At 42.7% G+C, this 263,905-nt stretch overlaps 2 protein-coding genes and 1 long non-coding RNA gene across 5 annotated transcripts; 2 read left to right on the forward strand and 1 right to left on the reverse strand.

Annotated features, from left to right (window-relative positions):
- Nucleotides 1–2,328: 2,328 nt before the first annotated feature.
- Nucleotides 2,329–15,854, reverse strand: LOC119807923. Its single transcript, XR_005284370.1, has 3 exons — nucleotides 15,773–15,854; nucleotides 6,152–6,258; nucleotides 2,329–3,356 (listed from the first exon to the last, which is right to left on the reverse strand). It is a non-coding gene; the product is annotated as an uncharacterized LOC119807923 (long non-coding RNA).
- An 8,854-nt stretch (nucleotides 15,855–24,708) lies between these two features.
- Map4k3 (mitogen-activated protein kinase kinase kinase kinase 3) lies at nucleotides 24,709–184,086 on the forward strand. 3 transcript variants are annotated; one of them, XM_038318094.1, is made up of 34 exons: nucleotides 24,709–24,922; nucleotides 77,000–77,057; nucleotides 99,845–99,935; nucleotides 107,799–107,863; nucleotides 111,114–111,169; nucleotides 111,829–111,876; nucleotides 115,832–115,874; nucleotides 117,489–117,561; nucleotides 122,601–122,732; nucleotides 122,882–122,944; nucleotides 123,030–123,111; nucleotides 123,194–123,304; nucleotides 131,558–131,636; nucleotides 137,799–137,857; nucleotides 138,927–138,989; nucleotides 146,070–146,128; nucleotides 151,688–151,726; nucleotides 151,904–151,957; nucleotides 153,190–153,232; nucleotides 154,580–154,739; nucleotides 155,735–155,847; nucleotides 156,681–156,722; nucleotides 157,784–157,868; nucleotides 159,811–159,890; nucleotides 162,954–163,014; nucleotides 163,093–163,210; nucleotides 166,207–166,265; nucleotides 167,923–168,026; nucleotides 171,179–171,350; nucleotides 177,759–177,827; nucleotides 177,902–177,994; nucleotides 179,590–179,660; nucleotides 182,033–182,088; nucleotides 182,690–184,086. In XM_038318094.1, exons 1-34 carry the CDS (start codon nucleotides 24,827–24,829, stop codon nucleotides 182,775–182,777), a joined length of 2,685 nt encoding a protein of 894 aa, XP_038174022.1. In that variant the 5' UTR covers nucleotides 24,709–24,826; the 3' UTR covers nucleotides 182,778–184,086. The 3 variants fall into 3 exon arrangements, with proteins under 3 accessions (XP_038174022.1, XP_038174023.1, XP_038174024.1); XM_038318095.1 differs by lacking the exon at nucleotides 138,927–138,989; XM_038318096.1 differs by lacking the exons at nucleotides 24,709–24,922; nucleotides 77,000–77,057 and adding an exon at nucleotides 95,102–95,107.
- Nucleotides 184,087–196,823: 12,737 nt separating this feature from the next.
- On the forward strand, nucleotides 196,824–232,717 carry Cdkl4 (cyclin dependent kinase like 4). Its single transcript, XM_038319546.1, has 9 exons — nucleotides 196,824–197,187; nucleotides 201,502–201,623; nucleotides 210,270–210,342; nucleotides 214,245–214,335; nucleotides 218,129–218,326; nucleotides 221,447–221,529; nucleotides 223,989–224,045; nucleotides 226,905–227,039; nucleotides 230,972–232,717. The coding sequence occupies exons 1-9, from the start codon at nucleotides 197,020–197,022 to the stop codon at nucleotides 231,071–231,073; spliced, it is 1,029 nt and encodes a 342-aa protein (XP_038175474.1). The 5' UTR covers nucleotides 196,824–197,019; the 3' UTR covers nucleotides 231,074–232,717.
- The last annotated feature ends 31,188 nt before the right edge of the window (nucleotides 232,718–263,905 follow it).

A 263,905-nucleotide genomic window follows, 5' to 3' on the forward strand; every position in this document is an offset into this window, starting at 1 on the left:
GCCCTGCTTTTTGTTTGTTTGTTTAAAGGTTGACACTCATGAATGTAGTTTCATATTACATCCTATCCCAGCCACCACAGTCATTGCTCCATTCCCACAGACAATTGTGTCCACACTTCACAGGCAAAATAGAAGCACTTAGGGAAGATCTCACTCTATTTCCAATCACCCCATCTCAAATTTGTGATTCCGCTGCTTCAGCCTTCCCAGGCATGTGGCTTTATGCTCTATGGGTATACCTATGCTATCTATCTATCTATCTATCTATCTATCTATCTATCTATCTATCTATCTACCCACCTATCTATCTATCTATCTATCTATCTATCTATCTATCTATCTATCTATCTATCTGAGTTAGAGGGTCCCTGTGGAATCTTGGCTGGCTGGCCTGAAACTCCCTATATAAATCAGGTTGGTACAGAACTCACAGAAACCCAACTGCCTCTGCCTCCCAAGTACTGAGATTAAAGGCATGCATCACTATGCCTAGCACTTCATTATTTTTATTTATTCATTGTATGTGTATGGTGTTTCTTCTACATCTGTCTCTGTGCACTATGTGCAAGTCTGGTATGTGCATAGACCAGAAGAGGACATCAGGTCCTCTGGAACTGGAGTTAGAGATGGTTGTGAGCTGCCATGTGGGAACTGGGAACCCAGCTTCTCTGTAAAAGCATCTAGTGTTCTTAACCACTGACCCAACTCTCCAGCCAATTATAATTTTCATTCCCACACTTTGCTTGCATTTTTGATTATTTCTTTCATTTGTATATACCCTTGCTCTTCTATATTCTTTGGACTCTCTGAAGAAAGCAAGCTGTTCTGCTGTTGTTGATAACTGGTTCCTATTCCTGTAATTTCTTCTCTATCAGCCTTGCTGGACCTGGGCACTGCCCTTCAGTGGATGCTGGTGATCTCAGGTTGATGTGGGATCCCCTCTGTGTCCTGTGACTACCATTAATGAATAAAGAAACTGCTTTGGACCTATAGCAAGGCAGAACTTAGGTAGGCAAAGAAAGCTAGTCTCAATGCTAGGAGGAAGAAGGGTGGAGTCAGAGAGAAGCCATGGAGCTTCCACTGGAGACAGATGCTGGGAAATTTAGCTGGTAAACCACTGCCATGTGGTGATGCACAGATTAATGGGGATGGATTAAATTAATATGTAAGAGTTAGCCATTAAGAAGCTAGAGCTAATGGGTCAAGCAGTGATTTAAATAATACAGTTTCTGTGTGATTATTTCAGGGCCAAGCAGCCGGGAACCAACAAGCAGCCTCCTCCTACATCAGGTTTCTGCCAGTCCCCCAGGGCAGACTCCTGAACTCCACAGTTAAACTTGGATTTGACTGCCTATTGTACCTCAGACTGAATTCCTATTTTTCCAGCATTGTTTATCTCAGTAAGTGCCACTGCTGTCCACTTAAGTTACCCATGTCAGAGACTAGGTTTCATCTGCGACTGTTTTTATTTTTCCTCATGTATAAGCAACATATTAATCCCCAGTGATTTAACTCCTTAATACCACTCATTGTTATACAGATGTTTCCTGACTTGATGAGGCAGCCCAGGTGACATGAATGCTGGTGGCTCTTGCTATGTAAAACCACTCTATTTAAGGGAAGGTACAGCAACTCTGTTCCAAATTAGCTCATACTGGGGCTGTGAGACCAGGATTTTCTATTCCCCACATTAATGAGTCATTGGATGTGGGCATCCCCGGGAAAGTGAGCACCATTTTGAGCCACTGTTGGCTGATGGCGGAGAATGTCTGAACATAACACTTCTAGTAGCCAAGGGATTGAGTTATTTACGGGCACTCCACGAGTTATGACGGACACTCCACATGCTACCTTAGCTTTTACCCAGAGGCAGCTGTCTTGGATTGGGGCTACACAGCATTTCATTTGGTTTTCACACTAAAACCTCCAATTTAGCTTTTCTTTCAGTGCTACACAGTGTATTTCAGAATCCATCTGCCCATCCTTTATATCCTATTATATATATATTATAGGATATAGGCATATATCCTATTATATGCCTAAACTGAGACAAGGGATGCTTTTCAAACTTGACAGCCTCTGTATCCTTCCTACCACTCCACAAGATCAGGGCTGTCTTGTCCCTTTTGGGGCCTACAGTTACCATTTCCCATTTGGGTGACTTTTCCACTACTACCTGTACTAGCCTGACTTCTTCATCACTGTGACAAATTCCACAAAGAAACAGTCTTAAAGGAGCAGACTTTATTTTGGTCCATGCTCAGTTGTGTCACTGAACATCACGGCAAGCTTGTGTGTTGTAAAGCTGTTCACTTCTTGGTCGCCAGGAAGGAGAGACAGACACAAGATCTGCCCTTCAAAACACACCCTGTGGCCTACGTTAGCCAGACCCCACTTCCTACAGTTTCTACTATTCCCCAATAGCCATATCGAATTATGAATCCATCAAGGGTTTAACGTATTGATTAAGTCAGAGTCCTTATGATCCAATAACCTCTCAGTGATTGGATTTACTAGGTGAGGACTGAACTTTCAACACGTGAGCCTTTTGGAGAACATGTCACATCTGAAATAAAGCACGCCCCTCTGTAGTACTTTCCGTCCATCATGTGCAAAACCACGCGGCTACGCATCTCACTGTGCATTTACAGCTCACCTTGGTTTCCTGTCATCCTCGGGGATCAGAGCCCAGCCTTCTTAGCCCTAAGGATGGCGATGGGAAGTGATGTGTACTCACCCATCTAGTGTGATCCTCTTAGTGCTCATCCTGCACCTCTTTACTCGATGCTTCAGCAAGACAGGATTATTTCAGTCTCCATTACCGACTAAACGGCTTCTTGACCCTGGACCTTTTAAGTATTTTCTCAGGTCAGAATGTATTGAACTTGTTTGTCTCAATAACTTGATTATGAGTATTCTGAGAGCAAGAAATGTCCACATCCTTACAGCAGGCGCTCAATAAATAACAAATGAATGCACGACTATTCCTAGGAAGGAATAATGCCCCACTGGATGTGCTTATGTATAAGTGGCAGCCGCTCAGAGGGAAATTCGCCAATGTTACTGTTAAAGACAAACTGAAACAAGGTACAATGTTTTTTAGACTAGAAATTGGTAGAGTTGCTAGGACTGAAGGCCACAGGGGTCTGATGCAATGGAAAAACAATAAACAGCAAGTACCAAGACAGCGATAAGGGACTAGAGGTTTAAGATGCTTTAGCTGGGGCTGAAGTGATGGCTCAGCGGATGAGAGAGCTTGTTGTTCTTGCAAGACCTGAGCTAGGTTCCCAGAACCCATGAGACATCAACAATCACAATCCTGGAGTTCCAGGAGCTCCAGTTGTCTCTTCTGGCATCTGTGGAGACACATGGATGGACACACAAACACACAGAAAGAGAGAGAAAAAAAACTTTAAAATATTTTTATTATTTTATTTAATGTGTGAAGATATTTTGCTTACATGTATGTCTGAGAACTGTGTTCAGTGTTTGGTGTCCAAGAAGACCAGAGGAAGGCATCAGATACCCAAGAACTGGAGTTATATATGGCTGTAATCTGCTGTGTGGGTGCTGGGAATCAAATCTAGGTCCTCTGGAAGAGAAGTCAATGCTCTTAACTGCTGAGACATCTCTCCAGCCCCCACATACAATATTCTTACTCAGAACTCTTTTTTCCTATATATGCTTCTGAATCTTGAAAACTTTCTGCAAGTGGCTGGGGAGATGGCTCAGAAGTTAAGAGCACTCACTGGCTGCTCTTCCAGAGGTCCTGAGTTCAATTCCCAGTACCCACATGGCAGCTCACAACTGTCTGTAACTCCAGTGCCAGGGCATTTGACTCTCACAGTAATGAACATAAAACAATAACAATAATAATAAAATAATTTTAAAAAAGAGAAAACTTTCTGCAATAAGTATATTTAATGTAAGAAAAAAAAGCTAGTCATTCTATTTATCAAAAAGTTGATACAATAACATTGTGTATAGATATGTTACCAGAAAGTAACAGTGAAACTGCCTAGGGAAAGAGGGAGTTAGCAAGAGCAGTGGGAGGTGTGATATGGGGTAGAGAGATATAGGGAGAATATGCTCAACATACACACGTGTATGAACATTTTAATACAATTAAAGAATTGGAAAAGCACTCAGACGTCATGGACGACTGTCCTGGTCCGCTCGGCATCTCTGTCCCCATCTTTCTGCCCATAGCACTTGTGCTCTTCTCAACCCTAAATGCTGTCCTCAACTTCAGGGGGTTCCAATACAAATCATAAGATTTTTCTCTTCTAATAATTTGAGTCTGGATCGAAGGCCCAAAGAGCTGGGAGGTGTTTAAAGCTATTCGCCAGTAAGCAAAAGCAGCAGAGATGCAGTTATGGGACTTTTATTAGTAAGATCTCTGTAACTATCATGGTTCCTCCTCCTTCCACTTAGTCACCAGATATTCCTTAAACTCTGTAAGCTATTGCCATGTGACTCCATAAATAGCCTTTATTTAAGCTAGTGTCTGTTACATGCAGCAAAAAATCTAGCTAATCCAAATACTAATAAAATACAAAGAATGTTCAGAAGATGAAGCATGATTAATAAAAACTCAGAGAGGGAAATTGGGGTTCAACCTGAAGATCTGAAAAGCAGAACAGCCAGCTATTGGCTCTTACTTCAACCTCAGTCTGAAATCGCGATCCTGCCTCCAGGAATCTCAGCATGAGACTATGTCTGAGAGCTGTCTCCTCCGTTTTATATTCCTCTGTAGGGCTGGGACTAAATGCGTGCACCACTGGGATTAAAGGCATGCACCTGATTTCTATGGCAACTAGTCTGGCTACTAAAATTAAAGGTGTGTTTAACCTACATGGTGAGTTCCAAGGTCAACAAGAGACATTGTCTCAAAATATACAATAGAGAGTGATTAGACAAAAACAACACTTGGTGTCAACATCAGGTCTACACAAGGCACATGGGTAAGTGCACATATAAACAAACACATCAAGCATTTTGTTTTCCCAAAATAATTTATAAATTTAGCCTAAGAGCATCAAAATAATGGAAATTGAATCAGTGCTATAGCTTAGTAGTTGAGTACTTGCCTAGTATGTACAAGGTCCTGGGTTCAACCACACCACAGAAAACAAAACAAATTAGCCATAAGTAAAGCGTTTGCTATGGGATAATCCTTCTGTATGCTGTGAATATGTGCCACTGCTCTCATTGCTTGATAATAAAAGTTGCTTTGGCCTATAGCAAGGCAGAATAAGGCTAGGCAGGAAAGCCAAAGTGGATATAGGGAGAAAGGCAGAGACAGAAGGGAGATGAGCAGCCACTGGGGAAGCAAGATGCTAGAGAACAGGTAAAGCCATGAAGCCATGTGGTAAAATGTAGATTAATAGAAATTGGTTAATTTAAGTTGTAAGAGCTAGTTAGTAATAAGCCTGAGCTATAGGCCAAACATTTTGTAATTAAGATAAGCTTGTGTGTGATTATTTGGGACCAGTGGTTGGGACAAAAGAAAACCTTCACTTCTGTTACAAACATTTCTATAGTCATAAAATTAGCTTGGATTTTCAATCTTTTATTTTTTTAACATTTACTTATTTTTCATGTATAGGGGTAGTCACCAATACATGTATATGGAAGTCTGAAGACAAATTGTAGGAACTGGTTCTCATCCTACCATAATAGGGCCCCTTGGATCAAACTCAGTTTGTCACACTTGGAAGCAAGGGACTTTACCCTTTATCTTAGTTATTTTTCTGTTGCTGTCATAAGACATCATGACCAAGGCAACTTCTAGAAAGAGTTATTTGGAGTTTATGGTTTTAGAGAATTAGAGTCCTTTGGTGGCAGAGTGGAGGCAGCAGGTGGCAGGCTACTGGAGCAGCCGAGAGGTCACATCTCATAGTGCAAGCCTGCCTAAGGCCTCGTGTCTGGGGATGTCACAAGACTTTGGAAGTGTCAAAGTCTGTACCTCTCCCACCACCTCCACTCTGGGACACTTTCTCTGACAATGCCACACTTCTAATTCTTCCCAAACACTAACCGGGGATCAAGTATTCAATCACGTGATTCTATGGGGCCATTCTCACTCAAACCTCTATACCCACTAAGCCATTTCACTGGCTCCATAAAATTAGTTTTAAAATCTCCTTACCATAAAACTTCTTCCACATTTAACCGTTTAAGAGCTGATCATTTAGAACGTGTGCTGTATAAGCCTAGTTGTTGCTGCTGTTTGCTTCATTTTAATTCATTCTTTCCCTGGGGAAAAAAAGTAATGAAGCACAAAGTATTATTTTCAACCTTTTCCATAAAGATTCTATAGGAAGGGTTATATTGGTTATTATATAGCTTATCTTTAGAATGTGGTTAGGTGCTACTGGGCACTGAGGAAGCATTAAAGACACTGCCCTTGCTCCTAAGATCTCATCCCGTAGACAGAAAAAACAAAACCCTGTATACAATGAAGCAAGCTACTACTGTAGAGAAGACATTTAGACATCATGAAAGAAGTGTGGCCACATGGGCAGACTACATAGGACTCAATAAATACATAGGGACGTTTAAAGGCCAGAACACAATGCACACTGGCGAAGTCATCACAGAAATTCTCCATAAATACTGAAGCTCGAGCCAATGATCAAAGAGTAAGTGGAGTTTTAACATGGAAAGAAGAGAGAAAGAAAAGAAGCAAGGAAGAAATAGAGGGAGAGAGGGGTGAAGAGAGGGAAGAAGGAAAGAAAATTCTTCACCAACTACTCAGGAGGCAGGAGGATTATAAAGTCAAAGCCTGCCTGGGCTACAGAGTAAGTTTGAGGCTATTCTGTGCAACCTGCAGAGACCCTGTCTCAAGAAAAAAGTAAAAAGATTGGGAATGTAGCTCGGTGGTAAAGTGCTTGCCTGGCACGTTCAATCCCTAATGGCCTTTAGTTTAAAAAGAAGCAAAGAAAATTCTACACAGTTCTGAAATTCCAGAGCCTGGGGCTCATCTACACTTTTAAATGAAATGTTTAAAGCTTTAAAAGCATAGGGAATAATATACTCTTTTGTTCTCTGCACACAGCTCTGTGAAATATTAACTCACTGTCGTCGTATTTGCTTCGGGCCTACTTGTTAAGCAGAGAAACACCACAGATTCGGCTTTGCCCTCTGCATGCTCTGTCGTGATCCTCGCTCCCTCAGCTAAAGTCCCTACTATCCCACATGCAGAGATTATTATTGTACCTGTTTAAAAACGCATCTCACGTATGGAAACGTTAGCATCTGTTGCATATCTACCACCTCCCGTTTTCCACTCAGCGTTGTATTTTTTAGATGCGTGCAAACTCAACTTCTGGTTCTCACTCAGTTATTCATTTACTTATCTGTAGCACTGGGAACTGAATCCAGGGCCTCAGGCATGCTATCTGGGTTTAACTAAATTGTGACCACAAGACAATTTCCACATTCACTCTGTTGATGGAAATTTACATTATTTGGGGGTAATTTTTCCGTTGCGGGTGTTGCTTTGGTGAACATGCCCATGCCTTCTTTGCATCAGAGGAAGAGTTTCCTTTTAGGATCACGTGGAGAAGAAGAATTGCTAGATTGTAAGATAAGAGCATCTTAAGAGATCTTGCTAAATTGTCTTCCAATTTGTAAGAACTCCCAGTAGCGTATAAAAGTTCCCAGGTCATCTTTGGAATTCTGCTGATGACACCAAAGGCCTGGGGCTGCCAGCAGTCTCTGAGAACTGGCTGTATGTGGTAATGATCATCTGTGTTGGCTTCACCAGGAACTATTCAGCCCGAGCTAATGGGAGACATCAAACCTCTGGAAAGAAGTGAAGAGCAAGGAAAGGAATGGTGATCTTAAGGTGTGGGGACTAGATGAACATCTTACTCATGTTTGATCCCAAGTATGTTAATATAACAAAACTCAGTAATCATGGCTCGGTAAATGTTTAATTGGCCAGGACTAATGTTAATTATGATCTGCTTTTGGCTTTCACTTCTTTAAGCTTCAATTTCCACACCTATAAACTGTGGATGATAATATAATTTATGAAGTCATTCTAAAGCTAAAATGAGACAAAATTGTGCAAATGTTTATATATTTTAAAGAGCTATGATAAATAAGCTATAGGAGAAAGCCATTTCCAGGCTGCAATTTCTTTGGCACAACTGAGTGACATTTTGGTGGCTCAAGAGAACTTCCAGGTTTCTTGCCATTCTTCCTGGGACCCCAGTGAATTCAGAAATCCATCTTATCAGTGTTCCATGTTGGTTTAAGTAAGAAATGTCCATCAAGGGCTCAGGAATTAGTTGTTCCCAGTTCGTGGCATTGTTTGGAAAGTTTTAGTGGGTGGGACCTTGCTGGTGGAAGCCTGTCAGTCATTGTGGACAGCTTTGGAGAGTTGTGCAGTCTCTGACCACTTTCTCTGCTTTGTGCTTGTGTCTAAAGATGCGAGCTCTCTCAGCCTTCCTGTTCCTGCCACCATGCCTGCCCCTTGCTGTTGTTAATCCCACCAATGGAGAATAAGACCACTACCACAATTTAAATCCAAATCTGGCTGGACTTTTAATTCCAGCACTGGGGAGGCAGAGACAGGTGGATCTCTGTGAGTTTGAGGCCAGCCTGGTCTACAGAGTGACTTCCAGGACAGGCTCCAAAGCTGCAGAGAAACCCTGTCTCAAAACCCTCCTTTGCAAGAAGAAAAAAAAAATCCAAATTTGAAGCAAACTTTAATTAAATACTGGCCAGGTCGATGGGCTCTGGCCAGGTCCATCTCTGGTTCCCCAGAAAAATGACCCCGAGTCACAGTTTGTAGCAGCTTAAGTACTTCCCATCAGGTCCAATCAGGGGCAAGCACACATCCTGATAAATTTCCTACCTACATACCTCCTGCCCAAATGTTATCAAGCACATCCATTGCAGATGGGTCAAACAAATTTGTTTAGGTAGTGAAAACATGTGACTTGCTAGCTCCCATAAACAAAAGCCTCCAGCAGTTCAGGAACTGTTTGTCCTTGGATAAGGAGCTTGCAGATTAGAGATATTTCTGCTCCACAGATCTCTAAGGCACAGGAACTAAACCTTAAAATGTAACTCTCACACTGCTATACTTCCCTGTCACGATGGACCCTGCTGCTTCTGGAGCCAGAAGTCAAAAAACTCTCCCACAAACTGATTTTGATTATGGTGTTTTATTATAGCAACAGGAAAGAAAAGTATTTAATATAAAAGTTGGTACTAAAGAGTGAGCTCTTGTGGTAATGAACCTGATGGTATCGCTTTTTTGGAAGAATGTGGAAAACCTTGGAGCTTTGGATTAGAAAAGTGGTCAGATGTTTCAAATAGAGCTTAAGTGATGGTCCCAGTTAGGAGCCTGGAAGATGCACTGCAGAGGCCTGGTTCAGCACGTTTCAGAGGGAAGCAAGGATTCTCTCAGCAACTGAGCTAGAGGTCATTCCTATGAGAGTTTGGCAAAGAATGAGGCTGCCTTCTGCTCTTGTTCTAAGAACTTGCCTGAGGTTAAATTTCAAAGTAATGGACTAATTTGGTGTAGGAAACTCAAGACAGAATAATAATGAATCTGTGATGTGGCTGAGTTCCCTTAAAAAAAAAAAAAAGAGCAAATGATCAGAAATAAATACAAACTATACAGTCTGGAGAGAAAAAAACGCTAGTAAGCTTAATGCCAAGACCAAAGTATGTGCTGAAAGAGAGGTTGTAACCTTTAAGCAGAGGCCTACTGTGTGCTGGAACAAGGAGGGGGGCTGGGCTCAGGGCAAGACCCCACCCAGCTACACTCCCAACTTGTGAAAGGAAAAGATCTAAAGAGTTTTCAGCTCCTGAAACGTAACTGCGGCAAAAGCCACTGATAATGCCGCTCAAGAGGTCTGGAGCTGCACATTCGTAAAGGAACTCGGCAGTGCCGTCCAAGTGGTGCTGGCTTTAGAGGCACAAAGGGTCCAAGAGTTAAGGGTCACAGGTTCTTCCACTGCAGTTTCAGAGAGCTGCTGAAGTCGGGCAGTATGTGGTAGGGGTGCCCCCTCCCCGTGTGAGGCTTCCCTGCCAGGATAGACTCTTATACCCCCCTCCCCCTCTCCCCCCCCTCCCCGATGGTAAGTCAAAAGAAACTCTTTCTTCCATAAGTTACTTTTGGTCCTGATATTTACCACAACAGCAAAGAAAAGTAACTAAGATAGCCACATACAAAGAAAGAGTTGTTGAGCTGGGCCGTGGTGGCACACGCCTTTAATTCGAGCACTTGGGAGGCAGAGGCAGACCAATCTCTGTGACTTCAAGGCCAGCCAGGTCTACAAAGTGAGTTCCCAGGACAGCCAGAACTTTTTCACAAACTCTGTCTTAAAAACAAACAAAACAACAACAACAACAAGGTAGTTGTTGAAAACTAGGTATTCTTGGCAGACCATGGTAGTTGGTGCATGTCTTTAATCCCAGCACTGGGGAGGCAGACACAAGTGGATCTCTGAGTTTGAGGCTAGTATGATCTATAGAACAAGTTCCAGGACAGCCAGGGCTACACAAAGAAATCCTGATGAAGAAAAGAAGAAGGAAGAGGAGGAGGAGGAGGAAGAAGAGAGGGGAGGGAAGGAGGAGAAAAGAAAGAAAGGCATGCTTATCCTTACCGGCAAAGAATATCAAAGAGGAACTCATTTGTGGTATATGAGGTGTGGTGGTTTGAATAAGAATGGCCCTGATAGGGTCATAAATTTGAATGTTCAGTTACCAGAGAGTGGAACTGTTTGAAAGTATTCTAAGGATTAGAAGGTGTGGTCTTGTTGGAAGAAGCCTGTCACTGGGGTTGAGCTTTGAAATTTCAAAAACCCATGCATTCCAGGCCCAATCTCTGCCCGCTCCCTGAGCGTTAGGAAGTAAAGCTGTAGCACAGTAGTACCCAAGTCTGTATTTTATTCTGCCACTTCCTCATTTTTCCCTGATATTTTAAAGGTCAACTCAATTCCTATCTAACTAAATCATTTCCCGCTCCTCTATTTTTCTTCTCTATTTAGATAGTCACTACCCTTCACCTAATTTTCATATTGAAGAAATCTAGAAAACATTTGCCTAGGGAAAAAAAAAACAAGATTTATCCTTTAATGAGAGAATCCCACAGCACGCTTTTTCTTTTGTCACAGATTGGAGTGACAATTATTTTTCTTTTGTGCTAACGTTTCTTTTTCCTTTTTGATATTGCTATTGATTGAACTCAGGGTTTCCAACTCTTTTCAACTGGAACCTTTGAAACCTGGAGCCCCTGTCTATTCATCTCAATAGCCCCTTACTTAAAAGCAAGTCTGTCAATCATTCTCTCCACTGCCAAACTTCACTCAAAGGACAACCACATCTTTATTTGTATTACTCAGATTTATCCTCATATATTATAATATATATAGTGCACATATGTATATATCCTCTTATATATTACATCTGAAGCTGCTACTATCCTAGCACCTCCTGGAATGCCCTCTCATGTACCCAACTGCAACATGCATAAGGGAAACTCTTTCTTCTCTTTCTAAGTTCCTTAAATGACTTCCATTATTTCAGTTATTTGGAATTGCAGAAGCACATTCATGAGCCAGGTGTGGTATTAGTAAAAGCGGGTGGGGATGGGGCCAGAGAAGATAATTAAGAAGCTTGCATCCTGACACAGAAAATAGAATTCTGATGTGCAGACATCTGGGGTCTGTGTGGGGTAACAGTAAGGTGTTTTCCTTAGGCAAGAGAACCCATGAACCCTGGATATTGACTTAATTACTAATTCATAGAAATCTTTCAGATATAGAGACAGATATAGGATACCCATATACAGGTCCATGTTTATATCTAAGAAAGACTATTGACACATTTCAAAGATTTATTTACTCTTATTTATTTTTGAGCTAGGGTCTCACTACAGACCCCTGCCTGGCTTAGAGCTTGCTGTGTAGATCAGGTTGGCTTGGAGCTCACAAAGATCCACCTGCCTCTGTTTCCCGGTCCTGGGATCAAAGGCATAGGTCATCATACCCAGTTAATCTCTTTTCCTTGATATTGTTATTATTATTATTATTATTGTGTGTGAGAGCATGTATGCACACACATGTGCACCTTTGTGAGTTTATACATACCATATGTGTGCAGGAGACTTTGGAGGTCAGAAAAGGGCATCAGATGCCCTGGAAGTAGACTTAGAGGGGGTTGTGAGCTGCATGTGGGTTCTGGGAGCAGAACCCGGATCCTCAGTGAGAGTGGTAAGCACTTTTAACTGTGGAGCCATCTCCCCAGCCCCTACTGACACATTTCTTTCATACAGGAGCTTATCTACTTGTAGACAGACACAAAGCAACAGGGGAATTTTCATGAGACTCCTTCCCACTTACTCCAGCTCCACCACCACATGTTGGAACTGTTCTGCTCGTATCAGATACTCAGCTGGGAACGTTCATAACACCAGATGAGTCCTAAATGAACACAGTGTGTCTTTAAGAAACTGGAGGATTAGATTCCAAACTGAACGTCTGGTTCTAATACCAAGAGGCATGGCTTAGCCCAGATGGGCTTTGCTATGAGCTAGCAAATTGGATCAGTTTCCTAAGACAGAGATCTGGGTCAGTTTGAGAAATGGATTACCTTCTCATTCACCTTGCTCCGATGAGCAGGGAGGAAGAAACAAGAGAAAATGCCTGGGATGGTATTAGAATCACTTACCCAGACACTCATTTTTAGAAACTCCAATCTTGATCTGTGCTGAATGAGTGGGCTACTTCCAGATCTGTGGCTAGCTTCCTACAGGTGTGTACATGTATGTGTGTGCATGTGCATATGCATGCTAAGGGATGACCAGCAGTCAACACAGCTTCTGTGGTAAGCACAACAGGACCTTGCTGACATACAAGGTGGGATAATCTACTCTAGAAACACCATCTTGTAACTATATTTATCTGGGTTCAGTTTCATCCAGCCCATCAGTTCTCAACCTGTGAGTTGTGACCCCTTTGGGGGATGGACCGACCCTTTCACAGGGTCACCTAAGATCATCGAAAAACAGATATTTACATTATATCTGTAGCAAAATTACAGTTGTGAAGTAGCAACAAAAATAATGTTATGGTTGGGGTCAGCACACCATGAGGAACTGTGTTAAGGGTCACAGCATTAGGGGAGTTGAGAATCACTGCTCTAGTCCAACAGTTGCCTCAGTTTACATCTTGAATTTCTACCAGGACATAGGTACATCCTTGGAGGCAATTAAGGCGAATTCTAGATTAAATGACTAATGAAATAGTATGGTCTAATCTACCATGAATAAATAGTCAAGTGTGGGTTTTATAGGTTTTCCCCGCTTTGAGACTGGTCCTTGCTCATAGCCCAGGATGCCTTCAAACTTGTAATCCTCTTGCCTTGGCCTCCTGACTGTTGGGATTATAGGGGTGCAATTGCACCACCTTCCCTTGGTAATAATGAGAATAAAAAGACTGTCTTGCTATCACCAGTCTCTGTCTTTCCCAGTCTGTGGTCAGTTTACACTTTCCAATATTCCGTTGTCAGTTTTTGACACAGCCTTCATCCTCAAGGTTTAGCTGCTTCCAAGAGACGTATCAGTTACCTACTATGTAGGCCAACAAGGATCCCTTGAAATCTTGGATTTTCAAGAAGGCAGGTTGTTCTTGTCTGGGTAAATTGCCTTCCAAAGGTCTCTCTTGGCATCGGTATGAGGCAAACATGCTCAGTTCTCAGTTTTGATGGTATGGACGTCCTCTCTGCTTGCTGATAAAAAATTATTTCTAGGAACACTAGATATATGAGGTCGTCTTTTCTGTCTCAGCTCCTTACGACATGCTTCGGAATGGTCCCAGAGCTTTCTGCATGCTAGGCATACATTCTACTTTAGAGATTACCCCAGCCCTAGAACGTTTTTCTTGATCAGGATCAGGGGCCAGGTTGGAGCTGAGAATGACATTAGTAATAGTTATATTGATACAATGAATAATAATATTGTATATCAGTTGGGCACTATGAGGCTCAGTTTGTTGAGGCTAGGAAACAATAAATTAAAATTGAAGTGACATTGTATCTGTCAGATAATAGGTAGTTATAATCCCACATGGTTAACATTGCCCACAATGAATGTGAAACTCTGAGCCCAATTCTTAGTTCCCAGAATTTAGAGACATATTACTAACCAAATGTGTCCAGCTGGGGTAGTGCAGATGAATTGCATGGAGATCATGATGCAGGAGAATGACTGAAAGGAATTCAGAGGAGGCAATTCCGGAGAGAAGCAACAGCGGATGGAGGAAGATGGGCATCAATGAAGCCAGTACTGACCTCCATGAAGACAACTCTCAGGTTGTGTTTCAGCCTCCTCCTGCTTTCGTGACCTCTCTTTGACACAACACAACATGCTTGCTTCATTGATCCTTTTGTTTGTTTTTCTTTTTTAAAGAAACAATCTAACGTAGCCCAGCCCCAGTCTCACTATGTGGCTGAAGATGCCTCAGAAGCCCTGAGCCACCTGCCTCCACCTCCCGAGCACAGGGACCACAGGAGTATGCCACCACACCAGCACACTGATGTCCTTTGCACAAGTACAAAAGATGGTAAAATTGAATTAATAGTGCAAGACACTTATCTGTGCTAATACTGAGGCAGGAATGAGAACTAGGCCAGAATGAGCATGCTCAGTCACTGGAAGCAGGGACCTCTCGGCACAGCTGCTATGATGGATCCCAGAAGCCTAGAGGCTGGAGGCTATGAGCTAGATATTCCTCTAATGAAGCCCTGAAAGGTCCACGGCAATGGCTGCCCCACGCTACTTCAGGTCACATCTACAGGAATCCCCCACCCTCTGCTTCCTGTCTTTCTTAAGAGAATTCTCTAAGGTTCTCTAGGGACCCATTTTCTGCCCATACTGTACATTTTTTACTATGAGAAACCATCACAATTTGAGAGGCTCTCTTTGGGATGTTGATACAGCACACATTAATTCAGCCATCATGTTCCTGAACCTGGCCTCCTGCAGTGATTTAATCCTTACCGCTCATATATCTGCTCTTGCCATCTGCCTCCGGTTCACTCTCCAATCCCGGATGGGTACAAACAAAATCATCTATAGCTGTGTTGAAACCGTTAATAGTTCTTCTCATTCTCAGAAAACCCAAATTATATTTCATGACTCACAGTTCTCCATTTTTACTCTATTTTCTTTACTTCTGACCTAAGATCTTGGATTATGAGCCTGAGTCATCCCGCTTTATGTGGTGAGGAAGACCGAAGCCAGGGCTCTGTGGTAGGCAAGCATTTTACCAGCTTCACAACACGTCCCTGCCTTTGCCTGCTCCTGTTTAGCTCATCCGCTCCTACAAACTGAACAACTTCAGGCTCTTTGGCTGTGGTCTTTCCGTTAGTTTTCCAATACTATAACAGAATACCCAAGCCAGGATAACTTTATAAAGGAAATAGATTGATTTAGCTCAGCACTGGCTCTGGTGAGGTCCACATGGCAGATGGTGAGAATATGGGTAGAAAGAAGTAATCACAGTTCAAAATAGGAAGCCAGATAATAAAACATATGTGACTTGAAAGCAAAACAGAGGCTATCACAAGGGGGAGGAAGGGGAACCAGGAGTGGGGCAGGGAAGCAAGGGAGATAATTTGGGAAGAAGGATCATTGGAAACAAAGTGTGGATAAAATGCCATAATGAAAGCTATTACTTTATATGCTAATTCAAAACAGTGTGAAAGAAAGGAAAGAAATGCATTTCTGCCACGCAGGTGTACCTACCTGTATTCCCAACACCCAGGAAGCAGAAACAGGAAGATCAAGAATTTGAACCAGCCTGTCTTACACAAAGAGCCCTTGTCATCTGCAAACAGAGAAAAGAAAACATCCTTTATGATATTGCTTATAACAAGCTGTCTACCAAATATACCAGCTATAATTTTTTAAAAAAATGAATTAAAGTGTAACTGTCTCCTCTGGAAGCTGTTCTCAACCTTTCTAGCACTGTGACCCTTTAATACAGTTCCTTATATTGTGGTGACCCCCAACCATACAATTGTTTTCATTTTACTTCATAACTGTAATTTTGCTGTTATGAATTGTAATGTAAATATCTGATATGTAGGATATCTGATATGTGACACCCGTGAAAGGGCCATTCGAACGCCAACGGGTCATGGCCCATGTGTTGGGAACCAGTGAGTTAAAAGCCTTGTACTAGGCCCCAGCTCTTCTACTGAGAATCCATCCCTATTCACACCACTCTTCTGCAGGAGCACAGCTCTAACATAAGGCTCTCTGGGGGAACAAACCACACCTAAGCCATAGCACTCCAGAGGACCACTGCCTTAGTGAGGCTTTTATTATTGCTGTAAAGTATGACCAGGGCAACTCTTGTAAAGAAAACGTTTAATTGAGATGGTAGCTTACAGCTTCAGAGGTTCAGTCCATTATCATCACCAAGGGGAGCATGGCGGCTTGCAGGCAAATGTGGTGCTGCCTACATCTTGACCAGAAGGCAACAGGAAGTTGACTGATACTGTCACACTTAGTGAAGCCTGAGAAAAGAGACCTCAAAGCCCGCCTCCACAGTGACATACTTCCTCCAGCAAGGCCACACCTCCTAACAGTCTCACTCCCTTAGGGGGCCATTTTATTTCAAATCAATACAGCCACTATTTTCATGGCGCTAATTCTTTATCTTTTAAGTACCAGCTTAGCTATTCCTCCCTCTCTGAAGACTGCTGTAACTTGCAAAGACTGGATTCAGGGCTCTCCTCTGTGACTTCAGGAACCATGTGATAAAGGGCAGGTGAAATCTTGGGGATAAATTTACAAGTAGCACAGAAACATTAACCTGGGTGGTAAATATTGGAAATATAATAAGGGACAATATCCTACATTATCAGAATTTTCTCAGGGAACATATGGTAGGAGATAGAAAACTGCTGCTTAGTGGTTTGCTGGGGGTGATATCCTCCCAAGAGAATCAGGAGATAAGCATTCTCAATGCAGATACAGGCACTCCAGTCAAACCCTAGGCATTTGGACATAGGTCTGAGTGTGATGTCATATGCCTGCCAGCAGTACTGACTGTGGGATGCAGAGATATTCTAATACAAGGGGACCGTCCCACACAGGGAAACTGTTCCACCCTAAATGCTAACAAAACCTTCTTTGAGGTCCACTGGGTTAGGAGATATGTAAATCTGGGAGCTGAATTGCTTAGAACAACAAACACAGCAAAGGCTGAGTAACAATACCTGAAGACTCCAAGCTCCACCCACTCCCAGGCAGGGTTCTGCCTCACCTGCCAATAAATGCTTTTAAATATTTTTATTTTGTTTTGTTTTGAGGGGTCTTACTTCCCTGGGCAGGCCCAAAACTATACAGTCCAAGTTGGCTTCGAACTTGTGGGTGACTTTCTGCCTCAGCCTTCCTGAGTGTTGGGATTACACGCGTGGACCGCCATGCCCAGTCTAATAATTTTTTCAATGTTACTAACACAAAGCTGCATACATACTAAGCAACTGTTCTGTCACTGAGCCACTCTCTAAACCCTGTAAATAAATACTAAGTACGATGCTTTAAGGAAAAAATTTTAAAATGTGTTAGTTTGAAAAAGAACTATGTTATGCCCAAGAGGCATCTAGTGCCTCCTTCTGGCTCTGTTGCCCTGCAGGTGTCTCACGGCAAGGTGACAATGTGTCCACATTCCCTATTGAAATGCAGGGCCCATGTCCTGTTGGGCACTCTGTAGGTTTCTAATGTTCAATAAGTCTTTCTAAATGACTCCCTATTTGCTCTGAGGTCTTTTCTAGATATCAGACCTACATAGTTCTCACTTATCACTTCCACCTGAGCACCTCCAACTCAACAAATATGAACACAATCATCCACTTTGATGCTGGAGCCCTCCCCCAAATATCACCAGTTCCCCTTGTCATGGAAAGTGCAGGTACCACACTTCCTCATTATTCAGGTCAGAGGCCTGCATTCCACCCAAGCTTTGTCTATGCTCTCCCCTTCCCAAGCCTATGAATTCTAGTTTCCAATTCTCCCTCCGGTTCTTCGATATCTCTCTGGCTAGGACTTAATTCAGGGTCTCTGGTATGTGCTATAATCGGTTCCTAAATTACATCTCTAACACTATCCTCATTGCTGTCACCCTTCATTATTTCTTCATTCATTCATTCATTCAGTCAGTCAGTCAGTCAGTCATTCACTTTTGAGACCGATCCTGTTAATTATATAGCTCAGTCTCACCACACACCTTTCTGCTTCTGCCTCCTGAGTACTGGGATTATGGGCACCACACCCTGTTGTCACACCCTTTAATAATTTTTATTTTGTAGGTCACTTTAAAAAGTATTTTATGGAATAGAGAGATAAGTTGTTCAGCAATTAAGAGCACTGGCTGATCTTCCGAAGGACCCAAGTTCAATTCTAGTACCCAAACATTGCTCACAACTGCTGTCACTCCAGTCCCAGGGGACCTAACACCTTCTTCTGTCCTCCTTGGTGCAGACATACATGCAGACAAAATCCACATAAAATGTAAGAAAAATATTTTATTAATTCTGAGAATTCCATCTATGCAGAATGTATGTTGGTTATATTTATTCCCCATTTATCCCTGACCCACCCCCTCCCAACTTCAAGTCTTTTTTTTTTCTTAGTGACCCCTCCGGTTTAATCTCCGTGTGGAGCCACCCACCGGAGCATAGCCCATCTACCATCAGGGTCCATATTCTTAAGGAGAACTGACACTTCCTCTCCTGGAAGCTTCCAGCTGCCAACAGCCCTGCAGCTGGGGAGGGGAACTTTTGAGCTACCCCCATCCCCACTTCATGATAACCGTCTCGATTGTTTTGCAGGTTCTGTACACTAGGCAACCAGACACTATCAGTTCAGGGAAGTAATCATGTCTGGAAGAGACTGTTTTTTGCTCTGGTACTCCCCAACCTCGGGCTTTTATAAACTTTCTTTCCCTTCTTTGGAGAAGTCTCTGAGCCTTGAGGAAAGGGATGCACTGAATGCCCCACTTGTGGTCAGGAGCAAGCCAAACACTCATTCTCTGCACTTTGACCAGGTGTCGATTTCCGTGTTAACCACAGTCCACCCCACAGAGAAACCTCCCCGACGAGAGTGAGAGCTTCACTGATCTATGAGACAAGAGATAAGAACTGAAGAGGGCAATTTGATACTTTCTGTTTAGCAAAATAATAGTAGATTCACCTCTGGGGCCTGTGAGCTCGCAGCAGCAATGGATGCCGGGCCGTATGTGCAGTGCTAGGCATGTGCTTGTTTGTGGAGCAGGTTTTAAATCCAATCAGAACACATTTGGTGTCCCCAGCACATTCATGTCACCATAGCACCCATGAGCATATTCTGCCATGTTATCAGTTGTTATTCTAGCTTAGAGTTCACAGCCGGGTAACACTAATGACTCTCCCTCCTTCCCCATTCCTCAGTAGCCTGCACAGCACCTCCCAGAGCTATGACCGCTAGCCAGCAGGGAGGACAACCTCACAGTCAGCATCAACTTTGTTTCTCTATATTCTGTGACGAACGTGTGTAGTGTCTTGAGCAACAGAGTCCTACCATGAAGTTCTGGTGGGAAGACATCCTCACCTAGGCCTAAGACAAAGGTAATTAACGCTTTGTGGGCTGACTGTAATGCTAGACACCACTAGTTTTATGTTTATTTTCTCTTTGATACTCCCTAACCGCCTCAGTAGGAAGTAATTTCCCAGAGGTCCTCCAGGAAAGGAGACAGAGACAAGATCCAAAGGCAGTAGCCTGACTCAAAGCAGAGCTAGGCTGTATCTCCTGGACTTCGCTGCCGCCTAAGCCTGTGAGAACCTCATGTTACAAGCCTCTTCATAAGCTGGTTCTTTTTCTTAAGAACAAAAACCTTTCCAGCTGGTCTGCGATAATCATTTCAAAAAATCCTTTCAAAATAAATTCAATATATTTATGTATGTATTTTATACATACATATATATTCACATCATGCACTGTAAATAGACTCATTTACTGCTAATTATATTTCATGAAGACTTAAAATGTTTTTTGTTTTTTATTTTTACAGAAAATAAGCTGGTGCTGTTACTCAGTTGAGGGCTTGCACAGCATGTCAAAGCCCTGGCTTCATTCCCAAACACCATATGAAACTGGCTAATATCGGACAAATTTATAATTCCAGCACTTGAGATGGAGGCAGGATGATTAAGAGTTCAAGGTTATTCTCAGCCACAGAGTAAGTGTGAGGCCAGCCTGATTACATGGTACCCTACCTCAAAAAGAAAAATTCACAAAAGCAATCAGACTCTTTAGACTCACTGTCTCTTTCTCTTCCTATCCCCACCTCCTAAACATACACAATTAGGCTGGAGAGATGGCTCAGTAGTTAAGAGCACGTACTTGTCTTCTAGGGAACCTAAGTTTGGTTCCTACACTCCATATCATGTAGTCCACAACTGCCTGTAACTATAGTTCCAGTGCAATCTAGCACCCTCTTATGGCCTACCAAGGCATCTGCACTCATGTGCACACACCACACACACACACACACACACACACACACACACACACACACACACACACCACAGTTACTTGTGGTTGTCATATTATTTCACATCTATATCTAAATCTATGTTGATTTTCCTTCTCAGTGTGTGGCTTGGTTGTAGTCCTTGAAAATAATTTAAATATGTATAACTGTGTATGATATGTTCACATGAATGCACCAAGTCCTCTAGAGCCAGAGATAGACGTGTTTGTGAGCCACCCTATGTGGGTGCTGGGAGCTGAACTAGAATCCCCTGGAAGACAGTATGTGCTGTTAATCCCTGAGGCAGCGCTGCAGCCTCTGCAGTCTTTCTTTGATCTAAGCCTTGCTGGGTATTTCTTTTGCAGTCACTAGTGTACCTAAATGTGAGTGGCAGTTATGTTAATTTGGGAGGGCTAAAATCAGTAAGTCACAAAAGAAGAGTAGTAAAAATGGAAGCCAGTACAGTGATCAAGGGCTTCCTAAGGCAGGACCCCAGGAGGGCTTGGCTAACAGAGGGTGGTCTGGCTATGCTGGCAATGAGGGCTGCTGCCCAGCCTAGCCCTTTCACTTAGCTCTGCTGTGCAGTGCTTACGGACGGTGCTCTAAGAGCTCCTGGAGAAGACCAAATCCCCTCCTTTGCCTGACTACCCTCAACACACTCTCTAAACATCAATTTAGCATCATCCTCAATCTTCAGTGTGTACTAATGCAGTTCCCCTCTGCCTCTATGCTCCTGTTTTGTTTTTCTTAAGCTATATACTTTATGTTGGGCATACAGTGCCCTATTACCTCCACCTTCCCCTTTCTTGGCTCTCCCCCTTCCTGCTAATCTTCTCTTTTCCCCTAAACAATCTCACTTCCACTTTCATTTAATATATACACACATGATTTCATGTGACTGTGACTATATATATATATATATATATATATATATATATACACATATATATGCATGCAGGAACTACAAACGAGAGAAAACATATTGCCTTTCTGAGATTGGCTTTGTGTCTCCAGCTGCATCCCGTTTCTCAGAAATGACATAACTTCAGTCTTCTTTATGGCCTAAAAAAATTCCATTGTGTATATATACCACATTTTTCTTAGCCATTTCTCTCTTGATGAGCACCTAGGTTGGCTCCATAGCTGAACTACTGTGAATTGTGCTGTAGTAAACATTGATGGGTAACCATCTCTGTAATAATGCTGACGTGGAGTATTTGGGTAAATACCCACAAGGGGGCACAGCTAGGCCATATGGTAGATCGACTTCTAGTTTCTTGAGAACCCTCCATACCAATTTTCACAGAGACTGGACTAGTTTACATTCCCACCAGCACATAATGGCTCCCTTCAGTCCACATTCACATTGTTTGTTTTCTTTCCAACTGACTTCTGACTGGGGTAAGATGGAATCTCTGTGTAGTTTGGACTTGGGTTTCTCTAATAACTGGTGAAGATGGGCTCTTTTTCATATATTTATATTAGTCACCTGTATTTCTTCTGCCTGCTCATTTCTTAGGCCCATTTATTGATTGGGTTGTTTGTGATGCTATAAACTGCTGGATGGCAGGTGCTCTGACCCTTCTTTTCTGTGTTCTCTTACGACCAGAATCAAGTATTCACTGGTTAAGTCCATTGCAGATCAATTTAACTTAAAGGGGAAAAAAAAAAAGGCATCACACAAATGCTGTCTGTATCATTGTAAGTAAAAAAAAAGGAATGTGGTAGGATATGGAATATAAACAGAACAGATTGTTGGCTGAGAATCTAGTCTTTACTAGTAAGCTGCTTCTGTTAAAAAACCGAGACTTCATTGTGACCTTGAGTAGCTTAATCAGACAGTGGTGCCATAAAAACAAGATAATACGACCTATGCTATCAGGTGGCTGCGTGAATTAAATAAGATAATACATAGGAACAGTCTCCTTGTAAGCACTTGGTGCTGGAAGACACTGGCGTCTTCTCCGCGCCATCGTGAACTTCACTGGCAGTGTTTGTCTAATGATAAGGTGCGCGCGCGCCTTTCCACGGGAAGTGTTCAAGGTACCGTAAAACCCAGTGGAACAGTGAAACCCAGATGCCTCCTAAGGATGCTTCTAATCATAGACAAGGGAAGCCCTTTCTCCAATTCAAAGCAAATGTGTGATCATTGGTGTCACTTCTAGCAAAGGAGAGGCTTGTTAGACAGGGGGAGGGCAAAGTCTTTCTAATCCTTGTGAGCAGTTAATTACAAAAGACCTTTTTTATTTATGGCCTAACCCATATGGCAAATCGGGACCTTATGTGAAAATTCTGTCTTTCTGCAAAAAGGAGAAGTTAAGTCCTGCCACAGTGGCGCAAACACAGCTCTAAATCCTGCTCCAACCCTGCTGAAATGCCTTTCCTTTTGAAAGAGGTCTATTAGGGATGCAGACACTAGGTTATCTGCACAGGTGACAATCCCAGCAAACAAAACAGTGAAACCATTAGAACTTTCTGGTGCAAGCAATTTTTCCCTGGAAACTTGGCTTTTTAAACACGAAAAGGGCAGAGAAAGTGAGCAGAGCTGGTCCCAATTTGGAATACTTAGATTTGCTTATCTGAGTCCCCAGCCAATTATCTGCATGTTTGGCCTAAAGAAGACAATCAGTTCCCCACCCACAGCACACACACAGAAGGCAGGCCTGCTCCTGCTACAGCCTTCAATGGGCAAAAAAGCTGGGAAAAACCCAGCAGGCATGGTTGGGAGTAGCTCAAGATGCATAGCCTTAGGGTCTATCCTGAATTAATCCCATGATGTGCACCCCAGGGGCAGAAATGTAAGCAATACTGTTACTACATTTAGGATAACTAAAGATCATACAACTGGAAGCCTGTTTATGTGGCACAGAGAGGATCATTTCCCAACATCTTTTAGTCGATAGATACTCAAGTAAATACCCCATACACACACTCTGTAGTCAAGGCTGGTGTTGCAGTGATGCTCCTGCCTCAGCTTCCCAAGTCCTGGGATGTGTCACCACACCTGGTTTGGAGTAAACAATTTGAGAATTTAGTAAATATGTAATTATACTGTCTACTGATAAAAAATTTCAATATGAAGCAGATAACTGTTAAGCAGACTGTTCAACTATTCCTTAACAGGCTTGAGAAGATCTAGTTTCTGAGAAGCCACTAGGTATTAGGGAACATTAGTTCTCAGGAGGTGTGGTGCCTACGGAGATTAGGAAAGCCTTTTTGAAGAAAAAATAGAACGTTGTAACGCCTGAGTGGCCATGGACGACTTGGTTACAACAGTTATTTTATTAAGAACCCAGCATGACCCTTCCATTGCCTACTTTCTTAGATAGCTTTTAGCAGTCAGAGACGGATTCCACAACGTTTGGCAGTTCCCTGGCTTATCTGGATTTTAAACTGGGTGGAGCAGCGGGCAGGTAAGGTAGAGGCTACGGAACTACGGGAAGGTCACGTGTTTACATTTCAGGTGTGGGACTAGATTCAGGCCCCACCCTCTGCAACCTCCCCCTCGTAGGGTAGCTTGGAAGCGTGCACAGTCCCCGCCCCGGGCTTTGATAATCCAACCCTCTCCCTGGACAGAGGTCAATCACCGCTTAGGTTCTGCATAGCTTCCCATTCCCCCCACGCCCTCCCACGTCGCACTCCCCTGGCTCTGTCTTGGTTCTCTCCGCATCCCTGTCAAGCCAAACCCAAGAACCAAAGTGTCACTGCCCTCACCTTTCTGATTGGGACCCCTTCCCTCCACACCTAGGAGGAAGGATCTGGGTTCTCGGTAGTAGCCCTCGAGTACCTGGTCCTAAAAGGTTGGGGATACCGTCTCGCACATTGCAACTACTACCTGCTCAGGGCTGGGGCTACAGGCAGAGCGTCTAACTTTGTTCCAGGGAGTCTGGCGCGTCCTGAGCCTCCCGACGGGCGCGCATACCGGGAGCGCGCAGAGCCGCCGGGAGCGCGCGGCGTCCGGGATGGCGGCTGCGCAGTGGCTCGCGGGTCGGGAACGGGAGGGCGGGCGGAGCGGCGGGCGGAAGCCATGTTGGAGATGCACCCCGAGCGAGGGGCTGCGGGCGCGCTCCTCTCCTGGTGGGTGTGACCCGGCTCCGCGCGGCGGCGGGGGGCGGGGACGCCGGGCGGCTCGTCGTGGTCGGCGGCGGCCGCGGCGTACAGCCGGGCGATTGTGACCGGCGGCGGAGCCGGGCCGGCCGCGGGCGCTCCCTCCGTGCGGCCCCCCTGAGCGCCCCCCCTCCCCGGGCCGGGAGGGAGGCGGGGGGCACCCGGGGCCCGCCATGAACCCCGGCTTCGACCTGTCCCGCCGGAACCCTCAGGAGGACTTCGAGCTGATCCAGCGCATCGGCAGCGGCACCTACGGCGACGTCTACAAGGTGAGGGCAGGGGCCGCCGAGCCCGGGCCTGCGCCGCCGGGACGGAACAAAGGACCAGGCGTGGGACCGCAGCCCTCGGCGGGCGTCCTCACCGGAGCCCTGCCCGGGACGCGTTCTCTGACCCCAGCCTCTCCGGCGCACTGGAGCCGCGGCGCTCCCGGGAGTGCAGAGGCCGGCCTTGCGCTTGTTGCCTGGGCAGGGGCTGTGTGACGAACCGGGCTGCTTGGGGCTTTGGCGTTTGTCAAAGCTGCGTGCCTCTCCGGGACCTGCGATCCCCGGCCGGTGCCTGGGAGCTGCTGCCCACTCGGGCCTGCTTGCTGGTTCTCGTCTAACGCTACTACCTACCTCGGCAGCCTCCATTCACAGCCTTAGCCTTTAGCCTCTTAACATCTGCCTGTGCCTTAGCCTTTAACCTCTTAACATCTGCCTGTCGGTTCCTTGTAATTTTCAAGGGGTCACTTTGTTTTGTAGAAAGAGATCTGGTTTTGAAGGCAAGAAAGCAACTCCCCCCCCCCCCCCTCTCCAAAAAGAATAGGACAGTAGTGTCTGTTTTTGTCAGTGGCACACAGGAATCGGCTCAAGTACCTAGAGAGGGTACTGGTTTGACAAGGTTAGAATTCAAGATTCATTAAGCAGTACAGCGTTTCTGTTGCAAAGGGACCACTTCTAAATGTGAGAGGATAAATCACTCTTCCCAGGCCAGCTCAACTCCTGGCCTCTTGGAGTCTGCCAAGAAGGGAGGTATATGGTGCCAACTGTGGCAGCAGTCTTGATTTAGTTGCGTATCTACTTACTGGTAACTGAACTTGGACTCCTGTTCCACAGAACACCTGAGGATGCACAGAGAAACTTAGTATTACATTGGAAAGTTAAGCCTTCAGTTTATCTTGCCCACATTAAAGCAATAATAGGTTTTGTTCTTTAATTGGATCGCGTGAGCTAAGTTAGCCAGTCCAGTGCCGCAGGTCTTTCGCGAGGGATGTGCTTGTCTCCCACGTATCACACCACTTTCCTCTATAGACAAAGGTGTACTTAGCATAGCTACAGTACATAGAACGTATCAGGCATTTGTTGGTGAACTTGAGTTGTGGCAACTAAAGATAGGAATGAACCCAGGTTTGTTTGGAGCAACATTCAACAGCAGTCTCAGTCACTTTATGAGAGTTGTGTTTTTGATGTGGAGAGGACGGTGAATGTCCTCTCCGTGGAACGGGAGGACAGGATCTGTCATGCTCCAGACTCTCACCGAGATCTGGAAGATGATGACAAGACATTGCTCAGGGCAGTGGTGAGAAAGGAATAATGCCACATAGAGGGAGCGCCTTTCAGAGGCCCGAGAAACCAGTATGAATCTGAGAAAGAACTGTAGCCTGCGCAGCAAGAGAGGATGGCTGTGGATACTGGTTCCTATAGATCTTTTAGCTATGGGACTTATGGGAGTGAAATCAGATATGGATTTTTCCTTTCTTTTTGTTTTTTCTTTTTCTTTTTTTTTTTTTTGAGACGGTTTTGTGTGTGTGTGTGTGTGTGTGTGTGTGTGTGTGTGTGTGTGTGTGTGGGAGAGAGGGAGAGAGAGAGAGAGAGAGAGAGAGAGAGAGAGAGAGAGAGAGAGACATAGCTCTGGCTGTACTGGAACTGCTTTGTAGACCAGAATGGCCTTGAACTCATAGAGATCCTCCTGCCTCTGCCTCCTGACGGCTGAGATTAAAGGTATGCATAGCCGCCACCACCAGGCCTCCTTTCTTTCTTAAAAGGGCATCCTCAGACGCCCATGGAGGCCAGGAGAGGGCATCAGATCTCTTGGAGCTGAAGTTTTGGGCAGTTGTGAGCTACCTGAGATGGGTACTGGGAACCAAATTTGAGTCCTGGAAGAACAGTGGGTGCTCTTAACTGCCGAGTCCCCTTTCATTTTTTTCTTTTCTTTTTTATTTTATTTTTCAGTGTAGAGAATCATGCTATGTATCCCAGGCTTTGCCCCCTGAATGGTAGAGGTGTAGACAGTCTTGACTCTGTCCAGTTTAGATCTGGACTTCTGGACTGAGGCTCAGGCTTGCTTGAGTTAGGTCTGCAGAACCCACAGAAAGTATGAGGAGAGTGCCAGCTCCACAGAGTTGTCCCTCTGGCCTCCACAGGTGTTCTATGACATGTTCATGCCACACACACATATACACGTTAAAGTGAATAGTTATACTTTAAAAAGTTCTCCATATCATGATGTGTGGAGGGAAAGGGCAGTTAGGAGACTGTTGGAATATGCTGGTAAGAATGATGGCGTTTTGGAATTTGGTCTTGACTAAGAAGGCAGGAATGTGTCCAGATCTAAAGAGCAAATAACTGGGGGAGTCCAATTATAGTAGATGAAAAATTCAATTTTGTGCATCTTAGATGGTGACATATACGTCAGGGGTGTGTGTGTGTGTGTGTGTGTGTGTGTGTGTGTGTTTCAAGTTCTTGAGATGGGTCTCATGTTGCCCAGGATGACTTTGAAATTATGTAGTCAAGGATGATCTTGTGCTGAAATTACAGACACTTATTGCTAGGTTCTTGATAGGAATAATTAGTCAGGTATTTACTATATTTAAAAACAAAACCAACCAAACTAAAAACCTAAGAAGTCACTTTGGTAACACATGCCTCTAATCTCAGCACTTGGGAAGTTGAGGCAGAATGCTGGCCACCAGTGCAGGGCCAGCCTGGGCTACAGGGTGAGCTACAAGTGAGTGTGGGTTACAAAATAAGACTGTCTCAAAACAAACCCATGAATGATGTATAAATCTACCTAACTAAAAGGAAAAAAAAGTTGAGTTTGTAATTTTTCTAAGGACACCTGAATGTGAAATAGAGGTATGGCAAATTGACTTCTCTTGTCAGCCATTACTGATGATGCCAGCTAACATTTATGGAGTGCTTAGTATCTGGCTGGCACTTTCTGAAAGGTTCCTCCCTAGTCCTGCAGCTACTGTGTGAGGTAGACGCAGCTGAAGAAGCAAGTGTAGATAGGGAGGGGGTTATATAACTTTCTGAAGTTGATAGATGGCAGGGGTAAAAGCTGAACCGACTGGAGACTGGACATCGCCATCAGTGGGAAGCACCGTCGCTGTAAACATGGGTACGGACAGAACAGATCATGTCCTGGATTTCCAGGGAAGAAACTGAAGTGCACGTTGCCTTCACACTTTGAGCTTCCTGTGGCTCTTTGGTGACTCCTCCCTCCCGATAGGCAGCCAGACTTCGTGTGCTTCCGTTGCCTACCAGTGGACATCAGATAATAGGTGCTTGATTCCTGCCTGCCAGACTCTTTCATTACCAGGGACCCAAAGCAGAGCATCTCTTTGGTGTTTGGCACCATACCTCCTGCCGGCTACACAAAGCTGGGACTTCCTTCTTTGCTACAACCAAGTCATGTGGCGAAGATACACATTTTCCACATTTACTTTGCCGTTAGATGTTTCTGACACGTGCTGGTGCTGAGCTGGAGAAAAGTGCATCGTGTTTCCAAAAGCCAGGGGATGCGCTTTGCTTCTTAGGCTGTCGGTGAGCAGGTGCTAAAAATGGAATAGTTCTATTAAGTAAGTTAGACCTAATTATAGTAATTCTTGGAAGGTTGGTGTTTTAAGGGATTTTTATTTTGAAAACTCTTCCACCCATCGCAATAACACAGTTACAGAGTGCTGAACTGGGATGTTGAGATTTGGGATCCAGCAGCCGTGCAGCTTATAAAACGCACTTAGAGCTCAGGATGGTTTTGCGTGAGGCTGTTCTTACCATCACAGGTTCTTCTGCTTCTTGATGCTGAGTAGACTACTTGAGTTTTACCCACCACATAAGTTTGGCCATTTAGTCTGCACTGTCTGAGAGCAGTTTAAAAAGCAGAAATTAATAATACCTTTTAAGTGACACATAACTCTGCAGACTTCATCAACCATGAAGCATTTGTACCAGGGTTACCTAGGGACTGCGGAACTGACGCATGAAGTGCTCTGAAGTTAAGAAACTTTATGTTGTATGTGTTTGTCTGTCTTTCTCTCTCTTCCTTTTTGTGAAATGTCCCACCAGATATGTCTAGCCATGGGCCCCATGTGACTCAGGATAGCTATGAATGCGACCTAACCCCAAATCATAAACTTAATTAGTATGTTATGGAGTGTGTGTGTGTGTGTGTGTGTGTGTGTGTGTGTGTGATCTTTTTTCTTTATTAAATTGATTCTGTAGTTTTTTGTTTTGTTGTTGTTGTTTGGAACACAGTTTCTTCAGTAGTCCTGACTGTTCTGGAGCTCACTCTGTAGACCCAGTGGCCTTGAACTCAGAGTTCTACCTGCCTCTGCCTCCTGAGTGCTGGTATTAAAGGTGTGTGCCACCAGTGGTTCTTGTGAATTTTGTAGATGACTGTGCTGTGTCACATGTCAAAAGGTTGGCATGGATGTAAACATTATTTACATTTTCAGTGAGGTCCATGACCACAGGTCTGTTATTTGGAGGAATAGCAATGTCTTGGAGAAACTAGGAAGTCCCATACAGTCATCCTGTTTGCATCTAATATCTGCACACAAGTTGTACCATCTTTTCATAGGCATGGCACTTTTCCAGTTGAGTTCAAATTATTCTTACCCCCGAGTCTTTGCTTTTCTAGGTTTATTGTTGAAAACCTATTATGTAGCCTCATGGCTGCCCCCAGCTCTGTGCCAAACCTTCTGTTCCCTTGAGTTCTAGCCCTTTGCCTTGCACTGACCTTATCATCCATTAGGCCTCAGTTCTGGCAGTATGCTATGGGTTGAGTGCTTGGGAAAGCCATAGCATGGGTACAGTAAAGACTAAAGGGGCAGTGAGATGGCTCAGCAGGTAAAAAAAGAGCCTGCCTTAAAGCTTGGCAACCTGAGGTTGAGTCCACATAAAGGTGGAAGGGGGAAACTGACCCCATAGAGTTAGTTGTCCTTTATTCTGCACAGACATGCCCAACAGCAGCAGCGGCAGCAGTAGTAAAGACTTAGGAGTCCTGTGTTAAACCTGATAAACTTTGTTCAGCCCAGCAAACTTTAAGCTTAGCTTGGTTATGGGACTCTTTTTCTCTATGATACCTATTGCTTCTCCTTAGGACTAGTGTCTTGTAGGACATGCTTTGGAAATGTTGATATTAATCCTCTTTAAAAAATCTACACGTGCGCCGGGCAGTGGTGGCACACGCCTTAAATCCCAGCACTTGGGAGGCAGAGGCAGGCAGATCTCTATGAGTTTGAGGCCAGCCTGGTCTACAAGAGCTAGCTCTAAGACAGGCTCCAAAGCCACAGAGAAACCCTGTCTCGAAAAACCAAAACCAACAACAACAAAAATCTACATGTGTTTGAAAGTCATTGCCTCAGAAATAAAGGCTGCAGTGTGTTTAAGGTGAAGTCTATAGAAACCAGAGACCAGAGGAAATGATCATGAAACGGGTTTGGGAGTAATTTCTCTAGCAAGCAAGTAAACAAAACGAGATTATCAGGTTTAGGTAAAGATCTTATTCCCTGAAGGGGGTGTTTGCCTCTAATCTTTGCTTGGTCATGTGATCTCTGTAAATGCACACTAAATGCATGATTCTATATTGAAATGAATAATTAGTAAATTCTCTTGTGAGAAGGGTTTGAACAGCTATCATGCATTGAACAACTGTAATAGAAAAACAGTGTATTAGGGACTGTGAGTGGTAAAAATGACAGGGTTTGGTACTTGTATTTGTAGAGGGATGTGCGCCTACTCTACTCTTACTTGTCAAGTTTGATACCAAGACTTCACAGGTTTCCTTGTTTTCTCACAGTAAACCTCGTTCTGGCCTCGGGATTCCCGGATGCCCCACACACTCCACAGCTGACCATACTGTGGCACCATGGCAGTTTAATGAGCAGGGTTCTAGAGCCAGTCTGCCTGTTGTTACCATGTACTAGCTCCAGGATACCAGGCCAGTTACTTCATCCCCCTCTCTGTGCCATAGGTCCTTCAGTTGTGATGGTGACACTTGGGAAAGCGTTAGATTTGTCGTGGCCAATTGCTGCTAGTGTCACTGCATATTTTTCCTATTACCCTCACACTAACCTTTGCTTTTGCACTTCCTGTCTCTACTTAGACTCTCTGTCTCCTTGCCTGCATCTCTATGGTTTGTCTTTTCATTGCCGTCAGGTCTCAGGATACATGAGTAATATAACCAAAAAATTACTCTGTTATAATTTAGTGTTTGCAAGTTCAGATGTCACTTTTAATAAGTCTTTCTCTTACCCTCCACCACTTTCTGGGAAAGATCTAAATTTGGTAGAATTGGAATATTTGGGATCTTTCATTAGAAATATAAGTAAATTAGTATTTAAAAATTTGGCACCAAAAGTGAATAATTATTTGAATGAGAAAAGATCCCGACAAAGGATTGTCATCTTAGAGGAAGGCCCCTTTCCCTAGGATTTAAGCATTTGACTGGAATGTTCCTGTGAAATGATTCCTGATACCAACCTGATGCTCTCTGTGTGGATCGCCTGTCCCGGCAGCTCTCGTCATTCAAGCACTGAGCCCTCTTTTGGTTACCTTCATAGAAAATTCTGCTCTGCTCAGTTTTCTGCTTTTCTCATAGCATGTGCCACCACCTGCCATGTCTTATAGAGCATAAACTCAGGACAATTCTGCTTGACTTGGTGCTGTATCTTGAGGCCCTAGAAGGCTGACTGATACACGAGTCTCAGGTAGCATTGGAAATGAAAAGTACAGCGGCACCAGAGGAATGACAGCTACATGAGTGGAAGGGAAGAGGCTTGTTTCAGACTGGCAGAAGTCTCGGCAGAGGAGTGGTGCTGGGTTAGTCCCAAGGCTCTGGCAGAAGTGGGTACAGAGCGACTTGGGCATTGTAGATCTTAAGGCCTAAGTTAAGTCAGTAGGTTTAATGTCTTTTCCATGTATTGAGCAAGGGTCAGGGTTACTATATAAACTAGAAGTCATTGTCATTTTACACTAAAGATTTAGTGGCTAATAGTGGGTTTGATACCCCTAATCCAAAAGTCTGAAATACAAAATACTCCCAAATCCAAAGTAGTGTAGCACTGACTGATGTCACAAGTAGGAAATTCAATCCTGCTCCCACTGGATGGTTTCATCTTGAATGCAAGTATGCTGAGAAACATTGAGTAACATTTCCTTTAGGCTGTCTGTATAGGGTGCATATGAGACAAGGGAAATTTCATGTTTAGACTTGGTCCTGTCCCCAAGATCTCACTATGTATATGCAGTATTCCAGTGTTTGGAGCCAGCCACCGTATTTTGGTTCGAAGTACTTGATAAGGGATTCTCAGGTCTAATACATAAACCACGATGCTCTTCTTATGTTTGAAAATATGATTGAGCTTTTAGGAAAAGGACCTTGCTCACCAATAGGAATAAAAACCCCCTAAATCCAAGAGATGGAATCCTGTTTTCTTTCTGCTGTTGTTTGGCTTTTACAGTTCTTTTTTTCATCTGGAGGAAGCTGTGTTTTCATTTGCAACTACCTCAATCTGAGATTATAGGTTAGGGTTCCTGTGCTACAGTGCTGGCTGCCTTTGTCCCGAAACTGCACGGCTAGTTTTCAGTAAGGCATTTTTGTTGTTGTTTTTGTTTAAACTCTTCTTAGGAATTTGAAGTTGTAAGATTTTTTTTTCTGTATGATCTTCCACCCTTCTTTGCCTGAAGACTGTCTTCACTGTTTGTAGATTAAAGGATACACGCTTAAAACTGGTATCCAAGGCTCTGTCCATTTTGCTTGGTGGTCTCAAAGAACTATCAAGATTTAGATAGCTTGGAGAAGGCAGGGGAAAAAAGTGGGCAGCCTTCCAAGTGCATGTAATGATGTGGAAAGGTCTGGAAATTAAAGGAGAAGATTGACCAGTGTGGAAGGTATGTGGGATGGAGCATGGAGAAAGGTTTGCTGGAGAAAGCCGGGGTCATGGGTTAGATACAACATGGACACACAGAACGCTTTCCTATGGGTGTGATGATGCTAGACATGCCCTATAGTATTCTAACAGTTGAGAATGGAGCTGAGATGAAGGACAGAAATAATTGCTAGAGAATCCTGAAGTTGTGATAGCCATTACTGTTTACCATATTAGCAAGTACATATGAGATACTTTAAAATACTGCTAATAATAAACCTGCCACATGAGAATAAATAACATTTTAATGAAAAGTAACTTTTTTAAACAAAAAAATTAAATAAGGTGTGGCGTTGCTGTCCATTTTGAAAAGTGGGTTTACTATCTGGTTAAATAGAACACAGAATTTCAGTTCTGCTTCTTTGGTCTGTGGCAGTGTTTGGGTGAAGTATGAAGAAGATTTGGTCTCATATGTGTAGTTGGAAAAGAGAATAGACTTTTCAGGTGCTTGTGGATATTCCCTTCTAATAGATACTCTGCCACTTGAGGAATGGTGGCTTCTGAAAGGTTCATTGCAAAGCCAGAGTAGTCTGCATGCTGTTATGTTCAAGTTCCCCCTTCTCCTTTATCATTCTGCATGATTTTTTAAATCATCATTCTTTGACCATTTGGAAAAATGGTGGTTTCTTATGTTATTTGGGTCTTCTTCAAATTCCCCAAACAGACCTTTTATGTTCTGTCATTAGAAAGGTCTTGAACTGTATTTCTCAGGAGTCTGATTTTGTTTAGAAGTGCTACATGCGCTGGCTGCCACAAGTGCTATCTGGCAGTTGTTTCCTTCATATGAGAGGTGCATTTAATTCATTTTCAAGACAATGTCTGACATATACCCAGTGATGAACAACCACAGTTTTTCTGTAGTCATTTTGAATAAAACTGCTATACCATGGAGAAGTGGCTAGTTCAGCTGTGGTGTGTGGTGTGTCTTGTGTATACTTTCAGTTCCATCACATGGAGTATGAAAATGGCATGTATTCAGAGTCAAGATGTAATAAAACTCCTAACGTTTGTACTCCAACAAGGACATTCTTTTGTAAAAACACGTTTTTCCTCTCTCTGAGTATGTGCCAGTGAAGAATACAGTGACTTCTAGTTATTTTATGTCTACTTCCTTGATTTGTACTAAGGCACGTCAGCATAGTCACGGTGGCTAATAGCATTTTTGTATTGTTCTAAAAATAGTTTTGACTTCCTGGACCGAAAAGAACCTCAGGAAGTTTCAGGGATATTGGGATAAGTGTTTCAGCTTTCTCGCTATAACAAAACACCTGAAGAACCTACTTAATGAAGGAAAAGGCTCAGCTTGGCTCATAGCTTGAAAGCTTTGCATGTCTGGCTGCTTAGCCTGGCTACTCTTGACCTGTGGAGGTGCAGCATATCTTGACTGTGGTAGTGTGTGGCAAGAGAGGTTTGTTCTGATTACAGCAGCTGAGAGGCAAAGAAAGGCTGGGGCTCCAGTCCCCTTTCAGGCTTTGTACAAGGATAGAAGAAATCAGTTTCTTTCTTGGGCTGAAGGATTATTAGGAAGATATGAAAAGTTCTTGCAAAGTGCTATAGATGCAAACGGGAATTTCTTTAAGGACATAGTGGACCAGCAGGGCACAGGCGAGGTGTTTGTATTCTGTTATAAAAATGTTTCATGTTCTGGCTATAGCATATATGTCTTATAGAAAATAAATAAGAAAGAAATAAAATAATATTTTGTAATAAATACTCATAATGCTATATATTTTCTTCCAGTTTTGAGACTCAAATATTTTACACATTTGTTTACTGGTGTATATTTTAAAAAAATGACATGGGCCTGAAGAGATGGTTCATTAGGAAAGAGCACTCAGTTCCCAACACCCACATCAGGTAGCTGCTAATCATCTCAGCCCCACTTCTGTATACATGTAGTGAGGAGGCGAGCAGACATGCTTTTCATCCTGCCGGGCTTCCGCCTGGCTAGCTTTACACCCGAAATGGCAACACACAAATTGTATTCATTTAAACACTGCTTGGCCCATTATCTCTAGCCTCTTACTGGCTAACTCTCACATCTTGCTTAACCCATTTCTAATAATCTGTGTAGCACCACAAGGTGGTAGCTTACTGGGAAAGATTCAGCATGTCTGACCTGGTAGCTGGCTTCATGGCGACTGTTTGACTCTGCTTTTTTTCTCCCACAATTCTCTTCTGTCTTCCCTGCCTACCTATGTTCTGACCTATCAGGCCAAGCAGTTTTCTTTATTAATTAACCAATGAAAGCAACAGATAGATAGAAGACCCACCTACATCATATGCAAATGCTGCACCCAGGCAGGCACTCATACACATAAAATAAATAAATAAGTAAATAAATAAATAAATCTTTTAAAAATTACAGCGGAGGGCTGGAGAGATGGCTCAGAGGTTAAGAGCACTGGCTGCTCTTTCAAAGGTCCTGAGTTCAATTCCCGGCAACCACATGGTGGCTCACAACCATCCAAAATGAGATCTGGTACCCTCTTCCAGCCTGTAGGCACACAGAATGCTGTATACATAGTAAATAAAATCTAAAAGAAATTTTTCTAAAAAAAATTACAGCAGAATACCAACTATATATATGTTTCAGTTATGTAGTTCTGACAAATGTACACAGCTGTGCGACCCGTCTCTCTCAAGAAAGAACATGTCCATACCTTTGTCTTCCCCAGTTAAACCACGTATTAGTGCCACCTCACCCCACCCCACTCCACTCCACTCCACTCTACCCATAGCCACTCTTCTGATTTCTGTCACCATGAAATGTCTTCTGGAACTGGGTGTAAATGATTCACAGATGAGTTGCATGGCAGCATAGGGGAAGTGAGTTAGCTCCACACATCTGGACTCTGTCTGGGTTGCTTTTCTCTGTTGAGCTGTGTTCTGTACTTTCATGGCTACCTCACTGTCTTGCTCACTGTAGTTTTGAAAGTCTGATAGTGTGTGTCTTCTAGCGTTGTTCTGCTTTTTAAAACTGCCTTTTCTATTTACATCTTTGGCTTTTTCATACACCTTTCAGAATCAGTTTTCAAGGTAAACATAAAAACTTGCTGGAGTTTTATGGCCTAGTGTTCATATCCTGACTGGCACAGCTGACTGAAGCTCAGTTAGGTTTTATCAGCTTGTGCGTGCATTCATTAAACACAAAATCTTGGAGTATCATTTTGCAATATCTTATCACATGCTTAGCCTGCTGGGATTTTTGTTTGGGCTCTGCAGATCAATTTATAGAGAATTAAGATCTTACCTAATTGAATCTTCTCATATGTTAGTGCAATATATCTATTTATTTAGATCTTTTAAAAGCATTATCAATATTTTTGCCCTTTTTTAATTAATAAATTTATCTGCAGCTGATATTACAGCAAGACGGTAATTGTGGGATGCTCAAGGTAGTACATTAATCATTGTATGAGCCACATTTTCAGTTTGTATTAAAGTCCTTGCTTGCTAATGATGTCTGACTTCCTTTGGCTTAACCTTGTTCATTTTTAGCCCTGAACATATGGACTCCTTTTAAAATTGGCAGAAATGAAAAGACGAGAAAAATGACTATTTTTTAAAAAATCTACTTTTGTAATGTCAAAGATGAAAACAATGGCCTTATACACTTGGCTTATTTTTATATGTGAGATGTAGTTATATTTATTTGTGCACAGTTTGCAAATTTTATCTTCTTTGAGCTTTGGAAGGAAAAATGCCCTTGAAGGTTGCTTTATCCTTAGAGGAAAAATAAGTAGCCCAGCTAAGTGGATTATTTAGAGGAGCCCTCTATATTCTCTTCCACTTTTGCATAGCTCATGATCTCATATAAGGAAACAATCTGAATAAAAAGGACATTTAAGTAGCATTTCTAAGGTAGAACACTTAGCGGACAACAGTAAACTTTAGACTAAAGCATTTAAGATAAAGGTAAGCTGGCTTTCTGGAAATGCTGGTCTTGGTTAGTACTTAAAGAAAAATTGGGTCTGCATGTGTGAAGAACTGTAATGTCATTCAGAGGAATAATTGTGTGGGCTGAATGGCAGGCCCGGCTGGTGAAGTGCTTGCCAACCAAGCATGAGGATCCGAGTTCAGATTCTTCCAGTACCCACATAAAAGCCAAGTTCAAGGGCACACTCCCGTGAGCCCAGTGTTGGACTGGTTGAGACAGAGGATCCCTGGAGCTTCTGTGGGTTTGAAGTGGGCAAAGATAATTGGCAACTTTTCTAAGTAGGGGGTCTTGCGGGAGCTCCTTCCGCTCCTTCAGCCAATAGCCGCTGAGATACCAGCCCATTGGGGCGTGGTCTCTCTCTTTAAAAACCGCGGCCACTTCCCTCCACTCGCTCTCTGGCTTCTGGCTCCGGTTCCTGTGTCTAGGCTCCCTTCCTGATTGCGCAGAGGGCTGTTGCCTGGGACGGTGATCTGTAAGTTTTTCCCCTTCAAATAAATAACCATTCTATTAATCATAATTCCAAACTGGTGTGGGATTGTTTGTGACTTACGTCTTCAAGGGGGCATATTGGGAAATGGGATAGATAATGTTTCAGAAATCTAAGATAGAGGTGGGTGCCAGTTAAAATTTGCAAGGATTGTGGTTCAGGAGGCAGAGGCTCTTGTCATCAAGCCTGATGACTTGAGCTTGATCCCTGAAGGTCCCCCTGGTGGAAAGAGACCTGACCTCTGACCAGCTGCCCTCCAACCTCCATAAGTATACCATGGCATGTACCATCCTCCGTCAATGGATGAGTAAATGTAATACGTTCTTGAAAAGAAGTGGGAACACATTGAATTTATTCTGTAACACATTCTAGATTTATTAGTGACAGTCTTGGCTTTCTGACCTTCCTGTGAAGATTTTGGTTGATATTTGGTGAGATTTCTTTCTGAATTCTCTACTTCCCACCCCTCAAAGTTCTAGCTTTTGTGTTTTGTTTTGTTGAGACAGGGTTTTTCTGTGTAGCTTTGGAGCCTGTCCTGGAAGTTACTCTGTAGACCAGGCTGGCCTCAAACTCACAGAGATCAGCCTACCTCTGCCTCCCAAGTGCTCATATTAAAGGTGTGAGCCACCACCGCCTGTTTCTAGCTTTTGTGTTTATCTTTTTGGTGGTTGCCCATGAAATCCCTACATGCATGTTAACACTGATTACTACCTCTGTTCTGTGTGTGTGTGTGTATGCTCTGTCTTGCTTTTGTTTGCACTGTTCATAAATGCTCCAGGTTGCTAAGTGGACCTCTGTCTACAAATGGCAGTGTCTGATGGTTGCCCTCATGCTGACTTGGTTTCTTGGCTTGCTATTTCTCCTTCTGTCTTACTCCTTCCCGCACTATTCAGTGCTGAAGGGATGTTTGGTAGGGGTTTTTCTTCTATTTTTCCAGTTTCTAAAGTGAGGGACCATGTGAGCCAAACTTAGCCCCACCCCCAAATATTCTTATTTTGTCTTTGTTTCCACATTGTAATTTGCTTGAGAGCTTTTAAAAAAAAAAAAGATTCTGTGTATTACTAAGAAGTCTGCTATATCATCTGTAGCTTGTTGCCAATCTGTCTCTTCTCCCTGATTGTTGGGACCAATTAGTCCTGGCCTTCAGCTGCTCTTCCCTGTCTAGAACCTTCTAATTGGAGTTACTAAAAGCTGTGCCTTCCCTAGAGGATCAGAGGATGGGATTTTCACCTGTTGGCCATTGACTGCTGGGTATTTTAAGCCTCCATGGTGATATTAAAGAAGGACTTTTTTTTTAAGCCAGTAATTGGAGGTCTGTGTGTCTGTCTGTCTCTGTGTGTGTTTCTGTTCTCAACCTCCAGCCTCTTGCCCTAAGCTCGCAAACTGTTTTGTAGCACTTAGAGCGGCAGACAGGACGCTCAGTGCGCTGCAATTGAAGGTCCCACCAAGAAAGCAGGAACTAGGGAATGCTGAGAGGTCGCCCTCGGAAGGTGAGGGTGGATTGGGGTTTGTGTTAATCCTGGACGACCTTCTCTCGGTTTCGGCCCCCCGCTGAGAGAGAGAGGTAAGCAGACAGGGTCATTCTGGCTGGCGGGGATGTATTGAGGAATTAAGATGGGAATTGTTAGCAGTATCTCCTCTGCCTTGTTCAGAGAACAGTCAGTCGCTAGGGAGGAGTTTGATGATTTAGAGTTTGTAGAGGATAGTGAGGAATCATCGGAAGAGGAGGAGGAAATAATAAGTAGGGAAATAAGAAATCTGTAGAAAACTGATAAAATGTAAAGTAAAAAAAGATTCACACCCAACTCCCTCAGCCCCACCGGCTGATAATGATGGTTGGTGGTCGCAGTTAAGTAGGGGCTCTAACATTGAACAAAACAAAGGAGTTTGCTTCTGTCCTATACACATGGTTGCACCAGTAATGGAGGTGCCAGACACCAACAACCCAGGGCAAATAATTCGCCAACATTTTGCAATACAATTTAAAGAAATAAAGCAATTGAAGGAAGCTGTTGCTTCATATGTGGCTCAAGCACCCTTCACGTTGGCCATGGTAGAGTCTTTCTCCGCTCTGAATTTAACACCAGGTGATTGGCAGCAGTTGTGTCGTGCCGTCTTATCTGGGGAGACTATCTCCTATGGCGAGGGGAATGTCAGGAAAACTGTATACAAACGGCCCAATGCTCTAGCTGGTCAAGCTCAACATAGTTTAGATATGTTAACTGGGGCTGGGGCTTATGCCAATTTGCAGTAACAAATTCTGTATGATCCAGGAGTATTCGCCCAAATAACTGCAGCTGCCACTAAAGCTTAGAAGGCTCTAGACAGGGAAGAGCAGCTGAAGGCCAGGACTCCAATTGGTCCCAACACCTGATTGAATTGGAAATTTCCTCCTTCACCTCTGGTGTCATGAAGTTTTACAATATTACGTGGGACTTGAAATACTTGCTTTTTTCTAATCTGAAAGTAACACGTTTTCAGTAGCCTTAGAAAGCTGTGAACTGGTGTATAGTTTTCACTCTTTCTGTTCAGCCATCTCACTTCTCCTTATTAGTCTACATGCTTTTTTTCCTGTCTTTTAAGCTTTTTATTTGTGTGTACGTGTGTTTTCTGTACATGCATCTCTGTGGATCATCAGCTGTGTATGCCTGGTCCTCAGGGTGGCCAGAAGAGGCTGTCAGAGCCCCTCAAATGGAGTTACAGAAGGTTGTGAATTACTGCTTCGACATAGGATCCTAGAGGGACATGGTATATATACCATTGCCTTTTACTTTGTAGTGATTATCCTTCTAGAAGTCCCCCCTTTTTTAAATTTTCCAAATTTGTGAATACCTTTTGTGTAACTTGAGTTTTGACTCCTTTTATGTTTGATTTTTAAAAATTACTCTCTAAAAAAAATCTATTGAAGTGTCACTTTATGATTTTAGGTTTTGGCAAGTTTAATCTTTGTTGGTTTTGTTCCATGTACTGGCTTTAATTGTGGTAGGTTTTTACTTTACTCATCTTTCCCTTGTAAGACTCTGACTCAGCTTGTGGGAGTGTGTGTCTTTCCAAAACGCTTTGCTTTCACCCCCTCCAGAAATCTCTCCTTTTTATTCTGAGGTGGACTTTTATGTCACTTTCACAGTTTGGAATCTCCCAGACCTAGTGGATGTCATAGATTGGAACCCCAGATCACAATGAGCAGTGAGCTCATTTTAGATTTTTGCTTGGTTTTGGGTTGAGGGACAGGATCTCAACTCTTGTGTGCAGGCTCCCCTGGACTATGTATGTATCACAGACTGGGCCTCAAACTTGCTGTCTTTATCCTGACCCAGCCTTCCAAATGCTGGGATTGTAAACATGCACTGCCATATGCCTGACTTGATTTTTAATTCTAAAAAGTTCCCCTCCCCCCATGCTCTTAAAAGCCCACGCAGGGGTAGATTTTATTGTTAACCTACCTGTGCTTATGAGTAGCCTTTAACAGTCGGTTTTTATTGTCCTGAGGGTGTGGTCTCTTCCAGGGACTCTGTTCTAGTATGTAGTTTCGTGTGTTCGCAGACCCGGGAGCACCTCACTTACCTTCCCTCATCCTTTGCATGCTCATCCTCAAAGCCTGTTCTCCAGCACACCACTGGTGGAAGTTCTCCTCTGGTCTTCAGTTTCCACCTTGCATTAGTGTGGTGGTGCTTAAATCGGATGAACTAAAGTTGCTACATTGTTATCACTGAAGTCCACAGTTTACACAGGAGGGACTGTGCTGCGCAACTCTGTCACAAACTGTCCTCTTACAGAGCAGTTTCACTGTCCTCAAAATCCCCTATTCTTCCATGCATTTTGTCCTCCCTTTCCTCACAACCCAGTTTCTGATATGTATACAGCTATACAAACACATATGAGTATATTATATATTATACATATTATATTTTTTCTTTTCCAAAATGTTGTATGACTGGAATTATGTAACATATGGTCTTAAGATTGGCTTCTTTAACTTAGTTGTGTAACTTAGATTCATCCTTGTCTTTTGGTGACATAGCTCATTTCTTATTTTGTTGATTAATAGCCCCACATTTGGTTGGACATCAGTGATTTACATATTCACCTCTTGAAAAATATGTTGATGGCTTTGGCATCATAAGTAGAAATGTAATAAATTATATATGATTTCTTATATACACAAAAACGTTGACCGCCTTTGAGTAACAGCAAGGGTACTATGCTTGGTTGTGTGGTAAGCCTGTTTCCACAGGGCTGTGTGCACACTCCCAGCAGTGCATGGGAGCTCCTGTTGCTTCACATCTGCACCAGCAGTTTGTGTGGCCAGGGTTTTGGATTTGGACTATTCTACTGTGCACATGTTGATACCTGTCTGCTTTGTAAATTCTAACAATATGTGGTATTGAACATACTTTCCAGTATGTATTTTGTTGTCTCTATGTCCTTTTTTGTAAGATGCCTATCTAAAGTTTTTTAGAATTTTAATTTTGAGCCGAGCATGGTGGCATACATCATAATCTTAGCCCTCAGTGGGATGAAGCAGGAGGATTACATAGTAAGACCCTGTTTCAAACAAACAGTCAAAATTGGATTGCTTCCTTTTCTTATTGTTAAATTAAGAGTTCTCTGTATATTTCGGGTACATGCCTGTTACTGGACGTGTATTTGGTTTTTCCCTCTTTGTTTTGCCTTTTCATTCTATTAACTGTGTCAGACCTGGAGTTTTCTTGTATGTTATCTTCTAGAAGTTTTGTAGCTTTGCATTTTATATCTGTAATCCACTTTGAATGGTCTTTTGTAAGAGGTATAAGGTCTGTGTGTGGATTGGTGGGCAGGCGTGGTATGGTCTTGGTCCAGAACCATTTGATGAAAAGACTCATTGCTTTGTATGTCTGTACTCCTTGGTGAAACCCAGCTGGCTGTATTTGTGTGGGTCTATTTCTGGGCACTTATGTTTGTTTGCAACAGTGCAACAAATACTAGTGACAAAGTAGCCATACTTTGAATTGATTGAATGCTTAAACAACAAAAAATTATTTCTGGAAGCCAGAATTCTAGAGATGGTGATCTCCATAGGGTGGTTTCTTCTGTGGCGTCTTTAGCAGGCATATGGAGGTCCTTCTTGTGGTGTCTACATGTGGTAAGGGGGCAGTGATGTGGGGTCAGATACAGCCAGAGACTTAGAAGGTAGTAACTGGGAGCCATTGAGTCCAAGAGTGAGTCACTGCTGCCCTCAGACTAGTTAACAAAGAATGCTAATCATGTTGATGGTGAGAGGAGGTAGTGACATCTATATTTGATTGGCAAGGAGTTTGGTCCTGCTGTTTTTCCAGCTCCAAACTGTTCTGTCCTGTTTGTCTCTAAGGCTTTTGTTGAACACTTAAGCTGAACCATGATTGACTCCAGATCTCAAGGAGGTCAGATAATAGTGGGTGTAATACTCATGCATTTAGTGACAGCATTAAGTCATATGGAACATTTTCTGAGTAAGTATTAAATTATGTGATTCCCAGTAAACATAAAAAATGATTACAGTACATGACCCTGTAAGAAAAACTCTTTACAGAAGAGAGGGTGGAAGTTGTTCCTTAAAGTGTGGTTTATATTTAGTAGGTAAAGTAGAAGAACATTGTATTAGAGGTGAGTATTGCAGATGAGGGCCTTATGGGGGGCGAGCAAGAAGGACTTGTATAGGTACCGGTCAAAAAGGTCTTATGGGGAGTTAGTAAGAAGGGCTTGTTTGAATATGTGTCAAACTAAAGGATATTATTTGTTTTAGAATAATGGATATAATGAGTATTGATAAGAAAAATCATAGCAAGTACTATATACTGAGTACTTAGAGTGTGTCGGGTGTGGTTTGTAGGTGTTCTCACTTTAACGTGCCCTCATGGTCTTATGCACCAGGCCCTTTAAAGATACTGGAAGCTGAGGTATGTAGAGGTCAGCCGAGGCTAAGGTCACACTTAAAGCAGAAATCGAACTCAGAGTGAACTTTGGGTCCTCTTTGCTGCAGATCCTGTGTCTTCCTGTATTGAGCTAGATTAGACCATAATATAGCTTACCGTATAGTTTCCAGAGTATAAATTAGATATGATAGAGACAAGGGAACCATTGAAGATGTTTGAGCAGAAGTGAAGACAGTGAGCTACTGGTGGGCGGGGCTGTTTCTTAGCTCCTTGGGAGAGTAAGCACAGGACCTTTTGCCACAGTTGAGCTTGCTTTCCCAGTGCTTTCCAGCCTGACCCTCACCACCGCCGCTTTGATTCCCCGTCACTGTGCTGACTTAAGAGGTCTTGTGTCTCTGGTTACTGCTGGCACTTCACCGACATCCAGGAATATGCTAGTCATGTAAGTTGTTTTGATTTTGGATGCAGAGATTATTTTTCTTCCAGTAAAACTGTGGTTACATGAGGTTTGACAATCGCTTTTTTCTCCAAAAACCCAAAATTGGATGTTTCTGTAAATTGCTGGGCAGAGCTGCTATTTTTGCTGTCTGCTTGTATTGTTTATGTTGAGTTTCTTAAACTGTTTCTCTCATATTATGAGGCAATATTTGAATCAAAACTTAGGAAATATTTCTATAGCAATTTATATTGTTTTTATGAAAAGTTATAAAAGACACTTTAGGCAATGTTTTTTATGGATAAAGTTTTCCCACTTTTGGCAGGCTTTGAGAAAACACCGGGAAAGTAACATTTTATGCTCTAGGGAGTGAAGATGTATATTTTTAGCAGCACTATCTGCAAAAACTATGCATTTCAGGCTCTGGACTTGACCCCAGACTCTAGCCTTATGCAAGCTAGGCCCTTGATCTACTGAACTGCACCCTGAGCCTCAAAACTCAGTCTTCTTAATGATAACTGTTTGGGAAGAGGAACACTTTAGTGTTTATCTGGGTAAGATTTAAAACATTAAAAATGTAAATTGTTTAATTAGGATCTAAACAAAAACTTTTATTTAAAAAGACTTTTTTGAGTTGTAGGAATTGAATCTAGGGCCTTGCACAAAGCAAATGATCACATTCTTAATTCCTTAGGTCCCACTCCCTGTTTTCTCTTTGTTATAACTAACTAACTAACTATATATATATAAAATACATTTCCTTAGGACAAAGTACGAGCACTGCTAACTAAATGCCACTTCAATTTCACTGTTTCCCTATCCTTTCTGTTCTAGCCCAGGGTCCCATGAAGGGTACTGTATTAAAGTTTATTATCAGCCGGGCGGTGGTGGCACACACCTTTAATCCCAGCACTCAGGAGGCAGAGGCAGGCAAAAGTTCATTATCATTTTGGTTATGTTGAATGTTCTGGCCTGTTAGTTTTTTATACTTTTCTAGGGTTTTGTTTTTTGTTTTTAATGACAGTTTGGAGGAGTACTAGTAGATTAGCCATTTTCTGGGTCTTTCAGATTAGGTTTATCTGATGATTTTCTCAAGGTTAGATTGAAGTCCTGTCCATCAGGGTGCCCGTGCTGTTAGCAGGTGCTTGTCAAGTGTTTACCTCCATCACCTGGCAGCCCGTGTTTGCCAGGCTGGGTACTTTATAGCACTTGAGAGTGTTTGCCTGGTACACTCTGGAAGCAAGTCCCACACAGGGGATGCACACGTAGACTTCATTCACCTCTTTTAGTACAGAGTAACTATGTAAATGTGTGTCCTTGCCCATGTTAATTAAGTTTTGGTGTTGGGGCTTGAGCCTAGACTGTCACATATGCTAAGTATGTACTGCATACGGTGCTACCCAGCTCCTAGTTTGCTTATTCAGTTATGTTATTAGTATGGATTGATGGCTACAATGCAGAACCGTATACTTTGTTGTTGTTATTGCTGGAATTTAGCTGTTGGGAGCTCCTGTGTCTGTGTCTTTTGATAGGTCCACATCATTTTGTTTTTTTAACACATTCTGGCATTTTATTTTTAATATTTTCTGGCACTACAACTACAACATACTTAGGTTCATCTTGTAAATTCTTTGCCATAGCCCAATATCACACACTTCTTAATACGCCTTTATTCTTTGTACTGGTATGGTTTCAGGCACCTAAGAGCTAGGGCTTAATGTTAGAGCAAGTGCTTCCCATTCATGACCCCTTTTACTTCCCAGTGTGACACCCCCCGCCCCCAAAAAACCAACACCCCTGAAAGTTGTGCTCTGGGTGTGTTCCTTGCTATTGGAGTGTCGTTGCTTCTAGGTACTCCCTTAGCTGATAAGCTTAGATTTGTGTGTGCGTGTGTATGTGTGTGTGTGTTACTGACCCATGTGCCAGTAATTTTTTTTTTGAGATAAGGTCTTGCTAGACCAGATTCACCTTGAATTTGCAGAAATTCTGCCTGCCTCTGCTTCCTGAGTGCTGAGATCAAAGGTGTGCTATGTCCAACTATTTAGAAATAGTTGTGTATCCATTTCTGTTCATGACAGCCTGAACTTGAGTTCATAATAGTCTCTTTACTCTAGTGCCTGATGGTTCTTTCTAGCCTTCCCCTTGGCTCTCTCACCCCTGTCTTCAATAGAAAGAAACTTGTCTTTCATCATCTGTCCATTTACCTATTTGTTCAGTTCCAGTATACATATTTTACATATAATATATATTCTACATATAAAAACAAGTTTTAGTCTTAATGCATTGCTGTGATGTGGGAACTTGATTCTAATTTATTTAGAGGGATACAGGGAGCTTAAATGACTTCCCCAAGGACCCACAGTTAGCAAGGGCCCATGCCTTTTAGGGTTGAGCCCAGACAGACTCCTCCAGAGTCTCTAACAGGCAGCCATGCCGACAGGAGTGTGTGTATGTAGAAAGAGGTGCACGGGGTAGGGGGTTGTGTTGGATATGATTCGGTGCTATCGGACAATCCAAGGTCGTCCCTGGAAGAGAGGCAGAACAAACAGTGCTTAGGAAAGGTACACGTGCAGAAAGAGTTTGCCGAGAAGAGCAAAAGTGAGATTCTACTTGTGAGGGCAGGAGTTTATGCTTTTGAAAGTGTTCTGGAATGAAAACATGGAGTTGTTTCCTTTTTTCTCTGAGCCATTCCACGATGACTGCCAGATCACTTGTTCTCTCTGGTAGAGAAGCATGTGGCTCGCACCCTCTCCACATATGTCTCTTGCACAGAGGGGAAAGAGTGGGTCAGAATTGCAGTTAGCAAAGGCGTTTTATTGGCTGCTGATCAAGAACAGATTAGTTGGAGGGATTTCTTTATTAATATACCAGAGCCATCTTATCTATTCTGTGTACTGGTGTCTGTTTAGTGTTTGGTTTTATTGACTTTTATATAGAAGAGCTTAGTTACTCTGTAGTTTTGCTTTCAAACTGTACAGCCCCCTACCTCCTCCTCCAGCATCTGACTTAAATTTAACAGGTTTATTGAGGATATAACTCATAAAGCATGTAATTCAATGAGTATAACTCAGACTTGAATCTTAAAGACTAGTATGCTAGGTAGAATCTATTCTTCCAAGTGTTGTTCATCTATAATTCCATTTTTATGTTAACTACTCTTAATGAACACCATCTTATCTGACAGTTATGCCTGAGGGTGTAGCATAGTGGTAGTGGAATGCTTGATTGTGCAAATTCCTAGGTCCTGACTCTGCAAACAAACAAAAACCAAAAAAAAAAAGGAGAGGAGGGAGGGAGAGAGAAGAAAGGAGGGAGGGACGGAGGGAAGTAAGGAAGGAGGGAAAGAGATGGGGAGAAGAAAGGAGGAGGGAATGAATGACAGACTGTGGCTTCATTTGGTCTCCATTTGGTCTCCAGTGAAAGGATACACACAGCTGCCTTGGTTCCACCGTCTTCCCATTTTCCTTCCTCCTCTTGCTGACTGCTTCTTCCACACACACTTTCTAGGACCTTTATTCCCATAGTCTGCTTCCACTAAGTCATAATAAACAAGACGATATATATTACCTTGTCTAGCAATAAATAAAAGGTTTTCTTCCCCCCCCCCCTCCCTCCCTCCTTCTGTGCTGAGTATTTCCATTTCCTTAGTGTGGAAGGGGTTAAACTCCCCCTGTTGCTTAAACTTTGAAGGAAACTTGGACCAGGCATCCTGATTCTTGTCCACTTGCTCTACATACTTTAAGCAAGCTGCCCCTTCTTTGGAGCTTTTGAGGACCATAACTTTCAAACAGCCTCCCACTCTGAGGTGTGTCATTCACAAAAAATGAAAATCTGGTTATGAACTATATCTAAGTTATGGACTGTTATATGTAACTCAACTACTTATAGCTTCTTGAACTTCTCCAAAAAAGAAGAAAAAGGCCAGGTGTGGTAGCACACACCTTTGATTCCAGCATCAGGAGACAGAGGCAGGCGGGTCTCTGTGAGTTGAAGGACAGTTTGGTCTACAAAATGAGTTCCAGGACAGCCAGGGCTACACAGAGAAACCTTGTCTTGAATTGAACATTGCCCCACCCCAAATAAGAAGGGGCCTAGGGATGAAATATAAGATTATTTTTTAAGCTGGTAGTTAATTTTGGGTAGGTGAATTACCATTTATATAGTGAATTAGAATTTGCATAGCACTTAATTTTCATTAGAAGGTTCTAAGAGTTGGTCAGAGGTCAGGTTGGTAGGTAGCCATGAGAGAACTGAGGTGCATTAGGCAGGGCAGAAAATGGGAGTGGGATGTGGGAGTAGTTTCTCAGAAACATTGTTGAGGGGCTGGAGGGATGTCTTGGTGATTGATCATGGGGACTGGAGTCAGATCACAGCATCTACATACAGAACAAGCTAGATGTCCCACAGACACCTGTTACTGCAGCTTCTGTGAGAATGACACCATCTTCTAGCCTCTGGAGTGCACCCACACATGCATGTCTGCACAAGCCTGCATGCATGCACAAATAAAATAACACCATTAAAGATAATTGAAGCATTTCCTAAGAAAACATAATATTGAAATTTTTGCCTATTGTTTTATAAGCTAACATGTTTCTGAATTGTACTTGTTACTTATTTTTCCCAGAGTGTTTTCTGCAAACAGGATGATAGATTTCAGTGTAAATTCTAAAACCCAGAACAGTGATTAGGATAGGCAGGCAGATAGGCGGGCGGGAAGGTGTCGTTTGAAGTAGGAATGGAATGCTTTATGTTTTCCCCATCATTTGGTGTACAGGTGTTCGAGAATTTTGCTGTCTCTCCTGGCCCCACATCTTGTCTTTTGGTGGGGAAGACAAAGGTCTGTTTCCATCTTCTAGACTTGACTGTCCTGTAAATATTAGAAACATGTCACTGGTGTAAAGAATGACAGGATACAAAGCTGTGTTTAACTCTTGACAGTGCTTTGACACTGCCTGTGTACTTATGGGGGTCCCTTGGGGAGAGTGAGTCCCTGTGTTTTCTCTTACCTGAAGAGGGGACAGTGATGGAAGGGAAGGGGTTATGCAGCTTGGTACTGCATCAGTCTTGTGCACAGCCCATGGGAAGCAAGCGATGAAATGCCTGTGGCCCCCCCTGGACACCTCCAGCAGCTGCTTCCACAGCAGGTGGAGCCAACAGAGCTCTCTCTAGACAGATCTGAGGAGACAATTCGCACACCTCCTCCTGGTGGCACAGTGGCCTGCTCCTCCCCCAGCTTGCTTTACCTGTGACTTCTGTCACTGAGCTCAGTTTCCACCTGATCCCACACCTCGACCGTCAGCCGTGCCTACTGCTCTGAGAATAGCCAGGGGTAAGTGGAGCTCACTTTTTTGATCCCTGGTCATGACCCATGTTTTGACTCTGAGTGTTTATTTTATTATTTTTTTATACTTTTGTCTTTTATGTACCACCCATGTGGAGGTCAGAGGACAACTCTCATGGAATCACATCTCTTCTTCCACTTTTACATGGGTTCTGAAGATGAAACTCAGGTATCTAGGCTTGGAGGCAAGCACCCCTACCTGCTGAGCTATCACACTGGCACGATTTTTCTGTTCTGTGGCTATGCTTCAGCTATGTCAGCTTCTAGAGCTGTGGATTCCCTGTCCTTCCCAGTCCTCCTTAGTGTCAGTGTTGAAGCTTGGTTAATCCTTCCCTTTTCTTCTGGTCCAAGGAATTTAGTCCTCTGAAATTTTCTTTATGTGGAATCTAGATTATGCTCACATACAAATGTGTGCACTAAGTAGAATGGATAGAGGGTGGAGGGAGGATGGGGAACTAGAGACGCTGATGGAAAAAGAAGTGTTGCATACATTGTTATGCGAAGGTCTTTGTCATATATATGGCACAGGAGCAGAGGAGAAAAGGGAGCTATCAGAAGGAAGGGTGAAATGGCAACCATGAGCAAATACCACGATATGCGTGTGTGCAAATGTCATAAGAAACCCATTTTTAAATTACATCCTTACACAACAGGTATGTAGAGGTCAGAGGACAAACTTGTGGGAGTCAGTTTTGTCTTCCTACCACGTGAGTCTCAGGCATCAAGTTCGGGTGGCAAGTCCCTTAACCTGCTGAGCCATGCTGGCACAGGGAGCCTATTAATGTATACACCGACTAAAAACTTAGCATCCCTTTTTTGTTTGTTTATTTACATCTTACAATTTATTTTTGAATTCTGATGGAGTCCTGTGCTCAAAGACATATTTGATATAGGAGAATTGAGTGAATGATGGAACATTTACCAAATAAAAGCTCACTAGTTCCATCAACCTCAGGTGGCCATTCGGAGGAGGGTCGGATCTTCAAAGTTACAGCAGTATAATTTTACCACATGATGATGTGTGGATATACGAAACAGTAGCTCTGTGTTTGCACCGTACCCAACGTATCATTAGCTCCCAGTGAATGTGTAGTGACTAGCTAGATAAGACACTGAAACCATACGCCCCCTCTCCTCACATTTGAAGTATAGTCTCTGTTTACAAAGAGAATGGAAGTTGATGTACTCAACCTGGAATGTGGACCACAAGTTTGTAGTATAATTTAAGCCAGGAAACCCTGCAGGTCTACAGTTTACAGGAGTTCTTGAAAACTCTTGATCTCAGATCTGCTTAAGAACCTGGTTTGGGGCCGGGCGGTGGTGGCGCACGCCTTTAATCCCAGCACTCGGGAGGCAGAGGCAGGCGGATCTCTGTGAGTTCGAGACCAGCCTGGTCTACAAGAGCTAGTTCCAGGACAGGCTCCAAAGCCACAGAGAAACCCTGTCTCGAAAAACAAACAAACAAACAAACGAACAAAAAAAAAAAAAAGAAAGAAAGCAATCCTGAGACAGATGTTCATTTCCTAGTCTGCTCAGGAAACCCACCCAGATACAGAGTGTAGAATTATATCAAACACAATTTGCTTTTAGTGACTCTTGGGCCAACAAGATGTTCACACTTGTGTGCTGATGCCCCACCTTCAAAACAAATGTAAATGTAAAATTAAAATGTTTATTGAGTTGGCTCTGTGTATGTCTCACATTACACGGGAACAAATAAATGTAATAAAACCCTTTTCATAAAAAGTATATATTTAGTTTTAATATGTGAAAAGCAAACCCACAAATGAAGTAAAAAACATTGGTAAATTTAGAAAAAATTGACTATTGGGGCTTTGGATCCATAGCACCACATAGGGAGGAGGTTGGGACCTGGACCCAGTTGCATGCCCCTGCAGTTCCATTGTTGGGGAGGCAGAGACATACATGCATACATATTCATTCTTAGTTCCACACATGTACATGTTCACCCATACATATTCACTCACATAACACAGATTCATGTTCACACACACACACACACACATAAACTGACTTGCTGTGCTTCAGAACATTGGATCCTATTGTTTACCACAGAGTTAGAACAGCAGATAGCATGAGGACATCAAAGTCTTTGGTTTTTCTAAACGCTTTGTAATATTTCTAAAAGGTGTGCTTAATGTCTCTATGGATTGTGTGGTGTGGATCTGTTTCTTATGAAGGAGAAAATTATATAGAAAAGCCTTTTTAGAGTTCCAACAACAGAAACTGTGATAAATACCTTTACATGTAATGTCATGCTGCATAATGTTTTATATGTTTTGATGAGAAAGTTTCATCTTTTGAGAAACTTGTGAGCCTTTCAATACTTAAAAATTGTTTTATGCTTCATATTTATTTTTATTCTGAGAGAGGGAGGTTTGAGTCAGGGTTTCTCTGTGTATCCTTGGCTGTCTTGGAACTTGCTCTCTCGACCAGGCTGGCCACAAACTCATAGAGATTTGCCTTTCTCTGCCTCCCAAGTGCCGGCATTAAAGGCATGTGCCACCACTGCCCAGTTTTTTTTATGCTTCATATTTCTAAAAGTAGTTTTAATCAACCATTCAGATGTCTTAAAAATAATCCTTTAAGTACTGTTTTTATTATAAATAATTTAACATTTCTCTCTTGACACATTTTCGTTTTTCTTCATACACTTGCATATTTGTTCCAAAAGCATGTAATAAGATCTTTGGCTGTTACAACAAGTAATAATAATGGTTTTCAGCAGGGTTTGGTATTATGATATATGGCACAGAACCAAAATTTGCATAGATGGATAGCTTTGCAAAAGTTGAAGATTTTTGCAGTAATATCAGTTGCTTTGTTATTAGAGTGATCAATTACTCCAAGTTTCTAGAACCCTGAATTGTCTGCAGTGTTTACATGGTGCAGGTTGCTGCATGAATATGAGGAACTGAATTCTTGGTTCAGGCTGTTTGTGGTGTGTCCTGCCAGTCTGTCAGGGTTCAGCTGCCCGTTAGATAATGAACGCAGTGACCTCTCCCTACTTCAGCGTCAGTCTGAACAGTGTGCATCCCTCCTCCCATCTTCTAGACCCGCATACTCCTTCCAGATTTGTGTAATAGAAACCAAAGAGATACTGATCTGCCAGAGTCCAGCTCCAGCAGGGTTCAGGTTCCAAAGAGGAGGAGGTGTGGAGTCAGTGAGGGGAAGGAGACTGACACAATCTGAGTGTGAATCCGGATGACTGTCGCTTTACCCCTTTTATACTCTGTATAGGCACACAGGATTAAATGGGGGGAAAGGGGCTTGTGAGCAGGGATTGAGGAAGCTAGCATTGACCTTGACAAGTTAGTAGGCACCAGTCATACATTCATGGAAGGCTACAAGTTCCTCTTGTCAGAGATGAGAATGACTCCATTTTTAGCAAGCAGAACTTTCTTCAAGCCCTCCTCCCCCAGGGAATAGGGGCTTTTGTGTAAATGTCTGACCTTGGGAAAGGACTTTCTCAGGGGACCAGACACCCCATTACCCATTATAAAATATTGTAGTTTCTTGTATGGCTTAGTTTATCCGAATAGCTAAAGCTTAAAGTGAGCAAAGATGGAGCTAGACAAATATTACTGTGAACCTGAGTAGACCTTAGGAATTTATAAATCTTGATTATAAAATATACCTTCTTTATCAAGCATTTTACTTAACTAAAGTTTCTAACAGCTTGATGTTAGCTTGTGTGGAAATAGGCAGAGTCATCATATGGTTCCAAGGTGGCAGGAATTTTTTCCAACAAATTTTGTCTTAATAGGCTGCCATTTTATACATTTTCAACCTTCACCAAAGCCCACACAAAATTTCCCAAATGGAAAGGCATAATAGTGAAAATCATTAAAAATTAAAGCAAAAAGGGTGCTGGGAAATTGTGATCCACAAAGTCGAAATGCCGGAACTTTGTCAAGCAGCAATGGTTGCCATGTGGTCCACACCATTGACCAAAGTTTGTCCTCTATAGAATCAGAAAACCTTAAGGAATATTGAAGAAACAAGTGTTGAGCCTATGCACATGTAAGATTCTGTGTTTTATGTCTGTGGGGAAACAGAAGTGTCACCTGTCATTGGAATCAGTGCTTAGAAACCATCTGGGTAAGGACGTTGAGTCGGCCTCCCCAACCATGCTGTCTCACCTGATCCTGTGGACCCAGCTGTCTCGGTACCTTGTCCTGGTGACAGGCAGCATCCATCTCTATAAAGACTCCTGTGGGCATGCTGGTGCTCAGTCTGGGTGACTGTTTTCAGCCTGTTGGTTTCTGTGTGTTGTTTTCCTGCTTATTTGTTTGCTTGCTTGTTTTAAGTTTCTGAATTTATCTCAGAATCTACTATATTCAAGTTTCCTTTGAGTTTCTTCTCTCTGCATACTAAATTACCCTGGAGAAGTTCACAGTCTGGCTCAGGACCTGCCCTGCCTCATGAGGGCCTTCACTGAGGCTCACTGATTTCCCTCCTTCATGTTCCTACTCGGTACTTAGTCCAAACCTTTAAGTCTGTTATTTAAGACTGTTTTTGAAAAAGAAAAACAGCATAAAGGGGCTGTGGAGATGGTCTCAGTCAGGAAGTCTTGCTTCTCCTTAGTTTAGACCCCAGGCCCCACATCAGGCGGCTTGCAAGCACCTCCTGTGAGTCTGGCTCTAGGCATCAGACACCATCTCTGGCCTTCACGGTATCCACATACATATGATATACATGAACACACAAGTAAATATTTTCAAAATTAAACATAAGTTTAGTTGAATTGAATAGATATTTTATGTAAGTACTATTTTTTGAGGTCCGAAACCTCACGGCTTTAACAAGCATTTAATAAACATAATACAAAGTTACTTTGATGCAGTGTGAATATAAATACTGAGAAACCCAAGAAAAGTTACAATGTGTAAATTCTTTCTAAGTTTGTTTTTTCTTAAAGTTTTTTTAAATTGCTTTTTTGACCTCTAATAAGTGGTATGATTTAACCATTGAAGGGTCATACCTTCAATCCCAGTATCCTGGGGACTGGGGAAGGAGACATGCCACAAGATTGAAGCCAACTTGGGATATAAATGATACCCTGCCTCAAAAAAACAAAGTATAAATATGTTCTATGACTTGCTAAGTGTGACATACATACGCATCTATGAAACCATCAGCACAATAATAAATACACCCATGATTCTACTTCCTTCTTATTTGATTTTTTAATTTTTAGTTTACATTAAAATTTTCATACAGTTATAGTACCTTAGGCATATCCCCTCCTCTTCCCCCACCAGCCTCCCATATCTCGCCCCTCTCAGGTATCCCTTTAGTTCCCCTAGATAGTTTGACTCTACTTTCATTTTGTATATGCGGGTGTAATCGTGTGTAACCATATAGCGTGTAGGAGTCAAAAATAAGAAAAAATGTCTTTTTAATATGAGTATAATTCTTTTAATGTGATTGTCTCCAGTGTCATTTATTTTCCTGCAAATGATATAACTTCAGTCTTTTTGGCTGAATATTTACACACACACACACACACACACACACACACACAATTCTTTTTACTCAGTCCTCTGTTGTTAGACTCCTAGTTGGTTCCGTACCTTGGCCATCCTGAACGGTGTTGTACAAATGTCTCTGATAATGTTGTTGACTTGGGGTCCTTTAAGTAAGTACCAGGAGTGTCATGGTTGGGTCATGTGATACATATTTTGTCTTCAGTTAATTTGATGTGTGTGTATATGTGTTTTGCCTGCAGTACACCATGTGTTTGCAGGCTGCCTGGAGGACAGAGAAAAGGGACATCAGATCCCCTGGAACCATATATAGTTACAGGTGATTGTGATGTGTGCCATGTAGATGCTGGTAACCAAACCTGGGTCCTCTGGAAGAGCAACAAGTGCTCTTAACCCCTGAGCCATCTCTCCAGCCCCATATTTTTAGTTCTTTGAGGAGCCGCCATACTGATTCCCATAGAGGCTGGACTAATTTGCATTCCCACCAACAGTATATGAGAGTCCCTGTTGTCCACATCCTTACCAACGTTTGATACTTGTTTTCTTCATATCTGACATTCTGACTGGGGATGAAATCCTGGTGTAGTTTTGACTTGCATTTCTCTGATGGCTGGTGAGGATGAACTTTTTTTTTTATTATTGTTTTGGCCATTTGCAGTTCCTCTTTTGAGTACTGTCTGTTCATTTGATTAGCCTTTATTAATTGGGTTGTTGATTTCTTAGTTTTTGTTTATTTCTTCGTGTGTTCTAGACTTATCTTCTGTCAGGTACAGCTAGCAAAGGTTTTCTCCCATCCTATAGATCATCTCTTTTTTCTATTAATTTGCTATGCAAAAGCCTTTTCAGTTCATGGGTCTCAATTGTTGATTACTGCCCTGATTTTCTGAGCTGGCACATGTGCAGAAAACCTTTTCCTGTGTCTGTTGTCCTCAGGTGTTTCTCTGCTACTCCCGGCCCTTGTCCCCTGCTTCAGAGTTTTGGGGCTTTGGAGGCTTTTGAAGTTGATTTTTGTGCAGGGTGAGTGATAATCTTCTACATGTTAGTATCCAGCTTTCCCACCATCATTTGAATAGTCTATTTTATAATATATATTTTTTGCCTCTTTGTAGAGGGCCAGGTGTTTGTCACTATGTGCGTTTATATCTGAGGAGAGCTACATCAATAAAACCTAAAGCTAGCTACTTGAAAAGGTACATGACAGAAAGACAAGCCTCTACCAAGATCAGTCCAAAAAATTAAAGACATGAGTAGTATTTATTGGTAAATATTCATAATGAAAAGAGGACATACTTGCCAATATGTCAGATACTTAAAAACTCCTAAGAGATTATTATGAACAGTTTATGTTAACAAAAGTGAAAGCTCAGAGAGGTGGATGGCAGAGTCAGAACTGAGGCCAGTGCATTATCCCAGAGAAGGGACGCTGACAACTGGGACTGATTGTATTAGGAATCAAAGCAGATGGAAGGATTGAGCAGACACCTGTAATTCTTTGAGTGAATGGGTGGGGATGGGCAGGCCTGTCCAGCCTTCTGACATGACTGCCTCTTGTCATCTGTGAAGTTCATGCTGGAGAACCATGCAGTTGACTCACAGATGTTTTCAGTTAGTTTATGGTCTTGTGTTGGGTATTAGCTATCCTGGGTTGCATGTTTGACATGCCTGAAAGGGTCTGGCTTGGGCAGCTGAAATATGCTGGGTAGTAGCATTATAACCAGAGTTGCATGTGAGGGCTGGTGGCTGCATTTGAGATCTGCTAGGCTTCTGACATTCGGTTGGTTATGGGAGTCTTGATCTCCTGGGAGAAGTCTGGGTAACCCGTGTCTGTGTATGTTAACACAGGATTGGGTTCCTGTTTTAAAACTTAACAGCCTGGTTTTCTTTTTAAAAAAATATATGTCTTTAAATGTTTCCTGAAACATAAAATACGTTTAAAAATCAGATTAAATTCTCCCTCAAATACTTACAAGTTACCAGGTAGGTCTGAGATGTGAACAAAGGCCCTACTTTGCAAAGTCTCTTGTAACACACTATGGTGTGTGCTTGTAACAAGAGTGCTGAACTTCTTGGCACAGTGCCTATGTAAGTGCTCAGATTTCTTTGAGTGATGCAGTTGTGGCTTAGCTTCAGATCTCTAGAAGTCCTCGCCAGGCTTGTCTGACTGCTCCTAGGTGGCCAGTGCTGCCCTTTCTAGAATCTGGCCCCAGATACCCTTCATTCCTAGTTTATTAGGTCCCTAAACTACTTGAAAATGAGCTAGTGAGGTGCTAAGTATAGACATCTCTCCTCCCACCTTGGCTCAAACAGACCCCCACAACTGAAGGAGGGAGGTTGGATAGTTCCAGGGTTTTTATTCTGCTCAGAGGTCAGTGAGGGGCAGAGAGGTGTTCAGAGGTGAAGAGCCTGGCTGCTTGTCCAGAGGACCTGACACTGTTCCCAGAACGCACAGTAGGCAGCTCACAACAGCTTGTAACTCCAGCTTCATGGGATCCAGTGTCCTCTTCAGTCCTTCATGGCACCACACACGCATACACATAGACACAGGTAGACCTTTGGAAGCCAGTCCTTTGGCCTAAATGAAACAGCTTTCCCTTACGATATCCTCCTTGGAGTAGATTGATGGCAGCTGCCTACCATCCAAGCCCACCAGTGTTCTGCAGTCCTGCCTGATCCAACAGAACTATTAAACCTTTATCTACTATTTGCCACTTGTCAGGAATTGCTTTTTTTTCCTTTTCTGGTTCTTCTTGGCATATAAAATGGTTATGTTGTTTGCTTATTGTGTGAGAGTGGGGATGGAACCCAGGGCCTTGCATTGGCTAGGCAAGTATTCTGCCCCTCAGTCCTAGCCTAGACACAGCTGTGCTGAACAAAGCACACACTGTGGCTTTTTATTACTAGTGCTATCTTAAACTCCAAAACACAACACCTCTTCTAGCTCTAGATTGCTGAGAAATGCTATATTGGTAGGTAGGTAAATATGGTTGTGCATCTATTTGTATAGACGGTTCCCTGTTACTCTTGTAATTTTGGTTATTTTAATAAAGAGTAGCTGAGGTCTCAGTCTGCCCTTTCCTGTCATTTTCCACTTATCTGTGTCTTCCAGGGCCTGGCCTGTAATTCCCCCACAAAGCAGACAGGACGATTCATCTGATAGTGTTATCCAGAGGCCGTTGTAATGCAGCGTGTTTGGGTTGCTGATTCTGTGGGAAAATTAAAAATTGGAGTTGTTAATAAACTATCACAGTGGATTTTAGTAAACAGTTATACTGTCCTTCAGTAGCAAACATTAATGTAAACATTTTTTTATTTATTCCTCTAGTGTCTGGTTCCAGAATCCCTGTAGATACCAAGTGTCCAAGGGTGCTTGGCGTGGGATGTAGTTTTGTATATGTGTTGCTTTTATTGGTTGGTGAATAAAGCTATTTTGGCCAATGGCTTAGCAGAGTAAAGCCGGGTGGGAAATTCAAACAGAGATAGAGAGAATAGGCAGAATTAGGGAGACGCCATGTAGCTGGCAAAGAAGACAGATGCCAAAACCTTACCAGTAAGTCACAGCTTTGTGGTGATACACAGGTTAATAGAAATGGTTTAATTTATGATATAAGAGCTAGCCAGGAATATGCGCCTGAGTCGTTGACCAAACAACGTTGTAAATAATATAGTTTCTGTGTGATTACTCGGGTCTGGGCAGCTGGGAATGAATGATCAGTCTTCGTTTACAGGTGCTCATAGTCTTTTATGTAAAATGGCATAGTCTTTGTGTATAACTTGTCCTTCTGAGCATTTTAAATCCACCTAGATGACAAAGTTTATGGTTAAGATAGCCCCACATTGCATAAAAAGTAACGAGAGAAAGTACATGCCTAGTGCAGCATTTTCCTCCTAATATTTCCAGTCTGCAGATAAAGAGTTAGTGGATACAGAGGACCAACTGCTTTCAACTGTGGTGGCACAATATATCGTGTAGTAGGGAAAATTCTTGTCATGGTGCATCATGGTAGCTGAGAAGCAAAGAGAGAGAGGAAGGGCCACGAACCCCACACTCTAATGTGTTCATCAGTGACATTTCTTCCACCAGGCCCCAACTCTTAAAGCTTTCACACCCATCAGAGAGGGTTGCTGTAAGACAGAAACCAAACCTTCAATTCCTGGTACTCCGAACTGAAGTCTGCTCTCCAATTTGGTGTGGTTGGTTTAGCATTTATTTAGAGATGCCTATAATATGATCATTTTTAACTATCAGGCAGCGTTGTGAGGTGTGACTACCTCACAGCTTCTTTATCCTTCCTTCCTTTGTTGATGAGGAAGTTGGCATGCTTTCACCACTAGAAGAATGATATTGATCTTTGTGAGTGCTTATTGATGTAGGAGTGTTTCAATCTGTTGTTTCATTGGTTAATTAATAAAGAAAATTGCTTGGCCTGATAGGTCGGAACATAGGTAAGCGGGGAAGACAGAACAGAATGCTGGGAAGAAGGGAAGTGAGTCAGATGCGATGAAGCTCTGGCCCAAGATGGACGTACGCTAGAATCTTTCCCATTAAGAGACCACTTTGTGGTGCTACACAGATTATTAGAAATGGGTTAATCAAGATGTGAGAATTAGACAATAAGAGGCTGGAACTAATGGGCCAGGCAGTGTTTAAATGAATACAGTTTCCGTGTAATTATTTCACGTGTAAAGCTAGCTGTGTGGGATCTGGGCAGGATGAAAAACAGGCCTGCCCGTAGCTCATCACTACAGCTTATATCAAGTTGGGCATCAGAAAGTTACTTAATTTTACTAGTGAATAGCTGAACTACCAACATTATATATACTCTTAAACTATTGATTCCACTGTGATAAGAATTAGACTCATTTTCATTCTGTAGTTTGTTGTATGAGAATTGAACCTAGGACCTTGTGTGAGTAAGGCAGATCTACCACTGAGCCATATCACCAACCATTTCTCACTTTTTGTTTGGCAACAGGCCTTGCTAAAGGTAACCAAACTAGTGTTGCGCTCACCCTATAGCCCAGCCGGGTCTGAACTTGGAGATTGCCCTGCCTTAGCCTCCTAAGTAAAGGCCTAACCCCAGTTGTCCTTTTTGGATAACTTTAAGCATATCCCTAGTTATGCTTTAGAAATTAAGTTAGGAAATGCAATAGTTACTTTTGGAGTTTATACAGCAAAGACGAAAAATAAGTTTCATGTTTTATGTACAATATTGATTATAATTGTATCCCCAGGGAAGGATCCTCTCATTGGTCTATAAAGAAGCTCTTCCCCAGCCATTGCCTCCACCCACATCCTGTACTTGCTGTCCCCTGACACTGAAGTCTCCCCTGGGTACTCACATTAACAGCTTCTTTCACAGCACCTGATACTACGAAGTTGTTGATTGAGGTTATTGATGAAGTTTAAGCTTTTTTTTTTTTTAATGTTCTCTTAAATAAAATGTAGGCACAGGTAAAATTCAGAATTAAATCTTATGCATTGCAACTGAAAGTGCACATGGTCTCTCCGTGAATGAGTGTTTGTGTTCAGGTTTTCATTCTAGCAAAGCATTCTTTGCTGTGCAAAAGTCATGATTCAGAGAGCACAGCTTTTTGGACTCGGGACAACAGGATTCAAATTTGTTAACATCTTTTAGTGTCAGTTACTTCATCAGTAAAATGGAGTAGCACTCGGTTCACAGGATGGTGTGTGAGGCTTCAGCACAGTGCCCAGTGATGCCGGATGTGCTCAGGAGCACAGTGCCCGTTGATGCCGGATGTGCTCAGGAGCACAGTGCCTGGTGATGCTGGACGTGTTCTGGAAGAGGCACTTGCTTTGTTCTGTACTCAGTGCCCTGTGCTGTCATTGTCACTGACATGGTCATGGTCTTTGTGTTTCATATGTTGAAGCAGGGACAAAATATTCTCACATAAGAGAATTGTAAAGTCACACAAAACTGGCACTCCACAGTGTTAAGGTTACTATCTCACTAAAAATGTGAAAGCTCCTTTTCTAACTTGTTAACTCTAGGTGGTTAGCAAACAAACTTTTTTTGAAGTTTATATGTTATATTGTAATTACATTTTTTTTGAGCACCAATACTAACACCATGAACAGATGGCTGTGTTTCATCTGCCTCCCATATAAATTCTTGCTGGAATGAAGTAGGCAAAGGTCACTGAGAGGAGTCTGGTGTCAGGATTGTAAGATTGACATGGGTGGATTGGGGCCTGAAAACAGTGCTCTGCAGAGTCACGCAGTCCTCCTGTCAGTCTCATGAGTGTGTGCCTTAAAGTCTTTCAACGCGCTTGCTTCAGAGTCGAGATCACTGACTGGGGTTTATCATAGTTGCATTTTCTCATAAATATTACTGTCTTCTAATTAGAAGTCTTAAGGACATTGACATTTTCATGGAAAACCACAACACTGAAATCAGTGTGCTTTTATTTGGCTGTGCCAGTTATAGAGTGCTTAAAGTTTCCAGAGAATTGGGATCTGCCTACACTTCGAATAATGTTGGTACTATTGAATTGTTGGTAAAGTACATCATTAGTTTCTCTTGTTCACATGCACACACACTGACTAATGTTAAAATATACCTTTTACAGGTTGTTAGAACAATTTTTTGCACAGTTGCTCCCCCTTCCTCCAGTCATGCTTTCAAAGTTAAATAATAATTAAAAGTGAAGGGCTGGAGAGGTTACTTAAAGTGGTCTTTCAGAGGACCTGAGTTTGGATCCCCATACCCATGTCTATCAGCATAAAACCACCTGTAACTCCAGCTCCAAGGATCAGGTGTCATTCTCAGCCTTGCAGGTATCCACACACATGTGCCATGCATTTACACACATATACACATAAATATCAACAATAATAAACCTTTAAAAAGTTTGAAAGAAAAGTGAGGCCCCTTTTTCTATTCCACCTTAACTCATTACCCGAATTTAACCACTAGTTACTGGTATGATTCTTAATTTTATTTTATTTTTTTGCATGTGTTTGGTATGCATATTTGGATAAGCATGTTCAAGTGTGTCTGTAGGCCCCTGTTCAGCTGTGTATGGTGGTCCACCGTTGACATTGTCTTAAATTGTTGTCCTCTGTCGATGTAGGTCTATTGAGCTAAGAAGTGCTGCTTTTAATTGTATCAGTATGCAGCTTGCTCTTCGAGGTCAGTGCATGTTAAAGACATCCCTCTCTCTGTCAGCACATACAGTTCAGTCATTGCCTCAGTTTACCACAGTTTGATTGCATTTAAGAAATAAAGATCATTAATTGTGTTGTAAATATTATCACAGCAAACATTCATACTGTACATTTGTGAGCAGCTTCCCCGAGCTAAACTAATGGGAACAAAAATAAACCCCCCAAAACAAACCATCCTGCCCTTGGTTTGGGGTATACACTTTCAAAATGAAAAAAAAAAATACACGGTGTGTGATTTTTAATGAGACTATCCCCTGCAGTCTTTGGTATTTGAACATGTGGTCCCCACTTGTTGGTTCTGATGTTTTTTTTAAAGAAGTACAGCCTTGCTGGAGGAGGTACGTCACTGGGTCCAACTTCAAAAACTTTTAAGAGTGTCACACTTGCAGCTCCTGCTCCTGCTGCCATGCCTTCCCACCATTACAGTCTCCTCCCTTCTGGAGCTGTAGGTGGAAACACTTGCTTTCTTAGGTTGTCGTGGTTGGGCTGTTTCGTGACAACATCAGGAAAGTAACTAATACACCAGTCAAGACATCTCTGTAGCCAAGTCTGTCTTCCTGATTCTATCTTCTAAGTGCTGGGATTTTGACCTTGCAAAACTTAAACAGATTCTCATTATGGAAATATTTATCTTTTACTCATGAAATGCAAACCATTGCTACAAAGACGCTAAACTAAACATCACCTCCTTCTCTGAGTTTAAGATGAAAGTGTTTTATGTTTATGTGTGGGCATGATGAGTAGAATAATAGCTAAAACTAATGATTGCTTGCTGTCTCTCTGCGCTGTTCATAGCTCTTTTGTAGATCCTGACTAACTTGGATTATGTCTAGTTATAGATAAGAAGACTGGCATGCTATGCTAGGGATCTTGCCCTTTATCATACAACTAATGTTATGTTTATGTATGTAATACATGATGGGGCTGGGGTTCAAACTATAGTGCATATGAGCCATCACCATGCTACTTACCTTTGTAGCTGCACAGCACATACTGTCTGCTTATCAGTTTTCTTGATGTTAGAAAATGTTCCAGAGGGATTCTAATTGTTCCTGTAGTTAGGGACAGCTAAAAGCAAAGCTAACAGTTGCTTCTCAGTATCTGAGGGAACTCCTTCCATGCCTCCCAGTTGGGACCAGGTATCAAAGTCTACATATAGTTGAGTGCCTTACATAAAATACTATAGCGTTTGCGTTGGCATGTCCTCCTGTATTCTTTAGTGAGCATCTGCACTTAAAGTGCATAAAAGAAAATGCTGTGTAGATAGTTATTATGGCAGAAATGAGAACCCGTACATTTCCAGTACAGATGCAGTAATTCCCCAAATAATTTCCATTACAGGGTCTATTGGATTCATGGATGTGGAGCCTACTGGTATATAGGACTGATAGGACTGATTTCCTTCCTTCCTTCCTTCCTTCCTTCCTTCCTTCCTTCCTTCCTTCCTTCCTTCCTTCCTTCCTTCCTTTCTTAGAGGTCCACTTTTATAATTAAGATGGGAATGATTTTTTTAAGAGACAAATTGTGATTTCACCTGTATTGTATGGTGAACTTCCTGTTTCTGGGAGACTAATGAGAGGATTTCATGGATCTAGTCTCCATGTGACCCAAACAAGGAAAGGCTGATGTGAGCTTTGAAGTGGTGCTTGCTCCAATTTCCTTGTGTCAGCTTGTCAAGGTCTGTGCTAGATTTGCCATGAGGAGCCATAAGTGTTGCATCAGGCCGGTACCTAGAGATGTATTTGTTAACACTCTGGGTCTCTACTGTGTCTTTGGCCTCAAGATCTTACTCTCCCTCATCGTCTCCGCAGAACAGACTCTTCTTCATTACAGTCTGTCCTCCTCACCTGTTCCTGTCCATCTGGACAGGCTCTCTGATAGTGGTCTGAAAATGTGCCGTCTGGGTATTCGCAGCCTGGGTGAGCTCAGGTTCACCGTGGCTGACGAGTGGTGCTGTGCTATTCTGTCTCTCTTCTGAGGACTGCCCTGCAGCGGGACCCAAACCCACAGGGCGTTTTCAGGAAATACCAGTACAGCTTTTGCTAGCTTCTGCCATGGAGACCTGCAGCCTTGAAGAGACAGAATTTAACTATTTTGCTCCATCTTCATCAGGTGATCTTAGAGCCTGCTCTAGACCTATGTCCTTTGAAGTATACTGCACTTCCCTGGCCTCTTCTTCTTCTTGTCCTGAGAATTTAATTTGAAGTAAAAACCAGAGAACAAGAGCAAATGAGATGCCATTGCAGGATGTTTGGAAAAGGGGGACCATATATATATATATATATTTTGCTTGTGGCGTGTACAGGGCCCTGCCGGTCATCCTCTTGTAAAAGGGAAGTGGGAGGAGTCGTGAAAACCCTTATAAAGCTTAACTAGAAGGTCTCTGTTTCCTGGAGCTTATCAGAGTAATGCTCTTTTGACTTTAAAATTTTGCATCATGAAAACACATATGTGTTCATATTGCTTTGTTATAAAAGATGTACATCCAGGCTTCACAGGCAGCCATATAGCCATAGGTGGGGTTTTTTTTGGTTGGTTTGTTTTTATTTTTACTTATCTCACATCTAAAGATAAGGGGTTTTCAATTTTAAAAATGAAGTTTGCTGTTATATAAACTTATATAAAATAGAACTTTTAGTTATAACTGACAAAAATGAGGTTCTGAAATGTATAGGTGCTAAATTTTATAGTACATTTTTTACCCCCTTATTTGCTGGGTTGTGTTTCAAGATCCTTAGTGGGTATCAGAAACCTCAGATAGTGCCAATTGCTGTGTATCTGTTTACCAGACCATCCATCCATATAGCCATATATTATTTTTTAGATATATATTTATATATATTAGATATATATCTCCAATATATATTAGATATACATCTTCAATATATATTAGATATATATCTTTATATACATCATATATTTGATATATATCTTTGCCCATAATAAAGTTTAATTTGACACACTAATAACAATATAATACAATATTTGTAACAGTATAATGAAGATTACCTAGTACATTGTTCATTATTTCTGGAGTGTTGCATTTAATATTTTCTGACCAAAGTTGACCAAAGGTAACTGAAGCTGCATAAAGTCACTCTGTGTGTGTGTGTGTGTGTGTGTGTGTGTGTGTGTGTGTGTGTGTGTGTGTGTGTGTGTGTGTTGCTATCCTGCCTGTGTGGCTGCAGTTACCTACAGAAGGCTGTTAAGGAGACCATTTTATTGGGTAGAGTACTGTGTGTCTTAGTAGTGATGTGGCTATCTGCATACATAAGTATTAAGTTTAATTTATCTATTTGCCCCAGTTTTTAGTTTGATTTTATTTGCTCATCTGTAATGAAAAGACCTTTTCTAACATACTCACCAGTTTTCTCTAGCTAAAGCAAGTGAGCAGGTAGAGAGGCAGCCTGAGAAGGTAACCTGACAGACATCCTGGACACCAGATCAATAAACAGAAGGACTTGGGCTTATTTAGAGAAGTGGTTCTTAAAGACATACTTATTAATTTTTAAATTATATGTCTCTCTGTGGGAACAAGAGGCCAGAAGTATTAGGCCTCCTGAAGCTAGAGTACAGGTGATTTCAAGTCGCTAGTCGTGTATATTGAACCATCTCTTCAGCCCTCAGAGAAGTGTCATTTTGTTTTATGTTTAAGTGTTTGCCCGTGTTTATGTATGTATATCAGTCACATGTGTTCCTGGTTCCCAAGTAGCCAGAAGAGGGTGCCAAATTCCCTGGAACTGAAGTTACAGGAGGTTGTGAGCTGCCATGTGGATGTTGGGAACTAAGCCGGGTTCTCTGGATGAGCAGGGAATGCTGCTAATCACTGAGCTGTCTCCCAAACCTTTTTTGTTCCTCCTTCAGAACCTTTTTTTTTTTTTTTTTTTTTGGTTTTTCGAGACAGGGTTTCTCTGCAGCTTTTTTTTTTTTTTTTTTTTTTTTTTTTTTTTTTTTTTTTTTTTTTTTTTTTTTTTTTTTTTTTTAGAGCCTGTCCTGGAACTAGCTCTTGTAGACCAGGCTGGCCTCGAACTCACAGAGATCCGCCTGCCTCTGCCTCCCGAGTGCTGGGATTAAAGGCAGAACCTGTTTTATACTGTTGTATAAGACTATGTTTTATACATAGTCTGTAGAAGAAGAACCAGTGTGCATTATTTGCAGTGTTTCTGGGCCATGGAGAGTCCTCCCCATACAGTTCTATGATGGCCGCATCCCATCCAAATGAGAGTTGGTGGGGAAAGACTCCAGGGAAGAAGGTCAAATGTGCACTCAGTTTCTGTAAACAGACCTCCCCCACCATGTTCATGTGTGGTGGGTTTGTAGACTGTGGGTTGGATTGCTTTGTTAATGCAGGTTCTGAGCTGTTGTTTTCTATTTACCATGTTTCAAGAAAACTTTATGTACTTTTCTGCTTTTATAGCTGTGAATCCTGAGGAGCTCTTTCTGTGCTAGCGCCCCAGGCTCTGACTTGGGGGTGGCTGATGATGTGTGTATGGAAACTGTTTTCTGAGTCCTGAGTGCCTGCTCCTCCAGAGCCTACCCATGAGTGGAGTCTTTTGGGCCCCGACCACTCAGTGTCTGACTGATGGACTATTGATTGGATCAGTCACCTGGGTGACATCAAAATCATAGGTCCCGGAACTCACCTCAAACTATCAACTAAGTATCAGTGTACATTGATGTGGAGAGTAAAAATCTTATTCAAATGAGATCAACAAATAATTTTTATTAGTTATTTAATTTCTGTATCGAGTTGTTTCCTTCTGTCCTTTGGTAGGTGTATACAGTATTTGCATAGCAGGTACTAGTATGAGCCTGTTTTCCACTACTGTAATGAAATACTTGAGGCAGGTCAATTTTATAAAGAAAAAAAATTAATCTCACATTTGAAAGCTAAAATTTAAGACTAGAAGTCTAGGTAGCCGTGTTGGTTTCTGGCAAGGGCTAACATAACAGCAGCATGGTAAAGGTTCCCAAAGGCAGAGACCCAGGGTTCCATAATTCCTTCCGTGGACATTCCACTGAACTGAGAACCTTCCCTGGGCCCCACCTGTTCATGGCTTCACATTACCTCCCATTACTCCCATTAGCTACATTAAGCCTACAACACTTCAAATTTGGGTTATGCAACCAAACATCCAAACCATAAAGTGCAGTTGGTATTTTGGTTAGGACTGTCATTGTGTGGCATTTGGTAGACTTAAAGGGATGTGGGCATCTACCTTCTGAATACCATCATCTCCAGTTATTGAGAAGTGCTCCTGTCTATTTACATGTGATGTCCCTCTCAATGAAGGATTACTTTAGTCTTTCCAGTAGTTTGTTTTGTGTGTGTGTGTGTGGTGTGTGTGTGTGTGTGTGTGTGTGTGTGTGCATGCGCACATGGATATGTGTGCAGGTACCTATGTGGAGGTCACAGAAGGATGTAGGATGTCCCGTTCCATCACTCTCTTCTACCCTGTGCTTCTGAGATGGCTCTCATTGGACCTGGAGCTAGGCTGACAGCCAGCAGTCCCAGAGAGCCTCCAGATTCTAGCCACCTCCACAGTTGTTGGGTAACAGGCACAAGTGGCCATGCCCAGTTTTACTTGAGTCTGGGGATTCATACCCAGGCCCTCATGCCAACCAAATAAACACCCTTACCCACTGAGCCATTTCTCCAGCCCTATGTTGTTCTTTAATTATTTAGTAAACCTTACCTTATCTTAGTTACAGGACTCTGACTTAGCTGCTCTGCAGCTTCCAAATTGTGTGGGGTCCTTGAGAAGATTTCACTTCAGTCCTCACTTCCTGCTCATTCCCATTCCTTTTTGCTTAATATTTTTCGTCAGTCTTTTTAAAGTTGCAAAAATTAGACATCATTATTATCATTGTTTCCTGCAGCCATCAGTATTTGATTATATTTACCCAAGGTTACTAAATTTTATTGGTATTTCTTTCATTTCAAATTTTCTTTCTGAGTTTTCTTATGTTACATATTTTCTAGAATTCATTTTTGTGCATCATTTGGTGGTAAACTCAATTTTTACTGGAAATATTAGTTTTGTCCTTTTCATGAGTGTTGTTTTCTCTGAGAATGTGATTCTAACTAGATAGTTTTCCTTAGAGCACAGTGTCATCTGGCAGTTCTTCTGGCTTTTGTTTTTCTAATTGCTCTTCCTTGGAAGATAAACCATTCTTTTTGGCTTTGATTTATTTATTTCTAAAGCTTTATTTAGTATATGTGTGAGGGAGGGAGGTGTGTATGATGACACATATGTGGCGGTCAGAGGCCAACTCTGGAGGTGGTTCTGTCTCTCCATCCTTAGGAGGGTTCCAGGATTACTCAGATCAGTGTACATCTTGGCAGCAGGCAACTTCACCTGCTAGCTATTCCACTGGCCCAGAACTAGGTGTTTGTAATGGGAGAAGTTTATTATCTCATAACATACTCCCAAAAGCCAAATCTTTGGTGATTTTGTTCGTTTTAAGCAGTCCTGGAATTTGAATCTAGGCTCTGATGCATGCTAGGCAGAGACTATGCCACCTAGCTGAGCTGTAGTTCCAGCCTGCCACAAGTGGTTATTACAGGTCCTGGAGTCTGAACACTACTTAGCAGGAAATGTTGTTTCTGTAACAGGTAGCTGGGATTTGGTAACCTGGTTGCTTAGCCTTTCATAGCCTAGATGTTTTTTTATCCACTTTATTGGTTGACACTTGTGATCTGGTTGTTAGCATTTGAAAGTATCATTGAGGGACTGGAGGGATGACTCAATGGTGAAGAGCACTTAATTGCTCTTCTAGAGGACCTGAGTTCGATTCCAAGCATCCACACCAGGTGCCTCACAACCACCTGTAACTCCAGCTCCAGGGGGATCCCACACCTTTGGCCACTGCAGGCTCATACCCATCCCTTGCCACATACATGAAAATAAATTTAAAAAGTAAGATCATAACCATGCATAGTTATAAGGGGTTGTTTGGATAGAAAAAAAAATTGTGTTGTTGGTATGGCTGAAGTCCATTTTGAATTCCAGAATTCAAAATGTCTTTGAACTCGCTCAAGCTAGCTGTTCTGTTTCATCATCTACAGATGATTTTCCAGGACTATATCCAGTCATTATTTACTAACTGCATTTTTTAAACTTACTGCATTCACATACTTATTTTCTCTTTTTTTTGAAGGTCCTAGAAACTTTGATCTTTAATTATCTGCTTTCAAAAAGCAAAGAGCCATTGAGATTAACTCTAGAAAAGAGAGGCTATGAACGAGTCACGACACGGAGCTGGAAAGTCCTCAGGGATGAGGGCAGCTTGGAGATGTTCTGAATCTGTTTCCTGTGCACATCTACCCTACTCTCTGCTCCGCTTCCCTTCACTACACTGTTTCTTTAGAGCTCCACCCTCTCCACAGTCCTGTCAGCGCTGCCACCCATTCTGATGGCAGCATTCATTCACGTGGAGTCACTTAACTGTTGCCAGTGTCATACTTTCGTTTAAAACAGCCTTTATTAGCCATATGTGACTATTAAAACCCAAACGAAAATAACATAGGATCTCTCTGCTGATAACTGTAAAAATTAATGAGATGCCAGAGGAAACCTAAACAGAGACCTGCCTGTAATGTTCACAGATGGAGCACAATGGGGCAAAGATAGTTCCAGCCAAATCAAACAAAACACTTAATATAGCCAAACAATTCTGAGAAAGTTAGAGGAATCAAAGCAAGACTCTGTCATAAGTGAGGAGTCACCACAACACAAAGGATCCGTATAGAGTGTAGAAATGGAACCACACACACAAAGGCTAACGCGGCTCCATGGAGTAGAGTGGGTTTTCTAGTGAGCAGAATCAGGACAGTTAGACTTTGACATGCAGAACCAAATAAAACACCTCAACAAAGAGCCTTAGAAAAAATGAAGTCAAATGTCATGAAATAAATGTAAATATAGCTGCAAAGCTTTTCAGATAAATACAGGAGAAAATCTTTGGATATAGGCTTAAGCAATAAGGTCTTGGAATGCCACCAAAAGTGCGATCCGTAAAAGACAATAAGACAAATTGGACAAATCCAAAAGGCTCACTATGTCTTAGCTTGCTAGGGCTGCCGTAACAAAGTAGCACAGGCCCCAAGCAGCTGGAATCTACTCAAAATGCTGACAGGGTTGGGGTCCCCCAAGCTTGCAGATGGCCAACTGCCTCCTTGCTGTGCCTTCACAGGCCTTTTCTCTGTTTCTGTGATCTTATTGTCCCTTCCTCCTTCTGAAAAGATAGCAGATCAGTTATATTGAGTAAGCAGTGATCCGTACGATCTCATTTAACCTTAGTTATGTTTTTAAACCACTTGTCTCCAAATATGGTCATTTTCTAAGATACTGTGGGTGAGGATTTCAATGTGTACATGGGAGTGGGGTGGGGGTGCACATGTTCATAACATCCTGCTCAAACAAATGACAAGCTATATCTAGAATGTGTGAGACCACTCAGACTTCAATAAGAGCATAACCCGATTACAACACGGGAAAAGGACTAAAAGACAGATACATCACCAGAGGATGGCAGATGAGGTATTGATGCCACTTTTCTTTGACTTTTTCCCTCATCACTTTTCTTTGAAAGACACTCCCTGTCTTTCAAATCTCGGCCTGAATGGTGTCATCTTCTGTAAGCCATCAGACCTAGGAGTTGAGCTACATCTTGTAAAGCTCAAGTGGAGCGGGTGTTTGTGGCCAGGCACTCAGACCCAACTACGTCAGAGGTAGCTTGGTGACTTTAGGTACAGATTCCTGGGTCCTGCTTGAAATCTGTGGAGTCGGAGTCAATGCTAATGGTTTTTTGGTTTTTTAGTTTTGTTTTGTGTTTTAAACATACTGTTTTTTATATAGCTTGCCAGCTGGAATCTGTTTGGAATAAAAGTATCTGTTGTAAATGTTGTTTTAGAAGGACTCTTAGAAATAGTCTCTTCAACCTTCTTGTTTCTGCATGGGTTAACAGGGTCAGGAAGAAGGCACAGTAGCCATTGCATGCTCAGATCCATCCCATGGCTTACTGTATTTCTTAGCTATCATTTCGTACCACATTTTTGTGTTCACCTTGAACATCCTTTTCTACATGTGAAGCGTTGAAAGCTCCAGGTGCTCAGCACCCAGCGATGGTCAGTCCCTGACTCACTTCCTGTGGTGTCTGGCGCATTCCTAGGCCCATGGCAAGACTTCTCTATTGTGTTGTTCACCTATATTCCTACATGCAGAGAACTTTTCTTGTACTCAAGCATAACTCAGCAGTGTGAAATCGGCTCAGGAAAAACTCTTTCCCAAACTAGTCTAATCTGAAAAAGCCTCCTATGGCTCTCTCAACAAACCAGGTTCTTTTTTTTAAAAAATGTATTTATTTATTATGTATACAGTGTTCTACCTGGCTGTATGCTTGTGGTTCAGAAGAGGGCACCAGATATTATTACAGATGGTTGTGAGTCACCATGTGGTTGCTGGGAATTGAACTCAGGGCCTCTGGAAGAACAACCAGTGCTCTTAACCTCTGAGCTATCTCTGCAGCCCCAAACCAGGTTCTTTTTTTTTTTTTTTTTTTTTTTTTTTTTTTTTTGGTTTTTCGAGACAGGGTTTCCCTGTAGTTTCTAGAGCCTGTCCAGGAGCTAGCTCTTGTAGACCAGGCTGGCCTCGAACTCAGAGATCCGCCTGCCTCTGCCTCCCGAGTGCTGGGATTAAAGGCGTGCGCCACCACCGCCCGGCCCCAAACCAGGTTCTTAAGCAGATCTGAGATCAAGAGTTTTCAAGAACTCCTGTAAACTGTAGACCTGCAGGGTTCACATCAGGCCTCTCTAGTTTGAGAAAGGTTGCCTAGGATCTGTGGAAATGTGTGGGGCTAGGGTATGCCTTAATAAAAATAAGTTAAAAGGGTCAGGGTCAGGACAACCTAAGACTAGCTGTAAAGGTTGGGTTCTAGCTATATGAGGTCTGGGATCTAGGCCCAGGGGAGGAGACTGGGCTGAAAGTGTGGCTACTACTGGGGAACCACAGCGTGTTTGGTTTGGCCAAAGCATAAAGTAAAATCTTGGAAATGACTAGAAAGATTGGGAGTCATATAATAAAAGGTTTTATTGAAGTTAAAAATACTGTATTTCACAACTTGGTATCCACATGCACAAGGATGAAATTGGAAACTCCCTACGGGACAACACCGTAGAGAGTTACTAAAAGTGGATCATTGACATTAATATAAGGGTGGAAACTAAAGACTGTTGGCAGATGTGTGACTACAGCCTTCTTAACTATCAAGAAAAACAGAGAAGCTGGGCGATCATGAAGAACCCCTTTAATTTCAGCAGAGGCAGACAAATCTCTGAGTTCTGGGACAGCCAAGTCTACAAAGTGAGTTCCAGGACAGCCAGGACTACTCAGAGAAACCCTGTCTCAAAAAAATCAAAAAGAAAGGAAGGGAGGGATAAGGAAGGAATGGAGGGAAAGAGAAAGGAAGAGAGAGAGACAGACAGACAAGACAGACAGACAGAGGTGACAAAATATAAGCCAATTTGGACTTCATTAGAATAAAAACCTTTGTGCATCAAGGAAATAAAGGGAGACAAGGCTTAGGTAGCTCCATGGTAATGTGCTTTCCCAGTATTCCATTGAGACAGGGAGGAAAAGGAAAACAGCTCATATTGTGAGAAAATGTGTAGTGTGCAACCTAAGGTGTAGACAGCCAAGCATTTTAAGTGGATGAAGTAGGTGTGGTGGTGCACTCCTGTAATGCCAGTATTCAAGAGCAGAGGTGGGCATCCCCACTCGAGAGCTGCAGTAAAAAAATTCAAAGTAACAGATTTTCAGAGGTGTAGGGAAACTGGAATGTTATGTGTTGGTGGTAATAATATAAGAAACTATAGCTGCTTTGGAAAACAATTTGGTAGCTCTCCAAAGTGTTAGACCTGAAATATTTATTATACCTGAAAAAATTTCTTAGTACATTTAAGGTATATATTTGAGAGAATTGGAAACAGATTTAGCCAAAAATTAATATGGTAGTGTATATAGTAGCAGTATTTATAACAGACAGACAGAGAAACAACCCATGTGTTTAAGGGACTTTTCTTGACACTCTGGCAAAACACCTGACAAAAAGCAACTTAAGGGAGAGGAAAGGTTTATTTTGGTCCCTGGTTGAATGAGACATGAAGGCATGGCTTTAGGTAACTCCATGGCGTTGGAAGCATGGACCTGGGACTCCTCATGTCACACCTCAGAACAGAAGGGAATGCTCATCTGGCTTCCTTTTCTTCCCTCTTGTGTTCAGTCTGAGGCCTCAGCTTGTGGAATGATGCCACCCGCAATCAGAGTGGGTCTTCTTCCTTATTTCGTACTCTGGAAACACCCACATACACACCCTTAGTGTGTCTCCTGGGGATTCTAAATTCAATCGGGTTGACACTAAAGGCTAACTACCAGTAACTCCATATATCCTTCAGCTGATGAGTGGAAAACCTAAATGTATTTCTGTGCAGTGGAATATTATTTGGAGTAAAACCTATGTGAATCTGAAAACATACTGAGTGAAAGAAACCAGTTACCAGGGACCACGTATTGTTCAGTTCCATTTAGTGAGCTATCCAGAATACTCAGAGAGTGGGAGCGACAAGCTCATGGTCTAGGGTTTGTTTTGTTTTGTGGTGGTTGGGTGATGAAAATTGGTGCACCCTAACTCTAAATATGTGAGGATACATGACAGTGGAGGGTAAGTGCTGTGTGTGCACTTTGCTGAGAGCAGTCAGAGTGGAGAGCAGAGCTGTGCACTCCTTCCTCAAGAGCCTCATCTTGGGAGCGTGGTCTGAGCAGTGTAGCCAGGGACTAGGCCTAGGTGCTCACAACAGTTCTCTTCAGTTTCTCCCTTCAAGAGGTGTGAGAAATTTGTTATTTTTTTCTTGCAACTTTCTTTCTTTTTTAAAAATTTATTTATTTTTAATTAAAAATTTCCACCTCCTCCCATTTCCCTCCTCCTCCCCCCATCTCCCTCCCCCCCTCTCCAGTCCAAAGAGCAGTCAAGGTTCCCTGCCCTGTGGGAAGTCCAAGGTCCTCCCCCCTCCATCCAGGTCTAGGAAGGTGAGCATCCAAACAGACTAGGTTCCCACAAAGCCAGAACATGCAGTAAGATCAAAACCCAGTGCCTTTGTCCTTGGCTTCTCAGTCAGCCCTCCTTGTCAGCCACGTTCAGAGAGTCCAGTTTGATCACGTGGTATATCAGTCCCAGTTTAGGTAGCCTTGGTGAGCTCCCAGTAGATCAGCCCCATCGTCTCAGTGGTTGGGCGCACCCCTCGCCGAAAACACTATCCTGAGTGAGGTAACCCAGACCCAAAAAGATGAATATGGTATGTATTCACTCATAAGTGGAATTCGTGACTCTAGAGGAGCTAAATAAGGTGAACCCAAAGAAAAACATGTAGTTATCCTCCTGGATATTGGAAGGAGACAAGTTTGCCAGGCAAAAATGGAGAGCTTGGGGGTAGGAATGGGGTGGGGGTAAGGGGAGATGGGGAGAAAAAAGTGTGAGGGGGAGGATGGGGAGAGCTTGGGGGAATGGGACGGTTGGGATGGAGAAAGGGTGAATATAGGAGCAGGGAAGTAAATATATATCTTAATTAAGGGAGCCATTTTAGGGTAGGCAAGAGTCTTGACTCTAGAGGTGTTCCCAGGTGTCCATGGAGAAATTTGTTATTAATGCTGACTTAAAGCTTTAATATGTGTTAATATCTTACGGTTTTAACCATGCTTATTTGAAGAATAATTATTAGAGATAATATTGACTCACTCAAATAAATGGTTTTTTTAAAGGTAGGGTCACAAAGCCCAGATTGACAGTGCACTGTCCCACTGCCTCTGCATCCCAAGTCTTGGAGTCACATGCCTGCAACCACTACGATGCATGGCATGATCATAATGCTTAAAATTCCCCCATGGATAATATGGTTTCTGGTGAGGAAAGACTCAGAAATAGAAGTTTCCTGGCTTTTCCTTTGGACCCCTACTTCCACCCCCACATAGTGAAACAGCTCAGTATTGCCAAATAAGCTACACACTGAGAAACACTTCAGAAAGCAAGAAGAGTAGGAACACTTTAACTGCCTGGGTTTTATCCATTTAAAGAATGAACTCCAAAAAACCTGAGTTTGGAACTCTTACTTTCTAGCAAGTTTTTGGCAGATTTTCTGAATGTATTAATAAGTCAAAGAGTAGTAAGTAGTGTCTTAGGTCACCTGCTCACCAGGAGTTTACTGTCAGAATTTTTCATCTGACTCTCTGCTACTTAGAACTCTGAGTAGATCAGTTTTAGCTAAGTACTTCTTCAAGTGCAGCAGCCACCTTGTGTGACTTTGTCGGTAAAGTGCCCTCCTGTGGTCACTGGGAGCAGATTTTCAGCTCTGGTCAGTGAGCCACAAGGTCACTCCTAATCCTTTTCAAGCCACCAGCTGGGGACCTGCTATTTAATGACTGAGACTTATGGTGTCAGGGGTGTGGTGGGACGTAGGCGTCTCATTCAAACTACCACAGAATAGTTTTTATTTTTATTTTTTAAATTTTAGGCAGAGTCTCACTTTGTAGCCTTGGCTGAGCTTGAACTCTCTTTTTAGACCAGGCTAGTCTTGAACTCATGGAGACCCACCTGCCTTTCCCTCCCACCAAGTGAAGTACTAAGATTAAGGGTGTGTACCACCACAGTAACTCTTAAAATAGTGTGTATTTTATTTATGTATGTGCTTGTGTATGTGTATGTGCAGGTGCACATGCAAATATGTGCGTGTTTGTGTGTTGAGGCCAAAAGTTGACATCACTGTCTATCACTTTCCCACTTTTTGAAACAGAAATCATCCTAATGCTGGGATTGCAGGCTCGCACAGCTCTGCTCGGCTTCCACACTTGGCTTTTCTGTGGGTGCCAAGGACTCAGATTCAGTCCTATGCTTGTGCAGCAAGTACATTACCAAAAGAGCCATCGCCTTAACCCTATTGGGGAGGATCTGAATTTTATATTTTTAGTGATGGCTGTGTTTCTTATCTACCTTCTCATATTCTCTTCTGGTTTGTTTATGTGTGTTCGTGGAGGGGATGAGTATATGTGTTGGTCTGTGTGAGATGTGTATACTGCTTAGGCATGGGGACACGGTGTACAGGTGCATGTGGACATGTATGCACACGTGTTCAGAGACCCAGAACTGATGTCTGGAGTCACTTCAGTTGCTTTCCATCTTGTACACTTGAAGCAGGGTCCCTAACTGAATCCCGAACTTGCCATGCCTGCTAGTCTGTCTAGCCAGCCTGCTTCAGGATTTCCAGTGTGCTGGGAAGTGAACTCCATTCTGGTCCTCACATTGCATAGCAAATGTTTTACCCGGTGAGCCATCTCTTCTTTGCTGGTATGTTTATTGTCTTGGCACTCTTAGAAGAGTTCCTTAAGTGTCATGGGCTCATTTCAGATGATTGGCAGATTTTTCCTAGTCTACCAGTAAGGGAGTAGTGCAGCTAAATCTAATCCTGGCCATATGATAAAATCTTTCCTTAATCATAGAATTACGTTTTTATTCTTTAGACTGATGTAAAAATTAAACAACTAAAATATATATTCTGTTCCAATTATATATAGCATCTTAAATTTACTGCCATTTTTTAAATCCAAATTTAAAAATAGTTTCCACTTAGTTAAACAGTTACAAATACCCAGAATCTAATATCTTTTTTGGAGGTTGGAAGGCGGCAGAGTTGTGCTGTGACTATAGCTCAGGATGTTCTACAATTTATAGCAATCCTCCTGAGTGCTAGGGTTGGTGAGCATGCCCATCATAGCCCCTTGAATTTGATTTTTGAATGCATGGTTTTTACTGTCAACAAGTGGACTTGAAGGGTCACAAGGGGGCCGCTTTCACATTTAGATTCTCATTTAAAGATTTTAATGTTAATCCACTCCACTGTTTTCCCAGCGTTTGCATAAAGAGCTCTGTGGTATAATGCTTAAAGGAATTACACTGGAGTAGACTTTCTGGTTTTAAATCCCAGTGCTCCCACTTGACCAGTTGCAAGTTTTTCACTTCTGTCTGCTTCTTTTGTCTTATTTGCAAAATGGGAATAACATTAGTTTTTACCTTATGAGTGTTGTGACAATTGAGTGAGTTAGTATTAAACCATTTAGAACAGCGGTCAGTTACCATGGTGTAATGTTTACACATAAATTAGTGCTGGAATTCACTATAAAAAACAGTACTGTTTGTTAGTAGATTGGTTCTGCAGTTCTGCTTTTAAAATACTTCTGTATAATTGAAATAAACAATAAACTAAAATGTCTTTTCATACAACATTGTTCCATGATGATTTTTCTTCTTCTTTTAGGCACGGAATGTTAACACTGGAGAATTAGCAGCAATTAAAGTGATAAAATTGGAACCAGGTAAATTATTTGAAATTTGATGTTTCTTATTGCTAGAATGTCATTGGCTATCATAGAGTAATTTCATTTTTTATAATTTGGTTTTTTTGAAATGGTCTTTGTAGCTCAGGTTGACCTTGAGCCATTGATCTTCCTCCTTCAGCATTCTAAGTCCTGAAGTTACAGCCTAAACCATCATACAGTTAAAGCTTATTTTAATAATGTTTGATTGCCATTCTTTTACTTTCTCACCATTTTGTGGGGAGGAGAGATGGCTTTCTTTTCTTCATCCTGCTTCTCTGAGCCCAGCATATGATGTTGAATTTCCTTATGTACATGTTGCTTTTATTGGTTGATGAATAAAGCTGTTTTGTCCAATGGCTTAGCAGAGTAAAGCCAGGTGAGAAATCTGAACAGAGATATAGAGAGAGTAGGCAGAGTCTGGGAGATGCCATGTAGGTGCCGAAGGAGAAGAATGCCCACCTGGAAACTTAGCAGTAGACCACAGCCTCGTGGCGATACACAGATTAATAGAAATGGGCTGATTTAAGATGTTAGAGCTAGCTAGAAATACAACTAAGCTATTGACCAAATAGTATTATAATGTAATATAGTTTCAGTGTGATTATTTGAGTCTGGGTGGGTAGGAAAGAAAGAACAGTCTGTTTACAAAATGGCACCCACCATCTGAGGCATGGATCCACATAAGACCTAAAAAAAAATCTTTAAAAAAAAGAGGGCTTCTAGACCCAGAAAAACAGGAGCCAAGCACAGTTTCTTGATAACTATATTTTTTCAGTTAGACTCTGTTTGCTGGCAGCGAGCAGAGGCACAATTCCTTTAAGGGAAGGCTTCCTGACTCAGCATGAGCTGCAAAAACTCAGCTTCTTTAAGGAAAGGCCTCCTGGTTTGTGCTGGCAGAACGAACTCAGGCTCTTTTGGGAGATCCTGCACTTAAATGGGATTTGTGAGCAGAGTTCTACTAGTTGCTTAAATGTGACATAGACCTGCTACATCCTGGGACTGGGGTGGTGAACATGGCTCACAGAGCTAGTGGTGCTTGTACCTCCACCATATTGAAAGGCCAGGAGAGGCAGAGCCAGCATGCAGGGCTTCCCCGATCACAATGCTTACCATTTTAAAATGTTCCTTATCAGAAAATGATTGCAGATACACAATAAAGACAGATTCAGGCAGAAATAAACCTCTAAACGAGCCATAGTGTGTTTTAAAAATTTACATAGGCTTGGGAGAGAGAAGGAAAAGAATATAGACAGTTATAAAAAGAAATAAAATAGTTTAAAAAAATGAAGTCTTTAAAGAGGCAGTAAAGGTAATATAAAAGAGTACAGACAGTTATATATTAAAGGAGTAAAGAAAAATAAGCCACATAAAGATGGAAAACACAAAGAATCTGGATTATGCATATTATTGTGTTCTCTTTGATATTTTTAATGACAGAGAGACATTTGATTCTGGGGACTGCTAAGTTAAATGAACATAAAGGTATCTTGATTTCAAAATTTGAATCTAAGGATATTGATGTGGGAGAGTCTTCTGTTCGTGTTGATTTCATTCATTAATAAAGAAACTGCCTTGGCCAGCCCTTAGGTGGGTGGAGTAGACAGAACAGGAAGAAGGAAGTGAGGTAGATGGCTCAGTCAGATGCCACGCCTCTCCTAAGTTAGTCAGACTGCCATGCCTCTCCTTTGAGAGAGAGGCAATGAAGCTCCAGCCCAAGATGGACGTATGCTAGAAACTTCCCGGTAAGGCACCACTTCGTGGTGCTACACAGATTATTAGATATGGGTTAATCAAGATGTGAGTAAGAGGCTGAAACTAATATGGGCCAGGCAGTGTTTAAAAGAATGCAATTTGTGTGATGTTATTTCGTGTGTAAAGCTAGCCGGCCGGCCAGGAGCCCGGTGGCAGGAATGCAGCCCAGCCCACAGCACATCACTACAGAATGGTGCCCAACATGGATAACTGAATCCACAGAAAGCTTGAGAAAGCTTGGGAAAGAATAGAGTAAAGCATGTTTTCTTGATAGCAGCAATTTCTCGGGTCTGGCTCTGCTTGCAAGAGACAAGGAAGCACTCTCATCTAAGAGAAGCTTCCTGACTCAGCTTTAGCTGCGAAACCCTGCAGCTCTTTTAATAGGTCCTGCCACGAAACACTTAAATGGTGTTGATAAAAAGCTGAACGTGTGTTTTTCGGTTTTCAGCTATAGCAAGAAAAAGGTTGTGCTGTTTTAAATTGCTGGCTTTCTGGGCTGTCCTGCCGCTGCAAACTCTGACTCTTTGAGGCAGGGGGGCGGGCTACAGAGAGAGGACTTGAGTGTTGTCTGTGGACATACCTTTGCAGCTTGCTTGCTGGCAGGGATCTTGAAACGCCATAGAGTTGTGGCAATAAAAATGGCTACAGTGGGTACCTCCTCCATGAGGTTGGAAAGCTAAGGAATGGGCTGGATCTAGCCGGCAGAGCCGCGGCTTGAATTCTACTCATATTGCTCAGTAATTTAAAGGCTCATATGGTCAGAAAAAGAGAGATACAGTAAAGAGAGATTGAAAAACAAAGAAAACTTCTAAATGATTTACACTGTGTTAAAAATATGTGCGTGCTAAAGGTTAAAGTTCTTAGGGTAAAAAAGGAAGAAAGAAAGTAGTTGGGTGTGATAGTACACACCTTTAATCCCAACACTTGGGAGACAGAGATTGACCTCTGTGACTTCAAGGTGTGGTAGCACACGCCTTTAATCCCAATGCCTGGGAGGCAGAGACAGACAGATTTCTGAGAGTTCAAGTATAGCCTGGTCTACAGAGTTATTCCAGGACAAAGATATACAGAGAACCTGTCTCAAAAAGTAAAAGTAAAAATAAACAAAATAGAGGTTAAAACAAAGCTGCACAAAGATGGAAAATATACGGAGAACCTTGATACTGTATGCTATTATGCTCTCTTTGGATTGTTTAAATGCTGAGGAAGGAGCAACAGATGCTAAAAGATATTTGTTTATAAATGCTGCTGAACTAATACAACATAGATATTTTGAAAATACCTTGACTTCAGAATTTGGATCTAAGGATATGATACTTTGGAAAAGAGATTCTTCTTTTGTTTTTACAGAAAATGAGACCGTATGAATGCTTCTATCCCAATATGGTATGATAGACCACGCCCTCCTGAAAGGTTGCTGTGAACACCTTCAGAAAATTACTTTACCCAACTGATGACTGAGATGAACCTGGCACACAGGTTACACCATGAAAGATTTGATTAACAGCGCCCCCATTCAGCAGGAAGCAGTTTGGAGAGAAAAAACTGCGCCCATATTCCCAACTATTGCTTATGAATGTTCTTTTACAGTTAAAGGGGGATATGATATAGATATGAATAATTTGCATTGATATGGATTTTGCTTTAGTGATTTAAATTTAAGGTCAATTTTGTTATATGTATATGTATTTCTGATCTTGATTAAGGTATTGTGATTTAGTTCATTTTAAAAATGTAATGTATAATTAAGAATATAGGTTGTTAATGGATAATCATCAATAATAGTAAAGCTTATAGTCATGTAAGTTAGATTTTCTAGATATATAGAGATATATTTAAGTTAAATAGGCATTCTTTATATCTTTCAAAGACTATAGAATATGGCATTTTAAATGTTTTAATAACTTAAGGCTTTTCATGACAATGAGACACGTCTGCTCCTGGCAGCACCAATCTACTTCAAGAGGAAGATAGGCATCGAAGAGGCTCCTTATGGAGTTTGATAGCCATTTGGGCAAGAAACTGCTCTTGCCTGGACTATTGCATAAACTGGACATAGAGAACCCACAGAGAGAGGACTGCTGAACTTGCCTAAATGTGAGATGATCTTTCGGGGTTCCTGATTCAAGAAAGAGTCTGCGAGACATTCTGAAGGACACAGCAGATAGTGACTGAATTGCCTTCGAAATTTCCTGCTGCATAGAAATGTCTACTGGATACTTATGGGCCTGTAGGCCGAAGATGGATGCCCCAACGGTACAAAAGAACTTTGGGTGACTGTCCAGGTAGCAAGATGTCTCTGTGATTTCTAGAGTTTGGAAGTTGATTATTTCTTGTTTACTTAGGTAGTATTATATCTTTCTGGAGTCTCTGATGGAGTTGAAGAATGGATAGTTATAGTTTTCCATTGTTATGATAAAAGATAAAATAGATATAAATATTGTAACTGTAATTCTTGCTTTATAACTGTTTTGTTATATGTAGTTTTACTATGTTAAAGTAAAAGCCTTTTTTTTGTTTAAACAGAAAAAGGGGAAATGATGTGGGAGAGTCTTCTGTTCGTGTTGATTTCATTCATTAATAAAGAAACTGCCTTGGCCAGCCCTTAGGTGGGTGGAGTAGACAGAACAGGAAGAAGGAAGTGAGGTAGATGGCTCAGTCAGATGCCACGCCTCTCCTAAGTTAGTCAGACTGCCATGCCTCTCCTTTGAGAGAGAGGCAATGAAGCTCCAGCCCAAGATGGACGTATGCTAGAAACTTCCCGGTAAGGCACCACTTCGTGGTGCTACACAGATTATTAGATATGGGTTAATCAAGATGTGAGTAAGAGGCTGAAACTAATATGGGCCAGGCAGTGTTTAAAAGAATATAGTTTGTGTGTTGTTATTTTGGGGCACAAGCTAGCTGGTAGCCGAGAGCCGGGCAACAGGAATGCAGCCCGTCAGCTCATCACTACAGGATATGTTGCTTTGGAAAAGAGATTCTGCTTTTGTTTCCACAGAAGATACGAACCTGTGGATTCCTTCCAGGCTAATGTGGTTTGATGGATCAAGGTTCCCCTGAAAGGTCTCTGTGAACCCTAAAAATACTTTGCCCAACAAACAATAGAAAGCAGTTTGGAGAAAACTATGTCCAAATCCCAAAAACGATTGTTTATAAATCTTTGTTTTCACTTAAAGGAGGATATGATATAGAGATGAATACTTTGCATTGACATAAATCTTGGTCTATTGATACAAATTTAAGGTCAATTTTGTTACACTGAGTATATGTTTATTTCTACTCTCATTTAAGGTATTATGTTTATAGAGCTCATTTAGAAATGTGTAATTTAAAAATACAGATGAATAGTCATCTGTAATAATCAAACTTTTAATCACATTAGTTAGGTTTTCTAGATATACAAAGATATATTTCAGTTACATAGATAATCTATAGACCAAGCTGAGGGACCAAGGCTGCAGAGGTTCTCGCAGTGGTGATGTTGCCATCCTAGCCCTGGTCTTTTTTATTTTCAGATTTTAATAGAACATGTTTTGTCAGGTCTGAGTTAAAGTCCTGGTATAAAATCTGTTCAGTATATTTAAAAATTTCCTTAAAAAATTAGAAAACCATTAACTCAGTTGTTTTCTGATGTGTGTGATAACTGATTTGTTATACTGTTGATCTTTAACACTGCTGTGTATTAGAAGAAGATATAGTTGCTGGGCAGTGCATACCTTTAATTCCAGCATTTCAGGAGGCAGGGGCAGGCGGATTCCTGTGAATTAGAGGCATGGACAGTCATCCAAAGTTCTCCTGTAAGTTGGGACATTCATCTTCAGCCTTTAGGCCCATAGTATCTGGCAGACTTTTCTGTGAAGCAGGAAATTTGAAAAACTGTTTCACTTATATTGGCAGTTTGCCAGTCACTTTCTTCTGTGTCCTGCAGACTCTTTCATGGAACATGAACCCTGAAGGACTGTCTCACCTTCTTTATGCAAGGTCAGCAGTCATTTTCTGTAGATCCTGCACGTCCAGTTTATATAGCATACCATAAAACAGTCCAGGCAAGAGGAGGTTTTTGCCCAAATGGCTAGCCTTGTCACATTGAAGGCAAATTCCATAACAGTAGAGGGAATAAAAAATGAAAACATAAGCCACAAACAAGAACCTTCCTGTGATGAGACAGTGCTGCTTCTCTGGAAAACGTTGAGTTCTTTGGTTCTTTTTGTTGTTGTTGTGGCTTTTGGTTTTGTGGTTTATTAGTTTGTTTTTGTCAGCAGATCTCCCTGTGTGGCTTTGGCTGTCCTGGAACTTACTGTGTAAACCAGGCTGGCCTTGCAATCACAGAGATCTGCCATCTTCTGCCTCCCAAGTGCTGGGATTAAAGATTTATGCCATTATGCCCTGCTCTAGTTCTTTCCTAAAGGGTAACTAAATTTGCCATAATGACTCAGCAGTCATGCTTTTCATGTCTACTCACAGAACTTGCACATGAGGGTTCTACACAGCATTATTCATAATGCCCTTCCATTGGAGTCATTATAACTGGTAAACAAATGGACAAAATGTGCTATGTACAGAGAGTAGAAAGGTAGTTAATAATTCATGCTTCTGCGGATTCAGACAATGCTAAATGAAAGGAGCCAGTTACGGGAGAATGTGCACTTGGTTTTCTTAGGTGAAGTGCTCAGAGAAGGTATCAAGTGGGCTAGTGAGCTAGAACTGCCAGAGGGTGAACTATCAGTGAGTGAACATGAGAAGTCTTCATGGAGAGAGGGAACTGTCCTAAAACTGACTTATAGTTATGGTTGCAAATCTTGGTCAATTTATTTAATACATCATTGAATTTTATATTTGAAATGAGGAACTGTAGCCAGAGACTGCTTGTTTGTTTCCTGGCTGCCCAGACCTGAATAATTACATAGAAACTATATTAATTACAACACTGTTTGGTCTATTAGCTCATGGGTTTTTTAATTTTATTTATATATTTTGTATGTACTCTGCATGTACACCTTCAGGCCAGAGAGGGAATTGAACTCAGGATCTCTGGAAGAGCAGCCAGTGCTCTTAACCTCTGAGCCATCTCTCTAGCCCCTTAGCTCATGTTTTTTATTAACTAGCTCTTACATCTTAAATTAACCCATTTCTATTATTCTGTGTATCGCCACGAGACTGACTTACTGGTTAAGGTTTTGACATCTGTCTCCTTCAGCAGCTACCCCTTCAGAGTCTCCCTGACCCCACCTACTCTCTATATATATCTGTCCAGATTTCCCACATGGCTTTACTCTGCTAAACCATTGGCCAAAACCACTTTATTCATTAGCCAATAAAAGCAACACATGTACACATCCCATATCATCTCCTTTTTCTGTCTAATTAAAAAGGAAGGCTTTAACTTTCACATTGTAAAATTATATATGAAAAAACAGGTATCAAACAAGCATTACACTTACAATATTTAGTCTTTTGTATCTGAAAATTTTCATATCTAATATATCTTTTATCATAACTTAGGAAAACTATAACTATCGTCTTCAACTCTTCAAAGACCACAGAAGGATATCATATTACCTAAGTAAACAGAAAGTGCGTTGTAAGCAGCATCCAAAACTTTAGAATTGAAAGAGACATCTTGGTGCCTGAACAGTCAACCAAAGTTCTTCTGTATTGATGGAGCATCTATCTTCAGTCTATAGGCCCATAGTATCCAACAGACTTTTCCATGAAGCAGAAAATTTGAAAGACTGTTTCACCTATATTGACAATTTGTCAGTCACTTTCTTCTGTGTCCTGTAGAAGGCCTGGCAGACTCTTTCATGGAGCAGCATGAACCCTGAAGGACTGTCTTACCTTCTTTATGCAAGTTCAGCAGTTATTTTCTGTAGATCCTGCATGTCCAGTTTAAACAGCACACCATCAAACAGTTCAGGCAAGAGCAGTTTCTTTCCCAAATGGGTAGCAAATCCATAAGGAGGCTCTTCAGTGCCCATCATCTCTTGAAGTAATTGGTGCTGCCAGAAGTAGACATGTCTTACTGTCAAGAAAAGTCTAAGTTCTTAAAACATCTTAAATACCATATTCTGTAGGTCTTTGAAATGTTTGAAGATTATCTATCTGAAATATATCTCTGTATATCTAGAAAATCTCACATGACTACAATTTGACTATTAGAGATGACTATCTCTTAATCTGTATTTTTAATTATATATCACATTTTTTAATTAGCTGCATAAACATAATGCAAGAGAAATACATTTACACAATGTGACAAAATTGACCTTAGATTTATATAAGACCAAGATCCATAACAGTGCCAAGTATTCACTTCTATATCATATCCACCCTTCGAGAGAGAGAGAGAGAGAGAGAGATTGACTGTGACTATTATAACCAACCCTTTTAAAATGAAAATCAACATTTATAAGCAGTCATCTTGGAATTTGGGCATAGTTCTTCCCAAACTGCTTCCTGCTGTTGGTTGGGTGAAGTATTTTTAGGATTCACAGAGACCTTGGGGGGAGGGGGGCTTGTTTCATTAAACCACATTAACCTGAAAGGAATCTACAGGTTCTCATCTTCTGTTTAAACAAAAGCAGAACCTTTTTTTTAAAAAAAAACAACATATTCCTTAAACTCAAATTTTGAAATCAAGATACCTTTAGCCCCCAGAATCAAATGTCTCTCTGCAGTCAAAAAATTTAAAGAAAACAGTAATATGCATAATCCAGATCCTTTGTGTATTATCCATCTCTACTTGAATTTTTTACTGTTACTTTTTAATATTATCTTGATTCCTTTATGTCTGTCTGTACTCTTATATTACTTTTACTGTCTCTTTAAAGACTTTGTTTTACTTTTTAAAACTATTCCCTTTTTATAACTGTCTGTACTCTTTTTCTCTCTCTCCCAAGCCTATGTGCAGTTTTTAAACACACTGTATCTCATTTAGAGGTCTTTTATGTCGAATCTGTCCTGTTGTGTATCTGAAATCATTTTCTGACAAGGAATATTTTAAAATCCTAAGCATTGTGGTTGCAGCAGCCCTTGATGCTGGCTCTACTTCTCTTGGCCTTTCAGTATGCCAGAGGTACATTTACTGCCAGCTCTGGAACTGCTGAATCAGAGCTGTGCTCAACACCTCAGCTCTAGGAAGCACCATGCAGCACATAAACCCTTTTTATCTGAGTAAAAGTTAAATCTGCCATGCAGTGTGCTGTGTGGCCTGGAAATGTCTCCATATATGGCGGCAGGAATCCATGATGCTTTCCTGCCTGTGCACACCTAGCAGACCCCATCTAGCTGCTTGCCCTGCAGGGGTGCTGAGCAGCAGGCATGCTCTCAGCTACTTTCCTCCTAACCCTGAGCAGGCACACAAGCACCTGACCAAAGAGTGTGACTGACCACGCGAGTTAGCCCCAAACATACGGGTGCCATTTTGTAGGTGGTGACTGCTCATTTGTTTCCTGGCCACACAGACCCAAATAATCACACAGAAATTATATTAATTACAATACTGTTTGGTCTCTTAGCTCAGGTTTTTAATTAACTAACTCTTATATCCTAAATTAACCCGTTTCTATTATTCTGTGTATAGCCACGAGACTGTGGCTTACTGGGTAAGGTATTGGTGTCTGTCTCCTTCAGCAGCTACATAAAGTCTCCCTGACTCTGCGTTCTCTCTCTCTCTCTCTCTCTCTCTCTCTCTCTCTCTCTCTCTCTCTCTCTCTCTCTCTCTCTCTCTCTCTCTCTATCTCTAGATCTCTGTTCAGATTTCCCGCCTGGCTTTACTCTGCTAAGCCATTGGCCAAAAGGGTTTATTCATAGCCAATAAAAACAACACATATACAAAAGGACATCCCACATCAAGGAACCTATTTGTTCATTTTTAATATGCCTTTTAAAGGGGCTAGGATAATGGCTAAGTCTTGTACTATCTATGTAACCATGAGGATCCAAATTCACATGCCCAATAACCATGTAAAAAAGCCTAGTATGACCTTGGCCTGTAACCCCATTGCTATAAGAGTATAGAGAAAGGAGGATCCCTGGGGCTTCCTAATCTTCAGTCTTGTTCCAGGTTCAGTGAGAGACCCTGTCTCAAGGGAATAAGGCAGAACGTAATATACCAGAAAAACCAATACCCTTCTCTGGCTTCTACAAATTCTCACAGACTTGCACAAGCTTACACACATACAACATTTCTTTAAAGTCTTACATGCATAACTAAGAGTCAACTAACAATATTGATAATAGTTTCTTAGTAATAAAGTCTCCAAACTAGAAACAGTTGGTACATTTTAATTGTCATTTATGTTTGTAAGGTTTCTCTTTTGTTTTGTCCCTTTTTTTTCTATTTCTTTTTAAAGAAGCTCAATAATTTGCCCTCTAATTTCCCTTCAGGGTGGACTATGCTAGTTTCCTTCCAGAATCATTTAATATGTCATGAGTTCTTAACTATGAAAACAGAATCAGTTGGCTTGGTATGGGATAGGACAGTCTTCATGGGTGATGTAGTACTCACACCTTTTTAGAGTCCCAGTGGTCAGTCTCCTTTGTAAAATTAAAAATAGTTAAATGCAATGTGATAAACTTTAAGTGTTTGTAGTTTGACTTAGTTAATTCCTTTTTCTTTTAAATGGCTGGTAATCATTTTGAAATGGAAGTAAAATGAAAACTTGAGATATTTTGGCAAAATTGTTTAAATCAGGTTTGTTGAAGGTGTTTCATTGATTTTTTTTATACTGTTCACGTGACTTTATATTTCCCTTTCTCCAGTGTCATTTGCTTAACTATAAGTCTATACTTTTTTTGGACTTTAATTGCAAAGCCAAGTTTGATCATTGTAAATCAAAGTAGAAAAATAGAATTAAAACAGAAGTAGAAATTAAAGTCATTCATCATTCTGACTTGAGGACCACTGTCAACTTTCTATTTTCTTCAGAAATTGTGATATTTATATAGAAGAACCCATATGATTCTGTTTACAGTGAACTAAGCAGACTGTGAAAGGCTGGTCAAAGATCAGAGAAGATAGGCAAGATGGTTCTGTGAGTCAGGTCACTTTGTTAGCAAACCACCCTGCTGGAAAGGATGCATTGTGAAGAGTACATACAGCGTGGTGCATGTGGTAGACATGCACCTGAGAGCTTCACAATGGCCTCAGAGGTGGCTCACATGGTGGTCAGCGATGTAAATTAATTTCTGCTGCAAACATCAGGCTGCAGGGGAAAGGCAGCATCACACTCAGCAGCAGGTGTGTAAGCTCCGTGAGAAAAGACGGTGTTTTCTGGTACCTTTCCTATACATCTATATTCCTTTTTGCACAGTTCTGGGGATCAACCCAAGGCCCTTGTGTAGGTCTAGGCAAGAGCTCCGTCAGCAGCCAGTGTCCTCAGCCAGGCTTCATTTCTAACTGTGTTCTCAGGCTTGTGGAGGGCCTGGCCTTGCACATCACAGATAGCATACATGTATATTTTACGGATGTAGTAGGCTCGTTGTATGTATCTATCCTTCACTTGGGAAGTGTCATGGGTTTTCTTTCTTCCATGTTCTCCCACTGTTAATTGCCAATCATTTGGGGCTAATAGTTGGCTGTCTTCCTTTACCATATGTAATCTTTTGGCCTTGTATTTTGTGAAAAATCTGTGTATGTCAATTATTTGATTAATATCTAGTCATTGTCTACCCAGTGCCAGACATGGTACCTAAGGCAGGTGAGCCTGACCCTGGAAAAGCGTAGATTTTAGTTAACCGTGACACAGTGAGTATGGAAATGTATACATAAGTAAGCTGATGAACCAAATAAGATGTTATGGTACTTCAGCCAATGTCAGGATGTCAGGAGACTGCTCAAAGCACATGGCATTGGCTTGAGATTGGAATGGTAACACAGTCATGGGATTTTCTTGGGGAAAACCATTCCCTGTAGTCACAAGCAAGGACAGTGTTCCAAAGTAAGAACAGAGAGCAAAATTCAGGGTAGAGAACAGGCCACCATGGCTCCATCAGTGTGAGCCAATTCCCATCAGAATGAAATGAACTACCAAAACTAGGAGTGGATCATAGATGTCCCAAGCCTTTTGAGGAACAGGGTCAGTAGGACCAGTAACCCAGTTTTACTGTGTATGTTTTAGCATGTTGACTAACAGTGGACATGCACCTGTAGTTCCAGGAGAAGCGAGGCTAGTGGCACAGTTTCAAGATCCTCAGGATACAACTAACTCTTGAAGCAAGATAGGGGGATGATATCACCAGGAAGAAGTATTGCTAGAGGGCTGGAGAGATGGCTCAGAGGTTAAGAGCATTGCCTGCTCTTCTAAAGGTCCTGAGTTCAATTCCCAGCAACCACATGGTGACTCACAACCATCTGTAAAGGGGTCTGGTGCCCTCTTCTGGCCTGCAGGCATACACAAAGACAGAATATTGTATACATAATAAATAATAAATATTTTTAAAAAAAAAAAAAAAAAAAGAAGTATTGCTAGAGAAGAAAGGGCTGATGTTGGAGCCCAAGGTTAATTCTGTTAGAGGTCTACTAGAGGAGAATTCAGCAAAGAAAGCTTGACCATAAACTGCCAGAGTCATTCTGCTAGGACACAAACACAATGAGTATTTCCAGACCCCAGGAGGAAGTCTTGACATAACGGTGTGGATAACAATGAAATCTGAGGACCACATAATCACATTGATAGGTTTAATAAGAGCAGTTGAAAGGGAGAATGAGGGGAAAGGAAATGGAGATGGCAGGAAAGAGTCTCCTCTTGAGGCCTCTTGCGCAAAGCGCAAGCAAGATGTGCATTCGCTAGCGAGGGACTTGTGATTTACGGTGGGTTTTTCTAGGGTATACAGCGCATCACAAGAAGGTAAGAGAGTGTGATGCTTATGCAGCCAGGTTGGTGGAACTGAAGAGGAAATGAGTTCTGGTCAAAGGGGGGTGTTTTCTTTTTGAACCTGTAAGATGTTACCAACCCAAAATGAGAATTGCAGTATGTGTTGGAGGTTCAGTGACAGAGAAATGTGTCAAACAGTATGGAGAACGGGAGTGGTGTTTTTGTTTCTCCCTACCCCTCCCCATTTGTACGTGAGTGTGTGGGTACGTGTATGAATTAAATATGTGTGTATGCTGTCTGACACTGATATGTGTCCAATGGAAATTCAGATGTGGAAATACTTCAGTATGTAACTATTGCTCATATACAAATGTGGAGAACTTAGCTATAATTGTCATTGTGTTATGCTGCATGTACATGTATGTATGTGTGTGTTCATATTACTGTGATCACACACATACACATTCAGAGAGGTGTTTTCTCCATGAGTGACAAGTGATAAAAGGCAGGTTCGAGACGAGCACTGGGCTGGGGTTGTAGTCAGGCATGGAACATGTGGCTGTGGTATAGGATGGTCCTTTGGGGTTCGTGTGATCAGTGCTTATGAAGTTGGACCGTTTTGGTTGACCTTTGTTTTTCCCTGTGTGTAGTGACTTGTTTCTTCAGTGCCATCTGCTATAAATTAATGACAGATTCATTGGCTTTTGCCTAAGATTTTCCTGGTTTTAGGGCTGAAAGTACTAATCACAGAAAATTTTCACCACCCTAGCTGTAAGGCAGGTTATTAGTTTTCTATCAGCTGTTTTTGCTGTGCACATGTGTGGATCAGAAGGGTATGAAAGACAGATGCATGAATATGTTAAGGATAAAATGTCAAGAATTAGGAAAATGCTACAAATACTGAGTATTAGATTAAGACCCTTTCTGGTTAGTATTAGAGTTTTCAGGAACAAAATGTAATATTGTCCTAAAAGAAATCAGTGTCTCTTCCTGACAAGTCATTGGGGAGTGTGGCATCTTTTCACCATAAATGAGTCAATATTTTAGCATTAAAAGTTTTTCACATTAAAGGGGGGCGGGAAGGGGAGGCATTTGTAAGAATGTAGTGCCACAGTCTTCACTGGACTGCCATTCTATGAAGACAAATTTGGTTTTCCACAAGATTCCCAGTGCCTCTTAGTAAATACTCACTAGATAAATCAAATTAATGAGGAAGGTATGGGGATGAGCATGGAGATAGAGATGAGTTAGTTTGAGCTAGGGCATTTGTTGCTACTAATAGCTACCATGTATTTAAACTTAATTTGTGCCAGCCACTGTTGTAAGTGACTTACATGCATTGACTCATTTAATCCTTATGTTATTACCCCTATTTTTTATAGTTAAAGAAACCGAAGTACTTTGTCCTGATTAATGGAGGGCTAGGATTTTGAATCCTGACAGTCCAGTTCCACAGCTGGGACTCCCTGGGGCGGTGGTTAAGAACGCTTTTTCTTGGAGAAGACCTGGGTTCAGTTCCCACGATCCACATAGTAGGTCACAGCCATCTACAACTCCAGTTTCAGAGGGACCCAGGGCTCTCTTCTGGCCTCTGCAGACACCAGGAACAAATGTGGTACATGTAATATACATGCAGGAAACCATTCATACAGGAACAAATGTGGTACATTTAATATACATGCAGGAAACCATTCATACAGGAACAAATGTGGTACATGTAATATACATGCAGGAAACCAGTCATACAGATTAAAGTAAAATAAATCTTTAAAAATACTATGTTGATTTATGACTTGGATGACACAGCAACATGTCTGTCCTAACTTCATCCTCCATGGGAAGAGAGGACCTTGCCTTTGTTTTGCAGCCCAGTGCTTGTATTTATTCTAAGCCTGACAAAACGCTGCTTTGTTTGGACTTCACCTCAGCTCCACTCCTCTCCAAATAGTGAATCCTGTAATAACTGCCTTGTCCTGCATTTGCTGAGATGGTCCAAGATTCCTCTGGTGTGTGATTTTTTTTTTTTTTTCCATCAGAGAACCTGATTTTGTGAGATTAAAGGTCTGTTTCTTTGGTTTTAAACTTGCTTGGGCTAGAACACTGCCAACTTTTAAGACCCAGTTTAAACAATATAAAGACAGATCAAGATAAGTGCTTCCATTGAAGCTTGCTAGTAAGCACATGTACACCTGTGCTTCATGCTCAGTGAAAGGACAAGCTCAGGGCCCCCAAGACCAAGTTCTCAGCACACAGATTTCTTGCCCCAGAGGGACAGAGGACATAAGGGACAAAGAAAAGAGATAAAGGGAGAAGGGGAAGGAAAGTGGGCAGGGGTATTTGTCCCCAAAGAACTGCTTCTGGATAGAAAGGAGACAAGTGCGCACATAGGAAAATGGCACTTTATAAAGGTGTACAGGGAACCCTGTGTTAGGGTGAGTTGTTTAATTTTGATTGGCATGTTAATTAGGGCAGCCAAAGGGGGCTTCTGTTTGCTGGACCTCAATACTTTAATAGCTGGACCTTGGTAGTCAGCCTCAGGAGGAGGAAGTGGTCAAATACAGAAAGAGACCTTGGTGGCTAACGTATGGAATGTGTGGTTTTTAGCAAGTCACATACTTGGGCTAGTGTCTCTTCACTCAAATTCTGACAAGGGGAATACTGTCTGCTACAGGCCTCTAACTCTTCCTCCTCTAGTGACTTACAGTCTTTCAAGTTGCGTGTAATTACTTGTATCATTTGTAGCACCAGTTACTGGAGTAGGCTATAAACGCAGATAAGTGATTTATTAGCTGTCAGCTATAGGAGTAAGTCTCCTAATGAGAACATTCACCCATTTCCAGCCCAGTGAACAATACTGACAGCGATGAGCAGGAAAAATCATGGGGCGGGGTAGATTTTTATTCGTGTGAGAGCAGCATGCGTTAAATTGCAGAACAGAATCTAAGAGTGACGAGACTCCAATAAGACTTCATTTCACTGTTTTTCCCAAAGTCGTGTTTCATGAGCCTTCTTTCCTGTCAGCTCTGGTGGTAGTTTTCTGCCTGTAGTGGTTGGGGAGGCACTCTGCTTTGTGTTTCCTCACAGAGGGATGGGTGGACGGGGGAGGCACTCACCTGGCACCTGTGCACTGAGGCAGATCCCCGTCACCAGTTGTTTCTCTGCACTGCCTTGTGGGTAGAGTTGTCCTTGCATCACCTATGATAACACTCTTCAAAGCAGGGTTGGTGCTTTTTGTCCAGGCTGACAGTTCTATACAGAGTACTTACCTCCTAAAGTTCTTGATGCTTACAAAGTGACTGAGGATCTTTTATTTTATCTACACTTTCTTCCTCTTTCCCACCTGTGTGTCTCAGTGATCAGCTGCAAAAATGTTTACTTATTAGCTCTTTAATTTTAATGCTACAACGTTGGGACGAGAAACCTTGTATATGTTCTATAGTCCATGTTCAAACTTTTATGTTTCTAGGACCATTTATTAGTATAGTATACAGCCTGATATCCACCCTCTTAATGAATTTAGGTATCTAATACAGTCTTGTTGCTATAAGAAGACTGTTATACAAGAGAGTTTGTGACTATGTATGATTGAAATTTGTAGCCTTTGAACATCAGCTCCTCACCCCACCCCTCCTCCAGTCTATGGTAGTGATCATTCTATTTTCTATTAGATTAGCTATTTTAAATTCTTGGTGCAAGTTAGAATTCTGTAGAACTTTTGGGTCACTGGCTTTTCATTTAGCATATTAGCCTTCAGTTCCATTCATGTTAGCTGTCAATGAAAAAACCAGTTTCATCTTAAATGGAATAAGGTAGTCTTCTGGAGCCATTTTGAGTGACCTAGTTCCAGGAACTAGGTTTAGGTTACCCTGATTTCCATGTTCCAACATGGAAGCAGTTTCACAAGGTTTTTATAGTTTTGCAGAACAAAGGAAGTCATAAATTAAGGCAAGCTTAAAATGCATCGGTGGTGTCTTAGGGTTTCTATTGCTGTGAAGAGACACCATGACCATGGCAACTCTTATAAAGGAAAACATTTAATTGGGGCTGGCTTACAGTGTCAGAGGTTTAGTCCATTATCTTCGTGGTGGGACATGGCGGCATGCAGGCAGACATGGTGCTGGAGAAGGAGCTGAGAGTTCTACACATCTTAATCCCGAGACAAGAGGAATCAACTGTATCTACACTGAGTGTAGTTTGAGCATAGGAGACCTCAAAGCCCAACCCTACAGTGACACACTTCTCCACCAAGACCACACCTCCTAATAATGTCACTCCCTTCACGGGGCTTTTTATTTTTTTCAACCCACCACAGGTGGGCACAGTGAGATGGGGAAGCTATTCTATAGGACTGAGATGCTGCCTGATGACATTCTTAGATTTTGGATTGGTAGAAGCTAGTGGTCTGCTAAGTCAGTAGATTCTAAAAGATTTTTATTCATTAGCACAAGATATTAATTTCATTACAGAATGGAGCAAGGATGTTCAGCTTCTGAACCTGCAGAATCCCATTCTCTACATGGTACTGAAAGTCCATTTGGTCCATCAATATCTGTACAGACTCCTTTAAGAGTTTTTGATTCACAGCCAGACATAGCTGCTTTTCAGAAATTTTTGTAACAAGGCACATGACAGGATTTTCATTTTATTTTATGGCTGAATGATATTTCATTGTGTGTATATGTATTTGCATGTGTGTGTGTTTATAACATTGTTTATGTATCCCCTTTATTTGTCAGTGAATATGTGGGTTGTTGCTACCTCAGTTATTATGAACAATACTGCAATGAACAAGAAGATGCAAATACTCTTAGATCTTGTTTTCATTTCTTTTGAGTATCTGCTCAAAAGCAGTATTACTAGATCATATGGATCTGATTTGGGGATACCTCTGAATTGTTTTCTTTAGTGTTACAAGGAGCCCTTTAGAGATGACCACTCAGACATGGTTTCTACCAGATGAAAGTCTTAATTCCCTACTACTGGCATTACACACAGATATTTGGGTCCTAAGTGTAGCCCAGGTGTCCACAGCACAGGGTTTTTGAAGGCAGAAATCACATCCTGGCAGCTCTCTTGGCAACTGTAGGGGGGCTTTGCAGAAGCAAGCAGTTTAACAGAAGCTAGCTGTGGTGGCATCTTGACTTCAGGATCCAAGGATAGAGTTTGGTAGTTTTCCATGGAATTTTCCATCAAGGTGATAAAATTATTGATAAGCCTGAAATAGCCTCAGCAAAAATACAAGATAGAGGACCTCTGTGTTCTTTGCCTTGTCACATTCTCCACTGGATCTGTGGGCATGATTCATATTGTTGACTTTGCCCCGTTTTAGGGGGCATAGTTGGTAGCTGAATTTATTCTTTGGTTGATGTAGCTGACATTGCAGTTGAGGATATAGGTCCTATTGTTAGCTTGCTCAAAATAAAAGTCAACTGCCAGGCTAATGCTGGCAGTAAGGCAGTCAGCAATGGGAACCAGGTAAACAGAGACTAATACCAAATACCTGAGTGTAGTCCCAGCCAGGTGGAATACTTTGATTTGGCTATAAACTGGCAGAGTAGGCTCCCTATTGAGAGGGCCAGGCAAATATCATGGCAGGTCCCTAAGAACTAAATTAAGAATTAGGCCTCAGTTCCAGCCTCCTGAAACTGAACAAGTCAGTTTCTGAGGAAGAAACAAAATACAATCAGTCACCGTGACACAACACACACACACACACACACACACACACACACAAACACACACACACACACCCCAGTAAGGACAAGGAGAATCGCATTTACTAGGACAGGACCCACTCCCCTCCTCCCATCAGGTACCTCAAGGCAATAACGGAATAAGGACAAAGCCTGGGACTTGTCCAGACTTGTCCAAGAATGGAAACCCTATAGTCTTAGCCCACCCCTGCTAGCCCTAACCAATTAGAAACATACTGATATGATTGTCACTTGCATAAACCAATCCTAGATAGAATGATCGTACTGCTTTTAGAATTCCTTTAGTTGTGTATAAAAGATCCTGAAAAGTTTTTTTCCCACCACCGTTTTTGCCTTTGTGTTGGATACGCAGTCCCAGCATGCTTAGTACCTTCTCAAGATAATAAATGCTCTTGCTAATTGCATGCATGGATGGTGGTCTTTTGTGGGGCTTTTCCAGGACCCTAACATCCCTGACAATAGTAGCTGTACAATTTTATATGCTTATCAACCATATTCAAGAAGTCCAATTTCTTGGCATCCTCAGAAACACTATTTGTAATTTCAAATTTTAAAGATTGACAAATAAATTGTATTATTTATAGTTGTACATAAGATGTTTTATCTTTATACATCTTGTGAGAATTGCATGCCTGGTCACTCTTCATTAAATTTTTAATGGAGTTATTTGATTACTTGCTTCCTATATTTTAGACAGTAGCATCTTACCAGATGGGTGGTGTGCAGGTGTTTTCCTTTTTCGGGTAGGCTGCCTTTTCCAAGTCTATTGTTTTCTTTCCAGTGCAAAGATTATAGTCTCGATGTTCTTATTTTTGTTTTGTTGTTGTTCTCTGTGTTTTTGGCCTTGTTTTGATATCATTTGCTAAGACCAATGCTACAAATGTTTTTGCCTGTTTTTCATAGGAGCTTCTCAATTTCTAGTCTTGCATTTATGTTTTTAAATCCATTTCTGAGTCATTTTTATCTCTATGTGAACTGTGCTGGTTCATTTTTTTTTTTTTTTTTTTTTTTTGGCGTGTGGACATCCAGTTCTCTTGGCACCATTTGTTGTAAAGACTGCCATTTTTCTGTTGTATAATTTTGGCACCCTATGAAAGGGTTTTTGATCAGATGTGCATGAATTATTACTAGACACCCTAGCTTTTCCATTGGTTTGTATCTCAGTCCTGATCTTCCTAAGGGTGAATCTGCTTTCTTGCCTTTTCCAACTTCTGAAGTAACATTCCCAAACTCCTGCGCCAGTTGTCAATTGTCTCCCACAGTCAGGATGGTAGCCCTATCTTAGAGTCGTCACTTTTACTGTCCCTGCAAACCTCTTTGCCACATAACATTCATCAGTTATTGGGACAAAGACCCCTGGGGACCATCATTGAATTTTCATCTGTTTGTTATAGTTAACGTTTATTGAATACTTCCTGTATGTTAGGTATAATCTTATACTGTATTTGTTCTAAGAACGTCACATGACTATATTTTTCTGCCTCTTTTGTGATTCTTCATTCATTACATGGTCTGCTTGTCAGCTTACCTGTTTATCTCAGGGTTTTGTTTTTCAAACAGGGTTTCTCTGTTACTTTGGGGCCTGCCCTGGCCTCGAACTCACTGAGATCCACCTGCCTCTGCTCCCTGCCCTCCCCCTCCCCTCGCTGGGATTAAAGGTCTGCCTGATTTATCTCAGGGTTTTTTTTGTTTGTTTGTTTGTTTGTTTTTTGGATGGTGCGGGAGAGTGTGTGGGAGGGATGTGGTGTTACAACTCTGAGGGGAAAGGTATCCTGGCAGTTGGGAGCCAAGAAATACCACAAAATCAGACCTCACACAAGGGGTTTATTGGGAAAGACAGAAAAATGCCTGTCTCTGCTTAGGTGAGAAGCAACAAAGAATTGAACAGGAGGGCAGTATTTATATAGGGTTTCTTGAGGGTGGAGCTTTTCAGAGTGGCCTGGATTGGTGGGATTCTTTGGTGGGATTCTTGGGGCGAGCTCAAGAATTGGTGGGATTCTGTGCCCTAATCCTGGGGTAAATTCAGGGATTGGTGGGATTTTGTGACCTGATCCTGGGCTTTTTCCCCCTGTAAGGCAGAGCTCGCCACCTGCATCTTGAGAGACTGGAAGTTAGGGCCATTAGAGTGGTCTGGGTGAGGGTGGAGCAGTGGAATGGCAGGGCCTGGCCTGGCCACGCGTGCCTCAAGGGGTCTACAGGTGCATCTTCTGAAATGTGAATTCAACTTTCTGCTCTTTGTTGTCCTAGCTAAGTGCGCTAGAAACTTTTTCCTTGTTTACTTATCTTTGGAATTTCATACAAGCTTTGAAGAAAGTTCTCTGAGTCAGCTATTCAACTCGTTTGGTTTACTAATACATAAGCTGTGTTCTTTTTTCCTACCTAAATTTACATACCTCAGTTACCTTACTAACTGAAGGTGTGGAAGCTTTCTTTGAATTTTGACATGTTGGTTTAGCTTGTATATACTCATAATCATAGGGGGTGATATATTTGGGTCAGTAACATTTCATAGGAAACAATGTTGAAGCTGAAGCCACTAATATGAAAAGGGGGAGTAAATGGCCCAAAGTACAAGGCTTGCCAGTGTTGCTTAACTCTAGCCCAGCGTTGTTGTTCTCAACTGATGTCCCCTGGAGGAGCTGTGTGCTCCTGTGTATGGACCCACTCAGATGTGTGTCACATGCTAAGGATATGGAAGTCAGGTAGGCCTGATCCTGTCCTAGAGGACTGTGTTCTAGTGAGGATGTAGACACAGACATGATGTGTGTGGAGATCACTGTATAGTTAATAGGTTACTGTAGTTCATAGAGAAGCCCCCTGCTAAGGCTGTGTGATACAGGAGCCCTAGTCTTGCACAAGTATGTCTGCACCTTATGGGAGGAGGTAAGGCTCACTTGTCGTTTAGTTGTCTCATTAAACACCCTTCCTCCTCCTGTCTCTCCTCGCACTGCCCACAGATCATTTTCTCTGTAATGACCACTAATAACTCTTAGGCCTCCCGAGAGAGAGAGCTTCAGCCATGGAGTGTTGTGCTGACTAGATCAACCTTGACCATGTACAGCTCTCTCATGGGACTGCAGACAGTAGTATTCCAGGACAGGTGACAAAGCAAATGTTCAGGCCCTCCAAAGTATTTCACATGTCCATGAAACTAACTTGAATTTCTTCCTAATAAACTAAAGATCAGGAATTCTTAGGGTGTGAAATGAACACACACGGGGACTGGGTGATGTGAATTTTTGAGAATTCCCTGTTCTCCTATAGGGACTTGTGATTTTGCACACATAGACTTAAGTAATTAAGGTCCTGACACACCATCTCCTCTCCAATACTCTTCCCTTGTAATTAGGACATAGAGTGAGGAGGGATTGAGCTGAATTCGGACAGTTCCTGACTAGGCTACTTCAAGTCTGAGCTACATTTACAGTAGGAAAACACCATGGCCAGCAATGTCAGGGCTTCTTACTCTGACAGTCTCATGCTTCGATGTGAGTAGTCATGGGTAGAGCCATCTTTTTTACTTTGCCATTAATATCCATTTTATTTGACTGTCCATGAATTATTATACTAAACATGGAGTTGCTTTGGTTTAGGTGTGAGTGTGCCCTTTATTTCCTCTCTCTCCTGCCTCTGGTTCACACTACCCTCCCTTCCCCGCACTTGTGTTCTCTCCATGCTTGCTCAGTAGTCACAGCTTGTGATAGATAGTGCTGTAAGGTTGCCAGGTCTTATTTTGAAGAATTGGACAAGCAGGGAGCAGGGCTTACAATTGGCTAATAGTTTAGCCTCTCTCGGCCTTCCACTGTTGGGAAAGGGCTAAGTGGAAGAGGCCTGTGCACAGGGGTCACCCTTAGGCACGCTGCTAGACTGTGGGCCCTTCCAGAACTGTAGAGATCACCACCTTCATGTACCCAGGGTTAGGTCTTCTTCTAACTTGACAAACGATTGCCTCTTTATGCTGAATGTTAGTGATTCTCCTGCCTCTTCTCCACTGGCCTGTCTATAGGTGTGTTGCTACCACAGCCAGCCAGATGTTGTTTAGTAACAAGGAAATGAATGGGTGTTTCCTACTGAAGACTATTTATAATATGTATTTCCTTGATAATGCCCAAGGTGTGATAGTACTAGCAGTAAATGTCTGTACGGAAACTATTACCCTGCCAGGCTTTTTCCAGGTGTGCAGCCCTGTGAGGTCAGTTGTTTTTTTTTAACTGAGCAGGGAATCAGCACAAAGAGATAAGTAATTTGTCTAAGCGTGTATGCCAAGTGAACAGAATTGGAACCAGAAGTCTGGGGTGGACACTTGTACTTTACACTGCAGTGCTGTTCCTCTCAAGTATGGCTGGAATTGTTATTAAAAGTAATGCCACTAATGAACTGGTTGCATTGGATGTAAAATTTATACCTATGTTATAGTTAATCATAAGTATATTATCTTCACATGTTTTAAAGTAAATGAGCATTTGACTCTTACCAACATCCTTGTCTTGTGTCCTAGGAGAAGACTTTGCGGTTGTGCAGCAAGAGATCATTATGATGAAAGACTGCAAACACCCGAACATTGTTGCTTATTTTGGAAGCTATCTCAGGTACATTGTTTTTCATTTTGAAAACAGTAATGATTCCATCACCTAATTCACCTAACAGAATAGCATTGACTCCAATGCTGTGATTCATGCTTAGAGGATAGGGTCTTTTCTTTTCACAGGATGGAACTTTTGTTTAAACCTGTTATGCTGATTCTGTGCAGTGTCACCATCTTGTGACTTGGGAATGCTGGGTGTGGTTTTGGCGAGGAAGCTGTCTGCTGCCCCTTTTGTCTAGGCTTAAGAGTTCAGTCAGGAGCATTCATCCCCAAAGTAACTTTTTCGTTTAAGGGATTTTTTTTTTCTGTGTCCTACTTCTGGTCTCATTCTTTGCTTCATTTTGTTCTAAAGACAAGGAACTATAATTATTTCTACAACATACTTTTCCAGGACCCAAAGTGAACTTTTGACTCTGAACTCAGCTCTTGTGTTGTTTGAGCAGGTCACATGCCTTGGAGGAGTCCCTTAAACAAACCTGGCTCTTCTCACTGTCTGCGCAGTGAGTCTGACACCATGACCTAGTTGCTTTTAAGGTGTCTCTTTTAACAGGAAGGTTGGAGAATGCTTTCCTCTGCTACTGGCAGGGGGCCACTATGCCTGTTACAGGCTCCTATTCTCACTTGACCCAGTGGGTAGAGCCCCTGGGGAGTTCTGTCCCTTGTCTCCTCCTTTGTTAAAAGCCAAGCGAACCAGCCTTCCTCACCCTGTTAGAGTCTGTTAAACCAGGTAGGTTGGATGGAGACAGGAAAGAGATCACTAGTCCTCTCACATCGGGTAGGTTAGTGCCATGCACAGTTCCGGATGTTTTGATACTCCTTCAATGGGGAGTGGTTCGAATAGCAGCCCAAAAGGTACATCTTCAGTACCTGTCCTTGTGGCCGGAAGTGGTCCCAGAGGGGCAGTTACTGTCTGTATCAGCTTGAAATCATTTAAGTTTATGGTGCTAGTAATTGATTCCAAATACAGAAAGAGTCACCATTGCAAAAGGACTCACTCACCTGCTGCTGGTCCTGGCAGAGTGCCGACCTACTCTACTCAGACAGCGTTCCAGATGTTCTTGGCCAGGCTGGTCTTCTGACGAGAGCTGTTGTGCTTCCCTGGGCAGCTGGATCTAATCATGTTTCCCAAGCACTGTAGGGCATACAAAACCAACTACTTATATGCTGCCCTTCATGTGGTAAAATGACCGTGGTCTGTGATATAGAAGTTAGGGGCTTGATTAAAAATGTCAGAATCCACAATGTAACTTATGATAAGCTATTTATTTAGTCATTGGGTGTCTCCATCTCTTCCTCGGTAACATGGAGGTGATAGCACCTTTGTGAGGAGGCGCCCATGAGGACTAAGTGTAAATGCATGTGAAATGGGAAGAGTGGCGCGGAGGATGTGATCCGATGCTCACTAAATGTCACCGGGGCTGCTGCCAGCTGTGCTCGCTGTTCTGAAAGTCCTGTCATTTCAGTGCCTCGTCTGACCACTTCCTCAGTTAGCCATATGCTTCTTAGTATGTTATTTCCAGCTTAAAAACAAGATGCTTGAAAGGGTTTAGCATCAAGTTTGCTTTTATTTTATTTTTGTCCAAATGTAAAGATTATAGTGCAGTTCTTTTCCTTAAACCAAAATTAAAACAGAATCCTTTTGAAAAATAAGACTTGAGTTCTTTCGGTGTTATGGGGATGTAATGTGAGGATGCTGCTTCAGATAGGTGACTATGTCCCACTGCACTGGCATTGCTAGTGAAAATGACAGGAAAGCAAATGGAGGAACAAAAGAACACAGCTTTCCTTCCTTTCTTTAGCTCTCTTCTACTGTCTTCTTGATTCCTGATTAAGTACAGACTGGGACCAAAGAGGAGCATGGAATCCTAAGAATTAGGTCTGTATTGTGTTCGGGCTGGAGAGAACTGAGAGAGCTTGTCCCCCAGCCCATTCTTTCTCAGATGAGAAAACAAGGCTTAATAGAACCTTTCTTCTTGAGGCTCAGTTGCTTGTTACTGGCAAGATTTAAGCCTGGCTCTGCCCATTCTCTCACTGATACCTCTTTGCAGAATCAACTGATTTTAAAAAGGACAAGGGGTTTGGAGTTCAGTACACCACCTCCAAAACACTCTATAACAACCTCTTCTGTTGCTGTTGTTGCAGTGTATTATAACAGATTTGGACAAAAGGATAGAGGAGTGCATGAGGGATTTGACTTCTGACAGACCTGCCCTTGGGGATCGGAGTCAGCCCGTGATTTTCTCAGTAGATGCCCAGTTCCAGAAGTCCCCTTTCTAGCAGCTGTCTGTACTCCTTTCATGAGAGATCCCGTCTGAGCTCCGGCAGGGCTGAATACTTGATGTCCCAACAGGCTGTTCATCACCATTGGCATGAGGTGTAACAAGGACTACAGAGACTAAGTGTTCTTCTGGTGCCTTAAAATTAAGAAATAGCATGCTATATATTCAGTGCACATTGTCTGAATGCTTGTGTTTTTCTTGAAAGAAAAAGAATTAAAGCACCAAAGACTTATTCCTTAACCCCATTAAAGCCAAGTATAATTTAACTTCAGGCTCCTTCTAACTTTTTTTAGACAGAAAAGAGTGTAGTTGTCAATGTTAGTATACAGTTACTCTTTAAAAGAAACCTTGATGTTGGAGCATATAGATATGAAGAGTTACAAGGGCAATAGTTGTTTGTGCAGATCCTTCCCTCGCCTTTCCTTGCGTAAGCACAACCGTGCTGTCGGGGTCAGATGAAGACATGAACATCAGAGCAATACTCTTGGCAGATCGAACATTTCATTTGGGTCTCACCAATTGTCTACCTACGTCTCTTCAGATGGTGAGGGGATTGGGACTTGGGAAAACATCAGACTGTGATGGGGGTTGCTACATAGTATTGGTCACTTTATATTCCCTAAGGAGAGAGCCTGCTGAACGGCTTACTGCCTTTGTTTTTGAGTATCTATTTTAAAATGAACCAAAAGATTTCAAATCTGACTCCCAGTTAATGAGCGTATGAAAATGTCCAGCAGTTACTGAACTTTGTATTTTTCACGTTGGTGACTTAAGTTGAAGTTGAGTTGTCTTTGTGACTACAGCGGTGCAGCCTTTGGTGGCCGGGTCTCCCAGGGACGAGCAGTTAGTGTGCATCCCCAGCTGCTGACTCCTAGGGTCCTGCTCATAGCGCTTGTTTTACTGTTGAAGTATGCTGTGTGTGCGAACACTATAAATCACTCATAGTTATTAATTACTTTTCCAAAGTCTGTGGTATGTGGGAAGATGAAAAGATAGAGTAAGACTTTCAGATCAGTAAATAGTTGTTAGAACTTTTGTTGTTGTCAATTGTAATGAACAGCAAACTGGAAAATTAAAATAGTGAGAGGCACCCCACCTGCTCTGTCTTTGTTTATGTAGGTGTAACATAGAAAGGTTAATTTTACAAAAAAAAAAAAGGCTTCTACACATTTATTAAAGCAGCCCATTTATTCCAGTTCAGATACCTAGCCATAAAGACCCACAACTTGTTGGCCTGCATGAAGTGGGCCTATTGACTCCACTCCATCCTGTGAGACGGACAGTGTGGCGAGTGACCTAGTGCCTGCAGATCTGTCATTACAGCCAAGACATTTGTCAGACAAGAGTCATTCTTCTAATTCTAACTGCCTAAACTTTTTCATTTTTTTATAATAGAGATTTAACCAAGTGGAATGTTATGAATGTAAATCACTTTTAGTGTATTTAAATAGTGTCAGCATGTATAGTCCATAGGTTTTCTTTGCCTGTATAAACTAGAAAGTCACTGCATAGCATAAAATACACACTGTATTTTAGTAAGAAGAATCAAGGAATGGAACCGTTTTAAGTGGAAGCCAGTGGCAGTGAATCTGAAAGACAGCAGAGAACGTGTCCCTGGTAGCTCCCCCTGCTGTGGAGAACTGTTTGCGAGCTGGAGAGGGCAGGCAAAGCATTTGAGATGGAGCTGAAGCATGACAGGTGAGGAGGGAATTACAAGGCAGCTAGACACTTTAAATGAATTTAAATTTTAGATTTATATGAGCTCTGTCTCACACTGAACAGTTAGCAGATGTGATTGTCATCCACTATCAGTGGATGTCTTTTTCACAAATAGAAGAGACATTGAAGATTAGAGATAATCAATGACTAATTTGCAAAAGGAAGAAAGATGACTTCTAAAAAATACAATCAAATCAAATGTCAGCCATTCCCCCAGCAAACATCGTGAATAAATTATTAATCATGTCATCAGTGAGCACTTACAAGTGGCGACCAGCCTGGCCTTTGTGGAAAGCAATACCAAATCAGTCCCATCTCGCTTTAATGTTTTTATTCTTCAAAAGGAAAAAAAAAATAACTTTGCATCTTCTTTGAGTTCCTGGAACAATTTAAGGTAATTTAAATAAGGTGAATTGTAATACAAGTGAAGAGACGGCCCACAGATAGAGAAATCTTTGTTAGCTATTGATCCAGTGAAGAATTGATAATCAGAAATATCTAGAACTCCAGGGCTGGCAGAATAACTCAGTTGTCTTGCAAGCACAATGTCCTGAGCTCAGCCCTTGAGACCCACTTGGAAATACCAGGCCTGATGGCTCATCTTGTAATCCCAGTGATGGGGACGCAGACAGGAGGATGAGTTGGCTTCCTTGGTGAGCTCAAGGCCAGTAAGAGACTCAAAAGAGCTAGGCAGCATCCCTGAGGCTTACACCGAAGTTTGTCCTCTAGCCTCCACATACTTGTACATATATGTCTACATTAATAAAAGAAATGGAGTATGGTATCTCAGTAAAGAAGATAGCAGTTGGGTTCTATGAAGAATTTAAACAAGCCTTTGTAGCAACCTCTAGTCAGAGGTGCCTTTCTCTTTTTGTATTTTAAAAATTTATTTAATGTGCTTGAATGTTTTGCCTGTGTTTATGTATGTATACCACATGTGTGTCTGGTGCCCTCAGAGGCCATGGATACCCTGGAACTAGAGTTACAGATGTTTGTAATCTAATATGTGGGCACTGGGTATTGAACCCTGGTCCTCTGCAAGAACAAGTGCTCTTAACCACTAAGCCAACTTTCCAGCCTCGCCTTTCTTATTTTGAATAAGACTAAAGCCAACCATTCTCAGAGTTCTTAAAACTGCCACTGGGCAGCCAGCTGATATTTCTATGGGTTGCATTTGTTAATATGTACCATATCAGAAACAACAACAGAAATGTATGCATTAGCTGTGGTGCTCATATACCCTTCCATGCATATGACATCTTGTAAGATGTCAGTTTTAAATGGTTTCTGATTTCTTTTGGGCTTTACTCTCTTGAGCCTTACCTTCTGGACCCATGGTGCCTTGCTGTTTCACACTATCAAAGTAGCCGATCTCTGGTTGCTCATGCAGCTGCTATATACCACATGGTCTGCTGTAGCCAGCCAAGCCAACAGTGTAGCTACTCCAGCTAGTCCTATTAATATTAACAGCTCTGCTTTTTAATGCTCTGTTCATGTGGCACTCAGAGTAATGCTTGGTTTTAGATACCATGTTTCAGAAGAGATGTCGACGAGCTAAATATTATCCCGGTGAAGGTAACTGTACTGAGATCCCACAACTAGAATTGCTTTGTGGCACAACCCCAGCATATTCTAGTTTCATCTCTAGCCGTTGTCTCTTGAGGTCCCATCACCCAGCCTCTCCCGTGTAGTGTCTTTTTTCGAGTGTCTGTTCCTTTGCACAGGCCTCTTCTCTCCTGCTTGAACTTCAAGACCCAGCTTGTAAGTTGTTTCCTCACAAAACCTTCCCTTAATTTGCTGAGATATTTTTATCTCTGAGCTCTCATAGCACATTAATCCAAAATTTAGTAATTTCCACCTCCTCCCATTTCCCTCCCTCCCACCCTCCTCCCCCTTCATCTCCAGTTCAAAGAGTAGTCAGGGTTCCCTGCCCTGCTGAAGTCCAAGGTCATCCCCCCTCCATCCAGGTCATGGAAGGTGATCATCTCAAACTCAGTGCCATTGTCTTTGGCTTCTCAGTCAGCGCTCATTGACCGCCACATTCAGAGAGTCCAGTTTGATCACATGCTCCATCAGTCCCAGTCCAGCTGGCCTTGGTGAACTCCCATTAGATCAGCCCCACCATCTCAGTGGGTGGGCGCACCCCTCGTGGTCTTGACTTCCCTGCTCATGTTCTCTCTCCTTCTGCTCCTCATTTGGACCTTGGGCGCTCAGTCCAGTGCTCCAATGTGGGTCTCTGTCTCTATCTCCATCCATCGCCAGATGAAGGTTCTATGGTGATATGCAAGATATTCATCAGTATGGCTATAGGATAGGGCCAGTTCAGGAAATTCGGAATCAACCTACCCCAGGATCCAGTAAACAACTTCTTTATAAAATGCCTGTAACTTAAAAAAATATAAATGTGTTATTTGTACAAATTACTAAGCTTCACCGTTGTCCTGGCTACTTTTGTCAACTTGTCACAGGCTAAAATCCTCTGAGAGGAGGGAGCCTCAGTTGTGCAGAGGACTCTGTAACACCAGGCTGTAGGCAAGCCTGTAGGACACTTTAATTAGTATTTGTTGTAGGAAGGCCTATGGCCCCTACTTCAGCTGCTGCCTCTAGGTTCCTGCCACGTTTGAGTTCCTGTCCTGACTTCCTTCCCTGATGAACAGTGATGTGAAGGGAAACCAGATAAACCCTGTCCTCCCCACGCTGCTTTGCACATGGTGTTTCTTCACAGCAGTGATGTGATCACTGGGTCACAATGTCAGCTGTGATATTCCATGATACATGCATGTAACTTGCTTAAATCCTGTCCACCCTCTCTACTCTGCCCTCTCCTCATTTTCTGGGTTCTCTCCTCTTCCCTAGCAGTCCCTATTATACTCTGAGGCGCTTTAGTTTATGATGGGAGAAAACGTGTGATACTTGTCTATCAAGACCCATGTGGTAAAACTGGAGGCTTGTGAGTGACGCACTTCGCAGCTACTCACATCTGCTGTCTTGGCACTAGCTCAGACTGAATATAAGTGGGAAGATATGACTGTTCTAAAATAAAATTACAATAAAATTTCCATCATTGTCACATGTCAAATATACTCTCTTGATCTCCCCCAACCGTTTAATCATTTATTGTTCCAGGACTATACAAAACCAGGCAATGGACTAGATTCAGGCCAGTGATCATATTTTCCTGGCTTCTGATCTAATTGTTTATTTATTTGTTTATTATTTCATTCATTCAGATATTTGTTCACCTATAGAACAGTTTAGAATATACCAAGTCCAGAAACTTCCATCCTATCTCTGCCCCAGAGGATGGTACAGTTCCTGGTGTGTTTTAAGAGAAAAAAGTGATGAGTGATTGAGTAAAGGAATAAACAAAGGAGAAAGATATGTAAATCTTGGCTATTTCTTCTGTCACTGCAAGATTACACACCTTAGGATATGAATGAGAAATACTATCAAACAACAGTGATAAATTTTATAGGCTTTGGAAATGTTATTTTTTTTTTATTTGAAGGTAACATTTACATTTGTTTGTTGGTTAAAAGCGCTCTCAAAGTGATGTGTTTGGGATGTATTGACATTTTCTGTGCTAATCTGGGTAAATGGATAAACATAAGACAGGAAGTTTTTAACTAAAGGGAAATTCCATTGAATATGCCTAATGACAGTTTTATATTCTACAAACTGTGTATCTTAAGTAGTAAAACCTAGGGTTGAATTACAGCAATGCAATAAGTCATTTTCTAAGGGATTAATTGGCATTTTAAAAAGGCAGCATGTTGCATTTTGTTAGTATTTCAATGTTATAGTACACAAGATACTGTTACAAATATTTTAATCATGAAGACATAATGGACGACTGTCTCTTTTCACAGGCGAGATAAACTTTGGATCTGCATGGAGTTCTGTGGAGGCGGTTCCTTACAGGACATATATCATGGTGAGACCAGAGTTGCTTTATAGATGCTGAGCAGAGTTTCTTAGTCTGTTACCTACTATATCCAAACATTAATATTGTTTAAGAAAAGAAAGCTATGCTTTATTTTTGAATTGTGTGGTGTGTATGGATGAAAGGGCTTTTACTCTACACAAGAGAAAGCTGCATGCACTGGAATCACTTGCTCGCTCTGGAGGAACATCACAGTTCAGAGCTTCAGACTCTGCCCTTGGTGACAGAATATCATGGTACCTGAGTGTGATGGTTTAAAACAGATTGTTCCCCATAAGCTCATATGTTTGAATGCTTGATCCCTAGTTAGTGGACCTGTTTGGGAAAGATTAGAAGGTATGCCCGGTGTTGGAAGCAGTGTGGCCTTTTGGAGGAGGTATGTCACTGGGCATTGATGTTGAGGTTTCTTTCTGCCTGCAATTTGTGTATCAGATGTGAACTCTCGGCTATTGACCTGGCACCATGCCTCCCTGCCTGCCACTATGATGATAGTGGACTCACTCTCTAAAATGGTAGGCAAGCCCCTGACAGTTGCTTTCTCTTATAAGTTGCGTCTTATATGGTGTTTCCTCAGCGAGAGAACAGTGACTGAGACCCTGGGTGATAGTGATGCTGAAGTCATTGACTTTGCTCTCGGGTGTTTATGGAGCAGCACTTAAATGTTTGTTCTCCTAGTGTAGAAATCTGGGGAATTAGAAAATGATTAAAACCATTTTTATTGAAAGTCAGTGAGCTACAGAAGACTCAAGATAAACTGTGTTTGCTGTTTTCTGTGGGATTTTTTTCTGTTCTGGTTCTGACTGGAGTAGGCTTATTCTTTCTCTGCAGGTTTACTTTTTGATTAATGTAAAACAGTATCTTAATAATTCAAGAAGTTGATTTCTTTGAGAAAATATTTGTACATTTTCTCTTGAATTCCTGTTCTCAAGTGTGGGGCCTCTTAGTAATTTCAAGGTTGATTGTATTAAAGAAGACGGTGAAAGGCCATTTTGGTGGGAATTTTACTATTCAGAGTTCCTTTCCTAGCACTTAACCTTGCTGGTGTAGGCTTTATTTAGCATAAGAATGGCACAACAGTGGGATTGTTGCTGTGTTTTTGTCCTATGGACTGGTGTTCTAGTGTATTCTAACCACCTCAGTCAAAGGACAAGAAAGATGGTAGGTTTTCTGAAATCATCTTCAAATCTTAGAGGAACTTATACTCAAACCATAGCAAATGCACACACAGGAAATACTATGTGCGTCCAGAAAATGAGCTACCACTGCCATTCTTTCAGTTTTCAGTGAGTGACGTAATTAATTATACAGCAAGCTAAAGTACAGAACATAGCAAGTGGCAGGTGACTAGAAGCTTCAGGTCGCACAGCATCAGATCAGGACTTCACAGCGCCTAGCAGAAATGCCTGGGGCAGACTCATGACAGAGCAAAGACACCACCAGCAAATGGGGCTTACAAACACTAGCAGAAATTGAATGGGGAAGTTGCTGCCACTTGGAACTCCCAGTTGAACTTTCTGTCCCTGAATGGGTTTGTAGCTTTCCTTCCACTGACATTTTATGTGTGGGAGATAAACAGCAGCTCTGTTAAAGCTGCCTCCCCTCCTAGCTCTTCTCAGGGATGTGATATTTTTAACAACTTTCCTGCTTTGTTGGTTTTCTCTCTCCCCAGTACAGAGTCAGAGGCCAGCCTGACCCAAGTCAGGAGCTTTTGGAGGAGACAAGGAGGGCCTCCTCTTCTTTCACAATCTTGAAACAGCACGTGTCTATCATTTAATTTACATTACAATTATGATAAGAAATTTAAGGCATGTATATTGCTGTGGAAAATGTCTATGATAGTGAAAGAGCAGGTTTTACAATCACGTGTGCTGAGTTAGTTTTTGCTCATTTGTATGTGCAGTACATTTAAATCTACAATGGTTCAACTTACAGGCTTTCTGACTTAGCAGTAGTGTGAAAGACATATGCATTCAGTGCAAACCATATGCCAAATTCTGACCTTTTCCCAGACTGCTATTCTAATCTCAGGTATAGTGAGAGCTTATATGATGTGGAATGTCCTTTTGTATATGTGCTGCTTTAACTAGCTGTTTCAGCCAATGGCTTAGCAGAGTAAAGCTAGATAGGAAGTCCAGAGAGAGAGGGAGAGGGAGGGGAAGGGGAAGGGGGGAGAGGAGAGGAGAGGAGAGGGAGGGGGAGAGGAGGAGGGAGAGGAGAGGGGGGAGAGGAGAGAAGGCAGGGGAAGCAAGATGTGAGTAACAAGCTACGAGTCTCACGGTAAAATAAACACTAGTAGAAATGGGTTAATTTATCATTAGAGCTAGCCAGTAAGAAGCCTAAGACATTGGCCAAACAGTTGTAACTGATATTAAGCTTCTGAGTGGTTGTTTGGGGACAGGCTGGAAGAGAGAAACTGGTCCAATGGGACCGCGGGCTGGAGAAAAGCCATTCTGTCAACACTCATTACTCTTGGTTATGTTACTAGACAGTGGTAGCAAGTACAGATCCCACCGAGCAACAAGACCCTGAGGTAACAATGATAACTTTGTATGTCCAGGACTGCTTAGCTGTGATATCATATGTTGGTGTGTGTGATATGTTGGTATATAAAATTCTTTTTTGACCTAGAATATTGTCAACCTAAAATGGATTTATCCAGAACATCACCCATTATAAGTTGAAAATCATATAAAATGCCTGTATAAAATAAACTTATAGATTCTGACCAAACTTTTTGTATTATTGAGTAATACCCTGGATAAGGAAGAGACCTTTGCTTTCTTAACTTCTGTATTGAGTAGAATTTTATAGTGAACATACATTAATTTTATAACTACAATGGTCATACTTCTAGGGAAAATATTGATTTAAACCCAGCTGTAATGCATGTTACTGATCAATAAAGAAACTTAATGAAAACTTAAGCCACTTGGGCATTCTTTTAACATCTGTGAATATTGGATCAGCAAGATATAAAGTAAAAACATAATCAGTTTAGTCATTCTTTCGTTTATAAGCACAGTGCAGCTTTTCTGTGCCAGGCGTTGTTTTAAGCACTGGAAATACAACAGTGATCATGTCAGACTTAAAAAGAATCAAAGTCAAAACTGCCTTTTAGGCATTGGGTTTAGTAAAATTGTTTAGGTATGTTGAGTCTGTTCTTAATGGGATTTATAAGCTTGGTCACTTGGTGGAAAATGTGTTGCTTAATCTTGCTAATAGTAATTTTCTTCTCTTATAGTAACTGGACCCCTCTCAGAACTGCAGATTGCATATGTTAGCAGAGAAACACTACAGGCAAGTCATATTTAAAGTACTATTTTTTTACTAAATGTTTATGTGCTATGCATTACTGCTAGGGAACAAGATAATCTAGTTTGGTAAACTCTTGAAAACTTTTAATCTAGTTGTATTATTTTACTTATTTACATTGTTCTGTTTTTGTGGTGCTGAGGGTTGAAGCCAGGGTTTCACACATGCTAGACAAGTACTATGGACCAAATTATATCTCTGGCCCTTAATGCATATACAAACTGTTAGAAATGCAAGCTGTATTTACATTTAAATGCTATAAAGCCTAAAGATTACAATATAACCTAGACTTCAAGCCCTGTGGGTCTGTATATTCCTCTTATAATAAAGAAAGGTTTGAAAATTCAGTAGTATCAGAGTAATTGAAATTTATTCTGATTCTAGTGGAACATACACTTTAATGTATGTTCATACAATTGTACAAATTCAAATCATTTGTACAGTTTACTAAATGTTATTTTAGAAAAATGAGTGCTTCTGTCTGAGCTTTATCTTTCTTACTCTGACTCTGTTGTCTATGATATTTCATTGTAATGAGTTGGTTCTTGGCACTTGGTTTTCTATAGAGTAAATAACATAGTGACTACTGCTCAGTGATGCTGTGTGATAAATCTTGCTTGTTTTCCTGTGTTTTAAAACCCTAGGGATTGTATTATCTCCACAGTAAAGGAAAAATGCACAGAGATATAAAGGTATGCATTCTACTTTTGGCCTCTTTTTTCACTTTTAAATACTCTAATTCAATCTCTGAGCAGACGTCTCTTGATTATTTGGTAAGTTTGCTACCTGAAATAAGTTACAGTAGCAAACATGAGTGATGTATGGTAAGGCCCATTACGTTCTTAGAGTAGCATTGTTGAGGCACGGTCACATACTGTTGGAGTCTGCTAGTTCGTCCTGTCCACCTGGCTAGCTTAGCCCGAAATAACCACACAGAAACTGTATTAATTAAATCACTGCTTGGTCCATTAGCTCTAGCTTCCTTTTGGCTAATTCCTATATTAATTTAACCCATTTCTATTAGTCTGTGTATCGCCCCGTGGCAGTGGCTTAACAGGTAAAATTCCCAGCATCTGTCTGCAGCAGATGTCTCCATGGAGTCTCTCTGACTTCGCCTTCTTCCCAGCATTCAGTTTAGTTTTCCCCACTGACCTAAGTTTTGCCCTATCAACAGACCAAGGCAGTTTCTTCATTCATTAACCAAGAAAAGCAACACAGAGACAGATGGACCTCCTACACCAACATACAGTAAAGTTTGCCCTCTAAGTGTGGAGCTGAGTGGATTAGTTTGGGCTTTTACTCAGTTGGGTCTGGTTTAGAGGTATTTTGGGACATCATCCATGTGGGTCTGGCTGGCTGTCCTCAGATGTACTCTGTAGTTGAGAATGTATTTGAATTCCTGTTACTTTTGCCTCTGTCTCCCAAGTACTGGAATCATAGACAAGTACCACCACACCTGGCTGGATTAGTGTTTTTGTAGTTGTTTTGTTTGTTTTTTATTTCATTTGTAAGATACAAATTAGCTCCATAGCTTCCATAAAATCACAGTAAATTGCACACTTACTGTATCGTCTAAGTTTGGCACTCTTGAGGTAATATAAAATGTCATTAGTAAAGTGTCTTTGTAGACAAAAGAAGCCTAGCAACTCCTGTGCTCTACTCTGGCTCCCAGAGGACAGCGGTGCTGGCCAAGCTGACTTTAGCTCAGGCTGACAGGACTTCCAAGGGTGTCTCTACTGCATTCTTTAATGGAAACCCTTTTTCCTTTTGTTTATTTCTTCTTTTTTCCTTCCTTGTACCATTCTCTCCCTCTTTTGTTTTCTCAAGTTTTTAACTTAACCTTTTATGAGAGAAATGACTCTTGTTGCTTTCCTAGTCTGTGATGGAGCCCTGGACTCTGTCCTCACATTCCAGTGTTCACTGGAATGTAAGTAGATGTGTGGAGTCCTGCTTTAGGTATTTACCATAAGCCCCTTCAAAGACACAAGCTGGGATCTTGTCCTTTGAAGGTAAATGAGTGCTGAGGGAGGGTCCAGTCCTCGGCATTGGATGATTGGAAGGACTGGTAGATTTTTGTCAGAAGTGGAGATTGGCATGTTCTCCAGGTTGAAAGAACAATCTGAACCAGAAATGCAGAGTGAAGTATGAGGCCATTTTGGAGACTATGATATCTGTATTCTATTACTAAGCAGGGAGTGTGTGGGTTTTGCAGGTGATGAGCTTGGCTGGGTAGTTTTGTCCCTTTGTGCAAGGACTTGTTTTAGACTTTGGGGTCTGGGTAAGTTCTGAGCATCAGCACTGCCTCCACCCTTGTCTAAGCTTTCATCATACTATGTCTTACCCGTATCTCTGTAGTAGCCTTCTTCCTGCTCTCATTGCTTCCATTCTCGAGTGCTTCTTTAGTTACCACACTATTTGACAAATAAAATGGCCTTTTAAAGTCAGATCATGTCATTCCCCTGCTTACCAGCACCATGGGTTTCCCTTAGTACTCACTGAGAAATGCAGGTGCTTGGCCTTTGGCCAGCAAGGTTATGTGTGATCCAGGCCCTGCATGCATTTCTCTGAGCTGGCCTCACACTCCATTCCTCTCTCCTTTACACATTATGTCTCAGCCATGTACCAAGTTGTTTCTGACCCACCAGCTCCCAAATAATGACGCTGAGACTTCTTATTAATTATGAAAGCTTGGCCTTTAGCTTAGGCTTGTTTTTAACTAGCTCTTATAACTTAAATTAACCCATATTTTTATTAATCTACTTTCTACATCTGTCCCATCCTGTGGGTCTGACTAGTTATGTATCTCTCTCAAGCCTCTATTAACTCCTCTTCTTCTCTCTCTGCCCAGAAATCCCTCCTGTACCTCCTGCCTAGCTTTTTATTACACCAATCACAGCAATACACCTTTGCACAGGGTACAAATATCCCACAACATAACCACACTATATTTGCTATTCTTGTACTATTTCAAGCTCATTCTGGTTCTAGGTCTTTGTGTTTGCTGTCCTTTCTTCCTAGAACATTCTTATCTCAGATTTGGGTGTGGTTGTCTATACTCAACTTCATTAAGACCTCTGCTCAAATATCATCCATTGGCTTTCAGAGGACTTCTTTCCATTCTTTGTTTTTCCCTCCCTCCCTCCCTCCCTACCTCCCTCCCCCCCTCCCTCCCTCCTTTCTTTCTTTCTTTCTTTCTTTCTTTCTTTCTTTCTTTCTTTCTTTCTTCCTTCTTTCCTTTCTTTTTTTTCTGAGACAGAGTTTCTCTGCAGCTTTGGAGCCTGTTCTGGAACTCGCTCTGTAGACCACCAGGCTGGCCTCGAACTCAAAGAGATCTGCCTATCTCTACCTCCAGAGTGCTGGATTAAAAGGTGTGCACCACTACCCGGCCCCGTTCTTTGTTTTCTGGGAGTTTGTTTCCTGACTTTGACTCTTTTGTTGGGCCATAAATAATCATTTTTTATCTTCTTTCTCACCTACATACACAAAAACTGGAACTTGCTTATTACTGTACACCAGAGTTTAAGTGCCTGACTGGCAGTCAGCTATCCCTCGGGGGGGGGGGGGGGGTGGATAGAGGAAAGAACAAATGGGTCAGAGTGATAAGGTTGTAACTTAGGAAAATCAATGTGACAGTGGGGAGAGAGCATAGTAAAGACTTTGGCAGGAGTCTAACTGCAAAGGGAGATAGATGGGAAGCCCTGGTGTGGGCTCTTAGCATCTCTTTCCTTTCTCCATTATCCCGTAGATCAGTTGTTATGAGTGAATGTAGCTCCACTTCATGGACGATGTTCTAGGGGTCTAGAACTCTCCATTTCCTTTCTATTTTTTTCCCCTGATTTTTTGAGACAGGCTTTTTCTGTGTAGCCTTGACTCTCCTGGAACTCACTGTATAGGCCAGGCTGGCCTCGAACTCACAGAGATCCACCTGCCTCTTTCTCAGGAGTGCTGGGATTAATGGTGTATGCCACCACCTCCTGCATCTACTCTTCTTTCTCTCGCTCCTTCCTTCTTTTCTTCTTCTGTTTCTTTCTCTTGTTGGAGGGATCTAAGAACATTTCCCTTGACCTATAATCATACCAGCACATTGAATTAAAGAGCTTCCTGGTTTGGTGTGCTCATTTAAGAGTTGCATGGGAGTGGCGGTGGACCCACAGCTAGTGATCGGTATGCTAGCTGACTCAAAGCTCTTGAGAAAGCCATTAGGATAGAAAACTCATCTAGGGTAGTCATGTGCCAGCACTGGTGAGTTTTGGGGGCGGGAAGCAGGCTTCTTAAGGATGGGAAATATAGTAGTCAAGTTTAAATAATAAGCAGAGCAATGGAAATATGAGACTAAGTAAGTGTGGCGATGGTATGTGATGGCCAAGAAATAGCATTTAGACGAAAATGTATCATGTCTGTGCTGGAATTCATACCGTGTTAGCAAGGAGCCTTTTTGGGGAGCACATATGTAAACATCATGAGATTAACTGAAGAGTGAACAACAGTGTTTCCTATAATTATGTAGCATTTTGGCTGAATACATTTTAAATTTAAGGATTTCTGTGTCTATGGCTGTGATTATTTGATATGTATAGTTAACCTAGTATATGTTTCACCTAATAAAATGTCTGTTTCCCACTCAACTAAAATGTTCTCCCTTTGAAGGGCGCTAACATTCTATTAACGGATAACGGTCATGTGAAATTAGGTAAGTAAATCAGAGTTCCATCGCATGCACATGTTTTTCTGGAATATAGTTGTTTGGTTTGAGGTTTTGTTTGTTTTGTTTTTCAGAACTACAAGTCCTCTGTCCTAGATCACCCCTAGGGATATTGTATTTATTTTTTTAGTGCTACAAGTCTCTGTCCATCCTTGGTCATCCCTAGGAAGAAGCATATTCATTTTTCAGTGGAAGTCATTGCAGGCCGGTCACCTCTCTGTCTCGTTTCCCTACTCCTGAACAGGCATTAGCTTGTCCTTCACAGGACACAGGTTGTTGCAAAGATGCCATGAAGTTATATGCATTGGAACTCTTTTACATCTAAGCCCAGGGGCTGGGCTTCCAGGAAATATCTATAAATTGTAACCAGAAACGAGAAGAAAAATTAAACAAACAAATAAATAATATTTAATAGCGCCAAGAGTACTTTGTAGTTAAAAAGCAAACACTATTATTTTTATATAAGAATATAATTTATATAAGAATATAATTTATATAATAAATATTTATATATAATTTAAGAATATAATTTAGATGTTACGTGTTGCTTTACTTTAAACAGTAACATATAAGGTATAATTAAAATAAAGTTCAGAACCAGTAATAACTCAGTATGAGTTTAAATCAGGAAAACTGTTCAATATAGTAACTTTATTAACTGATAACAAGAATATAATAACAACTGTGGAAACATTATTTTGAAACTATTTAGGACAAATGAAATATCAAAATATGCATTTGTTTTCTAAAAATGTCAATAGGACTCAGGATGTTAGCTCGGTGGGAGCCCTTGTCCAGAAAGTACAAGGCACTGGGTTTGTCCCTAGCTCCACAACATAAACAGACAAATGAAACTGCTTTGAACTATGGCCTACTCTAGGACTAATCAGATTGACAATATTTATCTCGTTATTAACATACAAGGTGGTTTTCCTAAGCAGCTGTCAGTGTGAGTGAGGAGAGCAGGTTTCACCCTGATCTGTGCCGTCCTGTGCCCTCAGTGTTGTACTCATTGAGCGTCTCTGCAAGCCGCTTAGTTTGTGCAGTGCTTCATGCCTGCTTTCCCTTGCGGCGGACTAGAAATGGTAGAACTGAGCTGAGCATGCTTAAGGAACAGTAGCAAGTTCCCACTAGTGACCTACACTGTTCTGCAGAGGTAAGGATTTAGGGACTGTCATGTTTGGGGTCTTCTTAATTAGATGGGTTTAGCAGTGGGCATCTTCGTCTGCAGTGTCATTCTGGGTCTGACAGAGTCAATAGAATATACAGCTGCTTAAAGGTCCTTTCTAGTAATACTCCTTGAAATAGAGATTCCTAGAAACTAGAAATTACATCAGCGTCAGTCTCAATTTTCCCAAGCCCTTTGTTTCGTATCAAAATTATTTGGTCTTAACCTTTGTTGTTATTTCATTAATGTGAAATACATGGGAATCTGTCTGGCTGTGCTACAGACCAGTTTGTGATATTTTATTAGTCCGCCAAGTCGGAAAACATAGCATGTGTGAGACTGTTCCATTTCTGTAAAACTGATGAAAATAGTTATTGAAAGTTACTTTTGGTATTACCTTAAATGATTTTATTTCCTCTCCTATTTTTTAATAGCTGATTTTGGAGTTTCTGCACAGATAACAGCTACAATTGCCAAACGGAAGTCCTTCATTGGTACCCCATATTGGTAATTTTATTTTAATTTACTTAAAAAATATTAATTTATTGTCCTATTGTTATTGAATAGTTTATTGAATTGTTTTCTTAAAAAAAGAAAGGAAAGGAAAGGGAAAGGAAAGGAAAGGAAAGGAAAGGAAAGGAAAGGAAAGGAAAGGAAAGGAAAGGAAAGGACTGGTCAGAATTCCTAGACCTAAGACAGAATACATGAAGAAAGTCAGTGAGGTTAGTAATGTAAGCATGTATTCTTTTAGATGGATTACTTGGCCAAAAACTATCCTACATACTGATTTTCATAATGCAGGAAAGTCTTTAAAGTTTGATACAGCTGTTAGGTTTCTGATAGTTAATACACTTTAATAACATGTTAAAACACACATAGTTAAAACATTTTAATGTTTTTATATCTATCTTTTTCTTCTTGCATGTTCCAATATTATTCACAGTTTTCAAAATCCTTGCTGTTTTTGGTGTTACTGGGAACTGAACCTATGACCTCAAACACGCTGAGTAAACAGTCTACCACTGAGCTGACTTGGGTTTTTTTTTTGTTTTTTTTTTTTTTTTCAGTCTTGGTTGACTGCAATCAAGGGCAGGCTTCTGGATATTTGGAATCTTGCATGCCAGGCCCCAGTTCAGTCCTTGAACCCTTTTCTAGTAGTCTCTCATCCACAGACCTTCCTTTCCTGCCATACCTGTCTTGTCGATAGTCTTTACTATCTTAGGAAAAAACCCCTACCAGTGATTACTTACTCTGCCCTATCATTGATTCCTTTACTTACTCCATCATTTGGGCTACTTAGCTGTGGGCTGGGTGGCTTAGCCGAGCACTGACCACACTGGTGGGCAGGCACAGCACTGATCTGGTTTTCACCGCTGCATAGTCTTGCCATGACTTCAACATCAATGCTCCCAGTCTCCGACATCTCTAGTCTGGCCCTCAGTGCACAGCTGCACTACTGGTCTGGTTTAGTTTAAGTTGGAGACATGATAAATATAATTTTTTATTTGTCTTTTTCAAATACAAGTTTTCAAAAGTCAATTAGTGCTAAGATGACTTTTATAGAAATCTTACAGTCCTGTCTTTTCCTGTGTCTAACACTAGCCATTATTTGTAGACTTTATTGTAATAGTTGAAGATTTTAGCTCCTTCATTCGTCTGTCATTTGTCTTGTCTTTGCAGTATTCCTAGTCTACCACCTTCTTCTACTTCTACTACTCTTCTTGGCTTCATTTTTAATTGGCTTAGATCTTGAATCTATAAGCATTCCATACCTCCTCACATTGCCCAATTCTGTAAGATGTGTCTATAGATTTCTATACCCATAAAGCTTGTTAAGCTATCAGGTGTGTGTGTGCGTGTGTGCCTGCGTGCGTGTGTGTGTGTGTGTGTGTGTGTGTGTGTGTGTGTGTGTGTGTGTACAGGAACTTACTACATCCTGGACTGACACTCTACACTTGAGCTACATTCCTGTATTTTTCTTCCTGGAATAATTCTTTCTGCAGTCTTCTATCCTTTCTCTGGTCTGTTTATCCTCAAGTGTAGCCTTTAGTAGAACTTTGCCCTGGGAGCTCCTTTCTTGGGTCCTAGGTCTTCCTATTTTTATCTTTTTTGAAATACCTTTTAGTATATTTCTGGTAAAAGGTGTATGGGTGTAAAATACTGCATTTCTAGCCTCACATTTGATTGAGTGTAGACACTAGGTCAGAATGTTTGAGGTGTTGTATGTGTGGCTTTTCTGTGATGCCACGGAAAGCCGTCATGCTGCGTGTTTCTTTGGCTGTAACCCACACTCTCCCCCGTAGTGATGACTTACATTTTGATATTCCTTGATGATTCCTAGTATCCCAGCTATTTTGCTTGTTTTTTTTTCTTTATTCATTTGGTTTCTACCCCAGAGATTAATTTCTTCTGTGTTCTAGATGGTCGTCCAGGAAGTACTCCTTCAGTGTTGACTTGGTCATTTCTCTGCTCTGTTTCTTCTCTAGGTTTCATTAGTTATATCTCAGACCACAGGAATAAACCCACTAGTTTTTTTACTTTCTCCCTATTTGTTTGTTTTCTAGACAGGGTTTCACTTAGGCCTGGCTGTCCTAGATCTCACTCTGTAGACCAGACTGGCCTCGAACTCACAAAGATCTGCCTCCTCTGCTTCCCATGTACTGGGATTAAAGGCATGCGCCACTCCACTCCATTTCACTCACTTAAAAAAATTATGTTCGAGATCCAGGTGAATCTCACTGCATTCAAGGCTAGCCTGATGGTCTGCCTACATATCAAGTTGCAGGCCTGCCAGAATTACAGAGTTGAGAAGGTCAAAAAATCTTCAGATTTCTTCCTCAGCTTTTTACATTCAGGCTTTTATGAAAGAGACATCCCTCAAAAGTTTAAAAATCATTGTATATTAGTTCTCACCAAAGAGCAAGATGGTAGCAACTGGCTGTAGATAGAACTGAGTGTGGTGTATATGCCTATAGTCCCAGCTTTGGGGAGGCTGAGACAGGAGACTCTTTGGAGCCCAAGAGGTTGAGGACAGCCAAATAGATGGGCAAATAGAGCCGGCCTCAGAATACGAAAGCAAAGCTGACTTACATCTTGGTATGCAGCAAAGGCAAAGTGTGGGCCTGGTTGTTAGTGTTCCCAGCATGCGCAGGCAAAGAGCACTGGGGAACTCAGCATTCTGTACTCAGATCTACTTAATTCCTGAGCAAAGCCTGTCATATTTCTACTGGTCCTTGTCCTGTGAGAACGAGGAAGGAGGAATTGCTGGACTCAGTGGATCAGAGTAGAAACCTGGGGAATTAACTGTTGACATTTAAGTGCTATTATTGTCCTCAGCCAGCCTCAACCTGACTTGGTTAGCTAGTAACTCTACAGCATGTGGGGCAGTCTTATGAGGCTAGTCAGTCATGCATTCTCATCCTCTGCACCCTTGGGTTGCCTTGTCTTCTTGAAGTGTTATTCTGCATTCTGTTTTGGTCTCTCAGTGGTGCTAGGTAAGGTATATCCCTTAGGGCTTCAGAAAGTGTGTACTTGTTTCTCCTTATTCTGCCCTTCCTGGTTCTGACTTGCTTTCAGAGAGGAGCAAGAATTTGAAGAGAATCCACTGCTCTTCCCAAGTCCTCTCTCCCTATTCTTTAAGCATCTGGAGGAAGACACACATCTCCTGACTCACCTGATTCTGTATACATGCCCAGTTAATGTTTATTAAGAACTCATCTTTACCACCATCTCCAGAAATTAATCCCGGTAGAGTTAGAGATACCTGGGGAGCATGTGCACTGAGTTAGGTGAGGTTGTTTAACACTCCTGCTCTCTGTCTCTGTCTTGTGCCATGCCTTTCCCACCTTTATCTCAGAATACAGAATCACTCTTGCAAAGTGGTCAGGCTAGCGACTAGTCAGGAAAGCCTGCTGAAGTGGGAAGATGGAATTAGTAGTGAATGCCGTCTAGACATTGCATTTTTGATGACAAAGCTCACACTTACTCAGCAGCTTTTGGTGGAGGATAACCATCAAGATGAATCCAGACAAATTTCTGTACCCACCCCTCACCTCTGGCAACTCCTGTGGCCTGTGTCTCTATAGTTCTGCCCTTTCTTCAGCTATCCTGCACATGGAGTCACAGGTGTGGAGCATCACAATACTTTGTGATTGCTGTGCCCTTGCCTTATTCACTAGGCTTTTTGGTGGTTGTCTTTACAAACTTGTCTGTAACAAGTTTTTCTAAAACATTTACTTTAATTTTGGTCATAACTTAGTTTTTTACTCTTACAATAAGAGTGTTCAGATAGGCCTGGTGTAACACGCCTTTAATCCCAGCACTGGGGAGGCTGAGGCAGGCTGATCTCGGTGAGTTTGAGATCAGCCTGGTTTTCAGAGTGAGCTCCAAGACAGCCAAGTCTGTTAAACAGTGAAACACTGTTTTGGGTCAGGGGGTGGGGGTGTTCATAATATTTTATTAAATCGTGTATTTGTAGCAGCAGGTACTGGTTCACAGACGAGTGGCACATGTGGTTGTGACTGGCAGGAGTAACTGCCCCATCTGGGTGTCCTTGTGAAGCTCGCTGGTGTGCTGGGCTTGGGAAGGGTGACTGCTGCTTTCTGAGCTCAGCGGCCGAGTGCCCACCCGTATGGGGCTTCCCTCTTCTGTGGCTGCACCCTAGCTGTCCTAAGACCCAGAACGCTTGAACGTCCCACTGCAGTTTACATTTCAAGATGAAATCATTTTTAAGACCAAGTGTTTTGAGAATTGCCTGCTTGTTTGTTTTGTTCTATTGTACCCGACCTGACTCCCTGCAGCTATACTGGAAAACAGTATGTGCATTTGTGAAGTACCCCTCAACTTGCTCTTTTCAACTGGAAATGTTCTGTGTTTTTCTCATTTATTTCTAAAACTATGGTTTGGGATTACAGAATTTGTGTATTTGAAAATTAACCATTTAAGCAAGTCAAGGTATAATTAGACTAAAACAATAGCAAAGTTAAAATGAATTTAAAAGTTACCAAATCTGGGTAACTTCCCTCTGAATAAAAAAAATTTGAAAAGGAGGCACTCATTTTGGTAACTTTTTCATTATTGTAATAAAACTTTTTTAAAACATTCAAAAGTTTATAGTAAATATAAATCAAATATAAATGTGAAAATTCTTGGTGCCTGGAGAAATGGTAAAATAGAAGCAATGACCAAGTTGCAGGCAAATGATATGAGTGTCCTGTGAAACAGTTATGACCATTTGTTACAAATGTCATTTCTTTATAGAACTTTGGGGCACAGAGATCAGGATGTGAGCAAATTTGGGGCAGGTTAGTGTCACACTGGTGAATTTCCATAAACTTTGTAGTGTAGGTAACTAATGAAAGAAGAACTGGGAAGGTTGAGATGAGACACCAAGTACTAGGGAAAGTAGCTAGGACAGCCTATCTATTTCCAGACACCAAGGACTCAACAGAACTCAATTGAAATATTGACAAGACCATGTGACTCTCGTGAGAATAAAGGGAAGCAAACTAACCGCAAAGGTTCTGTTTCTGGATTATTTCCTGCAGGATGGCCCCAGAAGTTGCAGCTGTTGAAAGGAAAGGAGGGTACAATCAGCTGTGTGACCTCTGGGCAGTGGGCATCACTGCCATCGAGCTGGCTGAGCTCCAGCCACCCATGTTTGACCTTCACCCCATGAGGTCAGTGTGCCCCACACTAAGCCCAGTGCAGATTGATGCTTATTGACTATGTCATGAATTTACTTTAGCCTTGATGGGACTAGATAGGAATGTATTCCTGTTAGAATGTGAAATGTGTTAGAATGTCCAATGTTTTATTTGTTTTCCAGGGCATTATTTCTCATGACAAAAAGCAATTTCCAGCCTCCTAAACTAAAAGATAAGTTGAAGTGGTAAGTACCTTTGTTTATTGACTTTTATAATAAGGTAAACAAGAAGGAAGAAAACTACAAAAGCTTAATTTCCAACCTTTCTCAGGTCAAATAGTTTCCATCATTTCGTGAAGATGGCACTTACCAAAAATCCAAAGAAAAGACCCACTGCAGAAAAGCTACTACAGGTATTAGTTTACCCTGAAACATTCACATACTCAGAAGATAGGTGTGCAGTCCAGTTTCTAAAGTGTTTTGTGTGTTTTATAGCACCCCTTTGTCACCCAGCCTCTGACAAGGTCTTTGGCAATAGAGTTGCTGGATAAAGTGAATAATCCAGACCATTCCACATTCCACGATTTTGATGACGACGACCCTGAGGTAGGTGTTGTTTTCACTGACTAGTGCATGTAGTTTTGTGCGCGTGCGTGTGTGCGTGCGTGCGTGCGTGTGTGTGTGTGTGTGTGTGACTATGTTTAAACTTTTTTTATCTTCTAGTTTAAGTAAACTCTTGCTTGGGGAGGGTAATTCTTTGTTCTGGAAGTCACTTGATACATTTTTCTTTTCTTTCTTTTTTTTTTTTTTGGTTTGTTTTTGGTTTTTTGAGACAGGTAACAGTTCTGGCTGTCCTGGAACTCACTCTGTAGACCAGGCTGGCCTCAAACTCAGAGATCCACCTGCCTCTGTGTCCTGGGTGCTGGGATGAAAGGCGTGCGCCAGCACTGCCCGGTACTAGATGTTCTCACTGGCTCTTTGGTGACAACTGTGGGAGACGGCAGAACCATTGCGTCCACTTGTTGAAATCACCACAGTTAACTTCAACGTAGTCATATTAGGATGCTCAGTCAGCAAGGAAGATGCATCGAGATGATGATAAAGCATAACCTCCAGTTTTCTTGAAAGAACCCTGGTACCAGGCTTTGTACGGAATTGGGAATTGGTAGTTAAGAGCTGAAACCATGATTCTCCACCATGGAAATAAAAACAAGCCAGTTTTAGATATACAATAGCCCTAACATGGGGAAGCCCCACCTGCCCTAGAATAATAATAGCCAAGTGCACAGCCAAATTCTGTTACTGCCTTCAGTTGGATGGCAAGGCACTCAGGATGACACTGAAAGAGCAAGAATCATCTCCATAATTCAGGTAGATGGTCAGCTTGTCTTGGGGAGAAGCCTATGTCAGTTCAGCGTCATCCTAGCTCTCAATATTTATGCTCTGATAAATAGACATCTCTTTTTGATAAGTTCTGAAAAGAAGTTTGGAAGTATGAAAATTAAGTGTAAAGTATATTTGATCCAATACTAGGGAGGTAATTAGTTTTTGCTGTTTTGTGTAATTTTAGGAAACTTGGCTTTATAAATTTGATTAGTACGAAAGAGGTCCTGTACCTGCACAGTACAAGGGACTGTAAAAGTGACCCCTAGGCCAGATGTGGTGGTGCACACTTGTAATCTCAGCACTCTGGAGGCTAAAGCAAGAAGATTATGGTGTGTTTGAGTCCCTAGACCATGTAAGCAGAAACTCTGCAAAGCAATCTTAATAATTAATGGGGATAATTAGATTTTTCCATGAGATTTTAATTTTTGGTTCAAACATTGAAAACTTATGTCATCAATTACATATATATATATATGTGCATGCATATATATATATATATATATATATATATATATATATATATATTTGGAAGTGAATGATACTATGTAGTATTAATATATAATAGGAAGTAAGGCTAAGATTTGTGGTTTTTGTTTTTTTTCTTTTTGGTTTTTCGAGACAGGGTTTCTCTGCAGCTTTTTTTAGAGCCTGGCCTGGAACTAGCTCTTGTAGACCAGGCTGGCCTCGAACTCACAGAGATCCGCCTGCCTCTGCCTCCCGAGTGCTGGGATTAAAGGCGTGCGCCACCACCGCCTGGCATGTGTATTTTATTTTTATGTTGAAAAATAATCTAGATCACTCATCACCCCATAGCCTGCTGACCAGTAGCTACCAAGCACAACACACCTTGTCCTGTGACCTCATGACACAGAGCAAAGATGCTTTCCTCCATACTCCCTTCTGAGTCTCCTTTCTAGTCACCGTTGAGATGTGAGCCTGTTGTTTGCATAGCAGTTGGTGAGCCAGGGTTGACGTTGGTATTTGATGCAATGACAACTAACGTACTGTAGTCACTGGGACATGAGCCACCTTGTAAGAAGCTGGTGTCACTGCAGGACAAGAACCATTACTTATTACAGTGCAGTAAGCACTGTGTTGTTGTCTAAACTCAGCCTGCTTGTGACTCAACATGTCCTATTGAACTGTGTCCACAGAAGACAAATAGACATTAAATGTAGACACTGTGGGGACAGAGGTGTTATGGTTTAAGTAAAATGGTGCTGTTCCCCAAGTGGCTGCAGCGGGCAGTGGACCCAGGGTCCACAAAGGCAGCTGGGTCCCAGGCAGGGAGCCCCCGAGTGGCCCGCAGGCCATGAGGGCCAGCAGGTCCTAGGCAGGAGCCGCGTGGTGGGTGAAAGAGCTAGATGGATAGGAACGCCATGTAGAGGGAGGTTGGGTATTTATTTAGTGGGTTATGGAGGGAAATGGGAGAGGGGAAAGGAGAGAGAGAGAGAGAGAGAGAGAGAGAGAGAGAGAGAGAGAGAGAGAGAGAGAAGGGGAGAGGAGAGGAGAGGAGAGGAGAGAGAGAGGAGAGAGAGAGCGCACGTGCCAGGGCAGCAGCTACCTCTTTGGGACTCAGGCTGATTCAAGATCTGTTTGTCTCAGCAGGTGGGGGAGGGGGTGGGCAGCACTTGTCTCTTAAAGGGACAGGACAGACCATTACAGGAGGATTCTAAATACTCCATGCAGCAGCAGTGGGTGTGTGTGAGTCTTTCCTGTAGGAGAAACTTGCTGGGCATTGTTATCACCTGAGATAGATGTTACATCAACTTCAGGTGAACGATGGAGCTGCTGAGGGCTTCAGACATGGCCTCATGGCTCCCTAAGGTTGCAAGAACCCCCATGAATTAACATTAAGTAGATGAGCTGTCCCCATTATGCCCTTTCTTAGGGGCAGTCACTTAGCATAATTCTAATAAAAGAAAAGAGAAGAGGGATGACTTCAAGGAAGATATAAGGAAGAAAATTTGTTCACTGAAGAAAACTTGTCTTTAATGCTTTTAGCATTACTTCCTTGAGTTTCTCTCTTGTTCACTTAGTGAAAAAGCTGCAGCAGATTTTTTTTAATTATGGTTTTCCCCTCTGCCACATTTCTCCGTGGTTTCTTCTGCTTGCAGCCTTTGAACACCTATTGGATTATGGATTCGATTTTAAATTTTAAATTATGTTCAGCCCAGTGAACATTATTAGGAAGCTACTGTGAGTGAAATACATCCCATAATCTTCAAAAGCTCTGTTTCAGAAGAAAACAGAATAGCCACTTCCTGTGAGAGAACTCAGAAATACTTACTGTGAGAGAACTCAGAGATACTTCCTGTGCGAGAACTCAGACACTTCCTGTGAGAGAACTCAGACACTTCCTGTGAGAGAACTCAGACACTTCCTGTGAGAGAACTCAGACAGTTCCTGTGAGAGAACTCAGACACTTCCTGTGAGAGAACTCAGAGACACTTCCTGTGAGAGAACTCAGAGACACTTCCTGTGAGAGAACTCAGAGACACTTCCTGTGAGAGAACTCAGAGACACTTCCTGTGAGAGAACTCAGAGACACTTCCTGTGAGAGAACTCAGAGACACTTCCTGTGAGAGAACTCAGAGACACTTCCTGTGAGAGAACTCAGAGACACTTCCTGTGAGAGAACTCAGAGACACTTCCTGTGAGAGAACTCAGACACTTCCTGTGAGAGAACTCAGAGGCTTTGCTGTTGGGTGCAGTGTGGCCTGAAGGAAGTGCAGGAAAGGACTGAAGGTTAAAAATCTCAAGACTGTTTTACGTTTTATTAATATTATTTTAATTGGGTGTGTGTCTGTGTAGGTGTGTGCATGTGAGTGCAGGTGCATACAGAGGCCAGAAGTGTCACTCTCCATGGAGCTGCAGTTACAGGTGGTCGTTAGCCACCTGACACAGGTGCTGGGAGTTGAACCACTGAGCCATCTCCGGCTCCATCCAGACATTTAAAAAATGAGAATCAGCTTCTTAATCTAAATGCTTGAATTCATTGTGTAAATACTCTACATCCTTGAATAGTATCTGTGAGCAATGACTGCAATCAAGGCAAGCTTGTATATGATAAGATGTAAGTGTGAGCTAGCATGATGGTTCTGTGGCGTAAGATCACTTTCCACTCAAGCCTGACAGCCTGAGTTCCATCCCAGATAGAGAGATCTGACTCCCAAAGTTGTCATCAGCCCTCTCCGTGCACCCATGGTACATGTGTACCCAAACACACTTCTCATACACGCACACGCATGCACACATGCAGCCAAGCATATTACACACACATGCATGTGCACCCAAGCACATGTACACGCAATAATAAGAATTATAATTTTTAAAGTAAAGGAACACATAACTGTAAATGTTTATTCTATTTTGCTGGATGCCTGTGACCAAGTGTTTGAATAATGGATTTCTTTTTTTAAAAAATATTTATTTATTTATTATGTATACAATATTCTGTGTATGCTTGCGGGCCAGAAGAGGGCACCAGACCCCATTACAGATGGTTGTGAGCCACCATGTGGTTGCTGGGAATTGAACTCAGGACCTTTGGAAGAGCAGGTAGTGCTCTTAACATCTGAGCCATCTCTCCAGCCCAATAATGGATTTCTTTACATTAAATAACAGCATGTTGTGCATAAGTATATTTAGAATAAACTTAAAGGAAGTTTAAGATTAATATATTTTATTTGGATATTTAATATTATTGCCCATGTCCTAGTTTGTCTTCCATTGCTGTGATAAATCACTGATGAAAACCAACTGGGGAGGAAAGGGTTGTTTGGCTTACAGTCACAGTCATGGTCGATCATCAGGGAAACCAAGGCAGGAGCCGAAGCAAATGCCATGGAGGAGCACTGTCTTGCTCTTCGTGGCTTTCTTAGACTGCTTTCTTGTGCCAACCAGGGGCACCTGCAAGGGGTGGCACTGCCTACAATGGGCTGAGCCCTTCCATATTAATCACAAATTAAAAATGAATGCCCTGTAGTCTTGACTATTGGCCAGTCTGATGAAGGCGTTGACCCCAGCTTGTGTCAAGTTGATAAAAACTAGCCCGCACACCAGTTACCTCTCTTAAAGAAAGATTGTATTTTTCATATTTTGTAAAATTCCTAGAAAATTTAAGGGAGATTATTGTTGGGTTGGCTACAGGTTTTTTTCGTGGTAAGGTATATGTGCCTGGTTATGTTTTTAAAGATGGGGACCTGAAAGTGAACTAATGATGTCAAAGCATCAGAATTCACTTGTCTTAGATTTGATCTAAGATGGTTGGCATCCATTTTCCCTAAAACTCCAAACAGAAGTGGATTTGAAATTGAGCCCTGTGGCCTGTCAGTTCCAGACTTTGCTAGTGAGCAAATAATCCCAGAAGGGGCTTGATGATACTCCAGTGAGACCTTTCTATAGAAACAGACTGCAGTGGGAATTGACCATGAGCCTTAGTTGGCTAATCCTTCACCTAGAAGAGAAATGGAGGCCACCACCACTCCCATTATCGTGGGTCGTGTCAGACAAGCATTAGCATGAGCAGCTGCAGTGTGAGGGCAGGAAATTTAAAAGTATCCCTTTAGTTGCCAGTAGCATCCTTTGATCCTTAGTTGTAAAATCAGAAATGTCCCCAGTAATGTCATATGTCTCTTTATGTACAAAGTTTCCCTCTGGTCATAAAACACTAGCTTGCTAAGCATGGTGACAGACACTTTGATCATCATCACTAACACAATCACAAGTTCAAAGCCAGTGTTTCCTACATAATAAAATCCTATATGTATGTATATATATATTTATATATATATATATAAATTGGCTTATGTCAACTAGCAAGTGCTATCATATTGTCTACATCTTTCCTTCATTTAATATAAACTTGACATTGTTATTTAGTTCATTATTTAAAGGGCTATATTTGCATTTGTGTTATCTAATAATAGTCATAGAACCTATTAGTAATAACTTGAACCAACATGAAATGGCTTATAAAGGATAAGATTTTATATATTTTTCAAGAAGCAAATTTTTCAAAAAGTCAGAACCAAGTATGATTGTGCAGACCTATAATCTCAGCCCTTGGGAGGTAGAGGGAAGATTAAGAGTTCAAGGCTAGCCTCAGCTACATAGGAAGTTTGAAGCTATTCTGAGCCACATAAAATCTTAAATTAAAAAGAAATAGATTGGCATAGTGGTGTACATCTGTAATGCCAAACTGAGGTGGAGGCAAAATGAGTACAAGCAGGCCAGCCTGGCTATATGGGGTCCTGTGAATGAAGAGGCGGGTGATTGGTGAGATGGCACAGTGGTTAAGGAAAGAGCGTATGCTGCCAACCCTGAGGACCTGAGTTCAGTTCCTGGAATATGCATGTTACAAGGAGAAAACTGACTCACTCAAGTTGTCCTCTGACCTTCACATGCATGCCATGGCGTGTGTCCACAGAGGTGCATGCACATATGAATGAATGAATGAATGAATGAATGTGATTGTTTTTCAACAAATCAAAAATGGTTTATTTTATTCACAATACTTAATATGTTTTAGAAATTACTTCAGTCTTAAGGCATGGAAAGCATTGTTTAAAAAGAATGTTGAAAGTTATTCATCATTGTGAATAGCTTCTTTCTTTAAATGCCATTAGGATGATTCTTACCTCATCATCGCTTCTGTGAATTACTGTTTTCTCCTTCACTTAGAACTTATCACAGCAGATTTTATGACTAGTGTACATTACATTTATTGAGAACAATTCATGTTTGAAAGGTCAAGCTTAAATTGTTTATTTTTTGAGAACGTATCTCTGTGGCCTTTGTCCCTTCAGAGGCCCCCCTCTCCCAGATTCCAAACTCTTCAACTTGTTTGATCTCTTCCTTTTTGGTCATGTTAATTGGAGTAAGTTGTGCCCAGTGCCATCCCCCTCTTTAACTTCAGGGAAGGTGTCATGACTGCCCTTTCCCCCAGTGATCTTTCTCTGTGAATTTTTTTGAGGGAGGCTTTCTTGTCCAACTATCTCAGTCAGTGCCTGTGAATGGAAAATTCCATGAGGCTTTGGTTTGCCTCTGCTGTCTGTGCTGGAAACAATATGGCCTCTAGATCGTCTCTTTTTGTCTAACCAAGTAACTTCTGGGAGCCTGATCTCGACATGCTGGAGATTGCATTCACAAAGAGTTTCCCTAAATCATAAGTTTCCATTCATTCTTTTGATAATTTTAGTCCTTGTTAGCTCACATATTGACAATAGGCAAAGTAATCGTTCTAAAAGCCAACTTATATGAACAGCTCCTTTACAAATTAAATGATTGCTTATGGACTTACCTTTTGCTAGCAGAAATAATGGTGTATGTAGAAGCCAAAGAGACTGGAATGTAGAGCATACTTTTAATGACGGCGGTGGGGGCTTCTGAGAAACAAATGCTGAAGCTGACAGAAACGTAATTACACAGTTTTGAGCAGTCTTGCTTCAGTCAGTCCAGTTCATATTGTGGCAAAAACTGAAATATGCTGTTACCTCCTACCCTCTGCAAGTGAATATATATTTAATGTTATTTCAAAAATCTGTAAGCCAAAGAAAAGCTTTAAAAGACACCTAAGGGCCAGATGGCTCAGTGGGTAGAGGTGTTTGCTACCCAGCCTGACAATCGAGCTCCATCCGTAGGACCTGCGTGGTGGAAGGAGAGAACCAACTCGCCCAGGTTGTCCCCTGACCGCCACACACATCCATGAATGTTCACAAATAAAAAACTAAAATATAATAAAAATTAAAAATGAGTAAAAGATGTGTGGACTCCGTCATTATGAAATGCTGTCTACAATCTTCATAATGCTATCTTTCCTTTTCTTCATAATGTTTTTAGTTTTCTTTTCATTCTTTCATATGGAAACAGTCTCATAGTGCGTAGGCAGACATTCTTCCCCTGGAATAGCTGGGTCAGTAGGTGTGCCCAACTGCTTCTGGCCCAATGATTCTGAGCCTTCCTAATGCTGTGACTCTTTAATACACTTCCTCATGTTGTACTGATGCCAACCATAAAATTATATTTGCTGCTACTTCATAACTGTAATTTTGCTACTGCTATGAATCATATTGTAAAGATCTGATATGCAGAATAATTGATATGCAAATCCTGTGAAAGGGTCTTTTGACACCCCCAAGGGGTCGTGACCCACAGGTTGAGAGCTACTGTTCTGGTTTCTCTGCCTGAGTATAACCAGTTCGTTCTTTTGCAAAGGATCTGTGCACCCCTAGTGTTATGTGTACAAATAAACAGATAACATGATTTAATTCTTTGTGCATTTTACCTAGTTATAGAAGGACATTCTACTACAATAAAAAATTTGAGTGGACAACTTAAAATATTTTTATTTTTACCTTCATAGTTTGAATTGATACTTTGATTACCCTTTTAAAATATGAAAATTTGCTTTAATTTTTATTTTTGTGAAATGAAACTGTTATACATCAATAATTTTGGTCTTTTTTTAAGCCTCTTGTTGCTGTACCACATAGAATTCCTTCAACGAGTAGAAATGTGAGAGAAGAGAAAACACGCTCAGAGATAAACTGTGAGTACAGACCCTCTGCCATCCTAAGTCAGTGACCAGAAATGAAATTGTTTAAGATTTATTTATTTATTATGTATACAGTGTTCTGCCCGCGTGTATGCCTGCAGGCCAGAAGGGGGCACCAGGTCTCATTATAGATGGTTGTGAGCCACCATGTGGTTGCTAGGAATTGAACTCAGGACCTCTGGAAGAGCAGCCAGTGCTCTTAACCTAAGTCATCTCTCCAGCCCCCAAAATGAGATTTTTAAGCTGTAGCTTAGTTAGAATATTTTTTTCTTTTAAGTTACCTTTTTAATTTGTTTTTGTTTTGTTGTTGTTGTTGTTGTTTTGTTTTGTTTTTGCTTTGTTTTGGTTGGTTGGCTGGCTGGGATTTTTTTTGTTTGTTTTGTTTTTTCTTGACAGGGTTTCTCTGTAGCTTTGGAGCCTGTCCTGGAACTAGCTCTTGTAGACCAGGCTGGCCTCAAACTCAAAGAGATCCACCTGCCTCTGCCTCCCGAGTGCTTGGTTAAAGGTGTAACACTGTTGTTTTATGTAAAGTTTAATGAGAGCTATATGAATTTTATTTTCTTTATTACCTTTGGAACTTTTGGTGACAAGAAGGGGGATATATATGTTACATTTTGGAAGGAAAAGTAAAACATGGGAACTAGGGAAGGTAAACGTCACCAAGGGAGTGCATCTTAGCTCCCGAGTGCCTCTGAGGTACTAGAGAGCTTGTTGGATGCAGCCCGTGCTTCAGTAGATGGAAATAGAGTGGCTCTTCTGACAAGCTCCCAGCATGTGCCTGTGCCAAAGGCCACACTGTGTGTGAAATAGAGAGATGTCTGCACACCAGCCGTGTGATACCTGGGACTTAAAGGTGGCTTCTCCTATCCAGAGCCTGCTTTGAGACTGGGCTCCGATTGGCCCAGGAGTCCTCCCACACGGATCTCTTGCCAATTTGCATCAACAGCCAAACAGACTCTTGCCTCCTTTTTTGCCTTTAATAAGTATCATATTCTTCATATGTTGAGGGAACAGCAGGATTAAAGCTCTACTTTTGGTTATTTATGGATTTGATCTCTGAGACTTTTGAGTCTTTGTTTTAACGAATATTTGGGGAGTGTCTTGGGGTTTCTCCTGTGATAAACATCATGACAAAAAGCAGCTTGGGGAGGAAAGGGTTTATGTCATGTTACAGCTTGTGAGCCATCATCTAGGGAAGGCATTTGACAGAGGGCAGGAGCTGATGTAGAGGCCGTGGAGGAACACTGCTTACGGACTTGCTCCTGTGGCTTGCTCAGCTGTCTTTTTTAAAGTACCCAGGACATCCAGCCCACAGTAGCACCACCTCAGTAAGCACGACACCCCCCCACCCCCATCTATCATCAGTCATGAAAATCTTCACAGGCCAGTTTTGTGGGGGCATTTTTTAAATTAAGATTCTCTCCTCTCAGATGACTCTAGCTTATGTCAAGTTGAAAAAAAAATAAAAATAAAAACAGCTAGTATAAGGTGTTTCATGATTATATGTAAAATTTGCCATATAGAAGAGTGCTCTGTGATGTTACCTATAAAAATAGGCTTTGAAGCAGTGATTAAGTATATTTCTTCTTAATAATGTTTTGTTTTCAACTACCTGATATTTCTCAGCATGAAATACCAACAGGTGTAAAATTTTCTTCTTTGCAGAAAGGCTGTTTGTGTCCCTTTCATTTTTAGGAAGCCCCTTGTGTACATGCAAGGAAGTGGTAGGAAAAACAGATGCAGCCTTATAGGCAGAGGTCTGGCATTATTAAGAGCATAGGCAGTATTGCACACTGGGATGGTCAGCCGTCATTTAAACAATAGCTGGGAGAGACTGGCAGAGGCATGTCATAGTGTTGAAAACTCGGGGAACACAGTGTCAGAATAGTGAAGTCAGTGTTAGCTGTGAAGAATGGGTCCCTTTGGAGACTTTTGTCCCCATCCACAGAGTACAGGAACAGAGAGAGATGTTGAATGCTATCTTAATAACTTGCCGAAAGTTATTCTGTAATCTGTGAAGTGAGATTGTGTGCAAACTGCAACAAAGGGCCCCTCTTGAGCAGTTTACTCCAGACTGTCCTTCGACTTCTGAGCCATTAACCGCTGCCAGTGCACACATACACACACCCTCTCACAGAGCTAGGCTGTATAGGACTGTTTCTCAGCACTTGAAACTTGTGCCTTCTATTGTCAGATATTCAAATCTGTTGGTTTTTCTTAATACTATTCACAATTTTTAAAAGGATTTATTTTTATTTTCTATGTATGAGTGTTTACCTGAATATATGTTAGTCATATATATGCAATGCCCATGCAGGCCAGAAGAGGGCAATCAGATCTCCCTGGAATTGGAGTTAACAGATGATCATGAGCCATCATTTGGGTCCTAGAAACCAAATCCAGGTCCTCTGGAAGAGAAACCCATGCTCTTAATGACTAAACCATCTCTCTAGCCCTGTATTTACACTTTACGTGTAAAGTTAAAATTAAAAAAAAAATGATGAAAGTAATTATTAGACCAGTTCTTTCTCTTAACTTTGGTTGACAATATCTGTTTTGACTAGCATCTTTTTTAAAATTATTTAATTTTATTTTCTGTGCATTTTAGTGTGAAGGTGTCAGATTCCCTAGAACTGGAGTTACAGACAGCCGTGAATGGCCATATCAGTGCTAGAATTGAACTATGGTTCTCTTGAAGAACAGCCAGTGAACTATGGTTCTCTTGAAGAACAGCCAGTGCTCTTAACCTCTGAGCCATCTCTCTAGCCCCTTGGCTAACATTCTTAATAATTAATTGTTGTAACTTTTCTCCTTTTGGTTTTGCTGTTAGCCCAGGCTGGCCTTGAACCCTCTATGTAGCCCATGGTGGAATTGATTCTCCTGCCTTAGCCACCTCACAAATCTTTATACTTGTGACTGATTTCATCTCAGGGCTCAGTCCTTTACATGGATTATAAAGCAGAGAGGTCAAAGGGGAAGGTCATGAAACATGGAGTGAATTAGAGCACTGGAGAGTAGGGGACTGAGTACAGTCAGTTGGCTGAAAACATATATTGTCTCACAAAGATCTTGAGGGTCAGAAGTCTGGAACAGTGTGAAGAAACCATGACCACGCCAACTCTTAGAAAAGAAAACATTTAATTGGGGGCATGCGTGGCACTGGAGCAATACCCAAGACCTACATTCTGATCCTCAGGCTACAGGAAGAGTGAGAAATGGGCCTGGCATGGGGTTTTGAAACCTCAGAGCCCACCCCTAGTGACAAGTCCTTCTCAAATAGACCCACTCCCTGATAAACGTTCAAATGTATTATGGGGGCCATTCTTATTCAGACTACCACATTACAGTTTCAGAGGGTCAGTCTGTTACGTTCATGGTGGGAAGCATAGTGGCACATGGCACTGAAGCAGTAACTGAGATCTGCATCCTGATTGACAGGCCAACCAAAAAAAGCCTGGGTCTGGCATGGACTTGTGAAACCTAAAAGCTCCTCGCCCCCACCCCTAGTGACACACTTCTTCCATTGAGGCTCTACCTAGCCCAACAAGGCCACACCTCCTAACCTTTCTAATCTTTTCAAGTAATTCTACTCCCTGGTGACTTAAGTATTCAAATATATGAGCCTGTAGGGCCCATTCTTATTCAAACCACTGTATTACACTGGCTGACCCCCATAGGCTTGTAGCCATGTAAGAATACAAAATTACTTTCAGTCCAACTTTAGAAGTCCCAGAAAGCTATCACAGTCTCAACACTGTTGAAAAGGCCAGACTTTCTTTTGAGACTCATGGGAATTTCTTAACTGTAACCCCCTATAAAATAAAAAAAAAAAAAAAACCAAAGATTTACTTCCAACATAAAATGGCACAGAATGTATATTACCATTTCAAAGTTGGGGGTGGGGAGCATAATGAGGAAACAGTGGTTCAGAGCAAGACCAAAACCCAGCTAGGCAAACTCCATGTCTGATGTTAGAGTGCTCTTCAGACCTCCAACTCATTTCAGTTCTGTTAACTGCAACACACTTTGCTCTCTTGGGCTGGTTCCATGCACAGTCTTACTTCTTCCAACAAGACCACACCTACTCCAACAAGGCCACACCTACTCCAACAAGGCCACACCTACTCCCGCAAGAACACTCCTACACCAGCAAAAACACACCTACTCCAACAGAGCCACCCCTACTCCAACAGGGCCACCCCTACTCCAACAAGACCACACTTGCTTCAACAAGGCCACTCCTCTTAATACTGCCACTCCCTTTGGGGGCCATTTTCTTTCAAATCACCACAACCCCTCCCCTCCGTCAGTTACGTCTGCCTCAGAACTTTGTTGTGGTTTCCTTCACTTTTCAAGCTTTCCTTGAATTCCTTTCACAAGTTGGAAGCCTAGCTGGGTAGGGTCTTGGCCTCAGGTCACCACTCCCTACTCCCTTTAGTCCATTTAGCTTAAGACTTAACTTTAGTCTGTTTATTTCCTTGAGAACAGTGCTTGCTCCGTCCTACTTCCTAGTGTTCCTTTTCCCTTCTAACTGTGCATGTTCCATTTTCCTTTGTCTAGCTTACTCCCTTTCATTATAGATCTGTGTAAGAGTTATTACTAATAAGCACATGTCAGTCAATAGTAGGTTATCATACAATCACCTCCTCCAATGCCATTAATCCAGAACTCTTCAATTTAGCCTCAGGCAGATTTTTAGGGTAAGGGCAAAAAGCAGCCATATTCTTTGCCAAGATAGCACAAGAATGGTCTCTGGGGCAGTTACTAATATTCTTCCCTTCTGAAACTTTCTTGTACTGGGCCCCTACAGTCCACACCTCCCTCAGCTCCACTGTCCATGCCCCTACTAGGTTGGACCTATAAACCCCACTTAAAGCATTCAAGCTTTTTCAGTCCAAGGTCACATCTCCTAGCCCTTCTAATCTTTTCAAATAGTTCCATTCCCTGGTGACTTAAATATTCAAATATGTGAGCCTGTAGGGGCCATTCATTCACAAAATACCCCAGTCCCTGTTACCAACTTCTGTTTTAGTCACTGTTCATTGCTGTGAAGAGACACCATGACCATGTTAACTCAGAAAAGGAAGCATTTAATTTACAGTTTCAGAGGGTCAGTCTGTCATCATGGCAGGGAGCATGGCACTGGAGCAGTAGCCAAGATCCACTTCCTGATCTGCAGGCAGAGAGAGAGAGCCTGGGTCTGGCATGGGCTTTTGAGACCTCAAAGCCCACCCCCAATGACACACTTCTCCAACAAGACCACCTTGTAATCCTTGTAATGCTTTCAAAGTTTCATTCCCTGGTGGCTCAGCATTGGGGCCAGTTTTCTTTAAACCACCAGAGCCTGGTGAGTATTTGTGGCTCAGAGCCTCTGCTGACATACCTGTCAGGATGTTACCCCTAACTGTAATCATAGAAGGCTTGGCTAGGCTAGATGATTGCTTCTATCCTCACATGACTGTTAGCTAAAGGCCCTCACAACGGGGTTTCCTCCAAACTAGCTGACACATTGGAAAGACAGAACCTTACATGTTTGCTTGTCATCCCCACAAACTCTGATCTAGTATAGGAGAGGACTACATGGAGTCTTTTCAAGGCTAGGACCAGAAGTCACTCCCACACTAACTGATTTCTACCCTCCCAATACCCAAATACCAAGTAAAAGATCTCTTATGCTAGACCATCACACATGAGTAAGTTAGATCCGGATTTCAGCATGTCATTTTGCTTGTTACTTTTTTTTTTTTTTTTCGAGACAGGGTTTCTCTGTGGCTTTGGAGCCTGTCCTGGAACTAGCTCTTGTAGACCAGGCTGGTCTGGAACTCACAGAGATCCGCCTGCCTCTGCCTCCCGAGTGCTGGGATTAAAGGCGTGCGCCACCACCACCCGGCTTACTTTTTTTACTGTAGAAAATGCCTAGTGGGCCAAGGATAAAACTCAGCACAGAGCAATTGCCTATGATGAACAAGTCCTGGTTCAACCCCAAGTAATGCATGTATTAATTAATTAAAATGTCACATCACTTAATATTTACAGGAAGTTCCTGTGTTCAAGGTTAGCATGGGCTAAAATAATAAGACCCTGTCTCAAAACAAAACAAACAAAAACGGGGAAGAAAACATCCCATATCCTGACATAACTACTTTTTCTTCGCAGTTGGCCAGGTAAAATTTGATCCTCCCTTACGGAAGGAAACAGAACCACATCACGAACTTGTAAGTACCCTGGTCTTGGAATGTTAACCTCTGAACATAAATCTTAAATTTCCCTTTGTGATACATTGGTACTGACTAGCTAGTAACTAATATTTTCAAAAGTTTTTGGAGAAAAAAATTGTAATTCGAAATACTGAATAAATAAATCTGTGTTGCTGAAATTGAGTATTTTCAAAATTATTTGAAGATATAAGTTTTACTATTCTCTGATCAAGTGTTTTAAATGCTGGCCTTTTACTTATTTTTTTAAATTGTGTTTGGTTTTGAGGGGCGCTTTTTTTTTTTTTTTTTTTTTTTGAGTACCATGGTCTCTAAACATCCAGCAGAGCTGACCTGGCATATTTAGAGTGCTAACACTCAGAGCAGGCATGGAAAATAGATCGTTTGTCTGTAGCAAACGCAGTTTGTCAGCATGTAAAGGCTCATGAAGCTTCCATGGGGGTGCAATCTTGGAGGCAGAGTGCTCTGCAAATATTTGAGTAGTTAATACTTTATAGAAGAATGAAAGTTGACCTTAAAAAATAATCCTAATAAAATTGCTTTGCCAAGACAGCAGATCATTAGTTTGGTGGGATTTTCCTTTCCCGTTTAATATGTTAGAAGAAAATAATAGCTACTAAATACCAAAGACTGCTACAGTAAGAGCTTTCTTCTGAAATTGAATGCGTATCCTCACCCCTTGACTGCACAAAGGAAGACACTAGCCTTTGTCTTGTGATTTTATTGTAGGAGCCTGCTAAAATTCTAAAATGACCATATTTTAACATTAAAGCCTGCCATTCATGTAGAAGGGTAGGGACGGTTAAAAATGAAGGCAGTTATAATGTTTATGAATGCTAATTGTGTTTTGTTAAGGCAGCCTGAGCGGTTCTGCACTAACTGAATGACTGTGTTATTAAGCAGTTTTGTATGCTGTTTGTGTGGAAGCCACTTGCCATCATTTGATTTTTGGATTTGCCTTAATAAAATTGTTAGCAGGACCCATCTCCCTTGTGAAAGTGTCCCTTGTGAGTTTGTGCTTGTCCGTGTAAGTGTCAATAACCTGGGTTTCTTGGTCTCTGCTAAACAGCCCGACAGTGATGGTTTTTTCGACAGTTCAGAAGAAATATACTACACTGCAAGATCTAATCTGGTATTTCTCATCTTCTGATTTTCTTTGTCAGCATTGTTTTAGTCTTAACTCTCCTAAGCTCAGACATTTGGTCCAGTTTTATTGTTTTATAAACTAAGGCTTATCATTTAGCAAGCCTCCATATATAAAAAGAATGTGTAGTCACTTTTTCCCATGACAAGTCAGATCTACTCAAGTGTAGAATAGCAGTAGTAAACATTTTTTTCTTTTATGAAAAAACATTAGCATCTAAATTTCTTACACACATGTGAAGGGTTTTTTTTAGAAATGGCATTTCCTTGTAAAAATGCTAAATTTTATATCTTGTTTCAATGAATGATAAACCATTTATATATATACATTCATATATAACTTGATACCATGTATAAATGGCATTATATATTATATAATATACATTAACATACTGTATATATTATATATATTGCATGCATTGTATGTAACTTGAACAAGTAATTTATTCCTATGTCAACTGTAGAGTCAGATGAAATTCTGAACTTGTTAGCATTATGCTATGTCTACTTTTCGCATGAAAAAGATCTGGATTGTACAGCATCCCTGAAGTTGTATTTATTAAGACTATCTTCCAATTTCATAGGAAAACTTCACCTAGTAAATATTAGGTAACTCATGCTTTCTAAAACATTGCTTAGTTGTTCCTTCTATTCATATGGTTGGCCAAAACCCCAAGTTACCCCAACATCTATTCTCAGATTCTGCTTTTCTGCCCCTCAAATGGGCTTTTCTTTCTCATCTTCTCTAGCTTGATTGGATACCTCTTTTTGTCCTGGTTAGTCTAAATATTTATATAAGTGCTGAAATCCATGTTTTAAAATATTTATGAAACAAAAGATTTTAGACATTCTTTTAGAGAGAGAAGTTGCTGTCTTACTAGTAAATCAATACTTACTTAGATACTTTTTGGGGGTTTTTGTTGTTGTTGTTGTTGTTTTTGAGATAGGATTTCTCTGTGTAGCCTTGACTGTCCTGGAATTTGCTCTGTAGACAAGGCTGACCTTGAACTCACAGAGATCCACCTGTCTCTGCCTCCTGAGTGCTAGAGACAGGACGAGAACTGAGTTCAAGGCCAGCCTGAGCTACAATACAGCCTGAGTCCTAGGGCAACCTCAAACTCATAGTGAGACCCTGTGATGAAGAAAAAATATATAGAAACTGGTTATTGCACAGAAGCAGCATTAGAGGTAGGGAGGAGGCTGCGGAAAGTCACGTGATTGAGCAAATGTATGACTCCAAAGCAAGAGACCTGTTTCAAATGGTTTCTTAAAGTAAAAAGAGTGGGGTTTCAGTGTTAACCACTGAAGGGCTGGGTGAAATGGAAAATCTAAAGAAAAGAGTCATTTCTGGATTTTCTTCAGGATTAGATATTCAGGTTAGAATGACAGTTGGTGAATGTTGCAGAGTAAAAAGGTCACAGACTCAGAAGTTGAAGTCAACCCCACTATTTACTAATATCCTCCGTGCAGAATGAGTGACAGCAAGAGCAGAAATATCAGACATTAGGACTAGAAACATTTGTGACCATATGTAGCCAGCCCCCAAACCTGACAGAGTTGCCATATCCCTTGCTCCTCTCCTTAGATCTACTGGGGCATTCGCTCCATCCCGGTCCTGGAGTCAGGAGCATCTTGTGATACAGGGGAGCAGTTTTAGGGAATCTGTGACAGAGGAGGATGGTAGGGGCCTTTAACCTGTAGATAGCTCTGAAAGGACAAATGAGATGCTACAGTTCATGAAAATCAGCTGTAAAAGCTCATTCCTAGTGGTAACAAAACTGACGTTTATGTTGACAGTTTTACATGTTGTGTGGTATTCTAAACACTGAGTATGGTGTTTTCATCAACAACAGAGAATATATATCTAATAGTGACCCCATGATTATATCACCTCCTGATGCCATAATCTTCTTGGCACACAAGATTATTAACTTATTTTCCTTGTTTTACAACTGTAGCCTTCAAGATGCAAAGGAACTGAATGTTGTCCTTGTTCATTGGCTAAGCATAGCAGTTGGGGCTAGTGGCCTCAGCCCCTGTGATAGCTTCTACTCATCATCTCGGGTTGCTTGCATGTGTTGTTTTGCTTTCCTTTGAAGAAATGGGTTCTCCCTTCCCTCAACATACATATCCCATAGTTTCTCTTTTAAAAAAAAACTGGTAAAACACACATAGTATAAAATTCCTATTTTGATCTTTTTAAAAGTACATCCCAGACTCACTGCACACCATCATCTCCAGCACATTTCATCTTCCCAAACTGAACTTCCATGCCCTTCCCTCTCACTAGTCCCAGTGACCACCAGTCTGTTTTTTCTTTATGGAGGTGACTATTTTAGAGACACTGCATAAGTGTAATCCGAACTGGCTCACATCACTCAACACAGTGTTCAAGCATCTTCAAGGTTCCCTCACATTTCATGTTAGAATTTTCTTCATCATACTGAAAAAGTAGTTATTTATGTAAATGGCACATTTTACTTATTTTTCATCTGTTGGTGGGCACTTTGGCATTATTTTTTGGCTACTGTGAATAATGCAGTGAGGACCACAGACCACAGATCTACAAATATAGGCTTTTTTTCTTTTTTCTTTTTTTTATGGTTTATTTTTATTTAAAAATTTCCATCTCCTCCCTTTCTCCTCCCCTCCTCTCCACCCATATCCCCCGTCCCTCCCTCTCCAGGCCAAGGAGCCATTGGGGTTCCCTACTCTATGTTAAGACCAAGGTCCTCCCAACTCCCCCCAGGTCCAGGACGGGCTCTGTGGGAGCCTTCTCAGCTGATTACAAATATAGGTTTGATCCCTGCTGTTATGTACGCAGAAGTGGAATTGCTGGAATGAATGGTGAATCTGTCTTTAAATGTTTTAGAAGCTGCTGTGTGTGTGCACTCGCACCTGTGGACAAGGGTTCTGGTTTCCCCACACTGCCATCACGTCTTCATTTTGTTTTCTTCTCTTTTCCCCCCTAGTAATAGTCCTCCAAGCCAATATGAGGAATCCATCCACCTAAGCTCTCATAAGTGTTCATTGCAGCAATGTTGGCACATGCCTATACTCACAGCAGTGGGAGGTGGAGGCAGGAGGACCATCAGGAGTTCCATGTCCTCCTTAGCGACACAAAGCTTTCAGAGCCAGCCTGGGTTATATGAGACTTTGTCTCAAAAAATGGAAAATTTGTTGCTACCCACTAAATACCCAATGAACCCAGAATGTCTGGCTCTCCTCTTAATGGGCAGCTGACACCAAGATGACAACATGGGATTTGGGGAACCCCAAAAGAGGTGCTTTTACCTTGCTGTGTAAACTGGCAAGGTTACCAGCTGTTTCTAAGTTCTGAGAATATTCACTTTAGGATTTTGTAAATGAATTTCGAGTATCATACCCTCAATTTTTGTTGCTACCCAAGAGTAACTTTTAAAGCACCAAAGCTTTCTGAAACAGAAGAATGGAATTTCAAGTTTGGAGCCTCACATTTTAAGTCTGGGTTTTGAAAACTGCTGGCATTACTGAAAGTCATAGAAGCAATAATTGAATAGTAAGAATTTTGTCCACAGTCATAAAAATGGTCTGTTTGATCTACAAAATATCTTGAGATTAAAAGATTATATTTCAAATCTGTCACAGCTGATGCTGTTTATTTTAATATGCTTAATTTTACTCACTAATTTTTGATAATTCATTGGAAACTAATAAAATCTTTTTTTTTTTATTTTTCAAGACAGGATTTCTCTGTAGCTTTGGAACCTGTTGCTAGCTTCTTGCACACAGAGATCCTCCTGCCTCTGTCCCCCTGAGTGCTGGGATTAAAGGCGTGTGCCACCACCACCCGACTCATATTTTTGGTTTTTGAGGCTGTTTGCTTATTATTTTGTTCTTTTTTATTTTGTTTTGAGATAGGACCTCTCTATATAGTTAGTCTAGTACCGAACTCAAGATGCAACTGCCTCCACCTCCCAAGTGCTCAGATTATAGGCGTGCCCCATTGTGCCCAGCTAAAATCCCATGCTAACTGTTAGGGAGGCATAAGGAAGAATAATCTAACCCACCACCTTTCTAAGATGCAGTGTGAAAGTCATGTTCTTCAGATATGGCCCCTCAGTCTTCATCAGCTGGTGGGGATCAGGCTTGAGACAGTGTTCCAACTCAGCCTGCTTCTCTGACTTTAAAATGAACTTGTTTTGTATTATCTTGATTCATTCCCAGCTGATTTCTTCACATCATCTTCCATATTAAAAAGGATTTTACTAGCCATTCTTACTCCTGCCATAATTTTCTCTGTCTTTCCTTTTTATGAAGAAAAATATTCTCTCCTGCTCTTTTTCTTGGTTAGGGTGTGTGTGTGTGTGTGTGTGTGTACAACTGTCTCAGTTCTGTTGACTTCCTGCTGTTTTCTCATCTGGTATAGACTGTAGTCTTCCAAGGTGACATCACATAGAAAGCTGCAGTGAGACTTTCCGGGGTATGTGTGTCCTCCCTCTCCAGCATTGCACTGTGAGAGCTTTGGCCTTGCTTAGCTCTCTTCTGTTTTCTTAGAATTTCCTCCCTAGACTTAAAATAGACTTTCCTGCCCCTCAGTGAAAGGAATCCCTGAAGTTAGGACTTTTTCCTTTCTTAAAGCTCTTTAGTATGTGCTAGGGTAACTGTCTCAACTGTTGTTTGAGTCCCCAGGCTGAATCTCTAAGTTATTGCATGTTTTCAGTGTTTTTTACATTAACATGTTGTTACTGCTTTGACATTACTGTGTAATTAAGCATGATCACTCATTAATTGTCTAATGTTGCTTTTTCCCCCTGATGTTTGCATCCTCAAGTGCATTCTGACTCAGATTATCAATGATAGCCAAATGATGCCATTATCTTGGTTCTTTTGCGCTCTTTCCAAGCATAATTTGGTAGCATTTTTCTAATGGCTTTCCTTTAAGATGTATTATTACTGTGTAGTGCATGATGTATGCATGTGTTGGGGACACACCATGTTGAGGGTAGAGGTCAGAGGACAGCCTTTAGGCATTATTTCTCCCCTGCAACCATATTGGTTCTGGGGTTTAAACTCAAGTAGACAGTCCTGGTGCCAGGAATCTTTACCCACTGAGCCACCTTGATTATAGTGTAACTTGATTTCAGGAGAGAAATAATAAAGGAGGAAGAGCCCCTTTCAGTTTTAGCTTTCCTTATGGACTGGAGACTTAGGTGTACCTACAACTTGCATACTTCTTTGGCCTGGATGCATATAAGTCTATGCTTGATTTTCTATTAAAATATCTCTTGTTATTTTAAATAATTCTCTTTACCTTAAATATACTCTTGACCTTGATTGACTTTCATTTCCTGGTCATTATTGCCAACCTGCTATTGATTGTCATCTCTCAGCTAAGTGGACATTCCTACATATCAGCAGAAGACATCACCCACCATACACATATGTGTACTTGTGAAGACAACGTCCACCATACACGTGTGCTTGTGAAGACTTCATTCTCTCTGTACATATGTGTGCTTGTGAAGCTGCTGTTTAAGTAAAAGTCTCTGAGATTCTATTAGCTCAAGCTGCTTCTGCTCTGGTTAGAGGGTTTGTTCATCTGTACCTGATGATAGTAGGCTTGAACTTAGAAGCATTCATAGAGATAAGTACTTTATTAGCTGAATCCCAGTGCATAAGGTAACCATCACGGCCACTAGAGCTGGACACTGGAACAACAGCTGCAGGCTGTGACTGGTGATGTGGTCATGTTGAGATTATTGTAAGGTAAGGAAAGCATGTATTTCTTTTCATTTATGATGTGTTGTCTTTGCTGTCATTGATAAGAACAGTTACTATATGCATGACTGAACACAAATATTAAAAGAGGACAAAATTTGAACCTTATCTAAATCAGTATTTTGATTTTTTTTGGACAGACCTTGAAGTTAATCTTAAAGTAGAGTGTGCTGTGGGGAATTGAGCTCTAATCTTAGACTTCTAGACTTGATGTTTATGATTCTGAGTATCTGTACCCTGGGAAAGTGTTTGCCTGTTTCCAGGAAACGAAAGCAGTGGCATCTGAACAAATGTTTACTACTCAGAGTACAGTCTGTGTGTGAGGTGCTGCGTTAGACCATGGCTGAAAGAAAGGCAGACAGATTTGGCCTTTTTCCCTGTGTTTGAGGAGTTTGTGGCCTGGATTGCTGTACAAGACTTGGAGACATTAACATCCAAGAGAAGTGCTGAGCTCTGTGTGGAAAATTCTGGAGACCTTAGCGCCATCTCTGGCCTAGGGAGATTATCCCAAGGTGACCGCTCTAAGAGCTCCAGTCACACATCTGTTGTTACTTGGAAAGAAGATTCTTGTGTCAGTGATTGGAGACAGTGGCTTCTTTAAGAGAGGAAGGCAGCTTGGTTCTTGCTATGGTTGTTGGATGGTACATTTTCCTCAGGATGGTGTTGTAGTGGAGCCATTGCTCATTCTTCTGGATTTTCATTCTTAGCTCTCTGCAACCTGCAGCATTCAGTCAAATGCTTAAGTAGGAAAGAAGCTCTCTGTATTTATTCATCATAAACTTTGCTGTTTTAACTTTAAACCCTTCTAAAGCTCCTCAGCGCAGTTTCCATGCACCCCTCACTTGTGCAGTAGTGCCCGCCTTCATGAGCGTGCAGCATTACACCTGCATGAAGCAGCAGTAGACATATGTGAATGTGTATATGTACACGGTCATTCAGATGCCACAGACAAAGTCAGACCAAGACTTTCATCTTGCTTATTCTTTTTTTGCTTCATTGTATCTTGATATTACTTTATTTGAGCTTTTTTTCTTACAAGCTGAGTTTTACAAATACTAATTACAGTAATAATAGCCACAAATGAAACTTGTAGCAGTCATTTGGGGAAAAAAAAAATACTTGAATAATGAAAATCAGGATACAGACTTTTATCTTGTATTGTTGAAAGTGCCACCATGCCTTCTTTTTAAGAGTATATAGCAATACAGATTTATTTGGGGCTTGGGGCTTTTCTTTTGTAAATAGCATGTATTATAGCTTGTAGCAGCTCCTGTACTGCTGTGCTCAGTGTTCTGCTTTGTGCCCTCAGGATCTACAATTAGAGTACGGACAAGGACACCAAAGTAGTTACTTTTTAGGTGGAAACAAGTAAGTAAGTTCTTTTAAAATTTAAATTCAAAGTAATTGTCTCTAATATTATATTATTTTATATTTAATTCTTAAGGTAGTACATTGTATTGAGTTGGTAGATGCTGTGCATTGTGCCCTTGACTTTCCCATAGTCTCTGCTATTCATCTGTACAGTAATTGTCATCTGGGAGGATCAGCTCAAATGTTTTCTCTTAACCTAATCTGCAGATCTTTCTTGTTACAGTATACTTCAGCTATAATGAATCTGCATTTCAGTAGTTGATTTCTTTCTAAAGTTGACCTGTTTGCCTTTACAAGAGTAACTTAGTGCATCTCCCAGATGTGCTGACCACTGCAAACAGCTGAATTATTCATACTGTTTAGAAATCCTCATCCTAAGTTTAGTTGTGATGGTCTTCTAAAGAACACTAGCAATAAAAATAGATAAAACTCCTAAAAGTTAGAAATAAATTTACCAGCTAGTAATGCCTACTCCATACTGGGCACTGTCTAGGTGCTGAGAGCATTGTTCAATTACGCTGTTTACAGACTTCTGCAATTTCATCATCAGCTGGAGTTTAGAACCCAAGGACAAGACTGCCCCTCCTACCTTCATATTTCCTGATTTCATATATGAATGTTCGCTCTATAAGCCTATTTGTAAGGAAGTATTTAAATTACCCAAGAATTCTGAGGATGGATATACATTAAAATTTCAGTCTTGATTACACTAGAGAGCTGAAGCATCTGTTCCCATACTCTAAGCAGTTGAGAAATAATGGTTACTGACAGATACCTTAGTTTGACGGGTAGTACTGAGAATCATGTCTTTCTCCTTTTACTATTATCTGCTGTGTGGGAGATATTTGCTCAGGCACAAAAGGGCCTGGAGCCGAATAGGCCCTTGCAAAACTGGGCTAAATCTACTATCTGAACATGCAGTGTGTAACTTCTTCAAGCTGAGCCAACCTAGGTCTGCCAAGGGGCCTCAGCAGCAGCTGCTGTGACATGAGACAAGAGGACCTGAACCAGTCTCCTTCAGCTTCGAGAGAACCTGATGTCACTGCCTCTGCTTCCCCTCCTCTGGGTGTGTGTGGGGTATATAAGGCTTTCCCCTTCCTAGAACCAATGGACCTTGTCTCCCAGGGTCTGCACCGTTGACTCTGCACCTGCTTTACCCCTCCCCCAAGGGCAAGTTCAGTGGACAGAGCACCAGATCCCACGCAACACCAGCACCTCATTTTCCCACCTCGGTACACTTTCCAATACAGAGAACAGGCTTTGAATGAAAAGCTAAAGAAATACACTGTTTGTTTAATATAAATTTCAATTAAATTTAAAGTATTAGGAGTTCAACATTATTAGCCTCTGTCTTTCTTTTTCTTTTATCTTTTGTTTGTTTATTCATGTATCTATTTTTAGGTAAGGTCTCACTATGTAGTTCCAGCTGGCCTCAAACTTGCAGAGATCATCCTTACCTCTGCGTCCTGAGTACTGGGACGTGCGTCATCCAGTAGCCTCTGTCTTCCTTAAAGTGGAAGACAGGCATAAAATATATATATTTTTTTAACCTAAACTGTAATTGCTCTTAAGTTGTCCTGGTTTTAGTGGATAGCAAAGAATAGATTATGTGTCATTGTGGAGTAGTAAATTTAAAAAATTAATTAATTTTTTTCTAATTATGTCATTGATTTTAAGGACCCAGTACAACCAAATTCATGTACCTAAATAGGATGAATAATTTGGTGACTTTATATCTCTTACCCTTTCATTTTAAATGAATATGCTCACAAAATGCAAAGTAATACAGCCATAAATCCTTTTCCAGATTTCTTAGTTCCCATTCTCTGATTTTTTTTATTGCTAGACATTTTCTTAGTGTATAAAGCTACTTTGGCTAGGTAAAACATTAATAATTTGCCCACCCTTCATTTTCTGATTAATTGGATCCCTGCTTAAGGAACTGTATTCTATATAACGAGTCATTGGCAAGGTAGGTTGGCCGAAAGTCTTAGCCTGGCTGTGTTTCGTGTGTAGGTGTGTACATACCTGTGACGTGAGCATGGTTGTGGCACTTCTCTTACTGTATTGACAAGGCGCTATAGTCTTGCACCTAGGCAGTACTTTGAAAATCAAGATCTCCTGCTTTTTCCAAAGGGGATCAGTTAGGTTTGTTAAATGGACTTTGCTTTCTGTAACAGAAGGCACATACTATAAAGTATAACTTCAACCCAGATAACACCTTTTCTTTTGAATTCTGGTGTAACTGGGGTCACTTCTTCTGAGGTTTTTGTTTTGTTTTTATCAAAGCAATTCTTTTTAAAAGAAAACCAGACTGTCTGGTTTTGCTTGTAGTGTAGAGCAGAGTTGTAAAGATTACTGTCTTTGAATAGGAGTAAAGCATGGGTAGAATTGCAGTTTCCTCTGCAGAATACCACAGTAGCCAATACCATCCATGCCCAGCCTGCATCAGCTCTTCCTGTGAGCACTCGACTACCATTGTCTCTGGTAAAGTGAAGGTTATAATGGTACCTGCCTCTTTGCTACGGGAGAAATGAATAGCCATGGGGCTGAGTGGGTACTTACTAATTGTCTTTATGTTTAAGTAGTTACTGAGTAATTGCCAGTTATGTTAGGGTGTTGATAAAGCTGCTGTTTTAGAGGAATAACGAGTTTCTTGCTTTTAAATGCAGTCAGGGAAGTGCGTACACAGGTTGTTTTGAGTCAGCCTGGCAGCCGTATAAGACTGGTAACAAGCCGCATGACCCCTTCGCTCATTCGGACGTGCTGAGTGCTTGAAGGCAGTTTCAGGCTTTTCCCGCCTCGGCTTCCCTGCCTTGTCACTTAACTCTGCGTTCATACATTGCTCCAATTTAGATTCTTTTCATCAAATTTTCCATCATTTCAATAGTAATTCAACTAGTTCTATTAGCAAAAAATCCCTTCATAACCAAGTTTCAGATAGCTTTGTTCCTGTGCAGCACAGAGCCTGGTGAATAACTCAGGGTCTTGTGTTCTCCAGTGCTCTCAGCTGTGGGTGCTGTTCTGGTTCACCTAACAAACTGAGCTGTGCCTCGTTTTCCCTGTCGTAAAGGCACAGAGTCCTCCACACACCCTTTACGTGACTTGATGGAATGGTAACTTGTCAGCAAACTACTTTGATCCATAGGAAGAAACCTGGAGATACATGAATAGAAGCAATGGATGTTGTTAGAGAACTTCTGGTTAGAGCCTCACTTGAGATCAGAGTGTCAGAGCTGGGCACACCTCAGTCAGTAGGGTGCCCTCAGGGCATCCCCAGCACCACACACAAAACCCAAAAACTGATGTGCTGGTTCACACCTGTTACCCAGCACTCAGGAAGTGCAGGTAGGATCAGAAACTCAAGGCTATCTTTAGCTACATAGCAAGTTTGAGGCCAGAAACTACAGCCTGGACTACAGAAAGCATCCCCCACCACACACACACACACACAGCCAGACAGCCATGTGAATCCCGTTGGCTGTGGTAACAGAAAGTGAAGCTTTATGTAAACTATCTTCTTAACTATTTTCAAATCCTAATGCCTGAAGAAAACACTGCCACATGCTCAGAAAAAGTATTTTTACTTGCTTGTTTATGACTGCCTGTTCACTTTGTGGCCCAGGCCACTGATAGGATTGTAGACATTTGCTACCACGCTAGCTTCCTATTTTCTGGGATGATAAGAAAGCCCACCATCACCCAGAGACACCAGTCTTAACTTGGGAAGGCTGCACTACTCAAATCTTTTTGGTCTAGGGCCCTGTGCAGCATCACCATGCTGAGGACTTCCTGGTGCTTGTGTAGTGTTTTAGTATGGAAAATTAAAGGATTTCCCAAAAATATTTGTTTTCAAATAATATATACTCATACTTAATAAAATACATCTTTTGTACGGTTTGAAGTCCTCTCCTCCCCCCCAAAGGGTCAGCTCAAATGCCTCCACTTCAGCTTCTTCCTGACAGCACGATGGTGGTTCTCACGTGACTTGACCAGAGCAAATAACCACCTTTGCAGCCCAGGAAGACTGCTGGGCAGCAGCAGGCAGTATCTTATGAAAAGAGCTGTTTTCCCTTGACAAAGTAGTAATTGTAAGGAAATGGCATTGTTCGCTCCTTTTTTTTCATATTTCCTTCACACTACTAGAAGATAGCTGAGTTTTCATCACTTTTACTTCATGTAATCTGTTATATCACATATCCAGTAGTTTCTAGAAAACAGCCGCAGAAATAAGAGTTGTAAAGGTTATGTATTCCACAGACAGTGGGACCTTGCAGACCCTCCTGTAGGAGGCAGTCTTCTCCAGGATCTAATCTGAGCAAGTGTTTCTCAAAGGTCCTCCTTCAGAACAGGGAGTGAAGTACTTGCTTTCCCATAGCCAGCTGTTTCTTCTTCATGTACTTTCTGTACTAATGTAATTCCCATTTTACTTATGCGGAACTGAAGCGTATCCATTCAAATTGAAGTCACTTCTCCCAAGCCACAGGGCCTGCAGAGATGCAGCTTTGCCCTCCTTTGCCATAAGCTCCTGTTGCTTAGAGCTGGTCCTGGAAGAGCTCCACAGTTAACAGGACGTTGAACTACCACACCGCCTCAGTTTTTCTAAGGATGGTAGAAATGGTTTATTGTTTTTCTGTGTCGTTTGCCATTCCAGATTCATAACTGGTCATTTTGAAAACTTATCAGTCTAGTCTGCTTAAAGTACCTGATGGGTAAGACAGTTCTGCTCATTGCTACAGTAAACAGCTAACCATGCCGTCTGGGTTTCATGGTGTGATAATTCCAAGAAAACTGAGGTACTTACAGGGTTTAGGGAGGATACATCTCTCCTAGTGATTGCAGCAGCCTGGAGAAGGTTGTGCTTCCTGAATCGCCCTAGTTCAGGATCACCCCAATTCTCTCACATTCTTGAAAATTCAAACCTTTTCTTAAAAACATCACTCCTAATGATAAAACCCTCAGAGGTGGTCTGACACAGCCTTAGTTTGCATAAATGCAAATGTGTTTGCCTGTGCACCCTCAAGAGCAGTCCTCAGATGGGTGAGTGTCCTCTGTGAAAACAGACTGCTGCTACTTTCTTGTGTTCACAGCACACGCGTGCATGCTTCTGCAGAAAGCCAATATGCTGAGCTCCATTGTGCAGGGTTGCCTGAGAGCATGAGTCTGCCAAAATGTGTCACCCTCCTTATTTTAAGAAAGAGAAAATATCATTTCTGGTGTCGAGTATAATATTCTAAGTAGAATTTGAGTCCTGGAAATCTCTGGCTCTGAGCCTGCAGTTGTCTCGTCAGTTTGCTGTGGCATTTCATGCTGCGTTGTCTCCTGTTTGAATCGGTAATTTTCAGTCAGTATTAGAACTTACTCACGTTCACTTACGATACATTTTTAAGACATTAGCAACAAAAAATATAGAGATATCTCATTAAAACAAGTTTTGTGGCACAGAGGTGCTCAGTGTGGCAAGTGTATTCAGGACACTTATGGGTAAACAAAGTAATAGAAATGACATACGTGGTACCATTTTACTCATGCTCCTTCTTGTTTGTGTCTTTTAAGGAGTCTTCTAAAGTCTGTTGAAGAAGAATTACATCAGCGGTAATTACAACTTTTATTTAAGCTTGAAGTACTTTATGTCATAGATGAGCTAAATCGTTTTCCCCTTCTGTCATGTGTGGCTTGTTAGTTGTCAGTCTGTCTGCAGTTAGCCCTCCTGCATCTCTGTAGCTGCTCTGGGGAGGCTCACCATCTAATGATGCTATCTGTTCTCTTTAGAGGACATGTGGCTCACTTAGAAGATGATGACGGAGATGATGATGACTCTAAACAGTAAGTTCTCTTGCTCTTTTTCGTAAAAAGAAAGGATCTCATTTGGCCTGTGTCAGTTCTAGCAGCTTAATATTAATGATAATTCTAACCTACCACAGTCTCTGTGCCATTGTTGAGCTACTCCACTTGGATTGCTCTCCTTCAGATTGGGATAACAAAAATGCCTTATACTGACTGGGTTGGACAGAAACGTAATCTCCCAGGTCTCAAGGCCAGAAAATCCAGGTTCTAGGTGCTAGCCTATTTGATGGCCTATTTGGTGTCTGATGGTTTCCTCTACTTAACTGTGCACCTACCAACCCCGACCTTGGCTTTTGAGACAAGAGTCTCTTGTAGTCCAGGTTGGCCGAGAATGTGCTATATACACTCATCAAGTTCCTACCTCCATCTGTGTGTTCACATGGCCTTTCCTTGATGTGTGTATGTAGTGGGCCAAAGGGCAATCTTAATCTCATTCCTATCAAACCTATAGCTTCATTTAACCTTAATGACCTCCTTAAAGCCCTGTCTTTATGTGTATCACATTGAGAATTCTCTCATCAGTCTGTGAATTTAAGGAGAGTAAAGTCAGTCTATAATAGTAATCAAAGAATAGGATTGGGAAAAATCCCAAATTGCCTGCCAGACAGGCCTCTGGGTATGCGTGTGGTGGGTTATCTTGAATAGATTAGTTGATGAGAGGAGACCACTCTTAACTGTGGGTGGGGCCACTTCCAAGTATGAGGACCCCAGACTGTGTAAAATGGAGAAAGCCAGCTGAGCACTGACTGAATTCTGACATGACCAGCACTTTATGCCGCCTTGACTCTGCCGTGATGGACCACATGTTTGAACCGTAGCTGGAATAAGCCCTTCGTCAGAATTGTAACACCACAGCAGGGGAGACCGAGACAGGTCGCATGCTGCACTTTATGCTCTTACCATTTCCCCAGCCCCAGTGCTGCTCACATCCTTATTACCTTTTGATTGAAGTAAAATAGAATTGTGGATGTCTTTCCACTTTGGATCACTCTCAGCATTTGAAACCAAGAAGATGCACATTTATCTACTTCTAAATGTTTATTTCAATAGAATTTGGACATTTTACAAAATATCTTAGAAAAAAATCTCTTGAAGCCAGCAAATAGTATTTGTCTCTGAAGGCTTTTCTTCTGTATCTTTGAAAAATAATTGTGTTTAATAGTTCATTTGTCAAATGCAGAGTTCTGACTCTATATTTTCTGTGTTTTTAGTTCAACCATGAAAGCAAAAGTCCCGCCACCCCTGCCACCAAAGGTAAACAGACTCGCTGTTCACACCCTGCACGCCGCTGTCCACTATGCTGCTTGCTCTCCGCGTTACTGTAGCCTGTTCTTGTTCCCACCATAAAGAAAAACTAGCTGATGATTATTATCTGAGGACATAATTTTACTTTGGTCTTTTTAAAAATGATGATTCAGTAGTTATTTAAGTAATACATTTTAAATATTTTTACTTTGAAATAATTTTTAGATTGGTATTTCCACCTAACTAGAAATCTTAAATTTTCATAAGATATTTTTCCTTAAAATCTGTAACCTTCCATTAGTTGATTGCTGAGAATGGACAAAGGAAAAACTGCCATCACAGACACTTAATTTTCAGAAAATAATTGTAAATTAAAAGTACAAAAGTAGTACAGAGCTTTGGAAAACAGTATGCCGTCAACCTCTCCCTTTCCCTGGCTTTGCTGGAATTGAACCTGGGACCGTTGTGCACATTAGGCAAGCACTCTGCACTGAACTAATCCTTTACCTGCAAAGTCATCTTGGATAAGAAAGAAATCACAACTTACAGGGTTTTGTTTAATATCGTACATGTATACAATATATACAAGCTTTTTTAAGGATAAAATGAGTGGATGCAAATAGCAATATGGTACATTTATCTTATAGGTTTGTATGTGTCACAAGTTTCAGTTACAAAAGCAAGTTGTGTTGTAGTTTGAGTTGGAGTCTTAACTAATCTTGGCCCTAACAGTGTTTTGTTTCCATTGTATTAGTGAGAGAAGTGTCAGTTCTCATAGATGGAAGGTGCTGCACTTGTGTGTGGAGACTCCTTTGGTGGGTGGGCATCATGAAGGCACATGTGGAGGAACTGATACATTCCGCAAACTACTGTCTTCAGGAAGTTTCTTGGGCATCCTTATTGTGCTGGTGTTCTCCAGTATACAATCATTTTAATTGCCATCTTCTGTTGTTCCTAATCTGAAAGATTATATTTTAACATAAACATTCTGAGTTGTCTAAAGGACAGATTAGATTAACCCGACAAGTATTGATTAACTTCAGCACTTAAAAGAGATGCAGTTAAGTTGGAGTATGATCAGAACAACAGAATATTTTTACTTAGGAAGGTTTATAAGACACTAATAGAAGGGAATAGAAACCAATTCATATTGCTCCTCCCTCAGCTGCGAAATTTAGCCCATTTTAGTCTACATTTTCAGGATAATTTTTAAGTAATAAAATAGCCTGAATCTTAAATACCATTGCCACTCCTCTAATAAACACAGTTTTGAAAGTCTCTGATATGTAATAATATTTAACCTCAGGAAAGTAATCTTATATTTAATCACTGTTTTCCTTTTCTATGTGATTTCAGCCTAAATCCATCTTCATACCACAGGATACGCATTCTGCTGAGGATGGTAATCAAGGAACAATCAAGAGATGTCCCTCATCAGGGAGCCCAGCAAAGCCATCCCACGTTCCACCTAGACCACCTCCCCCCAGATTACCCCCACAGAAGCCTGCTGCTTTAGGTGAGGGTAGAGGAAAGACTCCAATCTGTTACAGGTGTTCGTCCTAGAAGTGAAGGGACTGTCCAAGAAATGACTGAAGTTCCCATGTGGGGCAATGGCAAGAGCAGTGGCTGTTAGATCTGTTTTCTGCCTTCTGCTTCCCATGCACAGTGCTTTCAGGGACACGGTCCCTTGTGAGCCAGCCTGGGACATTTACTCCTATTTTTTTTTTTTATTTTTATTTTTGTTCATGTGTGTGTTTGCCTGAAAGTATGTGTGTGTTTCACATGCATGCCTGGTGCCAACAGAGGCCAGAAGAGGGTGTCAGATCCCAGGGAACTGGAGTTAGACAGTTGTGAGGCACCATACAGGTGCTGAGACGTGAACCTGGGTCCTTTGCAGCACCAGGAGTGCTCTTAGCACTGAACCATCTCTACAGCTCCAGCCCATTAGCATTCCCACCTTTGGAGACTGCTCTGTCTGTTTCATCATTAGCTACAGCATCCAAGTCACAATCAGACTTTGAAGAAACAAGGAAATGTGTGTGGCTGTAGGCTGCTTCTGTCTTAGGAAAGATAAAGGTGTTTGTCTTTGACTCCTTACGTTTTTCTTAGTCACTTTTAGAAGAGCAGTTGGTGTTCATAGGTGTGGTATAAGTCAGCACGAGCAGGCACTGTTTCATCTCTGTGAAGTGTCCTCTGTTGTCGGAGGAGCCTTTTACATTTCCTGGTCACTATATGTAATATGAATTGTCCACTCCTTGAAAGTAATTCTGAATTTACAGTTTTTCTCTTTTAATGAAAATAAATGTTTACTCAGATACTACCTGAATTTAAATTTGCCTAAAATGTCAGAAGTAGGTTAAACTGGAAGAACATATATAAGAGCCCAGCGATGAGTGTTCTGAATGGGAGCTCTCAAACACAGGATGGGTCTCCTATTTAATAATTGTCTCAATGAAATATTTCATTAAAAAATAGCCCTTTCACAATACATCTAAACATATCTTATTGAAGGAAATGGAGTGAGCTCCTTCCAGCTAAATGGTGAGCGAGACGGATCGTTATATCAACAACAGAGTGAGCATAGAGGCACCAACCTCTCCAGAAAAGAGAAGAAGGATGTACCAGTAAGTGCTGGTGTCTGTGCACTCACACTTGTGCCCTTTCTCACTGTGTGACAAGTGTTACACTTACAAGGACTAAAACCATAGGAATTGTGTAGTCCATAATTACTATAGTAATGTTTTAGTCTATGGGTTATTGTGATAGTATTTTATTTAAATCATAAAGGTACCTTTGTAAAGGTAAATTGACATGACCTTTTTTAAACCTGTCCATTTTTATTTAGCACATTATAAATCATGGTTTTTATGTAAGTCTAACCCAGTGGTTCTCAACCTTCCTAATGCTGTGACCCTTTAATACAGTTCCTCATGCTGTAGTTACTCCAACCATAATATTAGTTTCATTGCTACCTCATAACTGTAATTTGCTACTGTTATGAATCATAACACAACTATCTGTGTTTTCTGATGGTCTTAGACGACCCTGTGAAAGGGGCTTTTGACCTCCAAAGGGTCACAACCCACAGGTTGAGAACTGCTGGTTTAACCCTTCACACTGACTGTTGGCTAAGAGCGGGCTGTCCTCCCTGGAGAGAACTGAATCTGAACTCTAGCCTTTGTTGGCGGAGTGCCTGCATGTGAGAGAAGAAAGACCACCCAGAAAGCTAGGATATGTATAAGTATGTACAGTTACCTAGGGAAAGGATGTACACCAAACTGGTTTGGGGGAGCTGTAAGAAACTTTGGAAAGAATATAGGAAAGTTAAGGATAGCTATTTTATTTTATGATGATATTACTGTTGTATATTTTAGTCAAAGAAATAAGCTTGAAATACAGCCTTTTCTTGCCACAATAACAGCAAAAAGTAAAATAATAACACATATTCCTTTTCTAGAAGCCAATTAGTAATGGTCTTCCCCCAACACCTAAAGTGCATGTAAGTACCGAGAATCCAATAATTGATTTTTCAAACTAAACATAGCAGGAATTATTCCAGTGTATATCTTTGATTGCATCTGCCTGCTTCTCACCCCCACCCCTAGTGCTGACATTACAGGCAGGAGCCAGCAAAATCATGCTCAGTTTTTTTTCAATTTAAAAAGAAAATTTTACATTTGTGTGTATATGAATGTGTATATGTGTGTGTTTGTTTCACATATGTACATGTGTGGTTCTGTCATAGCACAGGTGTGGAAGTCAGAAGCCAACTTCCTAGAGTGAGTTTTCTCCTTCCACCATGTAGATCTGGAATAAATCTCAGGTCAAACTTGGAGGCGAAGGCTTTCGCTTCCTGAGCCATCTTGCCTGTCCTCAGATTGGTCCTTTTAATGAGTCTATATATTTTAACTCAACCTTGCATCTTAGTTTATAACATGAAATTCAATGATGGTTTTTTTTTTTTTCTTATTTTGAGACAGGGTTTCTCTGTGTAGCTCTGACTGTCCTGGAACTCACTCTGTAGACCAGGCTGGCCTTGAACTCACAGAGGTCCTTTCTGCCTCCTCCTGAGTGCTGGGATTAAAGGTGTGCACCACGACACCCAGACTCAACAATGACATTATTGTCAAGAAATCAAACAAGAACATTTTCTTTGTTGAGAGTATTATTTTCTTCTTAACTAAGAATATGATATTGTTTTGATAGGAAATTCTGATTCTTAGTGGCAAATTATTTATTACACAGAATTGGTTATTGGTGCTGATTTTACTGTGAAATGATAAAAGAAATATGGACTTTTTTTCTCCAGCAAAATTGTCCCCAGAAAGCTTTGTATATAATACTGTCAGGAAGTCTGTGTGGGCATCCAGAAGAGATGATTCAGTCAGCGAGAAGCTAGGTGCATGGCTGGCTTGACACTTTTACTTCTGTAAAGTGAGGGTGATGGTAGTTTAATTTGTCCCCTGTGGTCTCCCATATTAAAACAAAATAGTTATGCCTCGTATGTTCTGTTAGGACCGTTGTTTGTCACCGCCATGTTGATGAGTCCTTATTTTCCAGATGGGAGCGTGTTTTTCAAAGGTGTTTAATGGCTGTCCCTTGAAAATCCACTGTGCCACATCCTGGATAAACCCAGACACGAGAGGTAGTACCGCAGTCTCTTCCGTCTCTAACTGGCCTTCAGCAGAGCTCGGACAGTTTCATTCGACTGTTTGCTTTAAGAGTTTTGCTGTTTGTGTAGACTTAAGGTGGATATATTTGTCCGTGCTGTTGCTATGGTTTGAGGTCGCAGGTGACTCACTGGAGTTGCTTGGTAGTCACAGCATCAGATCTCCCTTATTTCCTGCAGAAATGTTTCTTCCTCTCCTGCCCAGGGTGTTATTTTCACTGAGCCACAACTGAAGTGACTTAGATCCTAAACACCCAGAGTTATGTGACTGTTTTAGAGAGACTCTAAATTGTAAAAGGGATCATATTCAGAGCAGTTAGGGTGTAAGTTAAGGACAGGGTGTTATTTCTGCATCCCAGCAGCTCTCGTTAGCTATGTAAAATACCCAGTCACCTGGGAGCGTTCTTAGATGAATGTGTGTAAGAAGACAAATATGTATGCATCCTTCTAAACCCCAAGACCAGTCTTCACACACACTCGGCTGTGCTGCTCCCAGGCAGCTGTTGCGAGAGCTTTGTTTGAGCCACTGCTTTCTGACCGCATGTTCTGGGTTGTTCTTAAACTACCTCTGCTCAGCCTGGAGAAGATCGTAATGTATTACTTTTAATATCTTCAAAACAATTAAATAGGACATTGGCTAAGTTTCTCTTATCGTCTAAAACAAACAGTAGTTCTCAACTTGTGGGTCACAACCCCTGTGGAGGTCACATTTCAGATATTTATATTATAATTTGTAACAGTAGCAAAATTACAGTTATAAAGTAGTAACAAACTAAATTTGTGGTCTGGGATCACCACAACATGAGGAACTGCATTAAAGGGCCCCAACATTAGGAAGGTTGAGAACCACTGCTCTACCCAGGTTTTAATTAAATTTTTAGCAGGCAATGATTAGGACATGGGTTGGGTTAGGTGGGTTTGGTTTGGTTTTAGACCAAGCTATTAGCCCAGGCTGACCTCAAACCTCCTATCTAGTCAGTGATGATCATGGACTTCTGGCCCACTTGTCTCCACCTCCTAAGTATGCAGTTACGTGCCTATGCCACCATGTCCGGTTTGTGTGCTGCTGGATCAAACCCAGGGCCTTGCCCGTGCTAAATAAGCACTCTACCTACTGAGCTACATCCTCAGTATCTACTTTATTTTGTTGTTTCCTCTGCCTTCCCAGTTCCAGATCCTGTGTTTTTTATGTTAGGGTTTACAGTAATAGCCCCCAAATAAGTCTGTTGTCTTAGTCACCATTCTATTGCTGTAAAGAAACAACTCTTAATTAGGGACTTGATTATGATTTCAGATGTTTAGTCCATTATCATCATGGCGGGGAAGGTGGCAGAGTGCATGGCACTGGAGCAGTAGCTGAGAGCCACATCCTGAACCACTGGCCGAGAGAGAGCCAGGACCTGGACCGGGCTTTTGAAACCTCAGAGTCCACCTCCCAGTCACTTCCTCCAAGGCCACGCCTCCTAGTCCCTGTAATCCTTCCAGACAGTTCCACTCCCTGGTGACTGAGCATTCAAGTAGATGAGCCTCTGGGGCCATTCAAACCACCACATATGTAAAGATCATTTTTAATCTGAGCTAGTTTAGTTCTCCCCCTGTTATTTGTACATGATCCTCTCTTTAGGGAACTCTAGAGAAAGTAGCTGCAGACTCTGCCAGTCAGTCCCTCCCTCTGGTGAGTGAGGAGTCTGCTCCTCTTTATGTCTTCCTCATGCAGTGCTTTCCTCGCTGCGCTGAGACTAACATTTATATTTATATATAACTTAGTTTGTGAGTATCTAATTTCTTCTCTGTATTAAAACTTGAAAATTATAGTCTTTTTCAGAGGTAACACATATTTACTAAATTTTAGATACTATAAACCTTTTAATGTATCTTGTTTATTGAAATCAGCTATGAAATGTCTCTGTTATTTCAGATCAGTACTTGATATTTGGTGCTGAAGAGGGCATTTATACCCTTAATCTCAACGAACTTCATGAAACATCAATGGAACAGGTAGGCTACTTTCTGTATTTTTCTTGTTAATTAAGTAGACATTAGAAATAAGTTTCAGTTACAGTTTGACACTCCTTTTATTCATAAAACATTCTAAGAGTCTTTGTTTACTACGTACTGAAGACAGAGCCCCAGGCTTGGCTCCTACCCCTGGGAAGTTTACACTGTTAGTGCAAGACAGGTCCCAGCACGTTGACATCACTCTAGCATGAACACAGGAGACAGGCAGTGAATGCCACCAGCTCCTCCTGTGAGAGCTGGAGAAGATGTGCTCGGGTGACCTAATGAGCTGTAGTAGTGTGGGAGGGGAGGAGCGACTGAGCACTTGTGAGTCAAACCCCAGAGCTTTGAGGTCAGACCTGTGCTTTGGAAATGTGAGATTGTGGTCAAAGGTGAAAGACCTGTTAAGCCTGGGCAAAGGGTTGGGGAAATGACTCAGTGGTTAAGAGCACTTGCTACACAGACCTCCTGTGGCTAGCCTGGGCTGCAAGCTAGACTAGACTTCACACCCTAGCTCTCCACCACATTGCCTCTTAGACATTCCTGGAGAAGTCTTTAGCATAGAGAAAGACAGGTTCTGTATGAAGGCTCATGAGAGGTCCCTGTCAGAACTGCACATGACAGTGCAGTTTTCAGAGAAGTAAGAGGGAGAGGGACGAGGACATCAGTCTCACACGTTTTAGTATCATGAATTCACTATAAATAGAATGAAGAAAAATCTGCAATTAGTAATAAACTATTCAAAACTAAAAATTGCCATCTTTCTCACATTTCTTTTTCTTTTTTGTGGTGCTAGGACCAAACCTCCAAGGGTTTGCACATCTTTGGCAAGGGCTCAACCACTGAGCTATATACCCATCCCCCCTTAACCATTTAATTTTTAAAAAAAATATTTATTTACTCTGTGTACTGTGTTCTGTAGGACAGAAGAGGGTGCCAGATCTCATTACAGATGGTTGTGAATCACCATGTGGCTGCTGGGAATTGAATTCAGGACCTCTGGAAGGGCAGTCAGTGCTCTTAACTGCTGAGCCATCTCTCCAGCTCAGACCTACCTTTTAAATTTTTTAAAAAATTTTATGAGTGTGGGCGTCTTGGCATGGATGTGTATCTGTGCACCATGTGTGTGCCTAGGGCCCACAGAGGCCAAAAGAGGATGTTGATGCCCTAGAACTGGAGTTATAGATGGTTGTGAGCTGCTGTGTGAGAACTGACAATTGAGCCCAGGTCCTCCACAAGAGCAGGCCATGCTCTTAACCAATGAGCTATCTCTCCAGCCCCACATGCTCTGTCTTCCACATAAGAATACAAAGACTAGCTGGGCAGTGGTGGGTCACGCCTTTAATCCCAGCACTCAGGTGACAGAGGCAAGTGGATCTCTGAGTTCTAGGCCAGCCTGTTCTACAGAGTGAGTTCCAGGACAGCTTGAACTATACAGAGAAACCCTGTCTCGGGGGGGTGGGAAGAATGCAAAGACTAAAATAAGTTTACTGAAGTCACATAGTCATCAAGAAAGTATGAATCTAAGCAAAATATTGAACCTGCTCTTCTTAAGTGTTATGTTCTTTCATTAAACTGATTATTCTTCCCAGAACCTAACTTAATAAAGGAAGCATTGATCATCTGGAAAACCTTTAGATTTTTTTTAAGGTAGTTTAAAAAAAAATCCAAAATGAAATCCAACTCTCAAATAAAGCTAGGTATCAATGCCCCACGCCCCATGCCAAAAGTGTAAAAGGCTTTATGTCTTGTCCTGGCACTTTCTATATGATTATATTAGTAATTAGAAAATGTTGTCCTATGTTTGGCACATAGGAAGGACTTCTAAGTATGTATTTGTGTAAAAATTGCCATAGATCAACACTGATTAAATAAAAGTCAGTGTTATTGCCCTTTCTCTGCCTCTTGTTCTCAGTGTTATGAGTAAACTCCCCCTTGGGGTACAATGTTTTAGTGAAAAGCATAAAGTAGAAAATATGTGTTAAAATTGGGATTTAAGACATAGTTAGCTATAGGTACATGGTCCATATTTTTTAATGTTTAACTGGAAAGTATTTCAAGAATGCACTTCCCAAATAAGTGAAATGCAAGCTTTCTGCTTTATTTTGTTTATTTACATTGTATTAATAAGGGATTTGCTTTGCTTCTCCCTTCTGTTGTTACATTTTCTTATGACTTGGTGCTCTAATGTAGTGATGTCCTTAGAGCCTTGATGTATTTCATCATCTCTCCATTCTTCCTATTCCCTACCCTCATCCCAGTCCATTTTGGAAAGCCCTGTAGGAATTGCCCAGAGCAAACCCAGCCAACAAGCTTGTTAAGTCAGGGTACCTAATTGCATATATGAGTGGCTGTCACAGTCTTCTTAGGTACTAAGTGTTCAGCCTACTGCTTTAGTAGGTGTGAATGAGGTCTGAGAACTGGCATGTCTAACACGGGCCCAGGTCATGTCGATGCTCTGGTCCAGCAGCCACTGTGCAGACTGCTCACGCTTGTTGATGAAAAATCTCTGTGAGACCAGCCTTTAAAGCATATTGATTCGCTTTTCTTTGTCCCGATACTCAACTATCGCCAAGGGTCCTGAGCTGTTCCCCAGTTCTCACACACTGCGTGGACAGATGGATGCTCATATTTCCTCTCAACTTCCACTTACCCCAGCCTTTGTAGTTTACAAATTTTCATCATGGTCACTTGCAGCCTTTCTCCTGAACAAAACTAGTTTTCAGTACCTCTTGTTCTACATTATGTTACTTTTTTTCTATATCATTCGTACATTGCACGTACTTGATAAGTACATTTTAAGAATAGTTCACAGGAGAGACTTAAGCATTTAACGCAGGTCCAAAAGAAAGAAATAGATGGTATTTAAAATATTTTTACTCTCTTTGGGGTTACAGGGTGACGAGCTAATCATGCTGTGTTCCAATTTAGATTGTGTTTGCCGTTTGCTTCCTTTGCTGCCGCTGTGAGCGCACTTTCAAGGCCTGAGAACTGGCCTTGACATTCAGCGTGCATAACACCATGTACATATGTGCTAACTCTGTAAATTTTGTATGTTGGCAGCTGTTCCCCCGCAGGTGTACATGGTTATACGTGATGAACAATTGCTTACTATCAATATCTGGTAAGTCTGGCTTTTATGCATCTTAACCAATCCTTGTTGCCTGTTATTCGCTCTTACGTTGTGTTTATTTCTTCACAGGTAAAGCTTCTCAGCTTTATTCCCATAATTTACCGGGGCTTTTTGATTATGCAAGACAGATGCAAAAGTTACCTGTAGCGATTCCAGCACATAAGCTCCCCGATAGAATACTGCCAAGGTAACTGTTGAGTTGTGTTTCTGTCCTTAGAGATCTCATGCTCACACCCTTATTCTGTAGGAGAAGGCTTGAGCTAATAGAAATTTTTCATTAAAAAATCATGTTGTGGTGTACGTTCACAAGGGCTTATTTATCATATTTTTGTTCTAAAATTGTTGTAATTTGTGCTTTCTAATTACACAAACATTTTCTTCCTGAATTTTTGTTTGTCTTTTCTGCAAAAATAAAACTAATTTTTCATGTAATCATACATTACGTACATTGCCTTTGCTCTTAACAGGTTTGTGTTAACTTACATAAAGTGACTTTTTTTTCAAAGTACAGTTTCTAAACCTGGAAAATCAAAATGATTTATTGAATTAATGTTTTTGCATTTGGAGATAATTGGAGTGAGAGTTTTGCTCTTGTGCTTTCTGCATTTTTAATCATGCTGAGCTCTCGTTTTTATTGTAATAGTAGTCCTTATTTGTTTCTTGAATGGTCTTTTAAGTCAAACTGTAATATAGCCAGTCTTCTTTTGCAAGACTCATTGTAAAACCAATGTTAAGAACCCTTAGTTTTCAGGTTCCTTGAAGCTCTATTGTTAACTTCTGAGTTTGCAGTGTGGACAAATGTCTTTTAAAGACTTTAGTGTGTGTGTGTGTGTGTGTGTGTGTGTGTGTGTGTGCGCGCGCGTGCATGCGTGCGTGCGTGCGTATACATGTACCTGAGAAGGAATTGGATTCCCTAGAGCTGGAGTTACAAGCAATTTGTGAGCTGTCCAGCATGGGTGCTAGGAACTGAACTTGTGTCCTCCAGAAGAGTAGGAAGTACCATTAACAGCTGAGCTGTTTCTCCAGTCCTGACAAACTTATTTCTTAATAGCCTTCTGATGAAAGCTATTTAAAACTTATGCTTTTCTGTCTTGAAATAAGTATATTAAATTTAATTGGGCATTTTCATGGTTGTTCAGAATTGTGACTTGGGCTTCATTTATATAGTAACAGCTATATTTGTAATTTTTCTTTTTCTTTTTTGAATTTTTCGAGACATGGTTTCTCTGTAGCTTTAGAGCCTGTCCTGGAACTCGCTCTTACAGACCAGGCTGGTCTCGAACTCACAAAGATCTGTGTGCCTCTGCCTCCCGAGTGCTGGGATTAAAGGCGTGTGCTACCACCGCCTGGCTTATAATTTTTCTTTTAACTATCACTTTATGCTGCTGTTTGTCTACTTAACTATTATAGTGCCTTTTCATCTAGCTGTGTTTACTTTTTCTAGTTTTTACTGACTGTAAATGAAGTGTCTCCATGCACAGATGAGACACTATACATGAATAAGATACTGCCTCTTCCTTTAAGAACTTTCCATTGAAGATTTAACCCCTCTTTGTAGTTTACCTCTAATTTACTGCTTTAGGAATTTTGTTATAGTTAATTTGCAGCATTAGAAATACCCACAGATATGTCCTTCCTTTTTCACCCTCATTATCTAGGAGCCAGTTACCATAACACATGCCTGAAATCCCAACACTTAGGAGATAAAGGCTAGTCTTAGTTACATGGTGAGTTGGAAGTCAGCTAAGGCTACAAGACTGTGTCTTAAGAGGTAGGTGGTTGGATAAATGGCTTGGTCCCCCCCCAGGAGTGGGGTGCTAAGAGCATATAGTGCTCTTGCAGAGAATCCAAGTCTAGTTCCCATTGGGCAATTCAACCACTTGTAACTCTAGCTCCTGGGGATCTGACACCTTTCGGGACTTTTGCAGGCCCCTGAACTCACAATTTTTAAAATGAAATAAAACTAGTCTCAGCACTTGGGAGGCAGAGGCAGGCGTATCTCTGCGAGTTCGAGGCCAGCCTGGTCTACAAGAGCTAGTTCCAGGACAGGCTCCAAAAGCCACAGAGAAACCCTGTCTCGAAAAAACTTAAAATGCAGTTTTAAGACATAGTTGGAAGCTGAACAGTGGTGGCACACACCTTTAGTCCCAGCACTTGGGAGGCAGAGGCAGGCGGATCTTAGTGAGTTTGAGGCCAGCCTGGTCTACAGAGTGAGTTTCAGGACAGGCTCCAAAACACAGAGAAACCCTGTCTTGAAAAACAAAATAAAAAATTAAGAATTACTTTTATTTGTGTGTGTGTGTGAGTGTGTGAGAGTGTGTACATGCATCTGAATGCAGGTACCTACAGGTGCCAGAAGAGGGCGTCAAATCCCCTGGAGCTGGAGTTTCAGGCAGTTGTGAACCACCTGGTATGGGTGTTGGGACTGGAACTCAAGTCCTCTGGAATAGCAATGCATGCTCTTAATTGTTGAGCCATCAGCCCAATAAGACAACTTTTACATAATGTAATTGATTGATGTGTTGCAAATACCTCTCCTGGTGTTTGACTGCTCTCCACTTTGCCACTGGTGCTTTCTGGTGAACCAGGCTCCTAATGCAGCCACTGAATGCCAGCTGTAGTTTAAGACTGGAACGCTCGTGTGTGTGTGTGTGTGTGTGTGTGTGTGTGTGTAGTCTATTGGTTTTACATTTTTAAGAGCCCTAGGGTCATATTCTTCTGTATTCAAACTACTCCATGGTTTTGTTTTGTTTAAACTTAAAAGTTTAATCCTTCTGGAATTAATGGGAGGCCCTGAGAAAGGGATCTAATGTATTTTAACCTTCTACCTTTATTTATTTACTTATTTATTGTGTGTGGTGTGGTGTGTGTGTGTGTGTGTGTGTGTGTGTGTGTGTGTGGTGTGGTGTGTGTGTGCGCACGCAAGCGCGCATACTACAGCATGCTGAGGAAATTAGATGACAGCCTTCCACTATTAGGGTTCCAGGGATTAAACTCCATTTGTCAGGTTTGGTAGCAAAGACCTTTCTTTCCCCAGTGGCCTGTTTGGCCAGCCCCTGTAGTCTTTAATGGAGAATCCCCAGAAGTAATGTTTATCTCATGCTTTCCCCACTGATGTGTAACAGCATTATTGCGGTATACAGTTTGCCACCTGCTCACATGTTCTTCTCCATTCAAATTTAGGAAATTTGCTGTATCAGCAAAAATCCCCGAAACCAAGTGGTGTCAGAAGTGCTGTGTGGGTAAGTAGACTCCTGCTTGGGGGAGCATAACGGAACCCTGTGGGACTCATGTCCTATAGGGCATAGCTTTAGCTCCCCTCAGCCCTTAAGTAAAGCAGCATTCTTGGCCTTTCTGTGTCTGTGTAAGCTAAGACAAGTGCAGCACCTCCACATAGCAGGTGCTTAGCAAACTTTGTTGGTTGTTGTGATGGATGGAGTTGGTGGGGTGACTTACACAGAAAATAAGCGTGTCATGTTCCCCGTGAGTGGTTAATTAACGTTCACTCCCTGGCTTACAGAGGGCTCATGCAGCTCAGTATGCACTCATGCCTGTACTTGTGAACCATGTGGTCACGATATGAAGGTTGTAGTTCCCCGTGCACACACTTCTGAACTAAATTGCCCCTCACCCTTATTACAACTCACTTTCTGATAGCACATAACCACAAGAAAGGCCGGACGGTTTGCACCCCTAAGTCACTACTGCTGTAAGAGGAAAGTGGCATTCGTCGTTACAATGCCAGGTTGGGGGAGGTGGGTGCGAAAGGCGTCTGGCCTGGGCCTCAGAAGAACTGAGTAGCTGGAGAGGACACTTGAACAGAATGGCATAGATATGAGATGCAATGAATACCAGCACTTCCATGCTGAGTGCTGAATACCCACCTTAGCCGGATTCTTGTGAACAGAACTGAGTGTGTGAGGACCAGTGTGGATTTGAACTCTTACTGTACACTAGCACGTCCGAACTGAGCTAGACGAGAGCAGTGCAGACGGACAAGATGGGGAAGACACTGGAGGCCAAGGCCTCGGGTTCAGAGGCTGGGCAGAAAGCTCAGAAGAAATAAGAGCAGCTGCTAGACCAGAGCCAGGGACAGGGCTGCTGTGGACTTGGTCCCTTGAGTGGCAGCTAACCCATCACTCAGCTGACTTGGCTCTGTGTGAGGAAAGAGACCAGGTTTTTGTTGTCCCTGATTTTCTATCTGGGCTTTCTGCTGGCTTTAGCTGGGTTGTGTTGCCCCTCAGTTCCTCTGCCTTTTAACTGTTTCAAACCTATGTGAAGTTAATAGATTTGGTCCTTTATACAGTTTTCGTAAAACACCTTATTTCCATGTATTTAACTCTATCTTAAATGTAAAAAAAAGCTCAAAACCCTGAGGCGATTCTGTTTTATTACTTTAAGCTTTTGTATTATAAAATATAATTAGTTGTAATGCTTTTTAGTGACCATAGAAGGGGTCTAACAAAAAAGGGGATAAGTAAATATTTTGTTTTTTAGAAACCGAGCATTTTAGCCTCTATACATCAGTGTCAAAAGCACCCAGTGAGCCAGCTGAGTTTGAATAGCCTCTCATTGGACAGCTCCTCCCCAGTTCACATTGGACCTTTCTTCAGTGTGGTGAAGCCACTGCTCACATGACACCAATCATGGTCAGCATCAGTCCCACCTGTGCATATAGCCGACAATCCTTTAAGTGCTGGCTGCACCTCTCACCATCTCCTGAGACAGTATTTCTCATTCCCTTCTATGTAATTAAGAACAAACAGGCAGCCTGCTTTTGCTCTCTTGTTAAATCTTTTTTTGGGGGGGGGAGGTGGGGAAGGAGGAGGGAAGCATATAACTATTATTGTAAGGATTTTATATACTAAGAAAACTGATGTTACTTTTTTGCCTTTTCAGTAAGAAATCCTTACACGGGCCATAAATACCTGTGCGGGGCACTTCAGACTAGCATTGTTCTATTAGAATGGGTAGAACCAATGCAGAAATTTATGTTAATTAAGGTAAGCATTCATGGCATCCTTATTATGAGCTTTTCTGTTCTTTAAGATAAAACTTTTTTTTCAGGTAATTCTCAATTCTGGTAATTTGGGGGTTGTGTGGTAGATTTAAAAGCTACATTGTTAGCCACGTGAAAGTTGTACAAGAAACCAGAGAGATAGTTTAGGGTGTAGCAGTGAGGGACTGGAAGAAGCCCAGCTTTCCCTTGACCTCAGGAGAACTTGGGGCTTTTGTTTAAGTTTCTATAGGATCTTTCACTAATAATTCATCTTTGAAATACTTTCAAGGAGGTCTAGTTGGTTGCGACGGTGATGTCTGTATCCCAGCACATGGGAGGTGGAGGCAAAAGAGTCAGGAGTGCAAAGCCAGTCTGGGGTAACGAGACCCTGTCTCAGAATAAACAAAAGGGGGGTCTTTTATAGTATAAAAGTTACGCCAGGTAAAGTTTTCAGTTGTTTTATTTGCTCTTGTGTGGTCGTATTTCATGAGCATTTGGTCCTTGTGGATAATCAGAGTCAGAGAACTGGAGTCAGAGTCAGAGTTCTGGTCCCCTCAGAACTGTGGTGTGGAGCAGAATGTCCTGGGTACTGGCTTCTGTTACCTGACATCTACAGACAGCAGTGGGTAGCTCTAGTTCTCACATGAATATTACTCTGGCTTCATTGGTGTTAAAGAAAATTTGAAAACCTTTTGCAGTAGTAATTCCAAAAATAATCTCACTGCAACAGAAATTCTTTAAATTGAAGCCTAAGGGAAAGAAGCCTTATTAATTTCCTAGAGCATACAGCCTATTTGAGGCAAAATTGTATATGTGTTCTTTTTCTTCAGCTTCTCTTTTATCTTGCCTAGTTCGAAAAAGTATTTCCTAGGTGGAGCAGGAATGCCGGTACAGTTTGGTTTTTCCATCTCCCCCCCCCCCCCCCCTTACTCTGCTTCAACTCCACCTTCCTTCCTCCACTCTCCGCCTCTGTTAAACGAGAGCACTGTGATCGCATCAGTCACCCACACGCACTTCAGCATGGGTGACATCCGTGGGCTGCTTTCTGTTGTGTCAGACCATTTCCCCATTAAAGGCGCTAAGAAGATCAAGAACGTGCAGGACGGTCTGGGGACATGGTTCAGTGAATAAGAGTTCTTGTTGTTCACACATGAGGCCCTCAGTGAGGATCCCCATTTAAAAGGGGGTATAGCCATGTGCACCTGTGTCTCCAGCGCTTGAATGGTGGGGAGAGGGATCTCTGGAGCTACTGGCCAGTCTGCCTCTCAGAGAAATAACAAATTCCAGGGTCAGCGAGAGACCCTATCTCAAAGGAACAAGGAATCAAATGGTAGAGAAGACACCTGACATCCTCCTGGCCTACACACACACATGACATAGACAATAGCACCCACACACACAACACAGCACCCACACACATACAACATACAAAGCATGCAGTAGGGAACATGTGCTCTAAGACGCAGCAAGTTACGGGGTTCCCCTCAGTGGCTTTTCTGACTGACTGGTGAAGCCTGTGGCTAGCTCTCCTAGATGGGGTCAGTGCACACCAACCTTTCCTGCAGGACTGCCTTGCACCTTTTCCTGACATTTCTGTGTCTGCTGTGTGACTTCTATACACTGTACATTTTGATATTTATTTATTTTCCTCAATGTTTTTATACTGTGGCTGTCTATTAGATAGATGCATTAAGCTTGCTTTCTATATCCTTCCCCTTGGTGGTGTTTCTGGCAATATTTGCATCATTAGGCTATGTTTTTTAGTGTTTTTTGTTTTATCATAAATAAGGTTAAATTAGAGATCTTCCCAGCAACACTGCTCTCACTCTGAAGACCTTGTTTGCTAGAGTAAGTCAGGTACAGGGCCTGGGTCTAAGTCAGGAATCCATGCTGCTAGTGACGTATGCGCTCAGCCTGGTTATTACAGGGAGTCAAAACTGTTGGCTTCTTACATGCTCAGAAAAAAAAAGACAGAGAGAGAAATAGACCCAGAAATATCATTTTCTTCCTACATTTGTAGTCTTAACCACATCTGAATGTTCTTTAATGTCTTTAAATTACCTGATGATAAATATGGAAGATTAGGCTGAAGATGGTCATTAGGAGCACGTTCTACCCTTAGCGAGGACGTGAGTTCAGTTCCCAAAACCCATATCAGGTGGCTAGCACCTCCTGTAACTCCAGCTCCATGGGCTCCAACATCTTTCTGTGCCTCCTGAGCTACCTGTACATACATACAAACACATCATTAAAAATAAAATTTTTGAAAAATAAGATGTTTGGAAAGTTGAATCGGTGGTTATTCTTCAAGAGGACGCAGATTCAGGTCCCGACATGAACGCAGTGCTCACAGCCATCCGTAACTCCGGTTCAGGAGGCCTCGCTCTCAGCTGGCCTCAGTGTTCTATCCCTGCTGTTGCTCGCAGCCAATTGCGTGTTTCCTAGCTCTTTAAACAGCTGCGATGAACAGTCTCCTGAGAATGCCAGCCTTGTTCTGTAGATTTCCCCAAGTGTTGTTGAGTCATAACGCAAGTGTCCCAATATCTGTCCCCACTGCTCTTCACTTGGCTATCATTCTTTTTGTTGATCTTTATTTTAGGTATTCTGGTGGATATGGACATATTTTGTTGTTTTGTCTCTGATTACTAATTAGGTTAGTGGGGTTTTTTTTATTATTTTCAGATTTCCAAACTGGGAATGTATTTGTTTTCTTTATAGCAACATGAAAATAATTTTAAAGCTATATAAAGTTAGAGTGGCATTGTATCAAAGTTAATGTATTGATGGAATCCCTTGAGATGGGAGGCTAGATCTCTCTTCGTTCATGTGTGGGCTGGTATTTCTCGTCTTCCACCATGTTTGCTCATGGTAAGAAAAGCAGCCGAGTATAACTGAGGTTAGTCACTCAGCTCCTGAACTTCGTTTTCTCACTCACAAGAGAAATGGGATAGATTCCTTTCTAGCACTAGTATCCAAAAATTGTGTGATTTCAAGTTAATGTTAATAAAGAGTCTTTGTGCTTCAGATTTATCTGCACACTTTGGGTTTCTGGAGCAAGAAGCAGTGCTGAGAGCAGAACACCCTTCAGATCTCACTGCTGCTCCTGGATGATGCGGCCTTGGTCCCTCTGCTCAACTTGTATGTGTGTCTCTCCAGCACATAGACTTTCCGATGCCGTGTCCGCTCCAGATGTTTGAGATGTTGGTGGTCCCTGAACAGGAGTACCCTCTGGTTTGTGTTGGGGTCAGCAGAGGACGAGACTTCAACCAAGTGGTTCGATTTGAGACTGTCAATCCAAATTCTACCTCGTCGTGGTTTACAGAATCAGGTTTGTGATTGTTGTGTAATTATTAAAGCCACTGCATTGGTTGTTTTAAAGGCAATAAGTGTTCTGTATTTCCCAGCAAGCAGAAACTGCATAAAAAGCCAGTCTTAAATAAACGAGATAACATGCTCTACAGTTCAGTTAGTGTGTTCAACACATTTTAAACAATTTGATTGAAAAACAGATATATAGATAGTACATACAGTGTTTACATGTGGAAATGAGTTTCGTGTGTGAATCTATTATGTGTCTTGATTATTTGTACATTATTGTGGCCAAATACATACCAAGAACAACTTAAAATTCATTTTGGCTCATGACTTCAAAATGCTTCAGCCACCATGGCAGGGAAGCCTACTGGAGCAGAGCAGTTCTTGACAGCGGGAGCATGTGATGAGTTCAGATCATGGCAGACCAGAAGTCAGAACAAGACATAAGGTAGAAGACAGGCTATTGTCTTGAGAGCCCTGTCCCTGTTGGTGAACTTCCATCAGCAAGACCCCTTTCTAAGGATCCCACAGCTTCTCAAAATAGCACCACCAACCAATCAGGAGCGAGAATAAAACATGAGGGGCCAGCAAGGAGGCTGGTGGGTAAAGGTGCTTGCTGCCAGATGTGATGACCAGAGTTCTGTCCCGAGGACCCACATTGCAGAGCACTAACGCCTACAAGTTGTCCTCTGCTCTCCACACACACAAGTAAAATGTAAAATGAAAGGTTTAAGGCCTATACTACTTGAAGACATTTCAGATTCAGACCATAACCATATATATTTGTTAAGTGTTTTTCATAGAAGCACCCATGTCTTAGCATAAAATGAGGTAGATACCAGTGTGGTCTTCTGATTTTTGAGGAATACATTACTTAAAGTCATGCACTTCAGACAGCTGTGCTGTGTGAACTCCTTCAGCCAGTAGCCTGCTCTGGGCATGGCCATATGTACTGTATGTACAGATATAAAAACATGTGCAGCCCCTTGGCTGCTGGATTCGGGTCCTGTTCCCCACTTGTGCAGAGGATTGCTGATCTGTGAGTATGCCTCTAAGTAAAAAAACTTTATTATACTCCATTCTGAGGTAGTTTAGCTGCCAAAGGAGAAAGATGCCCTTACCAACAACAAGCCTCATGGGAAAATACTAAATAATAAAAATGGATTACTTTAAGATATAAGAGTTAGTTAATAGAAACCTGAGCTAATAGGCTGAGCACTGTTTTAATTAATACAGTTTCTGTGTGATTATTTTGGGTATGAGCAGCCAGGAACCAAGTGGTCTCTCTACACAGCTGTTTATTTTCTGTAGGCTGCTGGGGTGACAGGGTATTAGAGTGCACAGTTAGTGCACAGCACACACAAAGCCTGGTGTGTTGGTGGCTGCTGAGAAGGCATAGCAATGAAGAGCATGAAGTGCTCTTGCAGAGGACCCAAGTTTGGGTCCGAGCACCCATGTCAGACAGCTCACAACCACCTGCAACTCCAGCTCTAGGGGATCTGACACCTTCTTCCAACCTCCAAGGGAACCTGCATTCATGTTTACACAGCTCTACACATAAATGCATAATTAAAAATAAAATCTTAAAAAGCACACACACGCTGGGCGGCGGTGGCGCACGCCTTTAATCCCAGCACTCGGGAGGCAGAGGCAGGCGGATCTCTGTGAGTTCGAGACCAGCCTGGTCTACAAGAGCTAGTTCCAGGACAGGCTCCAAAGCTACAGAGAAACCCTGTCTCGAAAAACCAAAAAAAAAAAAAAAAAAAAAAAAAAAAAAAAAAAAAGCACACACACAAAGCCTGGAGTCTAATCCCAACCACTCTTTCTCCCCCTCATAATCTAGAAATGACACACATTTCTAATAATTTTACTTTAAAAAGGCTATCTTAGTATTTCCAACTGAATCATGTTTCTCAAAAACCAAGTAACAGTTTAATAGATGAGCAAATAGTCGTCATATTTTTAGTGTTTCCATCTCTTTTCACACTAATTTCTAGAGTTTTACATAACTCATTTGGTGTTACTATTCACAAGAAGATCGAGTCTTTTTGACAACCGTAGTAATGAAGCAGCCATTCACAGCTGCCAGAGGCCAAGCATGGAGGTGCACACCGAGAGTCCCAGCACTTAGGAGGCTGAGTCAGAGAGACAGCTATCCTGGGCTACATAACCAGAACTTAGTCTCAAAAAGAAATATTTTAAAAAATATAGACATTTAGTAACACTTATATTTTCAAGTATTTAAATATAAATTTTACTTTTTTAGTCACACTGCATCACTTTAGTAAGGATGTCAGTAGAGTAGTTAGCAAAGGCCAGTGCTTCCCAGTGTGAGCTCCATCAGTGTACTCCTAGGCCCTAGCTCCAGAGTATCCTTTGGTAAACCAGTCAGTGCTGGTGATATTAAAGGAGACCACCGTGCTTTTTTTTTTTTTAAGATTTATTTTTACTTTTGGGGTTTTTTTTATTTATTTATTGAGCTCTACATTTTTCTCTGCTCCTCTCCCCACTTCTGTTCTCCCCCAAGGTCCTCATGCTCCCAATTTACTCAGGAGATCTTGTCTTTTTATACTTTTCTACTTCCCATGTAGATTAGATCTATGTAAGTCTCTCTTAGTGTCCTCATTGTTGTCTAAGTTCTCTGGGATTGTGGTTTGTAGGCTGGTTTTTCTTTGTTTTATGTTTTAAAACCACCTATGTTAGTACATGTGATAATTGTCTTTCTGTGTCTGGGTTACCTCACTCGAATATTTTCTAGCTCCATCCATTTTCCTGCAAAATTCAAGCTGTCATTATTTTTTTCTGCTGTGTAGTACTCCATTGTGTAAATGTGCCACATTTTCCTTATCCATTCTTGGGTCGAGGGGCATTTAGGTTGTTTCTAGGTTCTGGCTATGACAAAGCTGCTATGAACATAGTTGAGCACATGTCCTTGTGGCACAGTTGAGCATCCTTTGGATATATACCCAAAAGTGGTAGTACCAGGTCTTGAGGTTGTTTCCTGAGAATTCACCACACTGACATCCAAAGGGGCTGTACCAGCTTGCATTCCCACCAGCAATGCAGAAGTGTTCCCTTTTCCCCACAACCTCTCCAGCATAAGTTGTCATCAGTGTTTTTGATCTTGGCCATTCTTGCAGGTGTAAGACGGAATCTCAGTTGTTTTGATTTGGATTTCTCTGATGGCTAAGGATGTTGAACATTTCCTTAAGTGTCTTTCAGCCATTTTAGATTCCTCTGTTGAGAGTTCTCTGTCTAGGTCTGTACTCCATTTTTTTTATTGGATTATGTGATCTTTTGGTGTCAATTTCTTGAGTTCTTTGTATATTTTGGAGACCAGACCTCTGTCTGATGTGGGATTAGTGAAGATCTTTTCCCATTCTGTAGGCTGTTGTTTTGTTCTGTTGACCATGTCCTTTGCTTTACAGAAGCTTTTCATTTTCAGGAGGTTTCATTTATTGTTTCTCTCAGTGTCTGTGCGGCTGGGGTTTATTTAGGAAGTGGTCTCCTGTGCCAGTGCGTTCAAGTGTACTTCCCACTTTCTCTTCTATAAGGTTCAGTGTGACTGGCTTTATGTTGATGTGTTTGATCCATTTGGACTTGAGTTTTGTGCATGGTGATAGATATGGGTCTATTTTCATTTTTCTACATGTTGATATCCAGTTATGCCATCACCACTTGTTAAATATGCTTTCTTTTTTTCCTTTGATATTTTTTGCTCCTTTGTCAAAGATCAGGTGTTCGAAGATGTGTGGATTGATATCCAGGTCTTTGATTCGGTTCCATTGGTCCTCCTGCCCTTCCAGAGGTTCTGGGTTCTACTCACAGCACCCACATGGTAGCTCACAGCTATCTGTAACTCCAGTTCCAGGGGCTCTTATGGCCTCCTAAGAAACAGGCAGGGAAGTGATACACAGACAGACATACAGGCAAAACACCCATAACTCATAAATAATAATTTCTTTAAATTCATATGTATACAAACCTCAGACTGATAGAAAAGACAGTCGATGCCTTGGATGGGAAGCTGCACTACCTTGAGTACAGATGTCTCCTATAATTGGTGTTCTTGTGCTCAGCATCTTTAATAAAACTCTAAATGATTTAAAGCTCAGATATGTATATAAGTTAATGACTATCTGTGAAGTATTTGTGAGGATATTTGAAAATTATTCCTATATAATTATTTCTTCAAATATTAAATGTGTATTGCCACGTTGCTGAACAGGCACTTCCTCTATGGCAACTTACCCTAATTACCTTAGCAAATATTAAGTCTGATTAGTCCTTTTGCAGAAGTTTTATTATAGTTTGAAACTTGTATTGTAGCAAAATAAAAAGACATACAACATTAATTTTGTGGTAATTAAACCAGATTGAACTCTCACACTTAAAAAAAAAAAAACTTGACCTTTAAATGTCTTATCTTTAGTTTTTAAACAACCTATTGATGGTGAAAGCCCCTTTTACTTTTTTTCTCTCTAAAAATACTGTAGAGCCAAGTGTGATGGTACACACCTGTAATCCCAGCACTTCGGAGGTGGAGGCAGGAAGATCAGGAGTTCGAGACCAATCTCAGCTACATAGTGAGTTCAAGGCCAGTCTTGACTACATGAGACCCTCTTCCCAAAACAACAGCAACACACACACACTGCTATGGAATGTTTTGCTGTACAATAGAAAATGGACACCTCAAAGGGGAAATGTGAAAGAAAGTTTTCTAGTAAGCTATTGTTAGGCAGAAGTTTGTTGTTGGTCTAGAAGACTGTCAATAAAAAGAGTAGAGGTACTGGTGACTCACTCCTGTGAGACCAGCACTCTGGAGGCTGAGACAGGAAGATTACAAGTCAGCCTGGGCTAGGAGAGAGACAGTCTGTCAGAATTGGATAGGGATGGGGGTTACGAAGGAGAAAAGGGGAGAAGGAACAAAAGACACAGCAGACAGACATACACACACACACACACACACACACACAAATTGAGGGAACTTTTATACTCACAACACATGAAGCCAAGGAGTTAAACAACACTGAACTCAAAACCTTTCTTCACAGAGACTTGTGGAAGGAAGCTGTATATAACATAGCCCTTTGCAGTATTGTAAGATTTGTCTTTGGTTCTCCTAAAGTCTGTTATGATCTCCATTATCCACTGTCTTCCCTGTGAGACAGCTGGGACACCTACTTTCTAGTTTCATCTTTATTTAACAGGAAAAGATTGCTGGGTGAGAAATATTTTGCTGCCAGTCAGTTTCAATAATGTCTTAGTTCTTTGAAGTGTTTTAATTTTAAATGCAATCTAATTGTTAAACAAAAGGCCTCATTTCCTGAGAAATGACTAAAATAACTCCCTTCCAAGAAACTTAACTTAGTTTTATCTGAAGGATTTTTATAAATACAGAAAGTATCTCTCAGCATTCACGAGATAAAGATAGAGGAAATAAATAATTTAGGTTCTTAAATCCATCACACTCCAGTTTCTCGGGAAATCTTGAAAGCGTTGTTCGGGCATCAGTTTTTCCTAAAGAAAATCCAGGGCCTGGGAGATGGCTCTGTGGATGCAGTGCTGCCGGGGCAAGCATGAGGAACTGAGTTTGATCCCCAATACCGCGTGTTGCGCATCTATAACCTAGTTCTGGGGACAGAGTCAGGAGGACTCCAGGGCCTGTTGGCCAGCCAGTTTAACTGAAACAAAAAGTTCCAGGTTCAATGAGAGGCCCTGTCTCAAAAGAAAAGAATTATAGAAGACACCCAGTGTTGACCTCCAGCCTACACACAGAGCACAGCCAAGCACAAAACACACACAACCGTCTACACACCCCACAAACACATTAGGAGCTTCTGAAAAAAACCTCAGTATTTTAACTTATTTATAGTTAAAAAGTAGTTTAACTCTCCAATTCTTTTATTTATTTTTATTTTTTTTTATTAAAAATTTCCGCCTCCTCCCTGCCTCTCATTTACTCCCCCCTCCCCCCTCCACTCTCCCTCCCTCTCCTGTCTAAAGAGCAGTAAGGGTTCCCTGCCCTGTGGGAAGTCCAAGTTCCTCCCCCCTCCATCCAGGTCCAGGAAGGTGACATGAGCTAGGTGCTTGCATCTAGTGATTGTTCAAAGCACAGCCCAGATCGTCTGAGTTTAAAGTCAGAAATTGGCAGAACTGTAATATACAAGATGAGACTCCTTGCTTCAAATGTAAATATAAATAACTCCCTCATCAGTGGTAGAACTGACAAGAGCCAGCTCTGCTATGCCCATTGTCCACATTGCCTTCAGAACACAGGGGTCCAGTGCACCCACTGTGCGTGCCCTGCAAGAAATGTCCATCCATTTACAATGCAGCCATCCGCAATTCTTTCTTTAAGAAAGAATACATTGTAAATTTTGTAGTTTTCTGATTTTATCTGGCTGTATTTGTGTTGTAGATACCCCACAGACAAACGTAACTCATGTGACCCAGCTGGAGAGAGACACCATCCTCGTGTGCTTGGATTGTAAGTTTCCGTTTGCATCTTCTTTGGTAACATTCTTCTCTTTATACTCTTGAGTGACTTTGGTTTTTCTCTAGGTTGTATAAAAATAGTGAATCTCCAAGGAAGATTGAAATCCAGCAGGAAATTATCATCAGAACTCACCTTCGATTTCCAGATAGAATCCATAGGTGAGTCGTTGCTTTGTATTTCTTTGCATTGACAACTATTTAAAATGATCTGTCTGATAGTTACTGATGTTGTAAATATATATTGCTAAGGCCTTTTTCATTTGGATATAATAATGAGGTCACTGTCAGGATCCTTCTACATCCTCTAAGTCTGTGAGGTAGTCACATGCACTGTAATGTGTCCTTCCTCACCGCTGTGGCATTCACAAAAGAAAGTTAAACAGCATTTCTTATAACATGTTTGAGTTTACATTTCCTCCAGAATCCTGTAGATTCCCTATAAGTGCTCTAAAATTTGGCACTCGGTACATCCTATTTGGTTTTGCCATTGTTGCCTGATGTTCAGAGGACTTTGGTACATAAGAGTTCTTCTCCTGAGAGTAGAGATGCCTCCGTGTATCCCCAGGATGCAAGAGGCTGAGATAGGAAGAATGTGAGTTCATGGCCAGCATGGGCTACATAGCAAGTTCCAGTTCAGCCTCAAAAACCTAGCAAGACCCTGTCTCAAAAAGACAAATAAAACTTACTTCTTGCCATTTTCTCATGATTGGCTGTATTGGAAGGGATTTCTGGCAATATCAGTATTTTAAAGTGCTGAGAAAGTAAAACAAAAATGATTATGAAGAGAAGAATAATTAGTACTTAACCTGTGCACATTTGGGGTTTTTAAGTATTTTACCAATAAAATAGGGTTTTTTTCATGTATATACATTGGCAGAGGGTGAGGCCAAGAACAAACAGTTTGTCAACACAGATACAAACAGAAAGAAGAGCGGCACAAAGAGAAGGACCAGAGCATGGGAACTTAGTGTTGTGTATCTGTGAAAAATGTTGCCAGCACCATTAATTTTCTGCAGGAAACAAATCAGATTTCTTTCTCACAGTTACGCTATATCAAAGATGTAAATATGGAACTGAAAGATAGAAATACATAGAACTGAGAGATAGAAGCACATAAAACTGAAATTTCCCTTATTTATGTCTGTGCCCTATGAGCTGCTCCTAATGCTACGATTCAGAAAATATTGTGCAGGTTTTCAAAAACAGGCACAAGAACGAGGAGTGTACCATCGTTATGATAAATGGATGGCAGTTGGAAACCTCAACATAAAATTATCTTGACAACATAGAACTAGTTAATGTTTAACATCTCTGAGAATGATGAATACAAAGTTGACTACAGTACTGTTCGAGAGAGGAAGGCAGGCCAAATGAGATATGGGTTGAGTTGAGGGGATCTAGGTGTTGTCTTTGAAGCAAAAGGAAATGTGGTCGAATATTTAGATCTGATAATTGGGAAGAGTGTGCATATGGCTTCTCTGCTGTTGTCTGTACTTTTCTGTGTGTTCATGTTTTATTTTTAATTACTTTACCAAAACAAATGTCTAGTGCATATTTTCAGTAAGTTTTTTTCATACCAAAAAGATGAATGCATCCTGTCTATTAAATGTTTTAAATCCCAGAGGTAAAGATGCCATTTCTGTGCATACTGAGATTAGCTGTGGGGCCTGCTGTGTGGGATAGGCAGGCATGAAGGGTGTTTGTCCCTGAACTTGTGTGCTATTAGCAGTGACTGGGTTGTTCTTGCCTTCTAGTTTGTCTACAAGACAGTGTGCTCGCTTTCTGGAAACACGGGATGCAAGGTAGAAGTTTTAGATCTAATGAGGTAAGCCATCTTCTTTGAAGTATGTTCATTAAGTTATCATCAGGAGCCAGACATCTTAGTGTTAGGAGGCTTGGGCGGGAGGATCATTTGAGTTAAGAGTTCAGATCTTGTCTAAGCTACATAGTGAGACCTGTCTCCTTTTGTTGTTGCTGTTTTAATTGAAAATAGATTCCTTTCTCTTACAGTCCATCCCAACCACAGTTTCCCCTCTCTCTATTCCTCCCAGCTCCCCACCTCCCTTCTCCCCCAGATTCACTTCCCCTCTGTTTCCTTTTCAGAAAAGCCTCCAAAAGTTGACAGCCAAACAGGACAAAACAAGATACAATAAGATTAGGCACATGCCCTCATATTGAGGCTGGACAAGGCCACCCAGTGGAGTTAAAAAGTCAGAGATACACCCACTCCCACTGTTAGGTGTCCCACAAAAACAAGCTAACAGCCTTAACACAGACACAGGACCTGGCCAAGACCCCATGCTTGCCATTTCAGTCTCTGTGAGCCCATGTGAGTCCTGCTGAGTTGGTTCTGAGGGCCATGCTCTGACTCCTACAGTCTTGCCTCCCTCTCTTCCAAGGGCTTCCCCAGTCTCCTGAGAGGTGTGACCTGAGGAGACCTCCAACTCTCTCCACATAATGTCTGGCTGTGAATCCTTTAAAAAATTTAAGTAGATGACACAAAACCTGTGTCAAGCAATTCTTTCAACTGCATCAAGTTCCTGAGTGGTCCCAGCAGTGCTCTGTGTGCCTGCTGTGCTTAGTGCAGTGGTGAGAGGAGCGGCACTGTCTCCTCTCCATCAGCCAGACAGCTTCATCCGTCCTTCTCCTGCTTCCACTAACCAGCCTCAGACGCAAGTCAGCTGACTCCTTCACCCCCCAGACCAGGAACTCTGTCCTGCACGTCAACAGCAGTGACCCTGCAAGCCTTGAGGAGCCACCTTGCCTCCTGACCCTGCTGCCTTTGTTCATGTGACATGATTGTTGTCCCCTTTGCATGAACGCTTCTTGCTGTACCGAAATAACTCTTAAAACATATGACATACACGCCTTTAATCCCAGCACTCGGGAGGCAGAGGCAGGCGGATCTCTGAGTTCGAGGCCAGCCTGGTCTACAAGAGCTAGTTCCAGGACAGGCTCTAGAAACTACAGGGAAACCCTGTCTCGAAAAACCAAAAAAAAAAAAAAAAACATATGACATACTTAATTCAGCTCAGTCTTTCTGCTGGCAATGCTGGTTAGCATGAGTAAGAAGAATGGTTGCCCCTGAAATATTATAGACAGGTAAAACCAACAAAAAACTTCCCTGGGATCCCCAAGCTGATCTCAACAGCATCACTTGAGCAGGTTGGAATAGAAAAGGGGGCTCAGTCAGGAGAAAGAAGGAAAGAAAGTTTGTCCAACAAGTTACATGGAGGCCTTTTTTAAAGTACACAGTGAGATCCTCAGTACACCCCCAACAACGTCACATCCTTCTTCAGGCACTCACAGGCCTGAGCCACTGTTGCTAAAGTGAAGGTCTTTCCTTCACCAGAGCTGGGTCACACTAAATGTGAAGAGCCACTGGTATCTCTAGAACAGCTCATTGTAGGATTTTGATGGAAGAAATTTCACTTCAACATCAAATTGAATGTTTAAGTTTCAGCCTACAACACTGAAGGGCTTTTTGCTAGAGGCATAGTTTGGACTATTTTGTGTTCTCTAAGTCATCAACACCGAGCTTCTCTTCTTTTTCATGGTCTCAATCTTTGTTCCTCAAGTGGTTAGCAGTTGGTCACACTAAGGAACAGCAAAGCAGGGGAGCAGCTTGTTCGTCTAGAGCAGTCCTTAGAGAAGTGCCAGGAGGGACTGTTCCAGTCTCCAGGAACCAGAACTGCTCCCCAAATCCAGACTCTGCACTGCCTTTTCAGGGTTTACTGTCATAGCTCATAGCAGGCACTCGAGGCCAAAACCAGATTTTAAAGATTTTCTGGAAGTCTATAATCTAGCAACTAATTTTCTTTCACCAGTATTTTAGGATTAATTCCAAATTCACCACAATTAAGTTTCCCCTTAACTAAAAACTTGCTGTGAGTATAAGCTCACAGCACATAGTGAAGCAGAGACCATCTCCGTGCTACAGATTGGGAGCTTGTGGGTGGTGGTGTTTGCAGTACTGTGGCCCAGAAACTATCCTAACAAGATCTTATACTGCAGCCAGGCGCCGTGCCACATACATACAATTCCAGTACTTAAGAGACTGAGGCAGGAGGATCAGGAGTGCGGGTCTATCCTGGGCTACATAGCAAGACTGTCTCAAAAGAAAGGAGGAATTTTTAAAAGATTTTTGTATCTTTAATTTGAGGAATTTTTAAAAATTATTATTTTTTAACTAAACAGGTAACACAAGAAATTTCAGATAACACAAGAATTTTCAGGCTCCTTGGATCTGACAGGTATGAAGATGGGTGTTACAGAATGTCCAGTACTCAGTATGTTTTCCAGATCCAGTGTAAGGCTGGTTACTTTCAGGAGAGTTGAAATTTCTGCATGTTCAACACCATTTGCTCCTTTTTTAACTATTGAGAGACGAATCTTCCAAATAGCAGGAACTCATGGGCCTGGCAGGACTTATTTGCTGCACTTTCTGTTGAAAGTGACTCACAGCGTATGTTAACAAATAGAACTCCATTTTCATGCCAGATAAGATTTTGAACTTCTATTCTGAATTATCAGATTCTAAAGTGCAAGTTGTTTAGGATTAATAGGAAGAACCAAGCCTCTCTCCCTCTCCAATTACTGTTGCTTTCTCCTCCTCCCTTGCCCTTCACCCCCAAGTCCTAGAAGAACTTTGATCTGGACGTAGGCAGTGGTGGGCGCCTCCCAGACTGGAACTGGCCCTTTAATCATAGTTCCTGGAAATGGGTCTGTCGGAAAGCAGCTGGGTGGCATTTAGAGAGCTTTCTGACAGAGAGGCAGTGGCTTTTTTTTTCCAATTGATGTTAGTTTTCATAAATAAATGACTTTGTTTTGCTGTGTGTTTCTTACTACTTCTAGGGTTGTGGTTTTGGAAAGTAGGCCAACTGATAACCCAACAGCAAACAGCAATTTGTACATCTTGGCGGGTCATGAAAACAGCTACTGAAGACACGGTGTTCTTGACAGTGACCTGTAGAGACGGGCCCACGGCCGTTGCAGCGTTTGTGGATGCAGGGAGCTGTGCAGAAGCTGCAGGCACCTGGCTGCAGTTCCTTCTAATTTATTGTGGATGAGACAGTGGGAGAACTTTTGTTTTGAGTGGTATTATAGATTTAGCATACTGAACCACAAGTGCTTAATTCACTGGTATGTAATCTTTGTACATAGCAGCAGTATTTTTCTGTGAAACTTCATTTGCTGAAGACATACACTAAGAATTGATGTAGATAATGTACTTTTATGAGATGTAAAAGTGTCTTATCTGTACAGATGTAAATGTTGATTAAAATGCAACTGGGGTTAATATTTTAAGAATTCTTTAGTATATTCTTGGGTGTGGTTATATTACAAAATGGGATGCTGGCAATGAAACAAGACATTTTAACACTATTGTATTTTTATTATATGTAATTTAGTAATATGGATATAAATCTTGTAACTTTTGAAATGGTAACGAGCTGTAATCATTTTATAATCTTGTTTTTAATTTTAATGCGAGCACTGGTGTTTCTCCTGCACAGAGCGTTGAGCTGTGATGAGCTGAGTCACGGAGACAGCTGTGACGCCGGAATCTGCATGTGGCTCCACAACACCTTTTTACATGGGTTTGCATTGTTTTCCATGTGAAAAAAGCAGATTAGCCATCTGTTGTAGTAACTGATCGTTTTCTATTGAAGCAGAATCGTGTAAGATTGCTGTCCGTGCTTAGGACACTGCTTTGAAAACACCTGCAATCACAGGATGGGGTGCCATGATAGAACCCCACAGTTGTCGTCGGGTTACAGTGCGCACAGTCCGGATCCACGCTAGACATTTCACATAATCACACTGAAAAGCTGTAACATTCCAGAGTGGTCAGATTTCTCATGGAATTTTTACTTTTGTTGGCCTTTTTGTTTTTATCACTTTCATATTTCTTTTGATTTAGAGTATTAATACATGGCCAAATAATTTAGTTACTACCTCATATAAACATTATAATGGTTACTACACATCACAGGAACTTAGTGGTTAAAATCATTTTTGATTTGTTTTCCAATGGAATGTATCTATCTTATCAAGATAGATATCAAGTTATAGCAAAATGCACACTTCTGGCTTTCTTTGGTATATGTTCTTTATATTTTGATGTGAGTATGTATACACTAAGAACAAGCTAAATTGTGATTTATGCTCTTCATTTATTTTAATTGGTAATGGTTTTAAATATGTTCCTGATTGTACATACTGTAAAATAAACATGTTTTTTAACATGCTGTTGAGTAGTTGCTTCTCATCTGCCTTAGCAACATTAAGAAGAAATGCTTTGATTTAAGAAATGCACTTAAATCTTAAATATCCGAGTCTCCCTGAAGAGTCATCGTGATTTGATCTGTATTTTTAAGATAATATTCTCACACTTGAGAAAAGGCCAACTTTTGTAGAATCTTGGATTCTTGTCAAGAAAATTAAACACTCACGATATTTTGGTTTAGAGCAAGAGTTGGCAATTAATATCTTAGCCAAATCTAGCCCACCCCCTGTTTTTGTCAAAGTTTTATGAGAACACAGCACCAGTTATGTATTGACCTGTTGTCTAAGACCATGTTCATACTAAAGTGTCAGACTTGAATGGTTTCAGAGGAACAGCCTGGCCTGCAAAGCTCAGGTGTCTACCGTCAGGCCCTTTACAGGGAGTGTTGGAGTGCAGTTCTGAAGGTCAGGAATCCAAAGATGGAGTGGGAAGAACTTGACTGCGTGACCAGAGATGCTGTCCTGTTGACTCTTACACAACCTGTTAGAGCAGTCTTGGATCATTTACTTCAGAGCCATTACTGTGTCTAAAATCAGAGCAGTTGTGGTTATTATTTTTCTAATACATCATAAATAACCAATATTAATTTTGTAATCACCTTTATAAGAATTACATCACTAACTAGCTGAAAAACAGACTTGTGGGCAAGTTTTTAAGAAACCAGATTCTGTTCTTAGCATTGGCTACCAAGGCAGATGATGGTGTTGTAGGTTACATCTCAGCAATGTTCACCACATTAAACCGCCAAGCACTCAGAAATACTGCCCCTCCCTGAACGTGTATGTAACTGGTTGTCTTTCACAAAATATCCCTGGAATCAAACTCTTTAGGAGTAAGGCCCAATAATCTTTGTTTCTATGAGGTATAAATTGTTCTGATATGCCCCGTGAGTAAGGACCGCAGGTATAGATTAGCTCTAAATCAACATTTCTGAATGTGGCCCAAGGATCACTGGTTTCAGAGAATCATTTGGATGAGTTTCAGGTGCACACCCATAGGCTCTGCAGAAGAGATCCACGCACATAAAGGTTGGAAACAATCTTGTCTTCAGCTAACATTCAGGATGCCTTTCTTGTTAACGGTGTCCTTATCTGGCTTCAGAAAAGGCAGCTGCTTGTAGGTGGTTGGATGCGTCTGAGTTGTGTTTAAGTAGAGACCACAAAAATAAAGGTCTAGTCGCTTCCATCATGACTGAAGCAGAAGGGAAAGTACCCGGCTGCGGCCGGCTTGGGGCGGCCGGCTTGGGGCGGGGGTGGATAGCCTGTAAACCCTGAAAGGACTTCTAACATCTGTTGGGGATTTCCTATTGAGGTAAGTCAGAAATCCATCCAGTGGGTGTACTTGGTGAAATGAAGATAAGAGCAGAAGTAAACAGTGTGCTAAGGATTACATGCCTGTAATCCCAGCTGTGGAGGAAGACCACAAGTTCAAGGCCAGGCTGTGTAGAGCAGGTGCTGTCCCGCGTTTCCTCTCTCTCCCTTTCCTACCATATAGATGTATGTATACACACAAACACACATATATATGTATATGCACATTTATATAAATATTCTTTATATAAGTACACATATAAACAAAAGATACCTTGATTGTGCTTTAGGGAAAGAGCATAGGTGGAGGAAAAGAAATGGAAAAGTATGGAAAGATGGTCTGGTAGGGGAGAAGCTACAGCTTAGACATGCAAAAATACTGCATGTTCAAGGAACGGTGACATTGGATGCAGTGGAGCCTAAAGCATGTGGACCAGGCACAGTGCTGGAGAGCAAAGGCGGGCCAGCCAGAGTCGATAGTCATCCCAGTACTTGGGAGGCAGAGATGAGAGACTCAGTTCATTGTCTTCCATGGCTACATATTAAGTGTTCGGACCAGCCTGGGAAACGAGATCCTATCTCAAAAGAGTGGAAAGGAGCCCAGTCGTGGTGTCTAAGGCAGGCAAATCCCTGAGTTTGAGGCCAGCCTTTTGTACATTGTAAGTTTGAGGACAGCCAGGACTGAATAGAGAGACCCTGTCTCTGGGGGAAAAAAAAGTCAGGTGGCAGGCTGGAGATGTGACTCTGGATAAAGCGTTTGCCAAGCGAGTGTCAAGACCCAGGTTTGAACGCCTAGAACTCATCATGTAAAGCTGTGCTCAGCAGCCATTTGCAGTCCTAATGCTCTTGGGGCAAGAGCTGGAGAGACAGGACAAACTCCGTAAGTTCACAGGCCAGCCATTGTCATACACAAAAGCAAACAAAGACCCTGTTTCAAGGTGAAAAACGACACCCGAGGCCACACACACAGTCCAGTAAAAATGGAAACAGCCCCACAGATTTATACATAAAGTGACTTGATACACCTGATGAGAAATCTCTTCTAGCGTGAGGTCAGAAACCATACTAAAGTGTGTAGGTGTTTTTAGATGAATTTAGTGGTTCTGGTCCTGAAAGAGGAGCAAGATGCATGTAGTCACTAGTTTAATTTCGTTTAAAATGTGATACTTGAGCATATTTGTGAGGAATGGGGGCTGAGGTAGAAAAGACTCCTGTATGGAATAAGGGAAGTTTGGGATATATATATATATATATATATATATATATATATATATATATATATATATATATAGAGAGAGAGAGAGAGAGAGAGAGAGAGAGAGAGAGAGAGAGAAAAGAAACATAGTAGGTGTTGTGTGTGGCTTGACCTTCTGTTTATTTCCGGATAACGACTCGAATTCTCTTCCTGAGGTTTAACACGTTTGTCACATTCAATGATGTTTACCTTGATTTCTTCTCCACTTGGGTGACCAACCTTGTCCCTTACTCTGAATCTGCCAGGCACCCTGGAGCATCATTGCTGAGTTAACGAAAAAGATGTCAGTGAGCCAAGGCGGATGACTCAGAACCTGACTCCAAACAGGTAAAAGAACTAAGAATGAAGGATAACTAACTCAAGGCTGCCCTGGCAGGGAACGAACCCAGCGAGTTCTGGGTGGAAACCTTTGTCCGGAAGCTGCGCAGCCTGCGCGTCCCCGTTGCCCTGGCAACGCCACTGTGGCTTGGTCTCTGGGGAGTTACCGCGCGGCTGCAGCGGACGACTCGGGCTGGGGCACCCCGCAGCCGACCACTGCGTCGTCACCCTCGTCACCCTGCCTGCCTCGCCCGAGTCAGTGCCGTAAGTGCGGGTTCCCAGGCCAGGGATGGCTGAGAGAAGTGGGCGTCCGCGGGGCTCCGGAGGTTAGCCACTCGTGGTCTCGTGGGCCGTGGGGGTGTCTGTGTCAGGGAGGGACAGAGACGCACCTGTGCATCTAGGGACTGCGTGTGGCCTGGACGCAGGGAAAAGTCAGTAAGCTCAGAGGCTTGGAAATGAAGTGAGTTTTTGCCAAACGTCCAGGTTTTTTGAGTGCACACCTGAAGCGTGGAACATAAACAAATGCGTTGTGCAGACTGTGGAAATGACGTGTGAGCAGTTTCCGAGAGTTTTAAGGAGATCGACCGTGTTGACGCGAACACCTTTATACGCAGGTGTATTCGTTTAAATTGTAGTAAATCAGTAAGGCAGATCGGAATGCTCGGTCGGTAGTCCATTTTCCCCATTAATTAAACATGAATGCATGTTTGCTTTCACTGGAAATAGGAGACAATAAGCGGTGGGTGGCATCCCCGAGTGATCTTTCCTGGCCTCGAACCTGTCCTTTCCCCTGAACATTCCTAAAGCCAAGCATTTAACAGTTTGTTTTTAACAGTTTTTTTCCTGTTAACATCTTACATTAGGAAAGTCATTTTTTTTCACCTTTTTTAACCTACTCACCGCTTCCTCCCCCATCTTAATTTTGTTTGCCTGGGTATTCCTTGTGCTTCCTCAAGCCCTCTGGCACTTAGTTTGTGAAACAGTTGAGAAAACGAACCTCCAAGTGTTTTTTTCTCCAGGTAGATTATCCTGTAATCCTTCACAGTAAGGAAATACCATAGAAACTTTCTAAGGAATTGAAAAATCCAGTGAAATCTCACTCACCCCTCCACCTGTGTGAGTCTTTTTTGCAATCCCTGGTGGCTCCCAGCCTGTTCCTGCCATTGTAGGCGAACTCCATTAACTCAAGAGGCAAGTTCTGAAGTTAGCGTGGAAGATATCCCACTTGGAGCAGAAGGTGGCTGGTAACTATGGAGAACATTTTCCTCCAATAGCTATACCCATTTAACCTTGCCCAGATAGTGTGCTAATAATCAACAGGTACCGTGGCTTCTGCTTTTACAAAGGGACAAAGAAGATTAGAAAATGAAACTCTAATAAGATTTTAAAAACCTACTGTATGCCAGGGAATGGGGTATCGAGGGTATCGATGCAAGTCCGGTGAGATAAGGAACATAAGGAAGGGCAGGGTGGGCATTGTCCTGCCTTTGGGGGCTGGGACACTTGAGTTAAGCGTGAAAAAGGAAGAGGATTGAGACAGTGCACACTGAGAAATAAGCAGACACAGCTGAAGGCGTTGGGCAGAATCTGAGAGACAAAATAGGAAAGAAGAATCAAGGCGGGGTAGAAAGGATTCAAGCATCATGCCACAGTGTGAAGTTTATTCCGTGGCCTTTAGGGCCATAATGTACTTTCAATAAAAAGACATGTTCTGGGGGATGAGATGGCTCAGTGTTGAGGAGTGCTCGCTGTCCCTCCAGAGGCACCCGAGTTTGGCTCCCAGCGCCCATGCTAGCAACTCACACCACCTTAACTATGTTCCAGGGCAGTGGCTCTCAGCCTTCCCAATGCTTCAACCCTTTAATACAGTTCTTCATATTGTGGTAACCCCCAACTGTAAAATTATTTTTGTTGCTACTTCATAACTATAATTTTGCTATTCTTATGAATAGTAATGTAAATACCTGTATTTTCCAGTGGTCTTAGGAGACCCCTGTGAAAAGTCACTTGACCCAACAGCCCCCGCCCCGGATGGATCATGACACACAGGTTGAAAACCACTGTTCTAGGGTATATCCTACTCTGGCTTCTGTGAACACCCACACACATGACACATGTATAGACACAAATACACAAATTACAAATACACAGCACATGCACACACACACACAAATAAAAATGAATCTTTAAAACTTTATTATTAATGTGTGAGCATGCCACAGCGTGTGTGCAGAGGAGTTAACTCTTCATGGAGTTAATTCTTCCATCTTTATAGGGACTCTAGGGATTGGACTCAGGTCACAAGGCTTGCATAGTGCTGTACAAAGCTGTTGAGCCATCTTCCCTTTCCTCCTTCTCCTCTTTTTATTGTAACATAACCGCAGTACCGATGACCAAAATCAAGAAATTTACAATCAAGTGCACATATGGTATTTAGATTCTCGGTTGCCCCGGTATTGTTCTTTGCAGATCTTCTCCCCCACTGCACAGGGAATTCAGGATCTCACACCGCACACCCTTTTCAGTCTCTGTGACTCTGGGGCAGTGTCTCGACCTTGGTCTTTCCTGACCTTGGCATTCCCAGTCATCTGTAGGAGCCATTCCATTGTGACCACGCCTGCTGAGGATAACACAAAGGGGACGCTATGCCCGCCTCCTCGGTATTTTGTCTTTTCTGGAACTTTTCTGTGTATAGAATTATACAATATGGGTAGGTGGGTGGGTATCTGACTACTTTAACCTAGCTTTCCATTTTTAGATTTTGGGTTTTGTTTATTTTATCTTGTTTCTCCTATTTTTGTGTGTTTTTTGTTTGTTGTATTGGGGGGGGGGGAGGGTCAGTGTTTTGAAATGTAACCCAGGCTAGCCTCCGATACTCAGTCCTCCTCCTCCTGCTTCCCAAGTTGAACCTCGCTGTGCCCTATGAGGTCACTGTCTCATGAGACCCATTTAGTATTCCTTTCATGTCGATATTCAGCTGTCCTGACTTCATCTGTTGAAGAGTCTTTTGTCCCCGCTGAAGCACTTTGGCACCATTATCAAAAGACAATTAGCAAGTGCTGTGACTTGAAATTGCCATGACACTTCCAAATTTATGTTGAGATGTAATTACCATTGGCCATGTTGGGAGATGGAACCTTCAGGAGGTAATTAGGCCCTGAGGCTTCATGGGTGGGATATGTGCGGTTATTAATAAATGCAAGAGTTCAGCCCTCCTTTGCCCTTAGTTTCCCACCTCCCATCATTTAACAGATGAAGAAAATGCCAGTGTCTTCATATTGGACTTTGAGACTCAGAACTTTAAGTCAGTACATGCCTGTTGGTTATAAATTATCCAGTCTCAGGCGTGGTGTTAGAGCATCACAAGAGAGACTGAAACAGACTTAACTTAAAAGGCTACTTCTTGGCTCACTGCTATGTTCCACTGAGAGATACTTCGTTTTGTTTTGTTTTTCCAGACAGGGTTTCTCTGTATAACAATCTTGGCTGTCCTGGAACTCACTCTGTAGACCAGGCTGGCCTCGAACTCACAGAGATCCGCCTGCCTCTGCCTCCCGAGTGCTGGGATTAAAGGCGTGCGCCACCACCGCCCAGCTGATAATATATGTCTTTATGCCATCATCTCACTCCCTTGATTTGTTATAGCTTTATTAAAATAAATCATAGCATTAATAAACTTTGAGTCCAAGTGATATCAGTTTCCCAAGTTTGTATTTATTCTGGCTATTTAGGGTCCTGAGCATTGTCATATAAATTTAAAATTCACCTGATTAGCTTCTACTTAAAAATAAAGCCTATTGGCAGCCAGGAATGGTAGCTCACTCATGCTTGTAACCGTTAGTTGGGCAGCTGAGGCAGGAGGATTGCCACAGTTTGAGGCCACACTGGGCTACAGAATAAAATTTTGTCTCACAAACCAAAAACAAAACAAAAAGTCTTTCATAAGAGTTGGCATTCTGTTGAGTTTTCCATCTATGAACTTAACATTTTTTTCTCCATTTAATTTGGACTGTCTTTTAATTTCTTCTGTAATGTTTCATAATTTTTAGTGTGTAAGTCTTGAACAGTCTTGAACATGGCTTGTTACATTTATTTTGAAGTATTTTTTTACTTCATTGGGAGTAAATTTTTTTTCTTCGTTATATTTTCAAGTTGTTGGCAATATTGAAATTGAGTTGATCATTGTATACCGATCTTGCATCCATTGCCAACGTGATCATTAGTTCTATAATAATTGTTTTGGCCATTTGTTAGCATTTTCTAGGTACAATAATGGCAATTTTGCTTTTTATTTCCAATGTACACATGTTTAATTTCTTTAGTTGTGTCAATGTAGTGATAAGAACTTCTAATAAACCATTAAAAAGAAATGATAAAGCTGGGTGGGGCACACACGCACACAGACACACACAAGACACACAGACACACACACACACACCCTACACACCTTTAATTCCAGCACTAGAGTGGTGGTAGAGGCAGGTGGATTTCTGTGAGTTCCAGGGATACATAATATGACTTTGACTGAAAAAGAGAGAGGGGGTTGGAAGGAGAGAAGAAGGAAGAAAAAAAAAAAAAAGAAAAAAGGAGAGAGAGAGAGAGAGAGAGAGAGAGAGAGAGAGAGAGAGAGAGAGAGAGAGAGAGACTACTCTTGAGTCCTGGGAGTAAGCTCCAGTGTCTCATTACCAAGCATGGCACGGCACTGACTGTGTAGGTTTGATGCACATACCCTGGAAGTTCCTTCCCTTCTATTCTTAATTTGTTGAGATATTTTTCTTGAATGATTACTGAGTTTGTCAAATGTCTTTTTTATATCTGCTGAAATAAGCATGTGAATTTTGTCTTTTATTCCGTTTGTATGACCTTTTTATATTATGGACTTTGCGTTTCTCAGGTAAACCCCACATGGCCGTATGGTATAATCCTTTTCATATGTGTCTATAGTCGATTTGGCAGTTATTTTGTTGCGTGTCCTCACATGTACAGTGGTTCCTTTGTCTGGATTCTTACCATGATGATGTTGGCTCTGGAAAATAAATTGAGAATGATTTCCTTCTCTTTAGGAATATTTAAGAAGAGTTATGAAATATTTGCATTGTATTCTTTGAATGTTTGGTGGAATCCATCTATAAGCTATCTCATCCTGGGCTTTTCTTTGTAGGTAGATTTGTAACTATTAATTCACTTTTTTATATGGTCAAATTTTCTATTTCTTCTTGAGTATTTCTGTCTTTCTAGGCATTTGTCCAACCAACTTGCCTACTTTGGTTCTAGAAGCATATATGTTAAATTCTCTTTAACTTTTAAAAATGCCTGGAGGATAAACTCATTTGCTCATTTCTGGACCCCTCAAGGTTTATCAGTCTTGCTGACCTTTTCATGGGAGCAGCCTTTGTCTGGACCTTTTCCACATTGTTTTCTGATGGGGCATCAGCTCTCAGGCAACTGATTCTCTTCTACTGGTTTCTCAATGATCTCTGTCTGTGATTTGCAGCAGTATGCCTGTGATCAAAGAATGACTTTCATGTTTACCCTCCCTGTATCCTTTTCTTTTTGTGATGTATTGAACTTTTTGAAGGTGTAGACCAATGTTCTTCATTAGATTTAGAAAGACTTGACCATTATTTTGTAAAAAATAAAAAAAATCCTTTTTTGCCTCTGTCACTCTTTTTTTGGTAATCTTATGCTGACACTGACCTTCTGTTCCGTGGATTTCCGAAACTCCCCTTGCCTGAAAGTCTGGGTCAGTGAGTAAATAAAGGTGCCCAAGCCTGGAGACCTGAGTTCAATCCCCAGAAGCCATGATGGGAAGAGAGAACTGGCTCCACATGGCTGTCCTCTGACTTTCACAGGCATGCCATAGCATGAACACACACATGCGTTAATAATTAACTGATTAAATGTACAAGAAAGACCAAAGACTAAACACTATGGGAGGAGGTTAGATGTCTTTGATAATGTTAGTCATGTGTGTCCTTGTATTTCAGGGTTCTCCTGTGTCTTATAAAATCCCAACTGTGCCCCACTTATTCCTCTTTCCTTTACTTTTCTGCCTTCAATGGGTACCTATCCCATCTCTCTTATCTTCCAGCCCCAAAGAGTGATATCTGCATCAACTGGTATCAAAGTGCATATACTTGATTTTGAGTCTATCTTCAGCCTTTTGTCCTCTTCTCCCTTCCTCATAGACCTCACTCTACTCTCACCCTTGCTCCATGCAAATTCTTAGGAGGGGCTTCAAGCTGGCAGTGGTGGCGTACGCCTTTAATCCCAGCACTGGGGGGGGGGGGGCAGAGGTAGACGGATCTCTGTGAGTTCGAGGCCAGCCTGGTCTAAAGAGTGAGTTCCAAGACAGATTCCAAAGCTACAGAGAAACCCTGTCTCAAAAAACCAGAAGAAGAAAAGGAGAAGGAGGAGGGGGAGGAGGAGGAGGAGGAGGAGGAGGAGGAGGGGGAGGAGGAGGAGAAAGAGGAGGGGGAGGAGGAGGAGGAGGAGGAGGAGGAGGAGGAGGAGGAGGAGGAGGAGGAGGAGGAGGAGGCGGAGGAGGAGGAGGAGGAGGAGGAGGCGGAGGAGGAGGAGGAGGAGGACGAGGAGGAGGAGGAAAAGGAGGAGGAGGAGGAGGAGGAAAAGGAGGAGGAGGAGGAGAAGGAGGAGGAGGAAGAAGAGGAGGAGGAGGAGGAGGAGGAAAAGGAGGAGGAGGAGGAGGAGGAGGAGGAAGAAGAAGAAGAAGAAGAAGAAGAAGAAGAGCTCTTCAAAAGATGATTCTCTCAGAGCTTTTCTTTATGACTTGTTTGTAGAGTACATGCCTGTTGTTGAAGGCATTGGATGCATGTGGTTTGTGTGTTCTGGTTGATTCACATGGCTTTGTGTGTTATTTGCAAAGAGATCACAGGATCACATTATGCAGTGTCATTATCCCTGGTTGCCTCTGAGCTTCTCTCCACGTTTGTCTTGGAAAGTCATTTTGGCGTAATGTGGAATGTGCTTGTGAGCCTTGGATAGGAGCAGGGGATCAGAGAGCAGGCGTCACTTCGGATCACCCCCGTGTCGGGTTGATACTATCATGTAGAGATGCTCATGGTGCTTTGGAGAGTTGGCTGACCCTGGGTAAGAGATCCATCCTTACTGCTTCTAGAAAATGACTCAAGTCAGCAGGAACTCGGTCCTTTGTGCAATTCCTGCCTCCTCTACTTCCCGCTGAAATAGATTTCCGATTCTTTGTATAAGGAAAGATTATACTGAGAAATTATTTCAGAACTTTTTTTTTAAAGACAGATCTCACTTTATAGCCTTTACTGGCCTGGACTTGCTCTGTAGACCAGGCTGACCTCAAACTCAGAGATCTGCCTGCCTCTGCCTCCCGAGTGCTGGGATTAAAGCTGTGCGCCCCCACTGCGCACCCCTACTGCCCGGCTCCATTTTGTTGCAGTCTGATCAGTGGGAGGAACGAGTCCCAAACCTGCTGGACAAAAGGAGGAGTAAATAATTCCGTCCCTGAACAGCATGACTTACCCGGAAGGAAATGGGAAGATAACGCATAGACGAAAGCCACACAATTAAAAGGCCAGGTGCCATGGTGCACACCAGTAATCCCAGCATTCAAGAGAGCAAGACAGAATTAGAAGTTCAGCATCATCCTCGGCTACACGGTAATGGAAGCCAGCCTAAGATACTCAACATTCAAGGCTCTCCAAAACCAAACAACCCAACATCAGCTTCGTTGTTAAGCTGTCTCACGTTCACAGGATCCCCGGTAGCTGTAGTGTAAAGTTCTATTCCAGTAACCTTCTAAAGTGTTTGTCCTCTCTCCTCTTTCCAGGCGAATATATGCATGCTATCTTTAAGATGCCTCTGTAAAACAATATAATTTCCAGGACTTAATCTGTCATGGATTTTCCCTGATGTTTCTTGTGGGGTTGATATCTTCCCCCTTTAATGAAGATTTGAATCCACTATTTTAAAAAAAACACAATTTTTAAAAATCTATATGAATAATCATTTACCCAGCTAAATATATTTCCCATAATTTTGTTCTGTTTGTTTGTTTGAGACAGTGTCTCACTGTGTGGCCTATACCGGCCTTCAATTTACTCTGCATCCCAGAGTAGGGTGTGTGTGTGTGTGTGTGTGTGTGTGTGTGTGTGTGTATTTCCTGAGAGAAGGTTTCATGGGTCCCAGACTCGTCTGGAGCTCACTGTGTAGTTAAGGACAGCCTTGAGCTTTCTGGTCATTCTGCCTCTCCCCAGTGCTAGGATTACAAGTATGGAGCTACCACATAGTCAAACCCAGAGCTTCAACCATGCTCGGCAAGCATTCTACCAGTTGAAACACACACACACACACACACACACACACACGCCCCTTAGTGTCTCTTTTTATTGTAGCAAATAGAGGAAGATTACATCTCTCTCCATTGAGATAACCTATGGATGAAAAAGACTGAATATTAATCACTGTTGTAGATTTATTTGAAAAATGAGAAATTTTATAAGCGGGGAACTCCTCCAGCTAATATTGTTTTTACTACTAAGACCTAAATAGAACAGTTCTTCAAATTGTGCGTTTATTTTGAATTAGCCTAGAGGTGGGGTAGTGTGATTTCAACTGTACCTTGTGGAACCCGAAAGACTAACTCCACTGTCGGGTTCACCGTGCTTCAATTTGCTCATGGCTACAACTGGATAAAATAGAGTGTTTATGTCGAGTGTATGTAAATAAGCAATGTTATTTCAGTGTGCGCTCTCACAATTGTTATTAAATTATGCACACAAGATTGTGCTGGATAAAGGGATAGGATTTGGGGGGCTAATTTCAAATTTTATAGCATTAATTTCTACCTGATTTATTTAATCATTTTGGCCTTGTTTGTCATTGAGTGTTTAATCTAGTCACAGTTATAAGCATAAACAATGTAAAAGATAATAAAACAAGAGCCAGTATTTTCTTAGAAGTCACTGGATATGGAAGTATGGGGAAGAATTAGGAAACTTTACTTCCTTTTTGATATATCTTTATTATTATTTTCTTGGGGGGGGGATTTAAAAATTGGCCAGTCACCCCAATGCAAATGAAAGCTCAGAACAAGAAATGGTGCCTTGGCCGCCAGATGGGTCAGGTTCAAAGGCATCTGCCAGGCAAGCTTTGTTGTTGTTGTTATTGTCGTTGTTTGTTTTGTCTTTTGGAGACAGGGTTTCCCTGTGTAGCTCTGGCTGTTCTGGAACTCGCTTTGTAGACCAGGTTGGCCTTGAACTCACAGAGCTCCGCCTGACTCTGCTGAGATTAAAGGAGGCGTATACCAGAGTTACAACGTGGTAGGAGCAGACTGGCTCCCACAGTTGTTCTCTGACCCCCATGCTCCTGCTGTCACACACACACACACACACACACACACACACACACACACACACACCACCATCATCATCATCATCATCAACATCATCACATCCACACAATAATAATAATAAGGTGTAACCCCAAACATTTTAAGGAAATGGTTTGAGAAAAGCTGCATTGTTCAGGGACCATGGTTTCCTTTCTCTGTCCACCAGGTGGAGGTATAGAGGTTTGTACTGTCTTACACCAAAATTCCGGGAGCTCCGGTGAGTTAGGAAGAAACACCACATTCAAGACTGTGAAAGCCCGTCCCCTTTCCCTGCACTTCACAGCCTTGTGTTTTAACCATTTCCCCCAGGATAATAAAAACAATAGATTGGGTAAAGGCCCATCCCCCCCAGGTCGTTTTCATCGAACTGTGGTCGCACAGAGCCATGGTCAACAGAAACGACCCCTGCAGGCCTTGCAACAGCGGGAAGAAGAGAGCTGGGCTAACAAAATGCCATCCAAGTGCTCACTTCTCCTGCGCACAGAAAGCAAGGCTTACAGGGTGGACATATACCAACTGGGAGAACACTGTGTTCCGTGTAGCTCGATTCACAAGAGTCGTTCGTGTTTTCCAGGCGCAACGCTGTGCCTGGAGTCAATCGGTACGCTAACTTAAGTAGCTTTGACCGAAATGGAAAAGTATGAAAAACTGGCGAAAATCGGAGAAGGGTCTTATGGAGTTGTATTCAAGTGCAGAAACAAGTCTTCTGGACAAGTGGTGGCTATCAAAAAGTTTGTGGAGTCCGAAGAGGATCCGGTTGTTAAGAAAATAGCCCTGAGAGAAATACGCATGCTGAAGGTAGGTCACGTGCCCCTCAGGCCGACATCTGCACCCCAGGCTGGTTGAGCCGGGCACTCTAAGCGACCGAGAATTTTAAAATTGGGTTTCTTTCCATTGAGAATTTTAAAGTCGGGTTTCTTTCCATTGGACTTAAATTCCTAGGGATCAGCAACTTTGGGAAGTAGGATTGAACTCGGGCCTCTTTGATCTGATCTGATGTGTGTGCGTAGCAGTAGGTGGTTAAAACATGAAAGTACCTGGCATTCTGTGCAGCACATCCGGACTGGGAAACATCCACACTGTCCTAAGTGTCCTGGCCCTACTGTTTACCGACTGCCCTCCACCTGGCCGTCTTCTGGACATTGCCCCCCCCCCCCACTTTCCCAACCAACCGGCAAAACTGCATGAGCACCTCGCAGCACAGAGGGGCCCCCAGGGGCCCTGCAGATGTTAGCATGGATCTGCCTCTGCTCAGTATCACCCAGCCGTGTATATGGAATGAGTTTCTTACATTGTTTTTCTTTGTTGCCATTGCTTTTACTCTGACGGAACTCGATGTAGAACTTTCATATGTTCTCAGTGGAAATGTTTTCCTAGCCTAAAATATCCCTCTGTTTTTAAAGCTATAAGCCACTTGGGGACCTGCAGCATTTCTGCAGCTGCAGCTGCCGGGGATCCTGCAGCATTTTTTTATTTAATCCATTTCAGTAAGTCTCTCCAACATGAACGCCTGTGGTTAGAACCCCTGGGGATCTCACCGAAATACGGAGTCTGGAGGTGGGGGGACTGGGGTTGGGTCCTGAAGTGCCCGGTTTCTAATAAGCTCCCAGAGGTGGAGAAGCCACTAGTGTGTGCGCACACATTTGAAAAGCCCACACCAACCGGCATTTTCTAAATACCTTCTGTTACTCTCAGTGGAATTTCAGCTTGTAAGAGTGAAGAATAGTTGAACATTATTTGTTCTTTTCAAATATCGTGCAGTTTCCCCCCATATATTGTAGGGGTTCATTTAAAATAGAATTTGATTTAAAATAGGAGTCACTCTTACCACTTGACCAGCAGAGGGCGCTAGCGGACCAATCTGTTCTGGTGATAAAGTGAAGGCTTAGTTAGGTTTTTTTTGCTTACTTATTTAACTTCGGAATTAAAACTATCCCAATCTGAGGATGCGCTTTAACGTGCAAAGCAGCCATGCATCGTCTTCTCTGTGAGGCGTCTGGTAATGGCTCATAGCTGCTTTCCTGCCTTTTGCTGTTGCTCCATTGCTAGCCCTGAACACAGCCCTGTTTATTTTCTTCACTCCCTTCTTATTTACCTTCCATCCTCCTCACACAGCCTGTTTTCCTTTAGGCAACCATGGAGCAGGCTAAGTCCACGTCACTAGCCAAGTAGCTGTGGGTCGCAGGTCTGCCCACAGACAGTTCGCCCGGGTTAAACTTGGGCACGGCGGTGGCGTGGAGCTGCAGGGTCTGAATCCCTTGTCCACCTGGCAGGAAAACTGTCCTATTTCCAAACTGTGGTGTTGCTGGAGCACAAAGCAGCCTGACTCTTAAAAACCATCCCTGCCACCCTTTGACCTTCTGCCCTTTCCGCCAGTGGAGTAGGCAGAATGCAGATTGATTTGGGGCTCTGAACACAATTCTCTTGTGTCAGTTGTCGGGTGATTTTGTTGTTGTTGTTGTTTTACGTGTGTGTGTGTGTGTGTGTGTGTGTGTGTGTGTGTGTGTGTGATCGCGCGCACGCGCAAAGGTGCCTTGGGATCCCCTGAAGCTGGAGTTACAGGTGGTTGTGAGCCATCTACTGTGGGTGCTGGAAACTAAGCACAAGTTGTGTGGAAGAGCAGGAAGTACTCTTAACCTCTGAGCCATCTCTCCAGCCCAGATTTTTTTTAAATGGAGACACACTTGCAGATAGTCATCTACAGATATGCAAGGCAAAGTTCTGAGTGTGCCTAAGACTCTCTGAGCCTGCAAAAATACTTATTAAATTGCTACAAATATACAAAATATTTGTGTGTGTGTGTGTGTGTTGGAAAATTGATTTGTCTACTAGATATACAACAATGAAAAGGAATTACAGATAGGTGAAGTCATCTGTCCTGTTTTGCCCAGGAACATCCTGGTTTATAGTTTTTGTCCCAGATTCCTGTGGCGCTAACCTCTAGTACTCTCAGAACTGTCCCGGTGTATACAGTAAACTATTTGGGCCCCCTCAGCTGAGTAGCCACGTATAATAGTTTGCCTACAATTGTTCTCGTTTCTACCTCCTATATTGACTTTTTTTTTTTTTTTTTTTTTTTTTTTTTTGGTTTTTCGAGACAGGGTTTCTCTGTGGCTTTGGAGCCTGTCCTGGAACTAGCTCTTGTAGACCAGGCTGGTCTCGAACTCACAGAGATCCGCCTGCCTCTGCCTCCCGAGTGCTGGGATTAAAGGCGTGCGCCACCACCGCCCGGCTCTATATTGACTTTTATACTAAGATTTTTATATCACTCTTGAGATAGATTATCTAACTTCATTATTTTAATTTTGGTTTAGAATATTGAACAAAGGGCTAGAGAGGTGGCTCAGAAGCCAAGAGCATGTACCACTCTTGCAGAGGACGTGGGTTTAGTTCCACAGCCATCTGTAACTTTAGTTCCCGGTGACCTGATGCTTTCTGGCCTCTTCGGGTACCAGGAGCACAAGTACGGCATGTGCATACACACAGGCAAATGCTCATACACATTAAAACAGTTTTTTAAAAATCATGTGTATGATGTTATATTGCACAGAAAAGCAAAAAAGAAATAAAATACCAATCAAAGACTACTTTCTGAACTATTTCCATGTGGCAATAGAATTCAACTCATATAACATCTGTATGTACATCAGCACAACCAGCAGAATCAAACTGCAGAGCAGAAGGCAATGAAAAGAATACCTAAATGCGTTAGCTTGGAGGGACTCCTGCGATAAGAAGGGTAGCAAAAACCCAAGAACAAAGCTCCAGTATTGCTGGGAGCCAGTACTAGAAACCAGGCTGCATTTAAACCCAGCCAACATTTGCATTAAATCCATAGTAAAAGGGGACTGGAGAGATGGGCTCAGGTTAAGAATACATACTGCTCTTGTAGGCAGACCAAGTTTGCTTCCCAGCACCCACATCAGGCGGCTCACACCTGCCAGTAACTCCGGCTCCAGGGATCTGGTGCCCTCTTCTGGACTCATGTACATGTACACACTCACACACACACACACACACACACACACACAAGTAAAAAGAAAATAAGACTTTTGTTAGCCGACAATAATGTGTAAGCTGCGTAGGAACTGGTTGTATGGTCCTTTGCATAGATTCCTTTCCTTCAGTCGGTCCCTTCTGTTGTGGCCTGCGTGTTCCTAGTTTTCACACTGCCCAGTGGTTTCACATCGGTGCCTTCATTCACACTGTGCTCTCACCAGAGGGTTTTAAACAGTTTAGCTACCATCATTAGTGGTTTGTTACAAAAGCTTATGTTTGCCCTGTGTTGAAGTTTTTGTGGCTCCAAGCGCAGCTGATCTTATGAACAGTGTGCAAAGCACTAGAGAAATTGCCCAGTCGGTCAAGTGCCCACTGCACAAGTGTGAGGACCCCATTTCAGATCACCCACGTCAAATGCTGTGCTCAGTGTCATGTGTCCATAACCCCAGTGAAGACCCCAGTTCAAATCCTCAGCGCCCATGTCAAATGCTGTGCTCGGTGTCACGTGTTTATAACCCCAGTGAGGACCCCAGTTCAGATCCCCAGTGTCAAGTGCTGTGCTCAGTGGCCTGTGTCCAGAACCCCAGTTCTGGGACGGCAGAGACAGGAGGACAACTCTGGCTTGCTGGACAGCCAGTCTAGCTGAGCCAGGTAAGTGACACATCTCAGTGACAGGGGAGGCAATATGGCTCAGCAGGTAAAGACACCTGCGGCCAAGTCTGACAACCTGAGTTCAAGCCCTGGGACTTACGCGGTAGGAAGAGAGATTCAGTCCCCACAAGCTGTCACCTGACCTCCACATGTGTGACCAGGCACATCCACGAGTGTTACATACCTGTGCACTCAGACACATTAATTAATTAGTAATAAAAAAGGTTAAAAGGGAGAGGATTAAAGAGGACACCTGCTATCAGCCCCTAGCCTCCACAAGTGCACACACACGTTTTCTCCCCCACAAATATACATACACACCAATACACACAATAACAAAAGAAGCTTCTGTCCAGGAGGTAGAACAGGAAAGGGGAGCTTGTTCTCAAGTGTGGCCGCAGGTCTGGGAGCCGCTGTGAGTGGAGACACATGGCTCAGCCGGGCACTTCCATTCTTTTGCAGCAGTTGAAGCACCCAAACCTTGTGAACCTCATCGAGGTGTTCAGAAGAAAGAGAAAGATGCATTTAGTTTTTGAGTACTGTGATCACACGCTGTTAAATGAGCTGGAGAGAAACCCGAACGGGTAAGTGACGGAGAAACTGGAGCTGGAGCCCCGTTCGCTCTCGTTCTGTGTGCAGTCGGCTACGACAAACTTCAAATCCCAGCCCGTTTCCCATCCCTTCCCATCCCCACCCCTCCCAACCCAGTCTATCCTGATGCATCTGGCTACCGTCCTCCCGCTTCAGGTAGGATGCGGTCAGAAGGCGAAGGCCACTAACCTAGATGACGTGTAATCAGGAGAACAAAGAGGCAGTGAGTCCAAACCCCAGTGTAGCCTGAGAGGAAAGGTCACCTGACCTCAAGAGGAAAGGTCACCTGACCTCGAGGAGGAACCGCAGTTCAGTACAAGGAGATCTAATCATACAGCTCCCCAGTAAGTTAAAGTACAAAGGCACCTACTGGGGCTGGGGAGATGGCTCAGCCTCTAAGAGCGCTGGCTGCTCTTGCAGAGGACCCATGTTTGGACCCGCATGGCAGCTCGTAGCCATCGTAACTCCAGTTCCAGGGGCCGAGGCCATTTTCTGTCCTCCCTGCACGTGTTGCAAATACATACATGTAGGTAACACTCACACACATAAAATTTGTAAAAAAAATAAATCTTTGCCGGGCGGTGGTGGCGCATGCCTTTAATCCCAGCACTCGGGAGGCAGAGGCAGGCGGATCTCTGAGTTCAAGGCCAGCCTGGTCTACAAGAGCTAGTTCCAGGACAGGCTCTAGAAACTACAGGGAAACCCTGTCTCGAAAAACCAAAAAAAAATAAGAAAATAAAAAAAATAAATCTTTAAACAAAAAAAAAAAAAAGGAGACAGATACAAACCTGACTGAAGTGATAAAGGATTTTATTTCAATGCGCTTGTGTTTTTAGATGAAAATGTTTTAGACATACAGACATTGCCTCACCTTTCTTTTGGTTTTGTTTTGAGACAGGGCTGTCTGTGAAACAGCCCTGGCTGTCCTAAAACTCACTCTGTAGACCAGGCTGGAACTGGAACTCAGAGTGATCCACCTGCCTCTGTCTCCCAGTGCCCAGCGCCTCATCAATTTTTCCCATAGCACGAAATTCGAATCAGAATGTGCCAATAGGTTATGTTTTAAACTCTAAAAAGTTAGAACAAACCAAGAATTTTTTAAAGAAGGGAAAGGGAACACGGTAAACAATTTTGTAAAAACAAACAAACAAACAAATAAAGCCACAAAAGAATTTCCAAAACTATTACCACAATTAATAATTTTCAAACTGAGTAAGTTGGGTGCTGTGGTATACTAGAGAGGCTGAGACAGGAGGATTACAAGCTCAAGGTGAACCTGAACAACTTAGTCAAAACCCTGTCTCAAATGTCTGAAGAAGGGTTAGGGACATAGCCCTGTGGGACAGAGCTTGCCTGGCCCCTGCTAGGCGCAAGGGTTCAATCTGAAGCCCATCCCCAAACAAAACAGGTGTGCAGGCCTCCTCCAGCGAGAGAGAATGCAGCCAGGTGGATCATTTGGCAATGTCAATGACTATTTTTAAAGCTGTTTTTATACTTTGGCTGTAGAATTCCACTTAGAGAAATATGTATCAGGGAAATAAGGGCAAAACCACACATCCCAATATTTCAACATCATTACACAAAACTGTGACTGACCTAATCTTCCAACAGTGAAGGATTGGTGAGCCAAGACATGACTCTCCCCTGGGAAGTCCATATCTGCACTTGGATATGTTTCTCTTCTCTTTCCCTTACTCCCGTGTAGAAGGTTAGGCGTGGTGGATACATAAACCCGTGATCTCAGTGCAGGAAAAGCTGAGACAGAAAGATCCCCCTGGAACTGAGCAGCTACTCCAGCCAAATCAGTGAGCTCCATCCAGGTTCAGTGAAAGATCCCATCTCAAAAACAATAATAGGGCTGGGGAGGTGATAGGCTGAGAGGTGACTCAGCTATTAAGAACATGGACGGCTCTTCCAGAGGATCTGAGTTCAGTTCCCAGCATGCATGTCAGGTGGCTCATAACAGCCTGTAACAGGGCATCTGGCAACCCTAGCCTCCATGGGCATCCACGTGTGAGTGCGCATACACATGGACACTGTCTTGTCAGGGTTTCTACTGCAGTGACGAAACACCGTGACCGCCGGGCGGTGGTGGCGCAGCCGGGCGGTGGTGGCGCACGCCTTTAATCCCAGCACTCGGGAGGCAGAGGTAGGCGGATCTCTGTGAGTTCGAGACCAGCCTGGTCTACAAGAGCTAGCTCCAGGACAGGCTCTAAAAAGCTGCAGAGAAACCCTGTCTCAAAAAAACAAAAACAAAAACAAAAACAAAAAAAAAAAAAAGAAACACCGTGACCAAAGCAGCAGCTTGGGGAGGAAAGGGTTTGTTCCGCTTAGACGTCCACATTGCCGGTCATCACCAAATGAAGTCAGGACAGGAACTCAAGCAGGGCAGGAACCTGGAGGCAGGGGCTGATACAGAGGCCATGGAGGGGAGCTGCTTACCTCCTTGTTCCACCTGCTTTCTTATAGAACCCAGGACCACCTGCCCAGGGGTGGCACCACCCACATGTACTGGGCCCTCCCCCATTGATCACTAATTAAGAAAATACCTTACAGCTGGATTTCACAGAGACATTTCCTCAATTAAGGTTCCATCTTCTCTGATGACTCTAGCTTGTGTCAAGTTGACATAAAACCAACCAGTACAGACATGCACACATAAAAATTGAATAATAAACGGGGCAGTGGTGGCACACACCTTTAATCCCAGCACTGGGGAGGCAGAGGCAGGTGGATCTCTGTGAGTTCAAGTCCAACCTGGTCTACAAAGTGAGTTCCAGGACAACCAGGGCTGTTACACAGAGAAACCCTGCCTCAAAAAAAAGTTATTTTACTAAAATTTAAATATAAAAAATTGAAAATAAGTCCTTAAACAATAGTAATTAGGTGGACAGAAGAAGATCCTAGGAAGCCAACCCTTAGCCTTCAACACATGTACAATATGTACACATGTGTATGCACATATACAACACACGCATCTCACACTCATACACAAGTGGACTGTGAGGTCAGCGTCATCTTCAGGTGACCAAGGCTGCAGATGTCTCCTGGACATGATGTCCGCTCAGCCTCGAACTGAACTAAATGATCGTTCCTTTAAGTTTTGCAGAATTGCTTTTAGTATTTGTGTTTACACGCGACCAGAGTATAATATTTAAACACCGAGTATTGATTGATTTCTACTGAGGGTTTTATTTCACTCTGCAATGCTTTGAAAACTGCTGCCTCTGGCAGAATGGCGTTGGGTGCTCTCCCCATCTGGACCTAGCACTGCCCATCTGCATTTTCCAAGGTTCTATCTCCTCTCGGAGGTCAATGCGATTCATCCCCAGCGGCTGTTGACTCTGCCCGCAGTGGACTCTGCCTCCTTGGATTCTGAGCTAACTGGACAGGCCACGACATTCCAGTAAGAAGTCTGTGCCTATCCCCTTTGACAACCAATGTCCCCTATCGAATTAGCTCTGCCTGGTTTCTCATTAACAAGGTCAGCAGTCAGCGTTCTGACCTTTTCTGAACCCTCACACCTGCCTTGCTTCCCAGTTCCTCTATCCTGGAGTCTCTGGGTGCCTACCCAGTATCCTGTGTCTGCTGATATCGCGCCCAGTGCCTGTGCTCTCGCTCCCCAAGGGCTGGAAGGCTCCCTCTCCTCCACAGCTTTCACCCTTATCTGTGTTCCTGGGCTGCTAGACCAGCTTTCTAATCCGTTTCCCACATCCACTTTACTCTCTAGAAATCCACTCTCTGCACCTATCACTTCCTCTTGATTCCTTTTGATGACTCTGGATTTAGAGCATGGTCCAGGTTCTGGAAGGTTCTGTGAGACTCTGTAGCTTATTGCTTCAACCTTAGATCCCCGCCCCCAGCACACATGGTGCGCGTGTGTGTGTGTGTGCGCGCACACACACACACACACACACACACACACACACACACACTCCTAGTTCTCTCTCCCTAGAACATCTTCTATCCTTGGGACCTCTGGTCACCATGCCAGGGTCATGGTCACATCTGCTGTCTTCATCTGACCTCAGACGTTTTGGTGGTCGCTTTCTCAGCAAATTTAAGAGTGTATTTTCACACAGGCAAAACAGACGCTCCCATCACTCTCCAAGCTTATAACTTTTATAAAAGTAGGAAGTAGCAGAGTAGGATTTGAGCTTCAACAGTCTGCCTCTTAGTGCCCAGGTTGGCTATGGTCACCTTTACACTCCATAAAGCAGAAATGTTGTTATCTTGGCTTTGGCTAGGGAAAGGTAGACAAGGATAAAATTATAACACAACTCAGTGCAGGAAACCAAAATAGATGCTTCATATGGAAAAAGATTTATATAAGAATGAAGTCTCTCATAATTTAATAGTTAGGACCGAAGTCAAAGGTTGCCACCAGATCCCTGACTGTCAAGGGCATGCTACTATAATCATGATCTAAGATAAGGAACCGTTCTGAGAAAAATCATCCTCTACGTTCATTTTTCTGAATATACCAGCCTCACATGGCAGCACCTTGTCATTAGGGCCAGTCATAACTGATGACCTGAGTTTAGGCCCAGGGATCCATATGGTGGAAGGAGAGAGCTCACTTCTCCAAGATGTCTCCATGCCTACTTAAATGAGAACACACAGGCACTCAAAATAAGTAGCTTAAAATATAATTTAAAGCCGGGCAGTGGTGGCGCATGCCTTTAATCCCAGCAGTCGGGAGGCAGAGGCAGGTGGATCTCTGTGAGTTCGAGGCCAGCCTGGTCTACAAGAGCTAGTTCCAGGCCAGGCTCTAAAAAAGCTGCAGAGAAACCCTGTCTCGAAAAACCAAAAAATATATATAATTTAAAAATTTAAATATAAAAATTAAACCTTTGGGTCTCTGGTTTCTGAAAATAACAGTCCCATATGCCCCCAGCAGAGCTGGAAAGATGAGTAACACACCAAGAAAAAGATGTGCGGTTGTATAATGAGCAGTGTACACTGAGCAGGTAAATACTAAGACTGTAGAGACCAGGGCACCTGACGAAATACAGTGGCCACAAGAGAAAAGGGCAATGCAGGAGGGGGATATGCTGGAGAGAAGGGGGAGGGAAGTGAGGATATCGGAGACATATTATCTTAGTGATTGTGTGTGTGTGTGTGTACTATACATATATAATATATATGCTTATATATGTGAAATTGTTTAAGAAAACTTAATTATAAAAGATAGAAGCAGCTGCAAATGAGAAGAAAAAGATGAGGAAGAGAGAAGGGAGGAGGGGGAAGAAAAAAGAGGGGGAGAAGGAAGAGGAGAAAGAAGAGAAGAGGAGGAAGAGGCAGAAGAGGAAGAGAAAGAAGAGGAAGAGGAGGAGGGAAGGAGAAGAAGGAGAAAGAGAAGAAGAAGGAGAAGAGGAAGAAGAGGAGGAGAAGGAAGAGGAGGAAGAGGAGGAGGAGAAGGAGGAGGAGGAGAAGAAGAAGAAGAAGAAATACAGACCAATCCAAGAAGGATAAAGGGTAGATAGGGTGGGGCTGGGGAAAAGGCTCAGCAGTTAAACGCTTGACAAACAAGCCTGTGGAGCTGAGCTTAGATCCCTAGAAACCATGTAAATAGCACAGCCTGCCTGTGATTCCAGCATCAGAGGCAAAGATGGGATCCCTAGAGCAAGCTGGCTCAGGGACCTCTTGGTTCAATTGACAGACTGCCTCAAGGTAGAGGAAAGATGATTCCTGGCATCAGCCTCGAGCTGCCATATGCATGTGCACACTGTACATGCCCATACACATGCAAAAACATGCATGCACATGCCACAAACTATGAATAAAGGAAAAGGTGAATAAAAAGGCATGGAATAAAAATATACAAAGTGTAGTGCTCAGTAATCACAGGAATTTTTGTTTATTTAATTTGAGGCAATCTCATGCGGCCAAGCTAACCTCCATCTTGCTATGGAACTGAGAATAGTCTTGAACTTTGATCCTCCTGCCTCTGCCTTCTGAATGTTGTGATTACAGGTGTGCCCATCCATGCCAGATTGTGCTTTGGGGGCCCAAAGCCGGGACTTCAGGCATACTATACTAGACAGGCCATATTCCCAGCGCCATCATGTAAAATTTATTAATCACTAAAAAATAAGGAACGACAAAAAAATCAGAATGAGCTATCATTGTATCCACCAATGGGCAAGCATAATGTCAGCAGCAACCAAGCGTTGGCACAATGCTGAGGACACGGAGATGTCTGTGCACAGATGTTAGGTGGGAGTGTGAGGGGTACAGCCTCCCTTAGACAGGGTAGCTTGGCAGTATGGAAATGTGAAGGCAAGGTGGAACAGTGACGTGAATAACGGAAAGGCACCAAGTGTGACTTAAGAGATGGCGGCATAAAGCGGAATGTTCCCAGACCAAAGATGTCAGCTTCCCAGTTCTCCAGTGAAGATAACCAGCCAAGGACACTTGCCAACACTCCCCACGCAAAAGGCTGATTCTGCCAGCGACAAAATCTTACATGACCTTTTTTCTCTCTGGACTCCTCACTGGGTGTCGACCCCTGCCTCGTGCAAGCTGTGTTCCCACCAAGAGGTTTAGAGGGACCCTTCCAAATTCACCATTTTACCTGAAAAAGGGAGCGTTGCCCCCACCTCCCAGGACCGCTTTGCCTGTAGGACGAAGATGTACCATTGACCCCAGACATCTAACTTCTAAGATGGATGAATCTGAAGAACAAGATGTGAGACTGATGAGGTGGCCCAGCAAGGGGAGTCCCTTGACCCCAAGTCTGACAATGGGACTGGGACCCACAAGATGCGAGAACTGAGCCCAGAAAGCTATCTTCTAACCTCCACATGAGCACCAGGGCACATGCTCCCTCTTCCCCTATTAATAGTTAAAAAAACAAAAACAAAAACAAAAAAAACTGGAGCAGGTGTGGTGGCGCACACCTTTAATCCCAGCGCTTGGGAGGCAGAGGTAGGCCGCTGGGTCTGAGGCCAGCCTGGTCTATAGAGCAGGACAGCCAAGGCTACACAGTAAGATCCTGTCTCAGAAACAAACAAACAAGCAAGGTAACAAGAAGGTAGCCGTTTACTTCTCAGATGGAGACTTGCAAATGCTCCTGGGAGCGTTTCTAGAAAGAAGAGTTGGCTCAACCGTCATCAGCGGGCATCAAGCATGATCACAGAGACAAGCCGCACCGCAGCTGCTGCCGCTGAAACACTTGTATACATGTTGCCTCGGTACCTCTGTGCATAAAATGTCCCCAAAAGAGGCAGGGGTGGAATGGGAAGAGTGGATGGGTGACCCAGCAGGGGTCAGAGAGAAGACAGACTCTAAACCTTTTAACGTTTGAAAGATATGAGCATATTTATTCAAACTAAAAGTCAAGATGTAAATGGAAAGAAAAAGAGACAGAGGGGCAAACAGAAGCCAACAGGTGCCTGAAGGTTCAGCCATCCTAAAATATAGCGATTATTTTGAGGTTGGAAAATTACAATTAGTTCTTCATGCAATACACATCATTTCATAGATATTTCCAAGCTATAAAATTGCATACCTATCATACAAAGCTTTGTTTTTTTGTTTTTTGTCTGTCTATTTGAGACAGGGTCTCTCTATTATGTAGCTCTGGCTGTTCCAGGCCTCATTATGTAGACCAGGCTGGCCTCAAACTCACAGAGATCCATCTGCCTCTGCCTCCGAGTGCTGGGAGTTAAGGCGTGCACCACCACACCAAGCCTTAAAAGGGGATTTAGAAAAAAAAAAGAGCTTTTTTGTGTGTGTGGTTTTATTTGTTTCCAGACAGAGTCTCATTCTGCAGCCCAGGCTGGCCTTGAACTTGTGGTGATCCTCCAATCTCAACTTCCAGACTGTTGGGATTAGATAGTGAGCTACCATACCAGCTTTTGTTTGTTTTATGTAGCCTGAACTGGCTTCAAACTAGCCTTCCTCCCGCCTGCACCTCTTGAGCGTTGAGGCTAAAGGGCTGTGCTGTGAGTGCAGATCTTTAAACATGTTGGTTGGGGCTTTGTTTTTAATGGGGGAGCAGGCTAGGAAATGTCTCTATGGATAAAGCACTTGATCCACAACTGTGAGGACTTGAGTTCTCAGAACCCACATAAAACAAGACCTAGTCGTGCGTACCCTAATCCCAGTGTTCACAAGGCAACGTAAGAGGCAGAGACAAGAGACTCTCTGGAAGCTCCGGGGCCAGCTGGCCTGGCATCGGCAGTGACGAGCAGTGGACAGACCCTGTTTCAAACAAACCACGGCACGTGTGCCCACTCTCACACACGGGGACATAGACAAACATACATAATTTCTATCTATACACAAAGACTTTTACAAAAAGCCTGGTTGGAGATTTGGCTCAGGGTTAAGAGCGCAAGCTGCTCTTCCAGGCCTTGATTCCCAGCGGCCACACGATTGCACATAACCATCTGTAACTCCAGTTCAAGGGCTCTGACGCCCTCTTCTGGCCTCCAAGGGCAACAGGCATGTATGTGGCGCACTAACATACAAGCAGACAGAACCATGTAGATAATGTTTAAAGCAATTCTTCCCCCTCCCCCCAGTGCACTGTGTTCTGACTATGTTGAGCCTGTCTGCCCCCTTCTTCCCAGCCCTTGCTTCTGGGACCCAAACCAGAGGTTTTCATTGCTGTTTTGGTTCCTTTCTTCCAGGGTTCCTGATGGGGTCATCAAAAGTGTGCTATGGCAAACCCTTCAAGCCCTCAACTTCTGCCACAAACATAATGTAAGTAGCACTTCCTAATGCTGGGACGGTCCCAGTAACAAATCTTCTGATAGAAAGAAATCGCCAGAGGGCTAAAATCAGAGCCTGCTACACACGTGAGGAAAGGCGGTTCACTCACGACCCTTCTCCTATTCCCATGAGAACCAAAGTTTGTGTGGCCTATTCAATGTTTCCTTCCACCACAGGATTGATGACTCTGAGAATTTTTTAAATTGGGCTAAAATAATTTTCCATCTTTTTCACAGCCTGACCCATCATGGCTGGGTCAGGTTGGGTTTTGTTCTTACTGTAGTGTTGTGGAATATTAGTTTAAGATCTGTTACATTCGTTTATGCTGTGGAACATTTGTTTAATGGTACAAAGACGCGTTGTGTTCTTTTATGTTGCATTTGTTTAACTCTGTGAAGCTGTGTTATTTTGCCTGTCTAAAACAGTTGATTGGTCTAATAAAGAACTGAACGACCAACAGCTAGGCAGGAAAAAGACGTAGGAGGAGAAACCTGAGGTTGGGAGAAGAGGAAGAGTGAGAAAGGAGAAGGGCCACCCAGCTATATAACCAGCCATGGAGTAAGAAGGACACATAGAATAAAGAAAGGTAAAAAGCCCAGAGGCAAAACATAGAAGAGGAGAAACAGGTTCATTTAAGTTAGAAAAACTGGCTAGAAACAAGCCAAGTTAAGCACGAGCATTGATAAGAAAGAATAAATATTTATTTTCCATGTATTTATTTGGAAGCTGGGTGGCAGGCCCCTTAAAGAGTAAAATAAAACCAACTACTCTATGTGTGTGTGTCTGTGTGTATGTGTGCGCACACGCGCGTGCATGCACGTGCAGGAGTTCAAGCCAAAGCAAGATTATTGTTTTTCCCTGTTGTGTTTTGTCTTATTGTCTTGCGATCAAAAGGTTGCAATTTTCATTGGGCTGGACCACCAGCAACCTCTTGGGATCTGCCTGTCTCCACCCCCAGGGTTGGCATTACAGGTGTAGACAGCCATGCCCTACTTTTTATGTGGGCGCTGGGAATCCAAACCCAAGTAGATCTCAGTGCTCACAGGGCAAACAAGCCCTCTCGCCCACTGAGCTGACACCAGCTCCAGGTTTTGTTTCATTGCTGCTGTTTTTAGAGAGCAGTGTTTGATGTGTAGTGTCTCATACTTCTTATTGTATCAGCATCATGAGATGGACAATGCCTGCTGACCCTGACCTTGGCAATGGTGATCCTGATTGGTAGGCTCAGAAGTTACTCATTTTATTGCCCCTCCCTCCGACCCCCATTTTCAGTTTCTCTGTAGATCTTTATACACAATGTGATGGTTTCCACATTTATTGTCTGAATCTAGAATTCATGGAGATTAAGAAATGGTCTTTTGGGGCTGGAGAGATGGCTCAGTGGTTAAGAGCATTGCCTGCTCTTCCAGAGGTCCTGAGTTCAATTCCCAGCAACTACATGGTGGCTCATAACCATCTGTAATAAGATCTGGTGCCCTCTTCTGGCCTGCAGGCATACACACAGATAGAATACTGTATACATAATAAATAAATATTTTTTTAAAAAAGAAATGGTCTTTTGCCAATGGTGTTATTGCAGAATGCCAAGGCAGGAGGATCATGAATTGGAGGACAGCCTGGGTTATAGCATGTGCTCCTGTCTCAAAAATAACCTAGTAGCAATAATAGTTGGAATTGCCTAGAAGGTAGATTACTCTTGTGGACTCTGGCTACTGTAAAATATAGGAAGACAAGTATGGATTGGGGGTATAACTCATTGGTAGAGCATGGCCAAGGCTCTGGACTCAATCTCCGATGCTGCAAAGAAATAGTCTTTTAAGACCAGGGAGATAGCTCACTGGTAGGGTGCAGGGTTAATATGTGCAAAGCACCCGCTAGCTGCAATCTGCTGAACTGCAAAAAAGTAAGCAAATAAAAATAAGGTAAATACATGATGCTATCCTTCATGTGTCACTGTTCAGAGTGACGTATGTGTCTCAGCGTCCTCCCTCAGCGAGCAGTGGGTGCTAGGGTTATCGATGGCTCTTATTGCTTGGGTGTCTGCCATGCCTGCAGTGATTTTCCACTCCCATTTTGGGCCAGGGGGAGCTCACTCCAGTTGGCTCCTGGAGCTTTTACTAGAATGAAAGATTTTATAAAATATCTCTAGACCTTCCGAGTGGGTACTCAGAGTGCCAAGACACTGATTCAGAGCGCCATATGGGCAGTTCCCATGCCAGCAAGATGTCTACCACTGTAGTCTGGGATCGCTGGGAAAGAAAATTCAAGATCAGGGAACTAAATGTCTGTGCTTGGGGAAGCTCTCTTTAGTTTCACAGACGCCACTGAAGTTCCCATTAGAACAAAGCAAAAACCTTCCTTTTCAGTCACTTCCATTGGCAGGAAAGGGGTGTTTTTCACAAGACACAATAACCCCAAGCTTTCATGACGCAATTTGTGCCTCCCGGGTTTTAGAAAAGGTGATGTTGGATAAAACCAATCTGTTGCTTTCTGCCATACTCCAGGAGACAAAATGTTCTCCTAAAGTTGATGTAGAAATAGGCACAGCTTTTAACTTTCTCTATGTGTATGGATATTTTTGCCTGAGTTTGTCTGTGCACCACAGCCATGCCCATGCATGGAAAGGTCAGAAGAAGGCATTGGATGCCCTGGAACTGGAGTTACAGTGAGTCCTGGGAATTCAAGCTGGGTCTTCTGGAAGAGCAACCAGTAGTCCTAAGCACTGAGCCATCTCTCCCGCCCCGTTAAGATGATTTTTAAAGATACAGTTTACCACAAGTGTACATGCTTTTGGCCTGTATACTAAGACACTCTTGAGGACAGATGAATGGGGAAATGCCTGAGGCTGATTCATCTGTTTATCTCTTCCCTGCTTGCCACGGACCTCTTATATAAAACGTGCTCAGTCAATATCTGTTGAATAACCAGATAGACAGGTGGATGGATTATCCAACCAACCTTCTTACCTGAGTGTAACCAAACAATTATTGCAGCTTAATGTAATCGGCATTGCCTCTCCCCATAGAAGGACATATCCTATATCCTGAGCTTTAAAATACTGCAGGCTTCTCGTTAACAATCAATGGGCACTATTAAAAAATGGTCAATTTCTTAGTACGAGTATCATTGTGGATATGTTCATGATGGGGTTGGTGCATGCCACAGTATCCATGTGGAGACCAGGGAACATGTCGGTGAAGCTCATCCTCCCACTCCCCCTTCACATGGGTTCCAAGGATGGAGCTCAGGTTGCCAGGCTTGCAGGGTAGGTTCCCTTAGCTGCTGAGCATTCTCACTGGCGGGGCAGGAGAGGGGGGATAACTTCTAGGCAATTTAACTCCCCCAAGATGAAATTCTCTTTTGAATATGTTCATTTTCTCATTTTCCTATATGAGCATCTCAGTGTTATTGAGTTATTGTTGTTTTTTTCAGTCTCTCAAGTCTGCATTATCCAACCTGAATTGCGGTTCATGAATAGTAGTGATTCTTGTTAAAGGCGCCTACTGTTTACATTTCTCTACACTTCCTGTTGCAGTTCAAATAGGCGCCATAGAAAGTGAACAAACTCTCGGTACTGAGTGTGTTCCTATCTTCAAAAGATCCAGACAGATGCAGTTTCCATATGTAACAATTACAGTTTTAATATCTTTTGATAATATCCTGACATTTAGATAAAGTTTTTCTTTCATTTGACAAGATTTATACATGAAAATTGACAGCTTACATTTTTCTAGGAAAATGAAGGCAATCTCTTTTTGTGTTTCAGTTGTAAGCTCTGAAGCTTTGGTAAGCCCTGTAAGCAATTGTAAACTACCCATCATTTAAACTAATGGGTGCTGTTGATTCTTTGTCATTTTGATGGCTCAGATAATTAAGCAAATATTATCTTGCAGTGTATTCATCGGGATGTAAAACCTGAAAACATCCTAATAACCAAGCAAGGAATGATCAAGATCTGTGACTTTGGATTCGCAAGGATTCTAAGTAAGGACATTTTTTCACCTGCTTCATCTATTTCAGATGACTAGAAATTGATGTCATTGGTAGGCTTACGTAGGCCAATGGACAGATGCGAAACGTCTTGTTATTCAAAGAGGGAAGAAGAAGACTCAGATAGCCTTCAGTCAGCTGATAATTCAGCTTCCCTCCATCCAGCTAGGATTTATGGGATGACGTCTCTGTGCGCCTGGCCCCCCAGGAGTGGAAAAAGGGATCGTAAGATGCATTTCTGCTCTGCAGGCACTCATAACCCAAAGTAAACGAGATGAAAGAATAAGACAAGATGGTCGGCCATAAAGCACTAAAGTGAAGGAGTAGATGGTTCCCCGGGGAGAGATTGCAGCATGGGCTTGAGTGACTGGAAAAGCTGTAAGAGTCAGCTAGAAAATAAAGGGCCGCCAGGATTCAGAGACAGTGCTGAGAGAAAGGACACCATCCCCAGGCAGTGAGGGGTCAGAGGGATGGGGGATAGATAACTATTTCTCCCTGAGTATAGAATGTGGAAGCAGCAGGAACCTATGTTAGCAACATGCACTTTGTGGGGGGGTGGTGAGGGGTAGGGGGTGGAGAGTGGGGGGAGGTGGACAGGTAGAGAGCATCCTCTGCCTCCCAGTGGTACCCAGAAGTGACTGAAGAAGGTTGAAGGAGCCAAAACAAGACTGGCCAAGTGTTTCTGAGGCTACCGTGCTTGGTGTTGCGAAACAATAGGACCCAGATGATAACCAGTCCCTGCCATGGTTGAAAAGAGAAATGGCAGACAGAGACGCTCCAAAGCTATGGACTCTGCAGTAAGCATGTTCATCTCGTGGGACAGAAGGTTACGGTTAGAAGTGACAGCCACAGAATTGTCAGGACACTGGGAAATGTCCAAAGACTGGAGAGATGTCTTAGTGCAAAGCACTCGTCCTGTAAGTCTGAGGACTGGAATTCCAAGGCCCAGAAGCCACGTAAAAGCTGGACACACAGCACGTTTGCAGTCCTAGTATCCCTAGGATGAGATGAGAGTCTGAGATAGGGAAAACCCCAGAAACCCAGGCACGTAGCCTCGAGGATGCAGCAGAAAACCAGGAACTGCCTCAAACAAGGAAGGTGAGGCCCAGCACCCGAGGTTGTCCTTTGACCTGCACGCTTGTGCACGCACGCACACGGTATTCAAATGCTCACATACACATACTAAATTTAAAAAGAAAGAGAATATTCCAAACACCGTAAGCAGAAAAGCAAGCTAAATGCATACAGGCAATGTGAGTACAATTAGACAGGAAATGCATGGGGGAAGGGGCTGGGACCTGGGCTCAAATGGGAGAGTGCTTGCTTAGTGTGCAGGAAGCCCTGCAAACCCTGAGCACGGTGGGGATTGGGGTGGGGTGGGATGGGGTGGGGGGGATGGCATAACATGACAGAGTTGTAGTCCCAGCACTTTAGGAGATAGAAATGGGACAATCAGAAGTTCAAGGTCATCCTTGACTACATAGGCAGTTTGAGCCAGCCTGGGCTACACAAGACCTTATCTAAAAGAGAGAGGAGAGAGAGAGAGAGAGAGAGAGAGAGAGAGAGAGAGAGAGAGAGAGAGAGAGAGACAGAGAGAGAGAGAGACAGAGAGAGAGAGAGACAGAGACAGAGACAGAGAGAGAGAGAGAGAGAGAGTGTGTGTGTGTTTTTATAATTTTTTGGAAGAGCCGTGGATAGACAGTCAAGGTTGTTTTCTATTCTTGCTGTAAGGACTGTTGTTTGGTGAGCTACAGCCCCTGGATTTTTGGGTGGTGTTCAAACTGCTGTTCGCGTGTCGCTTACTAAGGAGAATTGCCACCCAGTGTAACAACACACACCTGTATTCCAGCACTTGGCAGATGAAGCAGAATGATCCAGGCTTCAGGATCAGCATTAGCTACATAGTTAAGTCTTGTCTCAAACTGAGTAGTGACCTTTAATCCCAGCACTCAGGAGACAGAGACGGGCAGATCTCTGTGAGTTAGAGGTCACCCTGGTCCAGTTAGAGAGTTCTGGGGCAGACGGGACTACAAGAAGAGACCCTGTCTCAAAATGAGAACAGAACACCGACAAAAACATTTATTTAGCGTGTGTATATCACTCGCCAGAGTGGGTTCTCCCCCACTGCCACGCAGTTCCCAAGGACCAAAGGCAGGTGGCCAAGGCTGGCGACAAGCAGCTTTGCCCAGTTGTCTCACTGGCCCCCTACGTACTTTGTAAAGACAGAGAAGTCTCTGCAAGTCACTATTTTGCCAATTTTTCTTTGCCTGTGGAACATTTATGGACTTGGTCCAAGAACTCACACGTGACTCTTGTCACCTAAAGGCCCGATGGATTGTTTCAGAGGGAGAAGAGCTGAGATCCCCAGACCTTGGGGCTCACGTAGCATCGTGAGATTGGACTCCACCCATTGGCCATAGGCAGTACCACCCCCAGGGCAGAAGAAGGACTTGTCTGATGGAAGGCTTTCGCCCAGACCTCCATCGTCTGCCTGACATACTGGTGTGACTCATGGGACAAGGAGTCAAACCACGTTGTCACTATCGTCCTGAAAAGCTAGCGTGGACAGGGAACGTGAGTGTGTGCAGCCACCCAGGACTTCCGCGGTCCATCAGGACTTCTCTGTGGCTGCCGGAGTGAGCAGCCATAACCCGTGAGACTTTAGGCAGTAGAATGGTGATCTTTCCTGGTCCTGGAGGCTCCAGGGGATGCTCCTTCCTGCACCCCAGGCTGCGCTAACCCTCACCTGGCAGCCACTTCCTTCAGCATCTGCTCTAAATCACATGCCTGTCTGTCTCCATGCCCCTGTGGGGCCACCTCGTAATAATGCCAGTCCTTGGACTGGGGTTATGGCTCAAGTGGTTAAGTGGTTGCTGTACAACCGTGAGGACCTGAGTTCAATCCCCAGAACCCACATTATATAAAAAAAAATGCTAGGTATTATGTTGTGTGCTTGTTTGTAATCTCTGTGCTGGGGAGGCAGAGACAAGCAGGTCCCTGAGACTCAGCTGGCCAGCAGCCTACACGCAGATTGGGAAACTCCAGGTAGAAGTGAGAGTTTGTCTCAAATCAAGGGAAGGGTTAGAGATGTGGGCTAAAGTGCCTACCTAGCATGCACTAAGTGCTACATAAACCAGATATGTGGCTCACTGCTCATCTCTATACTAGAAAGGTAGAGGCAGGGGCATTAGGGGTTCAAGGACAACATGGGAAAACACTGTCTTTAAAAAAAGGTGTGGTGGGAGACTGACTGAGGAGTGACAGCTGAGGTGGCTCTTTGGCTACACATGCATGCACGTATACATTCTCTCTCTCTCTCTCTCTCTCTCTCTCTCTCTCTCTCTCTCTCTCTCTCTCTCACACACACACACACACACACTGGTTCCTGAATTCAGGACCCACCTCACTATAACTCAACAATTTCTGAAAGGATGTTATTTCCAAATAAGGTCAAATCCAAAGGTACCAGAAACTATGGTTTTTTTGGAGGACACGATTTAGTCAAAACCAAGCACTGTGCTGATGAGAAAAGGAAACGGGTGAAATCTGACTTAGACTTGGTGACCCGACAGGAATTCTCACCCGTCCGGGACGACTTTCCCATGGTCTGCAGCTAGGGTGCACTCAGTGTCTACTGGGGCCCCGGTGTCAGCGAGTCCCCGCCTGAGAGCTACATAGGTCTGGCTGGCTAAGTTGCCGTCCCAGCTGCTCCAGGGAGCGTGGGCCAGAGGCACTCGGGCAAGGAGATAATGATGTCATTTAATCTGCCTGATGCTCTTCCTCGCAGTTCCAGGAGATGCCTACACAGACTACGTTGCTACCAGGTGGTACCGAGCCCCTGAGCTTCTCGTGGGAGACACGAAGTACGGTTCCTCCGTGGACATATGGGCTATCGGCTGTGTTTTTGCGGAGCTCCTGACGGGTCAGCCACTCTGGCCGGGAAAGTCAGATGTGGACCAGCTGTACTTGATCATCAGGACACTGGGTATGAACTGCATTGTGCGGGCCACGTGTTCATTATAGCACCTGGGTGATAAATAACGTAATGAAAGCAAGAAGCCGTTGCTTCTTTAAGGCTCTGCAGGGAAGGTCTCGGGTCTCGCACTTGTAGCCAAAGCCCAATCCTGTCTGAACACACAGTGCCAGCAATGAGTCTGCAGAGGCCTTGCCAAGAAAATCCAGTAAGTCTGATATTATTTCCTGATCAGGGCAGCCAACATTTAAAGTAATATTAACGTAATGCATTTGTGTACTACCTTGAAATTTATAAGTTCTCAGTTCTAAGAAGAAACTTGTAGTCTGGACAGATGGCTCAGGGGTTAAGGGCAGGTACTGCTTACAGAGGACCCAGGTTTGGTTCCCAGCACCTGTGTCGGGTGGCTCCTAACTGCCTGGAACTCCAGCTCCAGGGGATGCAACACCTCTGGCCCTGCGTTCATGTGTGCAGCCTCTACTCCCAGCCCTACCCAGAGACATAGATATAAGTAACTCCTTTTTTCCAAATTAATCTTTTATTATTTTCTTAATGTGTTTTTAGTTGAAATAGAATTACATCAAGTTTTCCCCTCCCTTCAGCCACTCCCAGCTGTCCTCCCTCCAAGCCCTCCCCTGCTCCCCCACTCTCAAGATGATAGCCTCTTTTTCTTTATTATATATATATATATATATACACGTATGTATATATACATTTATATATGTACATATATATAAAACTTACTGAGTCCATTTGTATTAATTGTGTGTATATGGTTTTTTGGCTGACCAGCAGGGGGGCTCATCCCTGGAAGAAGCTAGTTCTCCTTCTCCCAGGAGTCATTAGTTGCCCGTAGTTCTTCTCAAGGAATGGGACCCCGTGAAAACTCCTCCTTCCACATTAGTGTGTCTGCTGATATTGCTGCTGTTTGCTCCTGTCTCGAGTATGCAGCCATGTCCAGGAGAGACTGATTCTCTGCAGACTTCCTGGCGTTCTGGCTCTTAACAGTTTTTCTACCACCTGCCCTTGATGTTACCTGAACCAGTGTTGATGTTTCCACTGTGGCGGGTTCCCTGTGGTCTGTGGATCTCTGCATTATGTCCAGCCGCGGTTTTCTGTGGTGGACTCTATTTGCTATAAAGAAAGGTTTCTCAGATGAGGGTTCGTAGCTACACTTCTCTGCTGGTATAAGAGTAAGATTTAGACGTAGTAAGGAATTTGGGCTGTAGCACATTCTTTTCTAAGGCCCATGACCTCACTAGGACAGGAAGTTGGTTAGTTTGCCAGTACCGGACATGACCTCCCTCCCACTGAATGTGCCTTAAGTCCAATCAGACAGCTGTTGGCTGCCCTGATGTGTGTAGGTTTCTTTACTGCACCTTGATGCGCCACTGTCTGGTGGGAATTTATACCTTTAAGATTTGTTTTATTTTGGCCAAGTGTGGTGACACATGCCTTTAATCTTAGCACTTAAGAGGCAGAGGCAGGCAGATCTCTGTGAATTCAAGGTCAGCCTGGTCTACATAGTGAGTCCCAAGACAACCAGGACTATGTAAAGAGTCCCTATCTCTCTCAAAAACCAAAAATCAACAACAAAAGGTGTGTGTGTATTCACACATGTATAGATGCCCGCAGAGGCAGAAGAGGGTATGGGATGCCCCTGGATCTAGAGTTACAGACAGCTGTGAAACTGACCAATGTGGCTTCTGGCAACTGGACTTGAGAATAGTAGTGAGTGCTCTTAACCACTGAGCAATCTCGATAGCCCCAAGATACATCACTTTTAATTGGGCCTATTTTATAAGTGAACCTAAGGTTCCAGCAGCCTCCATGGTTAGCCTGAAGTCATACACCCTGTAAGGTACAGAATAGAAATAAGACTGGAGAAGCGCGTGTGTGCATGTGTGTGTGCATGTGTGCGTGTGTGCGTGTGCGTGTGTGCGTGTGCGTGTGTGTGTGTGATGCTGGAGAGGGAACCAGGGCCTCTCATGCATGCTAAGCAAGCCCTCTGCCACTGAGTTCTCCACCAGCCCAGTTGGAAGCCTGTCTCATGAGCTGTGGTCACAGTGTCATCCTTGACAGTCAGACGTTGTAGTCTTCTTCCCGTGGTTGGAGGGGATCTACCCCAGTGAAGACTACAGATCCACTCTGGGACTGGATGCAGAGCCACTAACGCTGTCTTCACAGGATGGACACACAGATCTTTCCCAGAACCGCTCTGGCTCTCTGCCTGCTGGGCAGCTCTCTGTCTGCTGGGCAGCTCTCTGCCTGCTGGGCAGCTCTCTGCTTCTCTCTAGCTCATTCTCCCAGGCAACACTGTAGGTCACACCTTCTGTGTATGTGTCTGTCTGCTCAGTTCCCTACCCCTTTAGACAGACCTGCATTGACTCCTGTTCATAGGACCAGCTGATGAACCTTTCTTGGCCTCATTTTCCTCACTGATACAATAGAAAAAAAAAAACCCGGCAATTCTCAGACTGGACATGTAGCTCAGTGGCAGAGTGCTTGTCAGTCATGCGTACATCCCTAGGTTTGAACTCTAGCACTGCCTGGCTCAAGCATGATGCATGCTTTTGTTGGGAAGCACAGGCAGGAAGATCAAGAGTTCAAGGTCATGTTTGACTCTGTAGTTTGAGGCCAACCTGGAATAGACAAGCTTCTGTTTCAAAGGAAGGGAAAAAAAAAAAAGGGAGGGAGGGAAATGAAGGGAGAGAGAGAAGGGGGTAAAGGAAGGGAGGAAGAAAGGAAGGAAGGAAGAAAGAAAGGAAGGAAGGGACGGAGGGAGGGGGATGGAGAGAGGGAGGAATAAAGGAAGGTTGGAGGGGGGTGGAGAACTGGAGGGTGGGCAGCTATCGATTCTGTTGAGAGATTGTCAGGAACAGAGACGATGAGCACGATGACAGCAGCACTCGCTCGCTTAGTCTTACAGGGAGACGGACAAAGAGGTCAGGTCGTGTGGAGAGTGGTCCTCACCCAAGCGTGGGGCCTTTGCACAGGCTCACATTGCCCATGTCTGGAGGGAACACTCAGGCACAGTGTTTCCTTAATGCCTTCGTCTTAGGAGATTTTTATGATGTGCTTTATGATTTTCTAGCCCAAGTTATCAGTTAACACGTGGTTTGTGTTTTACAGGAAAACTCATCCCGAGACATCAGTCCATCTTTAAGAGTAACCAGTTTTTCCGCGGCATCAGCATACCTGAACCAGAAGAGATGGTAACCGGCTCTGTGCTGCATGGTCTGAATTTGTGCTGTTTCTGTAGAGAGCTGATTGTTTCACGTGTGTGCTTTTGGCTGCTGTTTTCCACGTGAAACACTGACGCAACACCGTTTAGAATGTAGACGCCACACACAGTGGGCACAGCACGGTCGCCTGAGCTTGGGAGGAGCTCGGGGCCAGCCAGCCTGAGCCGTTTTGAGGCCCTGACTCAAAAACTGTTTATAAAAAATCCAGGCATGGTAGCGTGGCTATAATCCCAACACTAAGCAAAGCAAAGAGTGGTAGAAATAAATTTAGAAAAATTAAAACATTTTCAAGTTGTGCTCCGTGTACCTAAAATCCTAGCACCTGGGAGGCGGTAGCTGCAGGGACCATGGTTCCTGTCTAGCCTGAAGCATAGAGGAGGCCCTGGCTACCCACCACCCTCCATAACAAACCAACAAACAAATCTTTGTTTCATAATTTGTACTTTCTCATGGAAGTTCCTTCTACAAAATCTGTTGTACCCTTGCAGCTCCTGACCCAAGGGCATGTCTGCTCCTAGTCTTGCCTTGTCCAGCTCCCTCTACCAGGTCCCCTAAGCTCGGGGTCTGACCTCCCAAACTCCATGTTGATCTTGGTATTGTGATCCAAGCCTGTAATCCCAGCACTAGGGAAGCAAGAGGAGGATGCCACAGTTGAAGGTCAGCCCATTCTACATAGTGAGTTCCAAGCCAATCAGGAAGACATATAGAGAAATTCTGTCTCAGGCCAATATTAACAAAAACCATCTCTTGTTGCTGGGTTTTTCTTTGGGCCACTGGCTCATAAAAATGATATGAAGACTTATTATTAATTATGAAGCTTGGCCTATAGCTTAGGCTTGCCCCACTAGCTCTTATAACTTAAATTGACCCATTTCTATTCATCTATGTTTTGCCTCATGCCTTTTTACCTCTCTTCCACGTTGCACCTCCTGCTTTCTCTCCGTGTCCCCTGGCGTGTCTCTTGCGCCTGGACTCATTTCCTCTTCCTCTCTCTGCCCAGAAGTCCCGCCTAGCTCTTCCTACCTAGCTATTGGCCATTCAGCTCTTTATGAAACCAATTAGAAGGTGCCTTGGTCAGAGACACATCTTCACAGTGTACAAAAAGGTTTTCCCACAACAATCTCCAAACCATCTGCCAGTTTGCCCAGTGGAGGGAAAGGAAAAACCTTCAGGAGAGGCATGACCACGCCCACTGTGCTGCAGCCAGGGACGCTCAAGAATGGGAGACCTTAGAAGCCTGATAGTGACATGCGGCATGTGATTTAAGTCCATGATTTCATGTGTGCCTCGATTACCTAAGATTGTGTATGTGTGTGTTTATGTGTGTGTGCGCGCGCGCGAGCGTGCGCACGCATATGTATGTATGGATATAGTTTTAAATTTTTCACAAATAAATGAGGCTAAAGGTTGACTTACAAAGATAAAAGTTAAAAAAGAGATCTGGCTTGGCAGTTAAGGCTTTTGTCTCACTTTAGTGTGAGGAAGAGAGTTTGGAAGCCCCCAGATCCACATAAAGGCTGGCTAGCTGTAGTGGCTGGCCTGTGTTCTAACCTCAGAAAGTGGTTCCTAAGCCAACTGGCTAGAGACTAGCCATATGGATGTGTTCTGGGTTTGCGAGACCCTGCCTCAGGGAATAGGCTAGAAGGACATAGAGGATGATTCTTGACATCAGCCTTTGCCTCTGTGAACACACAAGCATGCTTGCCCCTCACGAGTGGAGAAACATGCATGCACACACACATAAAAAACGGAAAAAGTCACACAAGAATTATTTATGTAACGTGTCTAATGCAAAGAATGAGATACAAGAAATTCATCCGTCTGCTGCCCAGTTTGAAAAGTAGAGTGTTACTATTAACTTTGCAGTTTCTCCATCTCCTCCCCTCCCTGATGTTTTGGGATGCTTCACCTCCTATTGATTGCTGTAGTGTTTTTCAGTATGTAAGTCAGTGTGTTTTCAAGGGGGCTCAGAGACCCCTCATTAATATGCCAGGCTCCAGCAGCCAAGCACCGTGGCGGGATCTCAGGTGGGACATATTTCGTGTTTGAAGCATCCATGTCCCCTTCCCTTCCAGGGTTACTAGCTCCAGGAGCAAGTAAGTCATTGCGAAATTAAGACAGCAGTTCTAGTTTATATCTCTTGAACCTTTATACTAGACTACAAAATTGTGTACACGTGTTTAAAAACTTAAAAAGGGCCATCAAACACATTAAGGGTGTTTCTCCCAAGTGTTTTGTCAAATACACACACTGTAGGCAGGGAGATGACTCAGTGGCAGAATGTTTGCCCAGCATACACAAGGCTGTAAATTGAGCCCCCCAAGACTATGAAGCACATACCTACACACATAAAACATACATGTATACTACATGCATGCACATATTCATTACTTTGGGTTTATGTGACACTGAAATTCTTTGTTTTCCAGGAGACTCTTGAAGAAAAATTCTCAAATGTTCAGCCTACGGCTTTAAGTTTCATGAAGGTATGTGGGAATTACAGCTACAATTATTGAACCTGGTCATTTGGCACAGAGGTGAGGGAGGCTGTGCGGAATATAGTGCCACCGTCGGGAAGAGCAGTTTAAAATGGTAAGATCAGGAGGGAGGTGATAAAAGCAGGTGCCTACGCCTGATGACCTGAGTTCAAGTCCTGGAACCTACACAAAGACAGAGAGCACTAACTTCACAGAATTATCCTCTGACCCCATCCCGACCCCGACATGGTCTATGACAAGTGTGCCCACAAATATGCGCACATACCCCTCTCACATACAAACAACTTTTAAATCGCTTTTTAGAACGAAAGGACCCCACCTTGGCCTTTGCAGCTTGTTTCTCAAACCCTGATTTCAGACCTTTTCCCAGGTTGAAGCTGGCTGAGAGGGGGACTTCTAAGGACTCGTCCTGTTTCACAGAAATTGTTAACTGGGGAGAGGAGGACTCACGAGCCCTGTCACCATCAAATCAATATCAGTGCCCAGCGGTGGTGGTGGTGAACGCCTTTAATCCCAGCACTCGGGAGGAAGAGGCAGGAGTATCTCCGAGTTCAAGGACAACCTGGTGTATAGAGTTCCAGGACAGCCAGGGCTACACAGGAAAAACCCTGTCTTGGGGTGGGGAGGGACATTGTTCTCGACCTGAAGCTCTGGAGCATCTCAGGATGGCAGCCTCTTCTTAGACTCTGAGAATGTTCTTTGAATGAACAATCCATTTAGTGGGACTGCATTGCGATAGATTGAAAACCCCACAGAATGATGCAAATTCAAGATGAGAGTGTGATGAATTTGAAAGTATGGTGGTTAACTTCTATTTGTTTGTTTGTTTATGTTTTCCGAGACAGGTTTCTCAGTGTGGTCTTGGCTGCCCTGCCTGGAACTCATTCTGTAGACCAGGCTGGCCTCGAACTCACAGAGATTTGCCTGTCTCTGTCTACCAAGTGCTGGGATTAAAGGCATGCACAACCACCACCCGGCCAATGGTTAGCTTTAATTGCCGACATGATATAGCCTAGGATCACCTCGGGAAGGAGACTCAATGAGGAATTTTCTAGGTTAGGTTGGCCTATGGGCATGTCTGGGGTGAGGGTTGCCTTGATTAAATTAATTGAGATGGGAAAACCTGCCCACAGTGGGTGGAGCCATTCCCTGAGCAGGGGATCCTGGATTGTGTAGGAGAGGAGAAAGTGAGCTGGGACTGCATGAAACATTAATTCCCTGCTTTCTGCTCTTGTGGATATCATAGGACCAACTGCTCCACGCTCCTTGATTTTTTTTATTTCTTCAACAGCACCAAAACCAATATCTAACATATTTAAAGGATACTTATTACATATCACTGAAAAAAACTAAATAGATGAATGTTATTTATTCATAAACCCACATGGTAATTTTCAATTTATCAGAAGGCTGGTGGTTGAAACATTTTGTGTTTGCTTAATCCTCCATCTTTGATCTAATTTTTGGTCATGTATCTTTCTTTATCCTGTATGTATGTACAAACATGCCACAACATGTATGTGGAGGTTTCAGGACAACTTGAGGAAGTTCTTTCTTCCACTGTGTGGATTCCTGAGATAGAGTCTTGGCAGCAAGCACCCTTACCCCCGGAACCAACTCACCCCCACCCCAACAGAAGACAAGCTAAGGAATCATGTAACTCAGCCTGGCCTCCAACCACCACTGCCCCTTTGGCAGGTGAGGGTAGGACCTGGAACTAGGATTTCTAATGGGCTCCTGGTGACACTGATGGCTCTGGACTGGACAGAATGCTTTCTGCTCAAGGTGAAAAAAATGTCACTGATCAGAGACAACCCCTGATCCGTCTGTACATCCTCTTTTAACAGTCTGAGCGGTAGGTTAGGGAGAGCGCTCTGCGGATGAAGCAGTTTCTGTGCCAATGTGAGGACCTAAACTCGGATCCCCAGTACATAAATGCCAGGGGGCATGATGGCCCACCAGTAATCCCAGCTCTCTAAAGGTAGAGACAGAGCATTCCAGAGCAATCCAGTTAGCCGGAGTACTGACCTGCTTAATGAATAAGGTGGAGGATGATCGAGAACAACTCCCCCCATCAACCTCAGGCCTCCACAGGCACACATGAGCAGGCTTATCTGCACATACACATATACCCCTACTCATGAATGAGTTCATGCACACGCACACACACAAGCACACATACACACTCATGCACGCATGCACACATATACACATACAGAACCATGCATGAACACATAGACACACATGCATGCATTAATGTCTGAGTGCCAAGAGCATGTCTAGCTATGAAGGAGTTCCAAGAACTTAGCCAGGTATGGTGGCACATGCATCTAAGTCCAACACTTGAAAAATGGAGACAGGATGATTGGGAGTTTTAAGATCCTCTTTGGTTATATTGCAGGTTAAAGGACAGTTTGAGCTACATGATATGCTTTGTCAAAAAAGAAAAAAAAAAACCTAAACCAAACAAGGACTCAGTAATGTGACAGCTTGTTTGCTTATTTAATTTTAATTAATCATTTCTTAGGGTTCCCCCCCTTTTTTGTTTGGAGACCGAGATTCATGTGGCAGAGGCACAGGCTAACCTCAAACTCTCGTAGTCAAAGACTATCTTGAACTCTGGATCCTCTTGCCTCCTGAGTGCTAAGATTACAGGCACCCAGTATAAGTTGTTCTGGAGATCAAACCCAGAACTGCATGTGTGCTCGGCGAGCACCTACCACCTGCATCCAGCCTAACGCCTACCTTCTGAAACCATTGGCCCACTTGTTCGTCCGAGTTTTGGATGCGCAGGAACCGAGTAAGCCCGTATCTTACATCTATGTTGCTTTTCCTCCTCCTGCGAAGGGATGTCTGAAGATGAACCCGGATGACAGACTGACCTGTGCCCAGCTACTGGACAGTGCCTACTTCGATTCTCTGCGAGAGGATCAAATGAAGAGAAAAGCCCGCAGCGAGGGAAGAAGCAGAAGGCGTCAGCAGGTACCTCAGTTTACAACTTGAAGCGATCTAGAAATACAGCCCCCCCCAACCCCTTTTCCACTTGTCAAAGTGAGGCAAGAGGAACACCGACATTTTCGTTACTGCTCTTCTGATTTAGTTGCATTTATCTCAGGAAATATTGGTGATTGCTGTAATAAACCTACAACCATAAAATATCCCGCTTGTTGACAAATCTTCTGACCATACGCCTCTACAGGCGGGGCTGTCGCTATGTTTCCCAGGTTAGCCTCCCGCCTCAGCCTCCCAAGCACCTGGGACTGAAGGTGGACAGCATCCTGCCCAGCTTGCACTTGAGTCAGACCTTGCATCCTTTCTGTTATATTGACCGCACAGGCATCCTGCCAGGTGCCTACCTCAAACCTAACAAGGGCACCCTGATCACAACAGGATTGAATTTGGCCATCACTGGGACAGAATTCCACCCTCTTCAGTAGCCTCTAGATCCATGATTCTCAACCTGTGGGTTGTGACCCCTTTGGAGATTGAACAACCCTTTCACAGGGGCCACCTAAGACCCCCAGAGAATACTTATAATTTTTACATTATAATTCCTAACAGTAGTAAAATCACAGTTATGAAACAGCAACAAAAATAATTTTATGGCTGGGGTCAGCCATAAATGAGGAAATGTATGCAAGGGTCACAGCCTTAGGAAGGCTGAGAACCGCTGGTCTAGAGAAGCATCTCTTGCCCATGCAGGCAGCCAAGATGGCCTTTTCTAGAAGCCAAGGACAAACCTTGCTAGATCAAAAGGATGAAGCCAGGGCTGGGGGATTGCTCAGTGATGGAGCACTTGCCTAGCAACCAAGACCTATCTATCATAAAATGGGCTAGACAGAACAAGATGGCAGACTCTCATGAGAAATATCGACTCTGAAGAAACCTTCAAAGTTAAAACGAACTTTATGATAGGTTTGTCTTGAATTCTTTTCTCCTCATCAGCACCAAAAATAAATAGGTAAGAAAAAAAGGTGTCTGTTATATTTCATTAAAATAAGCAAAGTAAGCCGGGCGGTGGTGGCGCACGCCTTTAATCCCAGCACTCGGGAGGCAGAGGCAGGCGGATCTCTGTGAGTTCGAGACCAGCCTGGTCTACAAGAGCTAGTTCCAGGACAGGCTCCAAAGCTACAGAGAAACCCTGTCTCGAAAAACCAAAATAAAATAAAATAAAATAAAATAAAAATAAAATAAAATAAGCAAAGTAGATAGCTGTTATTTATCAATAAACCCAAAAAGTAATTTTCAATTTATCTACAACTAACAGTTCATACATTTTGTATTTTTTGATTAATCTCCCATCTTTGATCTAATTTTTAGTTGTTTAGCTGTTCGTTTCCATGTATACAAAGCTGCCAGGTATCCACATTTTTATTGCACAGGCTGTTTTACTTTTCACTATTAATTGCTTTCAGGTCAATCCTAGCCCTTACACATAAATAACAAATAGATTAGGGCTTGGGGCTGAAGATACTGCCCAGTGGTTAAGAACACTTGTTGCTCTTACAGAGAACACTAGTTCAGTTCCCAGCCTTCTGAACTCTACATGGTGATTCACAACCTTCTCTAATCCCAGCTCCAGGGGCTTTGGTGCCCTCCTGACGTCCACACGCGCCAGGCAAACATGTGGTACACATACATGCATGCAGTACTTGCAGGCAAAACAAATACACATCAAAATAAAAACTCTTTAGAATTTTATAAAGATTAGGGCTTGTGGATAAGTCTGAGACAATGATCTGAAATACGGTATAAATGTATAGGAAATGCCTGCTGCTTTGAGAACCCCTCACACACCCCCACCACTGTCGTGGGAGAGGCTGCTCCCTTCAACCCTTTAATACAGTTCCCTCATGTGGTGACTTCCAACCATGAACGAATTTCTGTTGATACTTTGTAACTGTCATATTGCCACTGTTATGAATCATAATGTAAATATCTGTGTTTTCTGATGGTTTTAGGCCACCCCTATGAAAGAGTCATTTGACTCCAAAATGGTAGCAACCCACAGATTGAGAACCACTGTAACAGAGGATTCCCAAGGCCCGCTGTCAACCAGAGAGTAAGAACCAGAAGTACAGCAGGCGTTAGCTAACCTTATTTATCAAGATTTACCAACATCGTGTTTGGTGTTGGTGGGCTTCCTTGGTAAACTGTGTTCTCTCCGCTCACACATAGTGGGTCCCATATCATACCCACTGCGAGAGAGCAGAGCTGAGAGGACCGGAAGACAAAGACCTGAGCTCAAGGAATTTGAGCCGGGCACAAGTTATATGACAGAGCATTTTCCTAACATGAAATAAGCCCTGAGTTGCCCAACACTGTATAAACAGGCCCTTGGTACTGGAATTCCAGAACTGGGGAGACTGAGGCAAGCGGGTCAGAGATTCAAGGCCCATGCTCTTTGTCTTGGCTACCTAGGAAGTTGGTGCTACTGAGACCTAGCCAAGAGAAGGACAGAGAAAGGTTGGGGAGACAGGGATGGAGAATGGAAGGATGGACAGAGGATGGGCAGATGGACTGGCTGGTCGTGGTCATGCACACCTATAATATCAGCATCCTGCATTCTGTAGGCCGAGCCTGGAAGACCGGTGAATGTTTTAGGTTAGCCTGACCTACATATGGAGATCCTGTTTTCCTGTCTCCAAAACAAGGGGGGAAATTTGGAGATGCTGCTGAGTGGTAGAGCCTTGAGTTTATTGCACATTCTCTACAATCCTAGTGGAGAGGATCCCCATAAAAGACCAGTCACCCCCCCCAAAAAAGAATTTTTGACAAAGATCAATGCTAGAACACAGGCCTGCTCTTAAAGACAGTGGTCACTCTTGCAAAAGGTCAGATCCCCTGAAGAGATCAGGCCACGCCTCCACCTGCAGCACTCCCTGGGACAGAGCACAGAAGCTGTTCCATGGTGCTTTCTATAACCTGGAATCTATGGTCCTGACCTGTACCTGGCTCACCCATGCTCTGTCATGTATGCTATGTTGAACTGACTCATACAGATTCATGTAAAAAATCCCACCACCCTTTGAAAGCATTGAAGGCCCTGATGCTCCCTTGTTCTATGGGTTGCCCTGGGGATTTTGTCTGAAGGTACTCTGCACCCCTTTTCTTGGCAGCTATCTCTTTTTCTCCCTGTCTCTCATATCCTTATTCTTGAGTCCGGCACCTTAGACCACTTGGCTAGCCTGGCACCGCTATTTTCTTAATGAAGCCATTTCCAGGCTTTATACCAAAGCCTTTCTTTCCCTTGAAGGTCCTGTCATATTGGCTTCTCACATACATTGTTCCATTGCTGTCTAACATCTCACCTACAACCTCAAGGTCCAATCTTGGTCCAGAATCCCTTTCTCCTAATAAACGTCAGTCCTAGAGGGGCGTTCCATATCAGCTTCCTTTCCCTGATGGATGCTGCCATTCTGTTACCATTATATTTAAAAGAAAGGGGAAGGGGGAAGGGGGACAGGTTACACAAGGGTCTTTGTGCTCCCGTGACTTGGCTTCAGGAGTTCAACTGTGTCTCTGTGTGGTAAGAAATGACTTCCTTAAGACCACTGTCAAAAGACAGAGGAAAAAGACTCATTTTTTAAAATGATGGCGGGATGTTGTTTCCAGGGATTCTTGTGGAATAGCTGGTGAAAATCTTTTAAGCTTTGATGGCACACTCAGAGATACCATATTGAAGTAAGCAATAGTATGTCTTATGAGAACCCTGAGATAGCTCACAGAAGCAAATTTCCCTTCCATGTATCAGAGGAGCACAGTTTTTGGATAAGCAAGTAAGCATAATTTTAAAATTGGTGAATTTCACCCTCTTTGTGTGGTGTGTCTTTTTGTTGTTATTTTAACCCAAATGGTACCTGTAAGAATGGTTTTCAATTTACTTTCTTGTTTTTGTCTTGTTCTGCTTTTAGAATCAACTGTTGCCTCTTATACCTGGAAGCCACATCTCCCCAACACCTGATGGAAGAAAACAAGTCCTCCAGTTAAAATTCGATCATCTCCCTAACATTTAGGGAACCCATTCTTCCCAGTGCACCCATTTAATTTGTAGATATTTTTGTGCGCAACAGGAACGCTCAGTGTTCCCAGTGCAAACGAGCGACGTGAAAATGAAGGCGCTGCTGAGACTCGTTTCGCTCTGATCCTTCTGATTCCTTTCCCGTGCCTTTCCCGTGCCAACTCTGTCTCCTAGAACTCTCTCTTTAAATGTCCTAATGCCAAAATGGCACATATACGGAGGAGGTTTGCAGTTCATCAGAGCTGTATTTCCTCAGACACTGCGAATCTGTGGGCTCACGCTTCCATTAGGGAAGGATCTCATGTGTCGTCTCCCTTCAGCTGACCACGTAGCATCCTGAAGCAGAAGCAGATCTTCCGGCTGCTGTTGACACACTGCAGTCTCTTCTCAGTGGAGCCTGGACTTTCTTTCCTCGGCATTTACACGGCGGCAGCACAGTGACGGGAAGAGACGGTCTAAGGTAACCTCTTCACTCCAGGGCAGACTCTTCTCCATCGTATGAGGCACTGCGGATGCTGCTTTTACAGCGAGCTTGAGAAAATTCTGTAGTTGATCAATAGCGGACAGACTACAAGGAATCACCCACCGCATGACAATAATGCCCCTGAATCACTGACTGCCCAGTCTAAGGCTGTCCCTGGTGCACCATGCTTTCTCGTTTCTTCTTTTTTAACCTATATGTGTGTGTGGAGTTGGTGGAGCAGGGGAGACCTCATATGTGACAGTCAAAGGATAAGTCGGAGGCCAGCCTGGTCAATCTAGCAAGACCTTGTCTTAACACCTACTCTCTAAAAGTTGATTGAACCCAAATCCCTGTTACTGGACATAGAAAATATGTAATAGTTCATACATATGTAGAATGCCATTGTTGTCATTTGTCAAAATAACTAAAGATCTTGCTAGTAGAAGAAGCATACTTTGCCTCGGTGGATATCTTAGTATTTCATTTCTGACCTAATTACAGTTAGATTAAAAAAAAAAACATCAAAGAATGATTGTGTATTCTACATTTTTAAAGTAGACCTGTTTTAGTTACGTTAGTTGAACCCTTATAAGAGGCTGGGGATGTGACTGAATAGATGTAGTTCTTGCCTGATGTGCAGAAGTCCTGGGTTTCCCTCCAGCATAGACTAAAGCAGCTGTAATCACACCTCCCTGGAATCCAAGTCCGAAGTCACCTTGGCTCCTCATAGCGTTCAAGGCCATGCCTGGCTAACATTTTCCAGGCATGATGGTGCACATGTATAAGGGGTAGAAAGGGAGATTTCAAGTTCAAGGCCAGCCTGAGGGTGCACTGTGAGGCTATCGCCAACCAAACAGAAGGAAACGAATTAGCTGTTAAGGGCAGTCTCTGGCCAAGTCTCAAAACCATCACTCTGAAGAATGTGCCGTGTTTCCAGACTGTTTCAGAATGTGTGTGGATAGAAGCCAGGCTATTTCAGATCACTCGACATTGTAACCATCGTTAATTAGCATTCAATAATTAGCATAATAGATTAGAGTTAACTACAGAGTAGCGTTGGCTGAATTATGTTAAATGCATAATATTATGGCATTTAAACTTCTTACTTCTGATATTTAGAAAAGCTGCGTGAAGATTAAACACTTCAGTGACTGTGTATTTGTGTATTTAACTTGACTTGACTGTTCTTTAATTTATTTTAATAAAAGCCAGAGCACTTCTGTCTCCTAATTTCTATTCAAATCAACTATTGGTGTATTATCTGATGCTTCATACTTAAATCAGGAAAGTCGTCTCTGTCTGTGAATTCCGCACGCGTCTTCTGGCAGGTTGCAGTATCTGAATGGCTGGCACAGCAGGACTGCTCCTGTGGGAATTTTGACAAATGGGAAACTCACAAAATCTCTTCCAGGCTGACCAGCCAGATGCTTAGCCCGGAGAAAATCTAGGCAACTTTACCAGAAGGCTGAGAGAGTCTTTCTATTTCAATCTATCAGCATATTTCTCTGCCCCTTTATAGTTCTGCAGAATGCAGCATGGACTTGTGTCTTGAGTTTCAGCTTGCAGAGTGCTTTGTGTAGGCTGACAAAGGGGGAGAGGATTTCAGACCAAATGCAGAGCAAGGATCAAAGGAGAAGCAATTCTAAGTGAGTGAGGTCACTGTTTGAACATGCTTTGCTTCTTTTCTCTCCAGCTGATCGTTCTGCCTTCAGTGTGTGTGTGTGTGTGTGTGTGCTGCATGTACACACCTGTGTGTGGTGCACTCACCCAGTAAGCACACCTGGGGGTCAGAGGTGGGGTATACACCTCAAACCTTTCTCTACCTTAAATAGTTATTCCATGCCACCAAGAAGGAAAGTCCCCTTCATCCCACCTAACCTTACATCCAGGATAGCTTTGGGACCTCCTGAGGCACAGATTAGACTGAGCCCTCGAAGGCCTGGCAGCTCTGTGTTTCTTCTGAGAAGGCAACCTAACATGCTTGAGGCCCGGAGTTCAAACCCCAGCATTGAAAGGGAAAAAAAAAAAGAGTATTATATGAAACAATAAAACGATTATTTTAATATGCTTTGTAATCTCAGAAGCTATATAAATATTGATTATTCTCTTCACCCTCTAAGACTTAAAAGTTTCTTTAATTATACCAGTTTCTTTATGTGTGTGGAAAGAGGAATACATGCTGAGGTGTGTGTGTATGTGTGTGTGGGGGGGGTGGGGGTCACACGAAGGGGATGGGAAGGATGAAGGAAGAGTTGGGGGATGGGAGAGAAGCAGCAACAGCTAGCTCACCACTAGAAACAAACCCATGATGGTTAACCCGTAACGAAGAAGCCACTATCTGGAACTCCGCCATTCCTCCCTCCTCTTTAGCTTCTGTCCCCCAGGGCTCCCAGTGTCTGGTGAGCTCCACTGTGTAACATCCGGACAGCATAGAATCTCTGCCCCTTGCTCACTTTTGTTGTCTGCCCGTGTTGCTATGCTGTTTTGTGTCCAGATGAGCTCTCTTGTTGCCAAGCCTGGTCTTGAGCTGCCTCATGCCTCCCTCCACGCCCAAACCCCCAGTCAGTGCTGGGATCACTACACCAGCTCTTTGAACTCCTTATGGCTTGAAATTGAGCAAAACCCAAACTAATTCTGCCTTACTAAATGATTAGCCTAAAAGAGTTCAAAATAAAAACCCTCCCACATTCTGCCTTAAATATTCTATGAGACCCTATCTCAAAGAAAAGTTTAACAATATGCTGAAGTATGCCTAAAACAGACTTTGTATTGTTGAAATATTTGCTAACGCCTGGGCCCTGGGCCTGCTTGTCTTTCAAATAAATCCACTGGGGGAAATGAGAACCTTTGGCCTCTGGAAGCCATCATGCTGCTAACTTTAGTAAGCCTCACTGGCTTCGTGGAAGGCAGCGAACAGTCAGGCAAGATGGCTGTAGGGATCTGTCCCAGTAGGGTGCACTGTGAAATGACAGCCTTTTCTCAGGTCTGCAGTAGATGCGATGGCAAGGGGAGGACAGAAAAGGGTGCCCTAGCTTGGTGAACACTCAGCCAGCATTGCAAAAAGCTAATCCTGCGGTCTCAGGCCTCTTAGACAACTGCTAGAGGCCCATGCTCCTTCCTGTCTGTGGCAAAAAAAAAAAAAAAAAAAAAAAAAAAAAAAAAAAAAAAAAAGCTAAGTTCTGTGGTGTAGAACCCTGGGTGGGGTTGCTTTACACACACACACACACACACACACACACACACACACACACACACATGCCTAAGCCCAACTTTCATTTTTGAGCAGACAAAAGCTATCTAGGAGGTGTGAGGTGGTTTTTGCAGTTTGGCTCTGGACTGGGTGACTTGCTTCGTTACTGTTGTTTGGTGTTGCACACTGAAGTCCTTACACCATGGACAATGGCAGAGCACAAATACACCCACTAGATGCCACTCTGAAGTGGAAGAAGGCACGCCAGGCTCTCTGATGAAGAAGAGTGGGCACGGTGGAGAGAACAGCACTGAATGAAGCTGGAGGTTTCCCCTTGCAGGATTCCCAGGAGTAAAGGAAGGCCCTGGAGTCACAGGGCTGTTAACTTCTCTGGTAAATGTTCTTCCCAAATATTTTCCCTCAATCTCCTATCTCAAGAAATAACCAAATTAAACCCTAGTGAATATTTTGTATAATCATCCTTTAATAGTGTTTTACAGCTTATTAAGTATTTTATAAATTTTCTACGATGAAAGTGTTAAAAATAGCACTGGCTTTTCTTTTCCCCAAAATAATATAAGCTATTCATAGACAATCTGGAAAATACAGATAAACCCAAATTTTAAAAAAGAAGGGGTGGGGAGAAACTCACGACCTCAGAAACTAGAGGGGATTATCTGGCTGTTTAGATTCTACACATGTACATTTTAATCTTTTTATTTGTGTACAAACGTGTTTTGAAGAAGTAAAATTTCACTGGCCATAGCTTTTATAACTACCCCTTGTCAATTAGATATATTTTGAATATTTAAATCTTTTGATTACATATTCATAATGGGGCTAGGGAGATGGCATAGTGGGGAAGCATACTTACTGCTCTTGCAGAGGACTTGGGGTCAATTACCAGGCATCCACATGAAGTTTCACAAACATCCATAACCCCAGTTTCAGGGGATCCTATAGACACATGCATAATGCATATACATAAAGTAAAATAAATGCATTTAAATAAATATTTATAACTTTATATAAACATTCAGTTGTTACTAGTTTTGCTTCTGAAATCAATGCCTTGAGTATCTGTTTGGTTAGAGCTTTGCACGCACCTCCTGGACGAGATTTCCATCTGGATAAACAGCTCCAAATGGAACCGCTGGGTCAGCAAGTCTGTGCCCCACTACCGTTTATGGTACATGCTGCCAAGACACTCAGAAAGGCTTTTGCAAGTTCTCTTTCCAGCAGTGGTATGAGGTAGCGGCCACTTTCCACACTTGCAGCAAGGTCACGTGTTACTAATCTAGGCGCTCTCTGTCTTTGTGTTACTGAAGAAATGGCAAGGCTCTATAACAGACAGACCACACTGGTGACCGAGTGGAAGAAAGTAAGAACTACCGCTTTCTCTCTCCATTTCATTATGTATATACAAATGTGCACATAGTTTAATTTGTTAAAATTATGTAATAATTTTAAAGTGATAGCTAGTAGATCAATACGACTGTGTTCCAGAACCATTTACAGCAAACCATTTCATGAAGTTTTCAGGGCCCTATATAAGAATAGTGTTCTTAATATTTAGTACCCATTTTGGTTTTGTTTGTTTTTTTGAGATAAGATCTCATATAGCCCAGGATGGCCCCAAACATATTATGTCATGGAGGAGGACCCTGCATTCCACCAGCACCTTCTGAGTGCTAGAACTCCGGTGTGTGCCAGCAGCCCCAACTGCTGTGGTGTTGGGGAGCAAACCCCGGGCTTCATCCATGCTAGTTAGGCACTACCGACTGCTTTTGTCCTCACACCACAGCGTACACGAGGTCAGAAGACAACTCTCAGCCGCGGTTCTTTCCTCTACTGAAGAGGTCGGGAGATTGAATTCAGGCCGTCAGGCTTGGCAGCAACACCTCTGCTGGCTGAGCCACCTCACAGGCCCTGATACCTATATTTTTAAAAAGCAAACTTGAGTTGAGAAGTGAAACCCCTGGCCCAGGGCAGTAGAGCTGGTGTGACCGAGTTAATGTTTGGGTGTCTGTCCTCAGAGTCCCTCTTCTGACCTCCCTTGGGAGCTTCCAGATGGATCTCTGTTCACCCTCTACTGTTGAGGCAGACCAGCTTCACTAAACACAGAACATGTATCACCCAGCGGGTGCATTGCATTTAATGAAAAAATGTGCTTGTATATACAAATAATTAGTAAATAAATGAGCTGGGTGGAGAGAGGAGAGGGAGAAGCTGTCCTATTAAGAAATTTCAAATAAAATATGCATATGCTGCAGGGCTGGAGAGATGGCTCAGTGGTTAAAAGCCCTGGCTGCTCTCCCAGAGGACCTGGGTTCAATTCCCAGCACCCACATGGCAGCTCACAATTCTCTGTAACTCCAGTTCCAGGCAGTCTGACACCTTCAAACCAAATGCACATAAAATTAAGTTAAATAAGTATTTAAAAATATGCAGACGCTTTCCTCTCCAAGGGTGGAGTATCAGCTCCTCCCCTTTGAATTGGGTTGGGCTAGAGACTGACTGAGGAGCAGAGCATGCAAATGAGGAAACAGTGACCTTAGAAGGGACCTGGAGGCTCCACTGTGGCCACCTCATCCCGGTGTCACCACCTCATGAGCAATCCTGATATCCTGTCTTTGATCTGCTGTGACAAGACCCATCCACTCTGTCTTACTGCGGGAACAGAGAATCAGATGAACGCAGACCCAGGGAGCGCTGCTAAAGACCACCCCCTCCCCGCCCTCCTCCCCCCCTCCTCAAAACCGACAAGGGTAGGAGCTAGAGAAGTGGGTCAAAGGTGAAGAGCACTCTAGTAAGGGGACTTGAGTTAGATTCCCAGCACCCGCACTGGTGGGTCACAAATGCCTTGGGCATCTCTATGTACTGCACATGTATACGCAGGCACATGCTCACACGCGTATTGTCCTGCTTGGTTATTTTTTATCAATATTTTTATTTGCATGTTATATGATAGTATACGCTGATAGTACAGGAATTATAAACAACAATGAATAAATAAGGCTTCATGACCTGCTTGGTTATTTTGTCGACTTGATACAAGCTAGAGTTATTTGGGAAGAGGAACCTCAATTGAGAAAAACCTCAATTGAGAAAATGCCTTCATCAGATTGTCTACATGCAAATCTGCAATAAATTTTTTCTTTTTCTTTTTTTGGTTTTTGTTGTTGTTTTTTGTTTTTTGAGACAGGGTTTCTCTGTAGCTTTGGAGCCTGTCCTGGAGCTAGCTCTTGTAGACCAGGCTGGCCTCGAACTCACAGAGATCCACCTGAGTAGCTCATCCCAGCTGGGCTTGCCCATTTACTGCCCTGAGTGGCAGAGTAGGGCAGGTCAGTAGGCCTGAGTCTTCAGCTGGGGCCTGGGGGAGGGGCTAGAGGACATGGAGGAAGATGAGAATAGTGGGGCTCCACCTAGGCAGCTATGGGGAAGCCCTTAATCCTGCTGCATAAGGCTTTGGGGTGCAGCTGTTTGGGGAAGGACTGCCCACACCCCTGTAACCTCTCACCTGCACTCTGCAAGGAAGCCCAATAAACTCATTGGTTCCCCAGAGTAAAACCTTTGTTTTGAAGGTCGCTTGTTTCAGTGAGACCATTAACCGTGAGGAAAGAAACCAGGGTGGAGCTGCAGTAGGTTGTTAAGACTGTCTGAGCCTAAACCTGTCCCTGCTCTCCTTAACGTTGCTTCCCGGCAGCCATCTGGTGACTACAGAAGGGAAACTCAGAGGAGACAGTACCAAATGATCTCAAAAGTCCGTCCCTGGGACTCCCAAGTAGGATTGGCTTTATCTAGTTTCTGCAGGACCGAAAGAATGCAGGTATTGGTGAGTCAGTGCGAGTAATGTGTTTCTTCCTAATTGTTGGCAAGCAAAAGCCATATGTTGTGAGCCGGGCTGGGGCTGACCTCAGCGAGGAAAAGAAAAGGGCGTCACGTCATTAGTACATAATAACCCTGCCTGTCTCTTCTGCTGTCCATTTCTCCAGTATCTCCTTGGATCTTGAGCCAGGCAGCTTCTCCTGTTACAAAGGTCAAGCCACTAGGACAAAGGCACAGTCGTTTGCCACTGCAGGAATTCGTAAACGCAAATGGCAAGCTTGCCTCTGACTGTGTTTTCCGACACGTTTGAAAGAGGCTACACGAGAGATTTACAGGCCGGCAGCTCTCCAGCGCTTTGTCCTCTGCTGGGTCATTTACTTTCAGTGAGTAGCTCCATGAACACCTATGTAAGTTCTTAAATATTCGACAAATCTTACACAGATATGATCTCCTCAAAATTGCTAAATAAGGGACATACCAAAGGAGTGATCATAGGTTGTTTAAGTAGACATCCATGTATTTATACGGAACAGTCTCAAAGACCTAAGTGTAAAAAAGACACAGACAGAGCATTGTGGATAAAATGCCACCATACACATGAAAGAAAACATTGGGAGATACAGATATTAAACTAGGGAAAGATACAGACGTGGGTTGTTTTCACTTTGGTAGAACAAACAATGCAACATAATATGTGTTTTTCTTATGTGTGTTTAGCATACGTGTGTATGTGCATGTATGTATGTGGATGGAGGCCAGAGGACAACACTGGATATCTTCCTCAATAGCTCTTCACTTTTGAAGCGCACGTGCATGCGTGCGTGCGTGCGTGCGTGCGTGCATGTGTGTGTGTGTGTGTGTGTGTGTGTGTGTAGTGTTTTCCCCTGAACCCTGCACTCACGGATTGGCTAGACTGACTGGCCTTTGACCTCCTGCTTACTCTAGGCTTACAGAGCCCCCAACCACAACTACACCCACATTTTCTGGACTTGCCTGGCGGACACTTTTATGACGGACCCTTCTCCCCAGACTCTCGCTTTCTTTTCCAATTTCATGATGTGAAGGAAGGATGTGGGAGTTCATCAGCTTCAGTGAAGACAGAACTCCCTCTTTTCCTTCTTCCTTTGTTTCACATTTACTGAGAGAGAGAGAGGTGGGGAAGGGGGCTTAAATGTAGGGGTCAGAGGGCAGCTTGGGAGGAATCATTTCTCTCTGTCCACAGTGTGGGTACAGGGACTCTAACTAAAGCTGTCACAAGTGGTGGTGAGTACCCATACTGGCTGAACCTTCTTTCCCTTCTAGAAAATGCTAAAGTTTGTTCTTCATCAATTGGGTTTTTACAAGATTATGCGGCACAATGACCTCCAAGGCGTCTGCAGTTTACAGCAGCAGAGCTACGCGTCCTGCTCCTTTTAGGAGCCAGGCTCTGTGACCTACTTGCCTTTGCTCTCATCCACTGCTGTGTGTGATTCAGGTTGCAGGTTGGGAACAGTTCTGAGTGACTTATCAGAGACTCGGGCTAAAGTGAAGGCCCTGACAGGGGACAATCCCTTCTTGGGTCAGAGGTCACAGGGACAAAGGGCCCAGTGGAGACTCACAGTGCCTCTAGAATGTTGTGCTCAGCTGTAGTACGCTGTCACATCTGCCACAGTTAATCTGTTTTCTGAAGCAAATTGAAGAACCGAGTCCAAACCGAGTAAGTTCCTCTACACCGTAGAGTCTCCAGGAAGGAGAAAATAGGTGTCTTTCTTGCACCTTTGCTAGGACATAACCATCCATAAAGTCAATGTCGTAAATTCAATTTCACAACAATGTGAGTAGTAGTCTTGACAAAGGACTGATAAACTGGTCAGTTTTTATCAACCTGAGACAAGCTAGTGCCATCTGAGAAGAAAGAACTTCAGTCGAGGTAATGCCCACGTCTGATTAACCTATACATAAACCTGTGGAGAATTTTCTTGATTGACAATTGATGTGGAAGGGTCCAGTCCACTACGGGTGGTGTCATCCCTAGCCAGGCGGTCCTGGGTGGATAAGAAAGAAAACCAAACAGGTCAGAAGGTACACGCCAGTCGCCATCATCTCTGCTTCAGTTCCTGCCTGACTTCCCTTTACAGTGGACTGTAACCCTTTCCTCCCCAGGCTGCTTTTGGTCCTGGGGCTTATCACAGCAAACTAGAAAGCAAACTAGAGCAATCAGAAGGAAGACAGAGACAGACAGTAAGGATAGCATACAATGAAACTTTCAAATAGGAGTTTTGACTCTGAGATCTAAAGCTCCTTTAGTGCCCTAAGCACAGGGATCTTTTCACACACACGCACACACACACACACACACACACACACACACACACGCACGCACACATGCACACACACACACACACACACACACACACACACACACACACACACCCGGCCACCCAGGCTTGCTTTCTTCTCTTTCTTCCCCACTTCCCTATCTTACCTCCTCAGTCCTTAACTCCCTCCAGTTCTTGGAATTTTGGGATTGATGGTTCTGAAACTTGGGCAGGAAGTGGGTGACCTAACAGAAGATTAAACATGTCTGGTTCCATTATCTTTGCTTCCATAACAACCACCCCAAACCTGAGGGCCAAAAGCAGCAGCCGTGACATTATCTCCCACAGTTCTTGGGGGTTGGCAGGTGGGTCTCAGCAGCATTAGCATTAGCGCTGGTTCCTCAGAGCCTGGAACTCATACAGCTGCCCTCAAATAGGCAGGGGCTGAACAGCCAAAGATGGCATCACCCTATCACCCCCATCTCTTTGTGAAGATGGGTGTGTGGTTGATTCACTTGGACAGTTAGTCCTCTCTCTCTCTCTCTCTCTCTCTCTCTGTGTGTGTGTGTGTGTGTTTGTGTGTATGTGCATATGTGTCTTTCTGTCTGTCTGTCTGTGCATGTGTGTGCATGTGTGTGCATTTGTGTCTTTCTGTCTGCCTGTCTGTCTCTAATCTAGTCTCTTTATATAATCCCTCCAGCAGGATAGTAGGGCCTCATTTCTCTGCTCAAGCCTCCAAAATGTGTCAAAGCAGAAACCGCCAGGCCTTCAAATTGAGGCCCAGAATAGGCAAGGGGCTACTTCTGCCACTTCCTGTAATTAAAGTGAGCCCAGGGCCTGTCCAAGTTGCATGGAGCAGGGAGCCTAGAGAAGCATGAAAACAAATCTGCTGAGTTCATTTGGTGTTGCTCATTTAAGACTGACCACTTGAGGGGCTGGAGAGATGGCTCAGTGGTTAAGAGCACTGACTGCTCTTCCAGAGGTCCTGAGTCCAATTCCCAGCAACCACATGGTGGTTCACAGCCATCTATAATGAGACCTGGTGCCCCCTTCTGGCCTGCAGGCATACAGGGAAGGAATGCTGTACACATAATAAATAAATAAATTTTTTAAAAAAGACCACTTGAGATTGGATAACCTACCGCGGGCTCATCCATGGGGAAAACTGAATGTCTCTAGGCCTTCACCTAAGCCACTGACTGGTTCTCAATCTGTGGATCGCAAACAGTTTGACAAACTTTTACCTTACGATTTGTAATTTACATTACGATTTGTAATTAGTTATGAAGTAGCAATGAAAATAATTTTATGATTGGGGCAGTCACCACAATGTGGGGAACTGTATTAAGTGGTTGCCACATTGGGAAGGAGTGGGGCCTAGGAAAATCTCCCCCAGCCACACGGGCCTATTGACTGGAGTGGTCATGAGGCAGGCCTTCTTCGTGTGATCACATTGCTGAGATTTTTGTGGGAGAAGCATCCCTGCCATACCTAAAACAGTCTCTTAAATCCAGCATATTGGTCCTCTGGCTCTTAACAGTCTTTCTGACCCCTCTTCTTTTTTGTTTTTGTTTTTGTTTTTGTTTTTTGAGACAGGATTTCTCTGTAGCTTTGGACCTTGTCCTGGAACTAGCTCTTATAGACCAGGCTGGCCTCGAACTCACAAAGATCTGCCTGCCTCTGCCTCCCAAGTGCTGGGATTAAGGCATGCACCACCACCACCCGGCCCTCTAGCCCCCTCTTCTACAGTGCTCATGAGCCTTAGATGTAGGGGTTGATTAGTAGATTTACCGGCTAGGGCAGGGCTCCCTCTAATCATTTGTTCTCTCCATTTTGACCAGTTTTATGGACCTCTGCAAAAAAAGAAAAAGATTCTTTGACAAGGGGTGAGAACTACACTTCTCTGAGGGCACAAGGGACAAGTATAAGTGTTGAGAATACAGTGAGAAGCTATACTCATTTGGGGAAATGACCGCGACAGGTTCCCCTCCGTGGTCTATGACTTCTCCAGCCACAGAGAGTTGACTGGGTTTACAGTAGCAGGCATGACTAGACAGCTGCTTGTTACCACCCAAGATACAAGTCTCAATGGGGACATCTTGCCTGGCCAGCGATTGTCAGGGATTGCAGGCTTTACACTGGGTAGGGCAAGCAATTGTTTTCTCCTCGGCCACTTGCATAGCACCATCTGATGCCATGGGAGCCAGTAGCCAAAGCTATACGGGTGGCTTAGTCGTAAAAGGCGAAGACTCATAACAAGACTAGGGAGCTAGACCTGAGTGGTGAGGCATCCAGGTGAGTTCTAGCTCAAGTCTTCCTGTGTGCCCAAAATGTGTGGTGTCTTCAACAACAGGATCCGGAAGTTCTGGGAAGCAATCAGTGATAGCAGCTATATTGTTTTGGGTGTCTCTTGGACGGCCCCGCCCAACCAACCACTAGAAGGGATGTTTCCCATGCCTAGCACTGGGGTTATGATAGTCATCCTAATGTGTTAGAAAACCACACCTACTTGGGCTCCTAATTTGCATTTCTCTAATGCCTAATGATGCTGAATGTCTTCCCGAACTTATATTTTCTATGTAGCTGTGCTGGTAGGGTTGTTTTTCTTTTGTTTTGTTTTGTTGTTTTGTCAACTTGATACAAACTAGGGTCATCTAGATATCACAAATCTTTAATCCCAGCACTCAGGAGGCAGAGGCAGGAGGATCTCTATGAGTTCGAAGTCAGCCAGGTCTACAGAGTGAATTCCAGAATAGCCAGTGTTGTTCTTTTAAAAATGCTATAAAGTCCCAGGCAGCAGCTGTAGGCAGGCAGCGGACTCTGGGAGCAGCCAGTCCCAAAGCAGAGACTCGCGGGTCCCGAGTGGGTCACCCAAGATCCCCAGGTGGTTCACGAGCAGTGGCTCATCCCAGGTGAGCTGGTCCTGCCATGTGGTGAGCGGGGAGAGACAGCTCGCAGCGGGTTTGGACATGTGGCGGGTAAAAGGCACATAGACACAGTAGGCAGGCGTAGAACTGGACATTTATTACTTAGAGGAGAGAGAGAGAGAGAGAGAGAGAGAGAGAGAGAGAGAGAGAGAGGGAGGGAGGGAAGGAGGGAGGGAGGGAGAGAGGGAGGGAGGGGGAAAGGGAGAGGGAGAAGGAGAAGAGAGAGAGAGGGACAGAGAGACAGAGAGACATGCATGCCCAGGCCAAGGGACAGGGAAAAAGAGAAATTCAAGATGGTGGCGAGAGGGGTGGGGGTGGGGTCGCTGGGAGTGGGCGTGGCTTGTTCCTTAAAGGGACAGAAAACAAACAGCCAGGGCTACATGGACACCCTGTCTCAAAAAAAAAAAACCAAAAAATTTGTGTGTGTGTGTGTGTGTGTGTGTGTGTGTGTGTGTGTGTGTGTGTATGGACATTTTTAGTATGGGCATTTTGCCTGTGTGTATGTCTGCATGCCACATTTGTGCCTACAGTCAGAAGATGCCAGAAGAGGGCATCGGATTCCCTGGAACTCGGGTTATGGCCGGTTATGAGCTGTGGTAATGTGGGTGCTGGGATAATGGGAGTCCTTTGGAAGAATGGTTCTCCTAACCACTGAGCCATCTCCCTCAAGCCCCAGTTTCTCTCTCCAAAAACCAGTTACCATTGCATTGGGGATTAGGGTTCAACATAGGAATCACAGAGACAAACATCCAGACCTTGGCATCAGAAGGCCAAAGTTTTCCTGTTTATCTTGAACAAAGTCCTTACTGGAATCCTCCAGTTTGCTGAAGAGTTATCTTTTTAACGAAGAGATAAGCATTCCAAACAAACTGACATTAAGTAACAAGAAGGGGCTTTTAATAATTTATAAGTAACCCAGTCTAAGTCTTTTGGAAAACTGATAAGTTGCCATCAGGTGACACAGTAACTGCCCCTTAAAAGAAACTCATGCTTTGGGGGATTTGTCTTGGAAGCACTTGCTCGGAAAGGGTTATTCAATGGATACTTTAAAACCTCAACAGTATAATCATGTCTCAAAACAAAAACACCACAGTTCTGCACATTAAAAAAAAAATCCCACAGGGTGGTGGTGGCATGCACCTTTAAACCAGGCCGCAGGAGGCAGAGGCAGGCGGAACTCTGTAAGTTGGAAGTCAACCTGATCTACAAAGTGAGTTCCAGGACAGCCAGATCTACACAGAGAAACCCTGTCTGGAAAACAAAACAAAACAAAAAACCCTTGGAAACAGAATTTTCCAACATGTTTTAAATGTGTCTTGTTAAAGGTTTAAGAAGCAATCAGCTTCCAGCAACTGGTAAGAATTGATTAGCTGGTCTCAGAGAACAATATTTTTTTTTACTGAGTAAATTTCATCAAAACACAATTGTTAGATAGGATTAAAATAAATATTATGATTTAATAATCTTATTCGATAATACATTCATTCAAGTAATTCTTAATTTTTTCCCCTTGAAATTATTGGGTCCGGGGGGGGAGGGGGTCATGCAAAGATGGAGACAGACCACCAAAGCCTAATAAACCAGAAGCAAACTTATATCCAGAAACCAGAAACCAGAATCCAGGAATAAAAATAAAAAAATAAAATAAAAATCTCCATAGGGCACTAAAAACTTACCAGCTAGCTGAGACCACAGCCAGAGATGGATTTGTTTGGCAGAAGCCGGTTTCTATAGGGGCACCAAGCATTAGGTCTGAACAAAGAAATTTTTACACTCTCAGGGTAAAACTTAGATACAGATTGCCTTATTTTACAATCTCTAGTAACAAAGTTTTTAGTTAAATTATTATTTGCACTTAATCTATTGTCTTCCCTGGTACTTTTAGGTGATGATTACTGAAGCCCTGTGATCTTCCCTTCCCCCTTTGATGCTGCCAGTTTCACGTAGCAGGGATAATGCATAACCCAGAAGTCATATATCTATTTCCTAAAAGTTGACTCAGCTCATATTCATAGGCTAGCTCTCAGTTTACAGAGAGATGCTTTGGCCTTGTAAATAGAGCTATGGGTTATAAAACAGAGTAACCCACTGTTAATAGTTAATCCTCAAGTTTCTAAGAAAGCTGCTGATAGTCTGTTCTCATTCTCCTAGACTTACAACTTTATATTCCTTTATTTCTACATTCTCATTTCTGGAATCTACATTTTTATATTCTTATTCTCGGACCCCTTCAGAAATGGGGGTTTCATTCTGTGGCTTTGGCAGGCCTGGGACTCCTAGTAAATCTCCTGCTGAGCCTCCAGAGTGACAGCACACCAGCCTTAACCCTTCCTCCCTCCATCCCCTCATTCCCATCCTTCCCTCTTACGTTTACAGCAGTGGTTCTCAACCTTCCGAATGCTACAACCCTTGCATACAGTTCCTCATGGTCTGGTGACTCCAACCATAAAATTATTGTTGTTGCTACTTCACAACTGTAATTTTGCTACTGTTATGAATCATTATGTAAATATCTTATTTGCAGGCTGTCTGATATGCTGTCCCTGTGAAAGGGTCATCCCATCCCCCAAAGGGGTTGCTACCCACAGGTTGAGAACCTCTTCTTTATAAGCATATGTTTCTCTCTTTAAGGGGTGTGTGTGTGTAGTGTATACAGGTGTGTATACGGGTGTGCCACAGCCCTGGGATTTTTTTTACACATAGGTACATTTTACCCGTAGTGGCCATGTCTCCAGGGCTCACGTGTGGCCAATGGCCTCTATACAGACAACACTGCTCTAGGGAGTTAAACTTTAATTGGGATTTATCTTCCTTGTTTCCGGTGTCATTCTTAGCATGGGTTGTCTCATTCTGAACCAGTGCATTGAAAATAAATGGTCATAGACTCTTTTTTCCAACTGTCTTTCAAAACAACAGATCAGGAAGATACTATCTTCTCGAGACCAGAGTTCTGTGTGCTTCTGTTGGAAATGGTTTGGAGACTTTGGGGCTTTCGCATCTAAATCCTGTCTCTGTTTCCTCACTGGACATAGTCTCAAGGAAGTTTGAAGCAGGTGAAATAAACCCTACCTTGCAGTAGCTAAGACCTTGGGAAGTAGTTTTAAACCAGAATTGTGCTCTTCCAACCAGCTTTGGCCACCACCTCTCAGCAGCAGAGCCAACCGCTCCACCAGAGCACTTGGAACTGTTGAGAGCTCTGAAGTCAAATGCTGGCCACCCAGAAGGCCATGTCAACCTACCCTGCCATGAACTCCCCACTGTCCCCTCTGCTGTCACACATGCTGTGAATAAGTTGCTAATACCAGAGAATCTAAGTGAGGTTCCTCCCCGGGGGGTCCCGTCTCTTACTCAAGAGCAGATTGCTGGTATTACTGTTTCCTTCTTCCTGTTGGAAGGCTTAAACGGGATAACTAGGCTAACCTTGGGAGGTGTGTGTTAAGGGTCCTTCTGCTAAGAAGGTAGCTCAGCTCAGTGGTGGTGTGCTTGCTTGGCATATGTAAGTCCTTCAGTTCCATCACCAGTGCCCCAAACAAACATCAGACATAGCCTGGGTGTTTGTGGGCATAGATCCTACTAACCTAGAACTCCTACCTTGGTCTGTTTCATGACAGAGAAGAAAACATCTGCGTGGCTTGAATGGCTGGATTTGAGAGTCTGAGTGGGCTAGATGTTTTTACTCCAATTACTTTAGCTACTCACCCTTGACCACTGTTGCCTTAGGTGTAGGCTACAAGCTATTTGAGAGGGCCTACTACCCAGCCAGACTTCAATGAGTCATTCTAGAAAAGTCTGCTGGGTTGAAGGAAGGAAATCACTTGAGGCAGTAAATTAGCAGGGAAGTGTCCTGGCCCTGCCAGTGTTATCTCTCCTTGCTCACCTGCCTCATCTGCCCAGGGCTCCAGCCTGTAAGGAAACCCTCGGGACTATCGTTTATCTGATGGAAGGGTGGCCCCTTCAGCTTTGCTTTCTGTTGCTGTGACAAAAACCAAAACCAAAAGCAACTTAAGAGGAAAGGGTTTATTTCAGTTTACACTTGCAGGTCACAGTCCATGTTAAGGGAAACGGTAACAGGAACTGAAATAGAAATCACGAAAGAACATGGCCCACTCTCTGGTTTTTGCCCAGCTACCTTTCCTATAGAGCTAAGAACCACCTGCCTAGGGATGGAGCTACCTACAGGGGGCTGAGCCTCCTCGTATCAATTAGCAACCAAGAAAACGCCCACAGATGTGCCACAGGTCCCTCTGAGCTGATGTGCCACAGGTCCCTCTGAGCTGAGCAGCCCCTCCCTTGAGATTCTGTCAGATAACTCTAGGCTGCCTCAAGTTGACAGCTGACGCTAACTAGGACAATGGCCAGTAGTGGGAGTGTTAACTTCCTTGACAGGAATGCTGTGTGCATGTGCAGTACTGACGTTTGCCTGCACGGCTTTGCAGATTGCTAAGCAAGAGTGCTCCCTAACCAAACTAAATAATTTTCTTTTTTAATTTAGTGTGTGTTGGGGGAGGTGCGTGTGTGTGTGTGTGTGTGTGTGTGTGTTTATGAGGGTACCATAGCAGAAGTTGGCTTTCTCTTTCCACCACATGGGTCCCATGGATTGAACTCAGGTCATCCGTCAGGCTTGGCAGTGAGGACCTTTATCTACGATGCACCTTGCTAGCCCAGGGAATCTTAATTTTTTTTATTTTATATTTAGTTAGTTAATTAGTTAGTTAGTTTTGGTTTTTCAAAACAAGGTTTCTCTGAAGTTTTGGGGCCTGTCCTAAAACTAGCTCTTGCAAACCAGGCTGGCCTCAAATTCACAGAGGTCTGCCTGCCTCTGCCTCCCAAGTGCTGAGTGCTGGGATTAAAGGTGTGTGCCACCACCACCCAGTTTGGAATCTTATTTCTACACAGAGTGATAGAAACAAATGATGAAAAATATTTCCAACATCTGAATGACTCAGTTGTAACTGATGGCTCAGAACAAGCCCAGTTCTCTGGCTCTCTCCACCAAGCCTTCAAAACATCCTAAGGGGCCAGGCAGTGATGGCACACACCTTTAATTCCAGCACTAGGGGAGTCAGGGACAGGCGATCTCTCTGAGTTCAAGGCCAGCCTGGTCTACAGAGTGAGTTCCAGGATAGGCTCCAAAGCTACACAGAGAAACCCTGTCTCAGGGTGGAGAAGGCAGCTAGTCCTAAGGGTTAGTCTCACGTCATTACTACATCATGGCTGTTTCCTTTTCCTGGATTCTGAAAAGGATTATTATCACTTGGGTTATAAAATGCATTAATGGTCAACTATTCAAGCGTCATTTCTGGTTTTGTGATTAAAAAGACTGATCAAAAGAAACAAGGGTGGAGGGGGAGGAAAGGGTTTACTCAGCTTTCAATTCCAGGTCATAGGCCGTCACTGAGGGAAGTCAGCAGGAACACTAAGCAAGAACTTGGAAGGCAGGCAAGGCTGCATTCCCTCTGACAGACAAACTGACGTCATAGCCAAAGAAATACAGATCAGGAATCATGGAAGATGCTGCTTGCAGCCCAGCTTGTACTCAGCTAGATTCCCTGTACAGTTCAGGACTCCTGTAGAGATGGGCTCACCTATAGTGTGAATTAACAGTTAAGACAGTCTCCCACAGACACATCCACAGGGCCAGTCCTACCCGGGGAATTCCTCAGCTGACTCTAGGCTGAGTCAAGTCGACAGCTAAAAACTAGCCCGGTCACTGTGCATAAGCCTCATGCTTCGTGTACATGTATGTGATGTATGTGGATATAAGTGTTTTGTGTAAATGTTTACATGTGCATGGATGTTCTCTCTCATATGTATGTGTACAAATGGCAGGGGTCAATGTGGGGTGTCTTTCTCAATCTCTTTCTACATTATTTTTGGAGACGGGGTGTCTCACTGACCTTGGAACTCACTTGGTTTTTTTTATGTGGGTTCTAGGGGCCTAAACTCAAGGCCCCATGCTAGCAAGGCAAGAACTTGTCTAACTGCGCCCTCCCCCCCCCCCCAGCTGCATCCTTCCCTTGCACTACTGTGCTGCTCGTGGCTCAGCCCTATCTGTCAGCTAACTCTCCAAATGGATTAAAATTATATTCCAAATGAATTTAAAATTTTCTCTGTAGTGCTGGGGATTAGTCAGGTGAATCCAGGGCCTTGCTCATGCTAGGCGAGTCCTCAGCCACAGAGCTGTATCTCCAGCTACAATACTTCTTTACTTTTCTTTTTCTTTCTCCCTCCCTTCCTTCTTCCCTCCCTTCCTCCCTTCCTCCCTTCCTCCCTCCCTACCTCCCTTCCTCCCTCCCTCCCTTTTACTTCCCCTTCCTCCTCTTCCTTTTCCATAATTGAAGGGGAATACTATTAGAAAGAAATAATGGCTTTTTCATTTAATTCATCTTTGTGGTTGTTTTGAGAGACCCTCCCACCACGCAGCCCTCCTGCCTCCCGTCACTTCCCGAGAACTGGAATTATGGGTATGGTGGCTCATAATGACATATTAAAAACAAAGGAAAGGCTACAACATGAATGGACTTTGACAACATTTGGCTAAGTGAGAGGGGCCAGACACAACAGAAAATAACAAATGGCTTGATTTGTGTGCTGTGTAGACTATCCGAATTCCTAGAAAGAGGTTACCAGAGGCTGGGAGGTGTGTGGAGGGAAGAAGTTACTGTTTGACAAGGACAATTTTAGTTCAGGATGAGAATTTCTGGGAATGGATGATGGTGGCAGTTGTGCAACATCGCAAAAGCACCTAATTCCGCTGACATCCATTTGGATGGCGCATGCCGATAATCCTAGCATTTGGGAGACTGAAACAGGAGCCACGGTGAGCTACACAGTGAAATAAAGGCTATCCTGGACCCCCCCACCCTTCTCAAACAAAAGAAAAGAAAAGAAACACCCAAGAAAAACAACTAAAACTTGCTTAAATGGAATCCAGAGTGGCGGTGCATGGGTGAAACCCAAATAGCGCCTGGAGGCTGAGGCAGGAGGACTGAGTTCTGCGGTGAGCCTGGGCCACATAGTGAGATCTAGTCCAGTCCGAAAAATCCAAACCCAACAAGATGGTGGCAGTTTTTATGTGCTTTACCACAAAAAGAAAGAGAGAGAGAGAGAAAGACATATTGGCGAATTTACATCCCAGCATTCACTTGGGGAGTTAAAGCAAGTCCAAGGCCAGCATGGACTTCAGAGTGAGACCCTGTGTCAAAGCACAGACAGACAGACAGACAGACACACCCAAAACAAGCAAAAAAAAAATTTTAAAAATAAAATTTTAAAGACAAGATCAAAAGGAACCATTGACACACACAGCAACACAGGTGAGAGTTGCCTGTTGGAGAAATGAGGTTGAATGAAACATCCAAACCCAAAGATCTGTTTTTTACTTCTGTCAACTCAAATCGATAACCTACTGTTAAATAAGATTATAGGAAGCCATTGGTTTAGAATGTCTCAGCTGGAACATACTAAAGTTGGAGTCATGCTGAAGCTTCCTCGCTAAACCCTAACTAATTTGTTGGGCTTTCCCAGAAATGGAGAGAAAGAAGTAATAGCCAAACCCCCAAACAGGCCAGTTGTGGCACGATAAGGAAGTGCCCTCTGGGTTAACCCTATAAGGAAGGTAACTTTGAAATGACAGTTCCCTCTGTTTCCGTTTCTGCTTTCTTCGGCCCTTTTTCTGCCTATATAGACCACTTCCTCTGCTCAGTGCATTAAAAGTTTTTTTAACTTATTCATTTATTGTGTGTATGTGTGTGCCTGCAGGAATTTATGTGCACCGAGCACATGCAGCTGCATGTGAGGTTGTGGGCCTCTTGGTGTGGGTCTCGGGTCCTCTGTAAGAGCAGTCGGTGCTCATAATTGCTGAGCCATCTCTCCAACCCTCTTATGAAGACCTTGTGGTTTTTTTGTTTTTTGTTTTTGTTTAAAATATTTATTTATTTATTTATTTATTTATTTATTATGTATACAATATTCTGTCTGTGTGTATGCCTGCACACCAGAAGAGGGCACCAGACCCCATTACAGATGGTTGTGAGCCACCATGTGGTTGCTGGGAATTGAACTCAGGACCCTTGGAAGAGCAGGCAATGCTCTTAACCTCTGAGCCATCTCTCCAGCCCCTTGTTTTTGTTTTTTTTTTTTAAAGGGATTTGCCATGCAGTCTAGGTTGACTTTGAACTCATAATCCTCCTGCATGCTTGGATTAGAGGTGAGCACTACCACCTTTGGGGCATTTTTTTTTTCTTGTAACTTTTTCTCTTTTCTTGATGCCAGAGATGGGGGTATAAAGAGGTGCTGCTGAGGGCCAGTGAGATGGGAAAAGACAGCCACTAAGAAACCTAATGTTGCTGTTTTGGGTTTCTTTTCCTTTTTATTCTTGGGACAGAGGCTACGGTAAGTTACACTGGTTTAGAGCTGTCTGGGAAACTCAGAAGGCCTTGAACATTTGACCCTCCTCCCTCCACCTCTCTGGTGCTGGGATTAGAGACCTGCACACTGCACCCAGCTTATTTGGTGTGTGGGACCAAACCCAAGGCTTCCTGTATGGTAGGCAGGGCCTTTGCTAACCAAACAACATCCTTGGCGTGCCACTAGGTCTTTTGACACCCGCAGCCCTCCACTGATAGAAATCAGAGCAGTGGTTTCCTGGCATGGGGTCCGGTCTGGGTGAGTACAAAGGAACTCTCCGAAGTGACTAAAGTGCTCTCTATCTTGCCTGGAGAGGTGAACATACTTAGCATATACAATTGTCCAAACCCCTACAATTACACAGCTAAGTGTCTAAGCGTCGTTTCAAGTGTCAACTAAAAATAAAAGGCACGGCACAATCTAAAGGGAAAAAATAAGATAACTTAAAATTGGGTATCTGAGTGCAGTGTATGTGTGTGTGTCTGTGCACAGAAGGCACTTGGTACCCTCTTCTGTAATTTCCTTCTGACCCCTCCCCACCCCAGCACTGAGGTTGTGAGACCAAGCCTGGTTTGTTACATGGGTGCTGGGTCCAGATAACTCAAGTTTCATGGTTTTGTAGAAAGCACCGAGCTTACATCTCCAGCACACTTAAAAAACATTTGTATTAAAATTAAATAAAAATGTGGCTGGGGCTGGAGAGATGGTCCAGCAGTTGGGAGCACTGACTGCTCTTCCAGAGGATACAGGTTCGATTCCTAGCACCCACATAGTGGCTTGGAACTATCTGTAACTCCAGTTCCAGGGGACCCAACACCCTCACACAGATGCACATGCTGGCATCACACCAAAGCCATAAAATAAAGTTAACATAAATATTCTTTTTAGAAAAATATTTCTTCCTTCAGAAACATTTTTGAAAATTTTTATTTAAACAAAAATTTGGCCAGGCGTGGTGGCCTGTATCTATAAGGGAGGCTGAGACAGTAGGATTGTCCTGGTTTAGAGGTGAGTCAGGGCTACAGAGGGAGTGCCAGGCCCCAGGCTCAGAAACACTAAAATAACAATGAATACTAGTCTGAAAGCAAAGGTGTGAGCTATCACCAAACAAAATAATAGGGCGACAGCGTGGTGTGGTGGCTCACAGCTGCACGCTTAGGCTGGAGACTGAGGCTAGCCCATCAGCGTGAATTCAAGGCCCCTCTGGGCTATGCGGTGAATTTTAGATCTGTATCAAACAAAACAGACTTCAAGGGGCTGCAGGGACGTCTCAACTCTTAAGGGCATGCACTGCTGTGATGAGCACCCCAGTTCGATTCCCTGCACCCACTCCAGTGGCTCACAGTCACCTGCAACTCCAGCCCCAGCCGGGATCCGGTGTCGCTAACATCCATGACTCTCTGTACTCAGGTACTAGTAACCACACACAGGCACATGCACTTAATTTTTAAAATTTGTATTACATATTTAAAAATTTAGGTTTCCCTGAGTAGCCAGATTCAGCCCTTCTCCTCTCAGTGCAAGCCAACATGAAAACCCGCAAGTTCTTTCAAAACCTTAAAATAGTTTCTCAGGGCTGGTGTGCACTGCCGTGATACAGCTGTTAGCTTTGCACGTGGGAGGGCCTGGGCTCAGTCCTCGGATGAGCTGAAAATAATACTACAACAAAATAATAATTTTTGTTGTTTCTTGCTTTTACTGCGCGATTATGCTAAGATGTATGAGGACAGAAACTGAAGCAGAATGCCGGGGTGGTACACTCTTAAAATCCCAGCACTGGGGAGGTGGAGGCAGGGGGATGAGAAGTTTGAGTCATGCTCAACTACTAGTTCAGTGTATCTGCAGCCAGGCCAGGATGCATGAGACTCTCAAACAGCAAAAGAGAGAAGAAATCTCACTCACCCTAGTTTTGCTGGGTGGCATTCTGTTTCTTTTTGCGAAGGTTTAATTTCAAGAAAAACAAATTTGGTAAGGTAAGTACCCTGCTTAGTTTTCCCGTGAAAGGAACCCAAACAATGGATTACATCATCGATGCAAACTAAAATGTAAATCCCAAGCAAACTTTCTGGGAACCACACCCGACTTCCCGGGTAGCGGGGTGAGCTTGGGAAACTGGGCCAGGACTGGCAGGAGATAGAGGAAGACGGATGGGACAGTAGGCGCCCACACGAGCTGGGCTCTTCTCCGTACGATGTCTGTTTAAGGGCGGGACCTTGAGAGTTCAGAAGAGGGAGGACAGAACCCTTGCCTCTTTACCCATTGAATACAAACTTGTATCTCAGCAGAAACAGGTTCCAGTAATGGCAGCGTGGAGGAAGCCGCCACAGCAGCCACCTCCTAGGAACTCAGGCACCTCCTCCTCCCCAGCAGGTGGCCAGACTTTTTCAAGAACTTGGCTAACTAGACAGAAGAAGGCATGAGTTTAAACTTGGGGAGGGTCCTACTGTTTTACACAATTGGTTTTGTTTTCTTAATTCCCTATTTTCTGGGGTTGGAAGAAGTTTGGCAAAAACTACTATAGAGAGCAATTGCAGAAACTCAAGCTGGACCCCAGCCTGGGAAGTCTGAGCTGTTACCCTGGGACCCATGGCTGGTACTGAAAATGAGAATCTTTAAAGAAGAGCTTGTGGCCATGCAAATTTTTTTCTAGTTCTCTGACTGGAAAGAGAATCCCATCTGGCTGACTTCTCCTTTTCTTTCCTTTCTGGTATGAACTTCTTATGATGTAAGATACAGCCACCAAAACAGTAGATTAGATTGCTTTAGTATTTTAAGTGTGATTGAAATACGACATTTGTTAAAATTTGCCTTCAGGAGAAACCATATAATGACAGTTTGTATACATGGTGAGGTTACAAAAGGGGTTTGTTTTCATTTTACATGTATAGTGTTTTGCCTGCATGTATCTATGTGCACCATGTTGGTGCCTACTGCCCAAGGAAGCCAGAAGTGGACACCAGGTCCCCTGGAACTGCAGTTACAAGGATTATAAACTATCATGTGAATGTTGGAAATGGAACCTGGATCCTCTAGAAGAGCAGCCAGTGCTCTTAACCACGGAGCCATCTCTCTAGCACCATTTAAAAAATATTTTTAAAAATCTGGGCTGGTAAAACAGTTACTGGGAGTGGAGCAAACAGCCAGTTTGACAAAAATACAAATAAGGTATATAATAAGAACATTCTTGGGATTTAGAAAACATATTCTACATATGTATATATTTTTGTTTTGAGACAAGATTTCCTACTGCAGCTCAGGCTGGAACTCACTGTGTAGCCCAGGCTGGCCTAGAACTCCTGCCTCAGTTGCCTGTCATTACAGGTGGTGGGATGGGAGTCTTGGAGAGCATCGATATCTTTCTTGGTTCTTGATGGGCTTAGTGCAGGGGGCTAGAGTCCTAGAACACTGGACAGTGGCCAAAGTCAGCCTGAGCCAGTGCCTGAAAATTTCATTGTCTCACAAACAAGAGGAATGACAAGCTGGGACACAGAGGGACCAACAAGGTTTATTAAGAGGTAGAAAAGGTCCTGCAGCTCGGAGGGAACTTGAGAGAGAGTTGCCGATCAGAAGCACCTTTATGTGTTAAGAATGTTTCTGATTGGCTCAGGCTGTGTGTAAAGTAGGCATTGATTTGGGATTGAATGTAAATGGAGAATACTAATTGGACAGTTGTGTCACGTGGCCGTGCCCAAGTTTAGAAAGCCCATCGAAAGAGTTCTGAAGTGGGGTGGAGTAAAGGGGGACAGAGCAGACAGGAAGTTAGTTTAAAAAAAAAAAGTCTAGGGCTTTGAGGGTTTTAGTTTCTTGGTGTTCTCGGAATTGACTTCTAGTCCCAGCAGACACACAGACATTTTGTTTTCTTTCTTTATTCTTGCAACCATACCTGCCTATTGAATGAAGGCTGCCGGCATGACCCGCCATACCAGGAAGGATTCAGGATTCTGAATACTTCCAGCTGGTTGGGCTGGTGAGATGGTTCTCTGCGGTGCATCAGAACATGGAATACGGAGCCGCTACTTTGAATAGGCTACTAAAAATGTCTGTACCCGGATTACTTAGCTGTAGGAAAGAGATATTAAAAGCACATAGGGATTTTGAAAAGTATAAATTGATTGAAACATATTAAGTACTTGATATGGTCCCTGGATCCTAAATAATTATACACGTGCAAAGTATTATTGTGTTAGCAAATTAATTTTTCAACTTAAACTATGTTAATAAGCTCTGAGATACTGTAAGGAGCAATGCATGAGTAGTGTTACACAGACTTAAAAGTGTACAAATTAGTGGCCGAAACTCATTTCCCCATCTCCAGTTTGCTCTTGCCAATTATGAAAAATTATCTCTATGTTATCTGACCAAGAATCAGACCCCAGAGTCTAAATAATTAACCTCAGGTCACAACTTACTACTGCAACCTATGTGAATCGCCCTAGTCTAAAAATCGCAAGGACTTCAGCACAATTGTCATGGGCTTCTGCCCTTCTCAAAACAACAGGCATTTCCTTGTTCTCGTATGTTTAATCTGTAGAACAGAATTTAGACACTTAGTCTCCTCTGGGGAGAAAAGAACCTAGGAAGAGTATGCAGAAAAGGCAATCAGGCAAACAATGAACCAGGTGGGCATCAAGAAATATAGTAGGGAGGCTGGGTATGTACCTTATCAGTGGAGCCCTTGCCCAGCATGCCCAAGGCCCCGGGGTTCAGCCCCAGTGCTAGAAAGACAAGAAGTGGGAAGGGCGCTAAGGATGTAGCTCCTAGAGTGTCTGCCATGGCATACGGGACATGAAGGTCAGGGTTCAGATCTAGCACACACACACACACACACACACACACACACACACAAGATATGGTGACACATTCCCATAATGTGAGCACTTGGGAGGTTGAGGCAGGAGAACCAGAAGTTCAAGGTCATCTTTTGATACATAGTGAGTTTGAGGCCAGCTAGGATACACCATACTTTGTCTCAAAAATATGCATGCTACAAACAAGAATCAGCACATTGAACTTCTGAAGTCTGTGATGTGAGGTGGGGAGTAGAGAAGGAGAAAAGTCAACTAAAGAAAAGCTTCCTATATATGCCTCCAGATGACTATTCAATGGTTGGTGGAAATTCACCATTTTGTAACCCCAATATTATAAGTAATTGAAACAAAGCATTGTATTGTGGTTTGAATAAGAATGGCCCCAAAGGCTTATAGATTTGAATGCTTAGTTATCAGGGAGTGGCACTATTTGTAAGGATTAGAAGGATTAGGAGGTGTGGCCTTGTTAGAGGAAGAGCATCACTTAGGGTGGGCTTTAAGGTTTCAAAAGACCATTGCAGGTCTAGTCTCTCTCTGTCTCTCTCTGTCTCTGTCTCTGTCTCTGTCTCTCTCTTTCTCTCTCTCTCTCTCTTTCTCCCCATGAGGATAATGATGTAGCTCTTGGCTACTTCTCCAGCACCATGGTTGACTGCCCCACCATGCTCCCCATTGTGATGATAATGGTTAAGCCTCTGAAACTGTAAGCCAGCCAAGATGAAATGCTTTCTTTTATAAGCATTGCCTTGGTTGTTGTGCCTTTTTAAATATCAATAGCACAGGGACTAAGTCAGATCTGAAGTGTCCATAGAAAGCTCTCTGTTCTTACGCTTGGTGCTGTTGGCTTGGGAAGTTGTGGAACCACTGGGTGTATGGACCAGCTAGCAGAAGTGAGTCACTGGGAGCCGGCTTGAAGAGCTAGCTGCCTTTGCTTCCAGCCTGAGCTTTCTGCTTCATAGTTCACAGAGATATGAGGAACCTCCACCACATGTCAGGCCACTATGAATCATGCCATGGATTCATGATAGACTGAAACCATGATCTGAAATACAGCTTTCCTCAAATTGCTTCTGTCTAGTATCTGTCTAGTCAAGGTGACAGGAAAACTGACACACAACAGGCATCAGATGCCCCTGGCTGGGGATGGAGCTGCAGCTGGTTTGGTAGAGAGCTTGCCCTGGTATGCACAAAGCTCTGGATTCAGTGCCCATGGTGAGGCACACCTCTAATCCCAACTACTGAAAGGTGAATGCAGAAGGACTAGAAGATCAGGTCATTTTTTTTTTTTGTTACAATTCTGAGCCTAGCCGGGACTACAGGAGACTCTGTCTCAAATTTGTATTTTCTTTTATTTTTTTTAAGATGGTTGGACTCAGAAGATCTGAGGGTAGAGTCTGAGAATTTTCTTTTTTATCTCATTTAATTCCAGATGATTTGGGGGCTTTTTTAAAAAAAATAGGGTCCCTTTGTATAACTCTTGCTATTCTGAAACTGGATATGTAGACCAGGTTAGCTTGGAACTCACAAACATATTCCTGCCTTTGCCTCTCAAGTGCTGTGATTAAATATATATACCACCACGTCAGCCTTGGGACCCTCTAACCTAAGAATTAGGAACAGCATTATTCATATCACAGTTTTTAAACTTAAAAAAAACCCAAGTGAATAACGGTGGCAGAAATAACCATTAGCTTTTTCTAAGTCAATACAATGTCCACATTGCTGTCTGCTCCTAGAACCAAGTGCCTGGCAGTGGTGAAGCTCACCCTGAAACGCCAGCTGAGATCACACTGGAGCTGTTTAGGACTGACGTGGTTCATTCCGATTCTGCTGCTAGCATACTCGTCTGACTTTTCTTTAGACATGATCCCCTTTACATACAAAAACCAAGTCTTTCTTGTAAATTTCTTTGAGACATGGTTTCATGTAGCCTAGGCTTGAGCTCACTGTATGTGTTGGAGACTAGCCTTGGACTCTTAATGTTTCTGCCTCCTCCACCTTCTAAGTGCTAGGATTACACACATGGCCTGTGGTGTTAGGGCAAACTGAGGACTAGGCAAGGGCTCCACTAACTTACTGTAATTTTAGACAATGTATCATGTAGCCCAGGATGTTTTCAGACTCACTATATAATCAAGGACCACCTTGACTTCTGATCCTCCTGACTCCACTTCTCAAGTGCTAGGGTGACAGGAGTATGTCACCATGCCAGGCTAACACAAGGGTCTTAAATTACTCTGTTCTACAGGCCTGACTGCAAAGGGTTACAAAGCTGCGAGGTATTAGAGAGGGAAACATTGTATCCTATAGTAGAGTCTTAGGGACATTGTATCCTATAGTAGAGTCTTAGTTAGGGACATTGTATCCTATAGTAGAGTCTTAGTTAGGGACATTGTATCCTATAGTAGAGTCTTAGTTAGGGACATTGTATTCTATAGTAGCGGCTTAGTTAGGGACATTGTATCCTATAGTAGAGTCTTAGTTAGGGACATTGTATCCTATAGTAGAGTCTTAGTTAGGGACATTGTATCCTATAGTAGAGTCTTAGTTAGGGACATTGTATCCTATAGTAGAGTCTTAGTTGGGGTTGCTATGGCTGCAAGGAAACACCCTGATCAAAAAACAGGTTGGAGAGGGAAGGGTTTATCTGGCTTACACTTCCACAGCGCTGTTCATCACTGAAGGAAGTCAGGAAAGGAACTCACACAGGTCAGGATCCTGGAGGCAGGAGCTTATGCTGAGGCCATGGAGGGTGCTGCTTACTGGCTTGCTTCCCCTGACTTTGTTCAGCCTGCTTTCTTATAGAACCCAGGACCAGCAGGCCAGACATGGCACCACCCACCATGGGCTGGACCCTCCTCCATTGATCATTAATTGAGAAAATGCCTTACAGCTGGATCTCATGGAGGAATTTCCTCAGCGGAGGCTCTTTCCTCTCTAATGACTCTAGCTTGTATCAAGTTTTGACACACAAAACCAGCCAGTACAAATAGTTTGCCTTCCTTCCCTCCCTCTCTACTTCCCTCCTTCCCTCCCTCCCTCCTTCTTTCCTTCCTTCCTTCCTTCCTTCCTTCCTTCCTTCCTTCCTTCCTTCCTATCTGTCATTTTCAGGGCTTAGCAACAAACCTAGGACCCCATACATGTTAGGTAAACACTCTACCACTAACCCATGTCCCCAGCTCCTAGGGCTGACTTTTTATGGACTTTCGGAGGAAAGAGGAAGGAGGTAGGGTCTTGCTATGTAGCCCAGACTGTCCTCAAACTCACTGTGTATCCCAGCCGACGTTGAAGCATGGCAACCTTCCTGCCTCAGCCTCCTGAGTATCGGGATTGCAGGCATGAATCACCATGCTCAGAACTTTTTATTTATTTTTATTTTTTAATATTTATTTATTATGTATACAATATTATTATGTATACAATATTCTGTTTGTGTGTATGCCTGCAGGCCAGAAGAGGGCACCAGACCCCATTACAGATGGTTGTGAGCTACCATGTGGTTGCTGGGAATTGAACTCAGGACCTTTGGAAGAGCGGGCAATGCTCTTAACCTCTGAGCCATCTCTCCAGCCCCTTTTTATTTTTTTTAAGACAGGGTCTTGACTTAAAGCCCAGGCTAGCCTTAAACTAACGGTGATCCTGCTGCCTCAGCTCTGAGTGTTAGGAGTGCTGGTCATGCTGCGGCTTTGAAATCAGTAAACAGCCACAGAGAGGCATCATTTCTGGTGGAAAGTGTTTGCAGCCAGGCTTCAGGCTTTTTGCTAAACAGTTGCCTGTATTAGTAATATAGATTTGAAAATAATGTGAAAGCTTGACATTCTAAGACAAGTTTTAAAAGAAATCAATATTGTTGCAGCCACTCTGCTCTCTATGGAAGACCTGGGGTCACTGCGCTCTGCAGTTCTTTTGAACGTTTGCTAGATGGAAAAAAAAATCACAAACCACTGTGGTAAAATTCTTTGTGTGGCTATAAGGTAGATTAAGAGGACCCTGTTAGGAAACACATGTCCTTTTACCGTGCATACTCTTTAAAGGGTATCTAGGGCTGGTGAGATGAACCAGTAGGTGAAGGTGATTACTGCCAAGCCTGACAGCCTAGGTTTGATCCTTGGATACCATACAGTAGAAGGAAGAGAACTTACTCCCACAAGATGTCCTCTGAGCTCCACCCCGTCACACACTAAATAAAACAATAAAATGTAAAAGTAAAGCAGAACAACAACAAACTTAAGTGGGTGTGTTGGTCCGTGCCTGTCAGGTAGAAGAAAGGAGCATGGCACCCTTGACCATGCCGAATTTAAACCCAGCACGAACTAAGACCCTGTTTCAACAAACACACAAACACAAGCACTTAGCCTCACTCAACACAGTACACTTTAATTAATTAACTTATTTATTTACTTATTTGAGGCGGGGACTCATTCTTTAGGCTGGCCTAGAATTCCCTATGTAGCCCAGGCTGGTTTCAGACTTGCAGCAATCCTCCTGCCTCTACCACTTGACTACTGGGACAAGATCTAGGCTTGGACCACCATGCTCAGCTTCCATGCAGCTGTAGTGGGCCCTGGGCTTCTCCCCTTTGCAGAATCCTCACTGTTGCTTTGAAGCCATTCAGAGTAACAAATAGAGACGGAGGTACAATGCACATTATTGGAAATGTGCCCAAAGCCAAACCAGCACAGCACAACACAGTCTTGTTTTACAGGACTTTCACTGGAGATCCCCTCAGAGCTAGGTGTTTTTGCAGTAGCATCGAAGGTCAGGGCTCCGTGAGGCCCATTAATGGAAAGCTATTTGCTTCTGATCTTGGGTGGAGTCATAATATTCCAAGCTACACCAAACAGCAGAGTTAATTCGATTGGACCAGTCAGTCACCTGACTAAAGGACCATCCATCCCTTGGGAAATAAATTCATCTTAAGCTATCCTAAAGAGACTGGGGAAATAAGTATTTCTCTAATGAGATAATAGGCTTTTCCTTCCCAGAAAGCCACCTCTGGTAGTCACTTGAGAGCCACCCTGAGGGTTCTGGCATTTCCTTTTCTTCCCTTCCTTGTTGTTTCTCCAAAGCTCTCCACCCCACCTTTGTGTCATGCAGCTGCTTGCCCACTGTGTGTCTGACCTCCATCACTTAGCATTCAGGCTGAACCCAAGCAGCATGGCTTTCTTTTGTCCCGTTTCTCACCTGCCTCTCCCTGACAGCTGCCAAGATTTCTAACAAAACGTCTTTGAGCTTCCTTCAGAGTCAACTCTTAAATTCTTTTATTAACATGACTAAAGAACCCTGAGAGGGGACCCCCAATTTCCCTAGAAACACATGACAACCTAGGTAGGGCCCCCACATGCTGTGGGACAAAGGTTTGTACCCTGTTAATCGTATTTTAATAAAACGCTGATTGGCCAGTAGCCAGGCAAGTAAGTATAGGCGGAGCAAGGAGAATTCTGGGAGAGGAAAGTGCAGTCAGCAGTCCTGACCCAGCCACAGAGAAAGCAAGATGTGACAGCCTTGCCGAAAGGGGTACCAAGCCACGTGGCTAACACAGACAAGAATTATGGGCTAATATAAGTTAATAGGAGTTAATAAGAAGCCTGAGCTACTAGGTCAAACAGTTTATAATTATGTAGACCTCTGTGTGTTTATTTGGGACTAAACGACTGTGGGACCAGGTGGGACAGAAACCTCTGACAACACCCACATTTTCTGAAAACAGTGTGATGGTGTCGCATGCCTATAATCCCAGTACTCTGGAGACCCAGGCAAGAAAAATGATGGGAATTTGAGACAGCCTGGGCTACGTTGTGAGTTTCAAGCCAATTTGGGCTACAAAATAAGACTCTGTCTCAGAAAGAAAGGAAATGAGGAAAGAAAGAAGAAAATGAAAACAAGCTTCCCTCAGCCAGAGAAAGGAAGGTATCTTGAAGGATACACAGAGCCAAAGGTAATCCCCCCCTGATGTAGGTGTGTCTTCTATCTATCTGATGATTTCATTGGATAATTAATAAAGAAACTGCCTGGGCCATCTGATAGACCGGCCCTTAGGTGGGTGGAGTAGACAGAACAGGAAGAAGGAAGTGAGGTAGATGGCTTAGTCAGATGCCACGCCTCTCTTAAGTTAGGCAGACCGCCGTGCCTCTCCTCAGAGAGATGCCAGATGCGATGAAGCTCCAGCCCAAGATGGACACACACTAGAATCTACCTGGTAAGGCACCACTTTGTGGTGCTACACAGATTATTAGATATGGGTTAGTCAAGATGTGAATAAGAGCCTGAAAATAATGGGCCAGGCAGTGTTTAAAAGAATACAATTTGTGTGTTGTTATTTCAGGTTTTAAGCTAGCCGGCGACCAGGAGCAGGGTGGGACAAAAAGCAGGCCTGCCCGCAGCTCCACACTACAGAATGGCGCCCAACGTGGGGCTCGAACCCACGACCCTGAGATTAAGAGTCTCATGCTCTACCGACTGAGCTAGCCCGCAGCTCCAATCACTACACCCCCCCCCAAGAGAAGCTCTCATGGAATGAAGGGAAGGCAGCGATATGGACATAAATACCAAGGAATGCTCACATTTATTCAGTGAAATGGGAATCTCCAGAGACATAAGCATACAGTGAAAGCACACGGCAGGCCTTGGGAAACAGGACATATATGAGGAATGGGGGAGTCTGTCCCAGAGGCAGCTGGATGGAGAATGTGGGGAGCAGAAAAGCCTTGACATTCTGAAATCTTCTCCTGTCTGGTAGGTGGGACTGAGCAGATGACCCAGAGAAACACAGCCAGCTTTCATTTTCCTTATGTGATCAACAGACTCTGTGTCTGCCTTTACTTGTAGTAAAGCCGATAGGGCTGACATTTCGCAGGGATGGGCTAAGTGTTCTTACGCATTCTTATCCCATGTCTCAAGCCATGCTG

Source organism: Arvicola amphibius, chromosome 2 (genome assembly GCF_903992535.2).
Source record: "Arvicola amphibius chromosome 2, mArvAmp1.2, whole genome shotgun sequence".
NCBI lineage: Eukaryota > Metazoa > Chordata > Mammalia > Rodentia > Cricetidae > Arvicola > Arvicola amphibius.

Coding starts and splice junctions, on each gene's coding strand:
- Cdkl4 (XM_038319546.1), top strand. CDS start 197,020: ATGGAAAAGTATGAAAAACTGGCGAAAATCGGAGAAGGGTCTTATGGA. Junction 201,624..210,269: donor CTGGAGAGAAACCCGAACGG/GTAAGTGACGGA, acceptor CCTTTCTTCCAG/GGTTCCTGATGGGGTCATCA. Junction 227,040..230,971: donor GAAGCAGAAGGCGTCAGCAG/GTACCTCAGTTT, acceptor TTCTGCTTTTAG/AATCAACTGTTGCCTCTTAT.
- Map4k3 (XM_038318094.1), top strand. CDS start 24,827: ATGAACCCCGGCTTCGACCTGTCCCGCCGGAACCCTCAGGAGGACTTC. Junction 77,058..99,844: donor AGTGATAAAATTGGAACCAG/GTAAATTATTTG, acceptor CTTGTGTCCTAG/GAGAAGACTTTGCGGTTGTG. Junction 182,089..182,689: donor AGGCTCCTTGGATCTGACAG/GTATGAAGATGG, acceptor TACTACTTCTAG/GGTTGTGGTTTTGGAAAGTA.